Source organism: Anser cygnoides, chromosome 24 (genome assembly GCF_040182565.1).
Source record: "Anser cygnoides isolate HZ-2024a breed goose chromosome 24, Taihu_goose_T2T_genome, whole genome shotgun sequence".
NCBI lineage: Eukaryota > Metazoa > Chordata > Aves > Anseriformes > Anatidae > Anser > Anser cygnoides.
In genome coordinates this window covers 6,365,554-6,580,884 of record NC_089896.1, presented here as the reverse complement: position 1 = coordinate 6,580,884, position 215,331 = coordinate 6,365,554, and the positions used below count along the sequence as shown (strand labels likewise).

General features: G+C 63.3%; 8 protein-coding genes across 23 annotated transcripts; 4 read left to right on the top strand and 4 right to left on the bottom strand.

The window, feature by feature from the left end:
- Window positions 1-2,066: 2,066 nt before the first annotated feature.
- TMEM39B (transmembrane protein 39B) lies at window positions 2,067-10,437 on the bottom strand. 5 transcript variants are annotated; one of them, XM_066982634.1, is made up of 10 exons: window positions 10,307-10,400; window positions 9,460-9,563; window positions 8,466-8,674; window positions 6,465-6,684; window positions 6,086-6,169; window positions 5,271-5,425; window positions 4,274-4,610; window positions 3,418-3,605; window positions 2,823-2,943; window positions 2,067-2,442 (listed from the first exon to the last, which is right to left on the bottom strand). In XM_066982634.1, the coding sequence occupies exons 3-10, from the start codon at window positions 8,591-8,593 to the stop codon at window positions 2,206-2,208; spliced, it is 1,470 nt and encodes a 489-aa protein (XP_066838735.1). In that variant the 5' UTR covers window positions 8,594-8,674; window positions 9,460-9,563; window positions 10,307-10,400; the 3' UTR covers window positions 2,067-2,205. The 5 variants fall into 5 exon arrangements, with proteins under 5 accessions (XP_066838735.1, XP_066838736.1, XP_066838734.1 ...); XM_066982635.1 differs by having other exon boundaries at window positions 9,471-9,563; XM_066982633.1 differs by lacking the exon at window positions 9,460-9,563 and having other exon boundaries at window positions 10,307-10,437.
- TINAGL1 (tubulointerstitial nephritis antigen like 1) lies at window positions 9,812-191,719 on the bottom strand. 2 transcript variants are annotated; one of them, XM_066982630.1, is made up of 12 exons: window positions 191,596-191,719; window positions 190,675-191,005; window positions 189,883-189,946; window positions 187,711-187,803; window positions 187,483-187,597; window positions 186,229-186,352; window positions 185,918-186,068; window positions 185,502-185,685; window positions 185,166-185,211; window positions 184,662-184,785; window positions 184,167-184,212; window positions 9,812-10,075 (listed from the first exon to the last, which is right to left on the bottom strand). In XM_066982630.1, the coding sequence occupies exons 2-12, from the start codon at window positions 190,973-190,975 to the stop codon at window positions 9,827-9,829; spliced, it is 1,497 nt and encodes a 498-aa protein (XP_066838731.1). In that variant the 5' UTR covers window positions 190,976-191,005; window positions 191,596-191,719; the 3' UTR covers window positions 9,812-9,826. The 2 variants fall into 2 exon arrangements, with proteins under 2 accessions (XP_066838731.1, XP_066838732.1); XM_066982631.1 differs by lacking the exon at window positions 9,812-10,075 and adding an exon at window positions 182,969-184,002 and having other exon boundaries at window positions 191,596-191,718.
- Window positions 10,910-33,151, bottom strand: KHDRBS1 (KH RNA binding domain containing, signal transduction associated 1). 2 transcript variants are annotated; one of them, XM_066982637.1, is made up of 11 exons: window positions 32,702-33,151; window positions 26,423-26,550; window positions 25,734-25,850; window positions 24,527-24,673; window positions 22,421-22,557; window positions 21,303-21,516; window positions 20,338-20,405; window positions 19,971-20,029; window positions 15,342-17,612; window positions 14,782-14,843; window positions 10,910-13,451 (listed from the first exon to the last, which is right to left on the bottom strand). In XM_066982637.1, exons 1-9 carry the CDS (start codon window positions 33,069-33,071, stop codon window positions 17,515-17,517), a joined length of 1,338 nt encoding a protein of 445 aa, XP_066838738.1. In that variant the 5' UTR covers window positions 33,072-33,151; the 3' UTR covers window positions 10,910-13,451; window positions 14,782-14,843; window positions 15,342-17,514. The 2 variants fall into 2 exon arrangements, with proteins under 2 accessions (XP_066838738.1, XP_066838737.1); XM_066982636.1 differs by having other exon boundaries at window positions 14,782-17,612.
- Window positions 33,856-55,812, top strand: PTP4A2 (protein tyrosine phosphatase 4A2). Of its 3 annotated transcripts, none has more exons than XM_013184234.3 (6): window positions 33,856-33,929; window positions 45,249-45,904; window positions 47,497-47,589; window positions 52,047-52,177; window positions 54,190-54,264; window positions 55,380-55,812. In XM_013184234.3, the coding sequence occupies exons 2-6, from the start codon at window positions 45,809-45,811 to the stop codon at window positions 55,486-55,488; spliced, it is 504 nt and encodes a 167-aa protein (XP_013039688.1). In that variant the 5' UTR covers window positions 33,856-33,929; window positions 45,249-45,808; the 3' UTR covers window positions 55,489-55,812. The 3 variants fall into 3 exon arrangements, with proteins under 3 accessions (XP_013039688.1, XP_047905579.1, XP_066838740.1); XM_048049622.2 differs by lacking the exon at window positions 33,856-33,929 and adding an exon at window positions 35,061-35,210; XM_066982639.1 differs by lacking the exon at window positions 33,856-33,929 and adding an exon at window positions 36,498-36,654.
- ADGRB2 (adhesion G protein-coupled receptor B2) lies at window positions 56,037-152,504 on the top strand. Of its 8 annotated transcripts, XM_066982621.1 has the most exons (33): window positions 56,037-56,758; window positions 60,001-60,115; window positions 132,356-133,178; window positions 136,899-136,982; window positions 138,035-138,199; window positions 139,224-139,388; window positions 140,405-140,569; window positions 141,793-141,957; window positions 142,029-142,130; window positions 142,254-142,360; window positions 142,790-142,984; window positions 143,067-143,135; window positions 143,224-143,332; window positions 143,406-143,552; window positions 144,003-144,078; window positions 144,151-144,253; window positions 144,388-144,431; window positions 145,381-145,507; window positions 145,997-146,100; window positions 146,381-146,483; window positions 146,717-146,867; window positions 147,129-147,198; window positions 147,316-147,382; window positions 147,488-147,573; window positions 148,144-148,242; window positions 149,051-149,222; window positions 149,315-149,410; window positions 149,583-149,622; window positions 149,832-150,469; window positions 150,778-150,813; window positions 151,190-151,294; window positions 151,429-151,482; window positions 151,594-152,212. In XM_066982621.1, exons 3-33 carry the CDS (start codon window positions 132,371-132,373, stop codon window positions 151,780-151,782), a joined length of 4,641 nt encoding a protein of 1,546 aa, XP_066838722.1. In that variant the 5' UTR covers window positions 56,037-56,758; window positions 60,001-60,115; window positions 132,356-132,370; the 3' UTR covers window positions 151,783-152,212. The 8 variants fall into 8 exon arrangements, with proteins under 8 accessions (XP_066838722.1, XP_066838726.1, XP_066838725.1 ...); XM_066982627.1 differs by lacking the exons at window positions 56,037-56,758; window positions 60,001-60,115 and adding an exon at window positions 125,220-125,376 and having other exon boundaries at window positions 151,594-152,504; XM_066982622.1 differs by lacking the exons at window positions 56,037-56,758; window positions 60,001-60,115 and adding an exon at window positions 128,282-130,394 and having other exon boundaries at window positions 151,594-152,504.
- On the top strand, window positions 156,408-177,616 carry COL16A1 (collagen type XVI alpha 1 chain). Its single transcript, XM_066982620.1, is given in 73 exon segments — window positions 156,408-156,583; window positions 157,371-157,483; window positions 159,637-159,699; window positions 159,816-159,933; window positions 161,818-161,941; window positions 162,027-162,302; window positions 162,380-162,460; window positions 162,721-162,855; window positions 163,104-163,157; window positions 163,597-163,632; window positions 163,926-163,961; window positions 164,331-164,357; window positions 164,504-164,566; window positions 164,689-164,730; window positions 164,818-164,862; window positions 165,045-165,080; window positions 165,377-165,439; window positions 165,540-165,584; window positions 165,658-165,753; window positions 165,862-165,900; window positions 166,297-166,341; window positions 166,587-166,622; window positions 166,749-166,865; window positions 166,955-166,990; window positions 167,076-167,111; window positions 167,230-167,322; window positions 167,419-167,463; window positions 167,571-167,606; window positions 167,694-167,747; window positions 167,825-167,941; window positions 168,022-168,057; window positions 168,171-168,242; window positions 168,244-168,279; window positions 168,383-168,505; window positions 168,582-168,635; window positions 168,703-168,744; window positions 168,925-168,960; window positions 169,172-169,225; window positions 169,455-169,523; window positions 169,631-169,684; window positions 169,772-169,798; window positions 169,881-169,946; window positions 170,029-170,082; window positions 170,169-170,222; window positions 170,326-170,379; window positions 170,494-170,538; window positions 170,631-170,747; window positions 171,085-171,120; window positions 171,251-171,331; window positions 171,453-171,497; window positions 171,844-171,888; window positions 173,032-173,085; window positions 173,207-173,260; window positions 173,635-173,688; window positions 173,825-173,869; window positions 174,001-174,054; window positions 174,206-174,241; window positions 174,494-174,556; window positions 174,642-174,713; window positions 174,838-174,891; window positions 174,979-175,023; window positions 175,149-175,193; window positions 175,330-175,383; window positions 175,470-175,523; window positions 175,638-175,688; window positions 175,852-175,941; window positions 176,037-176,072; window positions 176,146-176,190; window positions 176,298-176,486; window positions 176,567-176,633; window positions 176,725-176,901; window positions 177,078-177,155; window positions 177,238-177,616. Coding segments are annotated over 72 exon segments (4,890 nt in total). The 5' UTR covers window positions 156,408-156,583; window positions 157,371-157,407; the 3' UTR covers window positions 177,441-177,616.
- PEF1 (penta-EF-hand domain containing 1) lies at window positions 178,336-181,097 on the top strand. Its single transcript, XM_048049611.2, has 5 exons — window positions 178,336-178,863; window positions 179,346-179,460; window positions 179,536-179,691; window positions 179,807-179,950; window positions 180,441-181,097. The coding sequence occupies exons 1-5, from the start codon at window positions 178,351-178,353 to the stop codon at window positions 180,668-180,670; spliced, it is 1,158 nt and encodes a 385-aa protein (XP_047905568.2). The 5' UTR covers window positions 178,336-178,350; the 3' UTR covers window positions 180,671-181,097.
- Window positions 191,720-195,634: 3,915 nt separating the features above from the next.
- Window positions 195,635-212,249, bottom strand: KCNQ4 (potassium voltage-gated channel subfamily Q member 4). Its single transcript, XM_066982629.1, is given in 15 exon segments — window positions 195,635-195,995; window positions 196,078-196,188; window positions 196,190-196,214; window positions 196,358-196,489; window positions 196,659-196,761; window positions 196,857-197,065; window positions 199,365-199,523; window positions 200,894-200,982; window positions 201,132-201,227; window positions 201,343-201,453; window positions 201,564-201,689; window positions 201,766-201,941; window positions 202,111-202,237; window positions 202,885-202,975; window positions 211,943-212,249. Coding segments are annotated over 15 exon segments (2,043 nt in total). The 5' UTR covers window positions 212,212-212,249; the 3' UTR covers window positions 195,635-195,776.
- Between the last annotated feature and the right edge of the window lie 3,082 nt (window positions 212,250-215,331).

Below are 215,331 nucleotides of genomic sequence, written 5' to 3'. Positions count from 1 at the left end.
TGCCTGCAGCCCCCCGGGGCCAGCGTCCCCTGGGAGGCTCACCCTGCTGCTCCCGGGGGAATTCCCACCCGGGATCTCCCCGGGGACATCATCCCCTCTGGGTCCCCGGGGAAAACCCCTGCGCTCACCGCCCCGTGACTCAAGGGAAAGGAGAAGTGCCCCCCCCCAGCTCCCCGCCGCCCTTCCCAGCTGCGGGGCCTTGCTGGGAACGCGCTCTCCCTGTGGGGACGAAGGGCCGGGAAGCAGCGGGGTGCAGGCACCCCCCCCGGGGCTGGGGGCTCTGCCCGGTGCCGTGGGTCGTGTTGCTGATCCTGGGGCAGTTGGGAGCCCCAAAATTGTGGCTTTGTTTGCTGCAGCTCGGCCAGCCCCGGCCTGGCTGCCCCGTGGGAGAAGGGGCTCTGCCACCCCCGAGGGGGGCTCGTGCGGCTGCGCTTGGCCGTGTCCCCAAATACCTGCAGTGTGCTCAGGCTGAGCGAGGGGAGGGGGGGCAAAGCCGAGGGAAAAGAGAAGGAAATGGCTGCAGGGCTCCTTCCCCATCCCTGCAATGCCAGCTCCCTCGTCCCCCACCCCGGGGAGGCTGCGGGGGTCCCGGCCGGGCGGGGGGACCAGAGGGGGGTCCCGGTGGGAGCTGCCCCCGGGGCTGCGTCCTGGGGGGGGCCCTGCCCTGTGCCCCACAGCCGGACCCCCTCCTCCTGCGGGCCAAGCGCCCCACGGCTGCGTGCTAACCCCAGGGTCCCCGCTCAATGGGAGGAAGGAAATCCTCATCCTCGGGAAAGGCAGGACACGGCCACTTCCTCCCGCCGCGGCGGGGAGGGGGCCGGGGCGCAGCACTCCGGGTGCCGGCACCGCGCTGCTCCCGGGGCACGGGGCTGGTGGGGGCACAGGGGACGGGCTGGGGACCCCCCTGGGCTGGCCACCAGCCCCAGCGCCAGCCCCTCGCTTTCCTGCTCCCTCTTCCTCTTCCTCGCCGTGCCCTCGGCCTCGCCGGCGTGGTGGCGGTGGCGGTGGCTTCGCTCCGGTGGCCTTTGCCCCCGCGGCGTCCCCGGCTGGGTGCTGGGCTCCTGCGCCGGGGTGCGGAGGCCTGGGGAGCCGGGGAAACTGGGGGGGGCGGGGAAAAACGGAGCAGGGGAAAGTCGGGGAGCAGGGGAAGGTGGGGAGCTGGGGGAAGGGGGAGACGGGGAAAGATGGGGAGCAGGGGAAGGTGGGGGAACGGGGAAGGTGGGGAGCAGGGGAAAAAGGGGGGAGCAGGGGAAAAAGGGGGGAGCAGGGGAAAGATGGGGGGCAGGGGAAAGATGGGGGGCAGGGGAAGGTGGGGGAGCAGAGGAAAGCCCCCAGCCCCCAGCCCCGGCCCCCTCCCCGAGCCCCCTCCGACGCCCCCCGAGCCGCTCGGGCTCTCCGCGATCCCGGCCCCCCTCGCACTCCCCGGGCGCCCCCTGGCGGCGTTGGGCCCCCCCCGAACAAAGGCGGGGGGCGGCGGCGGCTGCCGGGGGGCTCCTGGCTCCCGCTGCCCCCCCCGAGCCCGTGCCGAGCCCCCCCCCCCCCGGCAGCGGCCCCCCCTCGGTGATGCGGCTCCTTGGGGCGGGGGGGTCGGGGTTCGCACCCCCGGGGGCTGGGGGGGTGCAGGGCCCTGCCCCAGCCCCGTGCACCCGCCCGGGTTTGACCCCGTGTTTGAGGGCTCCCTGAGGGTCACCGCCACCGAGCCCCAGGGACGGGTGGCGCTGGGGGGGCTGCGCACACCGCAAGGCTCTCCCCCAGAGCGAGGGGATGCAGCACTTCAAAAACCTTTTTAGTTAAAAACCGCAACCTTCCCCTGCTGCCAGAGCAGCAGTGAGTAGCGCAGGAATTTCTGCAGGGTCCCAGGAAAAGACAGGGTCAGGGCCCGCAACGGGACGCGGACGGGACGAGGCCGTTCCCGTCTTCCCCCCTGGTGCCAGCTGGAGCCCCGCAGAGCAGCACTCCTCGCACCTCTCAGCTCTAAGCACTGCTGTTAATAAATTGCTCCTCTCGCACACAAGCAGGAGGCCATCTCATGGGACTTTACCAGACAACAAACACACAAACAACTGTTGGGAGTAAAAAAATATGTTTTTTCCTTTTAATTACATCAGTTATCAAAGAAAAAAAGCAGTGGTAACAAAAATACAAAGCTCTGAGGGTTTCTCGTTCTGTTTGTTCTGTAATAAGCTGAGCGTCAGTGCAATTGTTTTAATTTAACTTCTGCTCTGAGTCTCTGCTGGCAGAATACGAGTAGGCTTTGCCCAGCACCAGACGGTCACGCAGCAGCTTGAAGAAGGCGTAGTAATTGCTGAAGAGGATCAGAGCCAGTGAGATCGTCTGATGCCACTTCTCTGAAGAAATCAGTGAGTAAAGCTGGTAGAAGATGACGGCTCCCTCCAGCAGGATCAGGATGTTGAGGATTCTCAGTGGTTTGCTGAAAAAGAACTGTAGGAGAGGCGACAGTGAGGCACCGAGCGCAGGCGCAGCCCGCCAGATCCATTTGGGACAGGACGCGTGAGGCAGGGGCCCGTGGGGCGGCCCTGTGGGATCCCCTCTGCGGACACCACCGTTACCCAGAACAGCTCTGCACAGGGGCCAGCTTTGCACGGGGCAGTCACCCTCCTGGCAGCGCCGAAGGCAGACGTGGGACTAGCGTGCAACGCTGCCGAATCCAGCTTGTTCACTGCCCTGGTACACCCAGCGGGCAGCTCTCCCGCCCAGAGAGCCAGCTCGTGCCACCAGGAGCTCTGAGGCGCTCGGGACAAACGGACTGCCGTCCTGCCAAGGTGCTACGCCTCCGCTCCCAGCAGGAAATGTGACCTTACGTGAAAGCGGAAGTGCGAGACGTCCGATGGCACAGCCACGTTGTAATGACCCACAGCTTTGTACACATTCTTGCTGTGTTTCACTAGCACTCCCTGTGGCCACATGCACTCCTCCGTCCACCTGCAGAAGACAAGCAGAGCGCTTTTACTTCCACCTGCCCAGCTGGAGACGGGGTCTGGGGGCAGAAGGGGGGTCTGCTGCCTTCCCCCTTCAGCCAGGACAACGTACGAGCCGTGGCCGCGGCATTTTCCACGGTGGTGAGCCGTGGTCATTTGTGAGGGCAGAATTTGGGCCGCTGGGGCAGGTAACTGTGGCAGTGACAAACTGCGGTTACCTGCGGCCAGAAGCAGCAGGCGTCTTGCCAAAATCAGATCTGCCTGCGGCACTTGGAAGTGGACAGTACAGATAGCGTCTGTACCATGCCAGATGTGTCAGCTCACAACCCTGCCTTCATTTTTCTTTCTTTCTCTTTTTTTTTTTTATAGCAAAAAGAAGAGGAAGAGAGACGGCTGAAAGCCGAGCGCCCCCCACCCAGCCTCAGTTCGCACCAACAGAAACAGAAAGCTCCGGCCCTCGCCCCGGAGGGTTCCTTACTGATGCTGTAGCACATTGGAGCAGAGGGCTGGGTCGACCTTCTGCCAGCAGCCCAGGTGCGCCGCAGCTTTGTGGAGCAGGTCGCAGTAGCGCGCAGGCAGGAGGTACTGCATCAGAATCACAGACGTGCTGATGGAAACCAGAAGGAAGAGCTCACACGACCAGCGCTTGTCGTAGTACTGCGTGTTCTGTGGGGGGACAGGAAGACTGTGACAACGTGTTTGGACAGCCTCACCTAACGAAGCCATCAAAACACAAAGCGCTCCGGCAGGTAGAACGAGGGCTTTTCGCGCAGCCGTTAATCCTTCCTCCAAAAGAGGCGCCCACATAGGACGGCTGCTGTACAGCTCCCGAACACACCGCGGCAAAACATTTACGCTGTCATCGCGGATCACCAAATATGGGGAGGTGTTTCTGATGCTCCCCCAGCTCAGCTGCTGGGCGGGGGCACCAGTCCCGCAGGGCTCAGCCCTGAGGTCTGACAGATTTATTACTAGATGCGTCTCACTGCACCACATACCAGGAACCGAAATAAAGCACCGAAGAAACCTAATAAAACCCATCCTCTCTCAGACTGGCCCCCTGGTTAAAGTCAGTCCCCTGTCCTCGAGCTGCGTCCTGACAGAAGGCCAGCACGCAAAGGGCTGGTCAGACTGGGGTCCAACGCCCCCTTTTAGCTCCTGGGGAAGGTGAGAGGATGACACTGCTCCTCACGGAGCAGACGGATGCGCATCTCACTAACAGCAACCCTAACCCAGCGCCCGCCTCTCCCCAGTCCTCCCCAGCCAGTCCCATGCTGGGAGGAGTGGGACGATGCACGCGCAGGGCTGCAAGAGCAGCGAGGGCTCTGGCTCACCTTCACAAACCACACTGGCACGAAGGCCACGTAGTAGGCACTGAGCATGGAGCTCACCAGCACCTCTTTCATCCGCCAGTTAAAGTCCATTTTCAAGTATTCCACCTCATTTCGGATGAGATCTGGGGAGAGGCAGCAGGCGTGAGTGGGCATGGCCTCCATGCCGTACATCTGTCGGGTGTGCTGCTTCCAGGTTTCCTTTAGGACAGTCAGGTAGTCTCTGCCCCTGAAGTTCACCTCGCCGGTCTCTCTGGGACCGATGTTGGCCACCTGGGAGAAGAGGCTCGTCTTCCGAAAGTCACAGTTCAGTTGGAGGAAGGGAATGTACATGCCAAACCTGCAGCAGCAAGGTGCAGAAAGGTGGTTACGGCCTTGCCAGCTCCCCGGGCAACACCTTTACCGGTAGTGCCTCAGCATTACGACTGCATCCCTGTCCCAAATGGCACCTACTGCTTAAATAAACTCCAGAAAAGATCTTCACCAAAATGACCTCAAATGGCCGTACAACCCAGGCCACCTTCACCAATAGAACACCAAGTCTCACGTCTTTACGAGATCCTTCCTCCTGCCTCTACCAGAGGGAAGGGAGCAACTCCACTAATTGAATGGAAATTCAACCAGCTTCCTTCTCTTGGTTAACATGAAGCAGGGAAGCGTTTGATCCTCTCCACCTGGCAGAGGCACCTAAGGACTAAAGTAAGCTGAAGGAACGGGTTCTTTGAATACCATGAGAAAAACAGACAATCCTTTTCAGATGACACAAGCAATCTAGGAACTGTAATTAATGCTTACATTAGGGCTGAAAGGTGTGCAAATGGGAAAAATATGCCCTGGAACCAAGAGGAAATGTGACGCAGCAAGACTGCAAAGGGTAGGTTAAGTTCTGTTGCCATGTAATCAAGGGCTTATTTACTTCCAAACTTCCTTTCACCTGAGCAACATCCACTGCTCTGAAGCAACATCAGAAATCACACACGAATGATAGAAGGATACTTACGGGTAACACAGGAACAGGAGATTAAGGAAAGAGTAGGTTCTGAAAAGGTGAATTATGGATCGACACAAACTCCAGCCCGTGCCAGTGAGAACAGCGAACCGGGTGATCACCAGGAAAACCGAGCGTGGCAGGGAGACTTTGCCGCTCTGCGAAGCCTGCGGGGAGAGAAGGAGCAGGGCTGAAGGGAGACTAACTCGCTGCTCCTCCAGGGAGCAAACGGTAAACGGGCAGCACTCAATCTGTAAAACCAACACCCTATGCACGAGGGAAGAGCTAGCGAAAGGCATTATTTGAGCGCCTCCCGAAAGGGGAGGCCGCCTTTAGGCTGGAATCCAGAGCCTCCAGAACCCGGGGCCTCACTCAAGCCGGAATGAGGAGAGCTCTCAGAGTTTCTTGTTAAGGCCTGGACCTTACCTAGGCCACCGGCCCACTTTCCTGGACCTGCTCACCACAGAAAGCTTCTGCAGTCAGCAGAAACCAAACTATACTGGTTCCTCCTTAGAGAGCTAGATAAATTAAGAGAACAGGAGAAGAGCCAAACGCTGCTCTTCGCAAGGAACAACGCAGAATTACTACAGCCTAGTTGAGACAGTGATTCAGAAACAAGCCCAGGAGGACAGTGAGAGTAACGAGCAGCATTTTGAGATGCTCGTTTCTCTCTTCTTCCAATTAGAAACCATACCTAGCTTCCTGACTGGGACACAGCCCAAAGTTCATTGGAAAAGGACAAAAGAGTTTGGAACTGCAACAGAGACAGAGAACTTCACGTTTCACCCGAGGGAAGAACGGCTCTGAGATTCGCCTGGGGACGTTACCTCCTTCACAATAGCGACGATCAGCCGGCGTGCCAGGACGATCGTTGTCACCGTCAGCACGTTGAAGTCAATAAGATGAAAATTCTGCAGCAACGAGAACAAAATGATTCCGCTTTCCATCGGGCAGCAGAAAGCCACATTCAACAGAGAAGCTTCTAAAGCATTCTTTTCTCCTTGGGCTCTCTCTTCCAAGATCAGGAAGAGAATGCCACGCAGACAGCCAGCGCCCAAAAGTCGCCAAACGAAAGCCACACGAGCAGCCCTCCAGGGCTGCAGAGTCAAATGTAGTTTGCGTAAAACAGGGAGAGAAAGATTCACGTCTAACAACCCAAGAGAGCCTGTAAATGTCACCAGGCAGCAGCTGTCCTTTGGTGCTTACCAGCGACGTGTGTGAAGGAGGATGGGAGGGGGGGTACCACCACACGGTCTTGTAGATGTTGATGTAGTGGACGAACAGCGCAACGAGATGGCAGAAGAAGAGCTGAAGCTCAAACAGCACACTCCTCTCCACAGGCAGCTCTGGGATCTTACAGTGCCGGAGGGGAACGACTGTCTGCGTTGCCAAGGGTGGGCTGGAAAGGCCTGTACCTGAACCGCTCCTACCAGGGCAAAGCAGAAGCAGCAGTCACTTCCCCAGACAAGCACGGCGCTGCCCTCCAGCCCATGGATTGTGCAAGAGGGAGGGTCGAACACCAACCGAGGGACCTCAGCGGGCTATCACGGCCAGGAGCTGCCACAAACCAGCCGTGTCAGCACCCCGAGGACTTCCAGAACGCCTCTTCCAGGCGGATGCAAGCAGGAATTTTCCCGGTGAAAGCAATATTTGGAACCAGGCCAGCCTGCAGCGCCAGGTCATTTGGTATTAAATCCCTCGCTTTGAGGCAGGTTCAAAAGCCGTGGCTGTGTTGGGCTGTTCAAGGGGCAACCGGTGGCCCTCTTAATTAATTGCGAGCGTTTGGGCCTCGAGTTGCTATTTACATTTCTAAGAGTGCTTGAACATGAAATACAAAGCAATTAAACACAAGCCCTTTCTCATTCTTCAGCTTCTATTCAACGATGGGGAAAAACAAGTTTAGTCAGAGGAGCGTATTCCTGTGTGAGCACGCACACAATTCCAGACACCAACCCTTTTAATCAAAGGGAAGGGAATTAATATACAGCAGATATATCTCTCCTGATTTGCAATCTCTAAATAACAACAGTCAGAGGAATCTGGGTGTGGGTTTCAAAGGAACCACAGAGCACAAGGTGCCAAATTCCTATTGAAAATCCCCAAATGAAATCGCAGGAGTCTCAGAGAGCGACTGCAGAAAGACTTCTAGCCGGGGTGGACACAGGTGGATCAACCTGTGCTTTTTAAACCAGGAGGCTGATAGCCTGAAATAAGTGTGTGGGGACAACTTTAGGAACCCAAGCTGTCTCTGAAATCCCCCAAGTCCCAGCTTGACAAGTTCTGGTTCCCCAGCGGAGGGCTTTATACACAGACCCGAGGCCTTTTTTACACATACACGCCGTCACTTGGGGCTTCCTGCAGAACGCAGCTCCCAGAGGCGTTACGGGCACGGAGCTTTTTGGGGTTCCCCAGCCTGGGCTGCCATTCAGGCGACCGGTGTCGCACGGCACGGCACACAGCCACATCACCTGGAGGTGCGCTGGGGTGTGGGTCTGTGCTACATTCCCTGCTTCGTGATGAGGACTTCTGTGCACACTACCACAGCAAAACACGTACAAGGTGGATTGCTCCACTCTCAGCAGCCTTGCAGTAACTTGTTTGAATAACTGTCTCCACACACATTTCTTGGCGCAGGGCCACGAGCGGGGAGAGGCTGAGATGGATCTAACATTTGCTATGCAGGCAGTTCACAAGGTGCCGCCTGCGTACATATTCCTGTTGGTGCACGGCTTCTCTTTTCACCCCTCTCACCTCAGAAGCAGAAATGCCAACAACCAGTTGGGCCAGAATCTGCAGAAGAACCAAACGCAGCCTACACATCACCTGACCTAGCTAAACTCTACCCTAGAAATACCTCCCATGACAAACCCAGGGGCACAGGAGACCCAATAACCAGAACTCCACAGCCAGGCTTTGGGTAAAAAAAATGTACTCCTGCTTTCCATTGAACGGTCACTGAAGGCTTTTGAACGCTCATGGAAGTCTGTCGTGGTCTGACCAAGCACTTGGGCAAATAAGAATCCAGCAACCCAGTTAGGACATGCAGCACAGACACTGCCACGTACGGGGAAAGGATTTCAGCCAGGTGTGGGAGACAGCAAAACCCTGAGCCCCAGAAGAGCCAGCAGAGTGCGACGGATGGCCGACACCTGCCGGGGAGGGGAGCACCTGGCTGGCTGCCCCCCAGGACCCGGCGACCCGACGTACCTGGTGCGTGAGCGCACGCCCGTGACAGAGGAACTGGTGGAGTGGCCGGAGCCGCCAGCGGCGCCGGGCTCGCAGAGGGGGTTTCGGCAGTAGGACGTGCGGTTGGGGCCCCGCCTTCCCCCTGCCATAACAGCAGAGGGTGCGGAGGGCTGCTCTGCGGGGCGGCTTCTCGGCTCCTCACTGCGTGGCGATGTCTTCGGTCCTCAAAACTGGAAAGAGAAGGTTTAGAAGTAAGGCTCACCTGCTCACCGCGCGCTGCTGACCGGCGGTAACCCGCCGCCTGCAGCACGGGGCAAGACAACGCGGCCTCGCTCGGCCCTTTTCGCAGGGGGCTAAGCCCGGCTCCGTCTCCTCCTGCATCGCCAGCGGCCAGAGATGCGGCCCAGATAGCTCCCGACGCTCCCAGGGCGTGCAGCAGCTTGCTGAGGCGCTGCGACTTGATCGGGCGTCTAACGCCTGACGCGTGCAGGCTGCGAGGCAGCAGGAGGAAGCTTTTCATGCCTCCCTCCGTCCCACGGCAGTTTGCAAGGAATTTAATCTGCATGGCGGCGGTGTTATCCCTGTTCCCCTGGCAGAGCAAGGCGCTTACGGAGACATTAAACAATTTGCCCAAAGGATTCAATAAGTTGGGGGTATTACCTCGGTCCCCTTTTGCCCGGTTTTGTGCTAGAATCAAATACTCACAGCTCTTTTATAAGAGACGCTGCAAAAGCGCACAAGGTGACTTTTTCCTTTTTGTGCTCTTTTAAGGTGGAGAAAAAGCACCTGGAGAGTTTTTTGGGCATTTGCTGTTGCTGTGTGTTTGCACGGTGCACGGCTCAGTGGGATGCTAGCCTGCAGTTAGCTTTTCTAGGGCTTGCTTGCCACAGTGCAAACAATAATAATAATAATCCCAGGGCTTAAAAATCTCCTCTGGGTCCTGTTTACAACATACAACTTAAAGTTATACAAGTAAATCTATACAGCTTAAAGAGGGGACGGGATGAGAACACACCATTTCCCTACCAGTGGGATCCGAGCTGTGACAAAACTCAGATCAGGTCGCACCAAATGATTATAATTTCTTTTTCTGGCTGCTGTTCTCCAGTTTGCAATTAACTGGAAGAAAGAAAACTCACTGAAGACTCAGACACCGCTCTCAAACAACCTGCAAAGCTTACGCCACGCTCATACGTCCCCCAGCGAACCGCTGGCCTAGTCCCGGACAAGGAGGGGCAGGGGGTGCAGCGACGTGCCTGGGGCTAGACCCGAGCAAACCGAAGACGCCCTGAGGCGGGCACCCAAAGGCGCCCTGAGGCGGGCGCCCCCAGGCAGAGCAGGGGGGCACAGCGGTCTGGGGGGTCTGGGGTCTGGGGGGGGTCTCAGAGCACAGAACCGGCCTGGGACACAAAAGCAGCGGGGCTGGGGCACGGCAGAGGGGGAAGGGGCAGGGCTGGGGGCCCGGGGGCTGAGCTGGGGGCCCGGGGGCAGGGCCGGGGGCCCGGGGGAGCCCCTCGGGAGCTGCAGGACGCGGCCCGGGGGCTCCGGAGGGGCCGGGGGAGAGGCCGGGGGGGACCGGAGAGGAACGAGGGGGGGGCCCAGGAGGGTCTCAGGGGCCCCACGGCCGCCGTGCCGGGCCCGGCGCCGCTCTGGAGCCGCGGGGGGCGGCCCCGGGGCCCGGTGCAGGCCTCGGCCGGGAGCCGCCCCCTCAGCGCGGCGGGGCGGGGCGGGGCCGCCTGCGCCTCACGGGGGCCCCGCCCGCGGCCCGGCCCCGGCCAGGCCCGTCCCGGCTCAGCCGCTCCCGTCCCGTCTCCCCCGTCCCCCCCCCCGTGCCGGTGCCGTCCCCGCCCCGCCGCCCTCACCCATCTCCGGCCGCCGCTCCGCCAGCGCCGGGCACAATATGGCGGGCGGGGCCGCGCCGCGATGGCGGCCGCCAGCGGACAAACCTCCGGCACGGCGCCAGCCCCGCCCCCGGCACGCGGCCACGCCCCCCCGCATCGCCCCGCCCCCTCGGCTCTCCGCCCCGCCCCTCGGCACCTCGCCCCGCCCCCCGACAGCCCCAGCCCCGCCCCCTCGCTCCTGGCGGCCCGGCCGCGGGTTCGATCCCCGGCACCGGTTCGCTCCCCGCCGCGGCCCCCCCCCGGGGCAGCCCCCCCCGTCCCCCCGTCCGGGTCCCGGGAGCTGCCGCCACCCCCGCCCTCTCGCCCCAGCCCTGTCCGCCTGCATTACAGGCGTTGGCGGCTGTATCCTCATTTTCCTTCCGGTTCTCGGCGCACCCAGCTTGCACCCCAGAGGCTTGCACCCAAGGCATGCACGGCCCCAGCCCCCCTGCGCTGCTCTGCGGGGGGGAAGCGAGCACCCTGCGCCCTCCCCGGCATCACCCCGGGGACCGAGAGCCCCACAGCACATCTTCAGCTCGACACCACCTCTGCGGCAGGAAGGGAAACAACAGAACGCCTCACACGTTTGAAAGCCAAAAAAGCCAACGTTAGGCCTTTATTGTAAGGGATGAGTAATCATTTCCAACATCTGCTCAACACTTCTTGCTAAATAGCAGCCGTGCGAGAGCTCGCCAGTTTCCTATACAAGTTATTTTAATGCTGTGATTCACCTTGATCAGTCTTCACCACCTTTACCAACCACTTGCTGTATTTTTCATTGAATTCCTCGACTCGTGGGCGTTTGATGCTTCAGTGCAGATGGAGCGTTACACAATGGGGAGAGCCACCCCTGCCTAGGCTGGCGGCAGAGCCACTGCTGAAGTTAATGAACTTTCACAGGACCAATCTTCTGTTCTTTACTGGGTTTGGAACCTATGCTGTGCAGAGCCATCAAGCCCCGCAGCGTTCAGACGGAGCCGTAACGCCGGCAGGCAGGATGCACCGGCGCCATACTAAAAACAGGTCTGTGTGCACCACGTCTGTGTGCAACACCACGCACACGCCTTTGGTGGCGTTGAGTTGTAAAGCCAGCAGCAGAAGCAGCAGCTTCACTGGAAACCAGCGTCGCAGCCCTCGCGCTCCAGCTTTTGGGGCAGCTGAAGGAGGTCCCGGTGCTCGCCAGCACTCCCAACGAACGCTGGCAGTCCCGTTTCCCAGTCACAGGAAAGCCAACGGCATCTTAACCGTGCTCCTTTATCAGCTCTGACACCAACTCCTCTGAGCCCCATCCCGCTTTGCAAAAGGAGCTGAGTGAGCGTGGAGACAAACATCTCTATCGAAACATATGGCAGCAGCGGAAGGCTCAACTGAGCAGCAGCAGCAAAGGTTTCGGCACTGCGCTCACAGAGCCGAGCTTCCTGAGCACAGAAGAGGAATAATATCTACATTTGAGATGGCAGCTCCCCACGGGCCCTGACTAGCCTGCAGAAATTCCTCCCCCTCAAAGCTTACAAGTGGGGCTCGTGTCCAACATCTCATTCAAGATGTTACGGGTTTATCAATTAAAGCGGGATTTCCCTGAGCCTCGCCTTGCTCCCCAGAAGCACCATATGTACTTGGTTCCTCGCAGCCGAGAGAGGAGCTGTGTGAGCAGCACCTCCTGTTCTCCTGGGCAGCTCCCAGCAGACAGGGCACAGCTGGTCTCTTTTCCTTTAGGGCCGCTCTGAGGGCCTGGCACGGGTGCAGGGATCGCCCTCTGCCCACGTGCTGCTTAGGAGAGCAGCGGTGCGGGGTGAGGAAGGGAAGATGTGCACGTTTAAATTGTTTTTCTTGGCTCTGTCCGTGACAGATGCTCTCATACAAAATTAAAAACTCATTCCGTACAAAAAGAATCATCTGCTCTAACAGCCAAATAGGGAATCCAGCTGTGCTCCGAAATCCAAGCTGGACCCAACTTGCCAAATTTGGACTTTTACAGAGAGCCACATCAAGGCAGGCTTTTAGCCTTACTGAAAACACGGTATTTTAAGTTTAAAAAATAGTAAGTTATAAAATAAAGCTAATAGTCATTTGCTTTATCTAACAATCTAAAGAGCAACTTGAAACCAGGGGTAAGGAACGGGCACAGTAGGACAGCATCCTTCCAGGGCAAGCTGCTCGGGACACCTCTGCAATAGCAGGCAGAGCATTTTCCTGGGAGCTCAGGTTCACACTCCTGCTGCTGACCAAGATGCTGGCTGCGAACCACTGCACGTGGCGAGACCCCACGGAAGAAGTGGGAAGAAGTCTGGGGTTGTATCAGAGGCAAGCGGGGCCAGCCTGACCAGTTATACCCCCGGCTGAGGAAGCAGCAGCCCCCCAGAGCAAGGGCCAGAGAGGGTGGGACTGCTGAGGCAGGGGGTGCTCTGCAGCAAGAGGAGGTTTCCGGAGCCAAGCTCCCCTCGGGAAGAGCAGTACTGCTGGGAAGCACTTCCACGGAGGAGACGTGACTGTGTTGTACATCGCACTGTACAGTACCATGCATAACGGGGGCTTTTACTGTTCATGGCATTTACCACAGTCCTACAAATAACGAGATGTGAATTAGTTCTTTGGGCAAAGCAGGAGACCAAAGCTCACCTGCACGTGTCTGCCCACGGCCAGCAGAATGCCCCCTCCAGTGTCAGCGTAAAGGGAGGTTGTCTGGGTGACTCAGACTTCAGCACTCGGAGGAATCTCTACCCCTCACGTATTTCAGCGAGTCCTGCATCACCCCCGGAATGTCTGGCTAATTAGAGCATCTCTGAGACACACATCCGATGCTGATGGCTATTTTGGGATCTCGAATTAGATTTTGCAGACTCTAGGCTAAAATCTGAATGTAGTAATGCTTTGAGAGGGAGGAAGATATCTGGTGCAGGGCATGTTTTTGAAATATTTTTAGCATATACAGTTATTTTCAATATATTAAGATTTACATTCCTCCATAACATTCAATTTTTTCCACATAAACATGCAACAAATGCAACGCATAAGCAAACTGTATTACTCCAAAGGCAGTGTCACAAGATCCACGTCTACTGGTAAAAAACTGCATCATAATAGATGATCTCTATCAAGTCTTTTCCACTTGATATAAAAGTTGTGCCTATTAAGAAAGAAATGGGAAAGATTGGTACAACGCTATATAAATTGATGTTCCAGTTACATTGTAAGCGAAGGTGCATTGCACAAACAGGCCACAGAAATTCAGACATGTTATGATTTCCCCTAACAAAATTATGGATCAATTTTCAAGTTAAAGTCAAAGAATTGAGGATAATTTCACTCCCTTATTTCCACGTATTACCATTTTTTTGATCCTAATACTCTTAAGAGAAGCTCATTTGGTACCTTTACATTTCCACATAAAAAAAGACTTACGTCCTTATATCCTACACTCAGGGCTTTTCACGGTGGTCTTTGAAGTCATTAGACTCCAGCGATACAAAGGTTTGTGTCTTTGTTCTTTTATTTACGGAGCTCAGACTTGCAGCGGTCTCGAGAGGACCGGATCAGCTGTCCCCACAGGCAACGCTCAGGGCCGCTGCCTTCGGGCCGGAGGGAGCCGTGCCCTTGCAGCACCAGACGGTCACTCCTCCGACGCGCGATGCTGGGGGACCGACATCCCCAACCAAGGTACCACTCGGTTTGCGAGCGTGCGCACGCATTTATTAAGGTATTTAGGGGAGAAAGCAAGTCACTGCGGCCACAGCAGCCACCAGAGGGAGCCCCGCCACCACGGGTGCTGACCAGCACCAGCTCCCAAAGGTGCTGGGGCTTCCTCACCCCCCGGGGGCTCAGGGCGTCCACTCCCCGCAGGGCTCCGAGCTAGAGTTATCCCGGTGAGGCGCGGAGGACCACTGGCCCAGCGGTCTGACAGCTATACTGGACTAAAAGCCATGAAACAGCAGCCAGATCACGTTTCAGAGTCCGCCACGGCAGCGTGGAAGGGACAGAACTAGCAAGGCCTAATTGGGCTACCTGCAGTGCGTAATTTTAACGCATTATAGGATCCTGCAGGAATTCCTCCTGAACCGTTCCTTAGGCTGCTCTGTTCCTAGAGCACAGGGTTACAACAAATTTAACGCCACCTTGCTGCCGAGAGCATTCAGACGAAAGCCAGCAGCTCAGTCAGGAACCAGCTCCCAGAAATACATCTCCTCACCACATTTCCCCCTCCCCTCAAATCCACTTAAACCTCCTTCTCCACGGGACCTCGGTGGGAGAGCTGTAAGCGGGTGCACACTGAAGCCTCCTCCACACCGTGACCTCTGCGAGAGCGGCAGTCATGTAACTGGCCTTTCGCGAGAGAAATTTATTTGTGGGTCTATGAGGAATGGCTCCGATTTAGCAGCTCAGATGGTGCCGCCCCCGCCTCCCACACAGAACATGTTAGCAGCTTGCAACGGGTTGCAAAAATAAACAGACAAACTTACCCACTTCGTGTTGCCCCTGCTCATCGTCCCCCAAGCGATTCACAGCGATGCACTCTTGACTCCTGCAAATTGAAGACATTTGTGAGCCTCCTTAATGTAAGCACAAGTCAAAAGAAAAGATTCCTGCATGCAATTACACAGGAAGGAAAACATGCAACTTAAGCTGAGCTTTGAACATTTCACAGTAAGTATCAATACTGGGGTCTAAAAAGGGCCATCATTTTACATTTTTAAATAACTGAGCAGAATTCTTTTTTTTGGCAGTAGCAGGACTATCTATATTCGTTCTCATTTTACATCTTTTGATATTTAAGCTTGCCGATTCCTTTTTGCCCACATTACATTACAGTGCATTTTCAAAGGGCACAGTATTAAAGTTATCGCTAATTTATGCAGAAGCATGTGGTTGTTTTTTTTAAATGTTTATTTTAAACATTTTTTTTTCAAATTTTTACATTAAAATTAACATTTGAAGAATTGTTTCAATAAAGTTTATGCAAGTTGCCGTCACAGTTTATGTAAAAGAGAAATGTGCTATTAAAATCAGACATTTAGGTTACCTTTTGGGTTTTGCGATGCATGTTAGCTTTACACATCCTGATTCTCCTGCGATAATTTTCCTTTAAAAGGGGGGCATAGGGTGATCTTTTCATCAAGCAAGACATTATGCCCTGAAAGCTGACTCCAAACCATTGTTGAAAATTCAGTTATTTGCACTTTAATAACAATCTACAAATACAACTTTTTGTTTTAAAGTATTCCCCTCAGTCATGCACTGCTGCAAGCAGTTTGTTTCCTACTGCTCTATTTTTCACCCCCGAGCAGTTTAGTTCTCTCCCCCTAGAACGCCAGATTCACCTTGCAGTTGGGAAATACAAACCGGTTTTCACGTCTCTCTAAGCAGCAGTTTAAAGTTACAGCTGATGTATACGCAAATACATACACGCCCTGTCAGAAGGATCTGAGGAGCAGCTGCAGCACCCTTCCCAAACAGGGGTAACATTTGGAAGTGGCTTTCCAAGTAAAGGCTACCTTAAAGCAGGAAGGGCAGCATCCTAGCCCAGTGGGTTAGGGCAGTTTATGTGAACAAAGCAAGCTTCCTCCTCCTCCTGGTGGCAGCTAAGCCTCGGAGTTCTCAGCATTCGTTTTGTCACGTTACATTTAATGTTACGCCAGCCATTTCAGACTCAGCCTGGAGCCTGCAGTCTGGCACGCTCTGTGAGGCCACCTGAAACCTGAATCTTTAATTCAGTGGAGCTCCATGAACACTTTCCAGCCAGATTTCTGCAATAGCCTAGGATCAAACTGCTTTCAAGAACTTCCAGGGGGTGAAAAACAATTTTTTTTGTCCTTTTTCTTTTTTAAATTAAGCTCATTCAGTGAGCTCGATAAACTTTTTGTAAGAATTGCAAAAAAAACCACCATTTTTAGAATGTCTCCATATTTTAAAAAGACAATTAGCTTTAGCATTAATTTAAAATTATTTGAAAAAAATAATAGCTATTTTACTGCTCAACAAAAAAATGACAATTCATCACATTTACTTTGATTAAAAAAGGACTAAACTTTATTGACAAACTGCGGCAGACATTTTGACAAGTTTTAGCTACCTATTTAGGCAGACTTACACATGTAGCATTTAATCTTCAAGAACAGAGTTGGGAGGACAGTGTACAAATCCAATTAGGACTTTAACCTATGTACAACGTGAAAATTTTCCTCATTTTTTTCAGCTGCAGTGTCCCTTTTTATGCAAAGCTAGTGTTGAGATACACTTGAACAAGTCAATGGGATTGCTAATACTGACAGTTTTGTCAGTTTTAAACTTGCACTGTATTATCTGCCCCAAACCCTATAAACATGAGAAGACTGTAATTTTACAGAGTTCAAACCTACTCACTTAGTACTCTGTTTTCTAATATCAAACACCGGGCAATTAGAGCCATGCTTTAATTTGTTTTCCTTTTAAAAGTTCTTCATATCGAACCAAGCTGAGAACCCCTTTACACTGGAAAATCTGCTTCCCAAGCATCTCTCAACACCGCATGTTCGGGGCTAGATTTCAAAACCCACATAAGAAATGTCAATTTTACAAACCTAATTTTTTCTTTTAAGTCAATCACCTTTAAAAAAATGCTATTTAATTTGCTTGAGGATCCTTCGTGTTAAAATTTAAACTTAAGATTCACCAGCAATCTGCTTTTAAGTAAAGTTTGACATCTGAGGTTACTTTTAAACGGTGGCAACTACTACCGTTACATTATGATTTTAATTCTTAAAAACAGCCCTGAATTTTGAAATGTAGCCTACTTTGGGATTCTGCAACTACAACTTTTATGGGTTCCTTAAAACCGAACTTAAAAGGTTAACAAAACCTTAATTTCATAACTGCTAAGCAAGCATGTCACTTTTGAAACTAACATTTTTAACTCAACTTTTTTTTTTTATTAAAAAAGGTACAGTTGTGTTTAGCTAAACAACAAAGAGAGAGAAGCAATCTACACACTTAAAAAAAATTAAAGTCGGTCCTCTAAGTCTATTTAACTCATCTTAAAATACTACGTACAGAAGCCAGAATGCAGGGTGAGGATGGAGTGGGAGAAAAAGGGCCACGAAGAAAAACAGTTAGACAATTACTTGTCTGGTGTGGGTAAAGCAACGGGAATCCTGGGAGATACAAGAATCAGTAACAACTGTTTGCTCATAACTGATATTTTTCCCTCATGTTTGTTTTTAGTAACGTCCGTATGGGTGCTCTCTGTAGGCCCCCTTCACCGGCCTAGCTGGCGGGGCCTTCAGGGAGGGCCTTGTTCCATTCCAGTCATCTTGGCCTGCAGAAAAGAGAGCAATAAATCAGCGGCGGCGGCGCGCTCGGGGCCGGGCGCACGGACGGCGCAGCCGCACCGCCTGGCTCCCGACGCGGGATCCTCTTGGAGCCTGAGCCGAAACACTCCTGGGCTCCCTGCGAGTCGCTCTTCAGAGTAAAGCAGAGAAAAGCCCCTACACAACCCCCCCCCCCCCCCCCCCCGGCTCCACAAAACCTCTTTTTTGCAGCCCATCTTTGGACCAGTATTGGGAAAAGCCACTCGGCCGGGAATCCCCGGGAAGCCCACAGCCCCGGCACCCCCGCTGAGCACAGATTTGGACAAATCCGGTGCCTTTTACGAGTAATTAATTTCAGCAGAGCTGCAGCCAATTCACGGGGTGGCTTTGGCAGCCAGCCTGCCTCCGCCAAGGTCCGGGCAGGCGCAGCCCTCTCGGACGGGCAGCCAGCAGCGCTGTGACCGCGCGGGGACACGGCCGCAGGTAGCGCGCTCCTCCTTGCGAAGCGCCAGCCAGGCAGCTCCCCAGTAATCGTGCCAAAACCAGTAAGTGACTCACACTGCCCTCGGACGGCAGCACATCTGAGGGAACGTGCAGGCAGCCGCCTGCCTTCCGACTGCTGCTTGCTGCTCCTCCTCCACCGTGATGATGGGGAAAATCTGCAGCCGCAGGGAGCGCCGCATCTGCTCGCCCAGGACGGCCAAAACCCTTCTGCCGTGTACAGCTACCACCAAACAGAATGAAGTTCACATCCCGCTGTCCCTGAGCTAGCTCAAGCCCCGGACAAGCACAGCTTTCATTGCAGCTTGTGCCTGCAGCATCGCTATTGGCATGCCTGCCGCTCTCTCCACCGCCCCTTTCGTGAGAGCGAGCGCCCAGACCCCGGAGGATGGCCGACCGCTGCTCCTGCTGCCACGGAGCACGTTCTGTTCTTCTCAAAACCGTCTCCAGCCCGGCTCAACAATTTATTCTTCTAATTTTGTTTTCATGAAAGCAGAAACCAAAGGAAATTACTGTGGATAAACAGATTAACTGTGGCAACTTCATGCCAAGTGTACAATGAGCATTTTGGCCTTCCTACCCCAGACAACAACACCGCTCTCCTACCAAGCAGGAGGCACAAAAGCCTCTTTGTGCTGCGTGACTAACACAGGCAACAACCCAAGCCATTTAAGAGCCATTCTGCACAGAGGCACGAAAGATACCCACCATTACTGACAGCAGCTGTCTATTCAAATTCGTCTTAGCCTGGAAAAGCAGCCCTGATTAGGAACCCGAATTTGCACTCGCAGCTTAAGCCCAGAGCACACCCAGAGGCAGGTCTGTCTCTGCTCCTCGCTGGGAGCAGGAGATGCCACAACCGGGGCGGGGGATTCCCTGTCTCCCCAGAAGCCCCTCCAGGTCGGTCATTATCATCGGCATCTCGGTTCACTCACACCTTCAGGCAACCGACGCTCTGCTGCAGGGACTGCTTTCAACACGGCGCATTTCCGTGCCACTAAGCAGCTTGCTGTAGGGCTTGTGTAACTGTTTACATTTCAGCTTGCTTCCAGAGAAAGGAAAGTGAATCTTACTCATTGCCACATGCAGATGTCATTCATGAGCTGGGATAACTGGACTAGTTTAAAAAAAACCCGATGCAGTCACCCAATGCTTTACTGCCAGCACCTCACATAGAAGGCCCGTGGCTTTCGGCAGTGGGTGATTTACACAGCTGTGGCCAAATCGGTCGTCCGCACTCCTGAGCCTAACCTACATTGGTAGCCTTAGGTAATTTAAATTAGCCGAACTTCATAAACTATTTTCTAGTCATATTGACCAAGATTGTTCTACCTAATCAAAGGGAGGCCTTAAAATGACATTTAAATCCATTTTTTGAGCAAATGTGTAGTGCAGAGCCGGTGTCAGCTGGAAGGTTTTTGAGGATAAGGAAGCAGATGGAGCCATGCACTCATGCAGCTCAACAAAATATAATCCATGAAACCAGACTGCAGCAAAAGTAGTGCTGGGGGTGGAAATCCATAGCTCTTAAAATACTTTAAAGCTACAAGGAAAGTAAAAGATACTTCCATATTTAAAAATGGAAGTTTTCATCACCTTTGAGACAACTGAGCTAGATAAGAATCTAAAAACCACAGAATGCCTTCAGTTGTTCTGACCTGGGAAATCTGTAGGGTATAAATATTCTGCCATGAAAACTACCTGAGGTCCTCCTCAGCATCAGAAATTTCTGCTCAGAGTGTGGAGTGGCACTGGAAAACAGCTGACCGACTGCAAGCAATTCCCAGCTACGTACAGCTGCTACAGGCAATTCCCAACTATGTGCGGCCCCTTCCCTGTCAAGAGAACAGTATCCCCAGACATACCATAAGCTTCATAGGTTTCCTGTGCCTCCCCGTGTCCATAATCATAGTATTCTGTGTCCCTGGAAGAGTAATTACGTTGGTTACACACAGCGCTGAAATCGTACTCTAACCTGACACAACTTGCACAAACGCTTGAACAGCACAGATGCCCAATGTTGCTCACGGCTGTGGTGTGTGTTCGCTGCTTTTACAGATTTGTCAAGCACACTGGGGCACTCCCAAAAGTTATTTCCCAGGGACTCCTGGTTTACAGCAGAACAGGGCACTTTCCCTACAGCTCAAACTCAGAAACAAGTGTTTCCATTCCCTTAAAAGAAAGGAAAAAAAGATCATGCACAATTTTCTCCGTAACAGACAGGTGACTTACCCTTGGCCCTGGCTGTAGTACCCTTCGTACCCCTCATAGCTCTGGTCTGCATATGCATCATCATAGCCCTGAAATGGAGGATGACATAAGTGGCATTAATGGAAAGAAGGAAGGTTAACGACCGACCGAGGGTGGCGGCAGAAATGAATTCAGGCTGCAGCAGTTTTCAGAGAAGCCTCTGAGTCCCTGCCTGCCACAGGGAAGGGGCTCCATCACAGAACACGTGGGCAGCTAAAAACTGCTTGTGTCCTGTGGCTCGCGAGGAATGAACCACACTAATATTTACAATGGATCTGAGAGTTATTTACATGTCCAAGGCTGCAGCTGTCTGCAGTACAAGTCCTCGTGTGTCACGAGGACTCTGCGTTATCCAGATTTACAGGTAGACAACCACCGATCTATTATGATTGGCTTCAGGAGTTTCACTGGGAGGAGAAGCAGAATTTTCAGAAGTTGCCACATTTATGTTGGTTCCCCAAAATGCTGCTGTGCATCAAAACCAGCGTTCTTGTTTTCCATTTAGAATATCAAGAGCAAAGATGCTAAGATAAGCTTGGCAAGAGGGTGGTGCTTGGGTATATGACCTGAAGCCTCATTATGCTCATTCACATGTTTACTTTAAGGATTTTATGGGCTGCAAAAAAAGCTTTGGTGCTCCCTGTTGAAAGAATTCTCTTGCAGAAACTGCGATGCAGTTTTTCTACCATGCAGTGAGTTATGCCAAAGTTCAGCCCTGGGCACATTTCATTTTTATGATAACCCTTTCACCTGAATTCACGATACTAACAGACCCCTCTCTCGAAGACCGAACAGGTAGAGCACGTCACCAGCACCATACCAGTCTGCACTAGGGCTCACTTTGTCAGTGCAATCCCGTGCGTTGTTAGCCTGCATTTAAAGGATGTTAAATATCTAATGCACAACCGGCTAGCTGGAATAAAAAACAGAAGTACGTAGTTTCTTACATATTCCTCATAGGTTTCTGGTGCGGGAGGAGGAGGAAGCGGTATCCTCTGAATGCCGGCTGCACGTGCTCTGGGTGCAGGAGCCCCCCGTACTGCCGGGGGAGGAGGCACTCCGCGGGCTACGGCAGCTCCTCTGGCAATGGCACCCCGCACCGGGGCTCCTCGCACCAGGGCCCCCCGAGGAGGAGGAGGAGGAGGCCCAACACCACGCCCCCTGGAAGGAGATAAAAATGACTGAAGAGCTGTTGCTGTACCGCTCACGTGCTGAATACCGAGGGCAGTGCACGCGCTTCTTACGCCTACTTTAAAACACGAAAGCTTGATAAATAAATCCAGTTACCGTTCTCTAAGCTATGGACTGTCACGAATGAAAGCACGGGAATTAATCCTATATTGCACGGACCGAAAAATGGGATGGAACTGTACTGCGTTACACGTTATACAGATGAAGAAATGAATCTGATGCAGAACTTCTGCCAAGTCATTTCTCAGAGTTGGTTTTAAACAACCCTCTATCACTAATCAGCAAAGACTGCCATACCTCCAGGACTATAAAGATCACTGATGGAATAAGCAGGGACACTTCTGGGATAACCAGTCAGATGAAGCAAAGACTTTCCCCCATGAAATATGTAGTGAAGCCAGAACTACAGTAACAGAGCTTTATCGCCAATTTATCCCAACCCCTTGACAGCAACGACAGAAAAATGCTATGCTGTGACTTTCAAAGGAAGGTCAGTTTAAACTGAAAATGTTTATTCTGCTGCAGGTTGCAGAAGCAAATACAAAACATCTACACATGATTTTGCAGACCATTAAAAAAAAGATTTTCTACCTATTCTTTCAATTTTTGAGTGGTTACTTTATGGAGCTTCTAATTTCAGGCACCAAAAAACAAGACAGAAGACATCCATTGAGCTAGATTACAACTCAGCACATACAAAATATTTGATGTCAGCTTGCTAAAGCAAGCCTGCAGAACAAGGCTAGAAAGCCTTGGTCAAAAGCCAAGATCAAGGCTAACAGCTGATGGACAGGAATAAGCAGCTCGACCTGATCTTGGAGCACCACTCCGAGCAAGACGCAGCATTTCCAGATCCATGTTTTGGGAACGGTACCTTGGAACAGGCGGAGGTGGTGGCGGAGCTGCTCCCCTTCCCCGCACAGGGACTCCTCGGCCACGAGTTGGCTCTGGTACACCGTTCAGGTAGGAGAGCTCCAAGAATTGCTCCTGACAGATATCATCCATCATATCCTAAAGAGGGAAGACAGTCAACTCCAAAGAGCAGCTAACTAGACAGTCCCTGCTCCAGGATATCACAGGCTACCATGCTGGAACAAAAATGACCTAATAGTCCCAAATTAAAACCTGCTGGTTAGTTTTACTGGGATCTTCCCAGCTGGCAGCAGCACACGGCTGCCAGCTTTCTCCAAACCAGCCAAGAGGAACCCGCTCCGCTGACGTCCAGGAGCCGCAGCGCGCACGGCAGCCGCTCCCTGGGCAGAGGACCTTGCTCACAGGAGGGCTGGAGGCATCCCAGGGATGTTGGCGAGATTTATTTGCAAACGTTGGAGGGTTCGGAGGTCAGGCAAGATACACCTCACCTCGAGCATCTTTCAACTGCCATTTAAAGGCAAGTGGCTGGCAGCGAGCCCACGTAACGTAAAACATACTGCCGTGCTCCCGACACACCGGGGAACAGGAGAGGATGCGGCCCGACGAGGAGTAAATGCCAATTTGCAAACGCAGGCTGTCTTCTCACTGCCTCACGAATGCAGTACGTTTCTGCTCCGTGCATTTTTATCACCCCAAGGGATGCAGCTTGAGGATTCGGTGCCAGTCCCTGGTGACCCGCGGGGGTCTTTGCGGCCCACCCCTCCCTGAGCACACACGCAGGCCGGGCCTCGCGCCGCCGGTGTCATCAGAGGGGACCCTCACACTGCCATGGCAACGCCACAAAGCGACAAGCCTCCTACCAGATGTGTCTTCACAGCACCGCTGGCTTCCTTTGTGACTTCTCTGCCAATTTTCACGGGTTTAACATATTGTTTGAAGGCAGCGATAGATAAGGCACTTTAAATAGCAAGGCTGCAGGCTCGCTTTAGCGAGCCGAGGTTTTGTACATCCCAGGGGCTCCTTGAAGATGACCTCTTTCCTTCAGAGGCACTGCACACAGTAATCTCTCCTCCTCTCCGTGTCAGACTCACGGAAACCACTCAGGAACCATATGCTTTTCCACACTTCCCCGCTGCCTGCAGCTCTCGACTTCCACCCGCCCCTCGACCCTGAGGCAGAACACCTGAGCTCGCCCAGCTCCGCACGGCCCCGGGCTCTGCTCAGCTCCCTGCCTGCCACGGCTCTGAATTACAGGCTGAGCTAGCCAGAAGCCAACAGCACAGAGTGCTTCCTTCCCATTTTGTCTTCTTCCTAATTTAGCGAGCAGTACTATCATTTCAATAACGCGTGAGAGACTCCTTCAGGTACCTTGGTTCTCGGAGGCAACGCTCAGCTTTGTCGTATTACATGCTGGCACAAAACCCATGATGCTGAACGTAAAGGTCTTACAAGCTTCACCAGTAGAAGACATCCCCCAAAAGACAACAAATGTCATCTGCATAAACGCCTGACAGGCAAAGAGAGGTTCCTTCACATCATACCCATTTAAAAGCAGCAGAAATACCGACTCAGACGTGTCTCAGAAACTAATCACAACACTAAGTACCCACTACCAAGCCTCCAGGCAGTCACCCTCCTCATCCTCACATCATCCTCCAGAGCAGAGCAAGCACCCCTGTGCATGGAGTTCCTGATCTGACCAGTACAGTTTTGTAGCCAGATTTTGATGCCCCAGTTCCAAATGGGAGGAACCCATCCAAGAAGGCTCTTCCACACCAGATCTAGATAAAATTACTCGCCTGCTAAAACTGACACATGGAGCTAGACAAGCTCTCCACCCACCCATGTCCACATCTAAAACTGGGAAAGAAATACCTACTCCGAGTTTCCTACGCAATTGCCCTGAAGGTGTACTTCCTTCTAATTACGATTAGGGGATTAATACATGACCTCATGCAAGATTAATGGGGCCATCTTAAGCTGCCACACACACACTTACTACTCCAAGCTTCCTCAACTACACCTTTCCTGTACCACAGGCCTTACACTGAGCAAACCTTAACCCATCTTCACCCTTCAATATGAAAAAGAACATCACTATACATACTGGGACAAGGAACTTCTTGACTTCTTCCATGGCATGAGCCATCAGAGCATACGCTTCACAAGGGGGTCCAAAAACTTCAATGAAGACATGCAAATCCATATTTAGATGAGCATATTTAGGATCTCCCCCTTTACGTAGTTCTTCCTCCTAAAACAAAGCATATTAGAGAGTCCTGAAACTAAATAAGCAGCAGCAAAACTACTTTTCTTTTCCCTTTTCCTAAGCCTTAACAGGTAATGTCCGTAAAATCATTTTAGCCATGCCGGTTCATGGATCATGTTAACCTCCTGTGCACATCAATATACAGCTTTACAAAAAAGCCACAAGCAACCTGCAAGTCTGTACCTTCCAGCTTTCTACAGCTGCCTTTTCAGGTGGCTACGGTATCTGTGTTAAACGCAATGATGCCAGCAGCTTTTTTTCCAGAAGATTAAGCACAGGCAAGCGATGTTCTTCCTGTTCTGCACCACCTTTCTGCCTAAGGAGCCCTTTACAGGGAAAGCGAAGCTTAATGCCTCAAACACACCTGCTCTAACTCTGCTCTTTGACACCTGTGTTATTCAGCTGGCTTTATGAAGCTGTAAGCAAGCTAGAAGCACACAAACTTCTCAGTCTGCTAAAGTAGAAGCTGAATTAAGTTAAAGCCCCATTGTTTGTTAGCTCAATTTTAGGAGCAAGCAGGAAGAAAAAAATGTTTCCATTTTTTCTGCTCAAAAAACCTCCCGGCACTTCATGATTCACTAAAGATTACCAGGAACAGACTGCTCCAACGTCTTCAGTGAACCATGAAAATTTACAGATTTCAGAGGGGACATCTGGAAAAGGGAAATGTTTTTTGTTTGTTTTTTTTTTTCCCCAGAGGGAAAACATATTCCTTTAGCAAATGACTTTTCAAGGAGTAGCTAGAATTGGTTCTTACTTTAAAGACCTTGCACTTCACCTTTCCTATAAGCTACCTCTACACCGGAGGTGCCGTATATCACAAAGATGACTGGTTTCTGCAAGTATCGTTTATAAAGAACACATGCATCACACTTCTCCCCCAGCCAGGAATGCTCCCAACAAGCACAGAACGTTTTCAGAAAGGTGACTTCCTATTGCCTTCACTTTCAAATTTCCATCTACAAAATTCTTTGAGGACCTCTACTTGTCACAGCAATGTGCAAGGCGTAACGTATGTGCACGGCTACAAGGGGGGTGCCCTTACCTTTGCTTTATCTCGCATTGAACCCTTCCCAAGCACAGATATCTTAGCACCAGTTTCTTCCTGAAGTCTCTTGATGGTGTTGCCTTGAGGTCCCAAAATCTTTCCAACAAAATTGAACTGTAAATACAAAAAGAAGTTATTTAACTCCTAAACTCAGTAACATTAACGAAAACTTCTGTCAATGTTACGCTGGCTTACAAGAAATTTAGTCACGCCACTTTCTCATCTCACAAAAAAAAAAATCAGACCAAAAAATGCACAGGAAAACTTAAATTCCAGAACATTCTTTCAATGAAAAAAAATGCTCCACCAGAAAAGAGCTAAATTAACTCATGTAAAGTGTTTATTTCTAACTGCTACTCTCCAGTGGTTTTACAGGCAGCAAGCCTTATGAGGTAAATGTGGTCTTAACTGTAAAACAGAGCTCTACACATGGAAGTCTGTTCTAGCAATGAAAGATCACAACTACACATCACCATTTAGCTTTATCCCGAGACATGCTAGAAATGCAATGTATTAGAAATAAGATCCTGCGAGCTTGCATAGGACAAATTCTGTAGCGATTCCAGCGGCACACTGGCATAACTCCTGCTGACACTTTGACAGCTACTATCTCTAACATTCAGCCATAAAATCCATAGAAAATAAGCAAATCACAGAGATTCAGTAAGCTATTTTCTGGCCCTCACCTTGGGGTACTGTTTGACAGGTATCAGAACTCGTTCTTTCAGTTTCATATTCTTGTGAGAAAATAAATCCAGGTAGTTCTCTTCCTCATCCTTCTTTGTTGTTTCACCCTTCTGAATTTTTTCAATTTCTAAACAAGATAAAAATAGGGCTGCTTATATTCCTCAAACAAGCATCATTTTAGAGTTGGAATTGTAACAGGACACACCACCCTCATCCTCTGTCAATATACCAACATTTATGGGGTTTATTTGTACTACTGGAACCTGGGTAGACAGGACATCTTTAGTGCTAGCCCCGCTCCTCTCTTCCTCCCTTCACAGCTAGGGACTCCAGAAGGCCAAAACCAGGACAACGAACAAAAACGAAACAGCAGAGTGCCCTACAAACTGCTTCATCAGTTCAGAGGGACGCTGTAAGCACAGCTCTGAGATCACTTCTGCTGTGCCGTTCCCTCTCAGTTCCCGAACTCGTGCCTGCGCAGCGAGTGCAGCACCCACCTGCAGGCTCCTAAACCTCGGGGGGGCCCAGCCCCACTGCGCACCCCTGCTTTAACGCAGCAGCCGTCAGCAAAGCAGGCGAGTTGCAGCACTCAAGCTGATGTGCTAATTTAAGCTGTAATTTAAATTGTGGTTTCATATATTGACACTACATTTCTGCTAAGTTGAGGACATTCCTAATAAACAGAGGCCCAACTTATTGACATTGTTGAGCTGGGACTGGTTTACTAAATTCTTACAAACTTCACGTGGTTACACGAGTGCACCTTTGTCACCCAGGCAGCTGATGACTTGGTGTAAGCCGTAAGGCTCAGGCACACCCGCCGTACGTATCACAAGTCCCTAACTCGATTCAAGCAGTGTAAGGACAAGCTTTTCTCTGTCAAAGAGAGATTCTGGCGTTTAATTGTACATGGAGTTACGGAGTCTTGGAAGAGCACTGAGGCAGCCTGACCGACCCGCAGGCACCCTGCAGCCCGGGGGGAACTGGGGGAAAGTCCCAATTACCTGCTGGAAGCAGTCATTAAGGTAGGCCAGTTGGGAACTAGTGCTCGGCACCTCCTCACACCTGGCTAGAGGTTAAACTTCCTCGGAGAGATGCCGGGTGACAGTCACCCCGACAGAGAAGAACCCCCAAGCACATTTTGGTCCAACCCCAACACCTGGCCGCACCACGCACGGCCATCCCGAATTACTACTCGGGTACTCAGTGAGTAAGGGCCCTTCCGTAAAAGCCAAACTGCGTCGTTTCAGCAGCAAACCCGAGAGCTATAAATACCTCTTCTCAGTCGAAAGCGCTCTAGATACAACTTCTCACGTCTCGGGGGGAAGAGAGAGACGCTTTCACAAGATTACACGCAGAACTGGATCAGAGCTGCAGGGCAGGTCTGAGGCTGCTTACTCCTTCGCCGGGCGGTAAGGAGGGCAGCTGCGGCGGCCTGCGTCTCCTGCGACTTCTGTCCGTGTCAGGAACGAAGAGCCCGACACTGAGTGCTTGTGTTTAGGGCTTTCGAAGACTGGCAGAGCAGGTACTCGGCATGCCAGCCACCCAGTCGTCTTCCCATATAATGGGAACAGAAATAGGAGCGCTGGGTTTGCCGTCACACCTCTGCCCGGGCAGGCAGGCACAGCCCAGGGGCTGAGCACCGCCGCTGGCACCTTCAGCAGGCCGCAAGGAGGCCCAGCAGCTGGGCGTGCAAGCAAAAAGCCCTGAGAACACGCGGAACGATCAGCACTTGAACTTTTGGGTTACGGGCACCCTCACGCAAACTGTTTTTTAGTTTAGAGATCCAAATATAGATCCTGGGTGTCGCGTTGCATAATTACGAAAAAGGCCTAATTTTTCTTATTCCTACTTGCAACAGCGCTTTGGATCCTTTACAAAGCTGTTACCATGACGCCTCGGTTTAAGAAAATTGCTGGATGTAATCAGCTTTGAAAAAATGGCTTGAATTTTTGCTTTACAAAGAAATGACTTTCTGAAGACAGTACGCAAACAAAACAGAAGTTCAAACACTGTCAAATGGATAGAATAGACAGAGGAGATGGCTGCCTCGGTTCGTTTTACGTACACGTTTTAAAATTTTAGCTATAAAAACACATCAGAGAATCAAGATTTGGAATCTAAGGGTTTAATTGGTGGCCTCTTCACTGATAAAGTGTAGCTTTAGATCCTACAATAGAAATGAGAACGCCTCTCCGATATTGTGCCTCTCCAAAAGCAGTATTTGTGAAAAAGCATCCTGCGTGTTAACAAGAGGCACTTCCTATGCACACACCAAGAATAAAAGCACCCTTAAACTACCTCTCCAGAACCCAACGTGATCAGGTGTCAGCCCCTGGAAACCAGTGAACCCCATTTCACAACAGCCACACAGCAAAACCCACTCTGCCTCGTGCAGCAGCAGCAGCAGCATCTGGGACCCGCTCTGGGAAGGCAGCAAACCCTTAAACATTTGCTGAGGAGTGCCAGATCCACTACTGCTAACTCTTCAAGGGAAACCCAAAACATGAGAGAAGAAAAAAAAACAAAACCCTGGCCCAGAGGGATTACTCCTGGAGTTCTCAGTCAGCGCAGGACCTCGCAGCCCCCTTCATGCCTCCGAACGGGCTCCAAGGCTGCCAGCGGGTGAGGAGGGACCAAAGACACGCGCAACGTGCCCTGCGCGTTACTCCAGCGTTACCCAAACGCGTTCTGGCACGAGCTACGCGGCACGGAGCAGCGCTGGAGGAACTGCTGGGCGGCAGCAGCGTGTCAGACCACTTACTGAGACGAAGGAGAAGCATACGTATACCTTGAGGGGTTAAGCATGCCTCACTGCAGTGCTGATTTTATAAAGCCGTGTCAGAGGTGCAGCAGAAGGTTACCTTCTTGCCACGGGGAATGTCAGCAGGCTGGCGGCATGCGTGGCAGTGGTTCCCAGGACTTCGTGGGGGAGAGTGATTGCATTGTCTCAGAAGAAATCCTAAGGGGTAGGTAAAGGGGGTTGGTAACGCCGCTGCTTCGCAAGGAGGAGGCTAAGCAGCCACAGCGCTACTCCTGATCGCAGCCCAAACATCCTCAGCACTGCCCCGCAAGCCGAGACACCTTCTGTCCATCCCTAACACTGAGAGCATCACCTTCACAGCGTGGTTGTACTGACCCCGCGGCCCCAAAGGAAAACAAAATGAAGAGTTTAGGGGTGGAAGCCTCTGGAAGAGGGCAGGGCCCCACCTCTACGCTACCGCTCCCTACAGGGTCTGATCCCCCAGGGGAGGAGGCAGGGACCTGCTCCTGGGCAGACTGGGCCAGCTGCAAGGTGCCGCAGGGCCGGGCAGCACAGGGGAAGGGGCACGGGGAGGAGAAACATCGCTGAAGCAGGAGGAGAAAGGCCGGAGGTGAGCTGCGAGAGATGGCACAGGCAGCGGAGGCAGAGTCCCGGCAGTGAGAGCACCCAGTGGGGCTGGCGGGGCTCGGCAGGACGAACACTGAGAAATGAGGCAGCACCAGCACGTGGCTTGGCTTGTGACATCGGGGCATGAGTCTAAGGCAGCAGTTGCAGCTCCTCGGGGGGCCTGGGCACACGCTCGGAAATGCAGGGATTGAGGTAACCATCTCCATCTCGGCACCGGCCCCAACTCCACGCCGAGAGAGATCTGCACATCTCGCTGCTTGGGTTTCATACAGCTCCCCGCTGCCCCGTGGCCTCAGCCCATCTCTAGTCCTGCTGCTGGGTCCTCGGGAGCAAGGCCACTGCCCGCCCACCCGGCCTGCCCACGCAGCCTCTTTTCTTCCTAGGAGCACACACAGATGAGACGAACCTGGCACGAGAAGCAGGCAGTCAGCAGGGGATTCTGCTGAGGGCTCCTGCAACGCCTCGCGCTGCCCCCGCTCTCTCCTCTCGTGTGGGGACCTGCTCTCGTCCCCAACCCACTGCTCCCAATCTGCTCCTCAGCACCCCACACCCCTGGGGGCGTTTGATGATCTCTGAGGGTCCCTCCCAACCCCTAACACCGTGATTCTGTGACGTGTAGGGCTGTGGTTAACGCGGGGACCCACGAGGTGCCGGCCAGGCAGAGACGTGCAAGGGGAGCAGAGGTGGCTCCTGTTCTGTTTGCAGCAGAGAAAGCTCAGAGGCAAAACTGCCAGCTCCTTCCAAGGAGAGTTCCTCCGTGACATGAAACAAGCTAAGGTTAACAGGAGAACTCAAAGCCCTACGCCTCGCTAACATCAGGGGGCACCTCCTGCTCTGCGCCTGCCAGAACTCAGCTCCTCCAGCCCTGCCTCCGCAGCACACGGGGGGCACAAGCCAAAGCGAGAAGAAGGGATTTCTTGTTCCTGTGGAAAAGGAAGGTCACGCAGACCCTGAATCACAGGACTCGTATTCCAAGGTGCAAGAAACCCCAGCTCTCAATTCCTGCTCAGGGTGCTGTGTAACAGCCCCCAGCATCTAGCTGCTTGACTGCCTTCTATCACACAGCACATTGTTTGAGAACCGCTATTACATCACTCTGCTGCCCTTCATCTCGCTCCTAAACAATGCTGATTTTTCTTCAGGAATGCTAAATAGTTTTAGAATTACACAAGTATCTCAGGCTGCTTTCGGATCCCGTTTTTAAAGGAGAAGGCTCGGTGTCAGTGCAGACCTCCTGCGGGGTTCTCCCTCCAGAGAGCAGGCAGGAGGAGCAGCCTGCATTCCCGAAAAGGGGCTGGGATAGGAAGATGGCTGACATTCAGTAACCAGCCTTTTTCTGTGTGTGTGTGTCTGAAAATCATTTTACTTAAGTTGTGCTACACGTACGCACTACAAGCTTTGGCCCAGACCTAAATTCCAGAGTAAGCTTCAGGGCAGTTTCTCCAGCGTGACATCCCCAGAGGCTGCCACGGCAGTAGAGAAATCCTGAGCAATCCGGGCGAGCTGGGGAGCAGCTGGTCATCTGCACGAGTCACTTGCCTAAAAGCTCAGGCTTATTTCAGGTTTTTCTTTTACCAGCTTCTTGCTCTGATTGCCCTGAGTTCGGACTGCTGGTGGATGCTCCTAACGGACAGCAACATCCAAAATACCCAAAGCAAGCGGGAAGCATCTGGAGTTCTTCCAAAGATCAATGTTAAGTCTCACAAAGCAGCAGTCTACTATCAGCAAATTTTAAATTAATGAAAAAAAACCCTCATAAATGCTGGTTGCACTGCTCTGTGAAGGAAGCTTCGCTACGGGGCCGCGCGCTGCTCTTTGTGCGGGAATCAGCAAACTCCTCTGGCTGCGCTGGAGGCATTATCGCTGAGCTGCCGAGCATCAGCTGGCTGAGGGGTTTTATTAATGAAAAACCTTAAATTGATAGCAAATCAGCTTACAGAACTGATCGAATTAGACCAAGATGTCCACAAACGATGCCAAGCTCCCCATGCCGATGCACCTCAGTCACTTGCACAAAGGGAGAGGGCAGTTCTGAAGAATTACTCCCCGTGTCACAGGAGGAGCGAATAAAGCCCCTCGTGCTGCAATGACTACGGCAACACCCAACGTTTTAAAGCCCTGAACGAGCCCATTTCAAAGCAGAACGATAAACGGCAGGGAGCTGAGCGCTCTGCTCATCCGCAGGCTAAACCTGCGTCCGCCCTCGTGCCGGCTGCCTCCCGGCTCCGCACCACGCACGCGTTAAGTGCTGAGTGGCACCGAACGCTGCCGCTTGCTCCAATTTTTAAGCTGACTTACGGGGTCTGGAGGCAGCTGAGCCTACCCGATACGGCCACCGAGTGCGGGAGCAGCAGCTGCACGGTGGGGATGGGGAGAAGTCAGAGCCGCCTGGCGATTGCACAGCGGTGGGGAATGAGAAGGCCGGTCGGGGCACGGAACAAAGACTGCCACTGCCATCCCCTAGTTCGGCTCACCGGCAGCACGGAACGAGCTCTAACCCAGATTGCCCGAGGGGAAAATGGGAGGGCTCACAACCCGCGCCCCGCAGGGACCCAAGCGGCCGCTACGCGGAGAGCCCCGCAGCTCCCCGTCCTCCTGGGGCCCCTCTCCCCCGGGGAAGCGAAGGGCCGGCCCCGCCGCGCTCCGAACCTCCCCCCCCCCTCCCCGCCGCCTCTGGGCTCGACCCACGCCGGCGCACCGCGGGCTGCACCGGGGCGAACCGAGCCCCCCAGCACCGGGCTGCTCCAACCCGCGCCTCCGGGGGGGGCAGCGGGCCGAGCACGGGCGGGCCCCGCCGCCCCCCCTCCGCCCCCCCGGGAGCTGCCCGGCCTCCCCCCCCGCCGCCCCCTGCCCCGCCGAGCGCCGGGGGTCCCGTCCGGCCCGGTACCTGCGGTGAGGAGCTGCATGGCGTGCGTGAAGGACGGGTCGAGGCTGTCCTTCTCGGCCATCAGCTCGGGCAGGTACTTGTTCTCGGGCTCCAGCTTCCCGCCGGCCCCGGGCAGCAGCGGGGTGGGGGCGGCGGCGGAGGAGGAGGAGGAGGAGGAGGAGGAGGCGGCGGCGGGGCCCTGAGCGGCCGAGGCCGTGCCCGCGGCGCTGGGCGGGAGCAGCGGCGGCGGCGGCTGCGCCCCGGAGCCGGCCCCGCGGCTTCCCCCGCCCCGGGGCGGCCGCCGCGGAGGGGCTGAGCCTTGCCGGGCACCGCCGCCGCCGGGCCCCGGGCCCCGGCCCATGCGGGCGGCGGGGTCGTCGCGGCGCTGCATGGGGGGGGCGGGGCGAGCCGGGCCGGGCCGGGCCGAGCGGAGCGGCGCTGCCACACCGTCCGCCGCGGCGCCACGGCCGGAAGTGAGCGGCCGGAAGTACCGCCCCCTCGGTTACCCCCCCCAGCTCCCGCGCGACCACCCCGCGCGCCTCCGCGCCTGCGCAGGGCGCCGGCCTCGCGGCGCGCCTCCCCCCTCCCCGCACCACCCCTCACGGGGCGCGCGTGCGCAGAGAGAGGGTGGCGGGGAAAGAGCGGAGCGCGCGCATGCGCAGTGCCGGGGCCGTGAGGGGGGGAAAGAGCTGCGTGTGGGGAAGGGAGCGCGGCGCTCTCGGCTTCGACTGCGCACGCGCAGCGCTGGAGGCGCGACATTAGTCCTGGGGCGGCGCGAGAATTGTCCCAGGTGACCTCAACGCGCGTGCGCACAGGCTGTGGCGCCGGGGGGGGAAGCGGCTGCGCGCATGCGCAGTTGGCTGCCCGCGCGGGGACGGCGCTGAGGTGCGAGGCGGTGGGGCCGTGCCCTGAGGGGGCCCTGGGGGGGTCTGAGGGGCTCTGAGGGGGCCTTAGGGAGCCTTAGGGAGCTCTGAGGCCCAGGGAAGCAGCCCTGATCGTTTTCCCACTGAGGGTGCCCGCCCCCACGCAGGGGGTGTCTGTGCGGGGTTCCGTTACCGCGGTTTTGGTTTTACGTTCATGGCCCAAAGCCACGGCCTTTATGGCCGGTGAAACCACGCGTACTTCATCCCCTTAAGGACGCGAATCTCATTTGGTCTTTACATGTCTCGTGACAGGGCCCAGTTTGCAGCAGCCGCTCGTGTGGGGCTGGAGTCGATGTGTGTGGACAAACAGCCTCCGTCGGCAGCAGGTAACGGCGCGCCTGGACCCTGCGCTGCCCCCTCGCCTCCTGGGTGCTGGTTCTAAGCAGGACCTGCACACAGCCGTCACTCGGCATCAGTGGCTGGGCGTTCCTGGTGCCTGTAAAGCCTTGGCTCTGTAAGGGAGCTCCTGGTGTTGGCAGCTTCAGAGCTGCGTGGCTCCCTGACACGCGTGCCTAGTGTGTGCCTTCTTTGCCAGGTCTTTCCTCGTTCATGCGCTGTCTCTTTCACCCCAGGTGTAAATCTTCAGTGTAATTTTGGGTATGTTTCACTGAGATTCTCTTTCCTTGCCTGTCCTGTCCTTACAGCTGCGTTACTTGTAAATGCTGTGGCGCCTTCCTGGAGCCAGGCGGTGCTAGCTCTGCTCTTGGAAATGCTGTCCTCGCCCCAGGGTTTCCACCTGCTGCCTCAGTCATACTGTGCACAAGCAACTTTCCCCTTGCTGCAGCCAGCCCCTCTGCTGTGCTTGTGCAGCTGTGAGGGAAGGCTGCCACCAGCCATTTGATACGGACCCATCCCTCCAATAACTTCAGCAAAAAGAGATCCACGTGGCTTTCCTAGAGTTTAATTTCTAGAGGAAGGTTGCCCGATGGGGCCCTGGTCTGGAAGTTAGGAAATCTGGGACCGGTTTCCAACTCTTTCCAGGCTTTTTGAGTGGAACTGGACACTTAACCCGTCAGTTCCCCATCTGTAAATTGAGCTACTTCTACTTCCTTTGTCCTCGGACTGTTTGATCTGCTGGGGCGCAAAGGGGCAGAGATGTGTCTGTTACAACCTTGTGGAGCCCACAGAGAGAGCAGCGCAGCCCTGAGCTCAGCCAGAGCCTCCAGCAGCCGCTGAAAAAGAGTCGCAGGGTGTTAAAATGGACGTGGTGCCCTCCTGGATGGGGCAGGGCGACGGGCAGAGGAGCGACAGCTTTCCTCTGGCCGAAACCGGGAGGTGGGCCCGCCGCAGGGACGGCGGGGTGCAGCCAGGAGCCGGCGGAGCAGCGCCTTTGTTGCGCTGCTCCCCAGGAAGAGGCCCGGTGGGCCGGGGCACCGGGCGCTATGCAAATGGTGTGCGTCAGCGGCCCCGCCGGGCCGAGGGGCCCCGCCGAGGGCTTCCTGCGGGCGCGGAGGACACAGAGGCCGCCTTGTTCCAGCCCCCTCGCTCGGCCGGAGCAGCGGCGATGCCGGCGGTGACGGCCCGCCCGCCCTGCCCCCGGCCCCTGCTCCGGTAATTTGGTCTCGGCAGGCAGGGAAGGCGGCGGTAGGCTGCGGCTCCCGATGAAGGTACTCCTTACGGGGTTAACGGGCGCTGCCCCGGGGCGCTCGGCGAGCCCAGCCCCCGGCCGAGCGCTTCCCCGCGCCGGGAGCCCGGAGCGGTGTCCGGATGCCCTCTAGCGGGGCCCGGCCCGGCGGCAGCTGCACCCGCGGGGCAGCTTCGTGCGGAGAGGAACCGAACGGCGCTGGGGAGAGCCCCGCTGGGGCGGTGCCGCCCTCCGCAGCCCCCGGCTTTGGGCTCCCGGGGCGGCTCCGCCTCGGTCCCCCCGGGCTGCCCTCAGCGGGCACGGGGCCGGCGGGGAGGAAGGGGCAGGAGCCGGGGGCAGCGCGGGGAGAGGGGAGCGGGGCCCGGAGCCGCGCCGTGCCCGGTGAGGCCGCCTGGGGGCCGGTACGGCCCGGTACGGCCCCGTGCAGCCCGCTCCGGTACGGCCTGGTACGGCCCGGTACTGCCCCAGCTCGCCTCCTTCAGCCCCCGAGCGCCACGTGGCCGGGCCGGGGAGCTCCGGGTCCCGTTCTCCCCCCCCCGCCCCGCGCTCTCGTGCCGGCCGCTCCGCGTTTTGAGGCAGTTTTGGGTTTTTTCCCCCTTTTCCCTTTTTTTCTCAATGGGAGCGGCCGCGCCCGCCAGGCGGAAGGCGTGGGAACGGCGGGGCGGGCCGAACCACCGGGCAGGGGGGAGCGGGGGGGGAGCGGACCGTACCACTGCCTCCCCGCGCGGGGGGGTGCTGCTGGCGTGGAAGGGCCGGCGCGCACGTGGGGCCGGAGGGCGAGTCCAAGTGCGGCGAGGGGGCGGGGCGGGGCCCAGCGACCCCCCCCCCCCCCCCCCTCCCCCTCAGGGCTGCCCGGGAAGGGCCGGGCCGGCGCCCAGGGGGCGGGGTGGGCCGTACCACCGCACCCGCTGCGCGGGGGGAGGGGTCGGCGTTGCGGTGATGGCGGCGGGAGGGCGGTGACGGCTCCCCACAGCCCAGGTGGGGGCTCCGCGTTTGGTTGCGCGCCTCCAGCCCGCTGAGCGGCGGCGGGGCTCAGCGGCTCCTCGCCGCGCTGCTCTCTTCACACCCCACGTTCCCGAAGCACCCCCGCGCTGGTTGCAGATGGTCTCTCCCGGCGCGCAGAGCCGGGGCGGGCGGACCGTACCACGGACGCCCCGCGGGGGGGAGGGGGAAGGGAGGTAGGAGGAGGCGGGGAGGCTGGGCCGTACCACGCGGCGCGGGGGGGCGCGGCCTGTGCTCCAGCAGCGTCCGGCGGCGCGCGGGCTCCCGGCTCCCTGCAGCAGCGGCCGGGCCCCGGCGGCCCCAGCCCAGCCCAGCCCCGGCCCCGGCCCCGGCCCCGGCCCCGCCGCCTCCCTCCCTCCTTCCCTCCCGCCCGCCCGCCGCGCCCCTTCCCGCCCCCCTCCCGGCCCCGCTGCGTGGGAGGCGCCGGCCCCGCTCGGCAGAACGCCGACCGCTCAATGCCCGCGGTGAGGGGCCCGCGGCGGCGGGGGGGGGGGGACACGGGACAGCGGCGGGGGGGCAACGGGTGAGGAGGGGCCGCGGGAGGCCCCGCAGCCCCCGCCCCGGGGCGGGCCTGGGCCGGGGCGGTGGGGGGGGGCTGCGCTGCCCCCCTCGGCTTTTTGGGGGGGGTTCCGGGCCGGGGGGATGGGCCTGGGGGGGCTGCGGGGCCGGGGGGGGGCCGGGAGCCCGTACGGGGCCTGGGGGGCCGTTGGGTTCCGGGGGGGCTCTGTTGGGAGGGGGGGGTCCCCGGTGCCCTGAGGGGCTGGGGGGGGGTCCCGGCCCTGGGGGGGCTCCGTGGGGTTTTCCTACTTGCCGGCCCCCCCAGGAGGAGGTGGGTTTGGGTCCCCCCCCCCGCCCTGGGGGTTTGGGAGGGGTGCGGCCTGGGGGCCGGGGGTCGCCCCTCACCTGCGGGACGGGGCCGGTTTGGGGGCCCCCTGGGCACAAGCCCCCCCCCCCCCCCCCGGGCTGGTTCTTGGGGATACCGGCGGTTACGGGACCGGGGGGGGCTCCCCTTCCCTGTGGGGTTGGGGTGAGGGGGCCCCACGGGGCGGTTTGGGGCAGCGGCTGTGCCTCGTACCCGGGCTCGAGGTGCTCAGGAGGTGTTTGCGGCCTGCAGTGGGGGGGGAGGTGGGGAGAGGGCCGGGGGGGCGCATGGGGGCTTGTACTGGGCACGGGGGGGGTGCCTGGAGGTCTCAGAGGCGAGGGGGGGTCTTGTTTGTGGGTGTGCGGGGATGGGAAAGGAGTTGGAGAGGAGGTGGGGGGCCGGCAGGGCCGGCTGTGCGGCAGGGAGCCTGCCTCGTGTCCGCCCCGGGGGCGGCCTGCGAAGGGGAAGGGGTTTCGCTGGGGAGTCCGGGGGGGGGAGAAGGCCTGAGCCGGGCTGGGGGGGACCTCTTCCAGCCGGGGGTGGAGCTGGGAAGGAAGGGGGGTCTGGGAGGCGGTGGGTTTCCTGGGGCGTGAGCGGGGGGCAGGGTTGTGGAGCCGGAGAGAGGGCTGATGGCGGGAGCTGACGAGGGCTGAGGGTGCCGGGAGCGAAGGGCCGAGGCGGGGAGCGGTGTCCGTGCTGGGTACGGCTGGGGTTTGCCCCGCGGGGGGGGGGGGCGAGGAAGCCCAGCAGCGGGGGGCCGCAGGTCCGGGGGTGTCGGTGCCGCAGCGGCAGCCCCCGTGCCCTCGTGGGGAAGGCTCCCGGCGAGGCTGGGTCACGGCCTGCGTTTTCTCTCGGGGCAGCTGCGTGCTGGTTGCTCTCGGCGTGAGGAGGAGTGAGGCGGAAAGTTGGCTCCTAACGGCGGCCGTATAAAGGGAAAGCGGCCGCAGAGCTCCCCGAACCAAGCGGCCGGGTTCTGACTCAGAACTGCAGTCAGTATTTAAAGGAAGGAAAAAAAAAAAAAAAAAGATAAACCCACCGCCAGCAGCAGCCTAAAAACTCTATCTTCTTATGACTCAGCGTGTAGAAATACTTCGAGCCGGTGAACTCAGCTGCTGGAAGGGAAAGGTCGCCGGGAGCTGGAGCTACGGGGAGGCGGCTCCCGCGTTTGTAGGGGTGCGCGGCCGGGGCTGCTGGCGGGGTCTGGCTGGGAGGTTGTTGCCTACGCCCCTGGGAAGGCGGGTTCTGCCTCCGTCCCTTGGCACGGGGACACCGCGGGGCTGCCCTGCGGCCGCAGCCGGCTGCCTCGCTCCTGCCGCTGGACTTTGCCCCGTGCCGGAGCCGCGCTGGGGAACGGCCAGGCGGCCTCCGCTGCCTCGTCCTGCCAGAGCCGGGCCGCGCCGGCCGCCTGTGAGGGCACGTTGCTGTCCTTGGCTCGAGGAGGAGAGTCCCCGGCTGCAAACACGGCTCTTGAGGCGCCGCGGGGCGAGCGGGGACGCTTTGGAAGCGGTGCGGGGTGTGTCGTGGCGGTGTCTTCGGAGGAGACCCGTGGGTGATGTACGGGGGTGCTGGCAGAGGGAACTCTGCGGTGCCTGTTGGTCTCGGGCTAGTCCGGCCGCGTGTTTGCCTGGTAAAGAGCTGGGATTTAAAACAGCTCTGAGTAAACGTTGGAAAAAGAGACCTAAAGGCTGAGAATCTGGGCTGGAAATTGCGCTCTTGACACACGTGAATCGCAGCGCGAGGCCAGGCCGGCACCTGCAGGCCGGTATCGGAGGCGGATATCCCGAGAACAGAGTACCCTCAGAGGGGCTGCTGCCTTCAGGATCGCCTCGTGGCTCTTTTTGCTAATTGTGAAGGGCGAAAGGAGCCTGAAATCTCTCGATCCCTTCTTCTCTTCTAACCTCGAGCGCCGGGTTGCTGTCTCTCCTCAGGGCGCTGTTGCAGGTATCTTTGCTCCCCCTTGTTTCTCTCCTTTGTGCTAACAAGTTAAATTCTTCCTGGTGATCCACGCTGGGAGCCTGGCTCTGCTCGAAATAACGCACCGTGGATCTTCACAGTTGTGACGTTGAGGACGTGCAGTGCCATCTATCAGCAAGCTTCGGTTTCAGTTGCGAGGCTGGCTTTAACTGCCACAGGAGCGTGGACGAGGAGCCAACTCTCCACGAAGTCATTTTTCCAGCAGAGGTAGATGGCAAATTCAAAGTGAGATGAGTAAGATGCAAGTAATTCGGCTCTGCAGCTTCACAGAATAACATCCCTGTTGCTGTGCGGTTGGAAATCGCTTTCAAGTCCTGCTTGACTTGTTAATGGTTTTTTTTTTCTTTAGATACTTGATCCTAAAGTGTGAGAATGTTTCCTCCGAACCGCTGGGGAGGCCGGTGACCTGGCGATGCGTTTCCAAAAGCCAGCAGTTGCCGCAGCTCAGCTCACCCTGCTGATGTTCAGGAACTAGTTTAGAGTCAGTAACCGTGAGGTGTTGGCTAAAAGTTGCTTTTGACTTTAGGTATTCGAAGTTAAATGCGATTTTTTGGTTTGAAGAGGATAATAGTGAGCTTGGATCCCTCTTCCTTGGGGGGGGGGGGGGGGGGGGGGGCGGGATTTGGTTTACACTTCAAACGCTTCTGCTAACTTCAAACTTTTTGGGTATGCAAGTAATATTCAAATGTGTCTTCTGAAGGATTTTTTTAACCATGTGGTGGGTGGGGAAAGCGTTCAAAAAAACTCCCGAGTGTCAGACCAGCCGTGCTAAGCGGCGAAGCAGGTTCTGTCTCACAGGGGAGGAAAACTCCGCAGCGCAACGCACGTGTGCGGGCCCTGTCCGAAGGGCCCGGGGACTCTGCCTGATCGCTTCGCCGCCGAGCTCGCCAGGATGGTCTTCTCCGTGCGCTGGTGCCTGCGTTGGAGACAGTGGTTGGACCTCACCCAGGCTGAGGGAGAAGCGTTTCGTGTGTGGTGCCCGAGTTCTGGCTCTTGCTGAGTCTCGCACGGCCCATCCGACCGTTCTTACTGCTTCCTCATGCGTCGCTTGCAAATTGAGATTTTTTTTTTTAATCTGGACTTTTTTTTTTTTTTCAATCTCGCAGAGGCAGATTTGTATCTGCTGCTGTCGGTTTTACGGCCCGGGACGGAGCGACCGGGGTAGCGCAAAAGGAAACGCATGAGTCACCGGCAGAACTTGTCAGCGCGCGGGGAGGGAGCTCCGCCGCGGGGGTGGAGAGGGTGGAACAGAAAGATTTCTGACCTCACCCCTCCCGAGGCACGTGTCGTCCCGAGCAGGCTTCCTTCGGAGCGCGTTCAAGAACTTTTTTCCAAGAACGCTAGCTCCGGAGTTTCTTTCCTCTGCGTGCGAGGGGAGCTGGTGCTTTGCAAAAGGTGGTCGCGGTTCCTAGCGACGGGGTCTGCGCTGCGTTCGGGCCGACTGCTTTTGGGGCTCGCGCTGAAGCCCTTCCTTCAGGGCTGGGTCTCCAGGACCTTTCCGGTGGGGTATGGGCGCAAGGCGGGTCGCTCGGAGGGGCGATGCAGGAAGAGGAAGTGAAATGCACAGCGCGTAGTGAGCGCCAGGAAAAGCAGGGCCGCAGCGCCCTAGCGGAGTGGAAATTTTCACCGTCAGGTTTTGCACCGGCAGCGCAGCGTGGTGCTCATTTCACGTGTGCGAACGCAAACCACAGGAATGAGGTTTTATTGAAGAGGAAAAGGAAAAAAAAAAATCAGCAGCTCGTTACCTAATGTCATTAGCGTTCAACGTGAATTCCCACTTAGGGGGCAAAACAAGCGGAGGCACTTTCAAAATACCGGCCTCCAAACACCGAAGTATTCTTCTAACGCCGACCAACAAATTAGCGGGCTTTGCTCCGCATCCTGTGCTCCGGCTTATTTTGAAAGGTGATCCGGGTGACCTTTCCAAAGGTATCTGTGTTTTGCAATCCGGGCAGGCCGCAGCTGTTGCGGGCTGTTGAGCTGTCGCCGCGCAGCTCAGGAAGCCCTTCTGGCCGCGTGCTTGGGAGGTGGTGGGACCGGGAACTCCCTTGTCCCTTGTTAATACTTTTTTTTTTGTCATCAGATCCGTGCCCCCGAGCTTGCACAGCTCCGGTACAGAAGGGAAGAGCCCTGCTGAAGCGTCTAATTCAGGAGCCAGCGCGCTGCTGGGCTGGTTTTCTCCTTGAGGCAGTCTCGAGTGAGATTTCTGTCAAGTCAGGAATTCATTCAGCTCTTCTCTCTGAATTAGCTAGCCAGCCTAAATAAACAGACGGGGGTGATGGATAGGCCTGCCCCTCGCTTACGTGTTAGGGATATTCGTAGGATTTTGGGACGTTCTTCTCAGATTGGCCCCATTAGGCTTCGTCAGGCGTCCCCCGCAGCTCGTGGTGGAACTGAAATGAGTCACGGCTGTAGGTGCAGGGACTGTCACAGCCCGCTGAGCCTGGCTGGGGAGATAGGCATCTCGATTGATGATTATTCCCTGATAATTAAGTTAAACGACATCAGGAACTAACTGCCAGGCATTTCCAGCTCCTCTCAGCTGCAGGAGTCGCTGCCGCTGCTGCCCCTGTTCCCCTGCTCTGGTTCCTGGCGGAGCTCTCGCGCCCCGTTCACCGCGTGGACGTGTGAGATGTCTGCTCCCTGCCTCAGAGCAGCCACAGAAAGTGGGTTGCGCCCTGCTCCGCCTCGCTTTCCGAGGGTAGGAAGAGGGCTAACTGGCCGAAAACCCATTTCTTGCGTTATGCTGTGCCGCCGTCGCTGCTGTTGGTCGTCATGGCCCTGATGGCGCGCAGCCCTCCTGGGATTTCGGCGTGCCGACTCGCTTGCTGACACCGGGAGGGAGAACTTTGCAGGTGTTTACCTGGGGAGCTGAGAAGTTTCAGACAACGGGGTTCTCTCCCAGTTAGAAGCCCGGTTTTTCTCACTGAACTTGAGCTAACGTGTGCAGTCGAAGTCACGGGAGGAAGGGATGTCTGTGTCAGCAACCGGGCTGTGTTAAGAATAGGATTGGGCGCTACATAAACTTCTTATCCTTCTGGAAATCGTTTTTCAGACTTAAATACAGCGCTTTACATTTTTAATCACTCCTGAGCTATTAGGTAATTAAATGCTCTAGTAACATGCCTCCGGGGAAGGTAAGGTGGTGTCGTTCCTGCTCGGCAGATGAGTCAAGCTCCTGGAAGCAGCTTGGTCAAGGTCAGCCAGGAGCAGTCGCAGATCGGAGCGCAGGGCTCGAGCTGGTGATGCCCTGCGCCGCGCTTCGTGTGCTGGAACCTGTCAGCTCCCCGCGTCCTGCCTTAATGGCTCGGTAAATAGTTTTTAAAAAACATCTTTCAAGTAATTGGGCTGAAATTCCCTCTGATCTGCTCGAGGGAGGAGAAGTGTAACAGTGATGACCTGATTTGATGCGGCTCACGGCTCGGGTGGCGCCGGAGGAGGCTCCTCTGACCCCGTTATTGCTGCCGAAGAGAAAAATGTGTAAAGGATTTGTTTAAATACGGCACAGTCGCTGTTCCCCCCGGGGCGGTGTGCTCTGTAACGCCGTAAGCCGCTGGTACCCGGCTCCAAGCTCTGATCTCCTACGCCAAGATGTGCTGATGACTGGTTTTGGTTTAAATCACCTTGCGAGGTCCTGAAAACTTGGTTTTGGGACTGCTCCTCTGGTGTAAGCGTTCAGGATGCGTCAGGTAGCTTGAGCCTATGTTTAAATCTGGGGAAACCCCCATCCCAGGGTTTCTGTGGAAAAAAAAATGTTTTCTGGCGTAGTTTTACAGGTGTGGGACGCGTGTGGCTGCTGTAACTGTGGTGGTTGTGTGCTCGGTGTGTCACAGCCATCGCAGAGCGCGGCGCTTTGTGGCACACGTGGGGTTCAGGAGTGCAGGTGAGGAAGTTGTGACAAACGTGCAAGAACTGACGAGCGAAAGGACCTGAATATTGCGTGCTTAGGTGGGACTCCTCCATCTGGGGGGAGACCTTAATCCCGCAGTCGCTGTGCTGATAAACTATTCCAGGATCCGTTTCTGCAATCTGTATTCGAGTCACTCGGTGAGAACTGCTTTAAGGTTGGGGGAGGTTATTGGAAACATCGCTGTTCTTGCCTCTGGCAATCCAATTAATGTATGTTTTTGGCATTGAAAGCTGTTCTTGAAGGAAATAATTGCTGTTCTTTGGGTGATTTTTGACTTCATGTCAGTGAAAAAGGTAATTTTGTGCTACTTAATTTGACTATTTTAAAGCGAGGGTCTCATTAAAACGTTGAGCGCACCACAGGTTTGGGGTGTGAATTTCCAGGCGTGCGTTTCCCTAATTGTATTCGCTGCAGTGTGCCACATTGCCCTTTCTGTTCAAGTCACAGGTTTGTGACTCCTGGGCTAGTTTGGATTTTACTCAGCTGCTTGAAAACTTTTTCTTTAAAAAAGCAAAGTGTCTGCAGTGGGTCTCTGGCTTTATGCTTTTTACACACCTTAGTTCTTTCCGCTTAAGGGTCTGCTCTGGCAATACGCTGTTCCAAAACAGATTTCGCCATTTGGTGGTTTCCCCGCCCAGCAAAGCTGGTTCCCTCCTCTGCAGATGAAAATTTGGTGCGCCTGAAGCCGCTCTGTACCTGCGAGGAGGTAACGAAGCTCGTTGCCTTCTGACCCCCTTGAAGACGTGACACATCACTGCCCTGCTGCTGCGCGCTCGGGAATTTCAGCAGGCCTAGGAGGGCTCGTCCTGTGAGCCGGCAGGAGGTGGGGGACGGAGCCGTGGTGTCTGAGCGAAATCTCGGCCTGCCGTGCCGGCGTCACGGTACCTGAAAGCTTCGCCGGCGTCTTCCCAACGAGCTCGGCTTCCAGCACGCTGCTTAAAAACAGCTGAGCAAAGCCTGGTTTCACCTGCAGCAGCAAAAGCCGGGTTGCTTACCAAGTATTTCAGCCTTAAACCTCCCCCTTAGGGTTAGTTCAGGTTAGCTCCGTCCTCTCTCAGCAGTCCCATCAGCTCTTGCTGTTGCTGAACCAGCTGTGTTTGGAATCCTCTGCAAGGATTGGGAGCTGTTGCCGCTGCCTTAACGCTGCAAACGGAGATAAGTCTGCGAGTAACTAAAAGTTACGGCAGCGCAGTGACCGCCGCCTTGCTCTGGAACCGACCGATTCCTGGAGGATGCCTCCCTGCTGCTGCTGGCAGCTCGGTGGCACAGTGCTGGTGACGCTTCTGGGCTACCAGCAGTGCAAATGCCCTCCTCTTTCTGCTCGTAGTGCTCCTGCTGTTCAGAAAACGAAGCCATCGCGTTGTGGCCACAGCCTGCGGTGCTGGGAGGCACGGCTGTGCCCGACGTGCTGGGGGGAGCTCGGGGCTGGGGCTCTCGAGGCTGCGGCGGCAGCTTCAGGTTTGTGCGTTGGACGCGGCCGTGTCCCGCCTGGTCCAAGCAACGCTTCGGAAAGGCAGGCAGTCCTCCCTCTCGTCGAACGGAGAGCTTTGACTCGCAAGTGGTTCGTTAACTTGGGAGTGGGTCCTCGAAACCTGGTGCGAGGCGGAGAGCTGGGACGGAAAGCGAGCTGCCTGCGAGTGCCACGGCCCCGGGAGCTGGGGTCCGCGCTGGGGCAGCGCTCACAGCCGCCGGCCCTGCCTCCGCGACGGCGCCTTCGCTCTCTGCTTGTCCTGATGGGCTGCGGGGTGAACGCTCGTTTCTGTTGGGCTTGGGAGTTGTCGGTTTTCCATTATCCTGCTCGCTCTGAACATAGTGACTTAAAAAAAAATGTTAATTTTGGTGTAATTAGCATCCTGTTTACCTCCTGCTCTTTATGACCTCGCTCGTTGGAGGCGTTAGTCACTGGCAGCGTGTTGTTCTGGGCAGTTTTAGTCATGGCTGTTTTCATAAATCGTCCTGAATGGTAGGAGCTTGAATCAATGGTGCAGTTTGTTTGTGTAGGGTTAGCCTGCTGCTTCCCCTCGGACGCTTACAGGCGGCAGCTGCACGGAGGCTTCTCCTGACCTGCTCGTCATTTCGGGGCTCTTCGTGCAGCGTTGAGCAAAGCCTAAAATCTGAGGTGATCGGAATCCTCCACGGGAGGAAAGGAGAAGCTGCTTCGTGCTACGCTGAAAGAAATGACGCAGTTGGTACCGACTCATTTCAAAAGCTCATACCGCTGCTAATAGTTTAAAGCTTCAGGATCGTTAATAGCTGGTGGTTCTGCAATGAGAAGCAGGAGTTCCTCTTACGTGGTGTTTTCTTCTTTGCAGGTGTTCTGTTGGAATATACGTCGCACATTTATGGCGATTCTGAGCGTGAGGGCAGACTTCTGCCAGGCCCAGCACAGCATCCTGGCTGACAAGTGAGCCGAGAGCGGGGGGTTTCACGTGCCATAATTACTTTGCCTTGAAGATTCCAGACACAGCGAACACAAATATATGGGATATCTTCTGCCCATTGGAAGCATATTCCTTTTACTGACTCTAGCAAAACTAAGCGTCAAGAAAACAAAGTGGAGAGAAAACCTGCCCTTACCTTTTTGCCTCACCAGTGCCTAAATGTAGAACAGGCTGCCTAGTCTTGCATGTAGTCAGAATTCGTGGAGTCTGAAGGATACCACCTGCAGCAACTGAGGCCGAAGTTGAATTCAAGTGGATTCTGAAGCAAACCTGCTTTTCTAGAAGCGAAGTCTCTAAGGAACAAACACGTCGAAGCAAGCTCTGATCAATCCCAGCCATTTTAGTGGTCTTTTTAATGTTTTCTGCTGTGAAACGTTTCTGAGGTTATTGATTTTTTTTTTTTTTGCCCCTCACGCATTTTGTTTGCCATTATGAACCGTCCAGCCCCCGTGGAAATTACCTACGAGAACATGCGTTTCCTGATCACTCACAACCCAACCAACGCAACCCTCAGCAAGTTCATCGAGGTAAGGCAGGCAGATGAAATACCGTCCTTCTTCCCTTCTGGGTTCCTCGTGTGCTCATCGTTCCTGTAGAATTATTCACACCTGTGGGTCACAAAGCTTGGAGTGTGTTACGTGCTACCTGAAACAAGGCATTTTTTTCTTTAATATATTTCTTAAATATGTTGTTGACGTTCTCTTGACAGTGTGAGAATTCTCTGATTACTTTTTTTTCTGAATCTTGCACTTCTTTAAGTAAGAGGGACTGGGTGAGCTGCCATTTCAGAATGCAGCCCTGCGCCCTTGCCATCGTTCTTGTCGTGGCTTCTGAAGGGCTGCGTGTTCTGTGCTCTAAACATAATTTTTCATTAAATAATACGGTGCTTCTAATATATTGCTCATCTTTTGGCTTTTAAAGTAGCAATGAATGGAATTGTAACTGATTTCTGAACTTCCTTGTCCCTTAAAGTAGGATTAAGCGCAGTGCTTACGCTGATGTTTAGTTCGCGGGCTATTTTCCCGGGCTGCCCCGCTGCCCCCGGAGCTGTCCTTTCTCAGGGATGAACGCTGGCACCTGAAGCACCTGGCAGCTGCCTGGGTCTGACTGTGGGAAGAGTCCGTTACGACAGACGGTGGAACAGAGCGTCACTGACACAATAAGGTCTTAAAGACAGCAAAACTTAATAGTCATATGACCTGAAAAAATAACAAATAGTGTCATCTACTACACATACACTGTCTGCCACCGAAATAGCAGTACAGTGTATTTCTGCACTCCAGTTTGCTCCAAACCCGCTGTATCTTTGTGCCCTTTGTATCCAGAGGACTTTTATCTTGCCTGCATAGGCCCTTTTCATTCCCAAGAGATCCTGTCATCTGATACTGCTGTCTGACTGCAGCAGACTTCCATCACTTAGCAGCCCGCTCTCCACCGTGAGTCCGCTCATACATTAGTGGTTAATTTGTTCTGAAAGCCACATCTTTTAGTCTCTGTTTTTTCAGACTGTGGATTGTCTTCCTTTATTAGGAGGCTTGAGTCTGGAATAGATACTGCTAATTGTGAAAAGTCATATTGACTCAGTCCAAACACGAGAGGAAATTCTGCTCGCTCTATCAACCTTCAAAGTGAACTGGAACAGCTTTTGTTTGATCTTCTGATTATTTATCTAGCACAATGTGCTACTTATAGCGCATTACAAGGAAGCTAGAGTATGGTGGTGTGTGTTCTGTTCCTCCCTGCCTCAAAATGTCAACACTGGCTGCAGCAACCAGTTCCAGGCTTCTATTTAAAGAGAAAAAGAAGCTGCATGGAGAGTATAAGCAGCTATTCTAATTTTGCTCGTACATATGCATTTTTTTCCGCCCTGGCGTTTCCCCAGGGAGGAATAATTCGGGGGTGTTTCACGTTTATTCCTGTCACTTGTAGCCCTTATCCTAACGCAGGTCATAAACGCTCCTTTCACAGCTGGCCCTTGCTCCTTCGTCGTGCAGTCACCTGGGAGCCGTGCAGGTCGTACCTCTGGCGTGGTGTGAAATCTTTGCTTTTGCAACTGATGAGAAAGTTCTTGAATTTCTCCTCCTGCCGGTGTGCTCACATGTTTTCTTTCTTCTTAAAGGAGCTGAAGAAGTACGGAGTGACAACCTTGGTGCGAGTTTGTGATGCCACTTACGATCAAGCTCCTATCGAAAAAGAAGGAATCCAGGTTCTAGTGAGTTGTCTTTACCACTGTCTATAAATGAGAATTGCTTGTCCACGAGAGCTGGGGATGGCTTCGTGCTTTGGGAAGAGCTTATGACTGTTTCGGACTGGCCAAAAACTGTGTGATCCCCTGCATCAGACAAAGCTGGTCTTGAGAAATTCACTGTGCTTCTGTGAAATGTGCCTGCTGATGAATTTCTACAGCCCGAGTGCTTTAGTTGGAATAGAAATGTCTGCTCCTGGGTTTCTGGATTTGTTGAGATACTCAGGATGCGTTTTAGTGATTAGGTTGATGCTAATCCAAAGAGAATTCACAGAACTTTGTTCCGTTCAGCCTTGTGTTTCACACAACCCTGCTCAGTCCTTCCCTCTCCACACAGCACTTGTTGGCTTTACATTTGACCTTCTCAGGATGGAGATAAAGCTCCCTTCTCTCACGCTCAGAAGCTGCTGCCTGCTGAGCCCCCAGTGACACGTTGCTGGGTCGCTGCTTTTGTGTAAGACCCAGGTTTCCGTGGGCATTTCCGTGGGGTCAGTGGCTGGGAGCACAGCGCTGGTGCTTCCCTGCCGGGCAGGTGGAAGGAAATCCTCTGCTGCTGCTCCTGTTCCTGCACAGTGACTGCCCGCATTGGCTGCTACTGCTGGGTGTTCTGAGCATTTATTATTATATTTTTATTTATTTTTGAGTAGGTGTGTGTTTGAATTAACCTTGCAGGCAGTATTTTTCCAGGCAATACTTCTGAATTATTGCAGTGTGTTAGAATCAGTTTATTTTACTGGGGTGAGTAACATTCTGTTGTGAGGCCAGAAATTGCATCTCGCCGCCTCCTTGCAGGTAGTTGGTCTTGTGTTGGTGCTGCTTGTTGTGTGTGCTGGGTGGTGGCTGTTGGGTTTTGGTTTTTTAATGGCTCAGTTGGAGGAAAACCTTCAGTTTTCCATTAGGAGAAAAGCTCGTACTCTGGCGTATCCGTGAAATTCCACGTACAGGTCAGGCAGGTTTCTTGGCTCCTGGCCCTGGTAAGCATTTACTCCGGTTCCAGGCAGCCACGTGTGCCTCCGTGGTGGTGGAAAACTCGGTCATTCCAGGGCTTCCAGGCCCCTCCGGCCGCGCGCTGGAATAGCATTTTTGTTCCTTCTGGAGCTCTCTTGGGCTTAGGCACGCTGCGAATCCTCTAGCCGTGAGGCTTGTCAGCTTACCGGAGACTGGAAGGACAAACCTGTGGCGTGTAAGCCCTCAGAGCCCTGCTTTAAGCTGTGGGTTAGGGGATGTCAGGTCCCGCGGCAGAGCAGGGACCCGAGTTCCTGCTCGGAGACCGAAGGGCAGTTTCCCCATGTCCAGCTCCGCGGATGGCATTGCTGATCCCGATGGTCCCAGTCGTGATCTTGTCTTCGTAACTGACTGTATCACAGCGGTGTTTGGCTGTGGGGGATCAGTTAACCAGTTACTGACACGACCGTAGCTTTTCTTCCCCGTTAATGCGTGATTTTTCCAAACCGAGCCCCGCTGCTGTTCAGAAGCGGCGCTGAGCTACCAGCTGGCTGAAAAAATCCCCCATTTGTTTAAAGCTAGTACTTGCCTGTAAAAATAACAAAGGTTTAAAAACGCAGCCTGACGGAGCTTGGCGTCTGTTTTAAAACCGCCGAGGTCAGAAGCGTAGTGAGACCCCAGAAAATGAGAGCGTTTCAGCACAGCCCGCTCCCGTGCCGCGGTGCGGTGCCGAGCGCTGGCACGCGGGGCACAGCGCGCAGATGGATGCCTTGGCAGATGGCAGAGTGAGAAACGGGAGAGCGAGCTGCTCCGTGCCCGGCGTAGTACTACTGCGGGCGTGTTTATCAACAGAGATTAAGTCCCAGAGCCGGGCAGGGATGGAGTTAGGTTCTGGGGGTTTCTGTGCTGTTCCTACAGCTACGTTCATGTGCGAGGCCTTGTAGTGTGAAAATGGTACATCAGAAAAAGTGTTTTTCCTGCTTTTTTTTTTTTGCACTGACTAGCAATCAAGGAGGGCTGCAATAGTTTTGTTCGCGGTAAGGATCTAAGACACGTTTTGTGGTTCTGGATTTCTTTCCGCTCCGTGCTGTCGGGAGCGCCCCGGTAGAGCCGTGCCTCCGCTGCCGGCTGCTGCTTCTGCATCGCCACGGGCCCTGGTATCAAAGGTGGGATGGTCCCGCGCTGGTGGCCGCAGTCTCATCCTGTGCAGATGCCGGCAGTTCTGCCGCACCTGGGCTTCGAAGAAAAGGGAACTCTGTGGCTTCACAGCCCTGGTGCTGCCCCGGGTCAGCCCCGCTCTGCGCCGCCGGTCCTGCGGACGTTGCTGGCTGACAAACCCGGCGCCGCTCTGCTGAGCAAGGCTGCTCCAGATAAAGGGTACATCAGAGCTGCCTTCACTGCCTGTCGTCCTCCCCAGCTCCTGCAGGGTGGCACGGAAGCGCTGCGCTTTCTGTTGGTGCAAACTCAGCGCATCGTCCTGGCTGTTAATGGCTGCTTTGGTCGGGGAGCCCAGCAACTTGTTTCCTCTGCTGTCCGACGGGTGCTCGGAGGTGTTGCTGGCAGAACTCGTAATTAGGGGAGGAGGAAAACACAGACCTGCAAAACTTGGTTGCTATTACTCCTCTAGTCCAGAATTACTCTTGTTCCCCGCTCCGGGCAGTGTCCCATCAGCGCCGCTGTCATGCCGGTGGTGTACCAGTACTGGGAGGTGATGCTCTCCCGAGAAACGAGGGTGGTCATTAATTAACTCTCGGCAGCACGTGCCTCGTGCGGACGTGAGGACTGACACGCAAACAAAAGTAATGCAGTCACATACTGCGTGTGGTCTGCAGGAAGGGATTTTAACCTAACCCAAAAGTAGGATGCAGAATTGAAATGTAAATCCTGTTCTCTGCAGGTCGGGTTCAGAAGAAAGCATCTTGCAGTGGGTAAAGCCTCTTCTCTCCACTGCCCGGGCGTTTCTCCCTGGGACAGCGCATGACACGAGGCCTAAAATAATACTGCTAGCAGAGTGTGATTGAGTGGAAAATCTTGTAAAAGCCTTTTATTGGAAAGAACAAGATTTACCTTATGGTGTTGTTGTATAGCCTTTCAGCTTGCTGTGCTGTCCCAGGTATTTTTAGTTTCCTACTTCCTTTAAAAAGGAGTGCCGCACGCTTTCAGGCTTTGTCTTTCCGAATTAATCACATGTAGAAGGATTTCACTAACTTGAAGATTTCTGGTTTTGCAGTTCTGACAGATGTGCCCCTTGCAGCTTTTTAACGGTTGCACATCTGCAGGGCTGCGATCCTCCGTGCTCAGCTCTGCTTGCTGGTCGGGAAGCAGCGGGGTAGCAGTAGGCGCAGATCCAGGTGAAAGGTCTGGCGTTTTCTGAGCCTTCCCTTGCGCTTGGTCAGTTTTCGCACGTTCTTGCAGGATTCAGAGAATATTGCTTGACATTAACCTGTTCTCAAGATACTGCTTGGAAAAACTCGATTCTAGCCAGCGAAGGAAAAGGAGGGTTCCCTTCCAAGCAGTGTCCCTTCCATTTTGCGAGGTTTTTGAAGAACGCCAAACTCTGGTTATCAGTCTCTTTTGTGAAATCGCGTTGCAGTCCGCTAATGAAAAGCGCTAAATAACCACGAAGTAGGACTTCCCCCCGCATCTCGGAGTGTTCCTGTTACAGCACTGCCCGTGTCTGAGGTTGTGAAATGTGCTGTTGTGCTCGAAATACAGGACATGTAGTACCCCTCTCAGCACAGGCTCCAGGAGGGAGCCGTGACCTCGAGAAAATGGGAAGCTTCTCACACGTAATTTTGGTTTCCAGCCATTTTGATGACATTAAAGGTAGCCTAGATAGCTTAAATATTGGCAACCCCTTTTACGGACAGAAATGAAACTTTAAATGCTGCTTTGTGGACTTTGCCACTGCCTAAGCACTCTTCTTTTTTGCTTTTAAATATGGTGTGGGGTTTTTTTTGGCTTGAGAATACCCAGGTAATGCTAAGTCTTGCTGCTCACTGGATGCACTGAGAGCTGTGCAGGCTGTTTAATTTGAATTGTCATAGAGTACCATCTCTGCAGTACAAATAGTATTTTAAAAGGTTGACACAATCACAGGCAGAAGTTTACAGAGTTCTCATCTGTCAAATATTTATTTGAAATGTCCATTGATTTTTGCACTTTTTTGGTAAAATGAGATTTCAAGGGCAGCTATTAAAAAAAACGATTCTGCAAGGAAGTTATTGTCAAGTTCTATTTAAATTTTATTGAAAAGCCTAATACAATGGTTGTTAAAAATTCAGTGTTGCATTACGATACTGACTTGCAAACTTCTAACTAGAAAAATACCCACGAAAGGGATCAGGAAAATATTCTGTAAATATTCATGTTGCCCCCTCCCGGTTATGGTTACCTTGCTGTTGCCTACGGATTGAAATGTGATTGTGTGCATGTGCTTCAGGAACATCTATAGCTGATATCTTTTTTTTCCTTCAAAGGACTGGCCGTTTGATGATGGAGCACCACCCCCGAATCAGATAGTTGACGACTGGCTAAACCTGTTGAAAACCAAATTCCGTGAAGAGCCTGGATGCTGTGTCGCTGTTCACTGTGTTGCAGGGTTGGGAAGGTTAGTGCTCTGCTCCCCGGGTTTTCTGCTGGGCTCGGTTAGTCGATGCATTTGGGAGGTAGCTCACAGAAGCTGTTAGGTAAATGCCAGTATCTGTGTTTTGTCCCAAGTAGTGCTTTAAAGCATCATCATCACGATTGTGTCATTAAGCAAAAGAGATTTATTGCAGCTTAAAAATCTTCAGTAATTTCATAAGCCTGATCTAGGATCAGAGGAAAAATGTGGAGTGATTGTTCAGGACACTTCTCTCAATCATGTACGACACACAGGCAATTAGAGGCGTTACTAGTTTGGAAGTGTTTGTTTTTCTGCTAAAACGAGGTCTCTTCTGCTAGGTCTCTTACGCTTTTTGACAAATGCAATATGCATGCATAGTACCATTTCCAAGGCTGTATGGTTTTTTAAAATTTCCTCCTGTTTTCAACTCTACAGTATTAATCGTGGTAAATAAAAAATTTAGAAAAACTGGTTCAACTGTTGACTTTCTTACTCTAAAGTGGCTTCACCTCAGTTTTAGAGAAGTGTTAGGCTTTTATTTCTTGCTCGCATGCAGACGTGTTTCTCTCCTTCTCACTACTCGTAAAGTAACTTCCTTCTGTGGGAAGAACTTCCTTTCAAGGTGAAATAAAAAGTGCTGCTCAGAAAGCTAAATGCAACCTTCGTATTCCCACGTGTAATCCCTAAGTGTTGTTTGTCCTAAAACTAGGACAAAATGGAGCCTAACTGTTAGTATTCTCACAATAGCCATGGGACTGTTAATATTTAAGGATCTGAATGAGTAGGCAAGAAAGGTGGATTAAAGAAAGTTCCTCCTCTGGAGAGGAAGAGATAGGGGAAATGAAAAGGTACAGAGAGAAATGGCGAATGTTTAGAGACAAGAGCCAGCCAGGTAAAACCCAAGGCAATTAACATGATTTCTTTGTCCATTTCTGCTCTATTTTTAGCTGAGGAACACCTTTAGGAAGGCGACCACGTGTAACAAGTGATATTAAACTGCCTTTTTTTTTTTTTTTTTTGCATAATGCCAGGCCAAACTGTACCAGAAGCTTCCAATCTTCTGTATATATTGCAGCCTCGTGTGGTGTATCTGTTCCTTACACAATTACCTTTTTGCTGTTGCTGTCAGACTGTTTTTGGCAGAGGGAAAAGGGAGAGCTTTACAGATTTAGCTTTAATCTGGAAAACTGTGTGCCTGTAGTAGGGCACTAAAACTCAACTATAGTAGAGATTTTTTTTTCAAAACGACTTCTGAGATTTCAGATTGTTCCCCTTGGAAAGTGAATTCTTCTGTTTGTGCAGGTGCAGCGTGGCAGTGATAGTGAGTTGTTTCTCCTGCACTGTATTTGTGTTTAGCTATGAGTACAAGTTGTCCAACTGCTAGCACCTGTTCAGTCCTTTACTGCTCTGCCACCAGAGGTGCCTGTTGCAGCTGTACGTGTTCAGCGGGGTGAACACCAATCCAGGAGAAAGCCGATGTGTACTGTGATCTTGGCTTGCTGGAAAAGCCAGCTCTGTGCTCTGAACTGATCTCCTAAATGAAGACCCCGAAGTAGAAAGCTGTACTGCACTGCCACTGGAATGCCCAGCTCCAAGAGCAGCATGTAATAAATAAGATTTATCTGTAAAAGTCATCTGTTCGTAGATCTGTCTCATGTACAGCTAAACCTAGTGCTGTAAGAAGCAAAATACATCCAGGTGATGTTACAGACTGCTTTTACCAAAGTAGAAAATTAGGTTATAGTGTGATGAGAAAGCATAAACATCTAGAACTATTGCTTCATGCCCCCAAACACTAAGGAACGCTATTTGTGTGTGTGTGTGTGTCCACTGGAAACAGAGCTGCCTGCTAAAAGAAATTTTGCATTAGATACTCAGCAGGCAAATGGCCTTCTGTAGATAACATTTAAAGAGGAAATACTTAAGCTGTTTGTTTATAGATTAATTTGATGCATTTTGAAGGATTCAATCTATAGTTTCTCCAGATCTTCCTTAAATATTGATTTTTCCTTTAGGGCTCCTGTCCTGGTTGCACTTGCTCTCATTGAATGTGGAATGAAGTACGAAGATGCAGTTCAGTTTATAAGGCAGTAAGTTAAGCTTCTTCATTCTCAAAATAAATTCTCGCTTTATGTTGTATTTGAACAGCATGCATCTTCATAAAGGTTCGTTAGACTTTTTCACTTGTTTTCTAGTCGTTATATCCTGACAATATGGAACATGACTTTGATGTTAATGCTGGGGGTGTGTGCCCTTTTTCTCTGTGTCAAGCTGAGGATTAAAGAATGATATCCCTCCTCCTTTTTTTTAAATCTGGGCTTACATATTAAGCCATTAGACTAAGACCCAAAGCTTATGGAGGGGGAGGCAGCCTAGGCTAGGGCTGTAAAAATTGCGGCTGGAGTTGGACATTGTCTAATTGCTCCTCACTCAAAAAAAATAAATCTAGTGAGTTTGGGCCCCCAAGCAGCTCGATTTCTCCAGCAAGTAGGTGAGCATCAGCACTCCTACAGGCGTTGCGCATGAGTGCGTTATCCACTCAGGAAATGTCAGCAGCCACCTTGTCTGGAAAATAGCAAAACTGGTAAAGGATGAGAATGCAGAGCCCTGTTGGTTTAGCAACAACATCAGATCTTGAAATGAAGCCCAGCAGGTAAGATTGATGTTGAATGAGCTTTGTCAAAAAAGCAATTCATCCTCTTATGGATTCCCAGGGTCTCCAGTTATCTTTGTAAACTATATTGATGTCAACAGATTTTTCTGAACTTTTCCTTTTTTTTAAATTGCTTTTTATGTTCCTAGCTACAGTACCTTTCACATTGAGAAGTTCTTTTCTGAGCACCTCTTATATATTTCTAACTGACTGTCATGGTCTTACTTAGCTAGTACAAGTAGCATGTGCGTCTGCAAGGGAAGGGTGACCTTGTGTTGTTCAGTGACTGCTGCTGGTGCTGGAAATAAACTCTCCCAATCCAAGAAAATATGCTGAAATTTGCTAATGGGATTTTGATTTCAATATTGGCACGTAGGTAACGAGCTGCATGTGCTGGTCTAGTTTCTTTCCTCACAGTGTCAATGGATGCCAAAATATTGTTTTATGGATACAGAAAAGCTTTGGAACGGGGACTAATCTGCATTAGAATATATATGGTGATTGAAGCAGTACGTTTTCCATTGATATTAGCCTTCATTCTGTTTGTTTTAGGAAAAGGAGGGGAGCTTTCAATTCCAAACAGCTGCTTTACCTTGAGAAATACCGACCTAAGATGCGATTACGCTTCAGAGATGCCAACGGTCACTGCTGTGTTCAATAGAAAATCTCAAACGAAGGCAGAAGTTAGCATGGCTGTTTTCTGGACTCTTGGCACCTGGAAATGTGAATCTGGAATCAAACTACGTCATCAAATTAGTGGTGGAGTCAGTGCTCCTCAACCTCTGTCCTAATGGTGGTGATGATTGGAAAAAAATAAAAATAAAAAAAAATTAAGAGAAACATTTCAGTGAAGGATTGTTTTCTCCTTAAGCTGCAGTTTGAACATCTGCAAGGAGAAAAGAAAATCAGTTTCTGAACCTTCTGTATTTTTAACTTTTTAAGAAAAGAAATAAAGTAAATTTTATGTCTAAGGAAAACCAGCAGAGCATTGGCTTGTGCAGAAACTATTTTCTTGATTTGAGGAAAGTACCCTACGATTAGGGCCTGACGCATTAATTCCAATAGGACTCTTTTAAATAGAGTTGCCTTTTTTTAAACCTTGCTGAGAGCTGGCAGACAGACAGGAGGAGAAGCCTCTGTTGCTGTATGGGAGCAGTCTGACAGCCTTAAGCCCAGCCTGGGCGTTCTAGAGATTTGGTGATGTTTGTGTTGTATGTCTACATGGTGTTCAGACTCTGCAGGTGTGAGAAACTTCCTGGTGGGCTTTAACAGAAGACTCGTTGTCTGATATCTTTGGTGAATCTCCTTTATAAAGGCCTTTTCGGATTGGTGGGAGACAGTGATTTTAACTCCGTGCGCGTGTTTGTGTGTGTGCATGTGCGTGTGATTTTGTGTGTGTGTCTAAATCTTATTTCTCCAAAGAATTTGGCTGAAATGTTAATTGTCTTTCTGTTGTTAGATAGAAAATCTATCCTGGCAGAAGACTGGCGTTCAAAAGTGTCCTAGGTGAGCAAGGGGCAAGTCAGACAAGGAACTGAGATCAACTTACCTGTCATAAGGAAGAAGAAAAGGCTTTTTGCTGCTGTCCAGATTCTCTGCCTTTCTGAACACAGTAAATCAGGATTTGGGGGGAGGGTCTTATTTGTGTTGTATATGAGGTGTAAAGATAGTATGCACACAGAAATGCTGTCCACGAAGAAATGCCTAGTGTGGGTCTTTTCCCAGACTAGCCCTCATGTACAGTTCAGTTTAACCACTGATTGCCTTGTTATTTTTTTATTAGGCTCTTTTGGAGGGAGAATCTCTAGTTACACACCAACATGCCTATCATGCATTTACCATTGGCAGACCATAAACACGCTGATTTTGGAGTGTGGACTTGGCACCATGTTCTCTGTAAGGCCATTGATGATGTCTGTGAATTAATCAAGGCAAGTCATTTTACAGCCTCTACGAAGCAGTTTCAGCCAGGCTAGTTGTACCAAACAGACCTTAACTTCGTGCCCTGCCCCTGTAGCCACCTCATGCTTTCGAGTTGACGTTGTAATATCCAGCAACTAAAGGCTTTGAATACAGGGCTGGGGTCGTACTCTCCTGTGACACTTTGCTGTGGAACACCAAAGGCTTTTGTTTGTCTGTGCCTGTAGTGGGCGTAGACTGGTACCCGTCTTTTACCAATACCTCAGCTGCTGGCTAAACGAACTGCCTTCACGGGATTTCTTCCTGTTCTAGAGTTCTGGTTTTAATTTGCAGCTTAACTGCATCAACACTTTCAGAAAACAAGTAATGGGCTTCTAGAATGCTATTCCTGGGAGGGGTTTTATAAATTTAAGCAAAGAATAATGGTACTCGTCAAGCCCCTCATTTTACAGATGTGCCGACAGACCTCTTCTGAGGTCCGTGGCTAGAAAACTGCACTCCACAACACTCAGTCTGCACCTGACTCAAGTTGTGCTGTTGTACTAAGTTCCTTCCTCCTTTTAAGATGTGTAACGTTTCTGATTTCTTTAATAGATAAGAGACGAGAAAGTGTTTGTGATGTCAATGCCTACATTAGGGAAATAACGTATCTGGTAATGTTTGAGTCCATGGGGAAGGTAGATGACGCTGAAAGTATCCAATTCTGGCTTTTACATTCCCCTCACAAACTAGAAGCTAATGCTCTAACTGTTTTTGCAAATTAAAATCGGTGTTCTTAGTAAAGTGAAATACTGGTAGATTAAGCCAATTTGACAGAAGCTTGATTGCAGGGGAAGGTGTGGAGCTGGATTAAAAACAACCCCAAGCCCTTCTGAAGATCAGTTAAAATATATATATATTTTACATGCTGTATGTATAACTTTGCATTCTTCCCCCTAGTTTTACTCTTGATTTATAATGTACTAATTATATACCGTGACTCTGCAGCCTTAATTGAGGAAAAAATACTGAAAAGTGCAGGCTGTCATGCAGCGTAGACACAAACGGGGGAACGTAATTGTGACCAATGTCCAGTAGGCACGATATTTGGTTCAGCACTTGAACGTAGTGCAATAAAGTTCTTGCAGTAAAATGTCTCTTCCCTCTGGCTCTTAATGAATTTATTGCAGGTCATTAATGCTAAATGTTTTTCTTTGGTCTCATCTGTAAAGGCCTTTGGACAAGTTTGTCCGTGCCCCGTGTATCCCTAGGCGTCATTCAATGCCACATGGTCTGAACTGGTTGGGGGGCTTCGTAACTACTGGGAAACACTGTTCCACTTCTGAGAACAGAGCAATGCTGCAGACAACAACCACTGTTTAAAAACATGAAAACATGTAAACGTACCTTTTTTCAAATATATATATATATAAAAATATATATAAAGAAAATAATTCCTGCTAGTGTTCCTGAGAACAGGCAAAGATTTGTACAAACGTACTCTTGTGCCCTGGACAAGACTAGACACCGTGTCACCTGGCAGAGTTTGAATTGGGTTATTGTTCTGGGGTAACAATGAGCGAGTTTCTGGAGTCCTGGATCCCAGTCAGTTCCCCTCTTTGGTAGTGGAACGCCACTGAGATGATGTGCATAATTTCTTTAAGTGACACTAAGGTGCTATTTTCTGGGCTTCACAGATAACAATCCGATCAGCTTTGCTTTGCTGCCATGAAAGAAATAAGTTACTTGCAAATCGGCATCGTGTTTCTAATATTTATCAGATTTTCCCATTAGTGTACGAGAACAAATTTTCGGTCCCTCTTGGCAGTGAGATAATAAACCACTTTGGCCATAAGACTGAAAGCAGTAACTGTCAGCTTTCATCTCCTCTTTCTGTGAGGATGTCTTTGTGTAGGTTTGTTTTGTTTTTTTTTTAACACCAAGCTCTTGGTTGAAGGTTTTTACCCTTTTGGTTACTGTGCACAGAAGTAAAACGGCGTGTTAACCAAAGGCTAGTCAGTATGAAAAGAAATGACATGCTTCATTGGAATTGAGATATTCCTGTATGAGTTACTTATTTCTCTTGGTAGTTCTTTTCACTCACATCTAGGCAAGCTCAGGTAGTAATACTTCCTCTAATTGGAGGTAACTCCGTCGCATGCGTATTTATGTGACTTCAGATGGTGCTTCTGGGGCAACTAGGAATAAGCAGAGTGGGGTACCTGTGTTGGTAAAGGAACTGCAGGAGTCGTGGCTATACGCTATTACAGAAGCACAATTCTTTTAGTTAAAAGTTATGAATCATTTCCCTTGGTCTTAACACTTGCAAATCCGTTCTGTGGATCTCAGGAGAGCATTTAAGTACGTGTTTCTTGGGGGACAGGGAGAACAGCTGTGTGAGTAAAACAGATCTTGAAGTAGTGTGCTGAGGGTGCTTCAGACCTGCTGCTGCCGTGGAGGGGCAGTGGCACCGCTAGAAAAAATGTTCGTGTACCTGCTAAAGGTGGTGGGAGTGATGGCTTTGGGTTGTGATGCTCCCTGACAAGGCCAGGGAGGCTGCTGAAGCTGGGGCACTTGGAGCACACAATTATTTGCAGCTGAGCTCAGCAGTGTGTTGCTAGGCTCTGGGGAGTGGATTGCCCCAAAGGGACAAAAAATGATGCTTTTCACAGGTGTAGCTGGAACACCTTTCATTTTCGACTGTCCAAGAGCTATACGGACATTGTTTTCCATGGCAGTCCTGTGTTAAATATTTGTATCCCTAGTTTGAAAACAAAAATCCCACCCCAGAGGAGCTAAGGCCTAGGACCTTCCTTGTCCTCATTGCCTGCTGGGTCAGAACTTAACTCACTGTCACCAGTGACGTGATGCGAGTGACCTTAATTGCCTTTCAGGCCGTGTACGTGGTCCAGGTCCTGCTCCTGCTGGTCGGTAGGAGAGCGCGCACAGGGGACGAGGCCGTCTCAGAGTTGCTGGTTACCTGACCGGGTTGTTGGCGCAGATGCTGAAAGCTGCCTCCAGGCCATCCAGCACAGGAGCTCCACTTCTGGGCTTGGGCACTTTGTTTGCCCGCTGAGCAGAGCCTCGTTTCAGGGGTGTGCTCCCAGGTAACGTGAGCATCTGAGCACTCCTGTGACTGGCAAGGAGCTTGCCTCCTGAGGAAACGGCCATGGGGGAGATTCAGAGGCTGCTAGAGAAGCTTCTTTGTTTTGGCAGTGGCTGCTGGCAGGATAGCTAGAATTTGAGGTGCCTATGTCTGTGCCCTTTCTTACAGGGCTTAACTCTGTAGATGGAGACAAACGAGGGACACCGAGAGTCAACACCAGAGGAAAGTCCCTGATCCAAGCCTGCGGATGAATTAGAAGAACTCGCGGGGGAAGAAGAAACAGGTAAGGGATTGCTTCTTCCTCTGTCCAGTGAGGGAAACCAAACGCACTGAGTAGTAACACGGCTCCTCTAGGGCTGCACGAGGAGTCAGCGGAGGGGATGAATCTGGTCCAGGATGTTTTTCTTTGGTTCCTGAAGCCACTCTGGTGGGAAGCAGGGTGGGAAGGCTGGCTGAATGCTGATGACTGGAGTCCTTTATTGAGAGGATTCTCTCCCTGACAAGCACCCTGAGGGGATGCGCACGCAGGGAGCTGGAGGATGCGATGTTGTGAAAGGCCCCCTGCCCCCAGCAAGGCAGGGGAGCTGGAGCTACTGACATCTGCAGTGTTTTGCAGAGAATGGAGAGCACAGCACGATCCCCTGGCTGAAATAATACTCAGAAAGCCCTTGCGTTATCTTTGGCAAGGCCGTGCGCGCAGAGCTGCTGACCTTCCTGGGCTACTGTTTTGTTTCTGTTTTGTATTGTCCTTGTTGTTATCCGAAGGGCTGTTGGATCATTAGCTTGCTGGGTGGCACGGTCTTGCTGAGCTGGTTATTCCAACCCACTGCACTCGGTGCTTTGGGGTGCCTTCTGCTGCAGACGATTCTGCATGCAGCCCGAGTCTTGTGCTGCTTTGTTGGTGATTTGCTGCCGTTTCGATTCCAAATTTCAATTTTAAGCACTAAAAGGGAGAGGACGTTCCTCCGTGGAATATAATCAGCTTTAGGACTGAAGTAGGAAATTTCCCTAGGGAAAAGGACGGCAGAACCCATCGGGCTGGAGGGAAGCGTTCACGCAGATGCAGCAGGTTGTTGACTTGCGGTTCCCCGAGCTGCTCAGCCCCGCTGCCTGCCAGCTTCGGGTAGCAGAGCAAAGCCCCAGGGGTGCGGGCGAGCCTCCTGCTATTCTGGGAGCGATGCTGGGATCGACGCGTTCCCGCAGAACGCTTCAGCCCCACCACTCGGCGTTTGGCAGGGAGGGGAGCATCTGGGAGATCTGTCGCTACTTCTGATGTGTGATTTTTTGTTGCCCGGGGGCAGTGGGGCACGCAGCGGGTCTCCTGCTGTCGAATCAGGTGCGGGGGGGATGAAACGCAGATCGGACTCCTGGGCTGCTGCCTGGAGGTGGGGGGGCCGGAGCCTTGGAGGAGCAGCGGGGGTGTGTTGTGTGCGGGGCACCTGCTGCGTGACCCCTGCAGGAACAGCTCGGCCTGGTGCTTACAGGACAGATCTCCTGCCTCCTCTCCTCCCTGTACACTGAAAACAAGATGAGCGGTAGTGAAATGGTGTCAAAGCTGCAGGAAGAGCTACAAAACGCACAACTTTATGATAATCACAGTGGCTGTTTGCAACTATTTCATCTGTTACCACCCTTATCTGGTTGCGCTGCTTGGGACGGGGGCCCTGGCTCACGGGCAGGCTTTTGGGGCGTTCCTCGGTGTGTGGCACTCATTCGTATTCGCGGTGTCTTTGCAACCGGGATTCAAAGTCAGGCCTGATCTTGCGGCCATGGAGCGGGGCAAGAAAAAAAGATTCCATTAAAAAAAAAAAAAATGTTGTCAAGGAAACTGCTTTCACAGTACCACTCCGCGCAGCCAATAAGGCACAAAGAAAAGTCTCCCCACAGCAGAGCTGCGTGCAGCACGGGGTAGGCTCCACAAACGTAATTGAGACAGCAGGAATTCGGTGCTAACTACAAAGCCGTGTTTTGATTACCGTGTGGACTCCATCCCAACCTACCGTAGTTATTCTTTGTACCTTCGTTAATGAGCCAGTCTTGCCTTCCTTTCTGTAAAACTAGCCAGAAATTTTAAATAGGAGAGGGGTCAGGAGGAAGGTGTCAGAAATTACAGCAGACCTGCTCTTGGTAGCAGTATCCTTCCTGCAAGGATAATTACTTAAAGCAAGACGAATGCTCTGCATTTCAGTTAACTCCTCTCCAGCCCGCGTTAAATCCATTACAGGATGCCTCGCGTTTGACATTCGTGTCTTTGTCCTTAATGATGACAGTAAATTTAAACACCCTAGGAGGGCTGCAGATAGCTGCCAAGCCTCAGAAAGCCACCGCTGCTGCGACTGCTCCGACATCGCCCCACGGCTGAGGCCACCGGAGCTGCTTTGGGAGTAACAAGAGCGCTGGTGTCTCCCACACACTCGCAGCGGAGGTGAAAGCCGCGCTCGCACAAGCGAGATGTGACGCTGATAACCCGCGGTTGCTTCCTGGTTACTAGGTAATAGCACTGTCCCAGGTGAATCCTTCGTGTTTGCAAAGGTAATTTATCACCCGGCTTTCCAGTCTGCGTTCTGCGGAGCTGAATCCAAGCCTTCCATTTATTTCGGGACTTCAGTGAGAAATCAAAGCGGGGTTGCCAAAGGGCAGCAGGATTAAACTGTTTGCCTCTGCTTGAAAATGGCTTTAAATGAATTCTGGTGCTCACAGAATCGAGTCCTTCAGTGATAGCTGAGACGGGAGGCAGTTCTGGGCTCGCTGTTCTCTGCCTTCCCCTGCCCCACATCTGTGTAATAACTGACACAGCCCCCCGGTGCCTCTCAGTGCAGACCTGCATTAAGCTCTTCCAGGACTGAAGTCCAGGACAGCTCTGCAGTTCTGCCAGCTCGTCCCTCGACCCGTCACTGCTGGGGATGCTGCCCTGGTGCCCCGAGCTCGGCTCCCTGCGGTGGCCCCGGCGTCCGCCTCCCGTGAGTTCTGCCCCTGGCTGCTGCAGTGCCCGGGGGGCAAGGAGGAAGCTTTGCTGTCAGTCTAGGCTGCTGTCACTCCTAAACAAAGCAGCTCACCAAGCCAGGCCTGCGGGGCTGGGAGATGAAATGCCACCTTTCCCCCGGCTCTCATGTTTATGTATATATGCTGCACACACTCCTTTTATTCCACCTGTTTGATGATAATGGGTGTTGGGGATGGAGCAGCTGCTAAAGTGGCACACGGGGCGGATCAAATCAGCAGGTGACATTTTTCACTGGGTTTATCTTTGCGAACAAGCTGGGCCTGCAATAAACTGGCTGCTCCTTCATTTACTGGAGGACAAAGCTGCCATTATTCAGGGGCAGAAGAAAGCGAAACCCCAGGAGATGAGCCGAGTGCGTGCGTGATATCCCTGTCTGGCTGTGTGCAGGCATTAATGCAAGAACTCAAGGTCAAAGGCTACCCAGCTCGGAGAGGCAGAGGCAGAAGGGGCCTCCAGAAAGAAGAATGGTTTATTTCTTTATCTCATGGAGTCATGTATCAATTATCCATGGCGTCTGAAAGCTGAGGAAGGGAACAGATTTTCTGCTCTTTCAGAGTTTTTTGCACGTTCCGTTCATTTTCTGGGCAGCGGATTCAAACTGTGCGTGGCTCTGAGGCAGGAGTCTGAAAGCAGAGGCACGATGTAGCCTGCGAGGGGAAAACCCGAAGGGCAACAGCTTTCCTCTCGGTCTCAGATGGTCCTTCTGTCTTTCATGAGGCAAATTGTGCTGATAATGTGAATTAGGGAAATGTGCTGTGCTCCGTTCTAGGGGGATTGCTGAGAAAATGAAGAAGAAATTGCCGGTCCTGTGTGACAGAATCGTGGCAGGGCTCAAAAATCAGCCCAGCTCCAATCTGTGAGCTTTAAAAACCAATTTCCTTAAACTTCTATGATTAAGAACCCAAAAGCAAACCTGCTCGTCTCCGCCGCAGTGTCGTGCTGTGCCGTGACCAGCTGTCAGCCTCCTGACACCAAGCTGCTGCCCAGCTGCCTCGGAGCTCCCGGGGTTTGCAGCCTGCGGAGCACGGCTGTCCTGCCGAGCAGGGGGAGCTCAGGGCTTACAGAGAGATGCTCCTGCACCTCCTTTTGGATAAACGTGGGTGAGACCTTGCTCAGCACCATCTAGCAAACCAGCGCCGTGGCCAAATCCGTGCCCAGCAGGAGGGCGTAGCTGCAGGGGTTTGAATGCTCAGCGTTTCTGCTGAGCAGAGCAAGCGCTGAGCGTTCGTCTCCGCCTCGATTTCCAGGGGAGGCCCCGCTGTCTGTTGTGCTACCAGGCAGAGGGGGGTCCTGGGGGGTACAAACGGGTCTGGGCTTCGTCACCTCGCGCCCAGGCAGGGCTCTGCTCGCTCAGCGGGGTCGGGGGCAGCTCTCCCTGCGGCAGCAGCGCTCGCTGGTTCAGAAACCTGGGGGATGGAGAAATGCGGCCCCGACCAGGGGAGGCTCCAAGGGGTACCTGGCAGTTCCCGTGGTCCTGGCCTCTGGGATAGCACGGGGCTGTCTTCCACCTTCAGGCCGATTGAAATCAGCTCCTTGTTTTGGGGAGAAAACACGTTCTGTTGCCTGGTGGCCTCAGCGATGAGCTGATTAGAGGAAGCAGTTGCTGCAGCATGAAAGAAATGCCTCTCAGCTAGACAGCGAGTGGGTTTGTTTTACCGTCTCTGCGATCCGCGGGCGTGCTGCCTGCCTCGGCAGATCAAGGCACCAGAAAGCACTCCAGCAGATTTCCGCCCTGCCTCCTCTGAGCACCCGCCCCTGCTCCATCCAGCTCGGAGCTCTGCAAACGCCGTCGCTGGAAGCCGCTCGCGGGGAGCTGCCTCTTCCCTCCCAAGCACCGGCGCTCTGGGGGTGGGCACGGGGTGGGCGCAGAGCTGCTCGTGTCCTTTACCCCGCGCCTTGTTCTCCTCCGTGGCCTCGGCACAAGCCCCGTTTCTGAAAGGAAGCCAAATGGGAGTGACTCGGGTCTGGGTGAGGACGGGCAGCCCCAGGGGGCAGTGACTGCGGCATCCCAGCGCTGCAGGAGGGAGGTGGGCACCTTCCTGTGGTGCTGCCGGCCGGCAGAGCCCCGGTGCCCGGTGGTGGCCGTGGTTTCTTCTGGCAGCTGCGAGGCGGAGGGAGGAATATCTCGGCCTTTTCCCAGCAAGCTCTGGCTGTCTGCACCGGCTGCTGCTGCCCACTGAGGCCCCACCTTTGGTTTTCTGGTTTCCTGCAAAACACGGGAGCCCACTCAGGTCATCCTGCTGCCAGTCTGGGCTTTGATGTGGGACCCGTAGCCGTCCCTCCTCCTGCTTTGAAAGGACACAAATCGCTGCCCTCAGCGCTTCCCAAAGCCTGGGATACCCAACCTGTTTCTCGGGACACGGCTCTGCGTGCACCAGCTACACCCTCCTGTGCTGCTTCGCGACCTTCCTCTTCCCCCAGATTTTCTCTTGGCTCCTCCTTGGGAGGCACTGCCTGCCCCTGCCTGCCCCGTGCTTTGTAACTGGGGGAGTTTTCAGCCCCGAGAGGGGCCCCTGCTCCCGTGCTGGGCACGTCCTTAAGGCGAGCAAACGCTCCCTGCGGCTCCGTCCCATCTCCCGGGAGCTGTCTGCAGCTCCCGCTGCGGTGCCCTTGCTGTCTGCCTGCTGGGGCTGTCCTTCATCAAGTTAGCAATTTTTGGCGAGGAGGATAAACGCGGCCTCTTAGAGATCAGCCTCATATTGAAAATGCAATAACACAGAAAGCAATTGCAGTTTGAGTCAGCCTTTGAGGGCTTCTGTCTGCGGCGCTTAATGCAGCGGGGAACGTCTCGCTAATTGATGGAGCTCTCTGCCGCTCCGCAGCACCGATATCTGATCAATACGGGGTAGAAAGGGAGCAGCGTTAAATCTGCCCCTCCTCGGGACCTCCCACGACAAGGGGAAGAAATGGATTTGCAGCCTTGTGATTTCCCAGCCGGCGATTGGCAGGGTGCTTTGTGCACGGGGCTCTGAGCGCTGCCTCTGAACGCCGTCCCATCGCCGCCCTTCCATCATCATGTCCTATCGCCACGCTTCATAAAACCTGGATTATAAACTCCAGTCTCCCTCCCGTTCGCCGTGTAGCTGAGGCAGAAAACAGATGAGAATGGCTGTCAGAGCTAAAGGCTGAGGGAATTTCTCCTGCTCACGTGGAAGCCGGCGCTGCCTCTCCAGTGAGAAGGGGCAATAAAACACCAGGGGTGTCGATCTAACGCGGGTTTCGCATTTGGTGCGAGACAAAGAAGGGATTTTAGATGGATGCCTTGGCAGGAAACGATCCGTATTCCCTTGACAAGGGGGTTTCAAGGGCAAGCGCCGACGCCGAGGACAGTGACCTCCTAAATCTTGGCTATAACATCTCAAACACGTGCAGCCCTCGGCTTCCCCGCGCGGTCTGTGCGCGGCACACCTCCGCGCCTGGCTCGGCTCCGTGCCTGTGGGGCTCCACGGCCCGCTCCCATGGCATCCATCCGCACTTCCCTGCGCACCGAGATCCTCGCGGGGTGGCCCCGGAGCTGAATGTTGCTGCAGCTAGAGGCGAGGTTTCGAGGTCTCCCTCCCATTTTGCCGGGCTGCTGCCTTCTCCGGGCCTTGATCTCTGTAAATCTCCCCTGGCGAGCCGCGGGAGACGTGCTGCGGATCAAAGGTGTGTTAGCTTGGCTGCCTTTGTTGCCCTTAGCCTCGGAGTGTAATTAGAAATGTAATCCATCCCCCGTCGGCCGGGTGACATCGCAGCCTGGCTGAACGCTGCAGCTCTGTTCTGCGATTGCCAGCGGCACGGCCGCTGCTCCCGGTTCAGCTGCAGCCCGACTTCCCCAGCTGCTGCCGGCCTCGCGCAGCCTCTCTGCGGTCCCGGGGGGGGACAGGACACATTTGTCACCCGGCTGAGCGTGACAGCCAGACCCTCCGAGGTCTCTGGGTGTCCCTTAGCGGGATGCTTTCGCCAAGAGGAGCGAGGCGGGTGTGGGGGTGGCAGAGCCCAGCGTCCATTCGTAACTTTCCTTCTCCGTCGTGGCCCCAAGTGGTGTTGAGCGGAGAGGTTTGGGGGCTCAGACACCCTCAGTTTTAATGGTGGATTTATCTTCAGTGTTCAGCTGAGTTGTTGCCGTCTGGTTGAGCCCCAGCCTCGCCTCGCCAAGAACAAACAGCACATTCCCCTTGGGTCGTGCCCTCCAATGCCTTTGGGGTTTATCCTGGCAGTGCTTGGGCACCATCAGAGCCCCAGGGGGCTGGAGGTGAGGGCATGCGGCTGCCGGGAGCTTGGGCCCTGGTGGGCTCCTCTGCAAATCACTCGCAAAAACCCCACGGGGGTGAAACCTGAGGTTTTTATTAGGTTCTGCCTGCTTTTCCGGGAAGGGCTCTGCCCGAGCGTGCACCGAGGCAGCAGTAAAAGGGGACTTTCACCTCTGGAGCTGTTCCTGAGGCCAGGGAGCCCGGCTGGCTGCACCGTCCTGGGAGCCTCAGCTCTGGGCGGGGGAGGCCAGCAGGGGAGGCCCCGTTTCTGTGCTTCTGTTTCCCTACTGACTGCTAAAACCCTGTTTAAAAACTCTGGGGCGTTTCTCAAGTCACACAGTATTCAGAGAACGTGCTGGAGGGGCTGTCAGTCTGCAGGCGCGGTGGGAGCACATTCTGGAGAGCTTCGGAAGCGAGGGGAGGTGGTCTGCGTGGAAAGGGTCCCTGGCACCGCAACACAGAGCTTAAGAAAAAAATAAAATCTGCAATTTGTTTAGCTGTTTCCTACCCAGTTTTCTCACATTCCTAGAACTGACTCATAAACCTGCTGCTCTGCATTTCTGCCGTGCAGCCAGAGGGCCCAGCTCACGTGGTGCTGGGCGTCTGCAGCTCTGCAGCCTGCAGGCTGCTGCGGAGCACAGGGGAGCGCTCGCCAGCAAGTGCTCTGCACCTTGCAGGATTAATCCCAGGGACCCCTGCGTCTGTAGGAAAGTTTTCTTTTTTTTTTATTTTTTTACTCGGAGACAGCTGATTGCCATTTAATTAACAACAGCTAGCGTGTTTGTTGAGCATTTGGGAAGTGTCCAGACAAGCTTTGTTCCAGGATGCTGCTCTCTGTGGCTTACCCCAGGGCTCAGGCGAGTTGTTAATGGGGAGTCAGACACTGCCCTGGCTACGTGCGCGCTGCGCTCCCTCGGTAGCAGCAGAAAATATGCTTTGAAAGTTGGCCTGGATAATCTATAAATACAGAGGGAGCTTCAGCGGGGTCAGAAACAAATCCGTGACATTTTGCATCAGCGGGGAGAAAACAAAATTTCATCCAAGGTTTTATTCAATAGAGAAAGCGATAATAAACCTTCCTTCCTCCAACCAGCCCGTTGCTGTGGCAACCCGCAGCCGTGCCGGGATGCAGGGATGGATGCGGAGCGGCGCTGCGAGGAGGAGCGCGGAACCTGAGGGTGAATTTCGGGGCCGGCTCAGCCCGGGGAAGGGCAGGTGGAGGGCCGGGGTTAGGCTTCGGCGCGGCGGAGCTGGGTGCTGTAGGGTGAGCTCGTCCCGCGGTGGCTGAGTAGCTCTTTCCCCCTTCAGTGGCTGTCACCGCACGTGTCCCGTCCTGGCGGCGAAGGGGAAGACCCTCGTGCCCTGCTCTGCCGCCTCCCGCCTTGGCGCAGTGACCAGCGGGGTCTGTGGGCTGCTCTGGGCCCCAGTTCGCAGCCGAATGCTCAGGATCCAGGAGTTAGAGACCTGCCGGTGGGCCTTGAGGTTAAAAATTCAGATTATAACCTCTGTGCCCTTCCTGTGCAGGGAAGAAGAGGGTCCTTCGGTTGCTGCATCACAAGCATGCAGCCCGTGCTGTGGGTCAGCGATGTTGGTTTCTGCTGCTTGCTGCCTATTGATTTTTTTCCCCGCTCAGGAAGAGGGCACGTGTTAAACCCCCCTCAGGGGGCTGCCTGCAGGGACGGGGACACCGGGCTGCTGTCCGTGCCCGTCACCTGCCAGCCGGGGCGCTTTGTGTCGGCACGGCGCGTGCAGGGAGGCCGCGGGAGGAGGTGTCTGCGGGCTTCGGGACAGAAAATAAAAGCTGCGAGTCGAGCGGGCTGAATTCCTGCCTCGCAGGTGGAAATTGTCGATCCGCCGTCTCCCAGGGGCGTGCTGATGAAAGCGGCAGACTTTTCTCGGTCATTATTTCATAGCCTGCAGGCCTCCTTGTGACAGCGATCGTCCCCGTGCTGGTGTCCTTGGTGGTCATTTGTTAGGGGAAAGGAAATCTCTGTGCTCCCCGGAGCGCGCTGGGGAAGCGCTTTGCAGAGCGGCTGCTTTATCTCCTGCAGAGGCAGGCGCTGTCATTTAGCCAGAGTCAGGAGGGAGAGCAGATGGTGACCTGTTTTTGCCAGTGAGTGAAAGAATGAGGTTGGAAAGGCACCGTGGAAGTGAGGACACGGGGAAGAGGCTGCCGGGCAGTGCCGTAGGTAAACAAGGCTTCGTTTGAGCCGGCCCCAGCGCGAGGTTTGAGCCCTGCCTCGTCCCGTGCCTGGGGAGGAAGATGTGCCCGTGGCGAGGAGGCAACGGCTGCAAACACAGATCGCTGCGGTCCTTGGTTTTAACCTGTGACGTTACTTTCTGTCTCTAAAAGATGTGTGTGGTAGGATGGGAAGAACTTGTCCATCGGGTGTCCGATCGTCCCCGCCACGAAGTCTGGAAGGAGCCACCCTGCCCTCGGTAGAGCCCCCGGTCATGCTCCAGCCTCATCCCCGGTAGGGATTTGTTGCGAGCAGGAGGGATGAGGGGATTTTTCCCTTTGTTTTCCTGCGTGCTGCTAACTATTGTAAGATGATTCACTGTTATGCATACAAACATATGCTTCTTCTCGGAGTGTTGCTGATTTCTTGGCTTCAGCAGCTTCTTCTGGGAGTTCGGCCACGTTTGGTTCGTGTAGAGCGAACAAGCGCTGTTAATGCCTATCGCTTTGGGGGGGGGTTCTGCTACGGGGGAGTTGCGGGTTGCAGCTTGGTCCCTGCTCAGCATTCATCTCCTGCCTTGAAGACAGCTTCATCGCCGGCAGTTTCTGCTCCTGCAGAAGGCGCCTGAGGCAGAGCGAGTTGCCCCTAGCAGGAGGATTCACAAGTCACCTGAGATCCAGGGCCGGGAGGCGCTGGATGAGTTACCATGGTGAAGGATTTGCTGGTGTTTGAAGCACTTGCAGTACTTTGTCGCTCGCGGTGAGATGATCCGCAGCGGAGAGAACCGGAGGGGAGAGGAAAGGCACGGCCGTCCCTTCCCAGAGGGGATTAGGAAATAATGGAGAAGGGATTTGGAGGGCTGATAAACGAACCCTGTGCCTCATGATGGTTCATCCGAGTCTGCCTCAGGTCCCAGGTAGATCAGAAGGTTTCCAGGTGCCGGCTCCTGCATGAGAAGGGCGATCCTGATGCCACCGGGGGCAAACGCCCCTCATCAGCAGAGGAGCTGCTTCCCCACGCCGCTGCGGTCCAGCAGCCAGGGAGCCCCGTGGAAAGCCCAGCTCTGCAGGAACCAGCCTGGCGAGGGGATGCTGTGTGCCCGTCGGGGTTTTGGGAGGTATTAGGAGGAAGGAGAGATTGTTTGCAGGTCTGGAGAAGCAGCAAAACAGGCTGGAATGGCCCAACGTGAACTGTGGCTGCGCAGGGAGATGCGATGAGCAAGAGGCTGAGGAGTGTTACCGTAATTAGGACAGGGGATCCGGGCAGGCGAGTGAGTCACTCGGAGATTAGGTAAATCTCCGCAGGATTATTATTATTATTATAAGGGAAAATCCTGCAGATGTTTGCTCTCAACAGCTTGAGAAGTCACCTTGAAAGGGGAACTTTCCAGGGCACTGACCTTAGGAAGATGCCTCTCGGTGTCGTGGGGGTTTGGGTGCACGGCCGTGGCAGGTTTAGGCTGTCGGGTGGCGGAAAGCAGCGACTGAGCGCCCCAGAAGCTTGCGTGGGGCTGGGCTGAATGCAGATGGAGGTGTCCTTTAGATTTCCCTGGGCCCCTTTAGATTTCCATCCCGTATTTTTCTCTCTCGTTAACATCTGCTGCGACACGGGGCCGAGCTGGCGGTGACGCCATCAGAGTGTCCTTCTCCCTGTAAAAGACTCGAAGCCCTCGGAGCCCACCCCCGTGCTCAGCAGATGGCGCGGCACCCGGGTGGGCGACGTCCTCCAGATGCGGGGTGGGTCCGGGCAGCCCGGCCGTCCTCTGCCGCCTGCCTCGGGTCGTGCTGCTCCCCGCAAGCTGCCACAGCAGGCTGCTCCGAGCCTCCCGAGGCAGAAACCCCCCCCGGGGCTCCCCTTTCTGTCTGTGCAGGGTGGCACCAGCAGCAGCCAGCCATGGAGGAGGCGATGCTGCCCCGGGGACCCAGCGCGCCTGGGGCACTGCTCCGGGGCTCTCGGGGACACCTCGTGCGTCCCCGGTGACAACCGTGGGGTGGCTGCAATAACCCCGGGCAGGACGATCCCTTCCCCTTGGGTCCGTGGCTGTCCGTGCAGCAGGGGTTGCTCGCAGGGGAGGTGTGGCTGTAAGGCAGGGGGCCGGGGGGAGCCGGGGTTTGTTGCCTCGGGCAGGCTCCCCAGCGGCCGGGAAGCTGGCCGCCAGTGCGAGGCAGCCTCTGGTCCTTCTGGTTGAAATATTAACTTTCGGAGCATGAAATGATTGTTAATTAGGCAGCAGCACTTGGGCACGCAGCCGTGCGAGGCTGTAGCTCCAAGACATGAGAACTGCCCTGTGTGTTTTTTTTGTTTTTTTTTTTTTTGGCAAACGGTCGGGCTCGTCGGTTGCTTTTGATGAACGGGCGCAGGGAAGGAGGGGGTAATTGGATTATGACAATCCTCGCGGTCTCCACAGGAGGGTTGTGCTGTGATGGATTTCGGTGCCTGGATCTACCTTGGAAGAGTGCCGCAGTTCAGGCCGCTGCCGTTTAACCCCTCTCTTTTTCCCAGCCACGTTGTGGATTAACCTGGCTTAGCCTGGTGTAGGCAGGGGATCGAGGACGTGGTGGCCCCCTAACAGCCTCCTGCTCGCTCCCAGCCCTGTGCCGTTTGGGCTGATGGGGTTTGCTGGAAAAATCCCTGAACAGCAGCCGTCGTTCTGGGTCACGACTGCGGTTTGTGAACCAAGACACGCAGCAAAGCTGCGGTCACCCTGCAGGTGGCTTCCCGACAGGGCATCTCCGACAGCGACCTGTGCGAGGAGGCTGCCGCGGCTGCGGCAAATCACCGGGGCAGTCTGCAGGCAGCCGCTGACCTCTGCTCGCTCTTCCCATCCCTCTGAATTAGCAGGGCCTCGTTAACGCCGCCGCGGCTCCGCCGGCTGAACCTGAGCCGTGCTGGCACTGCCCTCCAGCCGGCAGCGGCTCCGTGCTGTGCGGCTCTCAGCGCCGTGCTGCTGGTGTGGGGCTGGGTGAGCGCGTCGGGGCTGCCGAGCTCCTCGGGCACTGATACCTGCAGGACGGGCTGGCACGTCGAGCCGAGGGCTTTTCTGCTGCTGCTTGTGGCTCTGCAGCAGTGTGGGAGGTGAAGAGGGGATTTCTCTGCTGGCTGGTGCTTCGGCCAGGCTCTGAGAGCAAGCTGCAGCCTCTCTGTTCGTTGCCAGCAATAAAGATCCGGCGAGCCAAGTGGTTTCAGCGCCGCTGCCCTGCCCTTGTCCTCTGCCTTCTGCTAGGGAAATGGACATAAAGCGCCGGAGTCCAGCTCCAAGGAGCCCAGGCCTCCACCCGCCACGACATCTGTGTCGGCTCGGACGCTCGCGGGTGCAGCAGGCAGGGCAGAGCGGGGCGGCCGCGCTTATTCGGGCTGTGGGAGGTGGCTCCCCGCGGCACCAGTGCCAGCGCTGCGGTGACAGGGGGTCCCGCACGTCCCCTGGCCGGTGGGTGGGTGACCTGCTCTTTATTTATAATCACACCCCGTAATTCCCCAGGTGGCGGATGAGCAGCAGTCCTGCCCCGAGGTGCAGTGCCTTGGCTCCCTCTAAACGGATTAGACCTTAATCCTAAAGAGAGAAAGCGGCGCTGCTGCGCGGGCAGGTGGAGAGGTGGCAGGAGTCCTCCGGGGCTGGGCTGTGCCACGAAGCTGCTCCTGGCCCCGAGCACTCACCCCCTGCATTTTGCCCTTTGAAGTGTAATTAGAATACACGGGGTGCCCTGAGGTGCTGGGGGAACCCCGCCATGGGACGGGATGTGGCCGTGCAGCCCCGTGCAGCGCTCTCGGACGGGGCGCCCCTGCAGATAAACCTGCCTCGTGTTTGCCACGGACTGCAGCCGCCTCTGGCCGCTGTTACGCAACGCGAGGTTTCCCTGCGCGTGGAATTGTACTTGAGCAGCCTTATAATTTAGCAGAGTGATGATTTTTTTCCTATGCCTTTCCCCGAGCCGTCATCATCCCGGGAGTGCTGCGCTGGCTTTGAAGGCAGCGTCGAGGTAACCGCGGGTCGGCCGCTCGTTGGGCACGGCGCGCCGCTTGGGCCGAGAGCGTGAGCGAGGATGAGGAATGAAGTGTTAATTCCTGGCCGTGCCAGCTCGCTTAAAACAACAGACACGGCGTGGTTAGCCAGGTGAGGCTCTCAGTCCTCCTGTTTACAGCGAGTGCCCTCATTAAACGGCCCCCTCGTGCGCCGCGGGGCCTTTGTGCCGCTAATGAGAGGGCGGCGTGGTTTGCATGGCGTGAGCTGCCCGTCTGCTCCCCCTGTGCTGGGAACGATTTCAGGCAAAAAATGATTTTCTGCTGCTGGCCACATCGACGTGGGGGGAAAAAAAAGGTTTGGGGAAGGCAAAGAGAGATTTTTAATTGGATGCTCGCACTCAGCAATGTCTCCGATAATAGATCTGAAGAGCGCTCTGGCCCCGTGCTCCCGCTCAGAGGATGTTCGCTGCTCAGAGGAGGTTCGTTTTCCTTCTCGTTACTGGGAAGAGGAGCTGAGGTCGTGGGGTTCGCCTTTTGTCGGAGCACGGTGAGGGCGTGCAGAGGAGGCGTCCTCAAAGGCAGTGGCGGTGCCCGGCCGTAGTTGCGGCTCTCTGAAGAACAAAGTCGTATCGAGCCGCGCGCTCCGCGAGGGAAGGTGCAGGAAGGCAGAGCAGCTCGTGGGCGATAATCGCGGGGACCGTGCTGACGGCTTGCATGAAAGCTGTGTGATTGCTGAGCAAAGCCTTGCGTCTGATGCCGCTGTCCTTAACCGCGCAGGCAGCCAGCACCTGTTTGGCGACGGCTGTGCTTCAGGGGAGCCTCTCCGAGCAAGCTCTGCGGTGCAGCCGGCTCCTGCTGCTCGCCCCGGGCATCGGCCGCACTCCAGGGGGGGGTTGCAGTGCCTGGAGCTCCTCCAGAGCCTCTGCTCACCTCTCCCCAGGGGCTCCGGCAACCCGTGGGCTCCGTCTGTGCCACCCCAGCGGCGGCACGTGGTGGGAGCCCTGCTCTGTCCCCAGCCCCGGGTGGGAGCAAGATAACGGGGAGCCCCTCGTGGGGACCCAACCCTGGTGGGACCTCGTGGGCTGGGCAGCCAAGGTGTGGGGGAGGTCCGGCTGCTGCTGACCTGCCTCCCTTGGTGGCACCCGGCTCGCTCTGCAGCACGTTCAGCTGGGACGGGGAGCTGGGACCTCAGCCGGGCTCTGCTCCGAAGGCTTTCGGTGGGGTTCACCCCGGGGAGCTGCACAAGGGCTTCTCCCTTGCCCCTCCTGCTCGGAGGGGCTGCCAAAAGGCTCCCAGCAGTCAGGTTGTGAACGTTTCACTTCCAAGTGTTTGTTTCTCCTCCGAGAAATGCGAAGCATGTGCCCCAGCCCGCAGGAAGGCCACTTAATAAATGTTAGAAGTAAATAATAGAGATTAATAGCAATAGCAGTTTCGGTATCGTGTTGCATACATAGGCCTTGAGTAAATCTGAAGGTTAACAAACAAATAATAGTGATAATCTTGTGTATTTTTGCTCCGTTGGCTTTGAAGGCGGGCTTTTAAGAGGTTCTCTGGAGCAGGCTTTGCCGTGCGGGTGCAGCCAGGAGGCTCGTGCTTGTGTGCTGGAGGCTTCCTTCAGAGGGAGCTGTGACGGAGAAGGAGGTGACCGGAGCGCAGGAGGTGACCGGAGCGCAGGAGGCGACCGGAGCTCCCTCAGCACCTGGGGACGTGACCAGTGGCCAACCCACGGCCGGGACTTTAGGAGCCTGCAGCTGCAGATCCTGGAGAGGGGCTGGCGCTGAGTTTGCAGCATCTCTTGGTAAAAGCCACCGTGCACATCAGCGGTGCCCATCAGGGGCTGAGCCTGCCGCTGCTTCCGAGCCCCGGCAGTAAAATCCCTTCAGTGCTCTTGGAGCAGTGAAGGGCATTTGGCATCGGCCGGGGAAGGGCAGGGTAATGCCGCCTGAGTGCTTGGAAAGGGGCTGTGCTTTGTTCCCGGCCTTCCCAACCAGCGGCTCTTGCCACCGACCACAGTGGCTGAAAATTGCTGCTCAGCCACGGCAGCGGTGCCTTATTTTCAGCTGTGGTCAGCCTCAAGTCGCGGCTGAGCTGGGGCGATATGTGCGCGCGCAGAATTAGCTCCATCCACTCATTTAGAGCCAGTTACACAATTAGTGCTGGCACATCTCTCGGGGAGGCAAACAACGATCCCCGGCCAGAGCGATGGGCTCGTAACTCCCATGGATTTTCCGATACAGCAGGAGAAACCCTGAAAACAGGAGCTGCTCTCCGAGCGGTGGCTGCAGCGTCGGGCACAGGATCGCTCCTGCCTGTCAAAGCCCCCATGCCGTGACGTGGGGAGCTCCGGCTGAGCCGGGCTGGCTCCCTGTGCCACCGAGCCCCTGCCTCTGCCAGCTCATGATGGATAAAACCTCAGCCCCGGCGTTGGCCCAGCACCGGGCAGGGCTCGGAGCGTGCCACGGGTGGCAAAAACCGGGCATCGATCGCGAGCTGGGATGGGGAGCGGCGCCGCGGCCGCCCGGCGCAAAATATGTTCTGGTCACTCTGCTTTTTGCAGCAGCTGCGAAGCATTGACCGTGCCTCCAGGAGGCCCAGAAAATCCGGTGCACTTCACAAGGTGGAGCCCGTGGCTTTCCTGCGAAGGCACCTCAGGTACCCATTTGGAAACAACACACCGCCGGGAGGAAGGGCTTTCAATCCTAATTGCACCTGGCGTGGGCACAGGTTGAAGGCTCAGGCCTTTAGCAGAGGATTTTCGCTGATGGTTTTAGCGCAGAGGCACCGGAGCAGGGGCGGTTTTGCTGAGCTGCGCGACACCATGCAGCCCTGGAGGTCCGAGCTCTGGCACCGAGCACGGGGCGCTTTGCTGCCCTTCGTCGCGCTCGGGGTTGCCTTTTGCTGAAAGGTTGGGGGGGGGTGGAAAAAAAGGCAGGTCTCCCCGGGTGCTCGGGCTGTTCTCAGCGTTACCGGTACGGGTGGTTCTCAGAAGCACCTGCCTGGTGCTGAAGGACTCTGGAAGAGCTCAGCCCGAGCCCGTGGGGCTTGAACTGAGAGCGGCCGTGGCAGAAACTCCCCGTTTGGGTCCCCGTGGGGGTGGCGGGGCCGGGCCCCGACCCGCAGCTGGCTGCACGGCGGGGAAGGGTTCAAAATGCCTCGGTGGGGCAAAATGCCACGCGCTGCCCGCTGAGCCACCGGCGGGGAATTCCCTTCCTTTCCCCTGCTCTGCGCAGAGTTTTTTCCTCTCCGCCCGCTGAGCTCTCAGGGCTCTGCGTGCACGGGGTGCCGGCTCCCGAGCACACGGGTCCTGGGCACCCCAAAACCCTGCCAGCAGTGGGGGGACCGTGGGGCAGGGTGCTGGGGCTGCCCAGGACTGCAGCGAACCCGTGTCTGAGCCCCCCCAAAAAAACGCGCTGCTGGTGCCCGGCTGGCCTCCGCCTGTCCGTCCTCGGGCACCTTCAGCACCAGCAGCACCCCGCCAAGCAAACGCTCCCCGCGCGGGCAGGGTGCCCCCGTCCCAGCCTCTCCTGAGCACCCCAAAGGGCTGGCAGGGACCCGAAGTGGGTGCTGGCAGCTCCTGGGCACTGGAGGCCGCGGTGATGGGGAGAACCGTGCCCGAGCGGTGGGGGACGAGGGCAGGGGGACCCCAAGGAGCCTGTGGCCGGCCGCAGCGGTGGCCCCGTGCCACCAGCCCTGGGAACGGCAGCATTTTGCTGCCCTCTAGTGAGGCCCGGCCGCCGGGCTCCCTCTGGGGTCCCCGTGGCACCGACGCGTCCCTTTGGGGACCCTGGGGCAGGGGCACGGCCTTTGGGGTCTCCAGGAACATCCCCGTGGGGCGGCGACCCTCGTGGCTGGGCTTTGGGCTTGCTGCCCCGTGTCCTCTGCAGGGCAAAAAGCCCCCAAAGCGGGGGGGGGGGGGTTCTGCCCCTTTCCTACAACCCCATGGGATCCATCCTGCCCCTGGGCTGCGGGGCTTGTCCCCAGGTCGCCAGCCCCTTCCCCCGGGCCCTGCCCTAAACGCCGAGTGCCGAGGAGCCGTTTGCTCCGACGCCTGCCCGGCCAGCTGGTGCTGTGTGTAAATAATACAAATTAATTAGAGGGGAAATCAAAACGCAGCACATTTATAATGAGGCAATCCGCAGGCCCCTGTTATAATTAATTAGGTTAATGGGGGCGCCTGCACCGTGGAAGCGCCGCGCTGCCCTGCAGGAGGCTCTCGGGGGGGGCTCGGGGGAGCGTGGCTGGGCGTGCTGAGCACCACTGCCCTGCGGCGTGGATGCGGCTGGGCCCCCCCCGTGCCCAGCCCCTCGCACGGCCCCAGGGCCGCTCATCCGCAGCCCGTGGGTCTCAGCCTCCGGCCCCCCCGGTGGGCTTCGGGGGCCCCAGTGCCGGGGCGCGGATCCAGGCGTCGGGCACATGGGCAGGCCAGGGCCAGGCGGTGCTGCCCGACGCGGGGGCTCGGCCCCGGGAGGATTTTCCTGGCGGCAGCGGCGGGGCTGCGGGGGGCAGCAGCAGCGTGGCGCGGCGGCGAGCTGCAGCGGTGCCCCGGGGCATGCGGGGTGACCCCCCCCCCCCCTCGAGCTGCGCTGGGCTTCCCGTTGCCAAAGCCCGGCGCTGGTTGTAGTGCACGTCAGCTCTGGCCGTGTGCGCGCAGAGGGTGGCGGGGCGCTGAGCGTGGTTTTGCAGCCCAGCACCACGGGGGAGCCCCCAGCAAAGGGCCAAGCGACCTCGGCAGGCTGGGGGTGCCGCCAGCCCCCCCGCTGCGCTCCCCAGCTGCCTTCCCCCTTTTTTTCCTCCCTTTTCCCCTTTTTCCACCCGCGCAGGCGGCAGCACCCCCAGCTCTGAGGGCAGGGACGGGCTCAGGTTGGGGCTCGGGGTTTCTCCACCGTCCCGCAGCCCCTGCCCTGCCCCTGGCGCCCCGCAGCAGCCCGCGGGATGGGAGAGGAGCGGGCAGGGCTGCCTGCTCCTGCCTGATGCTCTCCCCACGGACAGGGCCTGGGCAGGTCCCGTTCCGCCGGGGGAGAGACGCGTCCGTCCGTCCGCCACGGGCTGCAGGAGGCTGTCGCCGTCCCTGTCACCCGCAGGGCTCCTGGCTGGGCTGGGGGAACGGAGGTGACCTCTGCGACAGGCGCGGGACTGTGCCGCCCCTGCGGAAGGGAGCAGGAGCTGGGCTGGGAGCAGGAGCTGGGCTGGGAGCAGGAGCAGGGCCGGGCTGGGGGGGGGAGCTGGAGCTTATTAACGGCGGCTCTGCCCGGGAGGGCCACAAATGAGCGTGCTAAATGGCCGCCGCCAGTCAGGATTAGGGCAGGCACTTAGAAGGTGCTGTTGGGAAACCTTGCAGGGCTCAGGGCGCTGGAGCGAGCCAGTTTGTCTTTGGCAGCGGTACGAATCCGTCACTGCTCGTCGCTGCCGGGGGCTCTGTGGGGGCGGGGACCCAAAGGGGGGCGGACGCGTGTGTGCACACATGTAGGGGTCTGTACACGCGTGTGGCTGTGCCTGTAAAGGCGTGAGGGCACGGCACGGACACGGCACGCGCGGCTGGCACGTGTGTGCCCAGCCCTGCGTGCATGTGCGTGCCCCTGCCTGCACAGGAATCCCTCACTGCCACGGCTTTTTCTTTTTCCTAGCATCTGGCCCGAGCATCTCTGCCCTGAGCAGCGAGGCCAAGCCCCAGCCTGAGCCCCCCACCGTGGAAATGGGGGTCTTGGGGGAGCGCGGCGGGGGCTGCGGCACGGCCTCGTGGCGCTGGGCGCCTGCTCCTCCCTCTCTTCTGCTCCCTCTGCCTTCCAAATGATCATCAGGTATTCAGAGAGCTGGGAGCGGAGTAAGCCCTGGGGACACCTTGAATTAAAGGGTAATTGTTCCATATTTCTCGGCTAACTATAAGTAAAATAATAAAAATAACCCCCAGCAAACCTAGCCTTTTGCACCAGCCTGCCAGCAGATTTCAGCACGGGGACTTTATAGTCCAAAACACCATAAAACGGAGCCTAAATTACCTAGCTCTCATTTGAAACAATTACAGGTTTTATCTATGGATATTAAAGGAGATGATTGTTCAGTGTAGTTAAAAAAAAACAACTCCTTTTTCCTTCTTTTGTAATCCAGTCTTTATGGACCTGGGGGGAGCGGCGTGCAGCTGCCCTGCTGGCCTGGCTGGGTTTGGGGAGGGGAACGGGGGGCTCGGGCTGGGAACGTGGCAGGTGAGAGCCGGGGGGGGCCGTGCCGTTGCACCCCTCGGCCTCTGGGCTGCGTCACCCCGGCCACCGGCACGTGCACCCCTGGAGAGCGTGCCAGGATAAGGCGTAATTCCGCTGAAATTGGGGCACCTCCGGGGAGGCTGCTCTGGGGCTTGGCGCAGGGCTCCGGGGCGCATCCTGGCCCTGCCCCCGGGTTCCAGGCGTGGGATCCGCTGGGTGACCCCAGCCCCGTTGTCCCGGGGGAGAGGAGAGCCGGGACAAAGCCTGCGGGGTCGGGGTGAATCTGGCACGGCCGCCCCGGCTGCGTCCCTGCCGAGGCTGCCCCGGCCCCGCGGTGCCGCGGCTCTAATCCCAGGTAATTGGATTTACGGGGAGCGCTGTATCCAATTACAGAATCCTAATTAACGGACCAAAGTTACAAGTGCGATGTGTCTTGCTTTCAGCAATTATGATTAATTTTGCCAGAATGCACACGCAGACGTTGATTACAGGATCCGCGGGCAAACAGGAGCGGAATGCTGATAATTGAGCCGTCAGCGCGGGCGCCTCGCGGCTCGCGGGGGCGATGGGGAGCGGGGGGACCACGGGGCAGAGCCGGGTCCCCAGCGGGACCTTGGCTCCCCGGGGTGACAGCACGTTCCTGCTGGCCCCAGGAGGGGCATCACCGGTGCCCCAGCCCACGCGCGGGGACCTGGGACTGCCCCCTTTGTGCAGGGCTGATCTGGAGCCCCGGGATTCCCGGGGATGCCCTGGCACATCCCCGTGCATCGACACGCTGGCTGTGGGACCAGGAGCTGCATCCCCCTCGGATGCTTCCCTCTCCTGCACCAACGCGGGCCCCTCGCTGGGGTTTGTGGTGCTCTTTGCCTTGCCAGCCTCGAGGGGCTCTGCTCAGGGCTGCGTCGCGTTCCCCGGGCAAGGGGCTGGGGAGCACTGGGCTGGGGAACTGCGGCACTGGGCTGGGGAACTGCGGCACGCTGGGCTTTGTCGGGTTTTCTCTCCTTCAGCAAAAAATAACCACCACCTGCCATCCTAAAGCTACAAGAACTTGAGAAATCCGAGTGGCTGCAGTGCTCGGGCGGGCTCCCGGTGCCCGTCCCACGGAAAAGGGCAGCCTGGGCCCCGTGCGCCCTGGCCGGGAGCGCTTCTCCGTGCTGGCCGTGCCTTATCGTCCCCTTGCTATCATCTTGTTCCCAGGCAGCTGCGAGTCCCTGGCTCAGGACATTAATCCTGCGCAAGCCAGAGGCTTATCCAAATAGGGAATCTTCCTCGGTGATTTTTAAACAAAACTTGATAAATCCTTTGCAAAAGAAAAAGGGCTTTCATCTCCAAAGGGCCCATCTCGGGGCTGATGGGCGATAAGCGCTCCGGCGCTGCACATCTTCATTTCCTTCACGTTTTCTCCCCGGGAGCCTGAGCTGAACGCGTTTGCTCCGTGCTCTGTTCTCACCGTATTTTTCCTGCTGTTGCGGCTCAGTGGGGAGATCCCCGGCCACGGGGTGCTGTGCTGGCGGGCCGTGCTCGGGCCGTGCTGCTGCATTCGCTGGGCCTTGCAGCCGGGTTTTGGTGCTTGGGGACGTGCTGGGGCTTGGGGATGTGCTGAGGAACAGGGGGGCCTTTGCTGCCCCACGGCTGCTGCCTCGCTTTATCCAAGAGTTTGTTCTTGCCTAGGCTCCGGCGAAGCCCCGGGAGCAGTTTCCACCATGGCTTGAGGCCGCACAACCGGCCTCCGCCTCCTGTTCCCTTCCTCGCCTCCCTCCTCTTCCTCGCCTCCCTCCAAGTCCCAGCTCCTTTGACACTCGCCTGGGCTTTGATCTCCTCTGGAAAGCCCCTTCCCCATGAGGAGCCGACCGCGGCGCCTCGGCGGAGACTTATTAAAATAGATGAAGAGCTGCCTTTGATCGGCCGCGGTGCTCCGAAGACCTTTCCCCACTGCGAGGCTTCAAGCGAAGCCGTCTGCTTTCATCCCCGCGCCGGCGCGGAGCTGCCGGGGCTGCTGCTCGCCTCCGGGACACGGGGGACACGGGGGACACGGGGTCCTGGCCCGTCGGCAGCCCCGTGGGGCTGGGATGCGGGATGGGGCTCAGCACCAGCACGGACAGGGTGCTGGGGTGCCCGGCGGGGACGCCAGGGTGCGGGGACGCACCAGGGAGGAGCTTCACTGAAAGGTTGGGGAAGGCAGAAAGGAAACGGGAAGGTGAAGATGAAAACAATGCTGGGGAAAAAAGAGGGTTAGCGAGAGAGGAGGAAGCAAGGGTAGCTGCCCCCCTGGGCAAAGAGCTTGTGAGACCTTTAAAGTGACGTGTGTGGATTTGATAAAATGTGAATAATTAATCCCTCCTCCCCCCCCGCTTTGGGCTCCATGCGCTCGCTGCTCCGGGGTGCTTTGGGCGCTGAGCTGCTGCTGCGCGGGGCTGATAACGGGGGGGCTCCGCAGTGCGTGGGGTGTGGGGGCACGGGGGTGTCCCGGGGATGTCCCGGGGGTGTCCCGGGGTGAGCAGGCCCGCTCGGAGCCCACCGTGCCCCCACAGTTCAGGGGATGATGGAAAGGAGACGCTGGAACCGTGGGGACAGCGGGGGCCAGGAGCCAGCGCAGTCCGTGGGGAGCGGGGAGGCCGCGTGCCAGGACTCCCTGGGCAAATATTTGCTCAGGCTGTTAAAACGGAGCAAATCCTGCTAATTACAGCTAATCAGCTGCTGGGCGGGCGCAGCCAGCACCCCGTGTGCCACGGCCGTGGTGCCGGCACGCTCGGACGACGCACGGTGGCCGCTGCCCTCCCTGGGGGCACTGGGGGCACCGGGGGCACCCAGCGCTGCGGGTGCCGATGGCACCGGCCCTGCGGGGGGAGCAGCAGCACCCAGGACCCCCCGGTGGCAGCCCCAAAACCTCCGGTGCTGCCCACCCAGCCCGGCCCTGGGTGGCAGGGACTGCGCCGGGCCTTACCGGGCCTGCCTCGCGCCCTGCGCTCAATTAGCGATTCCGCTAACGGTTTGTAATTCAGGCACGACCCTGATTGCATCCGAATGCTACTTTATTTCTTCGCTGCCGCTTGCATTCTGAGCACTAATTATGCCTCTTTGGATGCTAATTGCTTCCCAGCCCTCTGCCGCTGTCTTTCGCGAGCAACATTTATTTTTCACGCGTCCATGTGGTTAAACTAATACAGGCCGGGGGGGGGGGGGGGGGGGGGGAGGAGGGAGCTGCGCCCGTCCGAGGCTTTGCTGAGATCGAACATCCCAGGAAGGTGAGCGGGGACGCGCAGCCCCGTGGGACAAGGGGGCGAGGGAAGGGCCCGGCTGCCCTCGGCCCCTCCGGCCCTGCACCGAGCCCCTGCGCCCCCACCGGGGGGCTTTGCCACCAGCTCTGGCTGCTCCCTGCCTGCCGTGGCCCCCAGCGTGGATGGACACCCCCACGTGGAACGGCCATGGGCACCGGGGGGCCTTCCCCCCTCCCCGGGTTGGGTCCGCGGTGGGCAGGAGGAGCCCCCAGCGCGGGGCTGGAGCAAGCTGCAAGCAGGTTGCAGGGATTTGTCCCCATCGCAGGCGGCAGGTTGGGGACACAGCTACAGCCAAGGCACGAGCCCAAATCCCCTCCTCTGGCCGTTGCTGCCCAGCTCTGTTTGCCTAGCAGCTAATTAAGCAGCAATTAGTCCCCAACAGCACTCCTGCTGCAATCAGGAGGAGCGGAGGGACCGATCCGCTCCCGGCCCCCGCAGCGGGCACCGCGCACGGCACGGAGCCGGGGACACGCGCGGTGCCCGGGGGGCTCGAGGCGGTGCGGGACCCCCCCGCGCCCTGTGCTGGGGCTGGGGGCTCAGCACCACGCTCCCTCTGGCCGCGGCTCCTGACGTGAGCTGTGCCGGGGGCGCTGGGCTGGGCGCGGAGCGGCGGAGACGGGGAGCTCAGGGAGCTCGGAGGCGGCTTTTATTGCCCTCGGTAATGACGGTATCGCTAACAGGTATTTAATTATCTCAGCCACTCTCGTTAATGGCGCTGCGGGGCCGGGAGCTGTGGTGAAGGCGGTGCTGAAGGCGAGGTGTCGGGCTCTGCAGTCACCCCGCTCCTGCGGGCTGGCCCCGACCCGCTCTGTGCCTCAGTTTCCCCAGGGCCCAGCAGCGCACGGGGGTATCCGGGCTGCGGGGGCTGCCTGGTGCTGGGGGGCCATAGTTGTGCACCCCTCGCTGCAGCCCCCCTGCGCCTCCAGAGACCCAGACCAGCCTCCCCTCGCCCGGTGAAGCTCCCCCAGCACTGCACAAACCTCATTTAAGGCACGAGGTCAGCTGAGGGTTATCGGTGTGCGGGAGGGGTGCAGCCTCCGGCCAAGGTCACGGCACGCGGCGCTGCGCTTTGGGGGGGCCCTGGGGTCCGCCTGCTTGTCCCCGCCCGCCCCAAGTGCCCCAGGGACGGGACCCACGGGGGAAACATCCCCACTTCCACACCTCTCGGGGCTGCCCGGGGCACGAGGGCTGCAGGTGGCCGGTGCGGGAGGAGCCGCGGGGCAAACCAGCGCCGTGAGCGTCGTGCCTGGTGTTTGATGCACAGTTAATGCCGGGGTACCCGAGCACGGCCCCGCGGCTCCGCAGCGCGGCCGAAGCATGAATATTCATCTGCTCGGGGAGACGGCGCGCACACACCCGGCTGAGTGGCAGCTGTCAATCTCCCAGCCCGGGAGGGATGCGGGCGCCCCGGGCGTTTCTGCTGGGAAGGATGCGCCCGGCGAGGCAGCGCCCGGGCTCTGCGGCTCCAGGACGACGGCTGCAGGGCGCGGGAGGTGCGCGTCGACCCCAGGACACTGGGATCGGGGCCGCTTTGGGGCTGGGCACTGGGATAGGGGCAGCTTTGGGGCTTGGGGCTGGGCTTGGGGCCGTTTTGGGGCCGGGCACTGGGATTGGGGCTGCTTTGGGGCTGGACACACCGTGGCTTCCTGCCCTGCCGCCAAGGATCCCGCACGCCCCACCAGCGGGGCCCCGTGTGGATGAACCTACAAGTCTCCTGCTCAGGGCTGTATTGACGCAGTCGTGTTTATTTATTTAAAATATTTGGCAGGCGGCAGGGGAGCAGAAGAACGCGGAATCGTATTTGCGGTGGATTCCTGCTGGATGGCCCTGTCACCCCAGCAGCGACTCGCCAATTAAATATCCATCAGTAACAAGGAAAACAAACTGGCGGATCCCTAACGCTCCGCATTAAAACTTAATAATACAGCTAGCACCTGCAGCAAGAGAGGCAAATGAAGAGCAGCACTTGGAGTAACACAGTAAATGGAGGAGGGAGCAATTAACAACCATGAAAAGATGAAGAGAAACAATTAGGAGCGGGGGGGACACAGCCACGGGTACAGGGGGCTCGGCGGCGCTGTCCCCGGGGACGGGCTCTGCCCTGGGGGCTTCGCCCCTGCTCTGCCCTCCCCTCCCGGGCTGTTTTGGGGGGGGTCTCCGAGTCGTTTAGGGGGTGCCCTTTGCAGCCCCTGGGGAGGAGCCCTGCAGGGCTCGGGGGAGAGCTCGCCCTCCTGCTTATTTGTGGGTGAAACACAAAATATTCGGAGCCTGGGGGCTTCGGCCGTGCCGTGCCCCCTGCCTGGGTAACGCTGGGGTGCCCCCAGCACTCATGGGGTGACCCCAGGGGCTCCGGCTCACCGCCGCCACCCCCCCTGGTTCCATCGATCCGGGGTGTGCAGCCCTTGAGTTATCTCTGCCTCAAGCCTGGGTCGATACGGGCTGGAGCTGTCCCAGGGAGTGACATTTTTCCTGGGCTCCCCCTGGGCACCAGCCCCGCGTCCTGCTGGGTGCTGCTCTCGGACCCCTACCCCGTGCCCCCCCCCAGTCCTCGTGGCCCCACCTCGTGCGCCCGGTCCTGGCTTGGCTGCGCCCGAAATGGGTGCATGAAGCTGGGAGAGAGCAGGGGGGAGGCTTTGTCCTGCTGCATCTGCCGGAGCAGGGGCTGGGGCCGTCGCTGCTGCACCACGACCGCGGCTTTGCCTAACCTGCGTCCCCCACGTTGTGGGGGCCAAAGCTGAGGCTTTGAGGGGTCTGCAGGAGGGTCCGGGAGGTGCCCGCAGGACCTCAAGCTCATGGTGCAGCTCGTCCCCAGTCCTGGCACCAGCACGGTGATGCCCTGGGGGCGCGGGGCTGCTGTGCACGGAGCTGGGCGCGGGCACGGCCACGATCCCCCCGCGGGTCCCTGCAGTGCCGGGCGGAGCAGGCTCCCCATCTTCTGGAGGAATTCGGATTTATTTTTTTAGCTGGTTACACTGCAGTCCGAAAGGGAAGGCTGGTACCTCTGAATATGCAGGAGAATCCTTCCGAGCAGGCGTTAAGCAGAACGTGAAATGTTTCAGCCGTCACAATAGGGCATTATTGGAGCTGTGCAGGCAGGACATGGATGTTCACTGCTGGTGTGGCCGCAATGAAAGGAATAAAATCGAATCCAAAAAGCTGCCCGAAAGCTCAAAGCCCAACGGCTGCTTCCAAGTCCTGACTTTTTCCGTTACAGATATATTTTTGGAAAGCAAAAAATTTCCGTTTTGGGGTATTTTTATCTGCCAGATTAACTAAATCCCCTGAATGTGGAAGAGAAGCAGAGTCCCTGCATGGGCGGCCGGGGGCTGCCCAAATCACCCCGCTCCCTCAGCTTTCGCTCATATTTTTCCCTATTTTTCCTGGATTTTGGCGTTCTGGGGGTGCTGCTGACAGGGAGCTGGCGTGCGAGGGGCAGGAGCAGGGCTGCCATCTCCATGCCCAGCGCCGGGGGCTCCCGGGGGGCTGCGTGGTGCCCTCGGTGCGCCCCAAATCCGAGCGGCATCGGGGCCGCCCCGGCTCCGTGCGCCGGCAGCCGCCTCCTTGCCGGTGACCGGGATTTATGCCAGCGAAACAGGAAGCTGGAGGGAGAGATAAATTAGAATTATTTTTAATAAAATGGGGATCATTTTTAATCATGTTTAAGTTATTTTTCTTTAGCCACTTTGTACAGTGTAGATTTCCCTGAAAAATGGGGAACTTTCATCTCTTGCTGCTTGGAAATTAATTCCTCCCTGACAGCCGTGGTGCTTAATGTAGATAATAACTATTAGTTCTGCCCAGACAGCACACTCCGTCCTGCGGGGCCGGGGCTTTCATTTTTCTCCCCGGATTAGACCGAACCCTCGGGCAGGCAGCGAGGGGCTGGGGGGGGACGCGCTGGGCGGGGGCCCGGGCGCTGCAGGTCCCGTGGTGAGGTCCCTGCGGCTCCTCGGCCCCGGTGGGCTGTGGGTCCCCCTGGGGCACCCCGGGGTGCGGGATTGCGCCGTCCCTTTGCGTTTCGGCAGCAGTGGCAGGGCTCTCCATCAGCGGGCGGCGTGACGGACCGAGGGGCCCTCGTCCTATTAAAGGGAGGCTGTAAATACGGAGCTAATGGAGCCTGCACGGCCGGGCCGCCGCTTCCTCGGCGTCTCCCTGGCAGAGCCTGCGGGGTTGGGGTTTGTGAGCGGCTCGGAGGATTTATGGCCGGGACGGGGACGGGGACGTGCTGGAGGGCTGCTGCACGCGGGAGCCTGTGCTGTGGGGCTCAGTGGTGGATCTCCGCGTGGTTGGGGTCTGCCTCTAAAATCCGAGGTGGGACAGAGGAGAGAGGGGAGCAGAGGCGGGGGGAAGCTCTGCGCCCCGCCGTGCCGCCGGAGATGGGCTGCAGGGAGCCCAAAATCTGCTCTCCCCATCGGCCCAGCGGGTGCTGGGGGTGTTGGGGGCACTGCTGAGGGTGCAGGAGGTCCTTGCCAGCTCCTCGTCCCCTCTGCTCCCGGTGCCCAGCCCCTTCGTGGGGGTGCAGAGCCGCGCTCACCCCTCCCGGAGCCGCGCGCCCCCTCCCCGCTCCCCGGCAGCGATAATCTGCCTCCATCAGCCGAAGCCCGCGGGGCTGCAGAAGGAGCTGCTTAAAAGCAGCCCAAAGAAGCCGGCAGCAATTTCCACAAAATGAAGGCTTTCTGCTGCGTTCCCTGCTCCGTGGCGTCCTCCCCTTGCTGCCTTCTTTGGGTGAGACGTGGCTGGTGAGCGCCGCGGCTCTTTCCTCTACCGCTGCCTCTCGCGGACCTCGAGGGGTGCCCTGAGCTCCCCGAGGAGCTGGGGGTGGCCGTGGTCTGGCCCAGCCCGGGGCTGATGCTGCGTTCCCCGTCCCTGCCCTGCTCCAGGGGCATCGCCTTTGGTCGGGCACTGCCCGTGCTGGGGGTCGGCAGGCCCCGTGCTGCCGGCAGCGGCGGCTCGCTCGGCTCCATCCCAGCACCCGACCTCCCGCAGCGCTCCCGCTCCTGTCCCTGCAGGCTGTGCCCCCCCCCCCAGGCCTCGTTCTGCTGCTGGAGGAAGGGGTCAGAGCCCTTCCCGCGGGGAGCGGCGCTGGGCTGGGCAGGATAAGCTGCGAGCTTGCCAGGTAATGCGATAGGAAGGGCGCTGCGAGCGGCGAGGCAGGTCAGAGCTCAGCGCCCCGTCCTTCCTGCCCGTCTCAGCGCGCGGCCGTGCGGGGACCAGGCTGATTTTCGCAGCGCTGGCCAACCCCCGGGCGCTGCCCGCATGCGTTTGTTACAGCAACAACTACTGCCTCGGCGCTGACATGCAGATCACAGCGGCTTTGATCCGGGCTGCTTTTCTTTTTGCTACAATTTCATATTCATTAGCTGGACCATTTCCTTACTTACAACAGTGGAAAGCACACTCGGACCCCTGTTGAAACGCTGGTTTTCACCCAAAGGGCTGCTCTCTTCGAGCAATGGCACCTGGCGGGGGTGAGGTACCCTTTGGTCCTCCCTTGAGATGGGGCCGGGGGGCTGCGAACATCTCCGGGCTGGCAGCGGGGTGACCCCAAGGCTCGGGGTGCTCTCGTTGGTCTCTTAATTCAGGGTCGCAAGGAAGAAGTGGGGAGCCAGGCCCTGGGGCCAAGGGGCCCTAAATAAACCCCAGGTGAACCAAATGGCACCTCTGCCCCCGTGGGGTCGGGGTGGCAGCGGGTGCCCGGGGAGGGGGCTCGCGCCGCCGCTCATCCGCGTGATCCCCCCTCCGCCCACCGCCGCGGCTGCAAAAGGTTCTTTTAATCAGGGGTAATTTTATGCATCATTAATATCAGGCCTGATTAGAAGGCAGGAAAGTTCAGCCGAGGGGAAGATGAAAGGCGGCGGCCGCCCCCTCTCCTCTCGCCGCGGGCACGCGGCTCCTCCGGGGCTGCCGGCACGGGGCCGCGGGCGAAGTGTCTGCAGGAGGGGACAAACGGGGGACAAACAGGGGACAAACGGGGGACAAACGGGGCCCCCAGAGGCCGAGCGGCTGGGGAAGGGGGGGGACAGCGGGATTTTGGGGTGCTCCGTGCATCCCTGTGCTCCTGGCAGCCCCGTCTGGCACAGACTCGGGGGATTGCTGCCTTCTTCGTTAATGCCATTTTACGCATGTAATTTGCTTTGTAGCCTCTCCTGCATCAGAGGTGGTTCTTTCACGGGCGGTGCATCAAACGCCTCGAAATCCTGTCCCCGGGCTGCTCGGGGAGAGGCGAGGTCCCCCCGGGCCCCCGGGGCTCCCCGCTTTCCGCCCCGGCTCTGCCCGAGGGGCCGGCAGCGGATGCGACGTGTCGGGGTTTCACAAAGGCGTTTCTGTCCGCTCCGATGCAATCCGGGAGGGAATTTTTTCTCTAATCGTCTTGGCTGAGGACCCGCTGGTGGGGCTGAGGGCTGGGAGGACTGGGGGGGGGCAAGGGGTCCCCGTCCTCAGGACGGGGCGGCTCCGCTCCCCGGGCACGAGCCGCGACGTGGCAGCAGCAGTTGGCCGAGCAAACGGCTCCGGCTCCTCGGAGAGAACCTCGTTGCTTCCTCCGCTTCCTCTTCCTCATCCTCCCCGGCTTGCTTTCCCTTCGTGTGTGGGTACAGACATAAATTAGAGCCTCTGTGAAGAAAACAACATCTGTTTACCCTCCTCAGACGCACAGCTCATAAAAGGAGGAGAAGAAGGCGCCCGGCCGCCCACCCCGAGTGGGCTGGTGGCTCCTGCTCCGCAGCACGGCGGTCCTGGCCCCGCAGGATGGGGCTGGGGCTGGGGCTGGAGGGGGGCAGTTGTCATTATACGAGGCGTTGGGAGGAAAAAAGCCCTCTCAGAAGCAAGGGAGGTTTAATCCCTTGTAAAGCGCGGGGTATAAAATCTAAATGCCGAAAGAACCTTTACCGCCAGGGCGTAAATTTACGAGGATTTACCCGAGTGAAACTTGGCACGAGTCACTGCTGCGCGGGCTGAAATGTTGCTTTGCCTCCCTTGGGTGCTGACTGGGACAAGAGCTCGCCCCGTCTGCTCCCACGTGGGCCCAAGCAGCTGCGGGAGGGGAAAAGTCCCCAATTTGTCCCCAGAGTTCGCACGGAGTCGGTGGAGGGGCCGTGCTGGGCGCTGCCCTGGGGGCTTTGGGCTCCCCGAGCCCCGGATTCCCCCTTTCTGGTTCCTTCACCAGGCTGAGGCCTCCCAGAGGTGCGTGGAGCAGCCCCGTCCCCGTCCCCTGGGGTCCCCGAGCGCCTCGGGGTGCTCCCGGGGTCCCCGTGCCCGGGGCTCTCCCCACGCTCGCGCCCCAGCCGTGGCCGAGCCCCGCGTGCGGCCGCCCCAGGGGAGCCGCTGGGCCCCGGGGACCGCGGCGCCGTGGGCACGGGGGAGCTGCGAGAGTCCCAGGGGAGCTGCAAATCTCCCCCGGCGGGGAGCTGCTGATGAGCGCGAAATAAATTAACGGCTAATTGGATCAAAACATCTCGGCGGCTTTGTTTCCTCGCCGCCGCTCGCTGCCGGGGCTGGGGGGGGAGCGGGAGCGCGGCCGCCGGCTGCCAGCTGCGGGGTATGGGGTGGGACGGGGGGGTCTAGGGGGGACACTGGGGGGATTGGGGGGGCTGGGGGCATGGTCTGTGCCAGCCCCCATTGCTGTGGCCACAGGCTCGGCGTGCCAACGGTCCCTGTGCCCACTTGGTGAGAGCACCGCACTCGCAGCGCCGAAAGGTCCCCTTAGTCAGGTCAGCAGCCCCGAGCGTTAACAAGGCGCATGTTTAATTAAACACCACTTTTTCCCCCCCGTCCTCCCCTCCCCATGCCGTTCCCCGTGCCCTTTGCGAAGGCAGAGGCTGTGATTCAAGGCTGCTCTTTAACTGCCAGCCCAGGATTTTGGAGTAAAATACGAAAAGCGCAAAGTTCCCCTCTAATATTAACCGTAATGAGATAAACTTAATTGAACGTTTTTTACGATGTCGTACTCATTTCCCTTTTTAATTAGGTCCTTCTTCCATAACAACACGAAACCATACGATTGTGGACTTCCAGGAGCTGTTCGTTACGGAGAGCTCTGAAAACCGAAATTGGCAGGAGGGCTCCGGGCTGCCGCAGCGGCGCGCGCTTGGAGCTTTGAGCAAAACAGCCCCGGCGGGGGGCTCGGGGGCAGCGGTGGGGTCTGCGCTGGGTGGGAATGACCCTTGGGGTGGGAGGAGGAGGAGGAGGAGGAGGGAGGAGGAGGAGGAGGAGGGAGGAGGAGGAGGAGGAGGAGATGCAACAGATGCAACCCCTGCCCTGGCCAAGCTCCCCTTGCTGCTGGGCTCTGCCTTCCCTGTCGTCGCTGTCTCCGAACCAGGAATTAATTGCACTTGGCAACATAAACAACCTAATAAAACGGGGGGGGGGGGGGGGGGGGGGGGGAAGAGGGTGAAAGATGAGCCACCGCTTTGATTTAACGGCCTGCTCGCGAGGGAGTCGCTGGGGACTGCAGCAGTAGGCTGCCTGGGCGCACAGGGGCTGGGCAGCCCCCGCAGGACCCCCGCGGCAGGGGGCTGTGCCTGGCCCCCCCCCGGCCCGGTGGGCTCAGGGGTGGCCTCAGCACCCCCTCGTCCTCGCCGTGCATCCCGCAGCTGGCTGGGAGCCACCCCGTGAGCAGTGATAGCGGGGAGGGGTGTGGGCAGCTTGAGCCCCGTCTCCTCCCCGCTGCGCAAACCTGATTTCTCCTGATTGTCTCCCGATTCTCCTGATTTTCTCCTGATTCTCCTGATTTTCTTCTGATTTCTCCCGATTTTCTCCCAATTCTCCTGATTTCCCCAGCTCACCACTTCGAGGTTGGGCTGAAAGAGCAGGAGACGGCAGCTGCACCGCATCGGGGACAGGGGACAAAGGGGACACGGCGCTTCGGGGAGACAGCACCGAGCGGGCACCGCGGCGGTGCCCGGCGCGGGACACCGAGCACCCTGCCCTGGCCGGAGCTGAGCACCCACGGGATCGGGCTGGGGAGGGTGCAGTGAGCTGGGGGAGAGGAGCCGAGCACCGGCCCCGCGCTGCCCGCCCGTGATGCTCCGCGGTTGCCTCGCTCCCTGCGGGGCCGGCGAGCGGGTATTTTGCAGGGGAGAGCACTTAGTGCATTAGCGGCGGCTTCTCCGCGCACGAAGCCTGCCGGTAATTAATCATTCATACAGCTCTGGGACCCCGGCCCCGCTGGCAGGGAGTAATTACACCTCTCGTGCTCCTCGCGCTCCTCTTCCTCGCCGCAGTGCCGCAGCCCCAGCCCGGCAAAAAGCAAAGTTTTGACAAGTTGATCAATGAGGGCAGCAGCGCCGGCAGGGCGGGGGCCGCTCGGGGGGAGAGGTAATTAGAGCAGAAAAAGGGGCCCGGAGGAGGCAGCCCTTCCTAATGCAGCGGCCGGGCGCGGGTTGTGCCGCGCTGCTGCCGGGAGAAGGGGGCTAAAAGCCAGAGCGTGGCCCCGCTGAGCACCGCTGAGCACCGCGTCGGCACCGGCCCCGCGGGTGCCCCAGGTGGGCCGGGGCCGGGGATGTGCCGGGGGCGCTCTGGGTGCAGCATCCTCAGCTTGAGAGGCAGCAAAACCCGACAACAAGAAGAGAAAGGAAGAAAAGCCAGCGCCATCTGGGATTTAATTTGCTTCCCCAGCCGTGCACCAAGTCCTGGGCTGGGCTTGCGGAGGAGCTCGAGGGGCTCTGCGTGCGCCCGGGAGCCGTGCAGGGGACGGGGCTGAGCCAGCTGGGCTGAGCGCGCCGCACGGCCGCGGCTCGGAGCCTGTTGTCAGCCCCAGACCAAAACATCGTTAGACAAAAAGGCGCGGAAAAAATCTTGGTCCTTAAAAATGCAAATAACATGTGATGCTGAATGTCCTTGTTTGTCTGTAATTGCAAAATTCTTAGACTCAATCAGCCAAAGATAAACTGTGTTATTTAGGAGCAATTTGAAAGCAGACGAATTGAAAACAATGGGCCGGATTCAGCTTTCAGCTGCTCCTGAATGAGCCCAGAGCATCGCTGCTGGATCAGCAGGGCCGGGGGATTTACACCGCCGGGACGGATCCGCGCAGCGCCGCCAGCCGCGGGGCGCGCAGGACGCCCCTGACCCCCTCCCCTCCCCTGGGGCCGCATCCTGCCCGGCGTGGCGTGCCCCCTGCCCTCATCCTGGTGCTTGGCAGAGGGAAATGCCGGCCGGGGGGGGGGGGCTCGCAGGGGTGCCCCCCGCGCGGTGCAGCTCTGCTTTACGTCAGGTGCTGCGGGGAGCCCGGGCGCAAGGTGAGCCCCCGCCGTGCCTGGCGCTGGCAGCGTGTCGGGGCTGGGCGCTGGCAGCGCTCCCCTCTGCCGATAACCAGGCGCGTGCTCGGCTCCGCTCCTGGGGACGGAATCGTTCTGCCTCGCGCCGCAATAAATCACAGCGGGGCAGAGCCCGCCCTGCGCGCCCCAAACCCAGCCGGGGGGGCGCAGGCGGCGGAGTCCTGGGGGGGGGGACACGGCCCCTGCGGGCACCCAGGCCTCCCTCCTGGCCCTGCCTAATTAGCTGCTGCTCGTCAGGCCTAACGAGGAGACGGAGAGGGGCTGCAGTGGGAAGTCCGGCCGTCCTGGGGGGTTTTCCAGGGGGGCTGCGGAGGGGAGGCCGGGGGCGCAGAGGCGGCGGTGTTAAACCGACCCCCTCTCCCTCGCCCAGGAATGCAAACAAGATACCCTTTAAACGCGCGCTTCCTGGCCATCCATCACGGCATCCAGACTTTATTACGCCCTACTCTATATGTTATAAATTACATTTTAATGATAAATTACGCGCTCGTAACGCAAACTGCAGCCTCCCGTTGTTGTTAAAAACAATAATAGATTTGTAGAAGGCGAAAAGAGGGAAATGCATATTTATGAGGTTGGGCAGTTGGGGGAAAAAAGGCAATTGTTATCTGAAATATTGGGATTTATGGCTTACTTCCTGTTGCAAAAGGCCTTCTTCGGGTCTCCTCGCGGTCGGCACCGACGAGGAGGGGCGGACGGTGCCGGAGCGCTCGCTGCAGCTCCTGCGTCGGGCGATGCCGTGCGCCCTTGGGTGCCCAGGGCTGGGGCTGTCCCTGCGCCCCTCTGGCTGTCCCCATCCCTCCTGGCTGTGCCGGGTGCTGGTGGGGGTCTGGGGGTCACCGAAAGCCCCCGGGCTGTGTGGAGGGGCATGGCCGGCGTGGAGCAGGGGGTGACAAACGCCCGGTGCGGGGCAGGGCGCAGGGGGCTCAGGGAATAACCACGGGGTGAGCCGGGGCGTGCGGCCGCTCCGGGAGCGGGGAGGGGAGTGGGAGCCCCCCCCAGAGGTTAATTTAACCCTGTCATGGTGGAACGCTGCTGTAATTAGGCTTCCCGTGGCGGTGCCGCGGCGCTGTCAGGCAGCCCTAACGATGGCAGTTAATTAGCGGTTGCACGAGCTCCGTGCGCTGGCACTGCCGGGCAGGGTGCCCCGCGCAGGTGCGGCGAGGCCGGGGCTGCAATTTGGGAGGCTGCGAAGGGGCTGCGGTAGCGGGGGGGGCGTTTGGAGCCCTCCCTGGCAGCAGAGGCGGGTGCTGAGCAGCGAGGAGGAGCAGGAGAGAGGGAGCTTTTTGGCAAGCAGCGGCGCGCAGCCCCTCTCCCGCGCCCATTTTGTGGGGGCTGCTGGTTAAAAACCGGCCTGGAGCGCAGCCCCCTGCGGGTGCGGGGCTCCCTGCGGACTGCAGGGAGCTGGGCAGGGTGCGGGGCCGGGCGCCCTGAGCTGTGTTTGGGGGGGGGGGACGCGGCCCCCCGCGCTGTCAGCTGCCAAGTCGGCGCTTTTGTCTGCACATCCATTACCGGAGCAGCTTTTGACTTCGGCAGAGATCGTGTCTCTGGCCTTCAGCAAATGGTTTTTTCAAGGTGAACGTCAGCTTTCTGCCGGAGCCGAAGCATTTGGGAGCTTTTAAAAGAGCATCCTTTATTCGGCGGCGGCAGCTGGAGTCCCCTAAGTGGGATCGGGGCTCCGCGCTGTGACCCCCCCCCCGGCTCCCACCCGCAGCAGCACCTGGGCAAGGAGCCGGGGGAAAGGAGCACGGGGAGGAAAAGGAGAGGCAGGGGCGGGGGGCTCGGGGCTGCACCGCCAGCTGGGGGGCTCTGCATGGCCGCAGAGCCGGGGAGAGGAGCGGGGCTGGGGTCTGGAGGGTGGCCTGGGTGGGTGGGCACGGCCGGCAGGGACAGCGGGAGCCTGGCTGCGGGTGGTGCCCGCGCTCAAAGCCCACGGACTGCCAGCACGAGGGGCGGTGGCGAGGCGAGGAGGAGGAGAGCGAGCGGGCAGCGGGGGCGGAGAGGGGGAAATCCTGACCCCGGTGATGCCCGGGAGCTGTCCCGGGGGTGAGGGGTGAGCCCCGGGGCCCTGCAGGTGCTGGGGTCGTCCCGGTGCCCACCTTCAGCGGGTGCAAAGCGCAGCACGTGCTGTACCTGAACATCCTGTGCTGTGCCTTACCGTGCTGCACCGTGCTGTACCGTGCTGTACCGTGCCATCCTGTACCATACTGTGCCGTACTGTGCTGTACCTTACCATGTGGTACTGTGCCACACCATGCTGTACCGTGCTGTACTGTGCCGTACCGTACCATCCTGTACCATACCATACCGTGCCGTACCGTGCCGTACCGTGCCATCCTGTACCATACCATACCGTGCCGTACCGTGCTGTGCCATGCCGTGCTCCCCTCGCGCACAGGCACCAGGAGGGCTGTGCAGGAGCGCGGGGGGCTCGCTCTGAGCACCCCAATGATTTATGCATGAGCACCGTTTACCCCACGCACGAGCGCCCAATGAGTTTCTGCATGGGCACCCGAGGAGCGCGTGCGTGACCGCCCGATTGCCTCGTGCATGGGAGCCCGGGCAGCCCCCCCGGAGCCCCCAGCAGTGCCCACGGGAGCGTGGGCGGGGGCAAAGGCAGGGGGAGGCCGGGACGGAGGCTGGGGCTGCCCCCCCAGCTGCTGCCCGAGCTTAATTAGAGGAGCTGCTGCCGCAGCGCGTCCCAGGCCGCGCCGCCTGTTCTGCGGATCTGGCAAGTGCGAAAGGTAGCCCCTGGCAGTGCTTAAAAAGGGGGTCATTAAAGAGCTGCAGCTGAGTGGGATTCTGGGCTTTCTGCAGATGAAAGAGCTGCTCCAGTCGGTGGAAAACCCTGGGCGAGGGAGCCGAGCCCGTGAACGGGAGCCTGGGCACAGGGCTGCCTGGAGGGGGGCTCGGGGACCCCTGGGGGGCCGGGACCGGGCAGCGTGGGTCCCCCCAGCCACCTCCAGCTCTGTGCTGGCCCAGAGCCGTTCGCAGCAGCTTTCTGCAACAGGTCAGGGGGACGGGGTGGCTGTGAGAGCCCAGCTGGTTTTGGGTTGGCTTCTGCAGATGTGGCTGCAGACAGCGGGTCCGTCCCGACGCCTCCCCGGTGCTGCAGGCCCCAAACCCTCCCTGCTGCTGGGGCTGGGAGACGTGGGGACGTGGAGACACGGGGACGTGGGGACACAGAGACGTGGGGATGTGCTGGGGCCGTGGGGCAGGGGTCAGGGAATGGCTGAGCATCGGGGGGAGGCGAGCCGGACCCAGCCTCTCCCGATCTCTCTCTGTTGGGTGAAACGGCAGCACCTTGGAGGCTATATTTAGGAGGAATGTAGGGCAGGCTGGGGCATCCAAGGCGATCGCCTTCCCGCAGCTGCTCTCGTCCTGCACGGAGCACAGCGTGTGAGGGCTGCAGTGGCCTCTGCCCTCGGGCTCTGCCTGGCGGGGGGGGTCCAACGGGGGCAGCCTGTGCATGCTCCAGCTCCGGCTGGCAAAGCGCTCAGAAGATTTCCTGCAAAGGCTTTTTCACTGCAGGAGGCTCCTGAAGGTGGGACACACATCACACCTGCAGCCGATGAGACCCGGCGATGCCGTGGCCGTGCCGGTGGGCGCAGGGTGCTGCCCACCCCGGGGTGCCCCTCGCCTGCCCCAGCGGTGGGGAGGTGGAGGTGGAGGTGGGGAGCTCCTCGTCTGCGCCGTGCTCCTGGCAGCACGCTGGCACCGCGGTCACGGCGATCTCCTCTCAGCAGAAGCCTTTGTTCCGCTGGGCAGGAGATGTTTAATTCTTCTTATCGCCGTTAGCATAAGAGCACAAAGAAAGGTGAAGGGAGAAAAATCGCTCCCATCCTCATTCCCCCTGGCTCTCGGCAGCGCGGCGAGCGCTGCCAGCCAGGGACCTGGCACCAGGAGGGATTCGGTGCTGGCAGGAGCCCCGTGCCCTGGGTGCTCCCCAGGGGTGCTGGGGAGGGAGGAAGCCCCACGGCGGGGAGCGGGCGCGGGTGCGCGCTGGGTGTCCGCGACCCTGCTGGGATGGCTCCTGCCTGCTCTGCAACGCGTCCCTTCGCCGGCTGCCACAAAGCCTTGGGTGGGTGCCAAAAGGGGCTCCCCGCTGCTGGCCCCCTCTGTACAATCCCGGGGGGGGGGTTTCCATCCTGGTTTCCCCCTCAGCGGGGGCAGCTCCGTGGAGTGTCCCCGTCCCACCCGACGCAGGTGCTGTCGACGGGGGCGTTACATTTGAAGAGCTGATGAAGTGCCATGAAAGCCGTGTCAGCTCCTTGTCAGGGAGGGGAACGCACCGGGGCTGGGGGCGAGGGGCTGAGTGACGGCCGGGGACCGCCTGCAGACAGCCCATCAGTCACAGCGGGAGCACCGGGGGCGGCCGCCGGGCACCCACCCGGGCGCTGCGGGCACGAGGGGGACGGCGGCGACTTGCGGGGAGGTCACAGCGAGCCTCCGTGGGGGGAGGCAGGGGCCAGGGGGTGTCATGGCACAGCCAGAAACCGCAGAGCCTTCGGGGGGGGGGGGGTCTGGGTGCTCCTTGCTCGCTCCCTGGGTGCTGGGCTCGGTCTCACCCTTCTCCCATCGCCTCTGCTCCCCGGAGTGCGTTTCGAGCCGAGGCGCCGCGAAGCCTCCAGAGGTGCCCAGCTCCAGGCAGTGACGTGTCTCAGCCCCAAGCGCAGGAGCTGCTGCCTGCCTTCGGGGGCAGATTTGGAGATTTCAGCCCAGGCTGAGCCTCCCGGCAGGCAGAGCGGCTCCGAGCTTTGCTCTTCAAAGCCGAGGACTCGCTTCAGCCCCCAGCGCCGGCGGCTCCGCGGCTGCCTGCTGCTTCAACGCATTTATCGCCTCTTGGCACCCTCCCTCCCCGCTCCACGCTGAATCGGGAATTTCTCGCACGGCTGCGGGGCCGCGTGGGGGGAGCGGGGACGGTGCCGGGCTCAGCACCCCCACGCTGCCAGAGGCTGGGGGGTTTTGTGGGGTGGGTCCCCGCCTGCGAGCCGGGGACCGCGGCACGCTCCGGGATCCGGCTGGGCTGCGGGAGCTGCAGGTCCTGCACGGCTTCAGCCTCCTCCGTCTCTTTTCGTGCTTCATCTCCCCACCCGCAGAGCATGAAGGCCGGCCGGAGGCTGTGGTGCTGGCTGCACCAGCTCAGCCCCCAGTGCCCATCGCCGTGGCCTCGGGGCTCCGCTCTGCCCGGCCGGAGCAGCGCGGGGACCCGCAGCGGGGAAGCACCGGGGCGAGCGTGCCTCTCCGCCGGTATAAATAAACGTGAAATGATCGTCTGTTCATCGGGGAGCATCCAGCCTTTCCTCCCTTTCCCTTGGCTAATTAATTTAATGGCTTTATGATTGCAAAGAGATTAGTTAGGAGCTATATAATCTATATATAGAGGTACGGAGGGGGCTATAGATAGCACGTCAAAGGGAGAACGGCCCCCGCGCCCCCGCAGCTGGCAGCGCAGGCAAGGCCTCGGGTACGGAGCCGGGGTCCGGACCCACCGCAGTCCACGAGGCGTGCCCCCAGCTTGAGGGGGGCTGGGGGCGAGCAAGGGCTGGGTGCTCTCGGGTGCCCATGGGGGTGTCATTGCCAGCACGGGGGGGCCGTCGGGAGCCGCGCCGCCGCCCCCGCGCCGCTCGGCCTTTGTGCCGCGGTCGCCTTTGGCTCTCCAGAGGCAGCGAGCTGCGGATTGACTTTGACAAACACAGCCCAGGAGCTGCGTCTTGGCGGATGCAAATTATTCAGCAGCTCTGGGGAAAAACGCTCCCGACACCGCACCGGGGGGGTGTGGGCTGCAGCACCCTGTCACATCCCCCCTCCCGGGTCCCTGCTGCCACCAGTACCCCCCCGGGGCGCAGCAGGGCGCAGGGCGCGCATCCGTGCGGCCCCGCACCGGGTGCTGGAGAGGGCAGCGGGCACGCGGCTGAGCCACGGGCTGTGTGCGCGTCCCCGCCATGCAGGGAGATGTGCTCAGCCCCAGCTCTTTGCAGGATTGCAGCTCGCTCCTCAGGGCCGGTCTGGGCAGGAGATTAAGCTATAAACACGACTCCGAGCCGTGTGCTGGGGCTATTCCAAAATTGGCCGGGAGCTGATAATAAAGGAGATGAAGATCTGGAAATGTCTCCAGGGGTTGTTTTGCAGATCTGATTTGCCAGACTCCGGGCAGGTAGAGCTTGCAGAAAAGCCTGTTGTCAGCTGAGATTCAATTCATGCTCAGAAAAAAAGAAGCAGCGAAGCCGTTCTTGGCAGCGAGCCGCGGGCAGGGCCGTGCTCTGCGCGGTGCCGGGGCGGCACGGAGACAGGGCGAGGAGCCCGTGGGTGCCCGTGGGTCGGACGGCCCAGCCTGGTGCAGGACGAGCTGGTGCTGACCCAGGTGGGAGGCATTTGGGGGGAGAACTGGGGCTCAGCACCTCTCTCCTCGCTGCCAAAACGCCTGCAGCCGCCTGGCTGCGTGTGCCCGATGGAGAGGCGCTGGCGTGGCCTGGGGACCCATCCTGATGGCAGCGATGGAGGTTTGGGGCCCACCCCCTGCCCGCTGTGCTCCTGACCCTGTAGGTGAGCTCTGCCTTGGCTTCGCAAAGCCCAAAGCCCTCCGAGGGCTGAGTGGGAGAATCCTTGAGGGCAGAAGGGGACCAGGAGGCGAGGGGAGAAGTCGCTTGGAGCCATCGCTTCCGGAGGTGGCGTTTCAGCAGATGGAGGAGCGGAGCCGGCACTGCAGCCGCTGCTGTCTGAGGAGGATGTGAGAGAAATGCGAATATGGAGAGGCTGCTGCGGCTGCCTCTGGTGCCCCCCGAGATCTTAACCAAACACCAGTCTGGGGCCGGTGACCCGGAGCTGGCTCCTTGTACCAACGCCACCAGCCCTCGGAGGTGGCAGGCGCCACTTTCAGGGCTCCGGGATCGTTTCAGGGTGCCACCAGCCCCGCGCCGTCACCGCCGCCTCCTGTCGGGACGGCGACGCGGCCCCCTGAGCTCTGGCAGGAACGTGCCTGCACCGGGCTCTCCCGCTGAGTCCTCCAAACACCGAGCCATATTTTTATTCTGAGGGTTTTGGCATTAATATTTATCTATCAGCAGCTTGTAATTAGGCCTTTCAATGACGCTCCTGTAGTTGGTTGAAGTAGATAAATGCAGATGATCTGCGAGTGGAGCGGCAGGCTTGCTTGGGTATGTGCTTCGCGTCTAGATTGATAGCGGGGCTCCGTTAAAATTTTCCATGATGCTTTTCCCCGTGCCACCGCTCCTGCCCAGCTGGCTGGGCCGTGGTGACCGCCGTGCCAGGGCGCGGGGGGACGCAGCGGCACGAATTCCCCCTCCAGGCTTTTAACTCTGTGTTTTCCCAACATTTTGGGGGGCTTGGCGACTTTCTGTGGCGGGGATGAGCCGGGCAGGAGAGAGCCAGAGCCAGGGCCAGGCGGTGCAGGGGGCAGAGGGCTGCTGGAGCAGGGTCCCCCAGGACAGCCACCACGGTCCCCAGCGAGTCCAGCCCTGTCCCCACCAGCCCGGTGGTGATGCCGCCTGCACAGGGACGTCTCCGTCTCCCCATCCCTGGGGCACTGCAGGCCGGGTCGCACCGTGCCCTAACAGGGGCTCCCGAGGCAGGTCGCACAGCACCGCGTCCGTGCCCGTGCGTGGCACCGCGGGCACCATCCTGCCTCCTGCAGCGGCTCGGTGCGGCCGCCTCTCGGGCAGCGCACGGCTCCGCGCCGGCATCCCGGGCCCGGTGCAGCTGCCGCCGTGGCAGGAGCCGCTCGGGTTCCTCCCGGCCCCGCGGTCCCTCTCCTTGCTGCTTCCCATCTGCTGTATTATTTCAGCATTTAATTATTTACCGCGGGCTGTGTGGGCGGCTGTACAGAGGCAGTTATTGCTTAATTGAGCTACTTGACTCCGGCGCTGCCAAAATAATAACACGCACACAAAATATGGGCCCCGGCCGCGCGGCCCTGGGGGGACAGCCCTGTCCCCGGGGTGCTGGGGGCATCGCCCACCGCCTCTCCCTGTGCACGATGCCCACCTCGGCCCCGATCCCATGGGCATGGCTCCGCCGGCTGCTGCGGGACCCAGCCGGGACCGAGGAGCCCCGTGGGAGCAGCACACCCTGGTGCGTGCGGAGCGGGGGGTTCCACCCCCAGCCCGGGCTGGGAACGTGGATATTTGCAGCATTTCCCTGCTCCCAGCCCTGGGCTCTGCGTGTCCCCTCCGCCACCGATTTCCTGTGACCTCCCCATCTGCTGCCAGGCCTCGGTGTCCCCGGCCCCTCCGCTGGCGGGGGGGGAGGCTCCATCCATCCCGATTTCTGAGAACGAGGAGCTCCGCGGATGAGAGCGCGGGGTAATTGATGTTACGACGGGATCCAGCAGGATGCAGATTGTGGCAGAGCAAACATCTGCCCGCTCCTCTTCGGGGAGCCCTGGGAAGGGGAGAGGAGGCTGCGGGGCTGCTCGCGTCTGTCCCTGCAGCGGGGCCGGGGACGATGGAGGAGATGGAGGAGACGGAGGAGCGATGAAGTGGCAGGAGGGAAGCAGGGGTGACCCGGGTGGGTGTGCTGGGGGGGCACAGGGGTGTGTTTGTGCCCACCTGTGTGTGGCATGCACGCAGCCAGGGGAATGCCTGCACCTCTGTGGTGTGTGGGTTCTGTGATGGCACAAGGGGGCTCAGGGTTTCTAGAGGGAAGGGGGGCTCTGGCATGGCAGGGCGAGGTGCACAGGGGCTGGGGATGCAGCTGAGGGCTGGGACGGGGGCTGCAGGCTGGGTGCTCGCGGGCAGGGTGGGTGCTCGTGGTGCTGGGGGCGTGGGACCGGGGCTGGCTGGACGCAGCTCCCACCACGCTCCCCGTCTCCGCGCGCTCTCTCCAAGCCGTCACGTTGGAAGCAGCGATTTGTCAGCCTCTAAAGGCTGCCGGGACTGCGTGTGCCTGGAGGTGATGGCTTCTGGTGGGTAAGGGATGGCGGCCATAAATATGCTCCGTGATGCTCCTCTCCGTGGCAAAGCAGCCAGGCGGGGACCTTCGTCTTGGCTCAGCGCATCCATCACTTGACCCCGCGCCGCAGCCCTCTCCCGGCGTCCCCGGGCTGTGGTGGCGGGGACTGTGGGGACAGAGGGGACAGCAGGGACAGCAGGGAGCTCGGCCGCACTCCTCCTTGGTCCGCGGGGCCAAGCTCGATGCATGGGGCAGGATGTGTGCGGGGTGCAGGGAGTTCCGAGGGGCTGGAAGGGCGCTTTGGGGTCCCTGTCCCCGCAGGGTGTTGGGGTTGAGCCCGAGGTGGGTGAGCCGGGTGTGGGACAAGGACAGGGCCACCCTGATGGGGACACCGTGGGGCTCGTGGGTCCCTAACGAGGGCAGCGAGTGGCTCGGGGTGATTCCTGCCCCTGCATGGGGGGACATGCGGAGGGGAGGTCAGAGCTGCGCCCCCAGCATGCTGCCTGCGCTGGGACCCCGTGGGGCTGGGTGCGACCCCTCTGGGACCCTGGGACACCGAGCTCCAGGGCATGGAGCGAGGCTGGTGCGTCATGTGCAGGGAGCTGGGTGCAGCTGGGGACAGCTTGGGGTTGTCCCCAGCCCCGTGGAGGTCACCAAGCCCCCCAGGCTGCCCTGTGTCTGCGGAGCCCCCGCAGTGAAGGCCGTGGCCGAGCCTGTGCCTCCCACCGGTGGGGAAGCGGTTGTGCGCAGAGAAATAAATTAATTAAAGCCATCAAATAAAACAGCACAACAGCCCCAGTGGGATCCTCGCTAATGCATTCACTGGTTGCATTTAGGTATTAATGCCCTGACGGGAGGGCTTTAATTATGAGCCTTTAAGCCCGGCTTCCTCCCCCCTGCCTGAGCATCCCCGGCGAAGCCACCCAATGTCCTCGCGATGGCACCGGGCCCTGCCACCATGTCCCCGTGTCCGACACCGTGTCCCTGTCCCAGCCACCCTCCCGATGCCTCGCCGGGGCCCACCGCAAGCATCTCTGTGTTAGCACGAAGCCAGCACAGGGAGGTGAGCCCCCCCCGCACCCCCCTGCGCTGCCGTAACCCGCCGAGAGCCGGGGGCGGCGGGGGCAGAGCGCGGCGCGGGGAAAGAGGCCGGCGTGTTGTGGGTTTTGATAAATTGTTGATAATCTCGGATCCTGGAGGAGCTCGTGGGATTTCTTCCTTATTCAGAAAAAGAAGGAAATGCAAATGTGTGAACTTAGGAAGCCCCAGTTATCTCGGCGCACAAGCGTGGCGCTTTCTGCCAGGCTCCTAAAGCTGCGGCACGCTCCATGGCTTGGGGGAGGTGGGGGCAGCTGGGGCTGTGCCGGCACCCAGGGGGCTTTTTGGAGGCTGCACTGGGCGAGAGGGTGCTGGAGGCGGGTGCTGGAGGGGGGGGGGGGGGGGGTTCCAGGCACGGTCTGACCCAGCGCCTCTCCCCGGGCTCCCTTTGCCCATGTGCTCCAAAAGCCTTCGTGCAGGGCTGCGGCTGCTGCTGCTGCTGCCGCTGCTGCTGCCGCTGCTGCCGCTGCTGCTGCTGCTCCTCGTCCTGCTGGGGCTGCCCCTGCCTGGCCCTGCTCTACCACCTGCAGCTTTGCCTCCATGGGGACAGGATTGGACAGCAGGCTTTGTGCAATTCACCCATCTATCGCAGGCTGTAACAGCCTTAATACCACCCTGGTTAGAAATTAAAAGGGGGAAATAAGCGGGTGCTGTGCTTTAACGCCAGCGGTGGGCGCAAAGGGAGGGACGGGGACGTGCCGAGGAGCTTTAGTTAAAGTTTACTGAAGCTCATCCCCGGGGAGGGGAGGGAAGGTGGTGCCAGGGCCATTTTGGGGTTGGGGTGCCCAGGATGAGCCTGGGCCCTGCGGGGCTGCCGTCGGCCTCCCCATCACGAGAGGCTTTTATTGAGACGTGGGGTCAGAGGCAGGAAAAGCTGCAGCCTCCCTGCGGCCCCCGGCCAGGACAGGAGGGAAGGGGCATTTGTTTCTCTGCCAAATGTATTTATTGCTCCTGCATGCTAGCTTGCGCACCTAATTGTCTTTTAATTGCGATGTAGCTGTATCCCATTGTGGCTTAATTAGCAGCATACCTTATCGGTGGCGCCGCTCGCGGAGCCCCGGGCTCGGTGCCGGGTGTGGGCGGCTCCTGGGGCATCGACCGGAGGAACAGAGGGCACCACGTCTGAATACAGGCGAGGGAATTGGGGCCTGGGATGGGCACGAAGCTGATACGAGATATGGGAGGCGCTTGGGGAGCAGCAGAGGGGCCCCGCTGGGTGCCCAGAGAGACCCCGGCTTGGCTGTCGGGGCTCAGCCCTGGGTGAACCATGGCTGGGGAGAGCCGGTGCTGCCCCCAGCGATCGGGGCCGCTCGCTTGTGTCCCTGCAAGTGTGCCCGAGAGTGCTGTGCTGTGTCCGTGCCCTCCCTGAAATGATGATGGGGAAGGATCGGTCTGCGGCGCTGATCGGCTCCGCGGCTTCCTCGTGGCCCTTAATTTATTGGGCTGTTATTTTAACTGTACTTTAAAGCAGAGCTGTAGCCAGGAAGTGGCTCTCTGAAGAGCCCATCTCGGGGCTTTCTCTCCATTTCCCATCAATGAGTCGGACGTAACAAATCTGCTGTTTATAAATCAGCCTCCAGTTCCTCCTGCTGCTCTGTGGTTACCTCCCGCTGCCTGCGGAGCCGCGCGGGGCTATTTCTGACTCATGCATCATCGCGGCAATGAAGAGCCGGGCACCGGGGCTTCGCTGGCAGCTCGCTCGGTGATGCATGAAGTGCAGCGAGCGCGTCGTGCTCGCCAGCGCCTGCCCCGGCCCGGGATGCTGCTGGTCGCTGAGGACGGCTCCTGCGTACCGGCGGCGTGGGCAGGGGGATGCCGGGGGCGGTGCGAGGGGCCGGTGGTGCTGGCACGCTGCGGGGCACCAAGGCTCAGCCCTGCTGCCCATCCTGGTGAGGGGCCGCGTGCCTGGGGAAAGCCAAAATCCTCCGAAACCGGTGGGAGTGAATCCTCCAAAGCCGGTGGGAGCGAGCCCGGCCGGCGCCTTGTTGCAATCACCGCGTTTTCCCCTGGGATGCGCCAACCCCGACCTCGCCCCTGCGTTACAGGACCAGGGACGTTCGGTGCTGGAGAGCGCAGCCCGAAGCGCTCGTCTGCTCCTTCTCCTCCAGGTGTCATGTCCTGGTTAGCGAGAGGCCGGTCGGCTTGGTCTGAGCATTTTCCAGCCCGGGGGCCTTGCCAGCTGCTGCCAAGGGGCCGCCTTGGTGCGGGTGCTGCCGCCCGGACACCCCCTGGCTGTGATTCCCCGTCCCAGCCCCACCATCCCACGGGAGCCGCCGGCCCCGCTGCAGCAGGGGGGCGAGCGCGGCCGCTGGTTCTTCCCCGCCATCTCCATCCCCGTCATCATCTGCGTGGTTTTTCCATCTGAGCTCTTGTAAAATTCGAACCGAGGAGCCGCCTTCGGAGGTGGCAGCTGCCTTCGCGCGGCTGCGAGTGCCAGCAGCAGCGGTTCCGATCGCACGGCTGCGGGCGGGGGATGAGGTGATTCATGCCGGAGGGGCTCTCCGTGCAGCAGATCTGCCCAAAAAATAGTTGTCAGGGCTGGTTTGTGTGCGTGTATTTTCCCACCAATAAACTTCTGCCACAATTACCCCATTTTTTATCTTTATGGCCTTCGACGCTGCAGGAGATATTGGATCCATATCAGAGCAAAAGAGGACATGAAAAAAGCTACTAAAAGCAGAGAGGAAATCTGTCAAGCCGTCGGGTGAAATACGCTATTTTGATTAAGCATTCAGCAGGTAACCCAAACATAATTTACGGCGCTTAAGCAGCCGCGCGCCGGGCTCCGCTCGCGCCGGGAGCCGCATCCCTCGCAGAGCACCGGGGCGGCATCGCGGGGAGCGGGGACGGCTTCGGGGCTCGGGGCTCTCGTGGGAGCCCTGCCTGGCCCCAGGGCTCTCGTGGTCACCCTGCCCGGCCCCAGGGAAGCCCTCCCGTGCTGGGAGGCCGAGGGAACACGGAGGCAGCTTGGTGGTGCTCACGGAGGAAGAGCTGTAACCGTGCAGCCGCCGGGGACTGTGGCTTTTGGGAAGAGCTCGGTGGCTCCAACCTTGTCTCTCCTTTTTGGGGAGAAAGCGATCGGCCTACCAGTCCTGACGCACCCGCCTTGCCCAGGAGGGGATTTGCAGAGGAGATGGGGAGAAAATGAGACGTGGGGGTGACGTGTTTGGGCACCCCTGCCCTCCCAAGCACACCCACAGATGGGGCGCTGGAGGTGGCACCCACATCCCTCCCCACACAGGCGCCGCGGGCAGGCAGGCACAGCACCGGGGGGCTCAGCCCCAGACCCAGGGGGGTTCCTGCTGCCCAGGGCCCCTCCAGGCATCGGGGGCGGCTGTGACGGAGCCTCGGTGGCCGGGCCCTGCGGAGCGCCGGGAGCCTGCGCGCCGATGGGTGCCGGGCTGCCATTCAGCAGCACTTAATGAGCACTTGCAGTGTTATGTAAATTTGCTCTTCACTTTCACTCCGATGAATCCAATAAGATGAGGTGCCCTTTATTTTTTTTTTTTCCCTTTCTCTTTCAATCTCGGCACAGATCATCTTTTCTTTCCCCCCTTTCCCTTTCGTTTAGCAGCAGAGGGATCGCGCTGAGCGGCTGCAAAGCGATGCGCAGGTTCACAGGCAGCCGGGTGCCAGCGCTGCGGGGAGCAGCTGTGCCTGCAGCCCCTGCCCAGCCTCTTCCTCCTTTTCAGGGTTTTTTCCTCCTTTTCAGGGGTTTTTCCTCCTTCTCAGTGGTTTCTCCTCCTTTTCAGCGGCCAGCACGTGCTTGGCTTTAAGTATCGTGAAACGAGGGTAGTGCGGGGACCGGGCGGAGCGCAAGGTGCTTTGCTTCGCGCGCATCCGTCTCCTGGAAGCACTTTGTAGTTCCTTTCCCCGGTAATTATTCTTGGTACAAGAAAGCATCTCGGCAGCTCTAAGACCTGGGAGGAAATGTGTCAGTCATATAATGATTTTCTTGATATTTCCCCCCCCTTCAAATGAAAGTTGGCTAATGGTTCGTTTCGAAAAAAATAATTGCCGCTGATTTCTCCAAATTGCAGAAAATGTATTAATGACACTTTTCAAGACAGAAATAACACAATTTGCATTTAAATGTGCCTAATCTTTGCAAACTCCACTTGGTATTTTCTTGCAGACACATAAAATACCGAGCGCTCCGGCGCACGGCGCGGGTGCTGCGGCGCTGGAGGACGCTGAGCAGCGGTGCAGGGGCGCAGGTGCAGCCGGGGACGCCGGCGGGGCGGTGACAAGGGGTGGCCAGGGGTGGCTCTGCGAGCTGCTGGGCTTGGGGCGGCTTGGCTTTATTAATAACCTGCCCCTTGATTGCTATCGCTGCCTCGTTAGCGGGAGCCCAGGGGAACTGATAACTCAGCATGGGATGGAGGCGCTGGGGTGTGATGGCGCTGGGTGGGGGCGCTCGGAGGAACCGCTCCCAGCTCCCACCGTGGCCCCGTGGGCACCGCACGGCCTCGACGCCTTCCTGGCATGGCCCCGGCCCCGGGAGGGATGCGACTGGGATGTGCTGGGCTCTGTGGGCACATCCAGGCACGGCCACGTCCCTGCATGGCCCCTGCTTCCCCCTTTCGCCCCCAGGCCCCTTGCCACACACCCGCTCTCCCCTCTACTGCAGCCGGCGGCGGTGCTGCCGCGGTTTCGTTCTGCATTAGGCAGAATCGCGTTCGGTTTTAGGAGCTGAGAACGGGCTCAGGGCTGTTGGAGTCAGGCTTTCGCTGGCTTTGGCAGGGCAGAACCGTGGCGAAGGAGCTAAGAGCAAAATCCTCCTCGTAGCTCCAGCGGGAGATAAGAGCAGCAGAGACACCGCGGCAGGTCCTGGCTCCGATTTCGCTCCTCCCCGGGGCCAAACATTCCCAGCCCCTCGTGCCCTGGGCCGGGCTGCCTGCGCAAGGGGAAACTGAGGCACGGGGCGGCAGGGCACCAGTGACCGCGGGGTGGTGTGGGGCTCGGGTGTCCCCAGCCCTGGGACGCCTCCCTCCCGCCCTTGTCCCCCAGTGTCCCCACTTGCCCCGCGTGCCGCCGCTTCCCCGGCGCTCCCCCATAAATCTCCAGGCACTGACCCCTCCCCAGCAGGGTCCATCGATTTTCCGATGGAAATCTCCTCTCGTGCAGTGACAAGCTTCGTGCTGCCCGAATTCGGGTTTTTAATGGGGTCCCAACGGTGCAGGAAGGCCCGGGCAGGGCAGGCGAGGGGCTGGGTGGGCGCAGAGCTGGGTGCTGGCCCCGTGCCGCTCGCTGCCACCCCCAGAAGGCCGGGGACCCTCGACAGCCCCCCTCTCTCCTCCTGGAGTTATTTTTCCCCTCTCCTCCTCTGTTTTCATTGCAAACAGCTTGCCTTTGAAATTCAAATGTCGCTTTAGCCCTTTCCTCACCCGCTCCAGGAATATCTCCCTTTTCATCTGAAAATAATTAACAAATGAACAAAACTCCTGTGTGAAATTAAAAATCCTGCCCAGAGGTGACCTCTGGAGCCCGGCGCTCGCTGCTGCTGGCTTGGTTCAGGTGTTTTCTCCCACTCGCTGCCCGACTTCAGAAGGGCTCATTTACACCTCCCTTCCCTCCTCTCCCTAATTGCATCAAGCTGCATCCCCCCCAGAGCTGCTCCTCGCTCCCGGCCGCCCCAGGGGCTCCCAAGCCCCCAGCCCCTTTCAGCCCCGTGCCCCCCTCGTCCCGGGGGTCCCCTGGGGCCGTGCGGATGTCAGGTCTCACAGCCGGGCTCGGTCTGGCCGTGCGGCAGCTCGATGCAGGGCTGAGGTCGGGCGCCGTGGGAGGATAATTGTTGGTGATCACTAACGAGGAGCCTCGCGCAGCACCTCGGCTGCCCTCGCTGCTCGCCCTGCAGGGCTGGGGGTGTCCCCGCACCGCTCCTTTCCAGCCAGCCCTCATTTGCTCCGTGCTTTCCTGCCCCGGTGCTCGCTGCCTGCGGCTGCTGTGGGCCCTGCAGGGCTTTGTCCCCGCGTCGCTGCTCCTCCGGGGGGTGCCCGGTGCCGTGGGCCCTTCCTGCACCCACCCGTGGAGCAGCCAGCCCGAAATGTCGTCCCACGGGAGCGACGTGATGGCCCCGGCAGGACGCGGGAAGCCTGGCGGCGTTGTTCTGCTCTGGGTGGACGTGGCTGGGGTCGAGGAGCAGCGATGCACAAGTGAGCGGGGCGGGGGCTGCCGGGCACACCCCTGCCGGGTGCTCGTGCCGAGGGGAGGAGGAGGAAAAAGCCTTTCCTGGTACGGGCAGGGGCTCTGCTGGCCCTGAGTCCAGCTGGACGCCGTCCCCACGTGTGGGATGAGTGGTTGCAGGTGGGACACCCGTGGGATATTGGCTCGGTGGCAGCTCTGCCAGGATGAACCATCCCCGGCAGCCCGCGGGTTCCCGTCGGCTCCCGTCCTGGCTCTGGGGAGCAGGGAACGAGCAGCCCCCCCCCCGGCAAAGGCAGCAACCGCCCGTAATTAAACCAAGTGGGAAAGGTTGCCATGGCACCAAAAGCGAAGAAACGAAGCTGCACCTTCACTGCTGCTCCAGAGCCTCGGGGTGGGGCGAGCTGCTCCGCCTGGGGTGGCGGGGTGCTGCGGGGCACCCCGAGCCCCCTCCGCTTGCCCCTGTCCCCTCCCCGTATCTGGGGGGGGGGGGGGGGTCAGCGGTGTCGGGATGGGGCAGCGGTGCTGTGGCCCCGGGGCCGTGCCGTGCCTCTTCCCTGGGGAGCTGGGGCTGTTCCCCGCGGGCTCCCCGCTCCATCCTGCTCTCCCCGTGCCCACGCAGCGCCCCGTGCCGTGGGGCCACGTCCCCATCTCTGTGAGGCCCCCCCCCCAGGCTTGGCACAGTGCAGGTGGCCCTCGGGGGCTCTCCGAGGGGCTGATGCGGACCCCAGCCTGGGGGCTGCCAAAATCTGGGGGGACGGCAGCATCCCCCCCACCCCAACTTCTCCCTGCACCTGCAGGCACCCCGTGAGCCGCTCCATCACATCGCGTCGTCCTGGCAACGGGCGAGGATGCTGCAGAGCCAGCCCCGGGCTGTCCCCTCCGGCTACGGGGGGGGGACACCCCCTTCACCGCCCTCACCCCCCCAAAAAAAAAACAGCCCCTGGAATGGGACCCGGGGGTCCCCAGCCAGGCGGAGGGGGGAGTGCTCAGCCCCGGGGACCGTCCCCTCTCGCTGCACTCCCCCAGTGCCCGCGGGATCCCCGTGCCTGGTGGCGGTTGTGTCCCCTTGTCCCCCAGGTCGCCGGGGGCTGTGGCTGTTTTCCAGGCGAGGAGCTGGCGGCGCGCAGGAGCACCAATTAGTTAATTACCGGCAGGCCACCAGGCCGTTAAGCCATCACCGCGGGGCTCTTCTGGGACACGAGCAGAGGGGCTGGGGGGCTCCTGCTGGGGCTGGGGGCTAGGTACAGCCCCGGTTGGGGCGGGTGGTGTTTTGTCCTGCCCGTGGGTGCAGGGAGAGGGGCTGAGGTCTGCGTGCGGGGTCAGGACGGCGCCGCCGGTCTGCCCCTGCTGCCACCCTCTGCAAACGCAGGAATTTCGCACAAACTTGACAATGGCACTGAAAGAGCCAATTTAGACCGGGGGATGAGCAGATGTTCCAATTATACTCATTTGGGCAAATTTCCCCCATTGAAAAGCCCCTTGGATCAATCCTTTGTGTACGGAACTGAAATGCCTTTCACACCCAGCTTAATCTCGTTAGCGCCACGGCAGCTCCCGGCCGGAGGCTTTGGGGTGCTGGCTGTGCCCTGCACGAGGTGCACCCCGAGGTGCCGTGTGGGTGGCGAGGGGGAGAGGGCATTTTTGGGGAGCTTCCCTTCATCGGAGGGCTTTCAGGGCAGGGACGGTGCCTCTGCTCCTTGGGGCCCTGGTGAATGGGGCTGGATGTCGGCTCCAGCCGCAGCCCAAGGGATTTTAGGGGTGCTGGTGGTCCAGGGGGCTCCGGAGGGGTCTGGGATTTTCCGTGAGCCTCCAGCTCGTGCCCATCCGCAGCCCCGTCCGCTCCTGCGGATGCTGTGCCCAGGCTGGGTTTTATTTTTGCCTCTGCCCCACATTTCAGGCTCGTTCCTTGCCCTTTCTCTGGCCTTGTCCTCCTGTTGTGTTTCTGCCACGATAAAAATAGCCGAGGAGGTGCTAAAATAGCATTAAGGCGCTTGAATATGCAAATGCTCCGTGCTTGCCCCGTCGCCTCCTCCATTTCAGCAGGACCGATGCTTTCCTGCCCAGCCCAGCCCCAGGAGGCTGCTTCAGAGCAGGGAGCTCGGGGGCACGGAGCCGGGCGGGGGGCGAGGGGCTGGGTGCCCTGCAGTGCTGCTAAAGCTCCCCGGCAGCTCCTAAAAACCCTGGTTTCTGGCCCAAACCTGGCGAGTGCCACCGCTGGCACCGGCAGCAGCGTGTGGCTCCCTCTGGATGGCCCTGGCCGTGGCACCGCTGCGCCCCGTCCCACCGACAGAGCTGTCCCGGTGCCACCTTCCCCTTGCTGGGAGCAGGCACGGCGCCGTGGAGCGCGGCTCTGCCCACAGATGGAGAGCTTCCCGGCCCCGCTCCGATCCCTCCGGTCGGCGGGGGATATCTCAGGAGCGCTGTCACCGGGCCCTGGCTGCTCCGCGGGCAGCCGAGACGGGGAGGGAATTACACACTTGGAGGAGCTGGCAGAGCTCCCTCAGGGGGCCTGTCAGGGACTTCGAATCCATCCTTGTTTTTTTCCTTCCCATCAGAAATTGCAAAATGTGGCTGCTGTGTGCTGGCGGTGCTGGCACCTCCGATTCCTGGCCGGGGGGGCCTGGTTGCTGCCCCTGCTGCTCCGCACCCCTTCCCTGGCCGGTGCCGACGTGCGCCTGTGCCCCACGGGGGCTCACGGCTGCGGGGCCGCGATGCCTGAGTCGTGCCCCCCGTCCCGGTGAGCAGTGCCCGTGCTGGGTGCTGCACCCACCGGGCTGGAGGCTCCAGGGATGGGCTGGGGGGGCCGAACCCAGCCTGGGAAGCCCCCCCCCAGATAAGGGATGGAGCCCGCTGCCCCGTCAGGTCTCTGCCCAGCTTCCCAGGGGGAGCCACAGCTCTGGGCATCGGGGCTGGTGCGTTGGAGAGGGGCTTTGCAAACCCAATGGCCTGGATTTGGTGGGTGCAGTGGTGCTGGCCCACCTGCAGGTGACATAAAGGACTGGCAGCTTCGTCTCCCCGTCCCCCTCCGGGCAGCTCCCAGCTTGAGTTTTGGGAGCAGCCGCCAGGCACGGTGCTTGACCTGCACCCCGTGCACCAAGCACCAGTTGGTGCCGGCCGCGGGGAGCAGCGGGGGCATCGCGGGGACCTGGGGGGCTGCGAGAGCTGCGGCCCCCTCCCCATCCCACGGGCATCAGGGTGAGCTCAGCCCGGCCGTGGCCGTGCCCCCTCGGCCCTGCCTGGCTCCCACACCAGGCTGGGGCTGGCAGACGGCGCAGGCCGCATTTACACGGCGATATTTAAAGCCCGACCGGGTGGGAAGCGAAGGAATCAATTTCCCAAGTGGGAGGGCGGGGTGTTATTTTTATATATCATTGGATACGCAGCTTAAATCTGGCCCTAGAAAGTGGAGAGGAAACGGGTGGGGAAGGGAAATCACGTCCTGGCGCTGTCGCAGGCTCCGGGCGAGCTGGCAGAATCGCGCCTGGGGTGGCGGGAGGGGACGGGGACCCCTGCGGCGTCGCCATCGGGTCCGTCCCTGCAGCCCAGGAAGCTGCAGCGAGCGCTGGGTGCAAAACGCAGACGGTGAAAGGGAAGAAAAACCCATCGAGGCTGTGTCGGTGCTGGGAGCTGCTCAGCACGGGGCTCCCAACCGGGGCTGGGGCCACCTTATCCCATGGCTGCTGCCCCCCCAGCTCTGCCCAGCGGGGCGCAGGCTGCATTTTGGCCCCAGCCCCTCGGCACCCGGTGCCCCGGGGCCCTGAGGGTCCGTGCAGGTCGTCGAGCTGCCCGGGTGCTGCGGGATGCTGGGGGTGCTGCAGGTGCTGTGGTGCTCAGCCCGCACCACAGGCAGCCAGGGGCCGATCCTGCGCCGTGCCGGCTCCGGCCCTCCTGCCCCTGCCAAGGGAGCAAACAGCCGGGGACGTGCCATCTCCCCACTGCCGAGCCGTCTTCTGTACTTAATTAATTAGTGTTTGTAAAGCTCCGGGATCCTTGGCTGAAAGGCGCTATTAGAAGTGCAAAGTGTTGTTATTAATAATTTACATAAGCCGTTCTGCTGCCTCTGTTTGGCTGCCGACGCCTGCGATGCCGATACCGCGACAGCTCGGCTGCGGCCGGGCTGGGCTCCACCAGTGGGGTGGGATGGGATGGGATGGGATGGGATGGGATGGGATGGATGGGATGGGATGGATGGGATGGGATGGGATGGGATGGGATGGGATGGATGGGATGGGATGGGATGGGATGGGATGGGATGGGATGGGATGGGATGGGATGGGATGGGATGGGGTGGATGGGATGGGATGGGATGGGATGGGATGGGATGGGATGGATGGGATGGGATGGATGGGATGGATGGGATGGGGTGGGATGGGATGGGATGGATGGGATAGGATGGGATGGGATGGGATGGATGGGATGGGATGGGATGGGATGGGATGGATGGGATGGGATGGGATGGGATGGGATGGGATGGGATGGGATGGGATGGGATGGGATGGGATGGGATGGGATGGGATGGGATGGGATGGGATGGGATGGGATGGATGGGATGGGATGGATGGGATGGATGGGATGGGATGGGGTGGGATGGGATGGATGGGATGGCATGGCATGGCACGGATGGCATGGGATGGATGGCATGGGATGGCATGGAGCCGGCCCCTAGCTGCTTCTCTGCAGCCGTGGCAGGCAGCCTTCGCCTCCTGGTGCTGCCGGGCACGACGGGCTCCCTGCCCTCGGCACTGAGCATCCCCTCTGCTCCCAGATGGCCCCCGGCTCGTGGCTCGTGTTTTGGGATGTGGCCTCTGCCTCGGTGCTCGTGGGGTTTCCCATGGAGCGGCGCGTGCTGCTCACGGCGGTGCTGGGTTTCGGAGCAGGGGCTCGTTCCACGCTGGTTGTTAATTAAGTGGATCATTCAGAGCCACTAGTAATGTAGTATGTTGTCTTATAATGGGTGAGATTCTGTCCCTGTGCCAGCTTCCATTAGCAACAAAACCCACTTATCTTGTTCCTTCCTATCTCTTCCCTTTATATTTTTATCCTTCCCTCTCCCTGCAAGTCTCTCTCTCCTGTTTTCAGTCCCAGCACTGCAGTAATAATTCTACCAGTCGTCATCTCGGTTGACAAAACACTGTTGATGTGACAGCTCCGAGCTATGAAATCTCCGTTACCGCTCGATAATTAATTTACTAATTGCGTGCGCTGCCTCGCCACGCGGCTTGGAGCCAGCCCTGCAGCTGGCGGAGCCCAGCTGACCTCGGTGCCCGCTGGCCCGGGGGGAGCCACGGGGGGCTCCTGCCCCTGCCGCGGGGATGGGGCTGGCCTGAGGAGCAGAGACACGGGGATGGGGTTGGGATGCGGTCGGGGATGGGGACAGGATGGGGATGGGGATGGGATGGGGATGGGGGTGGGGATGGTTTGGGGTTGGGGGTGGGGATAGGATGGGGATGGGGATGGTTTGGGGATGGAGTTGGGGATGGGGATTGGGATGGGAAAGGGGATAGGGTCAGGGCTTGGGATGTGGATGGGTGTGGAGATGGGGATGGGGAAGAGAAGAGGAAGGGGAAGGGAAGGGAAAGGGAAAAGCCTTTCTGCCCGGCGAGCTGACCTCCTCCCTGGCTGTGCTGCAGTGCATGAAGGCACCTGCCTGCGTCCTCGCACATCCCATCGGAGGGAAGGTTCCCAGGCTGGTCCATTATTTAGAAGGCCAGGCCCTTCCTCGCCTGGCTCCTGGCCAAGAGCTTTGGGTACGTGCTGTGCCCCGGCCCCAGGCACCAGCCGGGACCTGCTGCTGCCTTCGCACGGTGGCCCCGAACCACACCAACCCTGAGCACCCGGCACCCAGCTGGTGTCTTCCCCACGTTAAAGACCTGGCATCTAATTTACGGTGGAGAGTGGATGAAGGGGGGACGGGGGCTGCTTCTCCTCCTGCCAATTCATTTTAAGCAGACTCGGAGACCACGCGAGCCTCCTGCCTGGCTGCGCACACCGGGGCACGCAGCCTTCGCCGTGGCTCGGCTCGCTCTCCCTGTGCCGTCAGGGAGCTGGGGCTTGGGAAAGTTGATGTTTTCTGCACGGGGATTGCTGTTGCTGTGAAATGTTTTGATTTTCTCTGATTGCAAGAGTCAAGATGAACAAAGTCTTTTGGAGGCGATGTAACGAAGAGGCATCTCTCACTTTGACATCGCAACTTGTTTCATTTCTGGAGGGAAGTGTCGCGTTTTGCTTCGTTTTGTTGATTTTTTTTTTTCCCTTTGACGTCTCAAGCCCCAAATGATGCATTTTCATCGGCAGGAAAGCTTTGCCTCCCACGTCTCCAGCAGGAGTCTCGGGCACGGTGCTGCTCGGTGCCTGCCCCACACCGGGGAGGACCTCAGCCGTGCCCCCCGTGCCCTGTCCTTGCCGCAGCACCAGCGAGGTGCCGGCACCGAGAGGGATTTCCGTGGTCCTGACCAAACATCCTCCTGTAGAAAACGATCATTCGTTGGGGCCAAAGTGGTGTAGGAGCTGACTGTGGTCAAAACCACCTAAATCATGACAAACGCACCCCTGGAAGGAGCCCGGCTTCCCACGCTGGCCCCGGGAGGGGAGAGGGATTTCAGGCTGGGCTGTAAGTCCCCCCGATTCGCCCCCTCGCCTTGGCACCGCTTTTACCTTCGCTCAGGGGCTGGGCTGGGCCAGGCCACCCCTGGTGCCACCCGGCTGCTCCTTCCCACGGCAGTGGGTGGGTGCTGGGACCCTGCCCGCGTCCCACTGGGACCACATCCTACAAAGAGCCGGGGGTGCGGTGGCAGCAGCAGAAAGGCAGCACAGCCCCAGGGGCAGGCAGCCACCCCCCGCATCCACCCCCCGAGCCCCCTGCTCGCTCGGCTCTGCCTGGCCGCCGGCACGGGGTCCCGCCGGTGCTGGGAACCTTCCACGTCCTCGCCGGGCAAATAAATAATGGCTTGTCTCCCGAGCCGCCGAGTCGGTTACGTGGTAATTGCTTTCTGGGAGATGCAATTACCGGGCGCTGTGGCGGAACGTGTCGCTGCTGTGCGTTGACACCGGCCTCTTCCAGGAGCCGCCCCGGCCTCGCGCCGGGTCCTGGTGGCACCCCGGGTGCCCTCCCCATGGGCGCTGCTGCGAGTTGCCCACCCCGGGCTCCCCACGCCACTCTTTCCATCCCCTTTCCATCCCCTCCTGTTCATCTCGGTGCCCCCCAGGCCAAGCCCCGGCCGGGGGCAGGTGGCCCCGTGCTCCCCCCTGCTCTCGGGGGGCTGAGGCTGGAGCCCCCGGCCCCGCGCTGCCCCCCCTGGGCTTGGCACCGAGCCCCGCGCCTGGGGAAACGCCGGGCTGTAATTCGGGGTGGGAGAGGAGGGGACGGCGAGGGCGGGCGGGGGCCGCCAGCAGCCGAGGCTGTTTGGGTAAATGAGCGATGGGTTTTAGGCACGGAGCTGTGGCTCTCAGCAGCTTTTGAAGCCTCGGGAAATTTGTCTTTGTGGCTCCGCAAGGTGCTCACGCAGGGAGGGAAATGCATTACAAGCTGAAATGCTTTGAGCGCGGAGAGGAAGCGTTATGTGATTCGGGCCTCGTTCCTCCCAGCGAGAAGAACCTGATGAATACAATATATTGTATTCCTCGCGTTCCTTCGCCTCCCTGTGCCGTGTGTATAAATATGCTCGCTTCCCCCCGCTCCCCGGCAGCCTCGGCCGCGGGCAGGAGCCGGCTGCCGCGCGGTGCCCGCTGCTACCCGGCCGGGCAGGGCTGGGGGGAGCCGGGTCCTGCTGCCAGCCCCGGGGGGGCCCCGTCCCCATCCCCTGCCCCGCACCCCGGTGTCCCCGTCCCCTCCGTCCCCAGGGGTCCGTGCCTGCGGGGGTGCTGCGGGGCCGGGGGTGCCGCCAGCCGCGGCAGCCCGGGAGCTCAGCGTGACGTGTGAGGAGTCGAAAATAGAACCAGCGCCGGGTTTGTTCGTGATAATAAATGGGAGCAAATCGCAAGCAGCGGGTAAGCGGCTGACAAACGCTGGTATTTTAATGTCCTCACAAAAGACCCGTGTGTAAGCGGGACTTTGCATGAGTAATTCCATACATTTTTAATGGTGGGCCCTGGGGGAGAATCAATCACGCTGCGCGTTTGCGTTTCCCTAATGCAAGGCGCAGCACAATGCAATTGGGGTTGATAACGCCGCGCCGAGAGCCGTCGTTTCCCCGGGCACCCGCTAGCAGAGGGGAGGGAGGCGCCGAGCTGCGGGCAGCCTCCGGCTTCCCCGTTACGTGGACGTTTTCCCGGGGACCTTTCCACGGGAAACACCCCGTTGGCAAGCCTGGCTTTCTTCCCCTGCCGTCACTGCCTGGTGCGGGGTTCAGGGCAGGGTTCTCCGGCTCCGTGGGACCAGCCAGGGCTCCGCAGGGGCTTTTGCGTGGAAGCGATGCATCCGGATCTGTGCAGGGAAGCCCCGGGGCTTGGCCCTGCATCATCCTCAGCCTGGCCGTGGGCACCTCGAGGTGCTGGCATCCGGAGCTGCTCCCCCCCAGGACCCACGGACGCACGGGCTGGGTGCTGCCTCCAAGGAGCCTGCGCCTGGTGGCTGCTTCCCAAAGGGCTCCCGGTGCTTGGCAGCACCCCGGGGCCCCGCTGGGGTCCCCCTGCTCACCCAGGGCCGGTGACCGTGCACGGCTCCCTGACCTTGCGGGCTCAGCTGGCGGCGCAGGGGGGCGGCTGGGTGACAGGTAGGGCTATGAATAGCGCTCGGGGAAAAAAACGCCCTTATTGGTATTCTGGACAACGCCGGCTCCGTTCATCTCTGGTGCCAGGGTGCTTAATAAATATTAGCGGAGCCTCTCCGCAAGGAGCCGCGCGGGCAGCAGCACCCATGGGTGCCGCACAGGACCCCATCGCCCGTCCTCTGTGACCACGAGGGCCCAGGGACGCGGGTGGCCCCGCTGCCACACGCTGTGGCGCGAGTGGCAGGAGCCTTTTCTGCAAGGGCAAGCAGCGAGCGTTAGCTCTTTGTGATGGAAATGTAGCCCTGCAGGAGCAAAAGGCTAATGTGCTCCGGGTAGCTGCTAAAACTTCTGCTGGGGATATATAGCACCTCATTTACGATGATATTTTTTATGCTGAAATGGAAGAAAGCAGCTGCTATCTGTACAAACAAAATTAGGCCAAAGGAGGAAAGTAATTTTGTAAAAGAAATAGGGAGATGCAGGGGGAGATGGATAGGAGACAGATGAATAAACACAATCTACATAGAAACTGATAAAAATTCAATTTCTGCTCACACACGTCCCGGTCTAGCTCACTCCCTTCCTCTCCTCTTCTCCACACGCTCCGGCGATGTCTGCAGTCCTCGTGCATCCATCTGGGGTGTGGGAGGCGAGCACAATGATCCTATTCTGTCCTCAACATGCTGCAAATTTTCCTTTAATTATGGCGCTTTAATTCCTCCGACTCCAGCTTCATCTTCAGTATTTTGCCCTTGCAAGCAGTGGGTGCCAGAGTGGGTGTCCCTTGGGGTGAGATTCGGGGAGGCTGTGGGGGTCTCAGATGGGGATGCGGGGCTGGCACCGCAGGTTATGGGGTCACAAGGAGCCGGCGACTGCTGGGGGGGACCCGTGGCACCCATGGGTCCAGTTCACCCCAATTCTTGGTGCCGGTGTCCACACAAACCCCAGCTCCTGGGCCATCGGATCGCGCTGGGCTCTCCCCTGTGCTCTTTAAGCACATTCAGTGCCTTTGGTTCCGGGTTATTAAAAAAAAGCACGCCCCAAAACTTTCCAGAAACTTTCCGTGGATGCGCCCGCTCCTTGCGCCCCGCGCGCCAGCGGTTCCGCGGCTGGTGGCACCGGCACCGGGAGGGCTCTGCTCTGGCGTCACCGTCCCCACCGAGCGCACGAGAGGGGACCGATGGAGCCGGAGAGAGCCCAGGTCGAACCTGCACGAAGGGCAGCGGAGCCGGGTGGGGAGCACGCCGTGCCGGGGCTGAGCCCTGGGGTGCCAGGCTGAGCGCCCCAGCAGGGAGCACCCCCACGGCCCCGTAGTAACGCCAGGCGGGGAGCTGGGAAATGTCCCGTGAGGATGAACAGGTGGGGAATAAATGGGGGAGGCTTCGGAGCTGCGGACGGGGAGGTTTCGGAGCACGGCAGTGATGCAGCGAGGCAAATCTTGTGGTGCTCGCTGGGGTGAGCTTGTGCGAGCGCGCTGAGCTCTGCCAAGGCATCCTCTGCCTCTCCGCACCCCGCAGACGCTGCTCCGCTCGCTTCGGCCTCCGCCCCGGGCTCTGGGGAGGCCGCAGAGCTCTGTCCCGAGGGTCGTCAATGCCATCAACAGCCGGGACGGGAGATGGAGATGTGGGGCACCCACCTGCCCCCTGGGCACCCCCAGAGCCCTCTGCACGCCCACGTCCCTCCCCGCACGCCCACATCCCCCGTGCACGCCCACGTGTGCGGAGGCTGAGCCGAGCTCCAGGCTGGTTTCCCTAGGAAACCGAGCCGAGGCCAAATAGCTCTGGGAGGTGCTGGAGGGCCCCGAAACGTGGCCTGAGGAGCTCCGCACCCCGCGAGCTTCGCTGTCCCAGCCGGTACCCCGGGGGCACCAGGTGACAGCGGTGGCACGGTGGCTCCTTCGGGGCTGGGGGTGCGAGGCGGAGGCAGTGAGGCTGCACTGGGGAGGCTGGGGAGGGGTTTTGGTGAAGAAACGAAGCTTTGGGCTCTGCCCTGGTACCTGCAAATGATGGAGATGGGGCGGTGCAGGGCATAGGGCGGTGTCCCAGCCCCTCTTGCTGCCAGGGGCTTGTGCAGGATCGGGGCAGCTCCGAGCTCACCCCGAGCACCCTGTCCTGCACAGCGGGGATTTGGGTCTGTCCTGAGCCCGCGGCAGGGCGCAGCCTGTAGCCCGCTGCCAAACCAGTGCCGGGAGGACGCATTTCCCCAGTAAGGGGGTGGTGGGGGAGGAAGGAGGGAGGGCATCGCTTTAGGGCTGAGCTGGGCTGTCCATGGAGCTCCTGCTGCTCTCGGACCACGCAAAACCTGCGAGGGAAGAGCCTCTCCTGGCCCAGTGGGGTCTGCGTGGCTCCTCGGCCTCACCTCGCCTCACCCAGTGTGCTGCCTGCGTGCCAGCTCCCTCCTCCTCCTCCTCCTCCTCCCTCTCCTCCTCCTCCTCTTTCTCCTCCTCCTCTTCCTACACCTCCTCCTCCTCCTCCTCCTCCTCCTCCTCCTCCTCCTCCATGGGCCGTTCGCAGGCTGCCAAGTGAAGACGCGTTTTGCTGGGCTGCGCGCTCCAAAAGTTGCAAATTCCCCTTCAGGCAATTAGAAGGAAGCCATTTCTCCTCAATCAGCCGTATTTGAATATGGAAATGATTTTTAATTACTCAGAGTCAATATCATTTTATCACCAAAATGTGTTTGAACGAGGTTTGCCGTATTTGCAGGGAGTCTAATAAGCTGAATGCAAATTCGCTCCGATTCACGCTTTTTAAATGTTATCGGCAGCGAGGAGGGTGCTGCCCTTTGAAGGCGCGTGCAGGTGCCGAATTTGCAGGTTCCTGTAATGCCAGCACCCCCTGCCCCCCCGGCCACGGCCGGGACCCCCCTGCAAACCCAGCCTGCGGCAGGGGACGTGGCAGGGCTGCCTGCCAGCGGCAGCACGGGGACACGGGGACAGCCATGGGGACACGGGGATGGCCGCGGGGACACGGGGACAGCCACAGGGACATGGGGACAGCCACAGGGACACGGGGATGGCCGCGGGGACACGGGGACAGCCACAGGGACATGGGGACAGCCATGGGGGCATGGACACAGCCACAGGGACACGGGGATGGCCGCGGGGACACGGGGACAGCCACAGGGACATGGGGACAGCCACAGGGACATGGGGATGGCTGCGGGTACATGGGGACAGCCATGGGGACATGGGAACAGCCACGGGGACACGGGGACATCCCCTTCCCTGAAGCACGAGCGTGGCCGTCCCCAGCTCGCCTGGCCCCGAACATGCCCGGTGGCACGGGGTCAGCCCCAGACAGAGCGAGTGACAGCTCGGCGGCGTTACATCCCCGGCTATTGTCTCCTGATTAATTTGCTAGTTATGTTCTGCTTTTATCCAAGGGGCCCGGCGGCGGTGCTGAAATGTCAGGCGCTTGTTTATGCCCCGGGTTGCTGGCGCCGTGACAGAGGCAGGGTCCCGCAGGGCTGCCCCGTGCCGGAGCCACGCGAACCTGGCCCCGCAGCCCCTCCGCGGGGTGGGACGGGGCCGCTGCCCCCCCCCAGCCACCCGCTTCCCCCAGGGCTGGGGGTGAGAATTCCCAGAGCATCCCCCCTGCACGCCCTGGGGTGGCAGCGCTGCCACGCACCACGGGTGGCCCTAATGCCACCACGGCCCTGGCCGGGGTGACTGCACGTGGCTGCGGTCCCTCTGCAGCGGGGGTCAAAGCGCACAGCACCCGAGGCCAAGGCAATCGGGGCAGCTTCTCTCCAGTGCAGCCCAGCTTGGCCCCCTTTTTCCCAGCTCACGGGGGGGTGTTGGGGTCCCAGGAGGTACTACCCCTGCTGAGGGAGGGACGGGCACTCGGCCAGGTGGCTCCCCCACATCCAACCCCTGGGTTCTCCCGCTGTGCGAACCCACCGGGTGCCCGCGTTAAACACTGCGCTCCAGCAAGGCTGAGCAGCGCAGATAACATCCCCGCTGAAGGCTCGAGCTGGGCTTTCTGCAGCCTCATGTATATTAATCGAGATGAATATTTATGCGAAGTTTCCTGCTCTTTAGCAGTTGTTAGTGTGCAGGCGCACTCCGGGTACCGCTGCTGGTTCAGGCTGTGGGTGGCGGAACGGCTCCAGCCCGGACCCTGCACCGGGGGCTGGGGGCAGAGCCGGATCCTTCCCTGGGCAGAAACTCTCCCCATTCCTCCCAGTTCCTCCCAGTTTCTCCTGGGAGCTCTCCCCCAGTGGCCCAGCGCGCTGAGTCCTTCGCCCTTCCTCTTGCCAAGGCTCACCTCTGCCTGGTGCACACGCGCGCGGTGCTGGCCCCGCTCTGCCCTTTGGTGCTCGGTGCTGGGAAATGACTGAAACGATGATGCTGAGCCAGAACACGTCCCCCTGGGCAGGAGAGCGCTGCAGGATCCGGAGCTGCGTGGGACCAGCTGGAGGCTCCGGCATCACAGCCGTGCTCCTTGATCCTTAGCAAACCCCAAAGTGAAATTTATTTCAGGGTATTCCCACATCCTTCCTCTTTGCGTTACTGCACGGGCTTCCCTGGGCTTTTCCCTTTGCTTTTCCCCCTGCCACCACTAGCGGAGAGCTCCGGCGTTAATCTGCCGGGGAGGTGAGCAGCAGGCAGGCCCCGTCTGTCTGTCCGAGGGGCACCAGCCCCTGCTCTGCAACTTGCTCGGGCCCTTTTGCCAGGCCCTTGCCGCCTTTTCCCATTAAAGTGGATTATTTTGCAAATCACATTTCCCTGCTTATTGGGGTTTTTGTTCTTCCACTGGAGCAATTTGCAGCAACGTTCATGGGAAGTGGCTCCACGGGCATCGCTGGGGGCTGCCCCGTCCCACCCTGCAGCAGAGCCCAGAGGCTGCTGGTGTGGATCAGCACCATCTGCTCAGCCCCTGTGCTGCTGCTGCTGCTGCTCGGAGGAGATGAGCCCTGGGGATCAGACAGGGGAGTCAAGAGAGCCTGGGGGTGGCGGCAGCATTCCTGTGCTCCCCAGCCGGGCACGGGGCTTGGTCTTTTTGCTGAATCCTCGCCTAGGGCCGTGTACAGAGGAGCTGCCGCCGTGGTAACTCTGACCTGTCCCCAGTTTCTGTGCCAAAGGAGGGGAAAACAAGAACCCTGTGCTGGAAATGGGTTATCGGTACATTAACGGACAGGTTTAATTCCTGGCCGGCAGGCAAAGCCCTGCTGTAGCAGCCTCTGCACGTGCTGGTGTTGCACTAATTCTGCCCTGCGAGCGGCTCTGCTGGCGCTGACAGCCAGCCCCGGCGCAGCCTGCGCCTGCTGCGGCCAAGAGCCCACCCGTGCTTTCCCCTCGCCCCAGGAGCTCACGGGGCTGAGGACGTGGGGGGCTCCGTGGCCAGCTGGGGAGGTGGTCCACATGCCTTGGGGTGCTCCAGCCCCTTCCCGAGCACGGGGGGGGGTCTGGGCACCCGCTTGCCTCGGTTGGGGCTGCAGGCACAGCCCTCGGCGGAGCCCGCGCTGCGGCTGGGGGAGGTTTGCAGGGATGCAGCAGCAACAAGCAGCTACGGAGGCAGCACCCAGTTGTCCTGGTAACAGTGGGTGCCTCCGGCTCCCGCAGCTCGGGCCCCCCCGGCACGCACGAGCCCCGTGGCCCAGCAGCACCAGGACGGGTGATGGGAGCTGGGCCGGGTGCTGTGCCGCCGGCACGGGGCCAAGGCAGAGCCGCTGGGCGATGGCACCCGGCGCGTCCTGCAGCGCAATAGCTGGTGCCACGCGATGCGCTCGGGAATTTGGGAGCACGTCGAGCGTGCAGAGCCAGTCGGCTGCGGGAGCAAAATACCCGGCGGGAAGCAGAGAGCGTGACCCGGAGAGCCGCGGGCTCGGGATCGCCCTTCTGCTAAGCTGCAGCCTCTGCACTGATCTGTATTTACAGAGACGGGCCACGAATATCCTCCGGTGATGTCTGAGCCAACGCTGCCGCGCTCCCTGCTACGGGGAGCAGCTGGGGAGCTGCTTTGCTTCCTCTCAGCATCGGCCCCGAGGGGATGAGCGTCTGTCTGGGGACGCCGGGTCAGGCACCAGCAGGCTGCAGGGGACGACTGGGAGAGGGAGCGCGAGGGAGGCAGGGAGGCAGGGAGCTGCTTTGCACGAAGGTCTCGTGTGGATACGGCCCCACACATCCAGCTGCACAGAGCAGGGCTGGATGAAGGCTGGTGCTGATCCCGTGGGTGCTGAGCTGGGGTTGTGGTGGTCATTTTCCAGCTTTCTGCTCCTGCCTGGCCCTGGACAGCGGCTGCGAGGGGCTCCTGCAGCCCTGGGCACCCCACAGGACCGAGAGCAGCACCCAGCACGGGGCAGGATGCGGCCAGCAGAGGTGGCCAGCCGGGCGGCTGCTGCGTTTCCAGCTGTGCTGCTCCTGCAGCGTGGCAGCGAGGCCGTGCCGCATCCTGCTGGGCACCGTGCTGTGCGGCTCTGGCACCGTGACCACCGCAGGCAGCACCGTGTGCCTGGTGGGTGCTGCCCCGGGGGCACCCAGGCTGCCCTCGGTCACCCGGGGACCGCTGGGGTCTGTGCACAGCCCGGGCTTGGCCACACCGCGGCACGCCTCGGGCCATGCAGGTCCCGCACCCCTGCTCGTCCCCACGCGCTGCTGCAGCTCTGCAGTCCCCCTGTCCGCTATCACGACGCCCTCCGTGTCACGACCACTCGTGCCACGTGTGTGCCAGCGTGGGGTGTGCCAGCCACATCTCCCACGGCGTGCCAGCCCCGGCTGCCCCTGCGGCCCCCACCCCCGGCTCTCCCTGCAAGCCGTGCCGGGGGCTGCACACGCGTGCAGCACGGCCACTGGCAGCCAGCGCCCGTATCCCGCACAGGGGCGTGCGATGCACGTGCGTGTGCACCCCGCGGCCCCCGCCACTGTGCACACCCCCACTGCCCACGCACCCGCACCCACGAGCAGCCCCGCCGTGCACACACGACCCCGCTCACGCGTGTGCGCGCCCCCGCCACCCGCACCCCGCACCCACCCGCCTGCACGGCCCCCCCCGAGCATGCCCGCCCCCCCTCCCCCCGCGTGCACGTGCACATCGCAGCCGTGTGCACGCCCCCCCCCCCCCCGTGTGTGTGTGTGTGTTGGGGGGGGGGGGCGCACCCCCGCCGCGTGCACGCGCACCCAGCGGCGCCGCGCCGCGGGCAGCCCCCTCCGCCCGGCTGCAGCAGCCCGGGGGTCGCCTCTCCCCACCGGCACCGGGTCTGGGGGGGGGGCACCGTGTTCCCCCCCCTACCCCCCCCCCTCCCTCGGCCTCCTTAAGGCCGCCCCCCCCCCCCCCCCGCCATGCCCGGTGCTGTCACACCGCCCCGCGCCCGGCGCATGCAGCAAGTGCCCGAGCCGAGCGCGCCGCCGCCGCCGCCCCCCCCGCCCGCCGCCAGCACCGGGGCCCGGCGCGCCGCGTGCCCGCTCCCGGCCCCGCGCGCCGCCGCCGCCGCCGCCGCCGCCGCGCTCCCCCGGGCGCGCCCGGGCACCGGCAGCCGCCGCCGCCGCTCGGGGATGGCCAGCCCGCTGCTCGCCGCGCCGCGCCGGGGCTCCACGCGCTGCTGACGGAGCGCAGGTAAGGGCGGCGGCGGCGGGGGGGGGGATAAGGGGGGGCCCGGGGATTCCCCCCCCCATCCCCATTTCCCGGTGCATCGCCCCCCCGCCTCGGTTCTTCCCCCCCCCCTTCCCCCCTTCCCGGTGCCCGCAGCCCCGCTCCGCTGCGCCCAGCCCCGGGGGGCGCCGCGCTCCCCCCCCCCCCCCCAGCCTCGCCGCGGCGCCCGGCGGGGGCGGCAGCTCGCGGGGCTGCGGGATGCGGCGAGCGGGGCCGCCGGTGGGCACGGCCCCCGGGGCGCAGGGGTGCGCCCCCCGCATCCCCGTTAACCCCCCCCCCCAACCCCCGGACCGCGGCCAACTCTGGGGGCCCGGGGGGGGGGGGGCGCAGCCGCCGTCCCGGGGGTAGCCGGGGCTCGGTGCCCGGTGCGGGCAGCGGCACCCCCCGGGCGGCCCCGGCCCTGCCGGGAAGTTGCGCGGGGCTGCGGCGGCGGCGGCTCCGCTCGCACCGGGCATGCCCGCGGGGGGTGGGGGGGGCCGGTCCCCGGCGGTGCCCCCCCCCCTGCGAGCATCGCGGGCGGCCCCAGGGCAGGGGGGCTGCGCGCGTGGGGGTGGGCACGGGCACACGCGTGGCACCGCCGTGCCGTGCCATCGCGTCCGGCAAGGCCGCGGGTGCCCGGTTGCCAAAGGGACGTCCCCGCTAGCCCCATCGTGGGCACGCGCGTGCTGCCGGCCTGGCACCCGTGGGCCACCCACGCTGGGGCCAGCCCCACGCCGTCACCCCTGGCGCGGGCCCCGGTGGGTCGGCAGGCGTGGGCAGGCGTCCTGGCACCGTGCCGGGGGCAGGCGGGCGTGCAGCCCCCCCACCCGCGCAGGGCTTTGTTCAGCTGAGGGCTGTGGGGAGCCCCCAGCCCCGTGCCATGGGGCGAGCGGCACCCGGGGCCCGTGGGCGTGCGGCGAGGGCACACGTGGGCACCCAGCGTGTGCCGGCGCGGGCACGTGCAGCGCGCAGGTGGCAGCCGGATCCGAGGGAAAACGGGGGGAGCGGGGGGAGCTGCTTCTCTTCCCAGGGGACCCGTGAGCATGGGGGGGGGCACAGATGGAGCCATGCCACGCGTGTGCGTGCGTGTGTCCGTGCGGGTCACTTGTTGAAGCAGCGGGAGGTTCCCTGCAGCCCCAGCCCGGCCGGGGCGGAGGGTGCTTGCGCACTGTGCCTGCGTGGTCGGCGCCGGGGGCTCGCGGCAGCACGGTGTGTGAGCAGCCCTTTGCTTTTCTAGGTCATGTCACTGCTGCCTGTGCCGGATGGCGCCTGGCAGCCGGGGCTGCCGGTGACGTGGGGACCGACCCCGAGGAGGTGGCCCTGGGGTGGCCGGGCTGTGCCGTGCCGAGCGTCTCGTTGGGGTTTCGGCCGGGTGCTGCTGACGGATGGGGCGCGTGGAGCCGGTGGCATGGGGCTGGCTCCGGGCCGTGCTCTGGGGAAGCACCGGGGGTCGTCTTGGACTGGTCGTCTTGGATGCAGGGCGGTCGTCTTGGGCTGGTCTCTGCCCTGTGAAGGCTGCGGGGTCGGAGCCGGGCAGGGTCTGGGGGGGCCGGAGCGTGGGCTCGCTTGGCCCCAGCACGGAGGCAGTGGGGAGGAGCGGGGCGGCCGCGGCTGTCGTCACTGTCACTGTCACTGTCGCTCTCGCTTGGCTGCCCTCTGGCCGCCCTCGTTGGGGATGCTCGGCGCCCCGCTTCCCAGTGGGGTTCGGTACGAGCTGCGTGGCTAGCGGGGGATGCTGGAGTTAGCTGTGGGGCAGCATCGGGCCCCCTGCACCGGAGCCTGGCAGCGGTTCCTCTGCGAGGTCTCCCCGGCTGCGCTGCGCGCCTTGCCACCACACCTGGGGTTCTGATCCAAGGAGTCTGCAAGAAGCTGGGATGCTACAAATCCTCTCTGTGCCGGAGAGAAAATGGAAACGGAGCCGGCACCGCGCGTGGCTTGCTCTCCAAACGGGGCTGAGGAGCTCCGGGACGCGCTGCCTGCTCCTCCCGCTGCCTCCGGTGCCGCTCGACGCCTCCGAGGACTCGAGCCGCGCTCAGCTGGGGCTTCCCGGGGAGCTGTGGTGTGCTCGGGGCTCTGCGGCGGGTCCGCAGCTTGTGGAGAGCCCCGTCCGGGCACCAACCCCCTGCACAGGGGCACCACGGCCCATCGGGGCCGGCTCTGCTGCTGGAGCCGTGGGAATGGAGGGGTTTTCCGTGGGAATGGATGGGTTTTCCTTCGCCCGGGCTGTCCCCATCGCTGCCGGGTGGTGACAGATCTGGGGCAGGCCAGCCCTGTCCCCGCTGAGCTGGCTGCGCTGCAGGACAGGCTCCCCCCTTCCCTGCCCAGAAGGAGGAAGAGCAACGGACGGGCTCGGCCGGACGCACGGACCCCTCCGGGCTGGCCTGCGTTGATGCCTCTATGCTTCTCCAAGGGAATTTGGACCGAGGCCCTGCAAACTCATTTCCTACCATGCCGCCATCCTCTAATGGGGACGGGGCTGGCTCCAAGCCACCCGGCTCGGCTGCCAAACGTCAGAGCTCCGTACCTCCTCGGTGCTCACGAGGGCCATCGCGCTCCCCCCGCTCTCGGCCCGTCTGTCCCTTCTTGATGCCCTCCAGGAGTGGGACTGATCCAAGCCCATTCCCGTCCCTGGAGAGCGGCACTTCGGGGGGCTCCCAGCAGGTCTGGATCCGGCTGAGAAGCGGGGCTACAAAAATCCCTTCCTGGCATGAGTGCACGACCAGGCTGCCGCCTCCCTGCTGCCAGCCCTGCCACTTGGACCCCCCCCTCTATTCCCCATCCTTGGAGACCTCCTGGAGGCCCCCAGCCCTTCGCACGGTGCCAGGGCAGGAGGGAGCTGGTGGCAGAGGGAACCGTGGCCGGCGGCGCTGCAGCTGCTTGCAGGAGGCTCCGGGAGAGCAGGGGGAGCAGCCACGGCCCCTGCGGTGCCTGGCTGGGGGGTTCTCACCCCTGGGGGCCCCACAGCTGCTGGGGGGGGCAGGCACACGCTGTTCCTTGGCAGAGCGTAATCCCTAATCCCGGAGGAGATTTCACTGTGCCGTCTCTCGGCCTTGCTTTTGGAGTGGAGTTTTACCAACAGCAGTTAAGTAAAATAAATAAAAGGGCCTGTGCTTGCCAGTGATAGCGGGGCTGAGCCAGTGATTGGCAAACCAGCACCATTAATTAGGGCTCCGCGCCGCTGCCAGCCTGCGTGCTTCAGGAAAGGTGGTGGCAGCGAGCCGGGGAAGCCAGCGGGAGAGGGGGAGCGAGCGGGGAGCGCGGAGACGTGCGGTCAGGGGGGGGGCAAACGTGGTCCCAGGCACCGGGGGGGGTCGCGCAGCTCCTGCAGGAAGGCGCGCGGCAAAGCCAGCTCCCTGCCGGGCGCAAGTGCGTGTGTGCAGCAGCACGAGCCGCACACCCACGGGCGCACACGCGTGCACACATGCCTCTGGAGGAAGCTGCGTTTTTTGGGGGGGCGAGGAATGGAGGCTGTGATTTCGGTGGAGTTAATCCGTCACGTTCACCTGGTGAAGCTCAGAGCGTTAATTAGCGGATGGAGAGGCTCTGCTGGTGCTGGGGCTCGGTGCCGGGGTCCCCGTGCCGGGAGGACGGGCGCAGGGAGGAGCGGGGTCCAGGAGCCCTCGCAGGCAGAGGGGCTGAAGGCAGAGGCGGCTTTGAAGCTCCCGGCTGCCTTTTAACCACCAGCAAAGATCCTGGGGATGGGCGGCGGGCAGGCTCGCCCTGCGGGGGCTCAGGAGGAGCTTGTTAAAGCGCTTTGTTTGCCGGCGGTCACCTCTGGGCAGCTGCGAGGTGCGCTGGTGCGATGGAGCGCCTCGTGCCCGGCATGTGGGCGTGCATCCCGGCTGTGCCGAGCCGAGCCATGCTGAACTGAGCTGTGCCGAGCCGTGCTGAGCTGTGCCACCTGCCAGCCTGCTTCTCCCGACGGCGTTGCCTTGCAGCACAGAGCAGAGCTGCTCCCGCAGTGGTCCGGTGCCCGGTGCTGCAGGACTGCCCGGCCCTTCCTTCTGCTCGTGCCCTTGTCCCGAGCCATCCTCGCCTTCAGAACTCTCACGGATCGTATACTTTATTTAGCCTATTAAAAGAACACTGTCGGGTTAAAAACCGTGTCTCTTAAAACCCAAATCTCCTTTACTTTGCTATTAATCGTTTCTCAGATTATTAATGCCAGCAGGGCTTAGTGCCGCCCGTTTATCGCTTTTGGGGCTGTTTGTTTGTTTCTGCCCTCGCCTGGGCACACAGGGGCTGCAGCTCCCGGCCCCCCTCGCCCCAGCCCCGGGGCCGCTGGTGGCTGCGGGCTGGGCAGGCTGGAGCTGCCCCAGATCCCCACGAAATCGCCCTAAATGCGAAGCTCTTTGGGGAAACAACCTGTTCCTGCGGCGTGAGCACGCCTGGGGCGGTCTGGCGAGGAGCAGTGCCTCCTCCTGCCGTGCTGTGGCTGCTGTGCAGGGAGAGGCGAGCCCTGGCCAGATCCTGCCGGTCGCCGGAGCCCATCTGGATGCAGGCACCCGGCGGCGATGGAGTGGTGCCCGCGCTCCGAGCGGGGCCGCTGCTCCTCCCTCCGCGGCGCGGACGCGAGCCGGGGCTGTCATTTCCTCGCCGGCGCTCGCAGGCTCTGTAATGGCTCTTTAAAAGCTTTAATTAAAAACCCACCCCTCCCCTCAGCCCAGGCGGGGAACAAAGGGAAATGAGAGGGGCTGGAGCAGGCTGCAGCGGGTGCCTGTGGCGGGTGAGCGTGCCAGCAGTGCCAGCCGTGCTGCGGGCGCCAGCAGCAGCAGCAGCAGCTCCTGTGGCCCAGCGAGGCGCTCAGATGCGGCACGTCCCTGGGGGCAGCAGGGGCCCCCCAAGCCCGCGGCCGCCGGCATGGCGAGGTGCGTGCCGGGCGCTCTCCTCCATGAGGAGCGGGGCCGTTTTGGAGCCATCTGGGCGATGGGCAGCGGGGCCGGGGTCACCGGAGCACGCGGACGGCGACGCTGCAGGGTGCGAGGTCCTCGCCGCGGTGCCAGGTAGGGGGAGCGTTGGCGGCAGCCCTGGACCCCCCCCCCCCGAGCTGCTCGGCAGCGCTGACCCCCTGCCGGCCCTCTGCCGGGTCGCTCGGTGCCCCCGCTGCTCGATATCTTCTCGGGCCCAGCTTGCAGCTCAGTGAAATATTTTCACTGCAGCAGCCACAGCAAACGCTGCAGGGAGCGGGGCTGGTGCTGAACGAGCTGAAACGGATTTGATCGGCTCTTAATGAGACCTGGCCTTCGGCAGCAGCTGCAGCAGCGGTGCTCGGGCGCATCCTGACCCCGCTGGGGTTTTGGGGTGGGGGAGGCTCCTGGTGGTCCGGAGAGCCCACCCGGCTCCTGCGGGGCAGCGTGATTAAAATGTGAGGAGCCCGGGGACCGCGGCAGCCCGGCTGTGCCGCTGTCACCACGATGGCAGCAGGCGCCGTGCCCCGGCCGCGGGCTGGTTGGGTGCTGGCAGGAGCCGGGTGGGCAGCGGGGCCGAGCACCCCCGCTCGCTGCTGCCGGGTGAGGGAAGCAAGCACCATCTTGTGTCCCTGCCAGGCTGCGGGAGCCCCGCGAGCTGCAGAGCGGCAGCGTGTCCCTGCCTGACCTCCTCCTCCCCCTCCCCTTCTTCCTCCTGCCCCTCCTCCTCCTCCTCCTCCTCCTCATCCCTAGGCTTCTTCCCCCCCCCCCCCCAGAGCAGCACAGGGTGGGGATCCTCCGGGGGACCCCAGCTCCTTAATGCCTGTGGAGCCCCAGCAGGGACCTGGTGCAGCTCCGGCTGCCCCTTGGCTCCCTGCTCTGGGGTTCCCCCGTTGAAGCGGGCTGGAAGTGGCCGCAGGGGAGCGGGGTTCCCCTTCCCCCCCCCCCCGATCTCCCCTGCTTACATCTGGGGTTACGCCTGGATCCGGCCACCTGCCTGGCTGCTCCCTGTGGCACCAGCCCACCCCTGCCCCTGTGCCCGCGGGCTGCTGGCGGGGCCGGGTGCCCGCACGGAGCCCCCGCACCATCGGGGTGGCAGGAGCAGCGCCCGCCTGTTGCACGGGAGCCGCGTTATTTTTAGCTCCCTAATGTGCCCGTCGCAGCATTGGTGCAGGCTCGGCCGAGGCTCAGGCTCCCTTCCCATTTTGCAGGGCTGCCAGGGTACCGGGGCCTCGGCCGGGGGCGATTTGGGAGTGGGAGACGTTGCTTTGGGATGGAGAGGAGCCTGGGTTAGCTCGGGGGCGAGCGGCCACCTCCCGAACCTTGCTGGCCGCCCCCTGGCCCGCGGAGCGGTGCCGACACGCGCTTGGTGGCCTTGGCCTCTGTAAAGCCACGCTCTGGTCCCACTTAATAAGGCCACCGCATGCATTATTTTATTAATGAGTTATTAAAAAGCTATCCGCAGTGATGCTGCTGCATACCCGGCATGGTTCCCAAGAAATACGTGCTTTAACGATCGCTCGCCCTGTGCCGGGCTCTCGCAGCAGGTAGGGGGGATGCCCCGCTGTGGGGTGCCCCAGCTCATCGCCCCAGGCTCCTCCAAGCACCCACCCTGACCCTGAGCAGCCCTGGGGGGGCAGGAATAGCCCCAAGGCTTTTCATAGCCCGCTCCAGGCAGGCGCTGCCCGGTGGCTCCTCGCCCAGGATGCGCAGGGCGAGCGGTGGCTCGGTGGCACCGGCACCGAGTGCCCACTTGCTGCACGGCTGCTGCCCTCGAGTGAGTGGGAGCAGGGTCTTCGGGGGCTGTGGGACGAAGCCCCCGGCCTGTGATGTGTGCTGATGGCATGGGGATCACCTCGGCACAGCCGGGGGGCGGGGTGGGGGGCACCGATGGCTGTCCCTGGGGGCTGGGGGCACCCTGGGTGCTGCTCCCACGATGTCCGGGGCTCGGTGCAGGGTGCTGCCCCCCCTGTACCAGCTCTGCAGCGGGGAGCCCGCGGTGCCGTGGCTCCCGGTAAGCATCTGTCTGTCCGTCTGCCCATCTGTCTCTCCCCCAGGGCAAATGCCATAGGATGACCGCTGCTGGTCCCCTCTTACTGGCTGTGATTTCGTCTGTCCTGTGGCTCACGCGGGGCTTCGACCCGGCTCCCAGCGCCTGCTCAGCCCTGGCCTCCGGCGTCCTGTACGGCTCCTTCTCGCTCAAGGACCTCTTCCCCACCATCTCCTCCGGCTGCTCCTGGACCCTGGAGAACCCCGACCCCACCAAGTACTCGCTGTACCTCCGCTTCAACCGCGAGGAGCAGGTCTGCACCCACTTCTCGCCCATGGTGCTGCCGCTCGACCACTACCTGGCCAACTACACCTGCGACCCGCGCGGCGAGGCCGCCAGCCCCCCGCCCTCCCCGCGGCGGCTGCAGGAGGAGGAGGAAGAGGAGGAGGAGGAGGACGAAGCCGAGCTGGAGCTGTGCGAGGGCGCGGGGCCCTTCACCTTCCTGCACTTCGACAAGAACTTCGTGCAGCTCTGCCTGGCGGCCGAGCCCGAGGCGGCGCCGCGCCTGCTGGCCCCCCAGGCCCTGGAGTTTCGCTTCGTGGAGGTGCTGCTCATCAACAACAACAACTCCAGCCAGTTCACCTGCAGCGTGCTGTGCCGCTGGCTCGAGGAGTGCCTGCAGGTGCCCGGCACCCGCCGCTGCGGCCTCACCCACGCCGGCTGCAGCTGCCAGGCGGAGAGCCCCCCGGCACCGCGCCACAACGGCTCGGGGCACGCCGCCCGCACGCCCGCCCCGCCGCCCCCCGCCGCCGCCCCCACCGAGCGCTGCTGCCCCCCCGAGCTGCATTCTGCGAATGCCAACGGGTTCGACCTGCCCGAGGTGCCGCACGGTGAGTGGGGCGCGGGGGGGGGAGCCCTGGGGCTGGGGGGGCTCCCCGCTCCGTGCAGGCTCCCCCCTGCGCAGGAGGGGGCAGGTTGGGTGCTGTGCGCGCGGAGGAGCCATCGCAGGATCGTAGAATATCCCGAGTTGGAAGGGACCCGTAAGGATCATCGAGCCCAGCTCCTGGCACCACACCTGCTCCATCCTGCTCCCGCACGCCCCTTGGGACATGGGTGCAAGCCGTGCGCTTTTCACGGAGCCTGGAAGCCGTGCACGGGATGAATCCTGCCCATGTACGTTCCCTGGGGCGCGGGGGTGCCCATCGGGCGCTGTGCACGGAGCAGCGAAGCCATGCAAAGGGCAAATCCTGCCCGTGCCTGCTCCCAGCTCGGGGTGCAGCTCCCCCGAGCAGTAGGCAGGCTCAGCAGAGCTGCACAGAGCCGCAGCTCGCTCTCCCCATCGCTGCTCCCCGCTCTGTGCCACGGCTGCTTTAGCACAGCCCCGGGGCTCTGCTCGCCACCTCCCCGGCCGGGCCTGCTGCTCGCCTGACCGTGAGCCGGGAGCGGGAGCCCTGTCACTCTGCGTTGGTGGAGACGAGGAAAACAATTTGCAGGTAAAATGACCCTTTCCCATGGCAAATTACCCTTGACTGCTGCAGCCCGGGCGCTTGTTATTCCAGGCAGGATGTGGCGGCACGGCGGCACGGCACGGCCGGGCTGTTAACCAGGCGGAGTGAAGCCATTTGCTCGTTACCAAATTGCAGGAGCCTCAAGTGCAAATAAAGCAGCCACGCTCGCCCGTGGGCACCGGGCAGCGAGCCGCCTCACCCCGGCGCTCCCTGTGCCCTGAGTCCGGGCACCCCGGGGTGTCCATGCGGGCCCCGGGGGGCACACATCTGGCCAGATGTTCCCCCCCATGCCAGCTCCAGGCAGTGCCCGGGACTGCAATCCCCAGCTCAGCTGTTCACGGTCTTTATCCGGGGTGATGCTGTTCCCAGCAGATTAGGTGATGGTGGCGGTGCTGGGCTGCGTGTCTGTATAATTTCATTGGGTTTTAGCATTTGCTTCAGGAGCTAAATGTCATTATGGGCAGATCCCCGAATAAATCCCCGGTCCGTTTCAGCTGCGTGCTTATAAATCGCCTCATCCCGAGGGGAGCTTCTTGATCTGATTTTTTTCTTCCTTTTTGTTTTTCCCCTTTAAATGCAACTCTGCGTGGAGGATTAAGAGCCTGGGGCCAGGCCCAGGTGCCATTCTTGGGCTCAGCCTCGCTCCCCTTCTGCCTGTGGTGCCCGGGGATGCTGCAGGGGCTGGCTGCTGCTGTGCGCTGCATTGGCAACGGGTGCCCAGGCTGGAGAATCCGGGGGGGCTGCATCTCCTGGGGGGGTTAGCAGCAGTGAGCGTGGCTCCAGGAGGGGTGCTGGGGCCCTTCCCGGCACACTCGGGTGCTGAGCCACCCGCCAGCTCTCCACAGACCAGCACGGCAGCGGGCTGCGAGGGCGGCAGCCAAGCTCCTGCTCCTTCCCAAATTACGTTTGACATTCAATTAAAACCCCGAGGCGCCCAGAGGTAATGAGTTATTGCAGACGGAGCCGCGGGGGCAATTCGTGGCCTCGGCTGTTCTCGGCACCCCCCACACCGTGCGCACCCCGGCGCTGCGTCCCCGAGCCCCCCGGGGCTGGAGCACAGAGCGCCCTTCATGGCAGCGAGGGGGGGGCCCGGGGCTCCCACCTGGCCTCCCCCTCGCCCCCCGGGGGGAGAAAGGGCTCCTTTCAGGGCGGCAGGCAGGGCTGGGGGCTGAATGGCGCCTGTGAGCCGAGCCTTGGCGGGCGCCCAGCGCTGATCTCACCGGCTCTCCTCCGCCGAGCGCCGCAGCCGCGCGGGGGCTGGCGCCCGCCCAGCCGCTCCCCGGCCTCCCCCCTCCCGGCCCGGGTGACGCCGCGGGGTCCCCAACCCCGGTGCTGTCCCCTCTGTGCCTGGAGGGGGGGGGACACACGGCCACGTGCAGCCTGGCACCCGGTGGGCACCTGGTCTGTGCAGGCAGAATCCCCCGGATGGGCGGGTGTAGGGTCGGGGCGCTGTGGGGTGATTTGGGGCGCATTGCCCCAGTGCTGTCTGTGTCCAGCTCCCTGTGTTTTTGGGGCTCCTCGCAGGTCTCGGCCCCACAGCTCTGGGGCTGGCTTGGGACCACGTTGCCCCTCGCACCAAAGCCCCGGCCCCTCAGAAAGCAGCCACCAGGGCGGTGATGCCGGGACGGGGCTGCCGGCTCCCAGCTTGCGGGGATACAGCAGCCTTGGGGGACAAACGGGGGTCCCCAGGAGGACGCCCCCTCCCTCAAAGCTGTGCTGTGGGGCACAGTGGAGGGCTCTGGGGCAGGGCCCTGCGTGGGTGCTGGGCAGCGGGTCCTGGGGATGGCTGCGGGCAGGGCCCTGGCGCAGGCGCGGTGCGGTGACAGCCGGGGATTTAGGGCCCTCCCAGGGAAATTGGATTTGGTGCCTGTCGAACACGGCTGGGGAGAGCGCCCTCGTATATCCTCCGGATTTATGGCTGCCCCCAGGCTCCCGCGGTGACGGGCGTAATTCTGCCACGCTGCTCATGGGGACGGGTGGCCCCGTGGCGAGCTCAGCACTGTGGCCGGACAGAACCTGGGGGCAACCCCCGGCCCCCCCAGACCCCTGCGGGGTGCCCCGAGAGGAGCCGAGGGACGCAGCCGCTCCGTCCATGGAGGAGCCCGGGCGGGGGGCCAGGCCCGGGCAGGGTCACTCTGAGTTGAAGGCAAAAGTCGGTAAATTTGGGTCTGTTTTACGGCACCAATAAGTGTCAGTGCAGTGCGTGCTCCTGCCTGGGGCTCGTTTATCACCTGTGTGTGTTACAAAGGGAGCCGCAGCCTGCCCAGGGCACGGCTGGGTGCTCCCTGCCCGTCCCAGGCGTCCCCATGTCACCTCCCCTCCATCCCTCGGGGACGTCACCGTGCCCTGCCGGCTGTGCTCAGCGAGGTGCTCACACCACCCCGGCCAGCAGCCAAGTGCCCGTGGTGCTTCGGGCTCTGTGTGCCGCCTGCCCACCCTCTGCAATGCCCGGGGGGGACACGGGTGCTTCCCAGGGGGACACGGGTGCTGCCTGGGTGCCCCTGCTGCCCGCTGGCCCCCACGGCAGCGCCTGCACCCCAATGTCACTGCCCCACGCTCAGGGTGAGTGCCTGGGAGCACGTCGGTGTCCTGGGCATGGGGACAAGGGACACGGGGGTGGTCCCGGGGGAGGTTGCCCCTGCGCCCACAGTGCGTGCCTATCCGCTGAGCCCTCCACATGCCAGTTAATTTCACGCCAAGTGCTCTTGATGGATCTCTTGTTATTTTTGGTGAGCTGAGCCATAAATTTGTGCCACCTCACTGCAGCAATCTGTTAAGTGGGGACGGGAGAGCACCACTGCGCTCCGCTAGCCGCGTGCCCTGGGGGCGCGGGCACCCCGGGGTGCACCGGGGGTGCGGGTGCCCTGAAGTGCACGGGTTTATTTCAGCCCAAACTGCCAAAAAGCAGGGGTTGGCAGAGCTGTGACGTGTTTTGGGGGGGGGTCACGAGTGTGCTTGGCCACCTCCAGCCTTCAGGAAGCCACGTGGTGCTCAGCGTGGGGCTGGGCATCCCTGTCCCACCCTGCAACGTCCCTCGGCTCGCAGTGGCCCGGTCCCGTGCCTGCCCCTGCCCGCTCTCACCGGAGCCCTTCTCTCTTCCAGGCAATGCGGTTGAGGAGAACCAGAAGGTGAAAACCCAGTGGCCCCGGTCGGCGGACGAGCCGGGTGTCTACATGGCCCAGACAGGTACCGGGGATGGGAGCAGGTGGCGCTGGGCTCGGCCGTGGGCAGGGCGGCGGAGACGGAGTGACTTCCTTTGCTTCCTGCCCACGGACTGACTTAATTTGCTCCATTTATGCATTTTTTTTTTCCTTTGCACCTTCCTCCGAGGGTTGTAAAGCAGGAAAAAAAAATCCATTAATTGTTTCGTTCAAATGTATTTATTTGGCAAATTCATCTGGGTAATTTGAGCGTGCCGCTACCCCTCCCCAGCACTCCCTGATTTATGGGTCGAGGGCTTGGAGGCGAGCGGGGAGATGGATGGCCCCAGCGCCGGGCCGTGTGTCTGGCATGCCGATCTCCCCGCTGCGCTCGGCTGCTCCCAGGTCCTGCGCTGCCGGCCCCATCCTGCCCCGGGGGGGTGCTGGGCAGAGCCGGGGGGCCACCTCGGCCACCCCAACACCAGCCCTGGGGGCAGCCCCGGCCCCCAGCCCAGCTCAGCGGGCTGTGCTGGTTCCCAGCCCCATTTCCAGCCTGCCCGTTTCCATCCCCACTGGCCAGGGGGAAGCAGGACCCCCATGGGGCGAGCAGCCCCCCGCCTCGCCCTGGGTACGGGCACCTCGCGGGATCAGAGCCCGTCTGCGGGACAAACCATCCCCTTCAGAGCCCTCCTCTGTATCTTCCTTTTTAATTTAAACTGATGGCCTTTTCCTCCGGCCTGTCCAACGGCTTCAGATAGATCATCAAGCTTAATAAGAGCCAGGTGCTTGGAAATGTCAGCGCGGCGGCTGCGCGGCGAGGGCGAGCGGTGCTGCCTGTGCCGGGCTCCCTCGGGCACCCAGGGGTCGCACAGGACCGTGTGCTGGGTCACATCCTGCGCCCAGGGCCTTGTGCCTGGTGCCTGGGGCCCCTGCTCCGGGTCTGGAGGGCGGCAGCACCGTGGTGGGGGCTCCTTCGCCCTGCCTGCGTCCTCGGTGCCAGGGCGCTCTCGGCAGCTCGTCCTCGCTGCTCCCGGTGCCGGTGGGGACCCCGCGGGCTCCCTGGGCAGCCCCCAGCCCTCACCCGACGTCTCCCCGCAGGGGACCCCGCGGCAGAGGAGTGGTCCCAGTGGAGCGTCTGCTCCCTGACGTGCGGGCAGGGCTCCCAGGTGCGGACGCGCTCCTGCGTCTCCTCTCCCTACGGCACGCTGTGCAGCGGGCTGCTGCGTGAGACGCGGACCTGCAACAACACGGCCACCTGCCCAGGTACGGGGGGGCTTCCAGTGCCGGGACGGGGGTGCCCAGAACCGGCTGGGCACCACGGGCTGGGTGGGCGGGTGGCTGGGGACACGTCCTTGCAGGCGGTCTCTCGGTGGTGTGGAAAATGGGGGTGCCTGGGGGTGCGCAGGGAGGGTGGCTTCGTGTGGCTGTGCGGTGGTGGCAGCAGGAGCAGCCCACCAGCCTTACCCTGCTGCGGCAGCTCTCGGGGATCCGTGGGGGAAGGCACCTGCAGTGTGTGCCCCAGTGCCCTGCCTGCCTTGCCTTCTCCTCTTCGTCCCCATCCCCAGCGGATGCTGGCAACCTCGGGGCTTCCCTGGGGAAATGCGGAGCTGGGGGAGAGGCAGGGGCTGGAGCCTGTGCTGTGGGGCTGGCACCAGGGCACTCGTGTGGGGCAGGAGGTGGCCGAGCTGCTCCAGCATGGTCCTGAGCAGGAGCAAGCAGGATGGATGCCTGCGGTGGCACCTGCAGTGCCATGCCCGCCTGTCTGTCTGTCCACAGTGGGGTCCGTGTGTCCTGTGTGGGACTGCAGGGGACCGGTGGGTCCAGGAGGTGTCAGGGGCCTTGCACCCCATAACACGTGGATGCTCCCCTTGGCGTGGGGGCACAGGGGCTGCTGGGGCCATCTCGGCTCGCAGAGCATCCTTTAGGACGCTTGGGAGCCCCGAGGTCCCTGAGTGCTTACCGAGCGAGCCGAGCTTGTGCGAGCGCCACGCGTGCAGGGGCTGTGCACGCTGCTTCAGTGCCAGGGCGAAAGAGGCTGTGCCAGGGCGGGCGGGGAGCGACAGCACCACCAGCGCCTGCTCGGGGCATTTGGGGCGTGAAGGTGGGGAAGGTGCCGGTGCCACAGGGCGAGGAGGGGAGTGGGGACCATGCCCAGCTCCGCCGCAGAGCAGCGGCCGCGGGCACGAGGGGTCTGCGCTGCCCAGGACCCCTCGGTGCCAGGAGGGAGGCGCAGGGAGGCTGCAGCCCCCGTGGGGCCGTGCCGTGACGGCGCTGTGCTGTGTTGCAGTTCACGGCGCGTGGGAGGAGTGGTCCCCGTGGAGCCTGTGCTCGGTGACCTGCGGGCGAGGGGCCAGGACCAGGACGCGGCGGTGCGTGGCCCCGCGGCACGGAGGGAAAGCCTGCGAGGGCCCCGAGCTGCAGGCCAAGCCCTGCAATATCGCGACCTGCCCGGGTCAGTACCGCTCCCCCCTCTCCCCCTGCTCCCCCCCTGCCCGCCCGGCCGCGTCCCCAGCCCTGGGACGGCCGGGGAAAGCCACGAGCTGGGAGCCAGGGCTTTGCTCCCGGTGCAGGGGCTGCAGTGGTGCACGGGACAGGCGGTACGGCCGCTGTGGCACTGCCACAGGGACCTGGCACAGCCCAGGGGCACAGGGGGGGGCGATGGCACGGGCTGCACCCTCCTGTCCCTATGGATAACCGGCTCCGTTGGCCGTGCAGGGGGGGCCTGGAGCCCCCACCACGGGCAGGAGGGGCCAGCCCCGGGGCGTGCTGGCACCTGGGGTGGCGCGGGGACATTGTGGGGCACCGGGAGGTGGCTGGAGGGGGCTGTGGGGTCTGTGTGCGCGCGGGTGGCAGCGCCGTCACCGTCTCTTCGTTCTCCTGGCATGGTCACAGCCGGGGAGGCTGTTTTGGGGCCGGTGGGCTGCGGGGACATCCTGCGTGTGCAGCCTGGTGAGGCTGGAGGTGGGCTGGGGGCATGAGGAGCAAGGGGAGCCCCTGGGCTCAGGGTGCACCCACGCCCCCTCCCACTGCAGCAGCTGTGGCAGGGCCGCGTCCCCGCGGCACGGGGCTCTTGCCATGCACCCTGCCTGCCCGCAGAGAGGCTGCCAGAGCCACGGAAGCTCCAGCAACTCCTTCCCTGCCTGCCCCGGCCCCCGCAGCAGCTCTGGGGCTCAGGGGGTTGGCGTGGAGCAGTGCAGGGGGCTCCCAGCGGGTCCACGGGGCGCACCTGCAGCAGGGCTGGGCGCCGCGGTGCTGTAGGGCCAGCCCCTGCGGGGCTGGGGGGCCCAGTCCCGGTGACGGGACCCCCTTGGCTGGGTCAGGGCTGGGCGCTGCCTGCTCCGGGCTTCGGCACGCGGAGCCGGCACGTCGGTAGGCTGGACCCGTTGCACGGGGAGCGGGGCACGGGCGGCGGGGAGCCGGTGCTGCTGGCCTGGGGGCGCTGACGCCGCTGTCTCGTTGTCCCCGCAGTGGAAGGGCAGTGGCTGGAGTGGGGCGCCTGGAGCCGCTGCTCCGTCACCTGCGCCAACGGCACGCAGCAGCGCACGCGCAAGTGCAGCGTCTCGGCCCACGGCTGGGCAGAGTGCCGGGGGGCCCACGCCGACGCCCGCGAGTGCTCCAACCCCACGTGTCCCAGTAAGGCCCCGCGCGCCGGGGGGGGGAGCGAGGCGGGGGGCACGGCACGCTGCTGGCACTGCGCGTCGTGGCGTGGAGCATCGGCACGTGGCCGGGCTGCGAATCTGCCTTAAAGCTGATGAAGTGTCACCATCGGTGATGCCGGGCTGCTGGCACCCTGCGGTGTCACCATTTGGTGTCACCATCAGTGGCAACAGGCTGCTGGTGCCCTGCGGTGTCACCGTTTGGTGCCACCATCAGTGATGCCAGGCTGCTGGCACCCTGAGGTGTCACTGTTTGGTGTCACTATCAGTGACGTGAGGCTGCTGGCGCGCTGTGGCATCACCGTTTGGTGCCACCATCAGTGATGCCAGGCTGCTGGCACCCTGCCCTGTCACCATTTGGTGTCACCATTGGTGATGTGAGGCTGCTGGCACCCTGTGCTGTCACCGTTTGGTGTCACCATCAGTGATGCCAGGCTGCTGGCATCCTGCAGTGTGACTGTCTGGTGTCACTGTCGGTGACGTGATGGTGCCGGCAGCTCGCACACCCCTCGTTGCGGATGTGGGTGCGGGGGGAGCAGGATGCCAGGGGTGATGCTGGGGACCAGCAGCCTCCCCCCTCGCGCCGATCGCTGCCTCCAGGCGCATCCCAGCAGGAGGTGTCTGTGCTGGGCGTCCCTGCTGGCCCCTGGCTGTGTGCTGGGTGCTGCGGGGGCTGTCGGTGCCCGGGGGCTGCAGGTCCTGGTGCACTGGGGGCGTGCAAGCTCTTGTGCACGTACCCAGGGCAGCTCGGTGCCCGTCCCACCGCCCCGCTGCCTCCTGGGGCTCGGGGATGGGGACACAGGGCAGGGGGAGTCAGCCAAAGGGCAGAGCCCGTCCTCTTCCTGCCCTTCGACTCCCCCGCATCCATTGCCGGCACAGAGGGAGGTGGGGGCTGCCCTGTGCCGCAGGGTGGGAGCAGGTCTGCGACGTGCCAGGGTGCCCTTGGGCTGCCGTGTGGGAGCAGCCAGGCGTGCTGCACGGGGGCGTTTGTCTTGGAAGGAGATTTAAATTATCGATCCAGGGACTTAATCCCCGTGGAGCTTTCCATCCACGGCACGGCGGGCGGCCACAGCAGGGGCCCACCAGCCCTGCCCCGTCCCCTGTCCCTGTCCCCCCCTCCCCTGTGGCCCTGGGTGTCACCCACCACACCGAGCCGGGCGTCCCGCGGCCGGGGGCCCCCACCGTGTCCCTGCCCCGCAGCCGACAGCAAGTGGGGCCCCTGGAACCACTGGAGCCTCTGCTCCAAGACCTGCGACACGGGCTGGCAGCGCCGCTTCCGCATGTGCGAGGGCACCGGCGTGCAGGGCTACCCCTGCGAGGGCACGGGCGAGGAGGTGAAGACCTGCAACGAGAAGAAGTGCCCAGGTATGGGGCAGCCCCCGGTGCCCGCCCCCGGTGCCCGTGCCGCGCCTGACCCCCCCCCTCTCGCCCCGCAGCCTACCACGAGATGTGCAAGGACGAGTACGTCATGCTGATGACCTGGAAGAAAACCGCCGCCGGGGACGTCATCTACAACAAGTGTCCCCCCAACGCCACAGGTGAGGGGCACGGGGAGGGCGGTCCCCAGTCCCCCGGGGGCTGCAGGGGGCGGGCAGAGGCGGCTGATGGGGGCACGGCTCCTGTGCTGGCCTCGAGCCCCCTGCCCCTTGTGTCCCGTGCAGGGTCCGCCAGCCGCCGGTGCCTGCTGAGCCCCCACGGGGTCGCGTACTGGGGTGTGCCCAGCTTTGCCCGCTGCATCTCCCACGAGTACCGATACTTACATCTCTCAGTAGGTGCACGCTCTGGCACGGACCCCGTCCCCAGGGGTCCCCAGCCCCTGCTGCCCTCCCCTGCTGTCCCCAACCGGGACAGGGACCCCTCACCGCTCCCTGTGCTGCGTGGCGGGGGGGTTAATTCATTGCCCTGGGTGCTGGCACCAGTCGGATGCCACATGGGGAAACAGATGGGTCCCCGGGCAGGGCTGGGAGGGAGGACAGCGTCCTGCAGCTGGAAGGGGACCCCAGACCCGCTGTGTCCTCAGGAAGTGGCTCTCGGGATGGGAAGGACCCCCCCAAGCCCCCATGTCCCACTGCTGCCCAGATTGGTGCAATTAGCTCTGCAGTGCCCCTGGCTCTGGGCATGGTGAGGGGCGGGGGGCACAGAGCACCTCGGGAGGTGCTGGCAGCGGGGTGACACCCGTGTCCCCCCCCCGTACAAGCTGCGGGAGCACCTGGCCAAGGGGCAGCGGGTGCTGGCGGGCGAGGGCATGTCGCAGGTGGTGCGGAGCCTGCTGGAGCTCATGGCCCGCAAGACCTACTACAGCGGGGACCTGCTCTTCTCCGTGGAGATCCTGCGCAACGTCACCGACACCTTCAAGAGGGCCACCTACACCCCGTCCTCCGAGGACGTGCAGGTACCGAGCCGGGGACGTGGGGGGCACCCCGGGGAGGTGGCAGCGGTCGGTCCCCCAGCCCCGCTGACCCCCGTCCCCGCAGCGCTTCTTCCAGGTGGTGAGCTACATGGTGGACGCGGAGAACCGGGACAAGTGGGAGGACGCACAGCAGGTGAGCGGCGCGGGGCTCGGGCGGGTGGCCAGGCTGGCCACGGTGTGTCCCCCCTGCGGACACCCCCGAGCTGCTCGCCCTCCCGCAGGTCTCTCCCGGCTCCGTGCACCTGATGAAGGTGGTGGAGGACTTCATCCACCTGGTGGGGGACGCGCTGAAGGCTTTCCAGAGCTCTCTCATCGTCACCGACAACCTGGGTGAGCGGCGGGGCGCGCAGGGGATGCGGAGGGCGCGGGGAGCCGGCTGCTGACGCCCGCTGTGCCCCGGCAGTGATCAGCATCCAGCGCGAGCCCGTCTCCGCCGTCTCCAGCGACATCAACTTCCCCATGAAGGGGCGCCGGGGCATGAAGGACTGGGCACGCAGCTCCGAGGACAAGCTCTTCATCCCCAGGGAGGTGCTGAGCCTCGCCTCCGCCGGTACGGTGCGCTGGGCACGTGTGAGCTGGCATCGCGTGGCGCACGCGCCTGGGGCTGTGCGCGCGTGTGGGTGTGCACGTCTGGTGCTGCGCACACGTGTGAGCGTGCGCCTCCAGGAGACCGCGTGTGGGTGGGTGTGCACGTGCGTGAGCTGGTGTGTCTGGGGCTGCGTGGGGGCAGGTTTGTGGCTGGCACGTCTGGAAGTGTGCGTGCGTGTGCGAGCACGCGGGTGGCGTCCTGCCAGCCCACGGCTCTGCAGGTCTGCGTGCCAGCACCCGTGTCGGAGGGGCGCGTGTTCTCGCCCCCGTGTCTGGAGCAGCCGTGCGGGCTCGCCCGTGTCTGCGTCTGCTCGCTGGGTGCACGTGTGCCGTGCGTGCCCGCGCGTGTGCCGGGCGCTGGCTCCGTGCCTCCCCGGGCCCCGGCGCCGCTCTCCTTCCCCTCTCTCCGCAGAGCTGGACGAGTCGTCCCACTTCGTCATCGGGGCCGTGCTGTACCGCACGCTGGGGCTGATCCTGCCCCCGCCCAGGTGAGTGGGGCTGCCCCGCTGCCCCCACAGAGTGCCCCCGTCCCTGTGACAGCCGCTGCCCCCTCCCCGCAGGGCCCCCCTGGCCGTCACCTCCAAGGTGCTGACGGTGACCGTGCGCCCGCCGACCAAGCCTGCCGAGCCCCTGGTCCTGGTGGAGCTCTCCCACGTCATCAACGTGCGTGTCCCCTCGTCACCGCTCCTGTCCCATCGCTCTGAGGGCACTGGGGAGCTGGGCAGGTCCCCGGGGGGGCCAAACCCCCCCTGGGGGCTGGCAGCGGGTGCGCTGCTCACCCCCCCATCTGTCCGCAGGGCACGTCCCACCCGCAGTGCGTCACCTGGGACTACTCGAGGACGTGAGTGGGGCGCGGGGGGCAGCGTGGGCAGCCCCACTGAGGGGGGGGCGATGCTGGGAGATGGGGCCGGGCTGTCCCCGTGCCCCGGAGGCACCGAGTCCCCGGGGGAGGGACGTGCAGCAGGCCTCCAGCTGCAGGATGGTGTTCCTCGCGCGGGTATCGATCTGCTCCCGCGTGCTGCCGGAGCCGGATGCCTCCCGCCTGCCAGATGCAATTTGTTAGCACGGTGCTGTGGCTGGAGAGAGGGAAAGTAGGGCACAACGTGGGGGGGGGGCTGTGCTGCAGGGTGGGGGGCAGCGCCTGGGGGTGCTCTGCGCCTTTGGGGTCACCGGTGCCGGTGCAGCCCCCCGGGGAGCCTGGGGCACTGCAGCGTGGCTCCTGCGGTGACGGGGAGACGCGGGGCTGTGCTGAGCGTGGTGGGTCTCAGCCTGCCCGGGGACACACGTCCCCAGCTGTCCCGCAGACCGAGGTCCCCATCGCCTGTGGCTGCATTCCCTGTGCCATGCGCACGGCCAGCGTCCCCACGGGGCTCCCCCTCCTGGCATTGTCCCTTGCAGGGGTGGCCCTGGGGCTGCCCAGGAGCGTTTATCCGGAAGGTTTGGCTTTGCAGGGGGTCCCTGTGCCGGGTGCAGGAGACCCCTGGGACTGCCTCTGCCCCCCCGGCACTGCCCCAGCCCCTCTCCATCCCCACCAGCCTCCTCCCAGGCCTGGCCCCCTCCCTCCTGCGGTTTCAGTTCGCCCCCCCTGGTCTGGGTGGGATGATTAAAGACCAAGGCTCGGTGCCGCACAGCTCCCCGGGGCGGGGATCAGCGCCTCGGGCCCTGCTGCGGGCTCAGGGCAGCCACCCCGGCCGGGGCCAGCGAAGGGTTAAGCGAGGAGCACCGAGGGGCTGCGTGTGGGTCTGATCGCTTCAAATTGCTCGCTCCCTCACTCTCGTCCCATTAATCAGGGATGCTGGCTTGGGAAACTGGGACACGGAGAGCTGCCAAACCCTGGAGACCCTCCCGGCGCACACCAAATGCCAGTGCCGCCAGCTCGCCACCTTCGCCGTCCTCGCCCAGCTGCCCAGAGACCTGGTAGGGGACGGGGATGGCGCACGGGGGGGGGACGACACCGGGGGCACTCCCTGGGCTGTGGGGCCTGGCCGAGGTGGGGGTCCTGGGGCAGGGTGGGGTGGGCAGGGGCACGGGTGGCACGGGGGGGATTTCAGACCGGGGGGGCTCCCCGAGGAGGGCACCCCTGTGCCCCCAGCACCCTGAGGGTGCGCTGGGGCGGGCAGGGTGCCGCAGGGCTCTGCATCGAGGAGGGGTCAGAGCCCTCCTGGCACACGGCCCCGGCCCCCCCCCCCCCACCCCATTGCTATTCCACCCACGTCCCCCGTCGGCATGGAGATGGGCACGGGTCCCCGGGAAGGCGCCTCGGCCGCGCCGCCACCACCGCTCACCCCCCTCCGTTGGCACACGGGGGGGTCCCCAACCGGGAGGGACAGAGGGGCACGGCAGGGGGCAGGGAGCAGCCACAGCGGGGCTGGGCTCAGCCTTCCCCCCCCCCCCCTTCCCTGCCAGGCCATGGACCCCTCGGGCACCCCCTCGGTGCCGCTGATGATCGGCTGCGCCGTCTCCTGCATGGCCCTGCTGACCCTGCTGGTGATCTACGCTGCCTTCTGGAGGTGACCGCCCCGGGTGGCTCTGGGGACAGTGGGGACCCCGGGGGGGGCGTGAGAGATGTGGGGAGGGGGCGCGAAGGGGGACACGGCGTGAGCAAAAGCTGAGCTCAGCGTGGGTAAAAGCAGTGTGCAGGGAAGGGACACGGGGTGGGAGAGGTGCCCCAGCGGTGCGCTGCTGTCCCCGGGACAGCACGAGGGGGGGGACGCGGGACAAGGGGGGGACACGGGACGAGGAGGGGATGGGCCGGTGCCCTGGCCCCACGCCGCTGTCCCCCCCCCGCAGGTTCATCAAGTCGGAGCGCTCCATCATCCTGCTCAACTTCTGCGTCTCCATCCTGGCCTCCAACATCCTCATCCTCGTGGGGCAGTCCCAGATGCTCAGCAAGGTGGGCACAGCGCCGCGCCGTGCCACGGGCTGGGGTCCGAGCCCCCCGGGGGGGGAGGGGGGGGGCGGCTTCTCCCAGGGGCAGATTGGATTTGGATTAACTCAATCTCGGGATTAAACTCTTTGCGTGGCGGCGGCTTTGACACAACCCTCGCCCAGGCGTGGGAGTTTAACCGCCGCGGTGCTGGCGCGTGGCCGTGCCGCATCCCCTAAGGCGCTGCGTCCCCGGCACAGGGCGTGTGCACCATGACGGCCGCCTTCCTCCACTTCTTCTTCCTCTCCTCCTTCTGCTGGGTGCTGACGGAGGCCTGGCAGTCCTACCTGGCGGTGATCGGCCGGATCCGGACACGCCTGGTCAGGAAGCGCTTCCTCTGCTTGGGATGGGGTAAGGGCCTGGGGGGGCAGGGGGGGGCAGGGGGGAGGCACCGCGCACCCTTCCCGGTACCCGCAGGGGTTGTTGAATCCCTCCGAGGGAAACTGAGGCACGGGGGAGAGCAGCCTCTGTGTGTGGCACCTGTGACCGGCCAAGCCGTGGGGAGCTGCCAGAAGGGCCCCGATCCGTGTCCCCATCCGTGGGGGCTGTCCCGGGGGGGCACAGCACCGCCGCCCCCCTGCAGCTCGGCCCCGTCTCCCCTCCCTCCTCCAGGTTTGCCAGCCCTCGTGGTCGCCGTCTCCGTCGGCTTCACGCGGACCAAAGGCTACGGGACGGCGAGCTAGTACGTGGGGCTGGGGGGTGCAGGAGCGTGGCAGCAATGTGGGGTCAGGGGACGGGGATGGAGCAGGGGGCGCCCCCCCCCCCCCCCCGCAACCCCTGACACCCCCGGTCCCCGCAGCTGCTGGCTCTCGCTGGAGGGCGGTCTGCTCTACGCCTTCGTGGGACCCGCTGCCGTCATTGTGCTGGTAGGCTGCCCCCCCTCAGACCCCAAACCCACCCCCCAAAACTCCCCCTTGGCTCGGGGGGGCCATGACGGCCCTAACCCCGGCTCTGTTCCCCCCCCCCCCCAGGTGAACATGCTGGTCGGCATCATCGTGTTCAACAAGCTCATGTCCCGCGACGGCATTTCAGATAAGTCCAAAAAGCAGCGAGCTGGGTAAGTGCCCTGCGCCCGGCGGGGCTGTGCCGGGGCCGCCGCGGAGCCCCCTGCCCTGCCGGGGGGCCTGGGGGGGCCGTGGGGGTCCCTTGGGAGTGGGGCTGAGCACGGGGCAGACTTCACCGCACCGGTGGGCGGTGGGACCGAGCCCGGCGCAGCCGCACGCTGGGGGCTGCCGGGGAGGGACAGCGGATGGGGAGGGGGGCAGCCACCCCGTGCATCCCCCAGGGCCAGGGGGAGCCGCTCGCTGCGGACCCCCCCGCACCGCCAGGGGAGGGGGCTGAGCCCACCCGCCCGTCCCGGCTGCCGCTTGGCCACCCCTGCTCGCCATTAACCGCTGTGCCGCCGCCCCGACTAACCCGGCTCTCTCTCTCTCTTTTCTTTTTTCTCCCTCCATTTGCTTTCTGCCCCTGTCCGTCCATCCATCCGTCCCCATCCGTCCGTCCGTCCATCCATCCGTCCGTCCCCCCATCCTGCCCTCCCCCGGCCTTGCTGTCCCCCGCCTGCCTCCCCGCGTGGCCCGGTCCTGGCCGCGGGGGCGCCGGGGGGGTGGTGGTGGTGGGCTCGTAGCTCGAAGCCCCCCCCCTGCGGCAGCCTGCTGCTGAAATGCACCAAGTGCGGCGTGGTGTCCAGCGCCGCCATGACCTCCGCCACCGCCAGCAACGCCATGTTAGTGCCCGCTGCGCCCCCGCCCCGAGCACAGCCTGGCACCGGAATTCTGGGGAGGGGGTCCTGGGGGGGGGGGGGCGGTTAGGGGGGGCTCTGGGCACCCCCTTTCCTCCTGGGGATTGGGGCCGGGGGTCCCGCGGGCAGGGAGAAGGCTGAGTGCTCGGGGCGGCCCCCGGGTGCGGGGGGCACGCGTTTCCCCCCCCCCCCCCGCAGCCATCACGCCTGCATGGCTTCCCGCAGGGTCACCTCATCGCCAACGCTGGGGCGCGAGGGCTCAGCCCCTCCTGCCCGGGGTGGGGGGAGCGGGGAGGGCAGCACCGAGGGGGGGCGGTGATGGGAGCATCCCCGGGACCCCTTCCATGGCACGTGAGCCCCCCCCGGGTGCTGGCTGGGCCATGTGGGACGGGCTGTGACACTGCCACCCCCATCAGCCTGCTGGCCGTGCTGCCAGGGGTTTGGGCCCCCAAAAGCAGGGCTGAACCCCCCCCCCCCATTTCTTCTGCCGCCTGGGGGAGGCTGAGGGTCACCCCGCGGCCCCCCAGCACCATTGTGGGTCCAGCTCTGCAGGATGGGGGCGCGCAGAGCCCCGTCCCCCTCGCCCCAACGCGGGCAGTGCCGCCAGCACCCAGCCGGCGCCGGCGCGGGGACGCGGAGCAGGAGGGGGGGCGCTCGGTGCCAGGGGGGTTTTGGGCACCGGGCTCTGCACCGTGCACGTGTGGGCTCCCCGGGGAGCGGGGCGGGGGGCTCAGGGCTCTGCCGGGGATGCCCCCGTGGTGGGCTCACCCCCGCCCCTCTCTCCCTGCCCCAGGGCATCGCTGTGGAGCTCCTGCGTGGTTCTGCCTCTGCTGGCGCTGACCTGGATGTCGGCCGTGCTCGCCATGACCGACCGGCGCTCCATCCTCTTCCAGGTCCTCTTCGCCGTCTTCAACTCCGTCCAGGGCTTCGTCATCATCACCGTGCACGGCTTCCTGCGCCGAGAGGTGGGGCGGGGGCACGGGGTGGGGGGGGGGGACCCCGGCTGCGGGGGGGGGGGACCCCGGCCGTGGGGCCGTGACCGGCTGTGTCCCCCCAGGTCCAGGACGTGGTGAAGTGCCAGGTGGGGGGGTGCAGGGGCGAGGAGAACGAAAACTCCCCCGACTCCTGCAAGAACGGGCAGGTGCAGATCCTGGTGAGTGCGGCAGCGCTGGCGCGGAGCGGGGCAGGGCCCCTGCACGCCCTGCTGGTCCCGGTGCTGGCCAAGATGCATTCACTTCCCCGCCTCTCTCCCTCTCTCTCTTTTCCTCTCCTCTCTCTCTCTCTCTCGCTCTCTCCCTTTTCCCCCTCTTTCTGTATTTTTATAGACAGATTTTGAAAAGGACGTTGACCTGGCGTGCCAGACAGGTGAGGTCTCTGCCGGGGACACGTGCTGGGGACGGGGACACGTGCTGGGGACACGTGCTGGGGACGGGGACACGTGCTGGGGACGGGGGCATTGTGGTGCCACTCCTGGAGGGGCAGGCAGTTTGTGGGGTGGGTGCAGTGCCGGCGCACGGGGGCTCGGTGCCCCGAGGGCTGCGCGGTGCCGGCTCCGACGCGCTGCCTGCCCACAGTGCTGTTCAAGGAGGTGAACACCTGCAACCCCGCCACCATCACCGGCACCCTGTCCCGCATCTCCCTGGACGGAGACGAAGACCCCAAGCTCAACACCAGCTCAGAGGGCGGCCTGGGCTTCTCCAGCCTGCCGGGCAACATCCCCGCGCCCAGCATCCTGGTGCAGGTGCCCAAGATGCCCCCCAACGTGGTGGCGGAGCTGGGCGAGCCGCCGGCGCAGCCGGTGGGGCTGGAGGCGCAGGGCCCCGTGTACCTGTGCACCGAGAGCAGCCTGCGGCCCGTGGACTACGGCTGGCTGCGGGCCCCGGAGCCGCCACGGGAGAGCGACTACATGGTGCTGCCGCGCCGCAGCGCCAGCCTCAAGCCCTTCCAGCGGGACGACGGGCAGCTCGAGGAGGGGGCGCCCGGCGGGAAGGGGCGCCCAGCGGGCGAGGGGGACGCCTACCCCAGCTTCATCTCGGTGGAGCACGTCAACGTGAACCTGAGCCAGCCCTACGGGACGGTGAAGCACCCCTACGGGCTCCAGTTCAAGCAGCACCCCACGGTGCGGCAGATCCTAGCCTCGGAGCTGTCGGAACGCAGCCGCACCATGCCCCGCACCGTCCCCGGCTCTGCCATGAAAGTGGGGTCCTTGGAGGTGAGCGGGGGCCCTGGGGAGCACGGGGCTGGGGTGGGAGCCTGCTCGTGTGCTAGGGGCGTGCATGGGGTGGGGAACGCCTGGGAGAGGGGTGGGTGAGCATGCACGAGTGTGTGTGCGTGCGCAGGGTTGCAGATTTGCCCTGTTCCTGTGCTTGCTGCCTGGCATCCTATAATCTGCTCGGGGCTGGCTCGGCGGAGCAGCCGGGCTCTGCCTGGGGCTGCTGGGCTCCCCCGGCCCTGCAAAGACTTTTCCCTTTTCTTGTCTGCCTCCTCCCCGCTGCTCCGGCCCCGTGCACCCCCTGCCAGAGGAAGAGGTTGCGGTACTCCGACCTGGATTTCGAGGTGAGCCAAGCATGTGGGTGGCACCCGACAGGGGTGGGTGCCCGCGGGCTGGCCCTGGCTCTGCCGCAGCCCTGCCTCAGCCTGAGCGAGGGGGGGGAGCAGAAGCCAAGCTCTGAGGAGTTTTACACCAGGCCATAAAGAGCATCGGCTCTTGATTAAAACGCCAGCGCTGAGTGGGAGTATTTTAGCTGGCTTTATGGGAGGAGACGGAGCTTGGCAGCGGTGCCGCTTGGCTGGCAGCAGGGACTTTGTGTGTCCCCAAGTGGCCCTGGGATGGGGACAGGGACAGGGACGGGGTCAGGGATGGGGACAGGGACGGGGACAGGGTGGGTACGGGCACAAACCAACGTCGGCGGGCCCTGCTCTCGCCCTGCAGAAGGTGATGCACACGCGGAAGCGCCACTCTGAGCTCTACCACGAGCTCAACCAGAAGTTCCACACGCTGGACCGGTACCGGGCGCCCGCTGCCGGCACCTCCAAGGTGAGGACCTGGGGGTTGCATCCTGCCCGGCCTCCCCCTGCATGGACCAGGGTGCTCGGGGCAGGACGGGGGAGCTGGGGCTGAGCCCGGCAGCAGGGAGGCCGCTGGGGCTGAGCGCCGCGTCTTGTCTGCAGCGAGAAAAGCGGTGGAGCGTCTCTTCGGGCGGCGGGGACAAGAGCACGGCCACGGTAAGTGCCGGAGCCTGGATGGGGCTGGATGGAGGCGGGGGGGCTGTGCCCCGCGGCTGGGGGGCCGGGGCCGTGCACTGTGTGATCTGCAGCCCCTACCTTGCCCCGCAGGATGCGGCCAGCCCCGATGCGCAGCAGCCGCCGGCCGCGCCGCCCAAGCCATGGAGCACGTTCAAGGCGATGACGCTGGGCGCCCTGCCCAGCGCCCACCGCGACCGGCTCGAGCTGCGCTGCGCCGACTGGGAGGGTCCCTGCGCCGGCCTGGATGCGGCCGACGGCGACTTCCAGACGGAGGTGTGAGGGGGGAGCCCCGGCGCCCTGCCCGCCGCCGCCGCCTTCGCCCGGGGCACCCCGCAGCAGGAGCAGCCCGGACGCCGCCTTTGCTCCGTCCTCCTCCGCACCCGGGGGGGTCCCTGCGGGGGGAACCGTGCGCGCCCGCCGCCCCCCGCCTGTCGCCGTTGCGGTTCCTCCTCCCCGCTGCTCCCCCCCGGGACGTGGGTGCGGAGGGGACACGCGCACCCCCACGCACCCCCACCGATCACTTGCGCACCCGCTCGGCACCCGCCCGGCCGCCGAGGCCCTGGCATCTCCGTTCTTTTCTACCGGGACGTTTCTTCACGCAGTGCACCGTGTGCACGCGCGCGGCGGCCCCGGGCACCCCGCGCCGGGTGGCCCCGTGGCCGGGCGCCCTCGCCCCGTGGCCGCCCCCTCCCAGCCGTCCCCACCGTCCCCCCCTCCACGGGGCAGGTGCTGTCGTTGTTGGAAATAAAAGTTCACTCTCTGTGGTGCCGTGGGGCCGCGGCCGCCGCCTGCTGCTTCGTGTCCCAGCGTCGGGATGGGGACGGGGTGACGGCCACCCCCTGGGGACCTGGGTCCCCAGCACCGATCCTGCTGGCCGGAGCTGAACCTGCCCCCGTGCGCTGCTGTGCAGAGGAGCGTCGTGTTGCAGGAGCTGAGCGGTAAATTACACGGTAATTAATCTGTGAGCAAATGAGTAACTTCGGAGGCAATTACCCTGCAATCTAAGAGGGAACGTGGGGCACCTCGCGCTGCCCCAGCAGCTCCGGCTGCCGGCTGCTGCCCGCCACCGTGCCCCTGCCTCGGGGCTGGGGGGGCAGGGGGATGGGAGAGGAGGGTCCTGGCCATGGGGGGAGAGCAGGGGTGGGACCCGAGTCTGGGGTAGCCCCCAGGGAGAGGAGCTCGGGGACTAACGAGGTCTGGGTGGTGTTAACCCCCAGTGTGCACCAGGGGCTCAGCACCGAAGCCCCCTTGTGGTGCGCCCTAATACTCCAGGAGGGCTGTGCTGGTGGGAAGCACCCCCTGCGCATGGCTGGGGGGTCCCTGGCAGAAATCCGAACTTCCCTCGGGGCTCGTTTCAGCTGGGACACGCTTGGCAGCGGCTGGGGGTGAGCAGGAAGCACCCCATGGTGCTCCCCTTTTGGACAGGCGAGGTTCTGCGGGGACCCAGGGTCTCCATAAGAAGGACGCTGCCCGGTTTGGACTGGAGACCTCCAAGGTGCTGGTTTGCTCCTCACCTCCGTAGCGGTGCTGTGCGGGGCTCTCCAGCTCCCCCCCAGCTCCCCCAGCCTCCCAGTGCCCCACCAGAAGCTTACTGGTTCCTGCTGGTGTGCGGCCAGCAGCGGAGTGGTGCCAGCCAGGGGGTGGCTGCGGGCACAGGCGATGCGCACCCAAAGGCCCCCAGCCACCCCCCCCAAAGCGAGGGTCTCTCCTCGGCCCCTGGCTGCCCCATCCCGTGCTAATTGCACAGCCCAGTTCATCCCAGCGCTGCCCAGTTTGGGTCTGGGTGCTGGGGCTGGAGGCTGCAGTGCTGGGAGTAGGGAAGCGGTGAGCCAGCGCTGGGCTGGGGCCAGCTCCAGTTGTGCAACATCTGGGGGCCACGGGCGGCACTGGGGGGGGGATTGGGGCTGGGGCTGGGGCTCGGTGCTGCAGCAGGGGCTCAGCTGCGGGGCTGGGGCTGGGGCTGAGCTCCCTGGGACGGTGTTGGGGGCTCCGGTCCCCCCCCCAGCACTGCTCGCTGCTCTCTTGGCCAGGCTGCTCCTTTTGCTAAGAATAGCAGCCACCCGTTCCTTGGGAGCCTTCTCTGCCTCCCCGCGCTCCGATCCAGCCCGTCCCGTGCTTCGGGGGACCCAGGGCCGGCCCCCGGTCCCTTCTTTCCCTCCCCAGCCCGCCGCAAGAAGCCGCGTCAGGGTTTCCTGGGGCATCTGGTGGCAATTAGCAGCTTCTATTACTCATGGAGACGCCATATGCGGTGAGGGAACGGAGCCCGCCCCAGCGGCGCAGGATCGTGGGGGGACGGGGAGGGGGCTGGGGGGGGTTCGTGGTGCTGGCAGCCATCTATGGGGTGCGGGGTGCACAAGGGGGGGGGGGTCACCAGCCCCAAATCCGGCAGTGGGCGGGTGGTTTGTGGCTCCAGGAGGTGCCCAGAGGCTGGGGGCAGTGGGCCCAAAGCTGGGTGCTTATGGGGGGGTTCGGGGGGGGGCAGAGCAGGTTGGAGAGCGCCGGAGCCATTTTCCATCTGCAGCTTCCATCTGAGCCGCTGCGCTCCACAGAGCCGCTCCCCGTGCCAAAAAACGTTCGGTTTCGGGGGGCGGAAACGATGGAGAAAACACTCAGACGGCGAGCGGGCGGCACGGAAAGTTCCTCGCCTGGCTTCCCGGTGCCTCCCCTTCCCGGCGGTTCCACCAAAACGGGGGAAAGCTGCTGCTTTTAGTGCTGCTGCTGCAGCCGCTCGCTGCCGGCCTGGAAAGAAGCCCCCCCGGCTGCTTCCTTCCCGGCAAACGTCGGAATTTAGGGTTTTGCGCCCAGACCGGTGCCCGAATCCCTGCCGCAGGAATTCCCTCCCGCGCCCGGCGTGCCCGCGCGGCATGGGAGGCGATGCGGGGCCGGAGGCGGGGAGCCCCGCGGGAGCGAGGCCGAGCCACAGGACGCCCCGATCGCAGGCAAATTGTCTCAAGCTTTTGAAAATTGCAGGGCTCTGCTCCGGATCGGGTTTCTTGGCCGCTGGCGCTGCTGTTTCTTGGAAATTCAGCTTGCCTCGGCATTTTCCATGGCGGGCCGGTGGGCAGGGGCCCGCGGTCTTTTCCCATCATTGCTCCCGTGCCTGTTCCCATCCCCCTGGGCATGGCCAGGATGGGGCCCCGTGCTGAGGAGCTTGGTTTTCTGCTCCAGGGGATGCCAGCACGGGCTGGAGGCAACTTCACCCCCTTTGCAGAGCTCAAGGCCGTCAGCACTGGGGAGCCTTTGGCAGAGCTGGGCAAGAAACCAGCCCTGAGCCTGTACCCAGAGCTGGGGGAGCAGGATCCAGCCCCCTTCCCCGTGCACAGGCACAGCCCAGGAGAGCACACAGGGCTGGGGTTTCTTCACTGGGGCCAGTGGGGTCCCTGTGTGCCACCAGCCTGGGGACAACCTGCTGGAGGGGGAAACTGAGGCAGGGGAAGAGCAGGGTGAGGGATAGCTGCCAGCCCCAAAGCGACTCGCAGCTGAATATGAGGGTGCTGGGAGCTGCTGGCCGTGCCGGCACCACCGAGGGGTGAGAGGAAGGGGTGAGGCTGCCCCTCAAGCCCCTGCAGCGCCCACCACAAGGTTCACAAATCCTGCACCTGCTCCTGCTCCTGCTCCTGCTCGCGCCTGGCGTTTGGCACCGCCGGGAGGCCTTGAATGGAGAAGAGCTCGGGGTGAATAATTGTCCAATAAAAAGGAATTATAAAAGTTTCGTTATGTTTCATAGCCACTTGCTTTAATTAGCCTTAATTACTACAGTAGGCGACTCGCGGAAGAATTGAGCGCTCTGTCACCGCATCTCAGGGGCTGTCGGCTGGATAAATGGCAGAGCCGAGGCGCGCTTCAAACGCAGCGCTCGCTTGGTTTGCCCCAGACAGCTTATTTACTGTGGGCTGAATAAATATCAGTTGTTAATTAGAGCACGTTTATTGAGATGCATGCGTCCCTAACACACATTTGTAAAGCTTCAGCGTAAATAGATTCATCATCATTTGGGAGGAGAGCGGCTGAGCAGGGGCACGTCGGTGCCGTGCCGTGCCGGGGGCGAGGGGACACAGAGGACAGCCACGGCTGCTCTGCAGCCCCCAAACCCCAACCCTTGTGGGTCAGCGGCTGCCTTGGCTGGGCCCGCTCCCTGCCCTCTCCCTGCCCATTCCCTGCCCGTTTCATGCCCATTCCCTGCCTGGGGGGCTGCAGTGGAAAGCCATCAGATCTACCGCTGGAGACGAGAGGGAGCCCGGGCAGCCTCAGGAACGCGATCCCAGGGCTCAGCTGAGCGCTGACCCCAGGGTCCTCATCCTGGCTGGGCTGTCCCCAGCCCCCAGGCAGTGGGGACGCTCTGCCAGCACTGTGGGGTCCGGCTGCCCCCCTGCTGCTGCGTCCCCTGGGGCCTGGCATGAGCCCGGGATGTCCCACGAGTGGAGGAGCATCCCGGGAGGACACCCTTTGTCCCCCACCGCTGGCTGTTCTGGCCAGCACCTGCTGCCACCAGGGCCAGCACTGGAGTCCCCCTGTGCCCTGGTGCCCCCCAGTGTCCCCCCTATGACCTGGTGTCCCCCTGTACCCTGGTGTCCCCCCGTGCCCCGGTGTCCCCCTATGCCCCAGTGTCACCCTGTGCCCTGGTGTCCCCAAAATGCCCCGGTGTCCCCCCGTGCCCCGGTGTCCCCGTGCGGACGCAGAGATGCTCCCCAGGGATGGGGGCCAGGGGCCGGGCCGAGCCCCCGGGGATGAGGAGGGGTGGCCGGGAGGGCGCTGCCGGTGCCGACCCCCCCCCCGGATTTGGGGGCGGCGGTTCCAGGCGCCCCGACGGGGGAAGGAGAAGGAGGAAGAGGAGGAGGAGGGCGGGGAGGCGAAGGCGGGCGGCGGCTCGGGTCCCCCCGCCCCGGGCAGGGGAAGCGGAGGGCGGGCAGCGGCTGGGGGGCGGCTCGGACCCCCCCGGCAGGAGGCGGGGAAGGCGGCGAGGGCGGCTCGGCACGGCACGGCACGGCTCGGCACGGCACGGCTCGGCACGGCTCCCAGCGCCCCGGGCCGGAGGGAGCCGCGGAGCCGCCCCCGCCGCCGCCCGCCCCGAGCCCCGCAGGTGAGCCCCGGGGGGCTGCGGGCGGCCGGGGGGCGGGGGGGGGGCGTCCCGCTCCGCCGGGCACCGGGCGCGGAACTTCCCCGGAGGGAGCCCCGAGGGGTCGGGGGGCACGGGGGGAGCAAAGCGGGGGCGTAGAGCCGGGACATAAAGCCGGGGCGCAGGGGAGTAAAGCCAGGGCACAAAGCTGGGGTGCGGGGGAATAAAGTCGGGGTGCAAGGGAATAAAGCCAGGGAATAAAGCCGGGGTGCAGGGGCACAAAGCCGGGGTGCAGGGGCACAAAGCCGGGGTGCCGGGGGTCCCGCACCGCCGAGCCCAGGGCCGAGGGCGCAGCGGGGAGCGGAGCCGAGCGTCTCCGGTCTGTCCCGGCGCCGGCTGCCTGCAGCCCTGCCTTGCCTCGTGGCAGGAAGCAGGCAGGAGGGAGGCCAGGTCGGGGTGACCTGCGGGGTTTTGGGGCACCCCAGGGGGCTGGGAGTGAAACGGGAGGGAGTGGGACCTGCCCGGGGGTCCGGAGCAGGAGGCACCCGGGGCTCTGGGGTGCCTCGGCCCCTGCGTTTCCGCAGTTTCGGTGTAAATCTGGATGCCGGGGTTGACAGGTTGGGTTGCACCCCTGAATGCTGGGGCCTTGGGGTTTGTAAAGTCCCAAAAGGCTGCCTGAGCCGTGGCCGAGTGGTTCAGAGCCTCCTCCGCGCTGGTGGCTTTGCTGGCAGCGTCCCAGCATGGGATGGCTTGGGGCTCAGCCAGTGCCCCCCGCATTCCTGTCTGACTGTGCCCCATCTCTCCCTTCCAGGCAGCCGTGTTGGCCCCGAGCCGCTGCCCCGAGCACCATGAGGGGGCTCTGGGCCCTTGTGCTTTGGGGGCTCATCAGCGCCTGCCAGGGGAAGGAGCCGCCACAGGCAGAAGGTGAGGGGCACCGAGACAGAGGGTGTGGGGTCTGCACCCTCTGGGGTCTGCATGGGAACGATCCCATCCCTCCTTGCCTGTCCCTGGGGAGGTGAGGGAAGGGATGGGAGGGCAAGGAATCGGGGGGCAGAGGTGGCCTGGGACCACCGTGACCATGCCGGGTCCCCACGTGCCGGCACTGCTCGCTGGGCAGGAGGGCAGGCTGCGTGCACCGCTCCCTGCGTGCGCGCCGGCTGCGCAGGCTCTGGGGCTTCGCTCGGCATCCCGGGCGGGCGCGGGGCCAGGGAGAGCAGCGCCAGCCCCGCCGTGAGGAACCAGCCCGGGGACACCCCGTTCCCGCCCGCAGCACCGGGAACACCCCGCGGGCCGGGCCGAGCTGATGGAAGCAGCGGGCTTGGCCGCGCTCCGACCGCGGGGCGCTCGCTGCCAGCTGGCCGGGACGGCGGCTCCGGCCGGCAGCGCCTGCGGGAGCAGCGAAGGCTGCTCAGGGCAGTGGCGAGGATGCACGGAGCTGTCGGGGGCAGTTTGGCCTCCGGCTGCAAGGTGAGGAGAGGTTTGGCCACGGTGCACGGCAAGAGCGGAGGGCTCGGGGCTGTCCCCAGGCGGTGGGGACGGGTGGGTGACAGCGAAGCCGTCGAGGGTCCCGGCTGAGCCGTCCCCGGCTGTGCGTGGGTCGCAGCGTGGGGCGGCTCGGGGCGAGTTCGAGGCGGATGGCGGGGAGGAGCTGCTGGCAGCGAGGCCGCGGTTGCATCAGTCTTTGCGGGGGCGGAGCGGGGCCTTGTCCCGGCAGGGCCCGGGCCGTGCGGGTGGCTGCGGTCCCTTCGGCACAGCCGGGGTGCCCGGGGTGGCCGAGCCTCATCGGCCCGGCCAGAGCGCCTGGGACCGGCCTTTCCGGTGGTTTCCATGCCAGAGCTGTGAGCTCACGGCCGAGGCCCCACTCCACCGAGCAGGAGGGGGCCGCATGTCAGAGCAGGGAGCAGTGCATGCCTCTCCTGCACAGCCCCCCGTGGCACAGCCACGCCGGCGTGGGCGGCCCCGTGCCACTCTGCCGAGGTCCTGGTGCAGCGCGGGGGTGCCCAGCTGGGTCTGTGCAAGGGACCTGTGCTGGGAAATGAGGCCCCCCCGGTGAGGGGAGGCAGCGCCAGGGCTGGGACAGCTTCAAAGCAGACAGCACGCGGGCTGAGGCGTGTTTCGCCGGCTGTCCCCTGCCCCAAACGCGATGATCTCAGCGCGAGGGAGCTCTGCCTCCGGCACCAAACGTGCTGCGGGGCCGGCCTCAGCAGCACGAGCGAGTGCTCAGCCTGGGGGAGAGGCGCCGTGGGGGCGCCGGGTCCCGGGTGGAGGCGGAGGTGAGCGGGGCAGCCGGGGCCAGCCCGGCAGCGCGGGGCCGGAGCTGCCCTCGGAGCGGGGGCGGTGAACGGCCAAGGGCTGCTCCGGGGCCGGTGCGCGCACCGAGACGCAACGAATTCCTCTTTCAATACCCCCTTGTTTCCTCCCCTGTCTCACGCCTCCCAACATCTGGTAGCATCCAGCGGAGGTGGATTCATGCTGCTGGAGCAGCAATAGATCAGTGCTGAGCAGCGCTGGCTTCCCCGTGGTCGGGGCTGACACAACATTTCCTGCCGTCCCCGTTCCCTGTGGGCCATGCTCAGCGCTGCTCGGCACCTCACCATCACCTCTCTGTCCCCTGGCCTGTCCCCACGTGCCACCAGCTCCGAGGACACCAGCAGGATGGGATGGGATGGGATGGGACGGCCATGGGCAGCTCTGGGCACCGTCTGCCCGCCGTGGGTGGCCGTGGTGCCTGGCTGATGTCCTGATGCCGATCCCAGGCGCGGGGCTGTTTTGAGGCGAAACGCGCCGCGACTGGGAAAAGCATTTCACCTGGGGAGCTCGCTGTGGGAAGCGGCCGGGGCCAGGTCTGAGCTCAGGGTTCATCTGGTTAAAACATACAGCTCCGCTCCTGGCGGGTGGTTTGCGAGGCGCTGGAGCTGCCGTGGGAGCGGCGTCTGCTGGATCCGCGCTGCCCTGCGCCTGCCAGCGGCACCGGCGCGCCGGGGGCCGGCGTGAGAACCTCACCGCGGACCCGGCCCAGAGCACAGCCTCCCTGTGTCCCTAGGGACACTGTGGTGACCCGGCGGTTTGCCTTGCAGGGGAGCTGTGCCCGCAGCTCTGGGACGAGGACCTGGTCGGGGACAAGTATGAGAACATAACGGGTAAGGAAACGGGGCCCGACTGCGGGATGGGCTCTGCGCCCTGCCTGGGGAGGGTCAGCCTCGACACCTGTGCCATGGCCACCTCTCACCACCTCCTCCCCGGTCCCTGCCCGCAGGTTTTAACCTGATCAAGCGGTTCGACCTGCTGAAGATCTCCTCCATCAAGAAAGTGCGCGGCCTGCGGGGCCCGGCGGTGCTGCGGCTGGGCGCAGTGCCGCTGGTGCAGCCCACGCGGTGAGTGCGGGCGGCTTGCGGGGTCTCCCCACGTCCTGCGGTGCTCCCACCCCCTGCCCCCCAGCTCACCCCGGCCACGCCACGTGTGGGACCTGGCTGCTGCAGCCCTGTGCTGCGTTGTTGAGGGTGGGCAGCAAATGCAGTGGGGCTGTGGCACCCGGGGGACCGCAGAGGTGCTGGGGACGAGGCGCTGGGCTGCCCGAGCCACCTTTCTCCTCGAAAGTAAATCACGGGCTGAAGCAGCTCGGTGAGCTGCGGCCAACCCTTACGCAACAGCCACGCTGTGGATGCTCTGTGTTTGCTCTCCTGAACTTGGCAGGAGCTGGCCGGGGTCTAGACGAGCTCACAAGGCTGCGCAGCGCCGAGCAGGGGCTGCCGGCTGTGCTGGGGCCGTGGCTGGCTGCTGGGGGAGCCCAGCCCGCGGCTCCGCTGTCTCCATCGCATCCTGTCCACCCGTGCCCCAGGCTCTGCTCCCCCCGTGCCAACCCGCGGGGCTGGCAGCATCCCTGCCAGCGTGGCGGGTGGGAGAGCGTCCACGTCCCGGGGAGCAGCGCAGGAAGCTGCTCCTGCAGGAAGCGGCTGCGGTTTGCACGCCTGATTTGCACGCCCGCCTCCCCCGGCCCGCCTGGCCCCGCGCTGCCCCAGGGCTGGCATGCGGCCGTGCCGGTAGGGGGGACCCGGGGGGGGCTTAGTGTGAGGGGGCACCACAGGGAGAAGGAGACCCAGCCCTGGCTCCTGACCTGGGCAGCCAAGTCCTTAGATGGCTTTTAGATGGCCGATGCTCCGGGCTGGTGTTGCTCTTGGCTGGGTGCTTGTGGCAGCCCAGAGCCAGTTCTTGGGAGCGCTCAGCATGGGGAAAGCCCCAGCAGCCAGGGTGCGAGCCCTGTGCAGGCACCCATGGGTGCCCCTCTGCCCTGGTCCCACTCCTCCATGCCCAGCAAGGACAGCCCCGTGCCCCGCAGAGGGAACAGCCCACCCCACGCAGCCACCTTGGTCCCTCTCCAGAGCAGTGGCTTGGAAAATCGCTGGTGGAGCCGAGGCTGGGAGCAGAGCGGAGCCCGGAGCAAATATTTCCAGCGGCGGAGCGAGCTGCGGGCACAGGCCTGGCTGGGGGGGGGGGGGGGGGGCAGGCAGTGCCACTACCCTGCCAGCGTGCGGGGCCGGGGTGCCTGCGGCAGCTGGGTGCTGCCTCGTGCCCCTCGCCTCCACCGAGCATCCATCCTGCACAGCCCTCGGGCTCGGGGGCTTGCTCCTGGCTGCGTGGGGCCAAAATCAGCTGCTGCAGCAATAAATACTGCTGGGTGCTGCAGCCCCCCTGGGGGGGGGGGGGGGGATAGCCAGGCATTTTGGGGATGCCTGGGGAGCACAGCGGAGAGGATGCGCCATGGGGCAGGGCTGGGGGCAGAGGCCCCTGGGGCAGGCTGGTCTGCATGGGCGTGATGCTGCTCCGTCCCCTCTGCCGCAGGGTGCTGGGCTGCACCCTGGGGAGGACGGGGCAAGCTCCTGTGCCTCGCCGGGTGGGGGGAGCATCCCTGCCGTTTGTCTCGTGTTCAGCTCCTGTTGCACAAGCGCTGGCGCCTCTCGCAGCCAGAGCCCACGTGCATCCCGCCGGAGACACAAACAGCTCCCGGGCCAGCCCGCACCGCCCCGGGGCTGTGCTCCCCGGCCTGGGGCTGGGGCTGGAGCCGTCCCCACGGCACAGGCAGGGTCAGGGGGCCTCACTCCGTGATGCCACCCGTGGGAGCAGTCCCACGGGGCTGCTGGGGTCGTGGTGCTGGCGGTGCCCTGGGGGCTCGGGTTGACGCTGCCCCCGGGCTCGGTGCAAACATCAGAGCTCGGTGTGGGTCCGGCCGCCCCCGTGCCCCCTGACGCCTGTCCCCGCAGGCAGGTGTTCCCCCGCGGGCTGCCCCCCGAATTCACCCTCGTCCTCACCCTGCTGCTGAAGAAGAACAGCACCGGGGAGCACTGGTACCTCTTCCAGGTCACCGACCGCCAGGGCTACCCCCAGGTACGACCCTGGGGACGCGGGGTGCGGTGGCGAGGGGACCTCCAAGCATCACCATCCCCGAGCACGGTGTCCCCTCTCTGCCCAGCTCTCCCTGTCCGTGCACGGCCCCGAGAAGAGCCTGGAGTTTCAGGCCAGGGCTCCGGGGACCACGTTTGTCAGCACCGTCTTTGCGGGGAAGGCCGTCTCGTCGCTGTTCGACGGGCGCTGGCACAAGGTGGTGGTGGCCGTGCAGAGCCGCGCCGTCTCCCTGCACCTCGACTGCGGCTCCATCTCCTCCAAGCCCCTGGCGCCGCGGCGGGCGCTGGCCACAGAGGGCAACGCCTTCCTGGGCTTGGATGCCGCACGCGGGACCCCGATCCGGGTGAGTCCCCGTGGGGCTGCGGGCGCGGGGTCCGGTGCAGGGTCTGGTCCTCATCCTGCTGCCCCTTCCCGCTGCAGTTCGACCTCCAGCAAGCTCACATCTACTGCGACGCCGAGCTGGCCCGGCAGGAGGGGTGCTGCGAGATCTCGGCCAGCGGGGTGAGTGCCCTGCGCCCTGCATCGCCCGGGGGCAGCAGCTCTCCCGGCCCTTGGCATCGCCCCCAGAGGGGAAACTGAGGCACAGCGAGGTCAGCTGTCCCCTCAGGGTCACTTGCTGGGGATGTGGGGGGAGCAGAGCAGGGAAACTCGATGCCCTGCACCCCCAGGCATGGTGCAGGATGCTTCCTCTTGAAGGGTGCTGGGTGCCCAAGCAGGACTGGGGCTCGGGCCCCCCCGACCCCTTCTTTCTCTCCCGGCAGTGCCAGCCCGAAGCTCCCAAGACGCGGCGGCAGGCGGAGCTGATGCAGAGCAGCAACCTGATCGAGCTGTCGCCGCAGCAGCCCCAGGGCCGGGTGTACACGCGCTGCTTCTGCCTGGAGGAGCCGCTGGGCTCGGTGAGGCTGTGGGGCGGCGCGGCACGAAGCCACGCTGAGTTCCTCCCCTGGAAAAGCCCGGCCTCACTTTTTCCACTGCTGCGACGCTGCTGGGAGCGAGGGGGGGAGGCTGCTGGCTGCCTGCATGGAGCTCAGCCCGCACCCCGAGGGACGTGGGGCGGGGAGGTGGCACCCATGGGTGCCCTGAGTGGGGTAACCTAGGGGTGCGCTTGGAGACGTCACCCTGGGGTGCTCTGCTCTCTCTGCAGGAGCCAGCGAGGGCCTCGGAAAGGAGTGGCCTGAAGGGAGATCACGGGGAGAAGGTGAGGGGAGGTGGGCGAGGGGGTCCCAGCCCCGCTGCCCCGCTCCCAGCTCGGCCCCTGCTCCTCTTCCTCCTGCCTCCGCCGCCCTCGGGCGCTTTCTGCGGCTGCCAGCGCCGCAGCGATGCCGTCAGGAAGCGGCTCGTCTGCTCCCCCGAGCAGGAATTCAGGCCCCACTTGCTTTCTGCCGCTGCTGGAGCGATCCCAACCGCAGCTCAGGGCCTCTTTGTTCCCTCCGAGCGGCTGCAGAGCTGGGAAACGTCTCCAGCACACCCCGTGCCCTGCGCCCGCGCTGCCCTGTGCTGCCCCTGCTCCCGCGGTGGGCTCCCACCGGGCATCCCCAGGGGGCAGACGGGTCCCATGGCACGGGCTGGGGGTCGGAGGGGGCAGCTGGAGCCTGCCTGGCTCTTCTCACCCTCTGCTCTGTGTTCCTTCCCCACAGGGCTACAAGGGCCCTCCGGGGACACGCAGCGAGGAGGTGAGGCTGGATGGAGGCAGGAGGGGAGCCCTGGGGTGCCCCCAGCCCTGCCGGGAGCGCGCTGGAGCAGCCGCGTTGGCTCGGCAGAGCTGTGGTCAAGCCACAAAGCCGCAGGGAGAGCCCGTGCCAGGCCAGGCCCTCTCCTCGCCTCCCCGGGGAGGCTGGAAAACCCTTTCCTTGGGTTTCCCTTTGTCCTGGGTGAAGTGGGGGAGCCCCGCGGGTTGAGGGTGCGCGGGCAGCGGCCGTGGGCTCATGCGGGGAGCGGGTGCAAGCACCGTGTCCGTCTCTTTCAGTGCCCCCCCTGCTCGCCGCGGACAGCTCCGGCCAACGTGAGTGCCCTGGGCAGCACCGGGAGCGGGGGCACCAGCCCCTGCCCGCCCCGGGGCCGGATGGGGTGCTGGGTCCGTGCTCGGGTACTGGCCCGGGGGTGGCACCCGTGGGTCTCCCATCGCTGCTGCGCTTCCCAGCCCCAGCAGCATCTGGCTGCGGGGAAGCTCTGATCCCTTCCAGATGTGGCCCCATTCCTGCGGCGACCTCTGGCTGGAGGCAGGGGGGTGCAGAGGGGACAGGATGCTCAAGGGCCCGCCTGTCGGGGGTGGCACTTGGGGACAGGGCGATGGGAGGAAGGGGGCTGCGGGGAGGTCGGTGCGCCCACCAGGTGCCGGGCGCTGTGTGCCACCCCCGTGCTCTCTCCCTAGGTCACGCTCGGTCCCCCAGGACCCAAGGTAGGTTTGTGTCCCCCCCAGCCCCAGGACCCCCAGCCGGCTGCAGCCGGGACATGGCTGTGGGGACCCTCAGCTGTGCCCGGTGCCAGGGGCACACCTGGGCACAGGGACAGCGGTGTCACCTCGCCGCCCTCGTTCTCTTGCAGGGAGGGAAAGGCAAGCGCGGCCTGCCCGGATCCTACGGCAGCAAGGGGGAGAAGGGTGACCGTGTGAGTGTCCCCAGCAGGGCCCCCCCTGCCCAGGGGTGCTCTGGGCCATGGGGACCCCACTGCCCTGCATAAAGGCTCCTGAGCCACGTCCCCCCCCTGAGCCATCTCCTTTCCTCCCGCAGGGTGCTGACTGCGTGCGCACAGACCCTGGTGGCCCCGTGCAGGTGAGACCCTCACCCTCAACATCCCCCCCAGCTCCGGCACCCCTCCAGCTCCAGCACCCCCTCACCACCTTTCCCTTCTCTCCTCAGTGCGCTGAGGGGCCGCAGGGCGAGAAGGGGCAGCGGGGCGAGGTGGTAAGTGATGGGTCTGAGGCTCCCTGCTCGCTGCAGCCAAGTTTACTCTGCAGGCTGTAAAAATATTTGTGCATGCATCCTGTGCGGGGGTGCCGGGGCTGGGCACCTTGCAGAGATCTCTGCAAGGTGCCCGGCACCCTGGGGTCCCGCTGACGCTGCCCCCTCTCTGTCCCGCCACGCAGGGGCTGCCAGGGGTGGCGGGTGCCGACGGGCAGAAGGTGAGGACAGCGTTGGGGACGTGGCAGTGGGGACGTCTGGGCACGAGCTGGGTCCTCGCGGTGCCGCGCCATGCAGCGTCGGGTTTGGGGACCTGCAGAGCCCAGCGGGGTCCCCAAGGGCTTTGCTGGGGGAGGGGGTTTGGGGACGTGGGGCGGTGGTACTGGGGACATGGGATAGCGGTGTGGGGACACACAGAAGTGACGTTAAATAAGTGGGGACAGGGACCCCAGGGGCTCGGAGGGGACGAGCCTCTGCACAGGGGAGGTGGCGCCGGTGACTCCCGTCTGTCCCCCAGGGCCAGAAGGGTGAGAAGGGCGACGGGGGACTCCAGGGCAAGCCGGGCCGCCCGGGCCGTGATGTGAGTAGTGCCAGGCGGGTACTCAGCTGTGGGGCAGCAGGATCCAGCACCATCCTGCTCTGTGCCACGCATGGCGCTCACCCCGCTCCCTTCCCACCAGGGCCGGCCCGGAGAGATCTGCGTGGTGGGCCCCAAGGGCCAGAAGGTAGGTGGGGGGCCGGGGGGGCCCGGAGCACCCAGGAGCAGCACCGGCGCGGACACGGCTCCTTGCCTTTCAGGGCGACCCCGGCCTCGTGGGACCCGAGGGGCTGGCTGGCGAGCCGGGGCCGCCGGGCAAGCCGGGCTCGCCAGGGATCGGCTTTCCAGGGAAGCCGGTAAGGGGCCGTGCCGTGGGGCATCGCCACGGGAGGGGGGCAGCGAGATGCCCCGTGGGGCTGAAGAGGGGTCACAGCAGAGCTGATGCCATCCCCTGTCCTTTTCAGGGCGACCCCGGCGGCCCCCCAGGTCCAAAGGGAGAAAAGGTGAGCAGGGGGGCGTATGGAAGGGGTTCTGGCTGCTGCCACTGCCCCCTCCTGCTCGAGGGGCTCCTCACCCGGACCCTCCCCACCCAAATTGTGGTGCCGTGGCCAGGCGAGACCCCCCCGGGGAGCTGGGGGCTCAGCGTGGGGAGCAGGAAGCCATCACCTGGGGATGGGTGGCTGGGCGGGCGGGGGATGCTGAGAGCCCTCGGTGGGGGCTCGGCCAGCGCTGGGGTCCCCCAGAGGAGCTGGTGCTGGGGGGCATGGAGGAGGCGCTGGCTCCGCTCCCTGATTTTTGGAGCCGGAGAGGAGCAGATGGGGAGGGGGCTGGGGTGCTGGGGGGCCTTGGGGCCGTGGCTTCCACCTCGCCAGGCTCAGGCTCTCTGTTTCTGGCTGCAGGGCAGCTCGGGAGCTCCTGGACCCGGCGGACCGCCTGGGACGCCCGTGAGTACCGAGCGCCGCGTTCGGAGCCAAAGCCGGGGTCAGAGACGGGTTTCTTGGCTCGGGGCCGGGGCTGCCTGGCCGGAGCGGTGCTGGGATCCCAGCCCGGCGGGGAAGGGCTTTGGGCAGCCCCGCCGGAGGCTGGGACCGACCCCGCTGGACCCGGGGGCTCGGGGGTAGCGGGTGCAGGATGGGCAGAGCTGCAGTGAGCCCACCCCCCAGCCCCAGCCCCTGCCTTCCTCCCGCAGGGGCCACCCGGCGGCCTGGGGCCAAAAGGAGACAAGGTGGGTGCAGGGTGGCCCGGAGGGGGGGGTTGTGCCCACCCCCTGGGCTGGGGGCTGCTCAGGGCACCCTGGGGACCCCCCCGAGGTCCCACCCTGGAGCTGTGCCTCACCATCCCCGCTCGGCAGGGCGAGCCATGTGAGCCGTGCCCCACCGTCCCCGCGGGGATGCTCAGCGCCACCGGGCTCCCCGGCCAGCCGGGACCCAGGGGGGAGCCTGGGCCGCCTGGGAAGGACGGGGTCTCGGTGAGTCTGGAGCTGGGGGCTTGTGGGAGGGCAGGGGGGTGCCTCTTCTCTGCATCCCTAAAGCTTCCTCCTCGTTTCCCTGCCTGCAGGACAGGCCCGGCCCCGCAGGACCCAAAGGAGACAGGGTAGGTGACGCAGGGCTGAGCTCGCTGGGGCAGGGTGATGCTGAGCAGCGTCCAGCCCAGCCCAGCTCCTCTGCTTCCTCCCCAGGGAGACCCTGGCATCCAAGGCATGAAAGGGGAGAAGGTGAGTGTCCGTCCCGCTGTCCCTCTGTCCTGCTGTCCCACCCGGTGTGGGGACAGCCCCCCGAGCTCAGCGGGTGACCCTGAGCCCCCTGACCGTGCCGTCTCCGCGCCCCTCGCAGGGGGACTCCTGCCTGTCCTGCGACACCCGCGTCCTCGCCGCGCTGCTGCGGGAGCCCCCCAAGGGCCACGAGGGCGAGCCGGCGCCGCTGCTGGTGAGTGCACGGGGCTGAGCCCCCCCAGAGCCCCACTGGGCCCCTGTTCCCATGCCCGCGGGCTGCACGGGTGCTGGAGCTGTGACCATTCAGCAGGGTGAAGCCATCCTCCCCGGGCTGGCTGGCATCAAGGGCGAGAAGGTGGGTGACCCCCCGTGGGACGTGGGCGATCCCCCGTGGGACGTGTGCGCCCCCCCAGGGGCTGAGGGCAGCCCCCGGGGCCAGATCCTGACCCTGCTTTCTTTCAGGGAGCCGGCGGCCAGGAGGGTCCCGCGGGCAGACCGGTGAGTGGGGGGCAGCGCGGAGGTTGGGGGGGCTCACGGTGGGTGCTGGGAGCCCAAGGGGTGCTGGGCTCATCTCTGCCCTTGCAGGGGCTCCCGGGGGATAAAGGCGACCCAGGCGTGCGGGGACTGAAAGGAGAGAAGGTGAGCACTGCGACGGGTCCCCGCGCTGCCCCTGGGTGTCCCCAGCCAGGCTCTGACCGGGCTGTCCCCCCTCCCAGGGCGAGCCCTGCGGGCAGTGCCCCCCGGCTCCGCAGGCGCTGGAAGGGGCAGCGACGGTGCTGGCCGTGCCCGGAGCACCGGGGCAGCGGGGCAGGGACGGGCCCCCCGGCAGAGCGGTGAGTGCCCCCCCGTGCCCATGGGGTGCCCGTTTGGGGTGCCCCGGGGACGTCGTGGCCTGATCGCTTCGTTTCCCCAGGGCAAGCCTGGCGACACTGGACAGAAAGGGCAGAAGGTGAGAGGGAGGGGACGGAGCGGGGGTCCCGGTGGCAAACTGGGGATGCGGAGGGGGCTGTGGGGCAGGGAGGATGCTGACACCCCCCTGCCCTGTGCCCTCTCTTTGCTTAGGGGGCCGCGGGCAGCCCTGGGGACCCGGGGGCACCAGGCATGGATGGCCTTCCGGGGCTGGCGGGTGAGCCAGGGCATCAGGGGGCCGGCCGGCCCCAAAGGCGAGAAGGTGAGGACCCCACAGAGGTGGGGAGGACCCCGTCACCCTCTCCTCCACCCCCCCCCAACCTCTCACCGTCCCCACGTCCCCTGCTCTGCTCCTTTCTTCACAGGGAGACTCCTGCGAGCCGTGCCCCGCGCTGCAGGGGCAGCTCTCAGACGTGGTGGGCATCCCGGGAAAACCCGGGGCCAAAGGGGACCCCGGCGCCCCGGGCACCGGCCAGCCTGGCAGACCCGTGAGTGCCCCCATCCCATGGATCCACAGGCACCCCCCCAGCCCCGTGCCCCCGCGGTGACCGAGCTGTGTTGCAGGGCAAGCCGGGGCTGCCGGGGATCCGAGGTCCCGCCGGGCCCAAGGGGCTGCAGGTGAGTGGGGCGCTGGGGGTGGGCGCTGGGGGCGCGCGGTGCCGCTCACTGCCCCCGCTCTCTGCAGGGAGAGCCGGGACCACAGGGGATCGGCCAGCCGGGACCGCAGGTGGGTGTGCGGTGCCGTGCCGTGCCATGTGGTGCTGTGCCGTGTGGTGCCATGCCGTGCCATGTGGTGCTGTGCCGTGCCATGTGGTGCTGTGCCATGCCATGCGGTGCTGTGCCGTGCCGTGCCGTGCCGTGCCATGCCATGAGGCTCTGCCCGCTCTCACTCTCTCTTTTTCCCCAGGGAGAGCCCGGCAGCACCGGACCACCTGGGACCCCCGTAAGTGTCCCTCTGTGCTCCCCGCTCTGTGGGCCGCAGCAGCCCCCAGCCCCCCGATTCCTGCCTCTCCCCCTTGCGACCCCCCCGGGCAGACGGTGACAGCGTGGTCCTGGCCACGCCATGGCTGCAGAGTGGCCCTGGGGACAGGGCTGTCACCGCTGCTCGCTGGGCGGACTGGCCGGGGAGACTTAATGCCACCTCCCGCCCCCAGGGACCCCCCGGAGCCCAGGGCCCCCCAGGAATGGCAGCAGAGAAAGGAGCCAAGGTAAGGGAGCGCCCCGCCGAGCCCTCCCCTCGCAGGGGGGGGCCTGTCCGACCCCATCAGCAATCCTTTCCCAGGGCCACATCCATCCCGGGCACACCGTGGTGCTGGGGCACAGCGCGGTGCCACATCCCCCCACCCTGCCTCATGTCCCCGTGCTCTGCCAGAGCACATTGGTGGTGCCCCCCAGCCCCCCTTTGCCCCCCCGGCTCCTGCTCTCCTTTCCCCGCAGGGATCTCCGGGTCCTAAAGGTGCCGTGGGCCCCCCCGGGCCACCAGGACCCAGCGTCACCGGGCCACCGGTAGGTCCTGCCCCGGGGGGGGGACACTGCCATCCTCCCCCAGCCCCTTGATGCTGGCTGGGGGCTGAGCCCAGGGCCGAGCTTCCTCACGCTCCTCTTCCTCGCAGGGCCCCGAGGGGCAGCGGGGGCTCCCTGGGGTGCCCGGCTCCAGCGGGCTGCCGGTAGGTACGGGACTGGGGGGGGGACGGGGGCACGGAGGGGGCTGGGGACCCCTTGCTAATGTCCGTCTGTGCCTTTCCTCCTCGCAGGGAGAGAAGGGCGCCCAGGGCGAGAAGGTGAGCGGGTGCTGGGGTAGAAACAGGGCTGCCCCCCCCCCACGCCCCCCCGTCCTTTTCCCTCACCTCCTTTTTCCTGCAGGGGGACCCCGGGGAATGCGCCTGCCCCCCCAGCCCGCGCCAGGACCCCAGCCACGCCGGGATGCCAGTGAGTGCCCGCGGGTGCCAGCCCCATCCCTGTGGCTTTGTGCCCCCCCCCCCCCCCCCCAGCATCCTCCCTTTCTCCCCAGGGAGCCCCCGGGCTCTGGACCGGGATGTCCTGGCAGCCGCAGCCGGGTCCCCAGGTGGGTGCTGTCCCCGCGCGCGCCGCAGCCGCCGGCCTCGGCACCACCTCACCGCCCGTCTCCGCTTCTCTTTTGGGGTGCTGCAGGGTCCCCCCGGAGCCCCCGGCCCCCCCGGCCCTCCCGGTGCCCCCGGCCGCCAGGTGAGCGATGAGACGTGGAGGAGCAGCAGCATGCGGGAGGGGTCGGATCCTGCCCCGCTCTTAGCGAAGGGGTCGGGTGCCCAAGCTCTCTCCTTGGCTCTAGGGGGTCCCAGGACACAACGGCTTGCCGGGGCTGCCCGGGCCGGCTGGAGACCTGGTAGGTGGGGGCTGTGCCCCGTGGCCCCCCCCCCCACCCTACACCCTCTGGAGAGCGGGGGGCATCCCCCTGTCCCCTCCCGTCCCCTCCCATCCCCTCCCGCATCCCTTGCAGGGGCCGTTGGCTGTCATGGCCGAGAGGAACATCGAGGTGCTGAAGGTGAGTGCCCGGGGGTCTCTGGGTGATGCCCACCCCCCACTTGGGGGTCCCCGAGCCCCCCGGGGTGCCGCTGACCCCCCTCCTCCTCCCAGAACCTCTGCGGGGACTGCGCCCAGCTGCAGGCGGCCTTGGAAGCGCCCGGCGGTGTCAAGGGGGAGAAGGGGGACCGGGGCATGCCGGGCGCCCCCGGCAGCGAGGGCTGTGCTCGCGTGAGTATTCGCCCGCCTCCGGGCACCTGAAAGCCCCCTGGAAGTGGTGGTCCCCGGGGGCAAAAAGCAAGGACGCTCCCGAGGGCATCGGCTTCTGCAGCGGTGGCGCACAGCAGCAGGCGAGCGCAGGGCTGGGCACGCTCGGGGCACACCATGGGCACGCCATGGGCACGCTCAGGGCTCGCTTGTGCCTCCGTCCCATCCAGGATGGAGTGTCCCAGGGGGATAAGGGGGGGGACAGCCTCGTCCTGAGCACCCGCAGGGTGCGGCGCTGCGCCCCTGGGGCTCTTCTTCGCGCAGGGCGGCCCCCCCCGGGTGACTTTGGGTTTTCTTCCAGTGCTTTGCCCAGTTCCCGAGAGCTGAGGAGGCTCGGGTGAGTGACGCGTGCCGCTGGGGGCACGGCACCGAATCCCTTTGGGGTGCTTGGCGGGGCTTGGCGGGGCCATGCCGCGGGCGGCGGGGCACATCCAGCCCCGGTGCTGACGCCGTGCCGCTCCCCGCAGGGCGACAGCCCCGATTCGGACTGCGCGGGCGACCCCGGGCTCCCCGGTGCCCCGGGCATCCCCGGTGAGAGAGGCGAGCAGGTGGGTGCCCCCCCGTGCTGCCCCCCCCCCCCCCAGGTCCTTCCTGGAGGCTGTGGGTGCCCCTCGGAGCTGGGCCGTGCCCCCTCCGTGGCCACATCTGACGGCTCCTGTCCCTCCCCAGGGCCCACCGGGACTGCGGGGACCCCCAGGGCCACCGGGGCCCATCGTAAGTACCCCTGTTCGGGTCGGGGGGGTGCTGGGCTGTGCCAGCACCGTGTCACAGCGCCGGGTGGGGCTCAGAGCCTCTGCTGTGAATCACCGAGGGGGGCCCAGCGCCCCGCCATGAGACCGCGGTGATGGGCAGAGGGCCACGGCAGGTGGAGGAGCGTCGCAGCCGCCCCCCCATGGGGCCGGAGGTGGAGGCGAGGGCGCTGCCAGCCCAACATGGAGCAGGATCCCCGCTCGGCTGGGGCCGAGGTGGCCCCCAGCGGGTGCTCTGTGGCACCCCAAGGGCTTGGCCCTGGTCCTGGGGGGGCGCTTCGAGGCTGTGACGTCCCTGTTTCTCCCCTCAGGGCCCCCCAGGCTTCCCTGGAACGCAGGGCGTACCCGGACTGCCCGTAAGGACCAGCACGGCTCCGCTCTGTGCCGTCTGTCGCTGCCGCTTGGTTTGGCTCTGCCCCGTCCCCCCCCCAGCCCCGCGGCACCGGGCAGCGACCCCGGGAGCAGCCTCCCCCAGCTCTGCCCGCCCCCCCTTCCTTTCACCACATCTCCATCCCTGCTTTCCATCTCCATCGGGGGGCTCCCGGTGGGCTCAGGCTCAGGAAGGGACACCCTGAGCTCGGCGACTTGGCCACCCGCGCCAGGTCCCTCACCGGCACGGCACCCGGTGGTGCCAGGGTGGCCGCGGCACCGGGCTGGGTGTGCTGGGTGTCCCAGTGCACCCACGGCACGGCACAGCTCCCACGGGCGGGCTGGGTGCCCCCCAGGCACCCATCTGCTGCCCCCTGCCCTCCCGGGGGCACAGGGGCTCCCCCTCACCCCGCCGGTGCCTGACTCCCCCAGGAGCAGCCTCCATCCACCACCATCTCCATCTGCATCTCCATCTCCATCCTCATCCTCATCCTTCCTCCCCGTGGCGGCGGGGCCAGCGGCTGTCCCGTGTCGGTGGCTCCGGGCGGATCCTGTCCTGCTGCGTCCTGCTCCTGTCCCCTCGCCCTCTAATGTCACCGTAACAGCTCCGTCCGTGGGGGTCTCTTGGGGGTCTCCGGGGGTCTCTGTGGTCGTCGCTCTGCGGTGTCAGCCTGTCCTGTCCAGCCTCCACCACCTCCGCACCACGTAACCCCCACTAACCCCCCCAGTGGTCTGTGCCACCGAGCCTGGGGGCTCCTGGCTGTCACCCGTGTCACCTATGTCACCTGTGTCACCCGTGTCTTGTGTGCCCCGGGAGGACGGGGGGCAGCGGGTGCCCCCGCCGTGGTCTGAAGGTGCCCTGGGCAGCAGCGGGTGCTGGCAGGGGGGCACCCGTGTGCAGCCCCCCCAGCTGGGCTCTCTGCAGCCCCCGGGGCTGCCCGGGGGTCCCGGCACAGGGTGGGGGACACAGGCTGCAGGTGGGTGCCCCAGGTGTGTGCGGCGGTGCCAGGGCAGGACTGGGGGCAGGTTGCAGCCCCCGGGGGGCTCTCAGCCCACGCTCCCTGTGGGTACAGCACCGGGCAGGGGCCATGGGAGCCCCCCCCCCCAGCTCCTCTCCTCTCTCCTCCAAGGGTCTCCAGGGGGAACGCGGCCCAGCCGGGCTGGCCGGAGCCAAAGGGGAGCCGGTGAGTGCGAGCACCCTGGGGTGGTGGTGGGGGGGGGGTGGGGAGGACAGGGTACACCCTGCGGGCTCTGGGTGCCCACCTGGGGGGTCACAGGTGGCTCAGCACCATCTTCCCCGCACAGGGACCTCCAGGGCAGCCCGGCTACCCCGGTGCCACGGGCCCCCCCGGCCTTCCTGTGAGTACTGAGGGGAGCCTGGCAGCGCCTGCCAGCCCCCTGCCACCTCCTGTGTCCCCGTGTCCCCCCCTCACACTGCCAGGGTCGGGGACACCACGGCCCTGCAGGGCTTGTCCGTGCCCCATCCATCCCCTGTGCCCCATTTCTGCCCCAGCCTTCCCCCATCCTTCCCTGCACCCCATTCATGCCCCATCTGTACCCCCTGTCCCATTTGTACCCCACATCCCAGCCTCACCCCACGTCCCAGCTGCACCCCACATCATGCCCGTGCCCCATGTCCTCCCTTCTGTCCCCCCGGGTCCCTCCATGCCCCATGTCCTATCCATACCCCATATCCTGCCCTATGTGGGGCCTCCATCTCCTTCCCTCCCCAGGGCATCAAGGGTGAGCGAGGCTACGTGGGCCCCCCCGGGGAGAAGGGGGAACCGGTGAGTGGGGGCCGGGCTGTGCCCGTTGGTACGGGGCAGAGGGGCCGGGGCTCCTCTGGGTGCCCCCCTTGCTGTGGGCACGGGGCTGGGGTCCCTGCAGCCGCCCCCGTCTGAGCCTTCCCCTCTTTTTTTCCAGGGCCCCCCCGGCTTGGACGGCCTCCCCGGTGCCGTGGGGCCAGCGGTAGGTGCGGGGATGCGGGGAGGGAGCGGGGGCCACAGCGCTGGCTCTGGGGACCCCCAGTTTTGGCCCTGGGGACCCCCAGTTTTGGCCCTGGGGACCCCCAGGGGCTCACGTCCCCATCTCTCCCGCAGGGACCGAGGGGCGAGCGGGGGCTCCCGGGCAGCTCTGGTGAGAAGGGCGACCAGGTGAGCGTCCCCGAGGGACCCCGTCCCTGCAGCTCCGTCCCTACAACCCCGTCCCTACATCCCCGACCCCCGGCCTCGTCTCCGGCTCCCCCCGGGGTGCCCGGGACCCCCGGCCGTGGGCAGGACCTGCTCAGCTCCTCTCTCTCCGCAGGGTTTCCAGGGCCAGCCCGGCTTCCCGGGGCCGCCTGTAAGTCCATCCTATGGGGCTGGGGGGAGCACAGGGCTCCGGCACCACGGGGTGACCCCGGGAGATGATGCTGGGGACGTTTGTGTCCCCAGGGGGTCGGGGGGAGAGGTGGGGAGGGGGACGGGGGGTGTGCTGTGGGATGGGGTGCGGAGAGCAGCCCTGAGTTAACCCCGATGAAAGGGGTTTGGGGACGGGGGGGAGCACGAGGGTGGGATCCCGTCCACCCACCGTGACCACAGATCCTCTCCTCAGGGCCCCCCCGGCTTCCCGGGGAAGGTCGGCCCGGCCGGGCCCCCGGGACCTGCGGCCGAGAAGGTGAGTGCATGGGGACGGGGACAGCGGTGGCACCGCTGGCTGGGGTCAGCTCGGGCCCCCCCCGACCCTCCTGTGGCTCCCGCAGGGCAGCGAGGGCATGCGTGGGCCCACGGGCATGCCAGGACCCCCCGGCCCCCCCGGCCCCCCGGGCATCCAGGTAAGGGCTCCCCGTTCCCACCCTGGGGGCATTGCAACGCTCCTGTCCCCGTGCTGGTCCCCGGGGATCCCCCCGAGCTGCTCGGGGCCGCGTCCCCCTCCGAGCCCCCTCCTTGTCCCCGCAGGGCCCCGCTGGTTTGGAGGGACTGGACGGCAAGGACGGCAAGCCGGGGCTGCGGGTGAGGTGCTGGGCTCTGACGGGTCCTGGGGGTGAGCAGCCACCCCCTGCACCCCCCCGGACACCCCCAGTGTCTTTTTCTCCCTAGGGTGACCCCGGTCCCCCCGGGCCACCAGGGATGATGGGTCCCCCGGTGAGTGCTGCCTTTCCCTGTCCCCCTCCCGGTGCCCGGTGGGTGTCCCGTGAGCCGTGCCGGACCCCCCGCTGGCTCTGCACACCCCGGACCCCGACCCCAATCCCGCTCTCCTCCCCCCCCAGGGCTTCAAGGGCAAGCCGGGGCACCCGGGGCTCCCAGGACCCAAGGTGGGTGATGGCACAGGGGGACCCCCGTGTCCCCGCAGCAGCGGTCACCCCGCCGTGGGGACAGCCCCGGGGACCTCGGCCCTGAGCGAGGGTGTCCCGGTGCTGCGCTGCCCGCGGCGTCCCTTTGTCCTTCCAGGGTGACTGCGGCAAACCCGGCCCCCCGGGGAGCACGGGACGGCCCGGGGCCGAGGTGAGCAACCTGGGGGGGGGGTGTGGGAGCCCTGCATTGGATGGGTCCCGCGCCCCCGACCCCATTCATCCCGCTGCCTTCCGCAGGGCGACCCCGGCCCCATGGGACCCCAAGGCCGGCAGGGACCCCCAGGGCTCATCGTAAGTGGCTCCGATCCCCCCGGGTGCGCTGGGACGGTGCAGGGAGCGCTGCGGGGCCACGTCCCCAGGGCGGGGGGCATCGCCCCCAGCTGAAACCCCTCTCTCTGCCCCCAGGGACCCCCTGGCAGCCCAGGGCAGCCGGGCCCCGCTGGCCTCGCCGGAGTGGTGAGTACCCGCGGGGTGCCCCTTAGTGCCCCCGCAGACACCCAGGGGGCTGGGGGGCACAGGACGAGGATGGGGATGGGACCGGGGGACGGGTGGCTGTCCCCACCCCGGTGGTGGCCGTCCCCATCCCGTGCTGCCCCCTACATCCAGCTCCATCCCGCAGGGGCTGAAGGGCGAGCGTGGCTCGGCGGGGGACCGAGGTCTGCCGGGGATGCCAGGACAGCCGGGACCTCCGGGACACCCCGGCCCACCGGTGAGCGCAGCGGGGGGGTGCCTGGTACGGGGCGGGGGGGGGACGGGAGGAACCGTGTCGAGCCCATCTCACACCTCCCCGCTTCCATTCCACAGGGGGAGCCGGGGCCAGATGGACCCAGCGGTAAAGAGGTAGGAGTGGGGCCACACGTCCCAGGGGACCCCCGGGACAGCCCAGCCACCCCGCTCCTCTCTGTCCCCCCAGGGCCCCCCAGGAAAGCCCGGCACCGTGGGACCCGCCGGCCAGAAGGTGAGGGCAGAGCCTGGCTGTGCCGCTGCCACCACCCTGGGGCCCCCGAACCCCTCCGTGGGGCTGAGGGTGCCCCCGGTGAGCACCCCCTGTCCCCGTCCCCACAGGGCGAAGCTGGATCCCCCGGCGAGCGAGGGTACCCAGGGGAGAAGGGCAGAGCCGGCACCCCCGGGGGGCCGGGGAAGAGCGGCTCCATGGGCCCCGTGGGGCTGCGGGGCCCCGCGGGTGAGAGGGGCCCCCCCGGCTCTCCGGGACCTGCGGGCAGCCCCGGGCTGCCAGGCCCCCCGGGGATGATGGTAAGTGGGGGGGCAGGAGCCCCGACCCCGTGGGGCAGAGCCGGGGCTCGGTGGCCACAGCCTCTCCCGTGTCCCCCCAGGGGGACGTGGTGAATTACGACGAGATCAAGAGGTTCATCCAGCAGGAGATGACCAAGATGTTTGACGGTAACGGGGCGGCGTGGGGGGGAGAGGGATGGTGGCCCCCCAGGCCCCCCCCCCTCTGCCCCGGTCCCCGCTGAGCTGCGTGTCCCCGCAGAGCGCATGGCGTACTACACCTCTCGGATGCACTTCCCGGTGGAGATGGTGGCGGCCCCGGGCAGACCGGGTCCTCCGGGCAAGGACGGGCTGCCCGGCCGGCCGGGACCCCCCGGCTCCCCGGGGATGCCGGGGCAGATCGGCAGAGAGGGGCGGCAGGGAGTGCCGGGCATGCGGGGTAGGTGCTGCCCACGGTGTCCCCAGTGTCCCCGAGCACCGGGGTGTCCCCGAGCACTGGGATGTCCCCAAGCACTGGGATGTCCCCAAGCACCGGGGTGTCCCCAGGTACCGGGGTGTCCCCAAGCACTGGGGTGTCTCCGTGCCGGGGTCTCACCCTCTGCACCTCTCCCCTAGGGGAGCCAGGCGCCAAAGGAGAGAAAGGGGAGAAAGGCGTGGGGATGATGGGGGACAGCGGCCCGCCGGGACCCCCAGGTGAGCCCCCTGCCTCCTCCCACCCGGCTGCTGGCACCGCCTGCCCTGCACCGCCTTCCTCCACCGCTCTTTCCCCTTGCAGGTCCCCAGGGACCACCAGGCTACGGGAAGATGGGCCCGCCGGGCCCCGTGGGCCAGCAGGGCATCCCCGGTATCCCCGGCCCGCCGGGCGCCACGGGGCCACCGGGCAAAACCGGGCACTGCAGCCCGGCCGAGTGCCTGGGCGCCCTGCCCGTGGAGCAGCCGCTCTTCCAGCCCAAGAACGCCAAGGGCCCCTTCGGCTGAGCCGGCCCCGGGCGCTGCCCGCTGCTGGTTTTATTCTTGCCCCCGTTTTCCAGGGGGCTGCGCCGGTCCCGGGGGGCGCGGGGGGCATGGGGGGCGGGTGCCGCCCAGCTCCGCTGGGGGTGGCTGTGGGGCGGGTGGATCCTGCCCGGATGAAATACAGCCGTGTGCTGCCCCGCGCCTGGCTCCTCTCGTGGTGTGTCGGCTGTGTCCCCGTCCCTGTCCCCATCCCTGTCCCCATCCCTGTCCTCATCCTCGTCCCCATTGGTGTCCCTGTCCCCGTGCCTGGGGCGGAGGCCAGAGCCCTGCTCCCACCCTGATGAGGGGGCTGCTGGTGGTGGTGGTGCTGATTACGGTGGTAGTGATGGTGATGGGGGTGGTGGTGGTGATGGGGGTGTGGTTACGATGGGGATGGTGATGGTGATGATGATGACAGTGATGGTGGTGATGACGATGGTGGTGGTGATGATGATGGAGATGGTGGGGGGGGTGGTGCTGGGGGTGCTGGGGGTAGTGACGATGATGGTGGTGATGACGATGGGGGTGGTGATGATGATGGAAATGGTGGGGGCGTGGTGCTGGTGGTGCTGGGGGTAGTGATGATGATGGTGGTGATGACGATGCGGGGGTGGTGGTGACGATGGGGATGGTAGTGGTGATGATGACGTCAATGATGGTGATGATGATGGTGGTGGTGGTGATGATGGGAGTGGTAGCAATGATGATGATGGTGGTGCTGATGATGGGGGTGAGGGAGTGATGATGGCGATGGCGATGGTGGTGGTGATGATGGTGATGATGTTGATGGTGATGATGATGATGGTGGTGACGATGGTGGTGGTGGTGGTGATGGGGATGTCAATGATGATGATGATGGTGGTGGTGATGATGATGGTGGTGGTGATGATTGGGGATGGTGGTGGTGATGGGGATGTCAATGATGATGATGATGGTGGTGGTGATGATTGGGGATGGTGGTGGTGATGGGGATGTCAATGATGTCAGTGATGATGGTGGTGACGACGATGGGGGTGGTGGTGACGATGGGGATGGTAGTGGTGATGATGATGATGGTGATGGTGGTGGTGGTGGTGGTGATCCTGGGCCTGATGTGGGGGAACTGGGAGGGGGACCCTGGGCTGCTGCAGGCCCTGGGAGGGCCCCGTGGGACCCCGGCCCGGCAGACCCCAGGGGTCTCTCTCCTCTGTGGGCCCTACTGCTCCCGCCACCCATCGCCGCTTTAAGCCCGAGGAGGCCCCGCCCACCCCGTCCACACCCAGAGCGGGGGCGGGACCTCGCGGGGCTCATCCGCGCGGTGCAACCAATGGGAGGGCGGGGCGCTCGTGACGTCAGGAGGCGGAACCGGGGCGGTGTCAGCGGCGGCGGTGGCGGCGGTGGCGGCATCATGGCGGCGTTTCCGGGACAGGTGGGGCTGGGACCGGGGGTCCCTGGGCTGGGGCCGGGGGGTCCCAGAGGGGACCGGGGGGGATTCGGGGGTCCCGGAGAGCACCGGGGGGGTCCCGGCGGGACCGGGGGGATCCCGGAGAGGACCGGGGGGTCCCGGGGCCGGGGCCTGGGGGTCCCGGAACGATCCCGGGGGGGATTCGGGGGTCCCGGGGAGGACCTGGGGGGTCCCGGGGCCTGGGGGTCCCAGAGCGGTCCCAGAGAGGACCGGGGGGGTCCCGGGGTCGGGGCCTGGGGGTCCCGGAGCGGTCCCGGGGGGGATTTGGGGGATCCCGGGGGGTCCCAGGGGGTCCCGGGGCAGGGGCCTGGGGGTCCCGGAGAGGACCAAGGGGGTCCCGGGAAGACCAGGGGAGCCCCGGGGGGGGGTCGAGGCTTGGGGGGTCCCAGCGGGGACCGGGGGGGTCCCGGTGCCGCACCCGACCGCGCCGTTTTCCCCCCCCCCAGGGCTGCCCCGGTGCAGGACAGGCCGGGCCGTACACTGGCGGCCCCTACGGCGGCGGGCCCGGAGCCCCCTACGGGCAGCCGTACGGGCAGCCCCCCGGCGGGGCAGCCCCCCCAGGTGAGTTCGGCCGCGGGGACCCCCCCCGGGTGAACCGGACCGGGCCCGGTGCCCACTGACGGCGCCTCCCCGCAGGCTGCGCCCCGCCGGGCGTGGAGCCCGAGGCCTTCGCCTGGTTCCAGGCCGTGGACGCGGACGGCAGCGGCCACATCTCGGTGCGGGAGCTGAAGCAGGCGCTGCTCAACTCCAACTGGACGGCGTTCGACGACGAGACCTGCCTGCTGATGATCAGTGAGTGAGCACCGGGCTCCCGGGGCCGCTCGGGGCCGGCAGGAGAACCGGGAGCCCCGGCAGCACGGCCTCGCTCCGCTCTAACCGCCCTCCCCCGCGCCTTTTTCCTCCCCAGACACGTTTGACAGGAGCCGCTCCGGGCGCATCGACGTGTACGGCTTCGCGGCCTTGCTGCGCTTCATCCAGCAGTGGAGGAACCTCTTCCAGCAGTTCGACCGGGACCGCTCGGGCTCCATCAGCTTCAGCGAGCTGCAGCAAGGTGGGCGAGGGGCAGGGGCACCGAATGTGCTCCGGGGATTATTGCTCTGCCTGCTGCTGGTTTCCAGCCCGGCCCAGCCCTGTCTCTGCCATGGGGCTGGGTGTCCCCGAGCTCCAGGTGTCTCCTGCACGGGGCTGCTCTGCGGAGCGAGGACTTGAGGAGCTGCCCTGCCCACGGGGAGGGCAGGAGGAGCTGCAGCCCGGCCGTGTTATGAATTCCAGGCCTTAGGAAAACCCCTTCTCCTGTTGTTCTCCTGAACGGCTGCGGCTAAGCCCTGTGTTCTGGGAGGAGCCCTTGGGTGTGTGTGGCTAATGGAAGAGAAATATCTCTGGAATCTGGGCCTTGATTTGGTTCCTCCCTCCCAAGAGCCCGGCCGTGCTCTGAAGTGCCCTGGGATCACTGCGGGGCGGTGGGGACGGGTGTGCGCGAGGCAGGGAGGGCACCGTCGCCCTTCTCAGAGGGGTTTAACCCGCGTGCTTCTCGCTCCCAGCCTTCTCCCAGATGGGCTACAACCTGAGCCCCCAGTTCAGCCAGCTGCTGCTGTCCCGCTACGCCCCGAGGTCGCCCGACCCCAGCATCCAGCTCGACCGCTTCATCCACATCTGCATGCAGCTCCAGAGCACCACCGAGGCCTTCCGCGAGAAGGACACGGCGCTGGCGGGCAACGTGCGCCTCAGCTACGAGGACTTCCTCACCATGGTGGTCACCCGCATGTTGTGACACCCCCAGGCCCACATTTCGGGCGGCAGCGGCCATCCCAGCCCCTCGCTGCGCCCCCCCGACTGCCTCCCCTGCCCTGGGACCACCCCCCCGAGCCCTCCTGGTGCCTCCCAGCTCCCGGTCCCCGCTCGGTGGCAGCGGGTGTCTCCGCGCCGCAGCGCGGTTCTGCTGCCCCGGGGCTGTGCCACAGGGTGCGACGGCCAAACCAGGAGTGAGCCTGTGCCATGCCTCCAGGGAACGCCTGGATCTTCCCCTGCCAGACCCAAAATCGGGCGGGAACCCGGGGCCACCTCGTGCAGCTCACGGGCGGCGGGCGGGTCCCTCGTTGCCAACGTCTCTCGGTTTCTTTCTGCCTGTGGAAGCCAAGCTGGGGAGCGGTTTACAGCCTGTTTGTACAGCTCTGGAATAAAATACCCCGCGCGCTGTTCTCCTGGCCGGGCTGTCTGTGGGGCGCTGGCTGAGCTCGCGTGCTGCCCTGCCTTGCTCTTCCCCAGCAGTGGGTGCTGGCCCCCCCAAACCACGGGGCCCTGTCCTGCACCCCCACCCCTGGCGTTGTTCTGGGGTGCAGGATCAGCCCCAGGCAGGGCTGCACAGGAGGAGAGCTGCAGCGAGATCAGCTGCCGGGATGTCTCGGCCGTAAGACACATTGCTGTGGGACACCTCCCTTGGCTTCCATAAAGTTCATTCTTTACCTTTTTTGTACTAATTTACGGGAAACACCGTGCTCTGTTCCCCTTCTGAGGCACAGCCAAGAAAGTAGAGATGACCAGCACAAAGGCTTCCTCTGCTTCTAAAATGACGTCCGTGTAATTATTGTTTTAATTGACCTTAATGGGAAGTAGCTCAGAATGGTTTGTGAAAGCCACGCGCCTTCCATATATTTGAAGGATTTTTTTTTTTATGAAAAGATTTTAAAGCAGAGTAAATTCTCCGATTCCCCTCAGAAGCACTAACTGGCCTTTGGTATTTTTCTAAACGTCAGCCAAAGGTGGGACTTCTGGAGTACCGCTGCTAATTCCAAAAATAGTTGGAGCCGTGCTCCGGGGAGCGAGGCCGTTCCTGGCCTATTTTGGGAGGCGATTTTGGCTCTTTCAGACAAGTTCAGAGCAGGCAGCTCCGGGCCGCAGGCACGCAGGGGCTGGGCCGGCGCGGGGGGGGGGCTGTGCGTGTTTGTACCCACTCGTGTAAACGCACGCTGCGATACCGATAGCCACAGGTCTGTACACACATATGCGTGTGTGTGCACACGCACACCCAAATCAATGTGCGCATCTGGTGTATGCGCGTTTTTATCCGGGTGGCTGTGCAGGGCAGGCTGCCACCACCAGGTGCCGCCCCACTCCACGCTGGGGGGGGCTCAGAGCAAAACTGAATGCAAATTAAAAACAAAAAAGGAAAAAAAAAAAAGAGAAAATGCAAATAATAAAGCAAACACGGTGGGGTGTGAAGGGGGCAGGGGGCAGCCGAGCAGGTGCGACGCCCTGGGTGCTGCGTGAGGGTGCTGAGCCTGGGCAGCCCCTCCTGCTGCAGGGCCGCATCCTGCACGCCAGCACCTCCCTGAGCTGTTGGGGCACGGTGTGGGCAGGGGAATGGCTGTGGGGTGGATGTGGGGACGGGATGGACGTGGGGATGGACGATGGGATGGGATGGGGATGGGATGGGGTGGGGATGGATGTGGGGATGGGGTGGGGATGGATGTGGGGATGGGGTGGATGTGGGGACACGATGGGCATGGACGTGGGGATGGGATGGATGAGGACATGGGGACAGGATGGACAAATGGGGGGGATGGAGGAGGGTATGGGGATGGGATGGATGTGGAGATGGGGTGGATGTGAGGAGGGACACGAGCATGGGATGGGCACAGACAAGGGTGCAAGCACAGTCACGGCAGCAGCACCGTACAGCACGCGAGCTCTGAGCAGCCCCTGCCTCACCTTTGACGCTGTCAGCGCTGGGATCCCCCCCCCCCAAACCTCAGGACCCCCCCCCGAAGCCCTACACCCGCTCTCCCCATGCACCCAGCCCCCCGATCCCGCGCGGCCCCCGCTGCGGCTGCGCGCCCGCTGCTCCTCCAGCCCGCGGCCGAGGTCACGGCGTCCCGGCAAAACAGGAAGGCGGCCGGACAATGCCGCCCTTATCGGGCCCCCGCAGCCCTTATCGGGCCCCCGCAGCCCTTCCAGGTGCTGACCCCCCCCCAAACCCGGGGGGGCCCCCCCTACCCCCCCCCCCTCCAAGCCCGCACCCTGCGGGGCCACGCGCCCGCCGCCAGCCGCGGGTGGGCCGGAGCAGCTCCCGGGAGGCTTCCAGGAGTTTATTTACAAATATTAAAAAGCAAAATAAATACAAAAAAAAAGGTTTAAAAGTACAGCCCGGCAGAGGGGGGGGTAAGAAGGAAGGGAAGGGGGAGGGGGGGGCTGTGCGGCTGCTCTGGCCCCAGCTGCGGCCCCATAGGGACACGGGGGGGGGGGGGGGGGCTGTGGTGTCCCCAGGGCCATGTCCCTGCACAAACAGCCCTTAGCACCATTGGGACGAGCTGGGGGGGGCCACAGTGGACCCCCCCCCCCCCAGCCCTGCGTGCCGGCAGCGCCCAGCCCTGGGGGGGCTCCTCCATCCCTTGGGGGCACGGATGAACCCCCCTGGCTGTGCGGTGCTGTGTTACCCCCCCCCCCCAGCCCCAGGGCTGCCCAGGGAATTGGCTGGGGGGGGGATAAGGGGATGCAGGAACCATACCCGGGGTTGGGGGGGGGGTCCCACTGCAGCACCCCCTGCATGTGATGGGGGGGGGGGGCTCAGCTGGTCAGCTGGGGGCACCCCCTGCACATAACGGGGCCGGGGGGGGGGGGGGGGGGGGGGGGGGGGGGGGGCGGGGTGTTCAGCCACCAGCACAGGCTGGGGCGGGGGGTGGCCACCTTTGAAGAGCCCCCCAGCCCCCTCCCGGCTACCGACAAAGAGCCCGCTGAGCCTGGGGTGGGGGATTAACGGGTAAATCCCACAGGCAGAGGGGTGCCCCCCCCCCCCCGCCCCCCCCCCCCGCCGTGCACGCCCCGCTGCACCCAGCCGCTGCGTCAGCACCCGGGGCACGGCACCGGGGGGGGGGGCCTGACCCCGGTTGACCCCAGCGAGGACGGGGACGGGGGGGGCTGCGGTGGGGTCAAGGCCGTCTCGGGGGGGGGGGGGCAGCGGGGCGCTCACTTGTGGGGCATGTCCTCCATGCTGACGCGGCCCCAGACGCCCACCACGAAGCTCTCCACCTCGCACTCGTTGACGCCGCGGGCGATGCGGAAGCGCCCGTCCTCGCCCCATGCCCTTCCCCACGAGTTGGCTGCCGTCTGGGGGGGGGGACATAGACACGGCTTCTGCTCAGTGCCAGGACCCCCCCCCCCCCCCGCCCCCCGGACCCCCGTCCCTGATGCCTGCAGCCTCGCTGGGTGCAAGCCTCGAAGCGGGAGGCTGAGCCCCGGTGGGCTCATGCCCCCCCCCCCCCAAAACTCACCCAGTATTTTAGGGTCTGGCCGTCGGGCAGCTGCTCCTCGCCCCACCTGCAGCGGGAGGGCAGGGGGTGAGCGGGGACCCCCCCGGGGCTGCACTGGGGGGGGGGGGGGCACCACCCATTCCCCCCCCCCCCCAACTGCTGTGATCACGGGGGGGGCTGTGAACCCACCCCCTTTCCTCGTTTCCTGACGGGGAGCGCACCGCATGGCTGGGGCTCCCCCGGGGCTCTGCACCGCCAATCCTGCCCTGGTGCTGAGCACCGTGCGCTCAGGTCAGTGGTGGCCCCGGGGCCAGCACCAGCACCCAGCTCAGCACCTTCCCTCCCGGCCCCTTCCTCTCCCTGCTCCGGAGGAAGGGGACGCCTTTCCTTCCCCGAAGGAAACGCTGCTCCAGCGCCAGCTCCAGCGCCAGCTCCAGCACCAGCGCCAGCACCAGCGCCAGGCTCCTGCACCCCCCTGCACCCCGCTCCCGGCCCCCCCGAGCCCCCCGCCCCTACCCGGTGATTTTGACCGAGTGGGTCCCGTGCCGCTGGTGCTTCGGCCCCTTCCCCTCGGCCACGGGCGTGTGCCGATAGATCCCGCTGCGGTACAGGAAGAAATCCTCGTGCACCTCCAGGATGGCTGCGGGCAGGAGCAGAGGCCTTGGGGGGACGGGCGCCGAGCACCCGGCGCTCAGCGTCCCCCGTGTCCCCCCCCTGCCCAGGAGCAGGATGCGGGCAGAGGACCGGGGCTGCGCCAAGGCTCCGCCGGGGGGAGGGAGGGGGATTAAAAAAACAAATCAAATCAAGTCAAAGCAGGTGCGGAGATGGAGATTAAGGCAGGAGTTAATGAGCAACCGGCCCGCCGGGAGGGCAGCGTGACGGCGTTCAGCAGCGCCAGCAGCCAAGCCGGGGGGGGGGGGCCAGCCCCACGGCCGGTCCTGAGCTGTCCCAGCTCCAGTCCCTCGGGCAGCTGACCCCCCCCCCCGAATTTAGGGCTCAGTGCCCCCGCCAGCTCCTTACCTTGCACGGGGCCGTTCTCCAGCAGCTCCTTCATGATCTCCTTCTCCTGCAAGCACGGAGCCGGCTGGTACCGGGGCACGGCGAGTACCCAGGGCACAGCCCCCCCCTCAGCTTCTGCCCTCCCCAGCACCCCAGGGGGCACACAGAGGCACCCAGCAGGGTGACCCCAAATCCCCTTGGAGATGCCCCATATCCCACCCAGGGACAGAGCTGCCCCGGGGGGGGGGGGGGCGTTGCAGCGGGTGTCACCCCGTTTCCCTCCCCTGCTCCCGGCACGGCTCCTGCTGCCCCCGCAGCACCCAGTGCAACCCAGACCCAGGTCCCGTGGGTGCTCACGCTGGAGGCGAGGCGGTAGGCGGGGGTGGACTGGTAAATGTCGTTGGCGTGGGTCTGGGGGTTGGGGCAGCGCGCCGTGGCCTGCCGCTTGCCCCGGCCCGTGGAGCGGCTGTGCATCATGCAGGGCTGCGCCGCCGGCTGGCTCTCCGGGCTGGTGAAGGGGTAGCACTCGTCCGTCACCACCCTGAGCGAGGGACAAGGACGTGAGGAGCAGAAGGACCCATCCCATCCCCATCCATCTCCATCCCATCCCCATCCCATCTCCATCCCCATCCCCATCCCATTCCCATCCCCATCCCCATCCCCATCCCATTCCCATCCCCATCCCATCCCATCCCCTCCCCATCCCCATCCCATCCTTGTCCCCACCAGGGTTGGCAGCCCCCGGTCCCGCACCCAGCCCTGTCCCCACTCACCCCCTCCTGCGCAGGTACCACCAGGCGCCGTCCAGCCGTCCCCCGCTGCAGCCCCGCTGGTTGCGGGTGTCGCAGGACAGGAGGTTTTGGGGTGACAGGGAGGGCGTCATGTGCCCCATGGAGTGGATGGAGATGCGGTCGGAGGCGACGGCTGGGGGCGAGCACAGGGTGGTCAGGGCTGGTGGCAGCTCCCCGGGGTCCTGCCCCGCTCCCACCTCCAAGGGTGCCGGCTCCAGTCCCTGTCCCCAAAGGCCACCCCACCCCACCCCATCCCATCCCGTCCCGTCCCATCCCGTCCCGGTGCCCCTCACCGGCCGTGGAGAAGGCCCAGGAGCCGGCGCAGTTGCCCTGGTCCAGGGGCTCGTGGATCATCCCGGGCCACTTGGTGGCTGCGTCGAAGTGGCGGGGCAGCACCTCGTTGGAGTCCATGGCCATCTGCGGAGGCGGGGGGTGCTCAAGGCACGGGGATACCCCCCCACACCCCCCCAAACTCCCTCCCCTTCCAGGGCATCCCCAAAGCCGTGCCCCACTGCCCTGCATTGAACCCCCAGCCCCACTGCAGACGTAATGGGGTTGGACCCCTTGGGTTGGGGACCCCCGCAGCCCCTGGTTGAGTATGACTTGGGGGGGGGGGCAGGATACAAGTGCTCCCCCCCCGAGGACCCGTCTCCTTTCCTAAATTTGGGCTCAGCTCCAGCTGCGCCAGCACTCAGCATCCGGCCTCGGGTGCCAGCAGGGGTGGCGTGAGCGTGCGCCATGGGGCGCGGGGGGGGCCCTCCTTGTGGCCTCTGGCTGTCGCTGCCCTCCCTGACCCTGCGGCTGACTCACGCCCGGCGTTTCCTTTTCGGGGGGGACACGGTGCCCCCACCCGGGCCACGCACGGCTTGGCCTTCCTGGGGAGGCTGCGGTACCCGGCTCGTCCCAGCGCAGGAAACGCCGCTAAAATTAAACCTCGCCAGGAGTCAAGGCCACGGTGCTGGGCGTGCGCCGCAAGCTTGGCTCACTCCTGGGGGGGCTGCCCGGACCCGGGGGGGGCTCCCGGTTCCTGGCATGGCAGGGGCAGAGCCCCCAGGTCCCAACAACGTGCTGGACAACGATGCTGGACACCCCCTTGGGATGCTCCATCCTGCTCCCCACGGACCCCCACCACGGGAATTGAGTGGGGCGAGCAGGACCCCCCCTGGGGACCCCGTCTTCTGCCCACCCCCCCCGGGGCTGCTGTCGGCTGCAGCTCGGGGGCACCGAAGCGCCTGCGCCCCCGGCTCTGCCGACTCAGCAGCCGCGGGGCCGGCTTTCCGATGGGAACGCAGCGAGGAGCAGCGGGGCAAAAAAACAACAGCGGCAGCCCGGGGATTGCGCGGGGGGAATGTGCTGAGCTGCCGTCTCCAAACAGCGGGGGCTGCCCGCGGCCCCTTCCCCGCCTCCACGCCGGGTGCTGAGCCCCTCGCGGGGACGGGGACCCCGCGGGGACGCTGCCAGCGAGGGGACGCGTGCCTCAGTTTCCCCGTGTGGGCACGGGGGCTGCCTTGGGGGGGGCCCCGGGGGGGCGCGGGGCTCGGACTCACGTGCATCTCGTTCATGTTCATGACGGTGGGCGGCGGGCGGAAGGTGCCCAGGCGGTAGCGGATCCCGTCCTCCAGCGTCATCCCCCAGAACTGGCTGTAGTTGGCGGCCCTCCAGCTGCACGGGAGCGGCATCAGGGGCACCCCAAAAGCACCGAGGGGGGGGGGGTGAGACACCCCCCCCCCCCCCCATCCCCATCTGGGACCGCTCTGCCCCGCACGTGCCCTTACCCGTAGTTGCCCCTGTTGATGGCATCGATGAGGTCCCCGTCCACGAGGCAGGCGTTGTCCTCGCACTGCCACTGCCCCGCGGGGCTGCAGGTGCTGGGGGGGGGGGGGCAGCACGGTCAGCGGGGGGGGGCAGCACCCCATGGACGCTGGGGGTCCCCACGCTGGTGCTGCTCCCACCCAGCTGGGCACCCGCGGACACCGAGAGCAGGGGGCTGCTGCTGCAGGGGGGGCTGATGGCTGTGTCCCCCCCCCCAAAAACCGCCCCTCCCTGGTCCCCGCAGGAGCCCCCAGGGCAGGCAGAGCAAGGGATGGAAAATCAGCTGAAAACCCGCCAGGCCTGCAAACATCAGAGCGGGGCTTGGACGCCAGCCCAGGGAGGGGGGGGGACTCGGGGCCGGCCGGCCCCTCGGGGCTGGCCACGCTGCCCAGGTCAGCCGGGAGCACCGCAGAGCCCACGGGGGACCCGTGGACGGGGTGGCAGGGGCCGTGTCCCCGCGGGGAGCCCCCGGCGGCGCTCCCCCCGCACGGCGAGCAATGCTCGGCATCCCTCCCCGCTGCCCGAGCTCCCGGCACTCTTCCCTTTTAAGGAGCCCTGCCGCGGCCGGAGCAGCCCTGCTCCTTGCTCCTTGTGCCCCGACGGTGGCAACGTCCCCGTTCCCATCCCATCCCCATCACCATCCCATCCCTGTCCCCGTCCCCATCCCCATCCCATCCCTGTCCCCGTCCCCGTTCCCTTCCCTATGCCTGTCCCCGTCCCAGGGCAGCCACCCCAGCAGGGTCAGGAGCAGCCTCCAGGACCCAGCTCCCACCATCACCCTGCCACAATCCGGCCGTCCCCTCCAGCCCCCACGTCCCCCCCATGCAGGGGACAAATCCCTCGGCAAAGCCAGGCTCGGAGCAGGGGGTGCGAATCCCCCCCCGTTTCTGCCCCGCGCAGCCCTCTCCAGGCACAGCCAAGTGCTGGGAGGCAAAGGAAGGAGCCCCTAAGATGCCCTGCGAGCCCTGCTCCCCTCGCAGCCCGGCTGACCCCGTGCCTTGCCGTTAACTCCCTGGGGACGGGCTCTGGGTGGCCCAGCCCGTGGGAGCCCTTCGGGGGCAGATCTGGGGCATGGTGGGGTGCAGCTGGGCACTCTCAGCAGCTCCCTGGGCTCCAGCTCCATCTGCGTCTCCCAGGCTTCGCATTTCCTCCCCCCCCCAATTGCCCCGGCCCTTTTGGAGCCGGGAAAGGACCGGGTCAGTGCAAAGCACTGCAGGAATTGCTCTCCGTGTTCCAAGTGCGGGGGAAGAAAGTTTTGGCAGAGGAGCCGCAGCCCCCGGGGGCCAGCTGGGCAGGGGAAGTTTCCCGGCAGAGGGACCAGTTCTCCGAGCACAGGGCTCGGGGGGCTCGACCTCTCCTAGGGAGCTCGGGAACGGCCTCCAGCCCCGCGTGCCTCCACGCTGCGGTCCCGGAGAAGTGCCGGGCGGCTTCGGGGAGGGCTCGGCTCAGCCCATGCCCTCCTGCACGGCTGCGCGGGGCGGGCTGGCCTCTCACCTCCAGCCCCAGCGGGCTGCTCGGGCACGCAGGCGCGCCTGCACGCACGTGCAAGCACCCACGGGCACGCACACGCGCGCTCATGCCCCAGCCGGAGCCTTTGATTTCCCCTTATCGGCCGCATCGCGCCGAGCCAGCCCGCCCAGGTATGTTTGCTCCTCGTCTCGGGGCAGATCTGCGCCCGCAGGTTCCCCGTTCCCCAGCTCCGGGATGCCAGCAATACCACCGCAGCCGGTTTCCAGATAAACCCCACGCTGCTCGCCAGCACAAACAGCGAGCTGCCGGCACACAGCGCAGGCGCCGGAGCAGGACGGGGCCGGACCCCCACCCAAAGCAGGCTGGGGCAAGCTGGGCTGGGAGCAGAGAAGCCCCGGCAGCCCCAGCCCACGTCTGCGCGGCCGCACGCTGCCCCATGAGCGAGCGGCTCCCACCGAGGCGTGCACGGAAACTTGGGAGCAGCCCAAGGCCCCGGGCTCTGCGCTCCGAATGCGCCAGGGCGAAGGCGTTTGGCAGCGGCCCCCACCACCCAGCGTGGCCCCGCGCGCCCCAACCGGCTGGGGACAGCCCCCGCCACCCTCGCCCCGGTGCTGAGCCGGTGCTGCCGGTGCTGCCGGTGGCGGCGTGGCACGGGGGGCACTCACCACAGGTTGCAGTTCTCCCGGTACGTGGCCCCGCTGGGGTAGGTGCGGCCGGCGCGGGCGCAGCCTGGACGGGAGAGAGGAGAGCCCGGGTGAGCGCACGGCTGCAGAGGGTCCTGCCGGGCACCCGGCCCCCCAAAAACCACCACAGGGAAACTGAACGTGAGCCCTAAAGGTGCTGGGCAGCCGTGGAGCTGTGCGCCCGACCAGCACGGGGTTAGGGAGCAGGAGGGGGGCGGCGGGGTGGGCGCGGGGCTGGCTCGGCACCAGGAAGGGTTAAGCCTGGGGCTGCCCGGCACAGCCGGCCTCGCACGCACAGCCTGGCGGGGCCGGGATAAAGGGGCCACTGATCCCCGGAGCTGGCTCTGCTCCGCGGGGACTTGAGAGAGAGCCTTGTGCTGCGTGGCGGGGGCAGCCCCAGCTCGCCCCCGCCCGCCTCGGCTGCCACCCGGGTGAAGTCAGGGCTGGCGTCCCCGTGCCCCAGACATGACTGGGGCAGCCCAGCACCATCCGGCCCGGCTCTGCCCGCAGGTGCGTGCCCCAGCGCTGCCCCTCTGCCTTCCTGCCCCACGGAGAGCTGCACGACTCGGGCTGGGCGCTGCTCCAGCCCCCTTGCAGGGACCCCAGCCCCAGCCCACACAGTTCGCACGGGTTTCTGCAGCTCTGGGGGGGGGTCCGGCACAACTCCACAGCCACGCTGGCATTGCACAGCACATCGGGCACCCGCGTCGGGCACCCCAGCACGCACCCGCTGCTGCAAGGGTGGGTATGAGGGGGGGGGCCGGGCTGCCTCACCTTGGACTTTGGGGAAGGGGGCCGGGATGCCCAGGCAGTACTCCCAGAAGTCAGGGCAGCAGTCGGAGACGGTGCGGTTGCAGAAGAGGTCGCAGTAGCAGATGGTGTCGAGGTAGGGCACGGTGCAGCCGTCGTCCCGGCCGTGGCAGCAGACGTCCCCTCGCTGGCAGTAGGAGCCGCCGGCATCGTAGACGCCGTGCTCGTACAAGCCGGGGGCCAGCTCCCGACGCGTGCGTGCCCGGGCAGCCCCGGCCGCCCCCGCCAGCAGCCAGAGGCAGAGCAGGGCCCACGGCAGGCGCATGGTGCCGGCGATGTCCCCGACCTGCAGCCGCTGCGGGGACGGGGCAGTGAGCGGGGACCGACCCCAGACCCTGCACCGATGCCCTTTGGGGGAGCTGCTCCCAGCGGGTGGGAGCTGGGGGGTAAGGGGAGCAACTGGGGGGCATTTTGGGGGGTGCTGCGTGCCGGTGCAAGGTGGCTGTGCCCCTGCTGGTGTGCGTGATGCCCCAAACCTTCGCCTTTCCCAGCTCCCACCCGACCTCCAAGCAGCTCCTCAGCGGGGGTCCCGGCCCCCAGCCCCGCGCCCCCACCGCGATGCCCCCAACATCGCCTCCCTCCGGGGTGCCGCTCCCCACACAGATCCTAAAACCCACCCTCCAGCAGCAGAACCCCCGCGGGACAGGGGATCCCCGGGGGTGGGGGGACAGCCCCGTGCCCCCCCCCGCCCCAAACCCGGGCTGAGCCCCGCGGGGCGCGGCTGTGCCGGGACGGGGGGGGGGGCCGGAGGCGCCCCTGGCTGCGGGCGCTGCGCTGAGTTCCCCGGGCTCAGCCCGCGGCTGCCGGGAGACCTCGGGGAGAGGGAGCGGGACCCGGTGCGGGGGGGTCCCGGGCCACGACCCCCGCTGCCCCCCAGCCCCCTACCTGCCGCCCCGCCGTGCGCGCCGCTCCGCGCCTCCGCCGCCGCCGAGCACCTCCCCCGGCCCCGCCGCTCCCTTAATAGCCGCGCCCCGGGGGGGGGGGGGGGGGCGGGGGGGCCGGGGAGGTGCCGGGGGGCAGCCGCGATCGTGGCCGGGCCGGGCTGGGCCGGGGGGGGGCGCGGAGGGGGTGGCGGTGGCCGGGCCGCGCTGTCCCACCCCGGGCGCAGCGCGGTCGGTGGCGGTGGTCCCTGCGCCCCGGCGTCCCCGGCCCCTCCCGGGTGGGGGACCCTGCTGGGGGGGGGGGGGGAATGGGGGGACCCGGGGGGCCGTGCAGAGGGAGGTGCTGAGGGCAAAGGTGGTCCCGAGGGAGCTCTGAGCCCCCCGCCCCGTCCTTCCCAGGCTGGGGGTCCCCAGCAATCCACACTCCGGCACGGGGCTCCCCACTGCCCACTGGGGGGTGCAGAGGGGTGCGGGTGCCCCCCCTCGCCCAGCAGCCCGGCTGCTGCATGTGTGCGAGCCCAGGATGTCCCACAGCACCCGGGACATGCGGCCAGTGTCACTTGGTGCCAGCACCATGTCGCCACTGCCAGGACCCCCGGACAGAGGGGGAGAGGGGCTGTGCACCCCTAGGGCTTGCCCACCCCATGGCTCCTGTCCCCCCCCCGTGGGGGTTTTGGCATTCTCAGTGCTTGCTGCCTGCCTCTGGCCCTAGGAGCATCCCCAGGCCGCTGCCAAAGGATTCCTCGAAGATGCTTCCCGGCAGCCAGGACAGAGGCACGGCAAGCGGCGGGAGGCCAGCCGGGCCCCCGGGCCGAGCTCCTGCCTCGGGGGGAGGCTGCGGTGGCTCGGGGGGGGGGGGGGGGGGGGGGGGCTGACAGCCTGGGGGCACCCCAGCCCGGCGGGCACAACAAGGGCTGCGTCCTGCTGGGGATGTTGGGATGCTCAGGGCACCCACGGGAGGGTCCTGCAAGAGCTCCCCCCCCCCCTCCGTGCCGGGATCCTGCCGGCTGCCCGGCTGCCGCTCTCAGATGCTGCTTTTCCTGCGAGCGCGGCCTTGCTGAGCGCTGCTGAGAGCAGTTCAGGAAGGAACTGGGTCCGGCCCGGAGCCCGGCTGTCTCCTTTCCGTGACTGGGCGGACAGGAATCCAGAGTGAGTCACAAATTCTCCAAGACCCTCGGGGACAAAGCAGAGCCACTGGTGAAAAGGACATCCCCCCCCTGCCCCCCCCCACCCCGTTCCCGGTCCGTCCTTGTGCTCCTGCCAGGCAGAGCCCTGGCAGCAGCTGAAGGCGAGGATGCGGCGAGCTGCGGGGCGCTGCTGGGCACGGAGCTGGCCCCTTCCCACTCCCCCGGGCAATGGGGGCTCATGTGCGGGGGCAGCAGCGCTCGCCCCCTTCCTGCGGGTGTGCTTGGCTTGGCTCTTGGCGTGCCGACCTGGCTCCCAGCGGGACGCAGGGTCACGGCTCGCTGCGTCCCTCCGACGCAGGCATTTCCCCCCCGCCCCGGCCCTGCGTGTCTCCTCTCCGTGCCTCATGCACACGCAAGGGGGGGGGGCAAGGTGGAGCAGGACAAAGTCCAGCCCGGGCACCTTGGGCTCACGTGGGCGAGGGAGGCAGCGAGCGCAGCGGGCTGGCAGCGTGCCCGCCCTGCCACCGCCACCACCTGCGGCTGCTCTGGGGAGGGACAAGGTCCCCGCGCGCCTTGGGGACACGGGGCCGAGGCCGAGCCCAGGGGCTGCAGCCGTGACCCGGATCTGTGCAAAGAGCCCAGCCCAGGGGCACCATGCCCATTTGCTCAGAGCAGCAGGGCCACGCAGGGGCTCACCCGAGCTGCATCCATCGCACGGCGATGCCGTCCCCTCGGGGCGCACCCTGAGCCCCCCGTGGCGATGCACGGCCCTGGGCAGGGCAGGGCGAAGACCCCGCTGCGGGCACGATGCACGACCCCAAACCCACCCCGGAAAACACTGTCAGCAGCCGGGGCAGCAGGGCAAGGGCTGCGCGGGGCTTTTCCTGCTCGCCCCGTGCTGGCTCCCCCTTCAAAGCCTCTGCTTCAAAGCAGCCCCGGGCGCACGCGAGCCGGACGTGCGCAGTGCCGGGAGCAGCCGAGGGCTCCCCGGGGATCGCGCCCCGCACGCCAGGCACTCGGGGGGGGACATCCCTGAACCCCATCCCAGCAGAGCCCCCATGGACCAGGGCTGCTCTGGGGGTCTGGGGGCAGCAGGAGAGGGGCTGCTGCAACTGGGACTGGGGGGGGGGGGGCTGACCCCACGGTGCAGCCCCCACACCAGGATGAGTCAGGGACGGGTTTTTTGGCGAGAGGCAGCCAGGAAACGCAGGGAAGCCGAGAGCCTGGCTTCCTCCTAGGCAGGGCGGCGTGGGAGGGGGCCTTGCCCGCCCGGTGACACCGGCAGCCTGGGGGACACGACCACGGGGCTGGGGCGAAGGCTTTGCTGCCCCCCGGGGGGGCTGCAGGTTCGTGGGGAGGGGGCTCGCACCCATACTTTGTCCTGGATGTTCCCAGGGCTATCCAAGCACGATGCCCAACTGGGGACACGCCGTTTGGGACACACCAACTGGGGACACGCCGTTTGGGGGCACGCTTCCAACAAGGCAGCGTGGGTCCCTCTGCAGTGGCATCAGGCCTGCAGCTGGTGGAGCAGTGGCTCGGGGCCGGGGGGGGGGCTGGAGGGGAGCCCAGCACAGCACTGGGGGGGGGGGGGGACGGCAGCGGCCACCCGGTGCTGCTCGGCCGCGGGGCTGGAGTGCCACCTCTCGGGAGAGCTGGGCCAGAAACGAGGCGGGCAGGCAGCGTCTGCTTCAAATTTTAATGAAAGAAATAAGTTAATAAGTTAATAAAGTGAGGTAACTACCGCCGGCTGGGGAGGTCTGCGGGGACCAGCCAGCCCCTGGGGAGGGGGGGGTCCTACGGGGTGGCTGCTGAGCGTGGCTGGGGGCGAAGCTGTCGCATGCACCCTCGCCCCGGGGCACCCACGGCTCGGCCCCCCCCCCCCCGCCGTGCACCCACAGCCCCCCCCTGCCCACCAGGCACCCACGGATGGGCGCACTGGGGTGAGGGGAGGGGGTCGGGGGGGTGCGGCAGCAGCACGGGGGGGCTGCAAGCTCGGCCCTCGCTGGCCACATGCACTAATGAGGCTAACGAGCAAGGCTGGGGCAACCCCAGCGCCCCCCCTTGCTGGGAGCAGAAGCATTACGGGGGGGGGCTGGGGAGGGGGTGGAAATCCCACAGCCTGAAGCTGAGAGGTCCCACAAGCCCCCCCCCCCCAGAGCGCCGGGGGCACCAGCCCCGGCTCAGCGAATTTTGGCACTACCACGGTCGTTTCCAGCCGTGCGGGGCTGGGAACCGGCCCAAGCAGCGTGCAAGGGGGGGGGGGCACAGGGACACCTCCTCCAGCAGAGGTTTGCCACCCGGCCCTGAGTCCTCAGGACCCCCCGGGGGAGCAGGATCCAGCCCTGTGCGCTGTTGGGGGTGGGGGGGGGGGTTGCTTATTGCCTACGATGTCCCCCCGGGTTGGTCTCCCCGGGGGTGTTGCATATTCAGACATTATTGCATATATATAATATATATATATATATCTCCTATATATATATTGCCCTGGGAGCATGCACGGGCAGGCAGAAGGCGCTGCTGTGCTTCTGGAGGTCCGGGAGGGGAGCAGGGGAATGAACCCAGGCAGGGCAGGCTGGGGGGGTCAGACCCCTGCCCCCTGCACCGGGCAGGCCCCCGCCGCTGCCCCGACCTGCAGCCATAAAACCGCATCGGGTTGTGCCCCAGCACCCCTGCTCAGCACCGGCAGCGAGGGGCTGGAGCCTTGCATAGCTGGTGGTGGCGCTGGGGGGTGAGCGGGTGGCACCCGGGCAGGACCCTGCTGGGGAGATGGACACGTGCCCTGCTCTGGGGGCTTCCAGCCCAGAGCAACACCCCCCCCGTGGGGGGCTCCTCCGCCTCGCAGCGTGGTCGGATCCTGCTCGCACCCCATCCCGCTGCTGCCACCGTGCCCTGCGCACCGCCCGGGGGCTCACCGCAAGGTCCAAGTACCGCGGTGCTGGACGCGGCTCGGTGGGGCTGGGTGATGCCGTGGGGGCTCCCGCGCCCCCCGCACCCTGTCCTGCGCCCCCGCGGCAGGCTGTCCGGATCCGTCCCCGCCGCCCTGCCCCGCTGCCCCTCAGTCCATGTTGGCGCTGGCCGAGCGGGAGATGTTCAGCGTCTGGGCGGAGGCCGAGATGTCCTCGTGCTCCACGGGGCTGTGGTAGTCGGAGGTGATGTCGGGCTCGCCGGGGGGCACCCGCACGGCGCCCAGGCTGAAGGAGTTGGTGCAGCCCTTGCGCAGGCACTGCGAGTAGAGGCCGAGCAGCAGGTCCAGCTTGTGCTCGATGGACTGCACCTGCGGGCGGGCAGCGCTCAGCGGGCCCCCGGGGGACCCCAGGGGACGGGGACGCGCTTGCCGGTGGCCGTCCCCTCCTCACCTGCCTCTCCACCTTGGCCACGCGCCCCATCATGCTCAGCTCGTCCACCGGCTCCGGCTCCGGCGCCGCTTTCTCCCCCTTCTCCCGTGTCTTCTTGTCCGCAGCGGGGCCCCCCCCTGCCCACGATCTGGTCCACGCTGTCCCCAGGGGACACAGGAGACCGTGAGCGATGGGGCTTGTGGGACGAGTCCTGCACGTCACGATGGATGGGCACGGCTTGGGGGGGGGGACCTGTAGGAACCCAGAGCCCCCCCCCCAGCACCTGTGGGTCCCAGCTCACCGCGTCTGCAGGCTCTTGATCCTGCCCAGCATGTCCAGGTGCCCGGCCGAGTACTGCTCGATGACATCCTTGACATCGTAGGGCCGCAGGGTCTCCTTGAACTTCCTCTTGGCCACCAGGAACTTCAGGATCCTGCGGGGACAGCGGGGTGGCTGCGGGCACCGGGGTAGGGGGGGGCAGAGCCCCCAGCACCCATGGGACACCGCTCGCCGCCCCCCTCTCCGGAGACATCTGCTCGCCCCGAGCGCTGTTTTGGGGACGGGAGAGGCAATGCAGGGGAGGCGGGCTGGGATGGGCTCACCGGACAGCCCTGATCAGGCTCTTCACCGCCGGCATGATGTCCTCGAAGGTCAGGTCGCAGGGGGGGCTCTTCTCCTCGCCGCTGTCCTCCGGCGGGCAGTCGGCTGCGGGCACGAGAGCAGCGCGTGGCAGAGCCCGGGGACCCCCCCCCCCCCCCCCAGCGGGACCCCTCGCCCCCCAGCCCGCTCCCGGGGCTCACCCTCGGCCGGGGGCCGCGGCTTGAGCCTGAGGGAGGCGCGGAAGCGCGTGCGGTCGTTGAAGCTCCAGCTCTTGTGCACCTTGCTGGGGCTCGAGGCCTCGGGGACGTCCTCGGGGCTGGGGGAGCGCTGCAGGGGGGGGCCCAGGTGCTGCCGGCCCCGGCTGCCGGGGGGGCCCAGCCGGATGCGGTCCTTGATGCCCATCTTGGTGCTGCGGGGCAGAGGACGGCAGCGTCAAAGAGGGGCACGGGGGGGGAGGATGGGGCTGCAGAGCCCCCGGAACACGAACTGGGCACGAGATCGAGTGCAGGACAGGCCGGGAGCAGGCGTTACCGCATGCCCGTGCAGGAGGTGTTTAAACTCCTTTTTATTTCTGAGAGCAGAGAAAGGAGGAGACAGACAGACAGGGGACAGACGGGCACAGAGGGGGGACACGCAGCAGAGCAGCTGGCCCCGGCCCCACACGGAGCAGTCCCGCTCCTGCCCCAGCTCGGCTGGCACGGGGGGGGTTTGGGGAGCCCGGCCAGGCCCCCCCATCCTCCTCCTCCTCCTCTTCCTCCTCCTCCAGCGCCCAGCTCCTGCTCTGCTCCTGCGGGCTGAGCGCAGCCGCCCCTCTGCAGCCCCAGCGCAAGCTTTGCTGGCTTGGGGAGGGAACGACAGACATCATTTATGTAGGACCTACACAAAAACACCACCCGGTGCTGCCTCTGGTGTGACGCGGGACCACAAGCACGCTTTGGGACATGCGAGGAGGCCGAGCAGAAAGGGGCCCAGCTTCACCCCGCGATGCACAGCCCCGGTGCGGAGGAAGCCGAAGCTGCAGAGGGTCCTGAGCAAAGCACGGCGTGGGGAGACCCCCGCCCGCTGCACCGGGGGCTCCGTGAGACCTGGGCGCCTTCCTCGACTTCCCCAGCCAGGAGCTGGGGGCACCGGGCTCCTGCCTTTACCCGGGCAGGTTGCTGCAGCCGGCAGCTCTGCCGCAAGCACCCGCAGCTGGAGGAAGGGGAAGGGTCGCTCCCTGTGAGCTCCGGGCTGCAGGACAGGCTGCGACGGGGTTTATCCAAGTGCCCCACTTTGATGCCATCGGACACGGCAAGCCCAGCACGGCTCAGCCACACCGCGGAGGGGGAAACTGAGGCACGGCCACCATGGGTGTGGGAGCACCGTGTGAGCCAGCCCCCAGCCCAAGCCATGCAGCACCTCCCCGCGCAGCAGGACAACCCTGTTCTGCCCTCTCTGCCCCTCTGCCTCGCCCCCCGGCCAGCAGGCAGCCCCGCACGGAGCCCATGCACCCGGCGGCTCCTGGCCCCGGTACCTCCGTCTCCACGTGGCCCACGTCCGCGAGAGCCTCGGCTTACCACTAAACATCTGCCTGGGGTCGGGGCAGACACGGGAGAGAAACAGCGTTAGGGGGTGGCCGGCATGGGTTAGGGCCCCCCGACCCCGCAGCGTGCCCGACCCCGCAGCGTGGGCGCGCAGACCCTGCTCCCGCTGCGGGGGCAAGGAGCTGAGCGACGTTGTTTGTGTAGGTCCTGCATAAACACCAACATCTGCCTCGCGGAGGAAAGTCCTGCAGCTCCGTAAAAAAGCGCGGTGGGAGCCACGTGCGGGGCCGGGCGGCTGCACGGTGCCGGCCCTGTGCACCCCATGGGGGCCATGGGCCCGATCCTGCACCCCTTCTCTTGTGGGGTCCCTGTGCCCGCTCGCTGCAGGACGGGGCAGGCGGCTCGGGGGCGAACGTTACCTGAGGCTCAAGCACTTGTGGGGCTGTGCGTCCTCCTCCTTCCAGCTTCGGGGTGAGTGGGAGGCAGAGAAGGTTTGGGGGGGAGGTGGGGGGATGGAGAGCAGGGGGCGAGCAGGAGGGGGAGGAGAGAGACAAGATGAGATGTTATGAGAGGCGATGCTCGTGGAGATGGGGCCGACCGGCCGGCTCCTGCAGCCGGGTGGCTGATGCGGGGCCAGGAAACCTGGGGTGCAGATGCAGGTGCTGCCGCAGAAGGAGCCCCCCACCCCATACTCACCTCTGGGGGCCACCTGGGGGGAGCGGGTCCCCCTCAGCCCCTCAGGGGAAACCGAGGCACGGGGCCGTGGTGGAGCAGAGCCCCTTCTCCCCACCTAACCCTGCCGTTGGCCCAAGCGCCCAGCGCCGATGCCCGGGGCGGCAGGCTCGGTGGCACGCCGGGGTCCCCCGGGTGCTCTTCAGCCTTCGGAGCTCAGGACCACGCTCAGCACCCCCGTGCATCATCCCAGCACCACGGGCACGTGGCGGAGCTGGGGCTGAGCATTGCAAGGGGCTCCACGGCGTTGCGACAGCGTCCGTCCAAGGGGCCGGTCCCCCGGGGGGGCCACCAGCCGGGGCAAAAATCGGCACGGGGGGGGGGGGGTCCGGCATGGTGCTGCCGGGGCAGCGGGGCCGGGGGCTGCTCCGCCGCGGTGACGGTGGTGGCACCACGCAGGGACACAGAGGAGCGGGCAGAGACAGCACGGAGCCGCGGCGGGCTGCTCCCTACCTTTCCCCTGAACAAGCCGCGGGGACGGCGCTTTTCTGGGCAGAGGTGAAGGACTGATAAGGCGGCGGTGGGGCTCCGTCAGGCCATTTTTTCACCTCTGAATTCCTAAATCCTCCGTTGCGGGCTCGGTGCAAATGCTCAAACATTAGGACCAGCTCTCTGAGGTCGGGGTTAAATGAAAACATGGAGAAATTAAAACTCGGCAAAGCAAACAGGGGGAGCGAACCAAGGCTGGAGCAGGTCCTCTGTGCAAAACAAAGCAAAAAAAACCACAACTGAGCAAAACAAGAAGGAAAGGCAGGGCACGCGCTTGCTTTCACAAACCAGCTTCTTAACAGCTCCAGCCGACCTTAGGGCACGGGGAGAGCACGAAGCCCAACCCGCAGCCTCTGCCCCCGATGGGAACGGGGTCTGCAGCGGGGCTGAGCGGGCAGCTCGGTGTCACAGCTGGTGGGGGACGGCCACCCCGTCCCCACCTCCACCTGGGGGTCCTGCCTGGGTGGCAGCACTGGGGACGTGGGCATGGGAAGGGGAACGGGAAGGGAAAAGGGAAGGGGAAAGGGGAAGGGGAAGGGGATGGGGAAGGGGAGGGGGAAGGGGAAGGGGAAGGGGAGGGGGGGGAAGGGGAAGGGGAAGGGGAAGGGGAAGGGCTCCCACGCAGCCTGCACGGCTGAGAGGTGGTGGCAACGCCACTGGGATGGGACAGGCAGGGGACAGGCAGGACAAGCGTCCCTGCTGCAGGGACCTGCCTCCAAGTGACGTGGGGACTCGTGTGCTGCTGGAGCAGCTGGGGGAGGCTCAGACCCCGCAGGGATCGAGCCCGGCCCTGTCCTCACTCTGCTGCAGGAGAAGAGGCTCCCGGCACAGCAGGACCGCAGAGCCCACCGCCGCGCTCGGCAGCGATGCACCGGGGGCACCAGATCTCCTCGGGAACCAGAGGCACAGCTTCCCGGGCTGTTAAGAACCCTGCCTTTGGAAAAAAATAAAGAGCGAAACAGAATCACAAATTTGTCGTGGCAAAGAAACACGAGAAGTGAGCGGCAGCAGAACGCAAAACCGAAGATGGACGGGAGGGCAGGGCTGGGAGCACGCAGGGCACCCGGAGACGCTTCGGGGTCCTCGCTCACACGTGGCAGCAGCATTTGGGAGGCCTCGGGAGGTGAGAGCGCTGCAGGACGGGGCATGGGGCTCCCTGCTGTGCCCCGTGGGTCCCTCTGGCTCTCAGCCGGCTGCAGCTCCACCGCCTCGGCCGTGGGGTCCCCGCGACCGGCAGCACCGTCCCCTTTCCGCAGGAAGGCGATGGATGGGGTGAGAGGGGGCGGTGGGATGGGTGCTGAGGGCAGGGCAGGGGGAGGATGGAGCTGGGCGTTTGGCAGCCGCTGAGCTGCGGCTCTGGCGTCCTGGGGCTGAGCAAGAAGCTGCTCAGCCCCGCGGTCCACACCGAGCTCTTGGCGTCCCCATGTGTCCCCTCGTCCCTGCAGGGACCCTCTGCGAGCCCCCCCGCGGCCGCTCGCCTGCACCCTGCCTACCTGAAGGAGGGCAGGAGGCTGTCGTAGTAGCACCACGTGGCCGTCAGGTACGCTCGGCTGGCGTCCGTCGAGTACAGCCGCCACGCAGCCTGGGCACAAGAGAGTCCCCCAGGCATTGGGGTTGGCCTGAGCCCCCCCTGCTGTCCCTCCTGTCCCCCCCACGGGGATCCATGGAGGCAGAGACACCCCTCGGACACCCACGGGCAGGGTCAGGCAGACCGGGGTTGGATTGTGCTACCTGGATGAGATTTGCTGCAGGCGTCCGCCTCTTCTCAAAGTGCTTCTGCCGGTGCTGCTCCTGCACCTTGAGGGCAAAGCCAGAGCCCAGGATACCCTGGGGACAGGAGGGGATGGGGTCCGTGGGGGTGGATTTTGCCCCTTTCTCCCCAGTTTTTGCCACGTGGCGGGGTGGGGGAGCGCCCCCCCCTTCCTGTCCCAGCCCTACTCACGGCAGGCAGCGCGAAGAAGGAGATGCCGAGCAGGGCGAAGCCGGCCGCCAGCATCCGCCCCAGCCACGTCTGCGGCGTCTTGTCCCCGTAGCCGATGGTGGTGAGCGTGACCTGCGCGGGGACAGAGAACGGGGGGCCCTGCAGGGAGCTCCCCCCCCGCGGCCCCATCCCACCCTCCTGGTCCCCTCCCAGGGCTGGAGGGCCATGGGGGCTGAGCTTACCGTGCCCCACCAGAGGGAGTCGGCGTAGGTGGCGAACTGCGCGTTGGCATCCTTCTCGGCCAGGTAGACGAGGAAGGAGGCGAAGATGAGCACCAGGAAGCCGATGTACCAGGCGGTGATCAGCTCCTGCCGGGGCAGCGGGGTGAGCGGGGCCGGGGTGCGGGGTGGGGGGCACACCGGGACCCCCTCGCCTTGCCCTCACCTTGCTGTGGGCGTAGACGACGGAGCCCAGCAGCTTCCAGGTGCCGCCGCGGCGGTCCATGCGCACCATGCGCAGGATCTGCAGGAAGCGCATGCTGCGCAGCGCCGAGGTGGCGAAGATGTTGCCCTGGGTGCCGGCGGCGATGACGGCCACCGAGGCGATGAAGACGATGAAATCTATCGGGTAGTGAGGGCGAGGGCCGGGTGTGGGGGTTTTTATGGCCTGGGTGATGCTGAAAGCCCCCAAATCCCCGCACCCCGTACCTATCACGAGCGTGAGGGTCGGGTGTTGGGGTTTTTATGGCCTGGGTGACGCTGAAAGCCCCCAAACCCCCACACCCCGTACCTATCACGCAGAAGGGTTTCCGGGCAAAGCGGAGCCGTCCCCTCCAGCCCCGGTAGCGGCAGCAGCAGCCGGCCGCCCAGACGCGGACGATGTACTCCATGCCGAACACCACGATCATGACAAACTCCTGCGGGGGGAGAAGCAGGGTGAAACAAGGAGGGCTGGGGCGGCTGGACAGCGCAGGGAGGGTTTGGGGGTGCAAAAGGAAACGTTGGAGCGGGGGGACCCCAGGACACCCCTCAGGAGACCCCCAGTGACACGGCTCCGAGCTCCCGGTGCGGGGCAGGCACGGCAGACGCTGGGGCCGTGGCAGTCGAGGCTGTCTGAGCAGCCCAGCCCTCCTACCTGTGCCAAGCTCAAATTTAGCTGGGTCCTTTTCCTCCTCCGTCAGCATTGTCCTCCTACCTCCCGCACAAACAAGCCCCCGTTCTGCTTACTCGGGGGAAAGTCACAAGGACCTTCCCGATTTAGTCCCCACCGCTCGCACGAACTCCGGCGTCAGCCGTTTCTGACACTTTGGGGGAAAGTTGCCTTTTTTAGCCCCTCCTGCCCTGCCTTGCCCAGCGGCGTGAGCCTCCCCACCCCGCCGAGGGGCCGCCCCGAGCCGCCGGGACCCCGCAGCCGCGAGGCCACCCCGCAGCGTCCCCGACGTGCCGGGACGGGTGGCATCGCCACCGGCGTCGACCAGCGGTGGAACCCACGGGCTGAGGGCTGGGAAGGGGGTCTCCAGGCGGCTGCGGTGGTCTCAGCACGGGTGTCCCCCCCCCCCCTTACCAGGATGAAGAGGCACTCGTTGGCCAGCTTCTGGTGCTCCTGGATGGTGGAGAAGACGGAGAGCACCAGGCAGCTGAAGACGAGGAGGAAGCTGCAACGAGAGCGCACGGGGTGGGAAGGCGTCGGGGGGAGCCCGGACCTCCTCGGCGGCCGAGGCTGAGCCTCCGAGGCCGGGCTTTGCCCCTAGGGGGAGGCAGGGAGCGGCTCGGGAGCGCGCAGGGTGCGGGGCTGCGCCCGGAGCGCGCCCCGAGGAGCCCCCGGCAGCCGCTGCCCGCGGGTCCCGCACGGCGCCCGCTCGGGGGGGGGTGGGCTCGGGATGGGCAGGAGGAAGAAATTCGGCCCCCGAGGGCAGTGGGGCACGGAGCAGGCGGCCCCCAGGGGCTGGGGGTGCCCGGTCCTGGCAGTGCCCCCAGGGGCTGGATGGGGCTGGGGGCAGCCGGGGCTGGGGGCAGGGGTCGTGCCCATGGTGGGGGGCTGGAGCCGGAGGATCTCGAAGGTCCCTTCAACCCGAGCCGTTCTGTGGTTCTGGGGTATTTAATGCCCAGAAATACCCGGGGGAGCACGGCGAGGGTGTGCAAGGCCGAGACCTCCCCCCACGGCGTCCCCACCCTCTCGCCCAGGAGTGGGGGCTGCAGGGGTCACCTCGGACACTGCCCGGCCCCTGCACGCAGCCTCCCCGCTGCCACTGCCAGCACCGGGAGCAATGTCCCCAGGGGACAGGCAAGGGCTGGGGGGGGCTTTACACCTCGCTGCTGGGCAGGCGGAGGGGGCCAGGGGCCAGCTTGAAGCACCCTGGTGCTGGAGGACCCAGGTGCCTCCCCCCCAGGCAATCACAGCGACAAACCCTCTGGCAGCTGCACCAGAGGGTCTGGGCCCCACAGGACCCCCGTGATGGGGACATGTCCCCAGGCCACCCCACAGCACACGGGGGAGGAGGAGGAGGAAGGCCTGGCTCCAGCAGCCGTGGGGCTCAGTGCCAGGCTCTGCCGCAGCCCTGCAGCCTCTTCCCGGGCAAAACAACCGCTAATTAAAAGCAGGGCAGGAGCTGGAGGGCCCCCCCCAGGCAGAAGGGGGACCAGAGCCACTGTCCCCGCTGTCGCTGCCACCATGGGGACCTGCCACCGCAGCAGGGACGCGGAGCCACTTGGGAACGGCTGGGCCAGGCGAGACCCAAGGGCAGAGTCAGCAGGGAGCAGCTCTGAGGCTGCCTGTCCCGAGAGCTGGGGTAAGACGAAAGGGGCTTTGGCCCATTTAAAATAAAAAGGAGGGGAAAAGAAAAATAGACTCTGGAGCTGAAGCAAATGAAACTCTCCAAAAATACATTTTTTCCCCTGATCCAGCGATTCTAAAAATGGAAAGCGGAGGGTTGGTGCCACCGGCCCACGTGATGGCGCGCAGAGGGCGCCGCTGGAGCCGCCTTGCGTAACGGCACGGGGGCACCGGCACCGCGCCCCCCGGACCGGGCACCACTGGGGGCAGTGGGGACAGAGCTGGGAGTGGAGCCCCACCACGGGCAGCACCAGGGCAGCCAGGACAGGGGCTGGTGGTGCAAGCAGGGTGGCCCCAGCACCCCATCCAGCTCCTGCACCATCTCCCCAATGCAAGCAAAGCCCCCGGGATTCACCAGCGGTGCTGCAGAGAGTGCAGGGCTCAGCTCGGCCCCACTGCCGGCAGCACCGCGCTGCCCGAGGCCGGCTCAGAGCACTTTCTCGTCTCCTCTTGCTGCTGACATGGAGTTTTGGAGCCGAATTGGCTGCCCGGGGTGGCTGAGGGGCTGAAAAGAGACCCGCACGCCTGCAGGAAGGCACCACGGGGAGCGGTGTCTGCCGGGACGATGCTTGGTGCCCTGTGGATGCTCGGTATCCTCCTGGATGCTCGGTGCCCTCCTCGGGAGCACCCAGGCCAAGGGGAGGTGGCTCAGGCACCGAGCGCTGGGGAGAGGGAGCCAAGGGTCCCCAGGCTGAGCGTGGCCAGGTCCCCGGCAGCACCGCACGAAGCCGGGCTGGTGGGGATGGTGCAAAAGGAGCGAGAGCGAGACCTGGGTCAGAAAGCAGCCTGAAGGGGCCAGGCAGGTCCCTTCCCCAAAACTGCCACGAGGGGAAATTGGAGACGAGGCTGACGGCAGAAAAACGCAAGGAAACGGGAGAAGGGCTGGACGCAGGGCAAGGGGAAGGCAGAGCTGGAACAACACACACCCAAACGAAGGGGCTGGGGGCGTCACGGCCCCATGCGATGCTCTGAGGTGCTCCCCGTCTGTGGGGCCAGGGGCTGCAGCCAGCCCCTGCCCCCTGTACGAGGAGCAGAGCCCTTGCCCCATGCAGCAGCTCTGCCCTTAGCAGCTGGGGGCAGCAGCAGCTCGCCGGGCTCCCCGCCGCGACGCTCGTCCGGAGAAGCAAACCCAAGCCCTGGCTGAGCAGCCCAGGGCAGAGCCTTTGTGCACCATCAGCAGTAAAGATTATACAATTGGGATTTGGCAGGCAATTACATGGGCAGCGGAGCACAAAGCAGAAGAGAATGCAGAAATCTCCCAGCCTGCGAAGATTTGTGCCTCTCGCCCAAGCCGGGGCCAGAAGGGGGGGGGGTCTCTGATCCCTGGCACACGCTGGCCCCACTGGGCTCCCTCCTCCCTGAGCACCGCAATGGGCTGCACGGGCACCGAGCTGGTCGGGAACACCACTCTGCAGGAGTGGTGGATATCCACAGCGAGAGCCCCTGTCCCCAGTGCCACCCCCCGGGGGATGCTCCTGCCTGGCCCCCGGCCCCGCAGCGGGGTTTTGTGAAGGACAAGATCATGTGAGGCCCCCACGGCCCGGCAGGGAAAGCAACTTTGTGGGAACACATCACCTGCTAGGAATTAACTTGCAAAGCTGGGGCAAGCGCCCCGGCCTGGCTGCTGGCAGCGCCTAAGCGGCTTAGGGGAGGGTCAGGTGCTGGGAGGCAGCTGGGGGGGCAAGAAAGGGGCTCCCCGCAGCCCCCCCATGCCCCCATGCAGGAGGGGACACGGGGACAAGCGCTGCAGCCAGGCAGCATCGCAGGGGCTGCGGGAGCACCTCCTCTGCCTCCCCACACCCTGCAGGGAAGGAGCTTGTCCGCAGGAACACTCCTCCCGCCGTGCCCCAAAATATTAATTAAAACCCGGCGGGGGGGGGGGGGGGGGCGGGTCTGGTTGGAGAAAGTGAACCTCCTCGCATTAATCTTCATTAGCGCTGCCTCTGCCATATGCTCCCGGCCGGTCCGGCCACGCCAGCAGCAGGAGAGGAGAAGGAGCAGGGGAAGCTGCTGAGCTCAGGGAAATGGGATGGGGTCAGCTCCGGCCAGCCAGGGGCACCCCCAGCACCCCCAAACCTGAGCTAGCACGGGCCGAACACCCCCGGGCAGACAGGCTCCAGCCCCGGGTGCTGCACCCCGTGGGGTCTGGCGAGGCTAGGAAATGGGGGGTGAGGTTTGGGCACCCCCGTGCCCGGCCCCGCTGCTTCGCTCCCCTGCGGGCGGCGGCACGGCAGAGCCCGGTGGTAACGCGGCGGAAGGAAAACACCACGCGCCGCAGTGCAAACAGCTCGGCCTGGGGACGAGCCCGGCACGGCCCCGGCAGGGAGAGGAACCAGCGGCACCGCCGGCCCCGGCTCAGCCCAGCACCGTCGTGGCACTGCCGGGTCCCCGCGGTGCTGGGTGGCAGCGCTGGGCGCCCCCACCCCGAGCACCGAGTCTGCTCGTGGGACAAAACCACCCGAGCCTGGCTGGAATGGGGACGGGGACAGGGACGGGGACAGGGATGGTGCTTTGCTCTCCACATCCCCAGCCCGCCAGGCTCAGCACCCCGAGCACCGTCTGCAGCTGTATAAACAGCGTGTCTTATAAATCCCCTGTCCCTCGCGCAGCAGCCTTGCAGGAGAGGCGGCGCAGGAGGCCTGTCTGCCCCGGGGATATAAATATCGGCGGTGTAGCAGGCCTGTTTGTGCCTGTAACCATGGCAGGGGCGGCCGCCTCCTTGTCCCGCGCCGCAGAGAGCCGCAGCAGCGCGCTGGGCACTCGCCCATGGCCATGCAGGAGGTCGGTGGCTGCTCCTGCCCAGCCCGCGTGGATCCACCGACCCCAGTGCCCGCAGACCCCAATCCCTTGGGAAGGGGAAGGTGCTGCCCTAAGAGCCGCTGTGCCTCCAGCTTGGGCAGCCCGGGGGGTGCGTGGGGGCGAGGTGGGATGGGGGCTGCTGGCACGCAGGGTGCAAGCGGGGCCGAGACAAGGAGCCCGGCTGCGGGCTGCACGGCTCGTCCCATGGCCACGCAGGGACCCAGTGTCACCATCCAGCAGCGGCTCTGGATGATGTCCCACCCCGTGCTTCCCTGCTGGGCGCTCCGGTGAAGGCAGCCAGGCACGGACTTGCTGCACGAGTGACAAAACCCTGGCACCGCTGCCCTGCACGGCCAGGCAAGCATCTTCCTCCCCTGCCAAGCCCCACGTGGGGCCACGCCGCGCACCCCTGCGCCCTCGGGTGGGTGCCAAGGGCCCCGAGGCCTTCGTGCTCCAGCCAGAGCGAGCCCGAGCCTGCGAGCAGCATCGTGCATCACCTGCCTGGGGTCCGTGCCCCGCATCGCCCCCCGGCCCCCCGGCCCCGCGCCCTGGCGGGGGAACGGTCACAAGGTTCCTGCGGATGGTGCCAAGACGCTCACACGGAGCAGCTGAGATAGTTTCGCTCTTGAATCATCTGGCAAGCCACGGGCTGAGGGGAGGGGGAGGAAAGGGAGTGAGTTCCCAGACCCGTTCCCGAGGGGCCGCGCACCCCAGCACAGCAGGAAGGGGACAGGAGCAGCCCCGAGGAGGCGAAGCAGGATGAGACCCCCCGAGGGCATTGCACATGTGGGGGCAGAGGGGGGGAGGTCAGGGCACTCAGCCCCACTCCGTCCCCTCGCCCCAGGGCATCGCTGCAGGGGACAGACAACCCGAGCTTCTCCAAGAGCATCCCCTCTGTCCCCCATCCTTGCCCCTGGGGCCAGCCAGGCCCAGGCCCCAAACCCTGCACCTTGCGCTCGGGGTCCAGCAGGAGCAGCAAGAGGGGAAATGAAGAAGAAGAAAAAAAGGAAATCAATGTGCAGTTTCACGTTGCACCATAGTCACTTCATTTTATGCCCCAGCGACACTGCGACAGGTTCAGGAAACTGCTGCGTCGCCTTCTCCTTCCCCTGGCATTTCCCCCCCCCCCCCCCATCCGCAGCTCCCATTTCAAGCTTGGGCAAGGGGAAGGGGGGGTGGCCCTGAGGGTGTCCCCTGGGGCCCCAAGGGAAGAGCCCCAGCTCCAAGGGCACAGCTCCAGCAGCTGAGGGTCCTGGCCTCACCGTCCCATTTCATTTTGGCCACCTGCACGCAGCAGTCGGGCAGGAAGGGTTTTCCTCCTCCTCCTCCCCCCAAACAAGCCACCGTGCGGGATGCCAGCGGCTGGGGACGAGCCAGGTCCCTCCAGAGCAAGAGCGACAGCGAGTTAAAGCCCGGAGCTTAACACCAGAGGGTTTTACCGGGCAGGCGGAGGACAGCCAGCGCCGAGCAGGAGATGAAGCAATTTCCCCTGCAAACCCTCTGGGGCTCCAGCCCATTAAACGGCCCCAGGTGGGTTCGGCAGGGCCCTGCCATGCGCCGCCGAAGCATTAAGCAGTGATCGGGGCTGCTGCAGGCACTGAGCACGGCGGCAAAACCCCCAGCGTCGTGGGGAAGGTGATTTCCTGCTCACCGAGCAATGGAGGGAGGGAGGCGGTGAGGGTCCCCCGCAGAGCCCCGTACCCTGCAGTGGGGCGGCCAGCAGCCATCCCACCCCACTCCCCGCAGCCTCTCCCATCACAGGACAGGAGCAGAAAGCCCAGGAGCTGCCAGCAGCCTGCTCCCCAGCCAGCAGCCGGCTGGCACACCGAGGGACCCGCCAGTGCTGCCCCGTGCCCCCCGTGCCCCCCAGCACCAGCAGGGATGCCCACAGCCCCGCAGCCAAACCAGGGGCACCACGCGCCCCCTCCAGCTCTGCGCTGCCCTTTCCCTCCACGTCCCAGCCCCATCCTCAGCCCCAGGCACGGGGTGACACTTCCCCAGGAGGGGTAAATAGAGGCACACCAGCTTGGCACCGTCCCACCGGTGCTCCCAGAGCAGCCGGCACGGGGAGGCGCGCGCCTTGCCCTGCCCTGGGGGCTGCGCTTCGGGCAGGGGTTGTAGGATGCTACCGGTGCTGCTGGCTCGGTCTTCCCCAGTTCGCTCCAGGTCAGTGTTCTTTATTAAAGCGCTCCTCTAAGGGGTGGAAGCGTGCTGAGCTGAGCTCCTGGTGCCGCTCCGTGCTGCCAACATGAGCACCCAGAGCCCTGTCTCCACCAGGGCAGGGCGCCGCTCCCCCCGGGGCTTTGCTTTCCTCAGCGAGCTCCCCCCAACCACAGCGATGCACATGGAGGGAGGACATCGAAAAAGGAAGCTTTTATATGCCTCTGGCTCTAAAGCCTGTCGGTTAAGGCTCCAGTCACGCTCCCAGATTTTCTCTGTAAGCTCCGGGCTAGGAGCTCCCATTTAGAGCTGGTGCCAGCCGAGCCCAGGCTCGGTGTGGTCAGCACAGCCCCGCAGCAAGGGGACAGAGGGGATGGGGCCACCACCGCCCGCCTCGGCTCTATTTCTGCACCTGGGGCAGGACGAGGGGGCTGCAAAATGAGCCAGCAACAAACCCACCCCGCGAGGGGGGCCAGCATCGGCCCAGCCCCGAGCAGCCACTCGGGGACTATTTGGGATCAATTTGCCGGCAGAAGGAGACTGAACTTTTCCAATAAGCGGTATCAGCTCAGCCCTGCTACGTGCTCCCAGACGTTAAACTGCTCAGAGGAGGGAAGCACTCCGCTTCTCAGCGGGTATTTCCATTTTAGCCGTTTTCAGCCCTGTCTCGGAGCCAGGCTGCTGGGGGAGGCAGCGCGCAGGCGTGGATGGGTCCTGGGACCGGCGCTGCCCCGACCTTGGGCGACCTTGGGGCATCTCCCGTGCCTCAGTGTCCCCCGAACAAGCAGGGGTAACGCCGTCCTCCTCGTTCCCAAACCCACTCCTCTGGCGCTGAGGCACACAAATCACTCCTGCGAACGCCAGCACCCAGCGCTGCAACAGCTTCACAGCTCCCATCTGCCGTGGGAGAGAAAATTTGGAAGCCAGAAGTGAGCCAAACTCCCCGGGAAGTCTTACAGAGCTTGCAGCACCCTGCACGCCCACCACGGAGCCTTCCTGGGCTTTTGGGGCTCCCAGGCATCCCGGCAGGGACAGGGGCACAGGCACAGCCGCGCACCCCAGCCCCTGTGTGCAGGTGGAGCTGGGGAAGGGCGCGAGTCCCGTCCCCATCCCGGTGACTCCGGTGCTCTCAGCCCCGAGGGCAGGAGACGACCGCATATGTGGTGTGAGCAGTGCTTGCATCTCCTTTAACAAAACCCCGACCTGCAGTTCGGGGGAGGATGGAGCCATGGCGAGGACGGAGCCATGGCAATGGGAGCAACTCGGGACTGACTTTTGTGGCCCTGGCCAGGTCCAGCCCCAGCAGATGAGCCCCTGGGAGCTGCCCCGAGCCACAGCAGGGGCTCACAGACCGGGGACAAAACCATCTCCTGGCGGGACCCGCAGCTCCATGGCTCTGCAAGGGGACCCGCTCGGTCTGGTGCTGCTGTTTTGGGGGAAAAACACACGTTGGGAGAAGGCACTGCAGGAGGAGGAGGATGCCTGGGCCCACCTGGAGGATCCCAGTGCAGAAGCCCGGCAAGTACGCCAAAAAAAAGTCTGCCCCCCCCTCCCGTACCAGGAGGTTTTGGCTGCCATCCCTAATTCCCCGCAGGAAAAGCTTTCGAGGGCAGCATTTGCAACGTAGGTATTATTTCCACAGCACACTGCGGAGGTGTCGGCAGGCGTTACAAATGGGCCCCAGGCTCCTCTCTTGGCTCCCCAGGGAGCTCAGGTGCCCTGCGATCAAGTGACAAATTCCTCCTGCCATCGCAAAGTGCTAACTTACGCAAGACCCACTTTCCTGCCTCTTAACGAGCTGCAGCTCGCGCACCCCGCTAACGACCGGGCACCGCTGTGGAACGGAGCCAGGGAACCAAAATTTGGGGCTCTCGCTCTGTGGGGAGCCGTGCCCAGCAGGGTCGCAGGGTGCACACCGAGTACACGCAGCCAACACGAGATTTTGGGGGAAAAACATCACCTTCTGCACGGCTACGGCCGGGCAGGGAGCAGCAGCGTCCCAGCAGCATCCCAGCAGGGTCCCAGGTGGGGGCAGCCAGCGCAGCCCCTCCAGCAGCCCCGCGTGGAGCCCCCCGGTGCCTGGGCGCACCCCGCAGCCCGGTTCCAGCCCCCTGAGGACACCCCAAGGGGCAGAACTCACCCCTCAGCCACGAGCTGAGCCCGTGCGTCCGCTGATGGCGGGGCTGGGGAGCGGCGGCACTGCCCGGGAAGGGCCCAGCTCCTGGAGCATCCCCGGGACCAACAATGCTGGGGACCAGCACTGCTGGGGACCACGGAGGGCACAGCTCGAGGGGCACCGCCGCCAGCCTTTCACCGGGGACAAGAGCCCCCCTGCTCGCCTCCCCCATCCCACCCAGCCACAGCTCAGGGGGTGCCAGCTGGGGACTGGGGGTGCGCCTGCCCCACGGCTACCCCAGGGGACGGGTCCCCGGTGGCACCCAGAGGTGCCCCGCGCCCCCTCCGCGAGACCCCCGTCCCCGAGGGTCCCCACGGGCTCGCAGGGGACGGGGACAAACCGAGGGGGTGCCCCGGGGGTGCCCCCAGCACGGCGCAGAGCAAGCCCCGGGCACCAGCGCGGCACCGGGGGAGCCGTCGGGGGCTCAGCACCCGCTCAGCACCGGGGCTCGGCACTCCCCGGCTCGGCGCTCGCCCCCTGCCCGCCCGGTACCGGAGCTCCGCGGCTCGGCGCTCACCCGGAGAACCCCGGTGGGAGCGTGGGGAAGCTCCGCAGCCCGCACCCCGCGCCCCGCGGGTCTCCCGGTTCTCAGCGCCACCCCCCGGGGGGGTCGCGGCCCCCCGAACCCGGAGGGTCCCGTCCCGCGGCACTCACATGAAGGCGTGGTACACGAAGGCCCCCCCGCGGGGCCGCTCCAGCACGTTGTACAGGCAGTTCTGCAGCCGCCGCCGGCACCGGGGGGGCCCGGCGGGGCGGGGGGCGACGGCGGCGGCGGCGGCGGCAGCGGTAGCGGCGGCAGCCCCGGGGCTCGGAGCCGCCAGCAGCCCCCGGCGGCGGGGAGCGGGGGTCCCGCCGGGCCGCCCCCCGCCCTCGGTGCGCACCGCCCGCAGCCGCTCCCCGCCGCTCCCCGCCGCCCCGGCCATGGCGCCCGGCCCCGTTCACGCCGCCCGCTGCCGCCGCATGGCCCCGCCGAGCCCCCCCCCCCCCCCCCGGGCCGGCTCACGTCCGCGCCGCCCCCCCCCCGACCCGGTTCTCCCCCCCCCCTTACCCCGCCCCGGTCACCTGCCTTTAGCCCCCCCCCCCCCCCGGGACCTCCCCCCGGTACCGCCCCGCCCCGCAGCACCTGGCCCCCGCCCACCCCCACCCCCGGGGGGGGGGAGTTGGGGGGGTCGGGGGGCGCCCGCAGAGGCGGCAGCCCCCGGGGGGAAAGGCGAGGGGGAGCCGCTGGCTCTGAGCGCGGTGTCATCGTCCCCGTCCCCCCCCCCGATCCTGCTGGTGGACTCTGTCCCGGGGCGGGGGGGGGGGGTTCTCCTGCCGCCCCCTGAGCCCGGTGGGGAGCACCCGCTACGGGGGGGGGGGGGGCGGTGTGGAGCAGCTCGGAGAGAGCGTCCCGAACCGCCAGGGACGGAGCAGCCCCGGGGGGAGCATCCCAAATATCAGGGTACGGAGCATCCCGGGGGGACATCCCAAATCGCAGGGTACAGAGCATTCTGCGGGGAGCATCCCAAAGCAGTGGGTGCAGAGCATCCCAAAGCGTCAGGGAAGGAGCATCCCAAGAGCGAGCATCCCAAACCATGGGGCATGGAGCATCCGGGGGGGATGTCCCAAAGCAGTGGGTGCAGAGCACCCCAAACCACTAGGGACGGAGCATCCCAGGGGGAGCATCCCGAAGCACTGGGCGCAGAGCATCCCGAAGCACCAGGGATGGAACACCCCAAGAGTGAGCGTCCCAAACCACAGGGCATGGAGCATCCCAGAGCAAGCACCCCAAACCACCAGGGACGGAGCATCCCGGCAGCGAGCACCAAAGGATCCCCAGTTCCTCCCCTGCGCTCGAGGTCCCGCACACCCACAGGGGTTTCCTCTGCCACCTTATTCCCCCGAGCTCCCCGCTAACAGATCGGGAAACTGAGGCACGCTGCAGCCGGTTCCCCCCACCCCACTGGGGTGCCCCAGGGCCCGAGCTCCAGGAGAGGAGCGCAAGTTACAGCTCCGGGGCGGTGAATTATTTAACGTGGTGGTTGGAGATCCTGGCACGGGCACGGGCCCTCATGAGCACTGCGGTATTTGGTAGGTCTGGGGAAGCGCACACAATAAATAGACAATTTTATTTTAGGGGGCACGGGAGAAATCGTGCTGGCCAAACCCACCCTGAGAGCCAGCCCGCAAATCCCATCGCCCCCCCCCGAGGATGCCCCACAAACACCACCGCACCAAGACAGCAACGAGAGCCGTGTCCGTGTAGGCTGTAACCGTGTGAATCCAACCCAAATTCTGCCCTGTGCCCTCCTGCAGCCCCCTTCTGAGCTCCCCGAGGGGACGCAGCCGCTCAGTGCGACCCCGGCTGCGTGCGGGGGGTCCTGGTGCAGCATCCCCCGAGCACGGGGTCCCGGTGCAGCATCCTCCCCCCCCCAGCAGAGCACCCTGACCTTCAGCAGCTCCGTCGGGTTCCGGCGCTCCCCTCGTCCCCGCGGTTTAGGTTTCACCTGGCGATTGATCGGAGCCTGCGGGCGGCGGAGAGGCAGAGTTAAGGTGACCTGAAAGGACTCCCAGCGAGGGGCGCGGGCGCTGGGGAGGGGGCCGGGTGGGTGGGAAGTGTTCTGTTTATTCCTGCTGCTTTGGGCTTTGGAGCGGGACTTTGCAGGCTGAGGTCCCAGGCGTGCTGGGGAAGCGCCGGGAGAGCTCCGCTCGCAAGAGAACTCGGGATTTTTTTCAACAAAGACGTCACTTCTCTAGCTTGGACTCGGCAAGCTGCTGATGAACCAGCAGAGGAGTGCTACCACCACCCAACCGCTGCCCCTTCTGAAACCTTCCCCTCCTGGCCTCCGGCAGCTCGGCTTCTGCAAATTGGTCCCAGACCATCCCCGGGGGGGGGGGGAGAAGGGAACCTCAGAGGCTGCAGGTGCAGCGGTAGCCGTGATGCTGCTCACTCTCAGCCCAGCAGAGCACCTGGGGGCACTTTAGGGAAGGGACCGATCCTGCACCGGGGTCGCGCTTTCCACCTGTGCAGACCCTGGGAAAATCCACTGATGCTGTGGAGCTGCGAGGGCCGGGAGGTTTTGCGGGGAAGCCAGGGAGCCTCAGTAGGGTACCGGCCCAGCCAGCAGAACCGGCGGAGGTTTCGGGAAGCCGGCCCAGGCTCTGCCGGCTTTTTGCCCCCTGCCTGGCCACGGGCATCCCGCAGAGCCCCTCACGTCCTCGGGTCCGGCCCCTGGTGAAACTTTAAAGAGGATTTCCGAGGCCGGGTGCTGGTGAGCGAGGAGGCCTGCGTGCTTGGAGCCTGCTGCCCTCTTGGGATTGCAGCTGAAATTCCTGGCACGGACGGGAGGCCGGGATTTGAGGCCAGGATTTGCATCTACAGGATTTCCAGTAAGTTTTGCAGCCCTGGTATGCAGCTGCAGAGCTGCCGGCTGGGGAGGGGGACAGGCGGGACGGGGGCTCCACGGGAAACCGTGATGGGACGGGAGCGAAACCCAGGCTGGTGTCCTCCATAGGGGGTGCTGGGGGGTCCCGGGGCAGAGCTGGGGGTGCACGGAGGGCAGGAGGCAGCCAAAGCCTCCGCACGGGGGAGCCTGAGCTGGGGCTCGGTGGCCGGGATGGGCAGAGCTGGGGGCAAGCGACCGCAGGGTGCCCGGGGCTGGCTGCGTCCTGGGAGCTGGGGACAGCTGGGAGCAGGGGGCAGGGAGGGCTGCGGAGCACCTGCGACTGCCGAAGGCTTGGCCTCGGCCCAGGGCAATTAGCTGCTGGCTTGGTGCTCGCACGCGCTCGAGCAAACCAGAGGCTGGGACGCCCTGGCCATGCTTCAGAGGGCTCCCTGGTGCAGGATGGGACCCGCTGGGCTGGGGGCTGCGGCGCTGCATGGCCACGGAGCCGGGGCGACCCCAGCCCCTGCCGCACGTCTGTTTGCCTGCCCTGACCCCGCGCTGTGAGCAGCACCGGGAGCTGGGTGAACAAGGACTTCAGGAGAGTTTTGGGACCCTCGGCTCACCAGTGCTGCCCCAGGACACCCCCAGGGCAGCTCACAGCCGCAGCAGCAGCACCGG

Excerpts from the sequence above, each read along its gene's own strand:
- TMEM39B (XM_066982633.1), bottom strand. The coding sequence starts at position 8,593 with ATGGCAGGGGGAAGGCGGGGCCCCAACCGCACGTCCTACTGCCGAAAC. Across the intron at positions 5,426-6,085 it reads TCGTCGCTATTGTGAAGGAG|GCTTCGCAGAGCGGCAAAGT; the intron begins GTAACGTCCCCA and ends CTCTCCCCGCAG. Across the intron at positions 2,944-3,417 it reads TCCAATGTGCTACAGCATCA|GTGGACGGAGGAGTGCATGT; the intron begins GTAAGGAACCCT and ends TGTCTTCTGCAG.
- KHDRBS1 (XM_066982636.1), bottom strand. The coding sequence starts at position 33,071 with ATGCAGCGCCGCGACGACCCCGCCGCCCGCATGGGCCGGGGCCCGGGG. Across the intron at positions 26,551-32,701 it reads CATGCAGCTCCTCACCGCAG|AAATTGAAAAAATTCAGAAG; the intron begins GTACCGGGCCGG and ends TATCTTGTTTAG. Across the intron at positions 22,558-24,526 it reads TCAAGAAGTTCCTTGTCCCA|GATATGATGGATGATATCTG; the intron begins GTATGTATAGTG and ends TTCCCTCTTTAG.
- PTP4A2 (XM_013184234.3), top strand. The coding sequence starts at position 45,809 with ATGAACCGTCCAGCCCCCGTGGAAATTACCTACGAGAACATGCGTTTC. Across the intron at positions 45,905-47,496 it reads CCCTCAGCAAGTTCATCGAG|GAGCTGAAGAAGTACGGAGT; the intron begins GTAAGGCAGGCA and ends TTCTTCTTAAAG. Across the intron at positions 47,590-52,046 it reads AAGAAGGAATCCAGGTTCTA|GACTGGCCGTTTGATGATGG; the intron begins GTGAGTTGTCTT and ends TTTCCTTCAAAG.
- ADGRB2 (XM_066982627.1), top strand. The coding sequence starts at position 132,371 with ATGACCGCTGCTGGTCCCCTCTTACTGGCTGTGATTTCGTCTGTCCTG. Across the intron at positions 142,985-143,066 it reads CGTCCTCCGAGGACGTGCAG|CGCTTCTTCCAGGTGGTGAG; the intron begins GTACCGAGCCGG and ends CCGTCCCCGCAG. Across the intron at positions 144,254-144,387 it reads AGCTCTCCCACGTCATCAAC|GGCACGTCCCACCCGCAGTG; the intron begins GTGCGTGTCCCC and ends ATCTGTCCGCAG.
- PEF1 (XM_048049611.2), top strand. The coding sequence starts at position 178,351 with ATGGTGGTGGTGATGGGGATGTCAATGATGATGATGATGGTGGTGGTG. Across the intron at positions 178,864-179,345 it reads TGGCGGCGTTTCCGGGACAG|GGCTGCCCCGGTGCAGGACA; the intron begins GTGGGGCTGGGA and ends CCCCCCCCCCAG. Across the intron at positions 179,461-179,535 it reads CGGCGGGGCAGCCCCCCCAG|GCTGCGCCCCGCCGGGCGTG; the intron begins GTGAGTTCGGCC and ends GCCTCCCCGCAG.
- TINAGL1 (XM_066982630.1), bottom strand. The coding sequence starts at position 190,975 with ATGCGCCTGCCGTGGGCCCTGCTCTGCCTCTGGCTGCTGGCGGGGGCG. Across the intron at positions 189,947-190,674 it reads CCCCTTCCCCAAAGTCCAAG|GCTGCGCCCGCGCCGGCCGC; the intron begins GTGAGGCAGCCC and ends TCTCCCGTCCAG. Across the intron at positions 10,076-184,166 it reads GCCAGACCCTAAAATACTGG|ACGGCGGCCGTGGGGCCCCT; the intron begins GTGAGTTTTGGG and ends GCCGGGCCCGGC.